At 42.5% G+C, this 288,358-nt stretch overlaps 2 protein-coding genes across 2 annotated transcripts; both read right to left on the bottom strand.

Annotated features, from left to right (window-relative positions):
• Positions 1 to 8,586: 8,586 nt before the first annotated feature.
• On the bottom strand, positions 8,587 to 83,365 carry LOC124613392. The gene is made up of 5 exons (XM_047142094.1): positions 83,305 to 83,365; positions 50,199 to 50,358; positions 35,412 to 35,661; positions 17,453 to 17,578; positions 8,587 to 8,718 (listed from the first exon to the last, which is right to left on the bottom strand). The coding sequence occupies exons 1-5, from the start codon at positions 83,363 to 83,365 to the stop codon at positions 8,608 to 8,610; spliced, it is 708 nt and encodes a 235-aa protein (XP_046998050.1). The 3' UTR covers positions 8,587 to 8,607.
• Positions 83,366 to 91,671: 8,306 nt separating this feature from the next.
• Positions 91,672 to 206,178, bottom strand: LOC124612301. The gene is made up of 5 exons (XM_047140414.1): positions 206,098 to 206,178; positions 175,100 to 175,259; positions 148,395 to 148,644; positions 117,526 to 117,651; positions 91,672 to 91,795 (listed from the first exon to the last, which is right to left on the bottom strand). Exons 1-5 carry the CDS (start codon positions 206,156 to 206,158, stop codon positions 91,685 to 91,687), a joined length of 708 nt encoding a protein of 235 aa, XP_046996370.1. The 5' UTR covers positions 206,159 to 206,178; the 3' UTR covers positions 91,672 to 91,684.
• Between the last annotated feature and the right edge of the window lie 82,180 nt (positions 206,179 to 288,358).

Consider the following 288,358-nt stretch of genomic DNA (forward strand, 5'->3'; position numbering starts at 1 on the left):
CAACAATGGTGCCAGTGTGCCCGTATCTCTGCAGACGTTACGGACACTGAACATTAAAACAAAAGCATTGGTCCAATGTCTACCAAGGGTCTGGAGAAAATGATTGCAAAATTCGAAAGGACAGTGCAATGTGGCAGAGGATGCCCACAGAATTGCAGGAAGGTTAGAGCGGCGGTGTGCTAACATGCCGTGCACGAGGAATTGGTGAAATTTTGGACACGCCAGTGAGCACGGTGCATAGAATTCTAGGAAATATCCTGCAGTGCTGTCCATAGAAAATTACCCATGTTTAGCAGTTGCATCGTGACGACCTGCCAGAGAGATAAAAGTTTGATGCAGAATATCTTGCCCGCATGGAAGTGGACAATGACTGCACGTGGAACACTCTATGGACAGACCAAGCCGATTTCCATCTCCGAGGACGTGTCAATAGACATAACTGCAGAATATGGGCAGTGGGAAATCCGCTCGCACATCAACCGGTGCCGTTTCCTTCTGCAAAGGCAACTGTGTGGTGCGAGTTGACTGCATCGTTTACCGTAGGGCTATGTATTTTCAAGGAGCTTGAGCCGTGCCGGCTAGTATCGATTGATCGGCCGGGTCGGCATGGTGTGATCTTTGGGCTCGGCCGTTTGACGTGGCTTTTGGCCGCGACGGGCGTGTGGCTTTAGCCGGAGAACCGCGCGGCGCTGGAGAATCAGGGGAAGCGTGGTTGAGCAGGCCGGGGCACGACGCAGAGGTTGTGGTGTGTTTGACACGTTTGCAAGACCGAACCGGGCTTGTAGTGTGGGAACTGGACTCGCCCACATTACCCGAATCGAGTCGTGCGGCCCTGATTTGGTTCTGTAAAGATTTGGTGAAAATTGCTTGTCATGTTTTTGGTGCACATATTATACTGATCCTTGCTTCCCAAGTATCGACACCATGACTGGAAACTGTTGTCTTGCCAACCAAAAGGTCCCATCTATTTAGTGCTATTTACGTAAACACGTGTTATTGTGTTTGGTTGAAGGTTTATCTGGATTTTGTGATGTGATACAGTCCGAGTAAGCGAGGTGTATCAATTGGTACTATTGCTGTTCAGAGTGACGGAAGGCATAAGCCAGTATGGTGAAACTGTAATATTTTTCCTGGTACACTGAGCTGTGTGGACGTTGTTATAGTTGGCTCAAAGCACAGGCTTAACGCTGAATCTGTACGTTCTGTGTTATCTAATTGCATTACTTGTTTACTCGTAAACAGTGAAATGGTAGTCCTACTTGACTGTTTAAGTTTATCAGTATCCTGTTAAGGGGTAATTTAAATGAGCTCCCCAGTTCCAGTCAGCATATAATAACCTACTAGTGTAGTTTAAATTTCTAAGCTGAATTGGTATTATGCTATTCGAGCTCGTCTTTAAGGTTACGTCATGGGCATTAATTATTGATTCACCCTTGACTATTTTATTTCACTATTCGTGAAATAGGCTATTATTTTATACATCGTAGTTATTTTACGTATGAGGAATTAATGTTTGCCGTTTCATCTCTCCCCCCCTTTTTCTCTGAAATTGTGTAGTACTACGGGCTCTAAGACCCCTTTTTCAGTGTGTTATAGTGTACTGTGTGAGGCATCCTGTCCAGCTCGCCCGCTTGCTGTGGGTCTGGGTCTAGCCGCCTCTGGTCTGGGTCCAGTGCCCCCCCACCTTCGGCTACTTGAATTAGCCAGTGCCTATGTGACGTCACCTGGTTTGAAAATCTGTCACGAAGGGGTGTATCTCTTTGTGTACTTGTATTTTCTTTATAATGTGATATCCATGATTGGTTAAACTTTATCTCATTATTGTAGTCTCCTTTTGCGAACTTTACTGTGTACAGAATGTAATAAACTTGCGAATCACTTAATGCCCGTTTAAAGATTAATGTTATTGTTTGAATAGGACGCTTATCCTTGCTTTTAAGGATTCTTTGCTAACTTACCCTATCACAAAAATTTTAAAGATAAAATTTTATTTCCTAAAGGAAACTTTTAATAAAAGTGTTGTTGTTATAAACTGTGAATGTTGCTTATGTGGCCCGGACCTCCAGCTCAACAGCAGTTGTCTGATAAGGGTGGATTGACCACCACAGAGCTGAGTCCTGCGGGTCCTGTATTTTGAATCATCACTAGTAAGCACTACGACTGTCTTTTGCGAACCAACATCGTCCCAACCTGTCAATAGTGTGGATGTTTAGTTAAGGCCAATTTTATGCAAGTGACGCATTTCCGCACATTGTACAGCCAGTGAAGCAGCTGCTGCAGAGGCATTTCGAAAGTGCTAGAAATATCAGCCGTTGTTACCCTACAACCCGGCCGACCACATCACTTGATTTAATGTGTGTGACTTCTGCCTGTGGAATTATCTGAAATGTGCTGTGTTCTGTGCTCAGATTACAAATGTAGCTGAAATGAAGGCACGCATTTATCAAAGTATCCTGAATATAACCTCTGAAACATTCCGTTCTGTTGTGGAACATCCTGTTTCTCCGTATAAGCTTGTGGCAGAAAACGATGGACAGCGTATAGAACATGTCTTGCGAGAGACAAAAACCTATATATTTGTTGCTTTTTATGCGGTGTTTGGTTCTGGATAGTTAAAAGTCGACATCATTGATCGATTTTTCCCATCTGATGTAATACGACATTGCTGTGGTTATTAACCTCAGCTATCAGTGCCACAACTATTGGATGCCGAACATGTGAGATCATGCACTTGATTCCGTAGGGATGGTTTAATTTGCAACTCCCACCATAACAATGGCATTGCGATTCACCTGTTATTTATAGACCAACCATTATGAATCAAATGGCTCAAAGCCCTATGGGAATTAACATCTGAAGTCATCAGTTCCCTAGACTTAGAAGTACTTAAACCTAACTGACCTAAAGACGTCACACACATCCATGGCCGAGGCAGGATTCGAACCTGCGACCGAAGCAGCAGCGCGGTTCCAAACCGCTCGGCCACAGCGACCGGCCCAACCATTATGAAGCTTAAAGTGCCAGCTAGTGGAAAAATTTACATTAGTCTTTTCCACAACTTTTCCCCATATTCCTTTCAAATTTGACGTGATTCAGAGCAGAGGTTGTTGCTTCCCAACATACTGAAACTGGTTCATTAGCTATAATCACCAGGTGTTACAGCTATAATATTCTGAGAGTTTAAGACATTGTGCATACGTTATCCATGATTGTCACTTCTTATGTACAACTACACCTCTGTCACACTGACAAGTAGCGACATGTCATATGGACACAGTGTGGGTTCCCATCTGTATTAGCCTTGTGCAGTGTGACCTTCCCTTTCTCTCATAGCTAGTTCCTGTTGCATCCAGAGCTGAACTGTCAGACTGTGGGCAAGGTAAACAGGGTTTTGCAAGCAGCCATGTGAGTATGACGTTGTTCGCATTATTTGAATAAATATAGTACTGTCTCCATCTCATTCAGTCCCAGGTGTGATGGTAGCAGCACAAATGTGGTATATTAGTGCAGTTTAACAATGTCTTGTATGTGTGAAAATTGTTCGTAGAAACGCTCCTACATTGCTATCCCACCATTATTTACACCTCTACTACAATTTTATAGTGTTGGACGCCTCTAAGGCAACCTAATAGTGATTTCATTGCTTTGAACACACTAATAAAGGAGGGACAAGTTCCTAAGAGTGAAACACAGACTCAGTACATAGCAAGATGTATTTGTTTAAATAATTATGAGCCGTGCGTGGCTCGTGTTCGCGCCATCTCTTATTTTACATCCTGTTTTTTTTTTTTACCATACTGCCACCCTGTTATGTTAGTTTCAATCTCTGTAGTCACTGAGTTGCTGCTTTGCCTGCCCATGAGCCGCAGCAGCAGCGCTTATCGATATAGCCCTGCAGTATTATCTTTGCTGACTGCTATTACATCCTGGTTGACGTCTGTCGTGCAGCGAGTTGGAAAGCGCCTGCACTGCAGTTCAGACCTGGTAGTCGTTGAGTTGCGATGCGGCGGAAGTCGTTCGGGTTGGAGCAGTAGTGAGGCTTCGATAGCCATGACTCGCCTGACTGTTGCCGGCACACATGACTTGAAATAGGGACACTCTTGGTCTATCGTCGGTTGGTCGTCGTACCAGACGACGTGTATTTGCTCACCAGTCTCTTGTGGGTTGGCGGAGTATGTCTCAACTCGTGGTTCGGCCGTGTCCTTGCTCGGTCACTGCTTTTAGCGTTGATTGTGTTCTTCTTCCTAGTGTTTGTGAAATTGTGTGTAGCTTGTGATCTCGGCTGCTCAGTTATTTTAGCGCTGTCTCCGTGCTGGTGTGCGAGGAGTCGGTCGGTTGGCGTGGAGCAGCGAGGAAATATCTGTGGGGCATGGTTTAGCTGGGCCCACTGGCGGTCTCTAGGCAGTGTCGGAGTGTGCGGGGCTGTTCCCATTGCTACGAGGTCCGTGGCTCACGGCCCTGGAGATGAAAGTGGAGTTTGGATTTAATTTACCAGCAAGTCAAGACTGTTCACATTGTGCCATTTGACTATCGTTGTTGGCTGTTCGGGACATTCCCACGAGCACAACGTGTGTGTTCGAGTTGGTGAAGGTTTAGCCACCATCCGGTGGAGTCTAACTGTATCTGGTTATTTGCAACTGAAGTGCACTAGCCGAATTTTCTGCCTTGTGGCCGTTAACGTTCCGGTTACCTGCCCTGGCCGTTGATGTAAATTTAGGCGGTGTCCTTTCCTCACCATGTTTTCCCTGTCCAGCGTGGTATGTAGTAAGACAGCTTAGTGTATGCTTGGTTGGGGGGTGTCCATGCCTTTTACGTTTGCATTGAACTACCGGTTGTGTGCTGGTCGAGTGGAGCGCACGTTACCTTGTCGGTGGGTCCGTTGACTGTCTGTTGGTTGGGTTGTCTTCTGATCGAGAATGGTTGGGCCGACTGCCTGTCTCAACTGAGTGGACGTTAGTATTTAAAGTGCTGGCCGACCCCCGAAACTTCTGAGCACCATTAGCTGCACTGCCTTGTCTTACTTTCTGTTGTGTGTATTTGTATGGCTCATAGCTGATGATTTTGAATTAAAGTTGAATTGTTGATAGTGGTGTTTTAAGTCATGGGTCTTCAGCCGTTTTTAAGGATCTTTGTCTTTCGAGCATCAAACTGTTTGGAGTCTTCAGCCTAACTAAGGATAAGGCCTTCTGCCTTGTGTTTTTTTATTTAATTTTACCTTGAGTCTTAAATCGTCGGCCTTCAGCCGTCCTTAAATTAAGGTTGTTGCTTTTCAAGTGTTAGATTTTTGGGCCTTCAGCCAAATTATAGAACTTACTTAACGTGAGGCCTTCTGCCTTCTAAATATTCTTTTTGGCGTCTGAATTTTGCCTTAATGGCTTTCAGTCGTTTTTTTAAAATTAAAGTGGTTGTGCCCTTAAGGCATAAGATAGTGTGGTGTACTCAGCCGATAACTAAGCTCAAGAATTTGTACTGTAATGTTTGGTCAAATAAATAAAGTTATATGTGTTAGAGTGTAACTGACAGCCGCTAAGTTTGGGCCCTTTCCACAATTGCTACTGTCTGTCCTGTCCTCTCGTTTTAACAGGGTATTTGAAATTCAGTGCTGTAATTGTTTAATAGCAGAAGTTTTGTACAATAGCCCATCTTTGCGTGGTGATCTTGAATTGTAGGTACTTAGAATGCTGGGAGGAAATCAACCATAGCCCTAAAACTTTAACAAATTTTTGCAGAACTTTAACCAAAAGTGGAAGGTCGTCATACGTTGGACTGCTTGCACAGAACGTCATGACATCATCAAATTACAGTAATTCAAACAACAGAACATCTATTTGAATTTCCCGTCATTTCCAACTGACTTACAGGAGTGGTGGAACTTCAAGGTGACCATTAAGTTTATAAATGACAGTAGTTAATTTTAATGTTTTAATGTGTCTGTGACGTCATAAATTATAGCCTTTAAGGTATTTAAAAAGGTGGGAACCGTGAAGGCTGTGTGAACCGTTGTGGGGTCGACAGCTCGCGCCATGAGCTACGGCGTGAAGGGGGGGTGACATGCTGCAGCGAGCGCCGTTGAGACCGTTTTCCAGGTAGAGGCAGTGTATGATGCAGCACGGAGAGCGCAGGTCTGCGGGGCTACGGGGCGGCTGTTAGTTCTACCGCCCATGTGACTTCCAAGTTGGTCTGGCTGAGCACTTCCCGGACGCAAGGGACCTTCACCAGAAAAGAGAGTGGCCACGTTATTCCTTTGGCTGATCATGTCTGGTGGCGAGCGGCATGTCGTTGTCATCCACACATCTTCTGGCGGCTCCAAGTTTTCGCCCACTAGTCATTCCACGGCGACCTTGGGGATGGTCGGTGGGCTACTTTTAGTTCGTTGCTTCGGTGCGGCGACCAGCCATATTCTTAAAGACTGGTCCTGCTCTCCGCGGCTATCTGCTCATCAGGGCATTGTTGTATGTTTGAGCCTCGGGGCGTGTTCCCACTGGTTGCTTAGAAAAGGTATGTGGTGAGCAACGCATCGGGTCTGCCCTAAGAAATTTCGGATCCGTTCGTCCGGACCACATTGTCTGACGTGTGGTAGTTTCATGTCAAGTAGCTTTAATTCGTTTTGTTCCCTTTTATTTAACCCTTTTTAGGTAAAACTTAATTTGTTGTATTTTAGTCAAACACATTCAAGAAATGTTTGTGGACTACCTACTTGAAAACTGTTTTCTCAGAAGCTTTGAAAAGATTGTTACATAACTTCAGTTGCTGAAATATTATCTTGCTTCCCTTATTAAAATTTGCTGTAAATACTTCAACAATAGTGACCAGTGGCACACAAGATTTGTATATATTTGGAAAGAGAATAATTCTTCTAAATTTAAATTTTCATGTTTCATGCTCCCACGAATGACTTTTCGAGAGTTAAAAGCAAGTATCTTAATTAACACTTTACTCTTTTGTTATTGGATCTCACTGAAACATTTGATAAATTGTTGATCGATTATCAGTAATTGTTTTGTAGTAATTTTACTTAAATTAACAGTTTTGTCTTAATATATCAAAGTTCTGTAGGCCTGATTAATAAAATGATGTTTTTGGCAAGGGTTAGTAGAAATCTTCATACGAATAATATTCAGTTCTTAATTGGCACGGTCCTTCCACTCCCAGACAACATTTCTCCCGCAGTGCGTACCTGTGCTCATAACCACAACCAGTAGGGAAACGTTGTACACTAGCAACGTTGTACACGACTTTTCTGAATGTTCTGGCATTTAAACCTCACCCAGTTGGACTAAAGATGTGTGGAAGGGGACTGGATAGAGGGTAGAATAGACAGAAGAAATGACGGGAGGAATAAGAGAAGGGAGTGTGATACTTCTTTACATAAGGAGAAATGGCAACATTGCAGATTGCACTCGGACCTATAGTGGTCTACTGCGCATTTTGTAGTCTACTTAAAACCGTGTTTGAACCGTTTTGCATACATGTTCAGAACAGTAGCATGGGAATGAATGACCAACTTTGAGATGCTCGTTTCGAGGCCTCAGTCCATAACAATCTGCCCTTTGTCAGGGTCAGTGAATTTCATCTTTACAGGTCGCATCGTCGCCGAAATGGTCAAAAACCCAGCCGTCAGTGGTCAATGATCATCTTTTTTCAGTTTACTGGGTTTCGGGAGGTGCTCATATAGCCATCTAAATAGTAGAATGTCAATTACGACGGTGCGAAAGTGAGGAAAACACAGCACTCCGTCCTCAGGTGGAGAAAATCTCCGACCTGGTCGGGTACCGAACCCAAGCCCCCGGAGTTAGTAGTCTTCTGCGCTGACGACTCAGTTACTGAGTCAATGTTTCGGCTCATCAGTATTTAATTTACATCTATATGTGACTTGTATCCTTGTGGAGACAAGTGTTCAAAACATGTAGCGAGAAAGTCATATTACATTCGGCCGAAGAGAATAATACTGTTTTCCCTCTTCTGTATTCAGTTCACAAAAGGTATGTGGTGAGAATATCAGTACTCTTCGGTGTAATGTCGCATCTGTTGCAATTTTTGTGAATGCAAGGATATATTAAAAGCTAACTGGCCCACGAAAATGACTTCCATAAATACATTTCAATCTATTGATATTCATGGAATACCATGTGATATGACGCTGTGATATGGTCCAATGTTTACTAGAGTTAATTGCCGACGTGCAATCCACCATAATTTGAGAAAAAGTGTACTGCATATTAGTCACCCTCCATATTTTTTGAGCTGCTGAAATCCTCAGTGGTGCTTCATTCACAGCTACTTACAAATACCGAAAGGTAGTTGAACCTTTTGATATACACAGTGTATCTGTAGGATAAGACTTTACAATAACAAATCGTGTTTTGACGAACCCAGAAAACATATTGAGTTCTAGAGTGTGACCTGAAAATAACAGTGAAGTATTTAAAATCAAATTTCTGAATCATAATTTCCACGAGTTATATCTCTTTATTCAAAACAGATATCGTTTTACGTTTTATGCTGTCAGTATCCCTGTCACAACAATAATGATATTAAATGTAAACGCACGGTGCTTCGTGTGTCAACGCAAATTTTTCATCAGTGCTTCATTACTACGATAGGACTCTAAAGTGGAAACTCCATCGAGTCGACTATCTGTTGCAGGATAGATGGGAACACATCACTGCACCAGGTCACTACGTCGTCCCAGAAGATGTAGCCAGTCTCGAAACGAGCCTACAAATAAAAAAAAAGTCCATGTAATGAAAGCAAAACATAGCATGTATAAGAAGAACTGTACTGAGTGTGCTGAATATGGTAGACGTGGCGCTGTGTACCAATTAATGCTCTCCATCTTCGGAAGTATAGTGTGAGCGTATTATCTTTATGGCTACAATAGTATATCTGTGTAAACTGGCCTTACTTGCTCCACATAAGAAGTTGTCCATTTAAACAAATCTGAACATGTAAAAAATTCCAGTTGACAATAATATACTCTATTATCCTAAAACTACTTTCATAATTGAAAATAAGGACTTCCTGTCAGGATTCCAGAATAACCTTGTGTACAACATGAGCTTGAGCTGTAATTTATTTGGAGACAGTAAAAAGTTATCTCGAAGGACATGCATAACATTTCTTAAATATAAAAATGAAGGGAAAGTACTGCTACTTATGGCTGCACTCTAAATGATGGGTATGATGACGCAATGGAAAATTCTTAATAACTCCGGCTGATTTGAGAAATAAAGAGTTAAAGACGCGTAATTGCTATGGTAAAAACACAACGACATTCCAGCACGGAATCATACATACAAATACACTGAAGAGCCAAAGAAGCTGGTACAGTTGCCTAATATTGTGTATGGTCGCCGCGAGCACGTGAAATTGCCGCAAAATTACATGGAATGGACTCGTGCTGGAGGGAACTGATGTTATGAATCCTGCAGGGCTCTCCATAAATTCGTAAGAGAACGACGGGGTGAAAATCTCTTCTGAGCAGCACGTTACAAGGCATTCGAGACATGATCAATAATGTTCATGTCAGGGGAGTTTGGTGGCGAACGGAAGTGTTTGAGCTCAGAAGAATGTTCCTGGAGCCACTCTGTAGCAATACTGGACGTGTGGAATGTCGCATTATCCTGCTTGAATTGCCCAAGTCCGTCGGAATGCACAATGGACATGAATGGATGCAGATGATCGGACGGGATGCTTACGTTCATGTCATCTTTCAGAGTCTTATCTAGATCAGGGGCCCATATCATTCCAACTGCACACACCATTACAGGGCCTCCACCAGCTGGAACGGTCCCCCACTGAAATGCACGGTCCATCGATTAATGAGGTTGTCTCCTTATTCGTACACGTCCATCCACATGATACAATTTGAAACGAGGCTTGACGGACCATCCAACATGTTTCCATTCATCAACGGTCCAACTTCGGTATTGACAAGCCAAGGCGAGGCGTACAGCTTTGTATTCTGCAGTTACCAAGGATACAAGAGTGGGCCTTCGGCTCAGGAAGCCGAAATCGATGATGTTTCGTTGAATGGTTCGCAGGCTGACACGTGTTGCTGGCCCAGCTTTGAAATCTGCTGCAATTTGTGGAAGGGTTGCACTTCTGTCACGTTGATGGATTTTCTTTAGGCGTCGTTGATCCTGTTGTTGCAGGATCTTTTTTCCGGCCGCAGTGATGTCGGAATTGATGCTTTACCGGATTCCTGATGTTCACTGTACACTTGTGAAATGATGGTGCGAGGAAATCCCTACTTCGTCGCTACCTCGGAGATTCTGTGTCCCATCGTCCATGCGCCGCCCATAACACCATATTCAAACTCACTTAAATCTTGATAACCTGCCATTGTAGCAGCAGTAACCGATCTAACAACTGCACCAGACACTTGTCTTATATAAGCGTTGCCGAACGCAACGGCGTGTTCCACCTTTTTACATGTCTCTGTATTGGAATAAGCATGCCTACACCAATTTCTTCGGCGCTCTAGTGTATATCGCCTATTTGCTGCCCTCGGCAGCGCCACCGGGAATTCGAGCTGAAGGGTGCCTTCTTCATTATGGTACTAATTAAACGGTTCCACACCCATCATTGCAGAGTTACAAAACAATCCCGGTTACTTGAACTCATAGATTCTTGATATTAAATAACGCCGTAGACCGGTAGTTACGAACATGGTGGTAATTATCCTGTGTGGTAGTTACCGTCTGAGATCTCTACCGTCTGTATTCAGGTGGACTCCATTATCTTACAGGTAAAGTTCTTCTTCTTTACCATCATGGTCACTCAGCTATTCGACATCAAAGGCTCGCTATCGGCTCCTCTGGATTTCCATGCACTGGGCATGCCAGTGTTACACATTATTGCTGCTCAGGCGTATTTTGTTATGTGGTACACCGGCTTTTTATTACGTCATCTCGATTTTGCCGTAGCAAGCAGGGGGCTTAAGAATACTCCTGACGACTTACAGCCACCGCTTCCTACAGCAGGAGTATAAGATAAATCCTTTACACGTGATTCAAGTGTACATAATAACTGCTAAAAGTGGTGTCACCAGACATCTTAAAACACGTAAGACTATTGTCGTCTGGGCAACGCAATTTCGAGTGTCCGATGGCAAGGTTTCGTGATGGTCCAATCAGTGTTACGCTAGCATGTTCAGGGAGGGAACTCATAAACACACCAACGGGTAAGAAGAAGAGACAAAATTGGATAATCTGTTGGTCTCAGTGCTTAATAAACAACGCTGGTGAGCTTCTGTAAAGTTTGGAAGGTAGGAGACGAGGTACTGGCAGAAGTAAAGCTGTGAGGACGGGGCGTGAGTCGTGCTTGGGTAGCTCAGTTGGTAGAGCACTTGTTCGAGTCTCGGTCCGGCACACAGCTTTAATCTGCCAGGAAGTATCATATCAGCGCAAACCCCGCTGCAGAGTGAATATTTAATTCTGGGAACGTACACTCTTCTATCGTACAAGCTCCATGTAACACATTCGGAAATTTGTGGTTAGGTCATGTAGGACCAAACTGCTGAGGTCGTAGGTCCCTATCCTTACACACTACTTAATCGAACTTAAACTAACTTACGCTGAGGCAACACACACACCCATGCCCGAAGGAGGACTCGAACCTCCGACGGGTGGTTGGGGGGGGGGGGGGGGGAGGCGAGCTGCGCTAGCCGTGGCAACGCTCCCAAGACCACGCGGCTACCCCTCACGGCTAACATCTTCGATAACAACCTGAATAAAGCGAGTGTGTAATGAAAGTTCTGTTTCGCCTTCAGCAAAAGCATACACTAATAAACGGCGGCCGCTATTGTATTGATTCATTCAAGCAAGGATTCCAATGTCCACAATTACGAAGGAAACAGTATATAAAATTAAAAATTTTAAACTCTACGCCCTCACATACACTATTATTCTGCGATGGTCTTAAAGAGAAGAGTAAATACACCGAAGCGCCAAAAAACTAGTATAGGCATGTATATTCAAGCACAGAGCTACGTTAACACGGAGAATATTGCGCCGCGGTCGGCACCCCTATATAACACAACAAGTGTCTGGCGCAGTTTTTAGATCAATTACTGCTGCCGCAATGGCAGATTTAAGTGAGATTGCAAGAGGTGTTAAAGTCCGCGCATGATCGATGGGACTCAGCATCTTCGAGGTAGCGATGAACTGGGAAGAATTTCACGAATGTACTGCGAATATCAGCAATCGGTAAAACATCAGATGTCCGAAATCGCTGCGGCCAGAGAAAGACCTTGCAAGAACGGGAGCAACGAGGACTAAAGAAAATCGTTAAACATGACAGAAGTGCAACCCTTCCGGAAATTACTGCATATTTCAATGCTAGGCCATCAGCAAGTGTCAGCGTGCGAACCATTCAACGAAACATCATCTACATGGGCTTTCGGAGCCGATGGCCCACTCGTGTACGTTTATGACTGCACGACACAGAGCTTTACACCTCGCCTGGGCTCCTCATCACCGACATTTGACTGTTGATGTCAGGAAACATGTTGTCTGGTCGAACGAGTCGCGTTTCAAATTGTATTGAGTGTATGGACATGTAGGGGTAGGGAGACACCCTCTTGAATCCATGAACCATGCATGTCAGTGGGGGCTGTTGAAGCTGGTGAAGGCTCTGTAATGGTGCTAGGCGTATGCAGTTTGAGTGAGATGGCAAGCATGATATTTCTAGATATGACTCTGAAGGGTGAGACGTACGTATGCAGGCTGTCTGATCACCTGCATCCCTTCATATCCACTGTGCATTTCGACGGACTTCGGCAATTCCAGCAGGACAACGCTACACTCCACACCTCCATAATTGCTACAGAGTAGTTCCAGGAACACTATTCCGAGTTAAACACTTCCGTTGGCGGCCAAACTCCGCAGACGTGAATATTATTGAGCATATCTGGGATACGTTGCAACGTGCTGTGCAGAAGTCTCTACTCCCTCGTAAGCATTTATGGACAGCCCTGCAGGATTCATGGTGTCAGTTCCCTCCAGCACTACTTCAGAGATCAGTCGAGTCCATGCAACGTCGTTTCCGGCGTTTCTGTGTGCTCTCGTGGGCCCTACACAATATTAGGCAGGTGTAACAGTTAATTTGGCTCTTCATTGTATGATGTCCATAACACAATTCGGCACGGTTCTGCGTCTTTTTCAGCAATGCGATGATGTTAAAACACGACTATTGTGTCGTTCTAATAAACAGTTTGACATTTTGATCTCACTAAACAGATTTGTGTTTTAGAATGAACATACTTCACCTTAATAGGCTTTGAGGATGTCTCGTGCAATAGGGGAAATAGCATAGGCGCAGAATCATGCCTTAGACAACGTCCTAATCTCCACGAATAATTATCACCGAGGATGTAGACCCGGTTGTTAAAACTTTTATTATGTGTTCAAATTTTCTCACTTTGGATCCTGAATGTACCAATCCCTCGCATATGTGATTAATATATAAATCTTCCTATGGATTCTGAGCTACAGACTTGATACGATTCTTTTGTTCTCATATGCTGACAGCAACGATATTTATATATATTTATTCAGATGTACTAAGTTAATCAATAAATCTAAAATAATCTGATAGGTAGTAGTCATTTTTTTAATTCTGGATCATACAGGTTAACTACTAAGCTACATATATCTCTAAAAGCAGTGTACTCTTCTCCTTTGCTAACCTCTTTTCTTTACCATAGTACTCCACGAAAGTTGTCGAATAATACTCAGAAAACGAAATCTCTTAGGTTTGATATTTTTTTTTTGAAAATATAATGAATGAAATAGACGGATAATTATGGTGAAATATAGTAAAATAAGAAGTAGTCAAATGGAAACAAGACAGATCGAAAAAGTAACTAAACTGTTTCAATTTTTCAAAAGTAATCGCCATAAATGTTGATACATTTCTCCCAAATGTCTTCATGGAGAAATGTTTACGGTAGCCTGTGGAAAAATGACTGTGCCTTGGCGGCCACCATTTCGTCCGAAGCAAATCTACCGCCACGAATATCTGTCTTCATAGCTCCAGAAATATCGAAGCCCCATGAGGAGGTGTAGAGGATGTATAAGGGCTTTCCAGAGAAACTTCTGCAGTTTGGTCGAGAAAACCTTGGCATCTTGTGAGCCGTGCAGTTGCTTGGATCGAAGAGGTGCCCACCTGGGTACAATAATGGTTCGTAGGCAACCGAAAACATTTCTTCATGAAGTCACTGACAGCCTTGCCTCATAGTGGCATAAATGTATTAACAGTTATGGTGATTCCTTTTGAAATCAGTTAACTTATTTTTTCCGTGTCCCTTCCTTTTCTTTCGACTGCCCCTTGTAATTACAGCAACTGTTATCACTGGTATGTGTGGGCTGCGTATATTTCAAAATACACATGACACGGATTGCCAGTTTAGTTTGCTACTTTATTTTGTTTCAGTACGCGGCCTCATATGGGCTCGGGGTAACTTGTCGCCTGTAATAGTATCTGGCTTTTTGAGGCAAAAATTTTAAAAGAAGCTCAACGGACCAAACAAAGGCAAACAAAAACCAAGTAATATAATTAGATGGTGGAACATTTACAAATGTATTATAATCTACAGACAGCGTAATGTTTGAATGGTATTTACATATAATTAAACCGTTCATTTAATTCGTTTTTAATTGAAAACAAAAATTTATATTGTAAAAGAAAAACAATAAAAATGTATATGAAACATGTTCCAAAAAGAATTTGTTCTCAAAAAGGAGCGCTCTACTTTCATTAAAATGCGAAGGTCCTTTAGTGGAGGAAAACTGTATTTGGGGAGGGGAACGTTAGGTATCTTGAAGGATTGAAACATAGGTTCCGTTGAGTAGTATCTGTGGAAATGAAGGTTAGGATGGATGGTGGGAAGATAAAAAAACAAGGAAGAGGCTGAGGTGTGATTAGTGTCATGGTACGAGGAGGAGTAAGGACAAGGAAAGCTGGAAGATGGATGGGGGGAGCCCTAATGTGAGGTAAGATAAATGGAAAAGTGTTATAGCTGACAGGGTGGTCAAATATCGACGATTTTTGGGAGCGAGAATCGGTAGAAGTTGGGAGAGAATATGGTGTATGTGTGTGTGTGTGTGTGTGTGTGTGTGTGTGTGTGTGTGTGTGTGTGTATGTGTGTATGTGTGTATGTGTGAGTGTGTGTGTGTGTGTGTGTGTGTGTTTGTGTTTGTGTTTGTGTATGTGTATGTATGTCTGTGCCTGAGCGAGCGAGATAGAGAATATAGAACAGAGAATCGGTATAAGTTGGAAGAGAATATGTTGTGTGTGTGTGTGTGTGTGTGTGTGTGTGTGTGTGGGTGTGTGTGTGTGTGGGGGGGGGGGGCGGGTGGGTGGGTGGGCGCGTAAGAGTAGGATTGGTGGTATATATGGGCAGGCACGTGGCAAAGTACCAGAACTGGAAAGCAGAGGACAGCCAATAAGAATGGAGAAAGGTTGTAGATAGTGTAGGTTGTATGGGGCAGTTCAGTACGTGGAAAGAGAAATGGAAAATTGATTAAGCGGTAAAGGATCAGTGTGGGAGAAGGTAAACGGAAACGGAAAGTGGGCTGAGTGCGTAGCGTTCAAGGATTTGGAAGGAGTAATGTAATGTTTTTTTGGGGGCGAATGTCAGAACAACATTGATGTAGGAGACGATAAGTTGGGTCAGTAGGGGAGGAGGATAATGAGGATGGATTGCAAGACTTGATGGTTGGTATAGCTTCAGGTACTGTGCGCTTTCCTGTGTCGGAATCCCTATGTCAGATTATCAGTCATGGTTTTGTTACATTGGCTAGCCTGAAAGTCTCTTCTTGAAAGTGCTTTTACGCACTTTTGCTCACTTTTTTAGACAAATGGCATAATACTTCTTCATCTCAGCCTTAGTAACATCATACGTAGATAAAATGAGAAATATTCACAGAACAAAGATGACACCGTTTGTAGAGTGATGGCACACTTAACTTCCTCCCCTTTGAGTAACCGATGCTTGTAACAACTGAAAGGGTGACATATTACTGAACCAGAGTAAATTAAGTGCAGTTCTAAATGAATAATGTATTACAAACAGCTGTAACTATTTGCCGATAATAATTACAGAAAATGTAAAAGGAGGATGAAAATCTCGATCCTTATGCAAGCGCAGTGAATCGGAAGTCGGCACATAAGAGATAATACTTAAAAGAAGAGTTCCGGGTTATCAGAGAAAATGGCGGATCTCACGCAGGTGGTATTCTCAGAGACAGAATTTGACAATCGTTGATTGATCATAAAAGTACACAGAAAATTTCATGGGAAATACAGTTAAGCGTCTCCAAGGCCAACTTCCAGTGGCATCGTCAGTTAGAAGAAAGATTTGGCTACTTTCGTCATTACAAAACTAAGAAAGAGTTTACCTTTCTTTTAAACACAGTAAATGGAAATCAACGTATTGTACCAGCAGAGAGCCAAATGCCACACGCAATGGTTCGGTGAGCTCTGAATACAAAACTGAAAATGAAAAAGTTTGCCTACATAATTAAGATTTTACAGGAATTGACACAGCAAGACAACATCAAACGTACGAATTATGCTCTGTCATCGCCGGAAGCCATAGAAGAAGTATATGCTGCACCTCATTTTCAACGATGAGACCACTCTCCAGGTTGTGTAAGTGGAAGGTTCAACATGGAGAACACCAGAATACGACGACCGAAAAGCCATTCTGTGTAACTGAACATGAAAGTGCTCTGTGTGATGTCATCACAAAAATTGCACGCTCTATTTTTCTTTCTTTGAGGTGAGTATTTCAACAAACATTTGCCTGGATATGCATGATCAATGCCTGACGACATAATTTCATACGGATTCCACGGCCTGCATTTCTCAGTAAGGTGGAGCGCCCATCTTACAATGTAGTACGAAGATTATCACATTTTTAAATCAGTATCTTCCAAATCTTTGGATAGTGTAGGAGATGACGACGCTGTGTTGCTCCCTCACCGACGTAAATATCCGGACCTGACACTCATGTGTTTTTATAACGTTGAGTGAAAGACGTTGTGCCGAAAACAATTCGGGATAATGCAATGCGCAAATCTGATGCTCTCTCGTCAATGGCACAGACATGTTTCAGAATATATGCTGTGAAATCAATCATTTTAATGTTGTCCGTCTGAGAAAAGAGTCTTACCCATCATATGTAAACGACATACACAAATTTGAATTAGTTCTTACATTCTTTGCAATTCTCATCGCCGTAAAGGTGTAGAGAAATGGCTATAGCCGTCTGTAACCGATTTATCCATTTTAACTACTTTAATGAGTCATAGCCAATAAGTGAGACATCAGCTGTAGAAAAAGATTTGAATTGGAGTGCCAGCAGTACACAAAACGTAAGAAACAAAAGAAAAAAACGGCCCCTTGATTTGGAAGGAGTCGATAAAAACAATTTAGCGTTACTCACCACCCTGGCAAGAGCACTTGTTACGTTGGTGTCAGGAACATAAACGGTATAGTTCGCTGATGAGGTGTTCGACACCGCAGCTGATGCTTTCGGTGTAGATCCCTCCACTGTCGTGTTGCGTTGCACCTGCAGCAGAAAATTATGTAAGCTTCTTGTTTAATTTACTTCATTTGTAAAGCCGAAATAGCTATCTAGTTAAGAATGAAAGAAGAGCGTGGTTTATTACCCTATAATTACAGACAGGAGCAGACCGACGGATTAGCGAAGGATAGTACTGTACTAAGCGGTGCTACAATCCAAAACCTAATTCTGGATAGCGGTCCCTCCTTCCTCCAGACTCCCAGAATAGTCTGCTATTCTCCATCAATATCCTGACACAAAGTAGACATGACGTGCTGTACATTTGACAGCAAAGAAAGTGGGCCACTGCTGGATGGGACCAACATAACACACCTACATCGTAGGTCCTCTAAACACCAAAACCCTGTGGGGTACAGTCGTTCCAGTGTACACAATAGTTATCACAAGAGATATAACTAACACCGCGATAAAATAAATTTTAGGAAACACGTTATTAGAGATGAGACAGCACTTAACGCTTGTAAACTGAACTTCATTACAATAAGTGACACTGCAGAAGTCTAATCACACCCATTAAATGACATGAAGAGTTATTGTTTGTGACCCGAATTTCAACCGACCGTTAACCAAACAGTGCTCGCACGTCGGATCAAGAATCGAGTAGGTGTAAGGACACGTAAAATATCAAAGTGTCCACCAGTGTCCAGTTTACAAGGTCGAATGTCCGAACCTGCAAGTAAATGACGACACATTTAGGAATGCGCCGGTAACCCAATGAAGCTTATACTACCATGAGAAGTAACCACGAAAGGTATCTAATAAATTGCAACATACAAGTGTGAAACGCCATGAAGTAAAGTTGTAGTGATGGACAGGGAGTAGAACCCAGTGTCTATATGAACTGTTATCTATGCACAACCAGATGTCAGATATTAAATATGTTCGCCAACAGCGTGATATTGCAACCTGAACAAAGATACAAATGATTCTGCTTTGGCAGGAATTCGAAAACAGCACCTTTCGCTGTTGTTCTACAACTGCGAATAGACATTAAATATTTATTATTTCTTCACCATCAGCGAGATGTGCACATGTTCGGCTCGAGGTAACACAATGAAAAGATGTTTGTTGCCTGGGACTGCAACCCCGCGAATTTCGTCGTCGTTTACTCCACATGAAGAGGTGTCAACTAACAAATTCTCTTTCAATAGTAGTTAGGATCGCGTCGTTCTTAGAAACCTGGACGAGTTTGGCATCGTGAGGAAACAACGAAGTGATGGCACACTACCATCTTGAAGGATTCCAATTCAGAGAAAAATAGGAATCGGAGCTCGAATCCCTGTCTAGAGCCAATATTTTCTAAATCTCAAGGTCACTTGAAATAAAAATTGAGAGTGGCACCAATGGTCTAGATATAGTGTCTTTGATTGATAACCAAAACTTCCTCGGATCTGGGTTCGATTTCTTAAATCAGTGGGGGAAGTGGTAACAAGACGACTATTCATGTTGATGTGTAGAATGTATGCGTCTGGCGACATACAATCTGACTTTCGGAAAAGTATCATCAACACAATTCCGAAGATGGCAACAGCTGACAAGTGCAAATATCGCACAATCAGCTTAACAGCTCATGCATCGAAGTTTCTCACAAGAATAATATATAGAAGAATGGAAAAGAAAATTGAGTATGTGTTAGATGACGATCAGTTTTGCTTCAGGAAAGCTAAAGGCACCAGAGAGGCCATTCTGAAGTTGCGCTTGATAATGGAAGCAAGACTAAAGGAAAATCAAGACACGTTCATAGGCTTTGTCGACCTGGAAAAAGCGAATGGCAGTGTAACATGGTGCAAGATGTCCGAAATTCTGAGGAAGATAGGGGTAATCTGTAGGGAGAGACGGGTAATATAAATATGTACAAGATCAGAGAGTGGACGACCATAAACGAAATGCTCGGATTAAAACAGATGTGGGACAGGGATGTTGCCTTTCGCCCCTACTGTTCAATCTGCGCATCGAAGAAGCAATGATGGAAATAAAAGAAAGGTTCAGGAATGGAAGTAAAATTCAAGGTGAAATGATACGATTCGCTGATGACATCGCTATCCAGACTGAAAGTGAAGACGATGTACATGATCTGCTAGATGGTATGAACAGTGTAATAACTACAGGATATGGACTGAGAGTAAATCGAAGAAAGACGAAAGTAATGAGAACTTAGCAGAAATGAAAACAGCGGGAAACATAGTATCAGGATTGATGGTCACGAAGTAGATGAAGTTAAGGAATTATACCACCCAGGCAGCAAAATAACCAATGATGGACGGAGTAATGGGGTCAACAAAAGCAGACTAGCACTGTCGAAAAGGGCGTTCCTGACCAAGAGAAATCTACCAATATCAAACATAGGCCTTAATTTGAAGAAGAGATTTCTGAGAACATACGTTTGGAGTACAGCATTGTACGGTAGTGAAACATGAACTGTGGGAAGCCGGAACAGAAGAGAATCAAAGCATTGGAGGTCTGGCGCTACAGACTAATGTTGAAAATTAGGTGGAATGGTAAGGTAACGTATGAGGAGTTTCTGTGCAGAATCAGAGCGGAAAAGAATATGTGGAAAACACTGACAAGGAGAAGGAACAGGATGATAGGACATCTTTTAAGACAACAGGGACTGACATCCATAGTAGTAGAGGGACTATAGAGGGCAAAAACTGTAGAGGAAGACAGAGATTGGAAGAATCCAGCAGATAATTGAGGCCATAGGTTGCAAGTGGTACTCTGAGATGAAGAGGTTGGCACAGGAGAGGAAGTGACTGCGGGCCGCATCGTGGCAGTCATAAGACTGATGATGCAAAACGAAATGACCTTATATGACGATTGTTTTGTGAACAAAAATACCATTACTATGGCAAGAAAGCTTACTAGAGACAGAATTTCTGCAAGCAGCGACTTCCGCTCTGATAACCAAAACTAATCCAACTCTACACCTGAATAGTGTAAATTCGCGTAGTCGTTTTTCTTCCGTTTTTGTTTTGAACGGCCAGTGTCGGTTGGTCACAGTCAGTGTGCTCCCTGCCGCCGTTGGATAAGCAGCTGAGCAGCAAGTCGTATACTCCTAGCTCAATCATTTGTTACATAGTTTAATTCGTAATTTCTTTGCGTGTTTTTGGTACTTGCATTGTTTAATTCATTAATTTCGGGCGTATTATAGTATTTGAGAGTTGCCGCCGAGCAGTGTCAGCAGTGCGCAAGTAGCAGCATTACTGCATTTACTAGGCAATCTTGTATTTTAATAACCGTTTAAATTTTGTTGATTTGTTTGCGCTCTCTGTAGATTAGATCAGACGTTCTTTGCAAAACAGTTTTTAGTATGGATAGGGACTGCAACTGCTGTGTTCGGATGCAGGCTGAGTTGGCATCCCTTTGCTCCCAGCTTCAGGCAGTGTTGGCTTCGGTCACACAGCTTGAGGCTGTTGCCAATGGGCATCACTGTGGGGGTCCGGATGGGGGTTTGTCGGGGACAGCCAGCTCGTCCCACGCATCCCTTGATCGGACTACGACTGTGATTACCCGGGATACTGCCCGCATTGAGGTTGATCCCTCACCTGTGGTAGAGTGGGAGGTCGTCTCCAGGTGTGGCAGGGGGCGAAAGACATTCCGGAGGGCTGAACGGAAAGCCTCTCCAGTTTGTCTGACGAACCGGTTTCAGGCTCTGTCTCAGGCTGATACTGATCTTCGCCCTGACATGGCTGCTTGTCCTGTTCCAGAGGTTGCCCCTCAGTCTGCAAGATCCGGGCAGTCGCAGAGGGTGGGCTTACTGGTAGTTGGGAGCTCCAACGTCAGGCGCGTAATGGGGCCCCTTAGGGAAATGGCAGCAAGAGAGGGGAAAAAAACCAATGTGCACTCCGTGTGCATACCGGGGGGAGTCATTCCAGATGTGGAAAGGGTCCTTCCTTCCGGATGCCATGAAGGGTACTGGGTGTACCCATCTGCAGGTGGTCGCTCATGTCGGCACCAATGATGTGTGTCGCTATGGATCGGAGGAAATCCTCTCTGGCTTCCGGCGGCTAACTGATTTGGTGAAGACTGCCAGTCTCGCTAGCGGGATGAAAGCAGAGCTCACCATCTGCAGCATCGTCGACAGGACTGACTGCGGACCTTTGGTACAGAGCCGAGTGGAGGGTCTGAATCAGAGGCTGAGACGGTTCTGCGACCGTGTGGGCTGCAGATTCCTCGACTTGCGCCATAGGGTGGTGGGGTTTCGGGTTCCGCTGGATAGGTCAGGAGTCCACTACACGCAACAAGCGGCTACACGGGTAGCAGGGGTTGTGTGGCGTGGGCTGGGCGGTTTTTTAGGTTAGATGGCCTTGGGCAAGTACAGAAAGGGCAACAGCCTCAACGGGTGCGGGGCAAAGTCAGGACATGCGGGGACCAAGCAGCAATCGGTATTGTAATCGTCAACTGTCGAAGCTGCGTTGGTAAAGTACCAGAACTTCAAGCGCTGATAGAAAGCACCGAAGCTGAAATCGTTATAGGTACAGAAAGCTGGCTTAAGCCAGAGATAAATTCTGCCGAAATTTTTACAAAGGTACAGACGGTGTTTAGAAAGGATAGATTGCATGCAACCGGTGGTGGAGTGTTCGTCGCTGTTAGTAGTAGTTTATCCTGTAGTGAAGTAGAAGTGGATAGTTCCTGTGACTTATTATGGGTGGATGTTACACTCAACAACCGAACTAGGTTAATAATTGGCTCCTTTTACCAACCTCCCGACTCAGCAGCATTCGTGGCAGAACAACTGAGAGAAAATTTGGAATACATTTCACATAAATTTTCTCAGCATGTTATAGTCTTAGGTGGAGATTTCAATTTACCAGATATAGACTGGGACCCTCAGATGTTTAGGACGGGTGGTAGGGACAGAGCATCGAGTGACATTATACTGAGTGCACTATCCGAAAATTACCTCGAGCAATTAAACAGAGAACCGACTCGTGGAGATAACATCTTGGACCTACTGATAACAAACAGACCCGAACTTTTCGACTCTGTATGTACAGAACAGGGAATCAGTGATCATAAGGCCGTTGCAGCATCCCTGAATATGGAAGTTAATAGGAATATAAAAAAAGGGAGGAAGGTTTATCTGTTTAGCAAGAGTAATAGAAGGCAGATTTCAGACTACCTAACAGATCAAAACGAAAATTTCTGTTTATCGAAAAAGTTCAAGGCAATCGTAAAATACGTTTTAGACAGGTACGTGCCGAGTAAAACTGTGAGGGACGGGAAAAACCCACCGTGGTACAACAACAAAGTTAGGAAACTACTGCGAAAGCAAAGAGAGCTCCACTCCAAGTTTAAACGCAGCCAAAACCTCTCAGACAAACAGAAGCTAAACGATGTCAAAGTTAGCGTAAGGAGGGCTATGCGTGAAGCGTTCAGTGAATTAGAAAGTAAAATTCTATGTACCGACTTGATAGAAAATCCTAGGAAGTTCTGGTCTTACGTTAAATCAGTAAGTGGCTCGAAACAGCATATCCAGACACTACGGGATGATGATGGCATTGAAACAGAGGATGACACGCGTAAAGCTGAAATACTAAACACCTTTTTCCAAAGCTGTTTCACAGAGGAAGACCGCACTGCAGTTCCTTCTCTAAATCCTCGCACAAACGAAAAAATGGCTGACATCGAAATAAGTGTCCAAGGAATAGAAAAGCAACTCAAATCACTCAATAGAGGAAAGTCCACTGGACCTGACGGGATACCAATTCGATTCTACACAGAGTACGCGAAAGAACTTGCCCCCCTTCTAACAGCCGTGTACCGCAAGTCTCTAGAGGAACGGAGGGTTCCAAATGATTGGAAAAGAGCACAGATAGTCCCAGTCTTCAAGAAGGGTCGTCGAGCAGATGCGCAAAACTATAGACCTATATCTCTGACGTCGATCTGTTGTAGAATTTTAGAACATGTTTTTTGCTCGAGTATCATGTCGTTTTTGGAAACCCAGAATCTACTCTGTACGAATCAACATGGATTCCGGAAACAGCGATCGTGTGAGACCCAACTCGCTTTATTTGTTCATGAGACCCAGAAAATATTAGATACAGGCTCCCAGGTAGATGCTATTTTTTTTGACTTCCGGAAGGCGTTCGATACAGTTCCGCACTGTCGCCTGATAAACAAAGTAAAAGCCTACGGAATATCAGACCAGCTGTGTGGCTGGATTGAAGAGTTTTTAGCAAACAGAACACAGCATGTTGTTATCAATGGAGAGACGTCTACAGACGTTAAAGTAACCTCTGGTGTGCCACAGGGGAGTGTTATGGGACCATTGCTTTTCACAATATATATAAATGACCTAGTAGATAGTGTCGGAAGTTCCATGCGGCTTTTCGCGGATGATGCTGCAGTATACAGAGAAGTTGCAGCATTAGAAAATTGTAGCGAAATGCAGGAAGATCTGCAGCGGATAGGCACTTGGTGCAGGGAGTGGCAACTGACCCTTAACATAGACAAATGTAATGTATTGCGAATACATAGAAAGAAGGATCCTTTATTGTATGATTATATGATAGCGGAACAAACACTGGTAGCAGTTACTTCTGTAAAATATCTGGGAGTATGCGTGCGGAACGATCTGAAGTGGAATGATCATATAAAATTAATTGTTGGTAAGGCGGGTACCAGGTTGAGATTCATTGGGAGAGTGCTTAGAAAATGTAGTCCATCAACAAAGGAGGTGGCTTACAAAACACTCGTTCGACCTATACTTGAGTGTTGCTCATCAGTGTGGGATCCGTACCAGATCGGTCTGACGGAGGAGATAGAGAAGATCCAAAGAAGAGCGGCGCGTTTCGTCACAGGGTTATTTGGTAACCGTGATAGCGTTACGGAGATGTTTAATAAACTCAAGTGGCAGACTCTGCAAGAGAGGCGCTCTGCATCGCGGTGTAGCTTGCTCGCCAGGTTTCGAGAGGGTGCGTTTCTGGATGAGGTATCGAATATATTGCTTCCCCCTACTTATACCTCCCGAGGAGATCACGAATGTAAAATTAGAGAGATTAGAGCACGCACGGAGGCTTTCAGACAGTCGTTCTTCCCGCGAACCATATGCGACTGGAACAGGAAAGGGAGGTAATGACAGTGGCACGTAAAGTGCCCTCCGCCACACACCGTTGGGTGGCTTGCGGAGTATAAATGTAGATGTAGATGTACATAAATCATTAGCGAATGAACGTGTCTAATGTTGATTTTGGTTCACGGCACAGTGCTTCGTTCTTTACTTGGTGTTACTGTATGTGGCCGTTAAAAACTGGTATCCCTAGTTGGAATCGAACCCACATCTTAGTCATTACAAGCTAGCCTAAGTCCAACCACTGACCGAATTCACAAGTGTTAGCATCATGTTTTTTCTCAGTATGGGGTACGCTGCACGCCGTACGAAAAGTATTGACTTCCGCTTGAGCTGTGATTGTGAATAAATTATTCGTGGTCAGTGTCATGCAGTGCGAACACAACGCCGTGATATCACATACATCATTTTCCTTTGTTTTTAATCCTTTTTCCGTCTGTTCGCTAAGAGCATGTGTCTGACAGAACGTCAGGGACAATTTCGTTAATTTCCTAAATAGTCAGTTATAGAAAAATCTTGCCGAAACTTATTTGCGAGGGGCTCACGGCGTCAATTGATAAGATCAATTTCAGCACTGTCAGACAGCGGCCACGTGACACAGATAGGCGTCCGCCCAAGCGATCGCGACGCTACGGGCATAGAGCGTATGACTTAAACCGGACTTTTCTGCGCTCGAATTAGCAAGTATAGCATTGTGTACCATTATACTATGTTTTAGCATGCTCCGTGGCGATATTCTATGGCATGGTGATACAGGAGTATTTAACTATAGTCTTATTTTGTCAAGATTGTAGTATAGCTCGTGCCATGACAACTAGAATATTTCTGTTTTTTAGTCAGAAAACGGAATAAAGTCTAACATTTGTGACATCGTGTTCTGTTTGTGTTTAAACAAATGGTGAAAGCAGAGGAGGCGAATCGAAACACCCGTCCCCTATATGGAGTGAAAGGTATCTAGAATCTCAAGTCGTATCGTCTCTTGTACGATCGTCTTGAGATAGATTGATGACCGATATGAGACTCGCCGACACGATGACTTTGACTATAAGCTGTTCATTACTGCCCGTAAATTCAAAACATTTAAGAATTCTGGCAACGACATTCATCCACAAGCGTAGCGTCATCATTTCTCTCATTGTTTTCCTCCCAACTGCTCATTGGAGCACAGATTAGAATTTATGTGTGGCTACTTAGAGAATGAACCAGCTGTAAGAGTGCGATCGGTCGTTCACGATTGTCACAGTGAAGGAGAATTTTATCATGCCTTCCTCTCATCATATTGGTCTCAAGCTACTCAAGATCGCGTAAAACATGATGAAACACTTTGTACGATCTGAATTTTCCAGTCTTGTCAAATATTTTGAAGACATGTTGCACAACAATCAGTACCCGTCAAACCCATACAGCCCCTCAGAACGGCCGGCCGCGGTGGCCGAGCGAATCTAGGCGCTTTGGTGCGGAACCGCGCGACTGCTACGGTCGCAGGATCGAATCCTGCCTCGGGCATGGATGTGTGTGATGTCCTTAGGTTATTTAGGTTTAAGTAGTTCTAAGTTCTAGGGGACTGATGACCTCAGATGTTAAGTCCGATAGTGCTCAGAGCCATTTGAACCATTTTTTAGCCTTCAGAACGCATCCGCATTTGCTTAATCAAGTAGCCTGATTATTTAAGACATATTATTTTGGCAGGACGTTGCAAAGACGACATTGAAGCTTTTCAGGGACTCTCACAAGAATTAGAAATTGACACAGACAGTCGCGGGATGCGAAAACAGGAAAACAATCATTATAGGTCACTTCCGTCACAATTCCGTGATGACAGAAACAATAACTGGACATGACAAGGCTATTCTTACAACGCAAATCATGACCAAAACAGGCACCACCCATATGACAACCACTGGCTGAATAATAATAATCAAAGGGAAAGATCACCTCTCCGTGGTAATGACTATGAGAGAGACAATCAGAGAAACAGACAATATGGGAACCAAAATAATTATTATCAAGGGAGACAGAACACTTTCAGACGCAAAGGTCCACCGCGCACTTACGATTCCGGGAGAAATTCTTCACCACATGACCGACAAAAAAGAAACTATGGAAACTACCGACATAATGACAGACCTGAATTTCATCAGAACTGGCGGGATTCAAACAGGACAGGGCGCTCTCTGCAAGGTGAATTTATTGAAGTTAGGGCTCTAAATCCCAATAAAGACGCATGCCAACAAAGAAACAGTAGGCAAGAACTCACACCACTGGCAGTCACAAAACGTACTTATGAAGCTGACGACGTAGCTGCCGCGGCTAGTAATTACGTAAAAATGGAAGACATTAGGGACATCTTACTCCAGGAGCACGACGTAAAACAGAACAACATTGCATATCCAGCAATTCACATTACATTAAATGTTGTAAAATTTATGGCAGTACTTGACTCTGGCAGTCCCATTTCAGTAATTAGTGAAACAGCCTTTAGCAAATGCAACAAATCGAACGATTGCCCCAAGGTGCAATCTTAGGAAAAATTGTAGATGTACGCCAACAAACCAACTTAGAATTCCTTTGTCAAACCCACAGTTTCTCTATGAACTTCCTTATCGTTCCATTATTGTCAACAGCAATTACATTTGGAGTAGACTTTTTGAATCAATACAGAGCAATCTTAAACTTTCACGATGCTGAAAGAAGGTAAGTCAATAGCTCTGAAATTTGAAGATTGGCTCTCAAACCATTACGAGGAAATTAATCGGTTCTACCTACTGTTAGATAAAAGTTCGTAACTTGCGACGGAACTTGACACTAACAATCACTCTGCAAGTATTGACAGGGATAATACCGACGGCGTATTTGATACAAATGAGTTAATTGAGAATAAAATTCAAACAGTTGAGATTTGTAATGACACTGATAGGCAGGACCTTACTGAGATATTACAAGCTCATTCCACAGTTTTTACTCACAAAACAGGAACAATCAAAGGATTTCAATACCAATTTCGTGTTCGTGAGCATAATAAATTTTTTGGTAGACCATACGTCATTCCGGCACATTATAGGAATCGTGTTAGAACAGAAATACGATCTATGCTTGACGAGGGTATTATTGAGCCTGCAGTAAGCTCATACAACAATCCATTACATGTTGTTGAGAAGAAAAATGGATCGATCAGGCTTGTCTTAGATTCGAGACAAATGAATACTATCATCATTCCTGAAAGAGAGGCCGCAAACATTGGAAGAACTTCTTCAAAATTTGAATGGTGTAAAAGTGTTGCCTTCCATTCATCTCAGATCCAGGTTTTAACAGATCGAACTTCATCCAGAATGCAGAAAATACACAGCTTTCCTTTGTTTCGGCGTTTGTTATCAATTTCGGAAGCTTCCTTTTGGTTTGAACATTTCTTCGGCAGCATTCATTCGCTGGCTAAATTCCATATTACCTGAGTTCTTAAAACGTCACATCACCTTATATGTGGACGATATTCTAATAGCATAGGCCTCATGGGAACAACATAATCGCATCCTCAACAGTTTGTTACGTATTTTTGCAGAATCCGGAATTACAGTTAACTTGGAAAAGTCTGAATTCGGTCGGTCAAAGGTGAAGTTTTTGGGACATATTGTTTCTTCTCAAGGCATTCAGCCGGATCCTGAAAAGTTAGAAGCAATCAGAGCCATTCCAGTGCCACCTACAAAAAAAAAAAAAAAAAAGTCTGCAGTTTTCTAGGTCTCGTAAATTTTTACCATCGTTACACCACAACTTTGTTCTCTCACTGGAAAAAATACTATTTGGAACTGGGATGAACAGGCACAGATGGAATTCAATTCTTTGACAGAAGGGCTACTTAACGCGCCAATACTAGCTCATCCAGATCTGTCACAAGATTTCTGACTTAGCACGGATTTTTCTGAAGTCGGTCTTGGTGCCCATTTATTTCAAGAAGCTATAGAAACTGACATTACTGTTCAGAAAACCATTGCTTTTGCTAGCCGAGTGCTAACAAAATCTAAAAAAAATTATTCCGTACTGAATTAGAAGCTTTAGCTATCGTTTGGGCAGTAAACAAATTCCGTTTCTTTCTTTCTGGTAAGCACGTGATCATCGTGCATTAAAATTTCTTATGTCTTCAAAATTAAATCATGACAGGTTAAAACGTTCTGCAAGAATTCCACTTCACAATAGTCTACATTCCCGGCAAGGAGAACATTGTTGCGGACGCACTGTCACGCGCACCGGCTGGGCGTAAGAAAAGTAATACAGAAGGCGGCAACCTCGAAAAAAATTTCAATCTTCTTTACGTTCAGAAAGTCGCCTTTGAAACCTTCATCATCACATCTTTAAAGGATATTGCTCATGAACAAGATAAAGATCCGATTTGGAAAGACATCAAAGGTAAAAGGCATGAAAAGTCACACACAGACTCGGCATTATTATTTGGTTAGAAACAACATACTTTTCAAACGCTGCACTGTTGATGACAAGCTATGGGTACTTTGCGTTCCTGACGATTTTGTTAATAAGCCCATTTGGTACATTCATTTCAGCTGCGAACATTTTGGTCCACGAAAATATTATCATATTCTTCGGACGACTTGTTATTTTAACAATATGGAAAAGAGAATTCGAAGAGTCTTGTCTATTTGTAAACTTTATCAAAAGGCTAAACCATCTACTACGTCACAGCGTGCTCCGTTGTTTCGTATCACTCCTTCGAATTTAAAAGAATTTGCTGCTGTTGATCTCTTCGGACCCGTTGTCAGAACATCGAATGGATTTGCATACGTTTTAGTCGCTGTTGAACTTACTTCAAAATTTGTTTCTTTCACTCAGTTACGTAAAGCCACTGGACGGTCTGTATCCAACGCCTTTGTTAAAAATTTCTTACGTGATGTTGGACACGTTAGTAAAGTCATTTCAGAAAACGGATCACAATTGAGATCTGCTGTTTGGTCACGCATGCTTCAGAATCATAAAATCAAACCTGTTTTTATTTCATTGTACTCACCGCATTGTAACCCGTCTGAACGGATTATGAAAGAAATCAATAAGCTTTGTAGACTTTATTGTCACAGAAAGCATTAGTATTGGGACAGATATTTACACGTATTTCAAAACGTGCTGAATGAAATGCCTCATGACTCCACTGCTTTACCACTTGTTCTTGTACTGAACATTGAAGAACCACCAAACAGAATCAGAGAGCTTGTACCTTTTCTGAATACACGTAAACTTCGACACAAAGACATAATTTGGCTATTAAAAATATAAATTCTGCTGCAGACAAAAAGCGGAAACTACACGGTAAATCAAATGCAAAGAAACTATATATTGGTCAGAAAGTTGTCATTAAAGCTCATTCATTGTCACATAAGAAGAAACACTTGAGTCACAAATTCTTTCTGGTTTACAATGGACCTTACAGAATCCGACGTATACCACATGATAATTGCGTTGAAGTTGAAACTCTGCGTACTAAGAAGACTAAAGGTTTACACCACATTTCACAAGTAAAACCGTTTATTGAAAGATAATCTGCTTTTTAACTTAGTCTTTGCCATAAAGTTTTTCACTTCACGTCACTAGTACGCTTTGTCAGACTTAGAAACTGTTAACATGCAACAATGTTTGAACTTAACTATCCAGTCAAGAACCAAGAGAACTTATTTAAACAATAATTACGAATGCATTGTCACAGTGAACAGACGACACAGTGTTGTTATTTTTACATTCTTGCTTGTTAGTTGCAAGATTACATAACGAATGTATGGCTTACATACTTAGAACATATTCTGCTATTGAGATTTTAATGCAACATTTTGGTTTACTTGAAAAGACATTCTTTATTTGAAGTACTTTCTGTGACATTAAAGATGACTTAGAATTTGGTTTATTTGACAGCTACACGATTATACCACGACGCTACTAATGTGTGATCATATTTACATTGTTGCTTTTGCGGTGTATCTGTTTTATATCTGCACAGTTTTTCTGTATTATTCTGGAAAGTAAAACATGTTTTAGTAGTACCTTTTGTGGTATAACTACAATGAGGCAGCCTTTTCCGTAGCACAACAATACATTACAGTACAGTACTTTCTTCATCACGGCAATAAGCATAATAACTACGATATCTATACGCAAAGCACTTCATTTTTGTTTATGATGAGGTAAGTACATTGACTTCTGCGGAACTTTGTTTACGGAGAACGATAACTACGACACTTCTACATAATTATCTTACAGCAAGACGCACATTTAGCGCTACAGGACACGCATTTGAGTGATTGATTTTTGTAGTCATAACATTTATTTTTAAAGATTTTTGAATCACAAAGATACAAAGAAAGTTTTCGGTGATACATTTCATTCGATTGATGAAATCTGTAACACCTGGGGGTATAATTACATTAATCTTCAGGGGGTACAGGCCTATTTTGTCTGATATTTACTGAAATGCCTAATGAAATGATGAGAAACAATTTACGTCTATTGTCTTGCTAGTTGAGAGATTTTTTTACTGCCTTAGGAGATGCCATGTGGCTAATGAATGACGTTTCTTGTCTCTTTTGTTTAATATCTAGTTTCTAGTTCCACTGCAGCATTGGTTAAAATAAAATTTAATAGATGTACTAATATCGTTATTTTATGCCTACAGATCCATTAAATAATAATTATATGATCTACTTTCTAAAAAAATGGGAGGAGCACAAATAGACATTTCCCTTCACAGGAATTGTGTACATAATTTTTCAACGATTTGGTAACATTTTTGTCAGAGTAAGTTTTTGTGATGCATCACTATAGTGTTAAGATCTGACATAGGTATTAGACATTTCCTATCATTACTGTAATATTTTTTCTGCTTGAGCTTTGTCATGTTTAGGTAAAAATTACTGCATTTGCTGCTGCTGTTTGACAGGTATTGTGCTACTGAATTTTACCTTGTGTTAAGCCAGTTTTACTACTGATTTATTTATCTTGTTCTGCACATTGGCTCATATTAGTTGTAATGTTGCATTTGCTTTGCTAATTTATATTTATTGCTGCTAGCTTTGCCAATGTGCATTTTTTTGCCATTGCTGTTTGTGTTAATTGTTTTGTACCGCTACATTGCCTAGTCCCTTAGCTTATGCACCTGAACTCAGTAGATTTAATTTAGCTTGAGAGGGGGTAGGCTATATAAGAGGATGAGTTGCGATGAATTGGAAGAAATGCATTGAGAATTTATACGAAAAAGTTTGTAAAAAAAGAAGGTACTGTACAATGAAGAATAATTATTTTGAAAGAGGATATGAATAGGATACAGAAAGCAGGTATGGATAGGACTTTTTGGGAATATTGATGAACGAAGGGAGATCTCCAAAAAGTAAAGAAAGTTTTGTCTGCAAAAACTGCAGTAAAACAAACCCTTTCCTTTCCTTTTGTGTTGTTCCGCTATGTGTCTGTCTACCCTTCTGTATTTGTGTTCTTCCTGTCTGTATGTGTTTATCTGATAAGTGTTACGTTGTAGAGTTTTTCTAATAATATGTTATTCACCTTGTAAAGATGTTTAGACATTATTTATTCTGTTTTGTTTTAATCCTCTTATGTGAATTTGATGTTTCGAAAGTTGTTCTGATCTTTTATGTATTTACTTATGTTATAATTCCTGTAACACTGATTTATATGTTATTTCGATTCTTTTGTAAAGCCCTTATTTCTACAAATGTTATCTGTACTATTATGTTCTTTAATGACGTATTCTGTATCTTTATAATTGTATTCTTATGCCATAAATTTGTAATTGTATAGACACCAGTTCCTCAAATTAAGTTTCATTTCACTGCACACATTTCTGTTGGTCATATTGTATGCACAATATGTGAGAAAAAAAAAAGGACTGTTAGTGTTTGCACGTGTGTTGATTACTCAGCAAGGGACTGGTTAACAACATTGCTGGTTTTAAGGACATTTCAAAATTTGTATTTGTGATTGCACAAGTGGTGGTTCATGGACTTGCTATATTGTCCGCATGACTCTTTAATGGTGATTGTACACCCACACAGTCGCAACAGATGGCTGATGGCCATCTCTGTAAGGACTACAGTGGGTCTACACCTTTAATGGCCCACCAATACCACTATTTCTACAAGGACTGCAGTGGGTCTGCACCTCTGGTGGCCCACCAATACCATAATCTCTACCAGGACTACAATGGATCTGATCTGTGGTGACCTACCTATCAATATTCTTCAAAACATCGACTGACTCTGCTGTGGGTTTGCTCTGTTGTGGCCCATTACCTGCCCGCATGTCAAGAGTCTGCACTGTCTTTCCTTTGGAAGGACAACACTACTTCTTCAAGACTGCATCGAAATCCACTACTTCCGTGTTCATTTTCTTTTACTGATCAGACTTTGTGCAATGCAATTACTACTGTGATGAATGATCAGGACTCTCTTTATGAGAACAATTTTTGCTTTTGACCAACAGTGTATCAATATGTGTATGCATTTCATATCTTTGTTACTGTAATTATGAAAAATTTTATCAAATCATTATTGGCCAATGCCCAAAACAATTTGTAAAAATTTTTGTGGGGAGCATGGGGGCTATGTATGTAGGCTGTTTAGGTTTTTATGTTGGTAACGCCACGTAGCGCTCTGTATGAAAATCACTGACTGTGCTGTGCGCAGTCTGTGGCTGATTTGCTTTGTTGGAATATTTGCTATTGTAGTGTTGGGCAGTTGAAAGTGAACAGCGCGTAGCGTTGCGTAGTTGGAGGTGAGCTGCCAGCAGTGGTGGATGTGGGGAGAGAGATGGCAGAATTTTGAGAGCGGACGATCTGGACGTGTGTCCATCAGAAAGAGTAAATTTGTAATACTGTATATCATGAACTGAGATATTTGAATATTACTAAGGTAATTGTTTCTCTATCAAAATCTTTCATTTGCTAACTATGCCTATCAGTAGTTAGGGCCTTCAGTAGCTAGAATATTTTATTTAGCTGGCAGTACTGGCGCTCGCTGCATTGCAGTAGTCCGAGTAACGAAGATTTTATTGAGGTAAGTAATTCATGAAAGGTATAAGTTATTGTTAGTCAGGGGCATTCTTTTGTAGGGATTATTGAAAGCCGGACTGCGTAGCGCTAAAAATATTGTGTGGCAGTTTAGTGTTGATCAGAATAAGTAAAGAGAGAAATGTCTGAGTACGCTCAGTTCTGCTCAGCTGTTTGAAAATCAAATAATGTAAGAGGTTTATCAGCACAGTAATTAATTAATTTTGCTAAGGGATGTTTCAACGCCTCGTCAGTTTCTGCAAACTGTGATCTTTCAGACAGGAAATCACCAATCCAGTGTCACAACTGAGACAATCCATAGGAAAGCAATGTGGCTGGAAGCCGTTTTTGAGGAATGATATCAAAGCCTTTTTGGAACTCTATAAATACGGAATCGATTTGGGAGCCCCTGTACGGAGCACATCGTGCGAATAAGTGTCAGCTGTGCTTCACAAGAGTGCTGTTTTCCAAATGCATGATGGATTGGTGTCAATAGGTAATGTACTTCAGGGTATTTCATAACGTTGGAACGAAGTATTTGTTCACACGTTCTTCTATATGTCAATGTCAAGCAGTACGAGGAAAGATAGAAATAACTACGGATCTGAACAAACTGTAAAACGACAAACAATTCCTTCGGTTCCCACACGACACATCACTGCACGCATTCGCCGAATAGATATTCAGAGGCCAAAGAAGTATATACATAAACTGGTCCATGTAAATAGGAGTTGCCACTGCATATTGAAGGGTCTAATCCGAAACCTTATCGTGTGATACTTGTGCGGCAATTACGGGAGAATGGCACGCATAAACGTGCAGATTACTGCACGTGGCTTTCGAAAAACGTCAGCGATGGTTTGTTACAGCCTTTCAGATACATTGTGAGTGATGAAGCATGGTTTCATCTTTCCTGTAATGTGAATTTACAGAACGGAGAACATTAACGAACCCTAACATTTTGTGTCAGCGATTACTGCATGGTAAAAAAGAAAAAAAAGTAGGCGTTTGGTGCGGTGTAACAGCAACGTACATTATTGGACTGATAGTTTTTGACACTACCGTCAACACAGTTGCATATATGGAAGTTGCTGATACAGTTTTTGCTCAACTCACTGTGTATGAAAGACAGTACTGTTTCTTACAGCAAGGAGGGGGGGGGGCATGCGACGCTTCTAAGGTATCCCTGCAACGAGTCCATGATGTCTTTACTGAGGAGCGAATGTCAGCAAATATTTGTGACCACCACTTCCGCCGGATCCAACAACATGTGGTTTTTTCCCGTTTCCTATGGGACCACTTGAAGAGCAAGATCTATGAAATAAATCCAAACACAACACAGGAACTTAAAGACATCAACCAGATGTATCGCAATATGCTTAGACGTGCACATCTGTGTATGTATCGGTGCTGCAGGGGGTCCGGTCATTCAGTGTCTTGACTTACAGGTGTCCATCGTGGGTCATAAAGGACGCGACATATGCAAGATTTCTGACTCCGGAGGAGACAGTTTTGAAAAGTCTTAGCTCTTTAGAACAAAGTCCTGACCGCAGGTCGCAAGACGAAGGATCATCATTGTTAATATTTCCAGCAAATGAAGAGCAGCTGCTGTTTGTAAAGAAGTTCCTCAAGTTCGAATGAAGTCACTTCGACAAGTGAAATAAGACGTAGGCAAGCGAGGAGAACTCATGCTCAGTACGTACAGTCACTTCGATGCGGCTGTTAGGGTAACCGTGGGTGGCGGTGCCTGAGACGTCTCCGACGGTGAGCGTCGCCTGGAAGTCGTAGATGACCTCGATGTTGGGCAGATCGACGTAACCTCGTAGGTATCCGTCAAAATAGGCGACTGTGTCCCCCCAAGAAGTTTTGGCAACCAGGAATGGATCCATATTCGTCACATATCCGAAGCTGTAGGCACACTGTCCTTCCAATTTTATATCGTATACCGTCTCGCTGTAACAAATAAACATTTATTATGGTCACAACTGATGACCAAAGGTAATTACATGTCTTATAATTCTAAAAAGACTTATGATTCAACAAGTTCTACGTCTACATGGCATTTGGCTGAGGACCCGCAATACACTCATATCAATACCGCTTTTACAGTCTTTGGGAAGAACAACTGTTCGATCACCTTAGACCAGTCCTTGAATTTGTTGTCATGGTCATAAATCTCAGTGTATTGGAGACTCTATGTTACCTTACTTATAAATTCAAGGACACTCTCGGAATGCAGGGGTTACTATTGGAGCATCTACCCACTGATACTGGTTGAGCGTTTCTTCGACGTATTCGAACTAACTCTTAGGGAAACCTCCAGTAGAGGAAGTATCATCTCTGTCTCTTTCATTAGCCCAATTGTTATATAATCTGAGACGGTTCTGTACTCGAAAAGTGGTCTTTCGAATAAGTTGGGATAGATCTCTCTAGTAGAGGTGAAACTCTTTCTATTGTATGATTGTTATCTTTGATTCATTAAGCGTGAATGCCTCAAAATAATTCAGAAATGTGATTGGTTTAACTGACAGTTAAGCTTATTATTGTGGGATTCTTCCGTTTGCTTAGGGATAATGCATCACTTAACTTTGAGGATCAGCTGCCAGTCTTTGTACTAATGACGAAGGAAACGGTATGGGTGACGATGTTGTGTTGGAATTATTGACAACCTAATTATGATCTCGAACAACAAAATGAGTCTCTGTGAATTTAAAGTACATAGAATTTCGTGAAATAAAGCTGTAAACAAATTCCTACGAAGTATGGTACCGTTTTTTAATGTAACTCCAATCTAACAAATTTTAATGGTAATCTTATCAAGTACTTTCTATACAAAAATGTAACGGTAACTGCAGTAAAGGTAGATAGCAAAAGGAAATTGTGGAAAAAAACTGCAACTGAGGTCATTTGCAAATTGTGAGAATGGAACAAATGGCTGACATTCTGCAGTAGGAAGTGGCAGGGGATTGTGAAAAGAAACTGATTTATTAACATAAATTTTAATTTAACTAAATATATACTGTAAACAGTCATTAATATTGGTATTTATCACGCAGATAAGAATAAATGAATATTTTGCAAATGAATGTTGCCTAAGACCGAGCTGTTGTTCTCTACCTGATATATGTGATTCAAATTAATATCATATTACCAATAAAGTGACAAGTTAAAATGGAAAATTAAACAGTTCATTTTACCTATGTTGTTAAAGGGCTAACGGGAGTTTATAAAGGAATTACAAGTTCAGGGAATTTCATTCATTCATACCATTTCATTTTCACAGAAGGTGCTCTTCGCAAATGATACATCAGCGGAAAACGTAGGTCGCCTCGCACAACCGATATATTTCTGCAGCATTCCAGATTCCACTAACACCCTCTTACATGTTTCGCTGGACCTAGCATGCCATGGAGAACAAATATGGAGCTGAGTGGTGTTAACGACAGCCTTAATGAAATTTTAACTTTGCGCGGAACAGAATCGCGCGATAGTTCCACGTTTCATGTAGTAATGCGATAGAACCACGTCTCATGTAGTACAAACGTGGTCCCCACAGCGAACTGTGCTGCAGACGCCAGTAGGGATTTCGGAGCACATCATAGAGTTTTGCTTCTCTCGTTCCATGTACAGTACAGATTGTTACCTGCGTCGTGTGAGAGCGACCCAGGAGAAAAGAAGCCGCCACAATGAAGTGTAATAAAACTCTTCGGTTTTGAAGTATCCCAAAGAAATGGCCCACTGCAGTGACAGAAGATGTAGGATCATTTTGCAAGGGTTTTACAAAGCAGCATAGTGTTGTGATAGTGGGTGGAGCGGGAAGCAGTATGGACAGGGATTAGGGCAAGAATATTAAGTATGACCTAGTAAAAATACCATCTGCAACGAACCATTCAAACGTTGGCGTGGTTCCCACTTTCAAGTGGTAAGATGAGCCTCAATTTAAGAGCTCTGTCAAGAGGGTCAATATGGTGTTAGGTAAGCTGCTTTGGGTGACTGCTTTGTCAGGCATAGGTTTAACTCCTGTTGATGCTATTTGTAGATGTGATTTCACAAGGCATGGCGTGCATCTCAGTAGCAAAGGAATGGGAAAATTGGCCGGGATGATAGCAAAATCTTTATGGGGTGGGGGGGGGGGGTTTCACTGAAACTCATGAGAGTACCTCTTTTTTAGGATACGATCAGCGCCCAATGACAATGATTCAGAGACGTTAAAATATCAAAAGATTGTCAAAAAAGTACAGTAAGAACTAATGTTAGTGTATAAGAAGATTCTCATCAAAGTACTGTGGAAAACAGTGTTAGTACATTGCATCAGGATAACTAGGGATTAAAAAAGTAGCTGAACTTCTTTATTGTTTAGAACATTTGGAAAGTGGGAGTGGAATAGATTACTGTGCCCTAGAGGCACTATAGAGAGAGAAGGAGTTGCCACATGGGTTAACATTAAATTGTAATATGAAAAATTTTGGTACTAAAAATATTGTGTGGAACAACACATAGAAGCATGTGCCTGTGAGCTTTAAATAATGGCAGTTTTATGATTACAGCTGCGTATAGGTCCTAATTGGAAACTTTTCAGCTATTTGTGAAAAACGTGGGTTGTTTTTTGTGTTATCCGTCAGACAGAGGAAGGCAAATTATTGTTTTGGGGATTCCATGTAGATTTTCTGAAAGAATCTGATAGAAAGCATGACCTTGAAGTATTCCTTGGTTCTTTCACATTTGACGTCAGTTACTGATATTCCTACTCGGGAAGTACAGGAAAGGAGCACACTGACAGACAACGTTTTTAAAGACCAAGATAAATTTAATCAAGTAAAAACTTTCCTTGTTAAGAATGGTCTTTCTGATGATAATGCACAGCTAGTTACAGTATATGACATAGATTCATACAGTAACGCGAAAGAGTCCTCCAAAATAGGGTATTCAATTAACAATTTAACAATTACAAATTTTAGGGAAAGCTTGCGACAGCTAGACTGGGATGAGATGTACAGGGAACCTGATGCTAATTTAAATTTTAATCTATTTTATGATACCTTTGTGAGTATAATTGAAAACAATTTCTCTTACAAAACAGTGAAATATAACTGTAAGAAACCATCGAAGAAGTCGTGGTATACTAAAGGGATAAAAATACCTTGTAAACAGAAAAGGGAAATGTGTTCCATGGGTAGAAAGAGTAATGACCCAGAAACAAATATTAGAAGAACTATTGCACTGTATTAAGAAATGTTATTAAAAAGTCCAGAAGTCTGTGCATTATGCCTATGATTAGCACCTCTAATAATAAAATTAAAACAATTTGGAATATTGTTAAAAGGGATACAGGCGACCGAGAGCACGGAAAGACTGTATCTCTATCAAACTCTACGAAAAGGTTAACAAAAAGTCAGAAGTAGAAAATATTTTCAGTATTATAGAGAAAATAGGATACACCCGTTCTTAAGAAGATGCAAGGCTGTATATGGAAGAGGCAATACCAATAAAATCTGATAAAATTGATATTCAACCTACCCAACAAACAAGAAGTAGCTGAGGAAATTGTAGATAATGTTATTCTGAGAGTTATCAATTGGTTCTCTGCAAGTGAACTCTCGCTAACTTTGGAGAAACCTTAGTGTACACAGTTGTGTACAGTAAATGGCATAACGCAACTGGTAAATACAGACTTTGTGCAGAAGTCTGTTGCCAACGCAGAATATTCACAATTTATGGGTGTGTGAGTTGATGATACATTGGGTACACCTGTACCACCTCGTACAACAGCGACAGTTAACCAGCCATTACCATGCGACAATGTATCATTCAGATCAATACTAAAATTCAGTCTACATCCACAGAAGACAGCGGATCCATCTAGTAGTGCGTGTGCAGCGACAGATTTTATAGTATTCTTCTTCTTGTCAGCAGCAGATGTTGTCATTTCAACGTCTTCAATTGTTTTATGATCTGCTGGAACGTTTTAGTTCAACTACTTACTCTATTAGGGCTGTTGCAAATTTTGCTAATAGACGTATTACTAAATTAGCCTACTGTGCCTGTTTTCATTCACTGCATTCATATGGCATTATACTTTGGGATAATTCTTTATTAGGAGAAAGAGTATTTACTGCACAAAAGCGTCTTATCAGAATAATAGCTGGAGCCCAACCAAGATCACCTTGAAGACATTTATTTAAGAAACTCGAGATGTTTACAGTACCTTTGTTCTTAATGACCCACCTCAATTCAAAAATAATAGCAAAGTGCTTAGATACAACACTGGAAGAAAGGACGATCTTCACTATTCTGGGTTATATCTGACTCTGGCACAGAAAAAGATTAATTTTGTTGCCACAAATATTTTTGGTCATTTACCGAATAGCAATAAAAGTCTGACAGATAGCCGACCAGCGTTAAAAAATTAATTAAAAGAATTTCTGACTGACAACACCTTCTTCGCAATAGATTAATTTTTAGATATGGATTAGTTGTTGGAAAGAAATGGTTATATCACGTAAAGGAAACTTCTGTTAAACTGACGCGTTCCACATCGTTACTAAATGTCGTATTCATGATCTATGGAACAGCTGTTTACGTAATGTACGGATGATGTATGGCAGAAACGAATTAATAGTAAGCAGCCATGGGTCCGAAATTCGTGATCGTTTCTTCAATAGACTCCACTGGCTTTTCCTTCATAAACTGTTTCTCAAGCGGGCGCTGCCTACAGAATAATTTCTGCGTCACCAGCAGAGATCTCGTTTCGTTTATTATTTTATAGCACGAAACCGCATGCTGATGTCAGGGGCACGACAGAGCGATTCACAAAGGTGCCTGCAGAAACCGACATCTTAGTTTGTGGCTGTTTCGCGCAATATGAGGTGAAACCGCTATCACACGAAACAGCAGTACGCAACTGTTCGACGAAGCAACTGTCAGGTAGTGTGATACATCTTAAGGGTTATTTCCAAAATAAGTCTTTCACTGTGCCTTAGAGTGTGTGGCCCCTTTCAAACTTGGTGCTAATCAGCAGTAAGTGGCTACTGAGTGAATAAGACAGTTAGTGATAGAATGATAATGTGACTCATGCTTGCGTAGCTCACATACGGAATACAAAATTAATGAATAGATACATAAAGATTTCAGAAAGGTTCCGGCAATGATGAAAATCGCATACCGAAGCTGGTTATGTGCATTTAAACTGGAATTGGTGATTGAGATATTCCATGGGGTGGCTTCAGATACTCAGGGGAAAGAATTTCTTATGCCACACACACTGGCCCCTTTCTTGCTTATATGTGAGAGTTGTGTTGTATGTGCATTTGTGGGGTGTAGTTGATTGCGCTGGACGCCTGTATGCCTGTATAATCTAGTTTTATGTTTGTGTTACATGATGATGATGAAGCAACGGAGAGAGTAAAACCCGGCGCCACGACAGAACATACTACGGTCGAACAGCACAGAGCGGACTACTAAGGTTAATGTCTCATACGACGGACAGATCATTGTCAACAGTGAAATACATGAGACACTGCTTACATTTGGAATATAATCCATAACATTAGCGCAGAGACTGGTGATGGGGAACTTTACACTACCACCTCTCCTCTGGTTAGCCGCGCGGGATTAGCCGAGCGGTCTCAGGCGCTGCAGTCATGGACTGTGCGGCTGGTCCCGGCGGAGGTTCGAGTCCTCCCTCGGGCATTGGTGTGTGTGTTTGTCCTTAGGATAATTCAGGCTAAGTGGTGTGTAAGCTTAGGGGCTGATGACCTTAGCAGTTAAGTCCCATAAGATTTCAAACACATTTGAACATGTTTTTTCTCCTCTGGTTACCGGCCAAATGCTATCGGTGGAAATTTCATCCACTGCCTTACCTGCGAGTCAACCAGTTCCGCACAGTCGTGCACCAGCAAACTCGACTCTGGAGACGGATATCTCTACATTCGCATCACTACCGAGGGAAAAACTTCGAAATGTCCTCCAAAAAGGTGTTTAACTGCAACGTCCAACATGGCTTAGCATTGAAGACGCTGCTGATGACCAAAAACCAGGAAAACAAATACGAACAATCTATCAGATATTTCCGGGTCTTACCAGTGAGATGTTGCGAATAATTACCACTTGACAATCAGTGGGTCAAAAAGTGTTCAAACGTGTGTGAATTCCTTAGGGACCAAACTGCTTACATCATTGGTCCTTAGACTTACACACTATTTAAACTAACTTATGCTAAGAACAACACATATACTCACACCCGAAGGAGGACTCGAACCTCCGGCGGGAGAGGCCGCGCAATCCGGTTCATGGCGCCTCAAACCACACGGCCACTCCGCGCGGCTCTGTATGTCATTTACAGATTGCGCAGAGTTGCATGTGCAATAGTAGGGTGGCAGTTAAGAACTGTATAGTTGAGAGAAGGCACCTAGGAGAGGCTGCTCTTCAAATGGTGCTGCGGCCTCACTTAGGTGCAGGATTGCGATAGACTTCTCAGACTATGGGCGCGTCAGGCTGAGAAAGGTGATCAGGTGATCATATCTTTGTCTTTTGGACGTATACAACAAAACTGCAACAATAAGAAACTGCAGATTCCGCATCATCAGTATTTAGCTAATCATGGTTAGAGATTTTGTTTCTTTCTTTTTCCGTCATAAATCTTTCTCTCTTGTGCAGACCGCTTCGTCTCAGACTATCAGAGTGGCACTTGCAATCTACGTCCTCAACTATTTGTTGGAGGGATTCCAATTTCTGTCTTCCTCTACACTTTTTGTCATCTATAGCTCTTCCAGTACCATGGAAGTTGTTCTGTGATGTCTTAACATACGTTCTACCATACCGTCCACTCTTCTTGTCAGTGTTTTCCGTATATTTCTTTCCTTGCCAAATACTACTGAGAGGCTCATTACTTTTCTTATCTCTAAACCTAATTCTGAACATTCTCCTGTGGCACCACATCTCAAATGCCTCGAGTCTCTTCTTTTTCGGTTTTACCACAGATCACGTTTCACTACCACTTAGTGCTACTCTCGAAATATATATTTTCAGAAATTTTGTCCACAAATGAAAGCCTACGTTTGCTACTAGCAGACTTCTCTTGGGCAGTAATGCCGTTTTTGCAACTGTTAGTCTGAGTTTTAGTCCTCCGGTGGTCACGAGATCTTTTTCTGCCTACTTTTGTGATCACTATTTCTGATGTTACGTTTTCATTCCTGCTACTTGTCATTGCTATAGTCTTTCTTAGATCTGCTCACAGTCCATTTTCTGTACTCTTTAGACACCTCATTCCGTTCAGCAGAACCTAGAGTTCTTCTTCGCTTTTACTGTGATAGTAATGTGATCAGCGAATCTTATCATTGATACCCTTTCACCTTGAATAGTAATTCCACTCTTGAACATTTCTTTTCTTCCGTCATTGAATCTTCGACGTATAGGTTGAACAGTAGGGCGGTAGAGTACATCCCTGTCTTATACCCTTTTTAATTCAACCACTTCGTTCTTTTGTCTTCCACTCTTATTGGTCCATCTTGGATCTTGTACATTATGTATATCACTCGTCCTTCCCTATAAGTTTCCCCAGTTTTTCTCAGAATTTCGAACATCTTGCTCCATTTTACATTGTTGAATTTTTCCTGGCCTACAAATCCTATGAACATGTCTTGATTTTTCTTTAGTCTCGCCTTCCTTATTATCCACAACGTCAGAAATGTCTCTCACTTACCTTTACCTTTCCTAAACCCGAAATGATCGTCTCCTAAGAAATCCTGAGTTTTCTTTTCCATTCTTCTGTATCTTATTCTTGCTTGCAACTTGGACACTTGAGCTGTTAAGCTGATGGTGCAATAATTCTCGCTCTTGTTAGCTCTTGCAGTCTTCGGAATTGTGTGGATGATGATTTTCCGAAAGTCAGATGGTATATCGCCTGACTCATACATTCTACATACCAACGTGAATAGTTTTGTTGCCAGTTTCCGCAATGATTTTAGTTAGTCTGTTGGAATTTTATCTACTCCTTCTGTTTGATTCGATCTTCAGCCTTCCAAAGCTCTTTTAAATTCTGGTTCTAGTACTGGATCCCCTATCTCTTCGCTATAGACTCCTGTTCCTTCTTCTATCACTTCATCAGTAAAGTATTCTCCCTTTCATAGCGGTCTTTATCGTACTCTTTCTACCTACCCGCTTTCTCCTCTGCATTTAACAGTGGAATTCCCATGCACTCTTAATGTTAACGCCCTTCCTTTTAATTTCACCGTACTTGGGTTTGAATTTTCTGTATGTTGAGTGAGTTCTTCCGACCTATTTCACATTTTTGAGGCAGCCATTACGCCTTGGTTTCCCATCTCTTCTTGTTCATTGAATTCTTAAATGACTTCTTTGCAGTCACCTTCTTTGTACCTATGTTTTCCTGCCAGTTTCTGCGATTGTCATTTTTAGAGATGTCCATACCTCATCAACTGAACTGCCTACTGAGCTATTCCTTGTCGCAGTATGTATAGCCTGAGAGGAATTCAAGCGCATCTTTTCGTTCCTTAGTACTTTCGTATAACACTTCATTGAACATTTATTCCTCCTGACTAGTCTCTTGAACTTCAGGCTATTCTTCACCACTACTGATTTGTAATCTGAGTCTATATCTGCTCCTGGGTACATCTTGCTATCCGGTATCTTATTTCTGAATATCTGTCTCACCAGGGGCTAATCCAAATGAAACCTTCCCGTATCACCCGGCATTTTCCTAGTATACCTCCTGCACTTGTCATTCTTGTACAGACTATTTGCTGTTACTATCTGAATTGCTGAACCCGTTTAGTGTTTGTCTTCTTTCCATTTCATTTCACTGACCCATACTATATGTAGGTTGAGCCTTTGCGTTTCCCTTTTCAGGATATCTAGGTTCCATATCACGTTCATGCTTATGACATTACACGTCTTGTCTCTTCCAACATTGTCCTTTCGTTGGTTATTTATTCTTTTTCTCGTGATCACCTCCCCTTTCTCAGTCCACTCCCGGAGGTCTTAATTAAGGACTATTACGGAACCTTTTGCCAATGGATAGGTCATTATGACACTTTTTATTTACAGGCCAAATGTCCTGTGGGTACATATTATGTGTCTGTAATGCAGTGGTTTCCATTGCCTCCTTCATCCTCATGCCGTTGATCATTTCTGATTTTCCCGCCAATAGGTGCAGTTTACCATCCCAATGGGAGTGTCCTGAGCCTCTGTCCGCTCCTCAATCCTCTATGGCAGAATGAGGGTGACTTCTTTTGCCGGATGTCTTCTGCCGCCAATGCTGCTGATTAATCAAAATTTAGGCGCTTGAGAGTTTCGAACCCGGGACCGAGAACGGTTCGATTACTAAGGAAAGACGCTACTACTAGACCACAGGCGTATCTCTACCAACTCGTTATCAACAGAAACCCGTCCAGTAGAGGAATGACTGCCAATGAGACACACACAGTGCATGTAACGTGTGAGCGAGCTGTTTCATGTAAAAAAGAGAAGGCACGCGAATTATCTGAGTTTGACGGTGGGCAGATCGTGATAGCCCGGAGGCTCAGCACGAGCATTGCAAGAATTGCCTGGTGTTCAAGGAGCGTTTGTGAGTGTCCTGAGCATGTGACTAAACCGTGGTGAAATCATGTCCAGATGTCGTGGGCTTGGGCGACCAGCCCTCGTCTCAGATGTCGGTCTCGTAGGCTGGGCAAACTGATAAAACAGGACAAGTGGCGAAGTGTGGCAGAACTAACTGCGCAGAGAACAAGCGTGTCTGAGCACATAGTGTACCGAACACTCCTAACGATAGGCCTCTGCAGCCGACGACCCACGCATGTGGGCGACTATGACTGGAACTGGCACTTGACCATGGGCACTTGGCGTTTACGCAGATGCCGAGCGTTCCATGGACTGGTGAAACCCGATACCTTCTTCATCATTCCAATGAGTGGGCTCGAATCCATCGTCTTCCAGGGGATCAGCTCCTTGACATCTCTACTGCAGGACAGTGACCAGCTATTGCCGGCTCCATTATGATGTGAGGAACATTCACGTGGGCATCCATAGGTCAGGTGGAGCTCTTTCAAGGCACCATGACGGCCAAGGAGTACGCTGGTTCCAGGCCACGTACACACCTTCATGACCATCACGTTTACCGACATCAGTGGTATTTTTGATCAAGATAATGCACCATGTCATAAGGCCATTTAGTGTGATGCAGTGGTTCGAGGAAAACTGTGCAGAGTTACAGTTGATGTGCTGACCCCCCCAACTCGCCAGATCCGATCCCAACTACACACATCTGACCATGATGTAATCCAGCTACGATTTTCTCGTGTCTGTAGGCATTTTCCAAATATGTTTTTCCCTAGTACGATTATTGGTGTATTTATTATAATCAGCTGAAATTTACTGTAGTTTAGTAGTCTTTCCCCAATCATTCCAAGCCCATATTCTCCTGTAACAGCATCCTCATTTCCTTCCCCTACCACTGTGCTTCAATCCAACATGATTATTATCATCTCCCTTTACACACTGACCGTCAGTGTCCCTCATATACTCTTATCTTTTCATTTTCTGATCGTCACTTTGCATCCATGACATGATGACTCGTCACTCTCGTAACGGTGACACATCGTGTTTCACGCTACTAAGAAGTTCTGGTGGTGTCAACTGATGTGTTGGCGGAAGTGCCAACACCGTGTTGCTAGAGGAGGCCGAAATGCACGCGTTTATTTACACGCAGACTGGTGTGAGGTCTGGAACAGTTAAGGGAATTAATAGTAGCAAATAAAGTACGTAGTTGATGTAATACTTAACTTTAATCCATAATTGGTGTACATCGCTCTTGTTTATATATGTTTTATAATCTCAATATCAAATGCTATGGCGCCTTGCTAGGTCGTAGCAAATGACGTACCTGAAGGCTATGCTAACTATCGTCTCGGCAAATGAGAGCGTAATTTTTCAGTGAACCATTGCTATGAACGTCGGCTGTACAACTGGGGCGAGTGCCAGTAAGTCTCTCTAGACCTACCGTGTGGCGGCGCTCGGTCTGCAATCGCTGACAGTGGCGACACGCGGGTCCGATGTATACTAATGGACCGCGGCCGATTTAAAGGCTACCACCTAGCAAGTGTGGTGTCTGGCGGTGACACCACATCAACGAAAGAAGTTCTTCTTGTGTCTGCAAGGCATCGAGTATAATAGGCTCTGGGAAACCACAATCAGAGTTCGATTACAGAAGCAGTTCTAACTATGCAATGCCTATCGAAAGGCGCATTCCGGAAAGAGTTATTTCTTCTCTCGACGTGAAAAACGCAAGTAACTAAAAATTGACTCTCTTGAGCTTTTAGCCACGAAATGTAGAACATTGAAAGATTCTACTACTAAAACTCACGTTATGGGATGTATGCATATCCAAGCAAAACAAATATCACTTGAATAAGTTATATATAGAGAACCTCCAAATCCGATGTTTTAGGAAGACGTTACACTAATTCACTTCAGAGAATGATAGCAATTCGTTCGATACAGTGATAGGAGATACTTTCCCACATATCGGACCAGTAATATTAATGCTCAATAAGAAATCACAAGATAGTCAACTGTAGTGTTACATTCTGATTCGAAATAAAGTTTAAACTGTAAGTGGAGATGAAATTATTGTGAGTCCACTGGGGGACGGCCGCTTTTTCTGCTAAGCTGCGATGCTGAGTTTCTGCGACGTCGGAAAATACCAACGTTTCGCAGATCCTTATTGACATATTTTGGTATTCTCATCCAGGCAAATGGCTCAAGTACGTCAAGCTATTTAGCATTAGTTTTTCGCTTAAACTTTGTGTCTAAGTAATGAAAATCCAAAGTCGAAATACATTTTCGATTTGAGAACTAGTTGAATTCACCACAAGTTTAATGACTCTTAAAATAATTTCAATGCTGAGAAAAGTATAACAGTCACTATGGTTATAGGTTGGTCACGTCATTTTGATTTTTGTATAGCATCGATGTACAGATCAGAAAGCGAGAGAGAGGCCAAGTTACGTTACTATTAAACAATCTTTGGTCTTGCCGAGGCACCGTCTTTGCCGCTGCACAATCTGATACATTCTTAGCGGAAGTGTGGTACGTGATGCACGTATTCAGTAGTACTGTGTTCACTTCTGATGGTTTATGTTTGATGAAGAAGGGTTGATTGTAAAGGACAGCAAGGTAAGACGAATACATTAGAAAGCGAAGACAAGGTAAGTTTTGAATAATGTTATTATTTCTGAAGAGCAGAAGTTTGGAGTGTTACTGCAGAACTGCGCAGCTAGGAATGATTGTTGTCAGATAGTTAACTTGCTGAGAGCTGAGAGAAAGACCACCCTATTTCCCTTAGTCATGCATTGACCTATTAAATGATTAAGCTGTTTGATTTTTATATAAATTCTCTGTTAACATTGTACCATCTTTAAAACATTTTCCATCTTGCTAAGCATAGTACTGTTCAGACCAATGTTATGTGTGAAGGTCACTCGAAGCTTTACTCTGTCTTTTTTGTATACATACTTTATTTTAAAATAGTATTCTTGGAATATCATTTCATAGGAATAGTTAAATTCCCCACCCCACTAGTTATCATTACGCATTAACACATGCAACATTTCGAGTATGTATTTGGAAACAGAAACCTAGCCTAACCGCTGCCTGCTTGTTGTTTGCTGTTCTGCTTTCAAGAAATGTGGAACAGTGCTGTCAAGCCGCAAGGTAGGAGGAAATTTTGAGTAGCGCCAGATAATCGTTTTACTTCAGCTGCGTATTTCACATAAACATAAGTTGCATTCAGGCCAGTTACAGTTCAATTCATATTAGGTTCTATTTGGTCGAATTTAGCATACGACTTTAAGTTGGATAACAGTTTCTGGGGACATAGCATTTGATAAAGGTAGGTTTTATAGTGTAGGAGCTACAGGTGGGCTAAATTCTGTACTGAAACAATACGTAGTGGGGAGGTTACAGAGTAAGCGCTATAAGCCTAAAAATGGTCCATGAACTACGCTACCGCCCATTATGATTGCTACACCACGAAGATGACGTGCTAAAGACGCGAAATTTAGCCGACAGGAAGACGATGCTGTGATATGCAAATTATTAGCTTTTCAGAGCACTCCCACAAGGTTGGCGCCGGTGGCGACACCTACAAAGTGCTTACATGAGGAAAGTTTCCAACCGATTTCTCGTACACAAACAGCAGTTGACCGGCGTTGCCTGGTGAAACGTTGTTGTGATGCCTCGTGTAAGGAGGAGAAATGCGTACCATCACGTTTCCGACTTTGATAAAGGTCGGATTGTAGCCTATCGCGATTGCGCTTTATCATGTCGCCGACATTGCTGCTCGCGTTGGTCGAGATCCAATGACTGTTAGCAGAATATGGAATCGGTGGGTGCAGGAGGGTAATACGGAACGCCGTGCTGGATCCCAACGGCCTCGTGACAATATCAGTCGAGATGACGGGCATCTTATCCGCATGGCTGTAACGGATCGTGCAGCCACGTCTCGATCCCTGAGTCAACAGATGGGGACGTTTGCAAGACAACAACCATCTGGACGAACAGTTCGACGACGTTTGCAGCGGCATGGACTATCAGCTGTGAGACCATGGCTGCGGTTACCCTTGACGCTCCATCACAGACAGGAGCGCCTCCGATGGTGTACTCAACGACGAACCTGGGTGCACGAATGGTAAAACGTCATTTTTTCGGATGAATCCAGGTTCTGTTTACAGCATCATACTGATCGCATCCGTGTTGTCGACATCGCAGTGAACACACATTGGAAGCGTGTATTCGTCATCGCCATACTGGCGTATCACCCGACGTGATGGTATGGGGTGCCATTGGTTACACGTCTCGGTAACCTCTTGTTCGCATTGACGGTACTTTGAACAGTGGACGTTACATTCAGATGTGTTACGACCCGTGGCTCTACCCTTCATTCGATCCCTGCGAAACCATACATTTCAGCAGGGTAATGCACGATCGCATGTTGCATGTCCTGTACGGGCCTTTTTGGATACAGAAAATCATAGACTGCTGCTCTGGCCAGCAGTTTCTCCAGATCTCTCACCAACTGAAAACGTCTGGTCAATGATGTCCGAGCAACTGGCTCGTCACAACACTCTAGTCACTACTCTTAATGAACTGTTGTATCGTGTTGAAGCTGCATGGGCAGCTGTACCTGTACACGCCATCCAAGCTCTGTTTGACTCAATGTCCAGGCGTATCAAGGCCGTTATTACGGCCAGAGGTGGTTGTTCTGGGTACTAATTTCTCAGGATCTATGCACCCAAACTGCGTCAAAATGTAATCGCATGTCAGTTCTAGTATAATATATTTGTGCAATTAATACCCGTTTATCATCCGCATTTCTTCTTGGTGTAGCAATTTTAATGGCCAGTAGTGTATATTACAGGCTTAACACATTTATTTATGAGACAGTAATAATGGCGACTGGAAGTAGCAAAGAAACTCACTCAAGCTCTTTGGTGAAGTCGTGGATGGGCAGGTTGTAGAAGCCCAAACTGCGGACGGCGTCGTCGAACTGGTCCACGAGGCTGGCGAAGTAGTCCTCCGGCGACAGAGCGGCGCCTCGCACAGCGTGCCGTTTGACGAATGCGGCGCGTGTACCGTCAGCTGAAGAGAGGGCATCAAGAAGTGTAGCACATCCACGAAGGTCAGTCGCAGAGAAGGTACAAAGCAGAAACAGAAAAAAGTGTAAAACAATGCAGGAAGTGAAGTCTGTTATCCTTGGATAGCATGCTACTCAGTTTCTCCTAGATAATAACAGGATACCGTATCTGAAGTCCTACGAGGAATGCACGAGTCTTGACACATGGTTTATCTGTGCTTGGTCGAGCCGGCCGCTGTGCCGGGCGATTCTAGGCGCTTCAGTCCGGAACCGTGCTACTGCTACGGTCGCAGGTTCGAATCCTGCCTCGGGCATCGATGTGTGTGAAATCCTTAGGTTAGTCAGGTTTAAGTAGTTCTACGCCTATGGGACTGATGACCTCAGATATTAAATCCGATAGTGCTTAGATCCATTTGAACTATTTTTGCTTGGTCGACACCTAGCTTACGTTCATTGGATTTAGCAGGGACGAAGAGAAATTGTGACAGCGGTGTCCCAGACAGATAATCTCATGTTCTATCACAATGTCCATTGAACAGAAATGCGACAAGCCTTACAGAGACAGAAATACTCGTGAACCCAAGGGTACGGTAGTTTCCATCACAGATTGTGCGCACATGATACATTTGTCATTGAGGAAGTGTTAGCTGGCAAAAATTTAATGCATACTCTCTGAGAAATAGAGAAAAGATCTAGGTGGTGTCAAGATTAGCTATTTTACATGAAACTTGTAACATAGCTGAACTGAATATCATAGCACACGTTAGATACAAAATATTATAGAAATCATTACTTATACTGCAGAAATGCATAAACGATGGCTTGATGGAAAGTAATGGTTCTAATATCTTTTACTCTGTCCTCAGAATCGGTTGAGATATTGGATGTCGTACATATTACTCGATCGACTTTGCGGCAATCCTCTGCCGCTAGAGGGCACCGAATTGTAGCGTGTAACACGGTAGTGTGTAACCTATGTCGCTGCGTGAGAACCAGCGTGCTGTAATCTAGTGTCACGAATTCTAAGAGTTCGTCCGTATATGGTGCACCCTCTCCTTGAGTATGACAACGCCAGATCACTCACGAACTCTTTGACATCTGCAAACAACCTGATCCTTGGGTTCACTGTTTTCTGTTGTTCTCCATACAATCCCGTAATGTCCCCATGCGATTTTCATCTGTTTTAAAAACTTAAAGAACACTTTAGATGACTTCAAAGATTCGGTTGCGTCTCCTTAAAAAAAAATCAAACATTCTACAGCGACGGTATCAGCAAACTGTTGTCTGATCGGGAGAAATGTTTTCGTTACCATGGTGACTATGTTGAGCAATAAATACCGGGTGATCAAAAAGTCAGTATAAATTTTAAAACCCGCAGATGGCACTTCATCTGATCAGAATAGCAATAATTAGAATAACAAAGTAAGACAAAGCAATGATTATGTTCTTTACAGGAAATGCTCAATATGTCCACCATCATTCCTCAACAATAGCTGTAGCCGAGGAATAATGTTGTGAACAGCACTGTAAAGCACGTCCGGAGCTATAGTGAGGCATTGGCGTCGGATGTTGTGGTTCAAATGGCTCTGAGCACTATGGGACTTAACTGCTCAGGTCACCTGTCCCCTAGAACTTAGAACAACTTCAACCTAAATAACCTAAGGGCATCACACACATCCAAGCCCGAATCAGGATTCGAACCTGCGACGTAGCGGTCTCGCGGTTCCAGGCTGTAGCGCCTAGAACCACTCGACCACCTCGCCAGGCTCGGATGTTGTCTTTCAGCACCACTATAGATGTCGGTTGGTCACGATACACTTGCGACTTCGGGTAATCACGAAGCCAATAATCGCACGGACTGAGGTCTGGGGACGTGGGAGACCAAGCGTGACGAAAGTGGTGGCTGAGCCCACGATCATCACCAAACGACGCGTGCAAGAGATCTTTCACGCGTCTAGCAATATGTGGTGGAGCGCCATCCTGCATAACCATCGTACGTTCCAGCAGGTGTTTATCAGCGAGGCTGGGGATGATGCGATTCTGTAACATATCGGCGTTCCTCTCACCCCTCACGGTAGCAGTTACAAAACGAGAATCACGCATTTCCGATAACGGTAGATGTGGTAAATCCAACCCATACGGTGACTTTCTCGTCGTGCAATGGAGTTTCCACTACAGTTCTAGGATTTTCGGTAGCCCAAATTCTGCAGTTGTGGGCGTTGACAGACCCTCGGAGCGTGAAATGAGCTTCGTTGGTACCCAACACGTTACTCAATCAATCTTCATCTTCCGCCATTTTTTGAAACGCCCACACCGCAATTGCCCTCCGCTTCACTAAATCGCCAGGTAACAGTTCATGATGCCGATGGATTTAGTACGGATAGAATCGGAGGGTACGCCTAAGTGCCAACCAAACATTAGTGTATGGAATGCCGGTGCGACGTGCGACTGCACGAGCGCTGACTTCCCCGTGCATAGACGAACCCGCTACAGTCTCCATTTCTTCCTGAACTGTCTCAGCAGCATTACGCCTTGTGCTCGGTCGGCCACTACGGGGTCTATCGTCTAAACAACCCGTGGCTTCGAACTTCGAAATCATTCTCGCCACAGCTGCATTTGTCAACGGATCTTTACCCGTTCGATTTTTTTTTGTTCTAATAAAACCCCATGTCATTACAAGTATGTGTGTCAATTTTTACCTCTCTACCTTCATTATTCCGTGGTTTATTAATTTTTCAAATTTATACTGACTTTTTGATCACCCGGTATGAGATAAGAAGACAAATCATGTAGAATGTTAAAAACACTTATTCCATTCAAAAAGCTTTAAGCGTTTTCACATTAAAAACTCTGAGGTGTATCTTCTCGGCACTCCACTGTATATTCATTAAACAACGATCGTTTAAACTGCAGGTCGTTTTGTTCGTCCATGAGACGAAGAAGGCTGTTTTTATTGATACTGTGTTCTCAGAAGACATTCCAGACAGTTCACCTAGCGGATAAAACGCGAGTGTTCGCAGTGTAAGCTTTGTGACTGGACTGAACAGTTCCTTACAAGCAGCTCATAACATCCAGAATGAGATTTTCACTCTGCAGCGGAGAGTGCGCTGATATGAAACTTCCTGGCCTAACCGAGACTCGAACTTGCCCGCGAAAGGCAAAGGTCCCGAGTTCGAGTCTCGGTCCGGCACGCAGTTTTAATCTGCCAGGAAGTTTCAGCTCATAACATATCTTTAAATAACGAGGAGGACCTTCACATTTAAAATTTTCTTGGTGTGCACCAGAGGGGAGTTTTACTGGGCCATTAGTGGTAATGGACGTTAAAAGAATTATTGGGTAACATATGAGGCTGTACCAGATTGTTCGTGGACGATAGCAGTACATGTAGAGAAGTCGCAACGCTGAAAAATTGCAGCGAAATGGGGGAAGAAGTGAAGATGATTGACTCTTGGGGCAGGAATTGACACGTGACCCTCAAGTAAAACAAACGAAACGCATTACGCATAAATAAGTTATAACTCGGTTACACACCTACCGAAGAGTCACTGAATTTAAATAAATATCTGGCAGTGTGCAAATGAAGAGATTTAAAGTGGAGCGACCACATAAAAGTAACAGTAGGAAAGGTGCATACCAGACTGAGGCTCATTGGAAGAATCATCACGAATGTAGTCGATTCCCAAAAGAGATAGCTTTCAAAACGCTCTGCTGACCGACACTAGAGCATTGTTTCTAAATCTGCTACCCTTAAAAGTTGGGATAGAGAGGGTCCTAAGGATAAGTCTGTGTTTCTTCATGCGTTCGTTTCGTAAGCTCGAAAGCGTCACGGAGATACCAATACGATTCCAGTGCCTGGCTTTACGAGACAGGCGTTCTGAGTCACACTGCACCAGAAGCTATGTTTCTAGAAAAGTCTGTCAATATACGGCTTCGTCCTAGATGCTTGTCGTGAAAAGAATGCGAGGGTAAAATTAGGTATTTGAAGTCACATGGAGCTTTACCAACAGCAGCTCTTCCTGCGCACTATGAGCGAAGGAATAGGAAATGGGGGCGTGGCATAAGGACAGAGGTAAGCGAAGTATTGCCCATCACAGTAAGATGACTTGCGGGGCACCGACATAGATCTAATGTGATGTGGTAGACTGAGCCCAGTGCGACGATCGTGCTATGCACTCAAGCAGGGCACGGATGTGTACCTTGGGTATCACTCTACATTAAGTTCCAACGTGAGTTGCCTAACATAATAAACAATAGCATTTGGATATCAGTGTTGGACAAGTTATCGACCATGCATGCCACACACTAAACTGATGTGAGATATGTGTGCCAGCTTTACAAGCTGGGAAGCAACATTGTGAAATAAGCTATACAGTCGCTCGTGTTCAGGCATTCAGTCATGCCGTTCCGTTGACAAGTATGTATCCGAGTATTCATACAGCATCATTATCATCATATTCACGGTGGACCATGCTGTCCGTTCCGTTCAAACATGAATTAGTCACCCCCCTTCTCTTTCACTGGCATGCGATATCTCTACAAGTAGTCTGTTTGTAGAAGAACGCTTTTTCGCACGTCATTTTCCCTCCATTCGTACAGGGCGCATTTTCCAGTTGAGATTTTGTTCTTGTACATTGTAATACTTGTTGACTCATTTCATATGTTTTACATTCCTATTTCGTCCTTTATTTTACTTTCAATTACTTATTTGTGTATCATGTTGCGTGGGATCCCGTGAGCAAAAGGTACTTGATCAAGGAACGAGACTGTACATAGTTTATACAATGCAGCTCAGAAAATTTATCGACAAAAGAAATTAAAGGATTAATAAAACATGAAAAAATAATGACACATTACACGAGTAAGTGGAACATTATTACATCTCTAAGTGTGTATACGGCCATTGCTCCTAAGAATTTATACTGAGGTGCCAAAAGTCATGGGATATCTCCTAATATCGTATCGAGTCACTTTTTCCTGCGCAGTGCTGCAACTCGACGTGGGATGGGCTTAAGTCGTTTGAAGTCCCCTGCAGAAATATTGAGCCGTACTGCCTCTATAGCTGACGAAAATTGCGAATATGTTGCCGGTGCGGGATTTTGTACACGAACTGAGGTCTTCATTATGTACCATAGATGTTTATTGATTCATGTCGGGCGATCTGGGTGGTCAAACCATTCACTCGAACTGTCCAGAACGTTCTTCAAACCAATCGCGAAAAATTGTTGCCCGGTGACTTGGCGCATCGTGATCAATAAAAATTCAATTGTTGTTTGAGCACATGACATCCATGAGTGAGTGAAAACCGTCTCCACGTATCTGAACATCCAAAGGATCCAGTCGATTCCATGAGAATACAGGCCACACCATTAAGGAGCCACCACCAGGCTGCACAATGCCTTCTTGACAACTTTCGTCCATGGCATCGTGGGGTCTGAGCCACCCTCGATCCCTACCAACAGCTGCTACCACCTGAAATCGTGACTCATCGGACCAGACCGCCGTTTCCCAGTCAACTAGGGACCAACCGATGTGGCCACGAGCGCAGGAGAGGCGCTGCATGGAATAGCGTGCTGCTAACAAAGGCATTCGAGTTGTTCGTCGACTTGCATAGCCCATTAACGCCAAATTTTGCCGTACTAGCCTAACGGATACGTTCGTCGTAGGTCCAGATTCATTTCTTCGGTTATTTCATGCAGTACTGCTTGTTTGTTAGCAATGACAACTCTACGCAAAGGCCGTTGCTTTCGGTCATTAAGTGAAGGTCGTCGGCCACTACTCTGTCCTTGATGCGGTAATGCCTGAAAATTTATATTCTGGGCACGCTCTTGACACTGTGGATCTTGGAATACTAAATATCCAAACGATTTCCGAAGTGGACTGTCCCATGCGTTTAGCTCCAACTACCGTTCCATGTTCAGAGTCTGCCAATTCCGTCGTGCGTACATAATCACGTCGGAGACCTTTTCAAAGGAATCACCTGATTGCAAATGACAGCTCAATCAATAACTGTCCTTTTATACCTTGGGTATGCGATACTACCACCCACTGTATATGTGCATATCGCTGTTCCGTGACTTTTGTCACCCACTTCTGTCACCTCAGTGTAAGGTATATTATTTCCAAAACTCTCTTCCCTTATCTATTTAAAACACAATTTTCACACCCAAACAACATAATAGGCTCGGCCATCATACAGTTTCAGTTGCTTAGCTTTCTCTTCTTTTGCTGCTACATGTTCTGTTTACAGTGCCTCACATCAGTTATGGCAACGGCAGTGCCGAGGTTCGTACACCGACTCCCGTCAGATTACCGAACATAAACACTGTCTGGCGGTGCTGAAGCCTGGATGGGTGCAGGCCGGCTACAGCGAGTGCTGTCAACAATTTCCCCTATGTTTTACAGCAGAGGGAACAGGAGGGATGGTGGTGCAAAGTCCCTGATCACCAGTCTTTACGCCAATGTCCCGGATTAGCCTCCAAAGACCTTCCGCAGTGTTCCATGGAGTGAGGGCATGCGACATGGTAGCTTGTGATACATCCGTCGGATGGGGACATAAAGCTCGGTGTCCTCCTTGGTGTTATGCGGAGGGAATAGGCAATTTGCGGGCAACGTGTTCCACCCTCTCCGTTTCACGGTTTCCGTTCTGTCTCCAACACGAACATATCTTCAAACTGCACGCACGCACGCACACACACGCTCGCACACACACACACACACACACACACACACACACACACACACACACATAAACACATTATAGTCACCTATACTTAACAAATAAACATCTCCAAATAATTCTCATACTTCAAAAAGGAAGGGTGACTGCGTGCGCGAAGGGTAGGAAAATGTTTCCAATTTGGCGGCTGAAACCACTCTTCTAAGTCTTCCAGCTATTCATGTAATACGACTTTACATTTACACCAGTTATTTATTTTACTTCTTTCTTAGAGCAACGTCCTAACAGGAAACCAAGAATCAAAATAGCTGATTTCGAGTACACGATCCATTACATATTTTGCCGTCAAATGCCATTACATAGAATTGTCGAATGATTCCCACCACCCAGTGAACCATGGACGTTGCCGTTGGTTGGGAGGCTTGCAGGCCTCGGCGATATAGATAGCGTACCGTAGTTTAGAGGCCATACAAACATGCGACTCCTGAAGAGGGGCAGCGGCCTTTTTAGTAGTTGCAGGGGCAATAGTCTCGATGATTGGCTTAACTGGCCTCGTAACGTCAAGACAGTGTCGCTGGGCTGATACTGCAGCTGAAAGCAAGGGCAAACTACAGCAGTAATTTTTCCCGGGGCCGTGCAGCTTTACTGTATGGCTAAATGACGACAGCGTCCTATTGGGTAAAATATTCCGAAAGTAAAATAGTCCCCGATTTGGATCTCCGGGTAGGGACTACTCAAGGGACATCGTCATCAGGAGGAACAAAACTGGCGTTCCACGTGTCGGAGCGTGGAATTGTCAGATCCTGCTACGAACACCTTAGTGAACGTTTTATTGTAGCCAAGATATACACATAGCTCAGGCTTGCCAGAGTAGTACAAGTTTGTATGCCAATTAGCTCCTCAGATTATGAAGATGTTGAAGAAATGTATGATGATACAAAGAAATTATTCAGATAGTTAAGGGAGACGAAAATTTAATAGTCATGGGGGATCGGAATTCGATAGTAGTAAAAGGAAGAGAAGGAAAAGTAATAGGTGAATGTGAACTGGGAGTAAGAAATGAAAGACAAAGCCGCCTGGTAGAATTTTGCACAGAGCATAACTTAATCATCGCTAACACTTGGTTTAAAAATCATGAAAGAAGGCTGTATATATGCAGGAGACCTGGACACATGGGAAGATTTCAGATTGGTTATATAATGGTAAGACAGAGATTTAGGGTACAGTTCGCAGATGTGGACTCTAACTACAATTTTTGATTATGAACTGTTGATTAAAACTGCATAAACAGCAAAAAGACAGGAATTAAGGAGATGTGACCTGCATAAACTGAAAGAACCAGAGGTTGTACACAAATTCAGATGGAGCACTAGCGAACGACTGACAAGAGCAGGGGAAATACGTACAGTATAAGAAGAATGGGTAGCCTTGAGAGATGGAATAGTGAAGGCAGCAGAGGCTCAAGTAGGTAAAAAGACGAGGGCTTGTAGAAATCCTTGGATAACGCAAAACATATTTAATTTAATTGATGAAAGGAGAAAATACAAAAATGTAATAAATGAAGCAGGCGAAAAGGAATACAAACGTCTCGAAAATGAGATCGACAGGAAGTGCAAAATGGCTAAGCGAGAATGCCTAGAGGAGAACTGTAAGGATGTGGAATCATGTATCACTTGGAGTAACATAGATGCTGCCTATTGGAAAATTAAAGAAAACTTTGGAGAACAGAGCACCACCTGTATCAGTATCAAGATCTCATACGTAAATCCAGTCATAAGTAAAGAAGGGAAGGCAAAAAGGTGAAAGGAGTATACAGAGTTCCTTTACAAGGGCAATGTACTTGAGGGCGTTATTATGGAGATTGAAGAGGACGTAGATGAAAATGAGATGGGAGATATGATACAGCGTGAAGAATTTGAAAGAGCACTGAAATATCTAAGTCGAAAGAAATCCACGGGAGTAGACAACATTCCGTTACAGCTACTGGTAGCCTTGGGAGAGCAAGCCTTAAGAAAACTCTTCCGCCTGGTGAGGAAGACGTATGAGAAAGGCGAAATACCCTCAGAATTCAATAGTAATATAATAATTACAATTCCAAAGAAAGCAGGAGCTGATAGGCGTGAAAATTATCCAATTATCAGTTTAATAAGTCACGGTAGCAAAATACTAACACGAATTTCTTACAGATTGGCGGAGAAACCGCTAGAAGCTGACCTCGGGGGAAGACCAGTTTGGATTCCATAGAAGTCTAGGTTCAAATGGCTCTGAGCACTATGGGATTAACTTCTGAGGTCATCAGTCCCATAGAACGTAGAACTACTTAACCTAACTAACCTAAGGATATCATACACATCCATGACCGAGGCAGGATTCGAATCTGCGACCGTAACGGTCGCGCGGTTCCAGACTGTAGCGCCTACAATGGCTCGGCCACTCCGGCCGGCAGAAATCTAGGAATACGTGAAGCAATACTGACCCTACGACTTATCTTGGAAGATAGGTTAAGGAAAGGCAAGCCTACGTTTGTAGCATTTGTAGAATTAGAGAAAGCTTTTGTCAATGTTGACTGAAATACTCTCTTTCAAAGTCTGAAGGTCCCAGGGGTAAAATACAGGGACGAAAGGCTACTTAAAATTTGTACAGAAGCCAGATGGCAGTTATAAGAGTCGAGGAGCATGAAATGGAAAAAATGATTGAGAAGGAAGTGAGACAGGGTTGTAGTCTATTCCCAATTTTACTCAATCGGTATACTGAGCCAGCAGTGAGGGAAACGAAAGAAAAATTGGGAGTAGGAATTAAATTCCAGGGAGAATAAGAACCTTGCGGTCTGCTGATGACATCGTAATTCTGTTGGAGACCGCATTGGACTTGGAAGAACAGTTGAACGGAATGGACAGCGTCTCGAAAGGAAGATATAACATCAACAAAAGCAAAACGAGGATAAAAGAATGTAGTCGATTTAAATCTACTGATGGAATTAGATCAGGAAATAAGACACTTAAAGTAGTAGATGAATTTCGATTTTGGCCAGCAAAATAACGGATGGTGGGTGAAGTAGAGAGGATATAAAATGTAGACTGGTAATGGCAAGGAAAGCGTTTCTGAAGAAGAGAAATTTGTTAACAACCAGTAATGATTTAAGTGTCAGGAAGTCTTTTCTGAAACTTTTTGAATGGAGTGTAACCATGTTTGGAAGTGAAACATGGACGATAAAAAGTGTAGACAAGCAGAGAACAAAAGCTTTTGAAATGTAGTGTTACCGGAGAATGCTGAAAGGTTAGATGGGTGGACCACGTAGCTAATGAGGAGGTACTGGAGATAATTGGGGAGAAGTGGAATTTGTGGTACAACCTGACTCGCAGAAGGGATCGGTTGGTAGGACACGAGGCATCTAGGGATGACCAATTTAGTGTTGGAGGGAAGCGTGGAGGGTAAAAATTATTGAGAAAGCCAAGAGGTGAATACACTAAGCGGATTCATAATGATGTAGGGTGCAATAGTTATTAACAAATGAAGACCCTTGAACAGGATAGATTAGCATCGAACCAGTCTTTGGTCTGAAGACCACAACATCAACATGTCGAGGTTGTAATTTAAAACAGAGTTGAATTTATGCGTGGCGATTTGTACATTAGTCTCATTGCTTGCAATTAGGTCATAATCAATCTGTGTTGCCAATTCTACGATGATTTATGCTGCTTTGCTAGTCTATTCTTTTTTTCAGTCTTCTGACTGCTTTGATAAGACCCGCCACTAATTCCTCTCCAGTGCCAATTTCTTCTTCTCAGAGTAGCACTTGGAGAAAAAAATTATTTCCTGGACGTCTTTTATAGCTGCACACATATAAATACCAAACTCTGTCGGCGGTGGAATCCTCGTTTCACTCCTTAATTTATGACTGCGTCTATTTATTTTCTCTGTATGTTGTCTACGCAAATGGTAGTGTAAAAATACAAGGCTCTCATGACTTCTTTAAATGACGTAGGTGGGCTTTATATCCAGTTACTTCTCAAAGCTCGAAATTTCGTCGAATGCTGTTAAGCATTCAATGAATAAAATATTGTGTGTTCAACTGAACGCCTGTCTCTTCTGTATCAATTGTTTTAAGCAAATGCAGAGTACCTACAATTATGTCCTTTCCTCGAACCACGTAATTCTTCTGATACAAGAGACTCACTAAATGTATTTAAGTGCCTTCTTATAATTTTGGCAGATTCTTTGCATGTTCAAATGGCTCGAAGCACTATGGCACTTAACATCTGAGGTCATCAGCCCCTTGACTTACAACTACTTAAACCTAACTATCCTAACGGCATCACACACAGCAATGCCCGAGGCAGTATTCGAAACTGAGACCGTAGCAGCAGCGCGGTTCCGGACTGAAGCGCCTAGAACTACTCATCCACAGCGGCCGGCCTTCTCAAGTTCCTGTTATATTATATCCCCACAATTTTTACATTCGTTCCTGTTGTCATACGTGTAAATGGATATCACAACTGCTGCGTACTCCGCCATATTTTAAGGATATTAAAGTCTTGATTTTACTTAGGTGATGAATATTTAATCTACAGGGTGTCCCAGCTATCTTGTGCACCCAAAATATCTCTGTAACAATAACAGCTATTGGAAAACGACTTTCACCGGTATCAATGTAAGGCTGGGGCCCATGAATGTACAGATTTGGAAACATTCTAAAACGAAAGCATATGTGTTTTTAACACAAACTTATGTTTTTTTAAATGGACCTCCTATATTTTTTTTCAGCATTCCATAGCATGACAAAACACATACACAATGGCGTTGATTGCATCGCAATATTCCCATTACATCCCGAGATATTGAGACGCGAAGTTGACGCTTGAAACACCCGACATGCGCTGCTAGCGCACGTCCTGAGGCTCAGGCGTGAACCCCATGCTGCTCGTAATCGCGATGTGATTGACATGTGTAATCACACCTCCATACTTATCAAGAGGTCCGGAACGAATAATATGGTCTGCTGCCATCAACTCTCATAAGCACATAATGGTTTCCCTCTTGCACGTTTTACGTATCTACGTATACGATATGAACCAGTACCGATCGGTGTACACCCGTCAGGTTGTCTTATTTATCCTGCACACCCAAAATAAGGTTTATCTAATGCGTTATATGACCCATTGTGCCTGTCGCGCAGGGCCTGGCTCTACATAGTCAAGTGTTCAACGTAGTTCCCACTACTGCCACAGTTACCACTTCGCCTTGTTTATGATTTGCGACCCATGCAAACTCCTGTACTTCACCACCCTCCGAGCATCACATTTGTTGTTGCTTTGGCGTACAGTACACCGCTTGCCAGTGTAGTCGTGCATCAAAGTAATCTAGTGACGGCACGGAGGTAGTACACATTGTGAATAAACATTGTGTTGTGGAACTTATACTGTACAGTATAATGTACATACATGAAGATATGGTAGAAATGCTGCTGATATGTGGAGAATGTACGTTGACGGGAAATACGTTATGAGATTGCTTGTTTGTTGATAGTACTGTAAGCAACATTATGATTATTAAGTTAATATGTCTGTTTCCTACCCTACTCTAAATACCTGTACTGTACCCTGTTGTAGGTGGACGAAATGCTGTTCAGGCAGAACGACTGTACAGAAGACGATTCCCTGACAAGCCATCACCTTCGCGCCGGATGTTTGGTCGTCTCACATTTCGTCTACGTGAAACGGGAAGCTTAAATCCAAGACCTCGACATCGTCCTAGAACACGCACAGATGAACGTGCTGAAGTTTCTGTGCTCGCTACCATAGCTGTGAATCCTCAAATCAGCACACGTCAAATTGAACTTGAAGTTGGTGTGTCGCAATCCAAGTGCACAGCGTATTCTTAAACTTCATAAATTTCATCCTTACCATGTTCATTTACACCAGGATCGCCCGCATCTCGTGGTCGTGCGGTAGCGTTCTCGCTTCCCACGCCCGGGTTCCCGGGTTCGATTCACGGCGGGGTCAGGGATTTTCTCTGCCTCGTGATGGCTGGGTGTTGTGTGCTGTCCTTAGGTTAGTTAGGTTTAAGTAGTTCTAAGTTCTAGCGGACTTATGACCACAGCAGTTGAGTCCCATAGTGCTCAGAGCCATTTGAACCATTTGCACACCAGGATCTTCATGGAAATGACTTCCGCAATAGGGTAACATTTTGTCGGTGGGCTCAGTAAAAACTTCTGACTAATCCAAATTTTTTAGCAGATGTTCTCTTTACCGACGAGGCATCATTCTCCAACAAAGGAATTGTCAATATGAGGAATATGCATTATTGGTCAGCAAACAATCCAAAATGGCTCCGTCAGGTAGAGCATCAACGTCCGTGGAAAGTTAATGTTTGGTGTGGGATTATTCGAGATACCATTATCGGACCTTTCTTTATAAATGGCATCCAAAATGGCAGACAATACTCCAGATTTATACGACACAATCTTCCTGTTCGCTTGGACACCGTACCTCTGAACCGGAGAATGGTCATGTGGTATCAGCATGACGGATGTCCGGCACATAACGCCTTACGAGCACGACGACTTGTGAACGTAAGTTCCCTGGTAGGTGGATTGGACGAGGTGGCCCAGTTAGGTGGCCTGCCCGATCTCCGGACCTTACACCGCTGGATTATTTTCTTTGGGGAGCAGTGAAGGATACTGTTTACCAACATGAACCAGCAACACTAAAGGACATGATGCAACGCATTATTGATGCTTGTACAGCCATCAAAGAGGAAACAGTAGCACTAAGCAGGGCATCCTTCATCCGCAGAGTGACCCTATGTATGCAAGCCAATGGGCGTCACTTTGAGCATGAGATGTGAACGTTATGTTTAGTATGTAGTGCTGGTATCACGGTGGAAGTTTCTACAAAGGGCCATTTTACTCAGTGATGTTAAGAAACATTTGTTTGCAACAATTTGTCATTTAACGCATTAGATAAATGTAACATTGATAATTATGTGATAATGAAACTAATTGGTTAAACATGTTTACATTCATCTTCTATGTCCTACCTGAACTTCCCAAATCAAAACATTTTTACCAAAACAACGGTAAAACTTTTAGTCCACTTGCTCGTTTCACTAAAACCATCAACATGAATTTTACTAATACGAGTGAATGATTAACTGTCACTTGCCCTAGATCTACAGTAAAGTAAAGTTTTAACGTTGAACGGCATTAGCTTTTTAGTAACGGATTAACGATAAGTGAAGTTAACTTTGTGACTAACGTTGCAGTACACAGATATGTTACAGCACCGCATCACCCCTAGCCTATGGGATAAATACCTGCTGGAATGTACGACGTTAATGTTGGATAGCAGAAGACCGTATTATTCGTTTCGGACCTCTTGATAAGTATGGAAGTGTGATTACGCATGTCAATCACATCGCGATTACGGGCAGCATGGGGTTCACGCCTGAGCCTCAGGACGTGCGCTAGCAGCGCATGTCGGGTGTTTCAAGCGTCAACTTCGCGTCTCAATATCTCGGGATGTAATGGGAATGTTGCGATGAAATCAACGCCATTGGGTATGTGCTTTGTCATGCTATGGATTGCTGAAGAAAGAATATAGGAGGTCCATTTAAAAAAATAAGTTTGTGTTAAAAAACACATACGCTTTCATTTTAGAATGTTTCCAAATCTGTACATTCATGGGCCCCAGCCCTACATTGATACCGGTGAAAGTCGTTTTCCAATAGCTGATATTGTTCCAGAGATATTTTGGGTGGACAAGATAGCTAAGACACCCTGCATATTATGACTGAGTGTCATATTGGAACTGGTTTTCTTATTCTTCAAAAAGTTCGCGAGCATTGTCGCTCATCTTGTAGTGTCTCACTTTAGTGCATATTTTGCACTACATTAAATGTGAGGTGTGTGAAACGCATTAACCCTCCAGTCGAACTCACTGATATGGCGCTATTTAACGCCGAGTTGCTGTGCTGGCATTTGAAATGAAATTTGCTCTTCGTTTGCCAACTCCTCTATGACTAATCATGGCGTAACATTAACCTTTACTATCAAACTCTGTTGGCCTCAGGGCCGGCCGGAGTCGCCGAGCGGTTCTAGGCGCTACAGTCTGGAAACACGCGACCGCTACGATCGAAGGTTTGAATCCTGCCTCGGGCATGGACGTGTGTGATATCCTTAGGTTAGTGAGGTTTAAGTGGTTCTGAGTTCTAGGGGACTGATGACCTCAGAAGTTAAGTCCCATAGTGCTCACAGCCATTTGAACCATTTGTTGTCGTCAGATGTGTGCAGTCTCTCTGCAATCTCAGTTACTGCTGGCACACTGCTCAACACTTTTTACAATTCTGAATTCATACGGGTCAGTGTATGCAGTTATTATAGTTTTAACGACCGTTAGTGTAGTTTTAGTGATGAGAAACTTTACAGCGTGTACTTCAGCATACAAAAAAGTGCAGTTAAATTAATCAGTTATTGAGTAATAAGAACAGACATGTACTAACTACCACTCAACAAAGGAAGGTGACTCATCAGTTCGTGAGAGGTAGTGGCTTTCAGAGAATATCTATACAACATCTGACTACGAAATAGGATGCTTACAAAACAGTTGTATGTCTGAGACGACATAATAATCGAATATGTAATCAGGCTTATCTTATTCATCACATGGAAAGCTATAAAAGAAAGGAGAAATGAACTGGCGAATGGTTCAATTATCGTATAGGCGAGTGCTACATGAAGCTCGATAACCTCACTTGAAAAGCAGTTGACACATCAACTAAGAAAATTCCAAACATATGTTGTTATGTTACAGTTTCCAGCTCCCTGTGCATCTCCTCAGTGTTCAGTGTGGATAAAAAAATAATTCTCACAGATCATGCTTATTAAATCTATCCCTGTATGAAATGAGTGTGATGTAAAGTATTAGAAAATGAAATAGCGAGTAGCTAATCACGGAAATGGACAAAATGCCATAAAAGAAGACATATATTTTCATTGTTACTGCCCTGAGGCAATCAATCCGCATCTTGCAATTTTTTTTAATCGCATATTCCAACTATAGGTCACACAGATAGTAACAATAACGGCTTCGACATATTACCAAGTGATCATCAAATCCTGTGACTATACTACACGGTAACTTGGCGACTGAGAGTCGCTGACAATCTGACAAGGAATATCTTGAGGTCGCAAGGGGCAATGATGTTTATGGCATTCGACGCCCCATATATTGTCTACCATGCAACCACAATGTTGGCTGCTAATGGCAATAGAGGGCGGAACTGGTGGTTTCCAATGATGAACATAACATGAGGCTACGGAGCGTAGTGGAACTGCTTAACCGACGAGTAGTTCACGACAGTGATACTGTGCTAGTGGTGTTGGTACAAAGCAGAGCAATGGCAACGATAAACAAGGCAAACATTGCTTTATATCTACAACAACAGTTGTCGAAGTTGACATTTCGTCGGAAAGGAACACAAGGAATTTCTGAGAGAGAGAAGGAAGGGGCACGTGAAATATTCGTATTAGCGATTCTGCAAGGTGAGTCAATGGAGTGTGTGGTGTATATGCCCGACTGTGAGGACAATGTGCATAAGGAGTACGTAGTTTCATCATCCTTGTCGGACAGGGAGCTGCAAATCCCGACTTAGTGGAACTTTTTAAAGGGCAATCGTTGTCAAAGGAGCGGGTACTAAACATGGAAGATCTTCCGTAGCATAGTAAAAACACACAGTAATATGACAGTGTAGAGCATAGCAAAAACTACGGATATTCCAGGGAGGACAAGGACCACTTGTTATTAAAAACTAGTATCTGCGCGTTTCGAGGATGCACGAAACAATTTACAGTATGTGCATGATAGTGACCTACTACGTCATGCACATCAGATTTCGTACGAGCCCCACGATATCTTGAATGAGCCTTAGCATTTCATGTTTCAGATTTTCTGGCTTTGCTGCCACGTTCAAACTTGTGACATTCCTCGGTCCGACTAGTAGAACTTTATCCTTTCGTTGGTTATTCGATCTTTTTCTGATGTTCACCTCCCCCTTGGCCATCTCCTCCTGGTGATCCCAATGGGAGCTACTACGGAATGTTTTGCCAATGGAGAGTTGATCATCACAATTTTTCAGTTACAGGCACTTGTTTGTGGATACTCATTGCGTGCATTTAGTACAGTGGTCCATTGTCTTCTGCATCCTAAATACATTATCGTTACTGATTCTTCTGCCTAGTAGGGGCAGTTTCCCGTCCTGAAACTCTGTCTCTTCTTCCTCAGCCCGCTTTGACAAGGCCGCTGGCAGAATGACTATGACTCCTTATAACGGCAGTAATCAGCCGCCATTGCTAATAATTTTTATTAGAGATTTAAGCAACGGCGGTATTCGAACCCGTGACCTAGGACGATTTTATTATTAGTCAAAGACCACACTCTTGGACTAAGAGTACTAGAAAGAATACTAGTAAAAATGAAATTGACAGTGTTGTTGGACTGTATTGCTGTACCAGTCTGATATTCTGTGTGCAACACAGCGTACAGTTATTGGATTCCATTGTGATTTTTATATCTGTTTTGACTATTTAGTATAATATAAGATGTTGGAATTGGCTGGTTCTTTTCTTTGGAATTTGGTTTTAGGGTATGATCTGGTGTTGAGTGTCTCATTTTCTTTCACTGTGCGTTGTTTTTTATTTATCTCAATTCAGGACCCTGTGCTGTAGCCGGGATGAACTCACAGAGTCTGATTTACTCTTAGTCTATTGTATTAGGCACGAGCGTGCTATTAAATTGTATAATCATTTGTACTCCCTTACTGTAACATTGATTGAGTCTGTTGGAGCAAATTAGCTATACGTTCATTATCTGTATTAATTCGTAAGTCTTATTTTGTTTTTCTGAGTGCTCAGTTCTTTGGTCATTTCTTATTCTCCATGTGATCTGGATTATTCATATTCATTAATAAACTGATTTTGTTATCCTAAGCACTGACTTATTTGGGTATTGTACATTCTGCAAACACTCAGGATTGTCTATACTTGTTAATAAAATAAACTTAATTTCTTAAGGTCAACACAACCCCCTGTCACTTACCATTTCTTTAATTCCTCTATCACATTGGTAATACAGTATTGTTGTGAATTGACTTTACACTGTGTTAGAGGTAGTATTAAAGTGGTATTTTATTTCCGTGTCCTTGTGGCCATTATGTTGTGGCGTCGCTGGAGTGGCATTTAGGGCCGTCCCACTTACCGGGTGGTTGAGAAAGGATCAGTTATCCTATGACGTGGCTGTTCGCAGACAGACCCTTGCAGGTTCGGTGTCCGAGTTGACCCAACAGCTTCACCAGGTTATGCGGCTGGCGGTGGGGTTGTCAGGGGAGCATCAGCAGTAGGAGGTCAGCTAAGATCCAGTCTGCGTTAATTGAATGTTTTGAAGCTGAGGCGCCTCCTGTTCGCAGCTTAAAAGGTTGGAGGCAAGAATAACACATTATGTGATTCATATTTGGCCAAGGAGAGGTAAAGCGTGGCGTATTAGAAGGGTTGCCAGCCAGAGCTACACAGGTAGAGTTGATATTATGTGACATGTTAGTAAAATCGCTGCAAAGCAGTAGGTTGAATACAGATATGGTGAATGATGAGGAATTAATCAGATGATTGAATTCGTCGCTTCAGGTTTTGAGAGTGGACAAGGGGGTAAGCAACTCGCCAGGTTAACTCATCTTTTGTTAGGAATGATGTATCAACGAGAATTTTCCGCCCATTCGACTCCAGAAACGGTGTAGTTTTCATATTATTTGATATCACAGAACGAACAGAATGAGGTGTTCAGTTTACGAGAAGTAGAGATTTTACGTATGTTAGACCCACACAGTAGGAGTAATTTAGTTCTGAGGTTTGCTGAGGATATAACTGCTAAGTTTTCATGAACCGATTCCGGTTAGGGCAATGAGAAAATTAATAGATACATAATGTGAGTGAACAGGGAGTGAAGGAAACGTTTCGGATGGATATGAATATGGTACAAACATCTGCCCACGCATTGTGCCTTTCAGATACAGAGGCAGAGATTTTAGTGAACTTCTTCGAAGGAATTAATCAAGAGGACCAGTTACGCATAACGTTTTCTCAAACAGCTCAAACATTCCGATATTTGGAGAAACTAGCCTATAAAATGGACGGCATTAGGTACGTTGATCAAGGTTGGTGAAACAAGATGAGCAGGCTAGTAAAATAGATGGGCGATTCGAGAATGAGAACAAGTGGTTTTTTCCTTGGTGGTGCCACAGGGCGCTTTAGACGTGACTCCCGCAGAGGATGACCGATACAGGGATGAGTAAAGGAATGTTGCATAAGGCTTTGTTAGCACGGTCGCTGCTAGGTGGGATCAGTGCCACACCAGCGAAACATGGCTCTGTCTATGTGTTGCGACATCAATAATGAGCCGGCCGCAGTGGCCGTGTGGTTCTAGGCATGCCTCGGGCATGGGTGTGTGTGATGTCTTTAGGTTAGTTAGGTTTAAGTAGTTCTAAGTTCTAGGGGACTGAACAACCACAGCAGTTGAGTCCCATAGTGCTCAGAACCATTTGAACCATTTGAACCATCAATAATGAACCAGTAGGTGCCCTCCTCGTAGCTCGTTAACCATGTTATGTAAGAAGTAATTCCGAAAACACGAAGCGGTGTGTGGATGGGCAGGACGGCGTGAGGGGTTCGTGTTATACGTTACTGCTAATGTTACGTGTACTGGGGTGGGTGGAGGTGAAATTAAGTATTTGTGATTTAAATGGAGAATTATGTTGGGGTTGCCGATTGACTGTCTACTGATTTCATTTTCACGTCTGATCTCATTAGGATGACGGGGTTACTTCCCAGTTTGCAAAAGGACCATATTACATTTTATTTCTCCAGGAGTAGGATATTCTCCTTTTGACAGCATTGAGGATTCTTAGTAGCTGTTGTCCAGCAGAAGAAATGCAGCAGTGAAATTAAACCCGAGACAAAGGAAATAATTGGATAAGCTGTACAATGAATTCACGTGTGTCTTGATGAACAGGTTGGGTCTTATGAGTCTTATTATTATTGTGAGTCTTATTGTTATTGTATTGAGAAGACTGACACCATATCTGCCAGATGGCCAGCTTATCGATCGTCGTCACCGCATCTGGAGGAGGAAATGTTCGAACAAGGGATCATAAGGACATGTAAATCACAACGTCATGCGGCCATATTTAAGGCACCCAAACCCTTCGAAATGGAAAGTCGAGACCAGCGGTAGATTACAGGGATGTGAATAAAATGTTAGTCCTTCACTCCATACCACAATCAGAGCTAACTATTTGTAGTATCGTTCCCAGAACCGATCGCGGTCCTCTAGGTTTGGAGCCGAGTGGAAGGCTTAAAACAGAGGCTCAGACGATTCTGCGGAGATCTGGGGTGCAAATTTCTCGACCTCCGCTATCGGGAGGAGAAATGTAGGGTCCCCCTGAATAGGTCAGGCGTGCACTACACGCCGGAAGCGGCTACAAGGGTAGCGGAGTACGTGTGGAGTGCACATGGGGGTTTTTTAGGTTAGAGAATCCCCTCCTTAGGCCCGACAAGACGCCTCCTGAGACGCAGCAAGGTAGGAGTAGGCAAAATGCAACAGGGAATAACAATATTAATGTGCTAATAGTAAACTGCAGGAGCGTCTACAGAAAGGTCCCAGAACTGCTCTCATTAATAAACGGTCACAATGCCCATATAGTATTAGGGACAGAAAGTTGGCTGAAACCAGATGTAAATAGTAATGAAATCCTAAACTCAGATTGGAATGTATACCGCAGAGACAGGCTGGACAGTGAAGGGGGAGGCGTGTTTATAGCGATAAGAAGTGCAATAGTATCGAAGGAAATTGACGGAGATCCGAAATGTGAAATGATTTGGGTGAAGGTCACGGTTAAAGCAGGCTCAGACATGGTAATTGGATGTCTCTATAGGCCCCCTGGCTCAGCAGCTGTTGTGGCTGAGCACCTGAAGGATAATTTGGAAAATATTTCGAGTAGATTTCCCCACCATGTTATAGTTCTGGGTGGAGATTTTAATTTGCCGGATATAGACTGGGAGACTCAGACGTTCATAACGGGTGGCAGGGACAAAGAATCCAGTGAAATTTTTTTAAGTGCTTTATCTGAAAACTACCTTGAGCAGTTAAACAGAGAACCGACTCGTGGCGATAACATATTAGACCTTCTGGTGACAAACAGACCCGAACTATTTGAAAACGTTAACGCAGAACAGGGAATCAGCGATCATAAAGCGGTTACGGCATCGATGATTTCAGCCGTAAATAGGAATATTGAAAAGGGTAGGAAGATTTTTCTGTTTAGAAAAAGTGACAAAAAGCAGATTTCAGAGTACCTGTTTGCTCAACACAAAAGTTTTGTCTCAAGTACAGATAGTGTTGAGGATCAGTGGACAAAGTTCAAAACCGTCGTACATAATGCGTTAGATGAGTATGTGCCAAGCAAGATCGTAAGAGATGGAAAAGAGCCACCGTGGTACAATAACCGAGTTAGAAAACTGCTGCGGAAGCAAAGGGAACTTCACAGCAAACATAAACATAGCCAAAGCCTTGCAGACAAACAAAAATTACGCGAAGCGAAATGTAGTGTGAAGAGGGCTATGCGGGAGGCGTTCAACGAATTCGAAAGTAAAGTTCCATGTACTGACTTGGCAGAAAATCCTAAGATATTTTGGTCTTATGTCAAAGCGGTAGGTGGATCAAAACAAAATGTCCAGACACTCTGTGACCAAAATGGTACTGAAACAGAGGATGACAGACTAAAGGCCGAAATACTAAATGTCTTTTTCCAAAGTTGTTTCACAGAGGAAGATTGCACTGTAGTTCCTTCTCTAGATTGTCGCACAGATGACAAAATGGTAGATGTCGAAATAGACGACAGAGGGATAGAGAAACAATTAAAATCGCTCAAAAGAGGAAAGGCCTCTGGACCTGATGGGATACCAGTTCAATTTTACACAGAGTACGCGAAGGAACTTGCCCCCCTTCTTGCAGCGGTGTAGCGTAGGTCTCTATAAGAGCGTAGCGTTCCAAAGGATTGGAAAAGGGCACAGGTCATCCCCGTTTTCAAGAACGGACGTCGAGCAGATGTGCAGAACTATAGACCTGTATCTCTAACGTCGATCAGTTGTAGAATTTTGGAACACGTATTGTGTTCGAGTATAATGACTTTTCTGGAGACTAGAAATCTACTCTGTAGGAATCAGCATGGGTTTCGAAAAAGACGGTCATGTGAAACCCAGCTCGCGCTATTTGTCCACGAGACTCAGAGGGCCATAGATACGGGTTCACAGGTAGATGATGCCGTGTTTCTTGACTTCCGCAAGGCGTTCGATACAGTTCCCCACAGTCGTTTAATGAACAATGTAAGAGCATATGGACTATCAGACCAATTGTGTGATTGGATTGAGGAGTTCCTAGATAACAGGACGCAGCATGTCATTCTCAATGGAGAGAAGTCTTCCGAAGTAAGAGTGATTTCAGGTGTGCCGCAGGGGAGTGTCATAGGACCGTTGCTATTCACAATATACATAAATGACCTTGTGGATGACATCGGAAGTTCACTGAGGCTTTTTGCAGATGATGCTGTGGTGTATCGAGAGGTTGTAACAATGGAAAATTGTACTGAAATGCAGGAGGATCTGCAGCGAATTGACGCATGGTGCAGGGAATGGCAATTGAATCTCAATGTAGACAAGTGTAATGTGCTGCGAATACACAGAAAGATAGATCCTTTATCATTTAGCTACAAAATAGCAGGTCAACAACTGGAAGCAGTTAATACCATAAATTATCTGGGAGTACGCATTAGAAGTGATTTAAAATGGAATGATCATATAATGTTGATCGTCGGTAAAGCAGATGCCAGACTGAGATTCATTGGAAGAATCCTAAGGAAATGCAATCCGAAAACAAAGGAAGTAGGTTACAGTACACTTGTTCGCCTACTGCTTGAATACTGCTCAGCAGTGTGGGATCCGTACCAGATAGGGTTGATAGAAGATATAGAGAGGATCCAACGGAGAGCAGCGCGCTTCGTTGCAGGATCATTTAGTAATCGCGAAAGCGTTACGGAGATGATAGATAAACTCCAGTGGAAGACTCTGCAGGAGAGACGCTCAGTAGCTCGGTACGGGATTTTGTCAAAGTTTCGAGAACATACCTTCACCGAAGAGTCAAGCAGTATATTGCTCCCTCCTACGTATATCTCGCGAGGAGACCATGAGGATAAAATCAGAGAGATTAGAGCCCACACAGAGGCATACCGACAATCCTTCTTTCCACGAACAATACGAGAATGAAATAGAAGGGAGAACCGATAGAGGTACTCAGGGTACCCTCCGTCACGCACCGTCGGGTGGCTTGAGGAGTATGGATGTAGATGTAGATGTAGATGTAGATGAACTGGGACTGCAAAACTGTTTTTCCTAGTTCACAAATGCACCGCTATATACTACCTATGACCTTAATGAGGCATATTATCAGGTTCCGTTGGATGAGGGGTCTAAACGCATCACAGCGTTTCCGCTGAGTGCAACCTCTTTGAAATTGATCATGTTCCATTTGGTCTTGCGAGAGATGCTACCTTCTCATCTCAGTTACTGGACTAGTTGTTATCTAACATTAAATTTAAATTTGTTCTTCATTATCTTGATAATTTGCTGATGTGTAGTTTCAGAGAAGTGTTCACCATCCTCAGGGAGGCAGGACTGTCTGCCAGACTGGGCAAGGATAAAACTGCATTTCTGGAAATGTCATTTTTGGGGCATATTGTCTCACCACGTGAAGTGCGAGTTGATTCAGAATGCACACAGTGTCCACCGCCTCTTAATATTAGAGAAATGTCTAGGTTCGTTGGGATGTTGAACTTCTTCAGGTAATTAACTCCGAATTTTGCTCAGCTGCCCAAATTGTAGAGTGCATTGCACAAGAAGCGACGAAACATTTAGTGGAGGGAATCATAGCAAGATGCTTCTGAATGCCTGAAGGACGCTATAGTATGCACTTACGTACTAACAGTTACCAATTAAGAGAAACTGTACATTGCTCAGACAGATCCTTCCCTGCTGGGAGTGGAAGCTATATTTCTACAGGAACACCCGGAAGGTTGTTATCGTACGTGTCTCGGAGATTATTTCCTTCAGGAGAAGCAAGGTTGCGTTTAAGGGGCTGGAAGCCTAGTCTGTATTGTTCGTGGTAGAGACGTTTCGGTTTTACCGAGAACATAGACCACGAGACTCAGAGGGCCATAGACACGGGTTCCCAAGTAGATGCCGTGTTCCTTGACTTCCGCAAGGCGTTCGATACAGTTCCCCACAGTCGTCTAATGAACAAAGTAAGAGCATATGGACTATCAGACCAATTGTGTGATTGGATTGAAGAGTTCCTAGTTAACAGAACGCAGCATGTCATTCTCAATGGAGAGAAGTCTTCCTAAGTAAGAGTGATTTCAGGTGTGCCGCAAGGGAGTGTCGTAGGACCGTTGCTATTCGCATTATATATAAATGACCTTGTGGATAACATCGGAAGTTCACTGGGGCTTTTTGCGGATGATGCTGTGGTATATCGAGAGGTTGTAACAATGGAAAATTGTACTGAAATGCAGGAGGATCTGCAACGAATTGACGCATGGTGCAGGGAATGGCAATTGAATCTCAAGGTAGACAAGTGTAATGTGCTGCGAATGCATAGAAAGAAAGATCGTTTATCATTTTGCCACAATATAGTAGGTCAGCAACTGGAAGCAGTTAATTCCATAAATTATCTGGGCGTAGGCATTAGGAGTGGTTTAAAATGGAATGATCATATAAAGTTGATCGTCGGTAAAGCAGATGCCAGACTGAGATTAATTGGAAGAGTCCAAAGGTAATGCAATCCGAAAACAAAGGAAGTAGGTTACAGTACACTTGTTCGCCTACTGCTTGAATATTGCTCAACAGTGTGGGATCCGTACTAGATAGGGTTGATAGAGGAGATAGAGAAGATCCAACGGAGAGCAGCGCGCTTCGTTACATGATCATTTGGTAATCGCGAAAGCGTTACGGAGATGATAGATAAACTCCAGTGGAAGACTTTGCAGCAGAGACGCTCAGTAGCTCGGTACGGGCTTTTGTTAAAATTTCGAGAACATACCTTCACCGAGGAGTCAAGCAGTATATTGCTCAATCCTACGAATATCTCGCGAAGAGACCATGAGGATAGAATCAGAGAGATTAGAGCCCAAACAGAGGCACACCGACAATCTTTCTTTCCACGAAGAATGCGAGACTGGAATAGATGGGAGAACCGATTGAGGTACTGCAAGTACATTCCGCCACACACCGCCAGGTGGTTTACTGAGTATGGTTGTAGATGTAGATGTAACAACTGGAGACCGAAAATTAGAGTTTGAGCTGGGTGTTAGCTGGACCTAACCACATGAGAAGAATAGCTAGATAAATGGTGTGGATGTCACCATTTCAGTCTGGAAGTTTGAAGTGAAGCATGCAAAGGCACATGATAAAATGCCTGAAAACAGATTGAGTAGAACGGTAGTAAGGGCATCTGGTGAAGGTGGGAACGGAGATATTAGGACGAAACACAAGACTCGGAGTGTTAACCATTTTATGAGAGCTTTTTGCAATATTTCAGGGCATTTCGAAGTATCCACAAGTGAATAATTTCGTTTGTGCCATCAGGGATAACTTGGCCATGGGGGTCTTGGTGAAGCCATATTGCAAATAGGTGTAGTATGTTGCACGGCTAGAGGCAACCACCACTCTAGGACAGTGATTCCAGAAGGATTGGTGCCCACGTTATTCGCCTGTTCCCACCTGTTGCCAGCGGGCGGCCACCTGGGAGTGTGTAAGACACGTGCAAAGATCGGAGAAGAGTTCATTTGGAAAGAGATAGTCGCACATATTAGAACTCTGGCGCCCGCGTTCAAAGCTATATCTATCGGAAAGGCACCACACAATGTTAAAGAAAAGATGTCAGCATCCAAGCCTGTGGAGGAACAAATGGAGAAGTCATACACTAAAGGAAAAAAATTGCTATATCAAGGAAGAGTTGTGGAACGGAAACGAAAGTTGGTAGGCGTGTTTCTACATCTGAAAGATGATGTATATTCACTTTCGGGCCAGTTGCATAATACAGTTGCCTTAACATCAAGTGAACACGTCCAATCTCAACGGTAACTAACACTAGAGGCCGTTACAGCGTGTATTTAAAGGGGAATCTGATTTGCATCCTCAGACTCCATTATCAACACCTCACTTAGTTTGAACGAGGTAGTGGAGTAGGGCTACGAGAAGAGGGATGTTCTTTCTGCCATAGTGCAGGAAGACTTGGCAGGGACATAGCCACTGCACATGTTTTCTGGCAGCGGTGATCACAAGGATATATGGTTGCGAGAAGACCGTTCTCTGGTCGGCCACGTGATATTACCGAGAGGGAAGACCTGCGTGTCTGGCGTATGACTGGTGCATCGTACAGCATATGCAGCGGCAATCTAAGCAGCAGCTGGCATCACTGTGACACAACGAACTGTTACGAATCGGTTATTTCAAGGGCAGCTCCGAGCCAGATGCCCTGTATCGTTTATTCCTCTAGCCGCAAATTACAGCAATTTGTGACCTCAGCGGTGTCAAGAGAGAGCTCATTGGAGGTCAGGGTGGAGGGCTGTTGTGTTTTCTGATGACAGCTGATTCTACATCTACATCAAAATCTACGTGATTACTCTGCTATTCACAATAAAGTGCCCGGCAGAGGGTTCAGTGAACCACCTTCAAGGTGTCTCTCAACCGTTCCACTCTCGAACGGCGCGCGGAGAAAACAGGCACAGATTTCTCGGTGCGAGCCCTGATTTCTCTTATCTTATCGTGGTGATCATTTCTCCCTGTGTAGGTCGGTGCCAACAGAATATTATTGCAATCTGAGGAGAAAAATGCTGATTGAAATTTCATGAGAAGATCCTGTTACAACGAAAACCGCCTTTTTTTAATGATTACCACTCCAATTCAAGTATCACGTCTGTGGCACCAACTCCCCTATTTAGCGATAATACAAAACGAGCTGCCCTTCCTTGAACTTTCTCGATGTCATCCGTCAGTGCCACCTGATGCGGATCCCACACGGCACAGCAATACTCCACCGTTGTGGAGCGTGTTGTAAGCAGCCTCTTTAATTGATCTGTTGCATCTTCTAAGCGTTCTACCAATGAATGGTAGTCTTTGGTTTGCTCTACGCACAACTCCAGGAACAATAGAGGGCGTGTAACTTCCTTGGGGAAGTTCCAGTGGTGTCCATGTGTTAGATACAAGGAGACCAGTTGAGGGCCAGCAAGCAACTTGTCTGCATGCCTAAACACACATTCTTTACATCTGGAGTTATGGTCAGGAATGAGATTTCATAGCCGGCCGGGCTGGCCGAGCAGTTCTAGACGCTGCAGTCTGGAGCCGCGCGACCGCTACTGTCGCAGGTTCGAATCCTGCCTTGGGCATGGCTGTGTGTGATGTCCTTAGGTTAGTTAGGTTTAAGTAGTTCTAATTTCCATGAACCATGGACCTTGCCGTTGGTGGGGAGGCTTGCGTGCCTCAGCGATACAGATGGCCGTACCGTAGGTGCAACCACAGCGGAGGGGTATCTGTTGAGAGACTAGACAAACGTGTGGTTCCTGAAGAGGGGCAGCAGCCTTTTCAGTAGTTGCAGGGGCAACAGTCTGGATGATTGACTGATCTGGACTTGTAACACTAACCAAAACGGCCTTGGTGTGCTGGTACTGCGAACGGCTGAAAGCAAGGGGAAACTACAGCCGTAATTTTTCCCGAGGGCATGCAGCTTTACCGTATGGATAAATGATGATGGCGTCCTCTTGGGTAAAATATTCCGGAGGTAAAATAGTCCCCCATTCGGATCTCCGGGCGGGGACTACTCATGAGGACGTCGTTATCAGGAGAAAGAAAACTGGCATTCTGCGGATCGGAGCGTGGAATGTCAGATCCCTTAATCGGGCAGGTAGGTTAGAAAACTTAAAAAGGGAAATGGATAGGTTAAAGTTAGATATAGTGGTAATTAGTGAAGTTCGGTGGCAGGAGGAACAAGACTTTTGGTTAGGTGAATACGAGGTTGCAAATACAAAATCAAATATGGGTAATGCAGGAGTAGGTTTAATAATGAATAAAAAAATTGGAGTGCGGGTAAGCTACTACAAACAGCATAGTGAACGCATTATTGTGGCCAAGATAGACACGAAGCCCATTCCTGCTACAATAGTACAAGTTTATATGCCAACTAGCTCTGCAGATGATGAAGAAATTGATGAAATGTATGATGAGATAAAAGAAATTATTCAGGTAGTGAAGGGAGACGAAAATTTAATAGCCATGTGTGACTGGAATTCGAGAGTGGGAAAAGGGAGAGAAGGAAACATAGTGGGTGAATACGGATTGGGGGGAAGAAATGAAAGAGGAAGACGCCTTGTAGAATTTTGCACAGAGCATAACTTAATCATAGCTAACACTTGGTTCAAGAATCATAAAAGAAGGTTGTATACATGGAAGGATCCTGGAGATACTAGAAGGTATCAGATAGATTATATAATGGTAAGACAGAGATTTAGGAACCAGGTTTTAAATTGTAAGACATTTCCAGGGACAGATGTGGACTCTGACGACGATCTATTGGTCATGAGCTGTAGATTCAAACTGAAGAAACTGCAAAAAGATGTGAATTTAAGGAGATGGGATCTGGACAAACTGATTAAACCAGAGGTTGTACAGAGTTTCAGGGAGAGCATAAGGGAACAATTGTCACAAATGGGGGAATGGAATACAGTAGAAGAAGAATGGGTAGCTCTGAGGGATGAAGTAGTGAAGGCAACAGAGGATCAAGTAGGTAAAAAGACGAGGGCTTGGGTAACAGAAGAAATATTGAATTTAATTGATGAAAGGAGAAAATATAAAAATGCAGTAAATGAAGCAGGCAAAAAGGAATCCAAACGTCTCAAAAATCTGATCGACAGGAAGTGCAAAATGGCTAAGCAGGCATGGCTAGAGGACAAATGTAAAGATATAGAAGCTTATCTCACTAGGGGTAAGATAGATATTGCCTACAGGAAAATTAAAGAGACCTTTCGAGAAAAGAGAACCACTTGTATGAATATCAAGAGCTCAGATGGAAACCCAGTTCTAAGCAAAGGGAAGGCAGAAAGGTGGAAGGAGTATATAGAGGGTCTATACAGGGGCGACGTACTTGAGGACAATATTCTGGAAATGGAAGAGAATGTAGATGAAGACGAAATGGAAGATAAAATACTGCGTGAAGAGTTTGACAGAGCACTGAAAGATCTGAGCCGAAACAAGGCCCTGGGAGTAGACAACATTCCATTAGAACTACTGACGGCCTTGGGAGAGCCAGTCCTGACAAAACTCTACCATCTGGTGAGCAAGATGTATGAGACAGGTGAAATTCCCTCAGACTTCTAGAAGAATATAATAATTCCAATCTCAAAGAAAGCAGGTGTTGACAGATGTGAAAATTACCGATCTATCAGTTTAATAAGCCACAGCTGCAAAATACTAACGCGAATTCTTTACAGACGAATGGAAAAACTAGTAGAAGCCAACCTTGGGGAAGATCAGTTTGGATTCCCTAGAAATATTGGAACACGTGAGGCAATACTGACCTTACGACTTATCTTAGAAGAAAGATTAAGAAAAGGCAAACCTAAGTTTCTAGCATTTGTAGACTTAGAGAAAGCTTTTGACAATGTTGACTGGAATACTCTCAAATTCTAAAGGTGGCAGGGGTAAAATACAGGGAGCGAAAGGCTATTTACAATTTGTACAGAAAGCAGATGGCAGTTATAAGAGTCGAGGGACATGAAAGGGAAGCAGCGGTTGGGAAGGGAGTGAGACAGGGTTGTAGCCTCTCCTCGATGTTATTCAATCTGTATATTGAGCAAGCAGTGAAGGAAACAAAAGAAAAATTCGGAGTAGGTATTAAAATCCATGGAGAAGAAATAAAAACTTTGAGGTTCGCCGATGACATTGTTATTCTGTCAGAGACAGCAAATGACTTGGAAGAGCAGTTGAATGGAATGGACAGTGTCTTGAAAGGAGGATATAAGATGAACATCAACAAAAGCAAAACGAGGATAATGGAATGTAGTCGAATTAAGTCGGGTGATGCTGAGGGAATTAGATTAGGAAATGAGACACTTAAGGTAGTAAAGGAGTTCTGCTATTTGGGGAGCAAAATAACTGATGATGGTCGAAGTAGAGAGGATATAAAATGTAGACTGGCAATGGCAAGAAAAGCGTTTCTGAAGAAGAGAAATCTGTTAACATCGAGTATAGATTTAAGTGTCAGGAAGTCATTTCTGAAACTATTTGTATGGAGTGTTGCCATGCATGGAAGTGAGACATGGACGATAAATAGTTTGGACAAGAAGAGAATAGAAGCTTTCGAAATGTGGTGGTACAGAAGAATGCTGAAGATTAGATGGGTAGATCACATAACTAATGAGGAGGTATTGAATAGAATTGTGGAGAAGAGGAGTTTGTGGCACACCTTGAAAAGAAGAAGGGACCGGTTGGTAGGACATGTTCTGAGGCATCAAGGGATCACAAATTTAGCATTGGAGGGCAGCGTGGAGGGTAAAAATCGTAGAGGGAGACCGAGAGATGAATACACTAAGCAGATTCAGAAGGACGTAGGTTGCAGTAAGTACTGGGACATGAAGAAGCTTGCACAGGATAGAGTAGCATGGAGAGCTGCATCAAACCAGTCCCAGGACTGAAGACCACAACAACAACAACAAGTCTAGGGGACTGATGACCTCAGCAGTTAAGCCCCATAGTGCTCAGAGCCATTTGAACCATTTTTTAGATTTCATATGACAGCAGGAGCACTCTCGTGGTTATTCCACGCACTCTGACTGCAAATTTGTACGTAAATCTCGTGATTCGACATGTTGTGATGCTATTCGTAAACAGCATTCCAATGGGATAACGCTTGCCCACATACCCCAAAACGTTCTACGCAGTGTCGACATGTTGCCTTGGCGTGATCGCTCATCAGATCTGTCTCCAATCGAGCACACATGGGACATCATCGAACGACAATTCCAGCGTGATCCACAAACGGTATTAACCGTCTGTGCATTAACCGACCAATTGGGACAGACATGGAACTCAGTACCATAAACCGGCAGCAGCACAACACAGTGATCCACGTTTGCATGCTTTCCTTCAACATTCTGATGGTTACACGGTTATTAATGTCAGGGTGTGTCTAATCGTGATTCTATTTCCATGCTCGCATGCGTGGACAACTTTAGTGGGCTTTCTTGGCTGTTTCACGCCAGTACTGCACGGCACAGGAGGTTGTACGCTGGTTGAGGCAGGTATTATGAACTTTCGTTTCTTGCCAGACCATGAGTCTGTTAATTCGACGGCTTTAACGACCAGGGCATTCAAGCTGTTCTGTTTAGTTTACGTGCTTCGATTTAGGGGTGTGGTAACAATACTATTCAAGTAAGCACTATCAAGTCTTCCACCTTATATTTTGGAGGATGAACGTCGACGATCGTGCTACGCACAATACACATCGCACGTAGACGCTCTTGAGTATGGGTCTTACCCGAAACCGATTGTTCGCAATAAACTGATTTGAAAAACAACATGGTACAACAACGTTCTTCTTCGCAAGTGAAACGGCCCATATCTCAACAAGTATTTGTTTCAGAACATACAGTTACCGGAACTTTTTTTTCTGGTTTTTACCAGTAAAGCCTTTTGCAGGAATATGTGAAACATATGTTGAGCATTCTATATAATACTCGTTAATACGCAAGGATAGCAGACACATTTGACAAATACTGTCACCTGAGACACCAGTTTCTGCCTGCACGAGATGAAGACACTGTGAATATTTTTCTTTGCTTATTTTACTGATAGCGACTGTGCGAGAGACTTCATGGGGGCTAATGCACAAAGGTAAATGATAGCACATTGGTGACGACAATGTGCAATCGCACGTGGGTGATATGCCAGTATTCTGATGACGAATAAACGCTTCCAATATGCGTTCACCGCGATGTCACTAAACACGGATGCGACCATCATGGTGCTGTAAACAGAACCCGGGGTCATCCGAAAAAATGTCGTTTTGCCGTTCGTGCACCGAGTTTCGTCGTTGAGTACACCATCGCAGGCGCTCCTGTCTGTGATGCAGCGTCAAGGGTGACCGCAGCCATGGTCTCCGAGCTGATAGACCCTGCTGCGGCAAACGTCGTCGAACTGTTCGTGCAGATGGTTGTTGTCTTTCAAACGTCTCCATCTGTTGACTCAGGGATCTAGACGTGGCTGCACGATCCGTTACAGCCACGCGGATAAGATGTCTGTCATCTCGACTGCTAGTGATATGAGGCCGTCGGGATCCAGCACGGCGTTCCGTATTTCCCTCTTGAACCCAACGATTCCATATTCTGCTAACAGTCATTAGATCTCGACCAACGCGAGCAGCAATGTCGGCGACATGTTAAACCGCAATAGCGATAGGCTACAATCCGACCTTTATCAAAGTCGGAAACGTGATGGTACGCATTTCTCCTCCTTACACGAGGCATCACAACAACGTTTCACCAGGCAACGCCGGTGAACTGCTGTTTGTGTATGAGAAATCGGTTGGAAACTTTCCTCACGTCAGCACGTTGTAGGTGCTCTGAAAAGCTAATCATTTGCAAATCACAGCATCAGCATCTTCTTCCTGTCGGTTAAATTTCGCGTCTGTAGCACGTCATCTTCGTGGTGTAGCAATTGTAATGGTCAGTGATGTTCAATTCCGTAGACGTGTTCATAAGGTCTTTTTTCCTCCATTTCCAGTCAGAAATCCGTCCCTGAAGTTTGTCGGTTTTATTAATGTTCCTTCTGTATAGAGACGCTTCATTTGGGAGACTTACATACAATACTGTCTAAAATTGCCGTTACTTATTATCTATAATTCACATTGTCATGACAAATGAAATAAAATATATGATTTGTATGGAAGCTATTAGCTAACGGTTCAGCTTACTCAGAGAGGCAGACAATATAACAGCGGAGTCTTTCGACTTAAGCTCCTACCTGATGTTCTTATACCTATGGTATCTTGCGTAACTTCGTGTTAATTCTGTATCTAGGAGGATAAGAGTAGCCGTGTACCCATTATCAATATCCTATTAGAATACTCACACTGAAGGGAAGCTGTGGCCAGCAGCGCGAGAATGAATGAACACATGCTCCCAGTTGCCATTTCGGCTAGGTTCGTTTTGTTCGTCTCGCCACTCAAGACTGGTTCTCCGACAAAAAACCTCGGCTCTTTGCTATATGTAATCGATGTTCTCACCTTATTTCTCGAAGTGAGGCTTTTATCTATCAGGCTTTTTATCAGCATCACAACCTCAGCTCTTATCGGCATCAGACATGGACCTATTATATTTATCTGTTAGTTTTATCATCGAGACTTGACACACAGCTTGCAACTCACCTGGGTTATTTGGGAATCTGTAACATGTGAGATTCCAAAACTGTTATCGGCTGCGAACGGGATATTCCAGTAATGATGAAGTAACACTGACTATATCTGCCCACTCCATCACTGCAGATCTTTCCTTAGAACTGATCGATAAACGACTAGCGTGAACATTCCGACTTTGGTAAAATAGCCTTGACACGAAGTCACATGCAGATATGTATTTTCGTACGTTGTGTTGCACGAATAACCTTCTTTGCGCTATAACATCTTTTGTCGTTCATATTTGTGCTTTTACACAACTTTAACAGTAGTACTCCCATTCAAATCATTATTCACCAAGATTGTCAGTGTAGATATTAAAGTGAGTAAAAGTGCAATTTTGAGAATTTTCGTAGGTTATAAGTATTATGCGTAACATATTTCGCAATTAAATCGTCGTTTGGAACTTCATTCCAGTGGGACACATTACAACTAACAAATCATTTCACAATTGTTTCTCCACTTTCAATACGTATATTGTCAGCGTTTATCATAAATTAACGCTATTTTCGTGTTTGTAATGGCTATAACCTCAAAACAAATTTCAGGAAATTAGTAACTTTCATCCCAGGTATTTCTGTTGCCTTAATAGAAATCTCGCTTTGCGTACTAATTGTTTCAGTTTTTAATGTGTGTGTGTTTGTGTGTGATTAAATCTCGGATACTGATATAAGCAAAGCTTTGCTGTAATGTATGTATATGTATGCCCCAGAAAACAAATTGGAAACGCAATATGACAAGGGATATTTGAAGTAATACTCACAGACACACAAACTTACCGAATGCAGGTATTATCAGTAATTCACATTGCCATGACAAATGAAATAAAATGTATGATTTGTAAGGAAGCTATTAGCTAACGGTTCAGCTTACTTAGAGAGGCAGACAATATAACAGCGGAGTCTTTCGTCTTAAGCTCCTAACTGATATTCTTAGACCTATGGTATCTTGGGTAACTTCGTTTTAACACTGTATCTAGGAGGATAAGAGTAGCCGTGTACCCATTATCAGTATCCGATTAGGATAGAGATAGATAAACAAATTGGAAACACAATCTGACAAGGAGTATTTAAAGTAATACTCACAGACACACAAACTTACCTAACACAGGTGCAACTGAAATGAATGTTTCATAGCTAACTGTTCAACCATCAATCAATAAGTAATTTTTCATCAAGAAAATGTTAAAAAATTGTGAAGTGTCTTTGCTCTCGCCTTTGGCCTCAAGCAGTACAAATGGGGATGTTCCTTCTTATTTGTTTCTTGTTTATACTCACTGTGTCAAACATAGAAGACCAACGAAACCAATACTTTCTTTATTCACTAAGATTGGAACACAACGTCAAAACAAAATCTTCTCCTAAATTGCTAACAGAGAGTCCGTCGCTGTTATGAATTCCGCAATATAACTCTCTAATATTCTAGCTCAATGTCCATTGTTGATTTCTTATTATTTATTTTCCATTAGCTTTAGCTGGTTCTGCCTCGTGTTCAAGCTGATACATTCAGAAATCAGCTAAAATAGCGCCCAGCGACCTACCTTTCCTCATTCTAAACCGTAATCCGTATAATGAAGCAGAATATATACATTTCTAATATTTTGCAACTGTAGAATGTGTTAAATTTAGCAAACTTTTCATGCCACCCTTAGCATCTACGAGACGAAGCCGGTGGCAACAACCGTTCACAACATGGCGGCGAGGTAGCATGTAGCTGCTTCGGGTAAAGACAGTAAATGAAATCACTTGGTTTGGCCGAAACAATTCAGTGAAAATATTATGAAACTATATGTATATTGTTCTCAAAAGAATGCAACTATTCTACAAACTCCACGTGGGTCATCAAAGTAACGAATGCAAACATGATTCTCGCAAAGAGTAAACTGAATTGTATGCTGAATTGTTTGCTCTCAATATTCAACTTCTTGGAAGGGAATAACTCTTCTACAACGTCGGAGACAGTGATAATCGTCAACCTACAACACAAAAAATTGAAAAGATAATATTCGGTCCAACAATTAGCTTCCATTTAACAAAAAAGTGAGCAACGTACGAGCTTCCGTTTCATTACGCGGAAGAATAACGTGGCAAGTATGAACACGGATTGACAGCAAGTTATCTGTGCAGGTATACATAGTGCACTTCTGAAATAACATACATATTCACATGATAGGCACCATGAAAGAAGGTGAAAGTGACTCAGTCATTTTGTTCATCACTGCAGAAACTGCGAAGCGGCTGGCACTGACACCAAAACCAGACTGCCTCTCAAATCGAACGGAAGGTCAAACACGGCGGGCCTCTTAGTGCTATTCGGATGAATTACGCTCTATACTAAAGCGTTTTAAGCCTCTCCCTTCACTCATTATCATCATACAATAGAAACATAAAACGAAACTGTACAAAGAGCCAATACCCTCACCTGTTGTTGGTGTTCTGGTTGTTGTTGCTGTGGTCGTCAGTATGAAGACTGGTTTGCTACTGCTCTCCGTGCTACACTATCATGCTTGCAACTTACATCCTTCTGAATTTTCTTACGGTATTCATCTCCTAGTCTCCCTCTACAATGTCTACCGTCAATTCCTCCCTCTCTCCCTCCCTCCCCCCCCCCCCCATCACCACCCCACCCACCCAACCACACTTCCGTCCAATATTGAATTGTTGATCCCTTTATGTCTCATGCGTTCAACGTTTAATATCATCAGTTAATATACTGTTCAAATAACAAAACCAATCTACTAGTTTAAGCGTCTCCTTTACTGACCTAATTCCCTCAGCATCACGTGATTTAATTCGACTACATTCCATTACCCTTGTTTCGCTTTTGTTGGTGTTTCAAGACACTATCCATGTCTTTAGCTGCTCTTCCAAGCCCTTTGTTGTCTCTGACAGAATTACAATTTTATAAACAAACCTCAAAGTTTTTCTCTCTTCTTCCTGAAGGGTACCGATAAAATAACATAGACGATATACTACAAACCTGTCTCACTCCCTTCTCAAGTACTGCTTCCTTCATGACCCTTGACTCTTATTACTCATGTCTGCTCTCTGTACAAGTTGTAAATAACCTTTCGCTTGCTTTAATGCTGACACCTTCAGAATTTCAAAGAGGTTATTCCAGTCAACACTGTCAAAAACATTCCCAAGTCTACATATGCTATAAACGGGTGCTTACCTTCCTTATAAAGTACGTCGTAGGCTCAGTATTACCTTGCGTGTTCCTATACTTCTCCGGAATCCAAATTGATCTCCTTCGAGGTCGGCTTCTACCATTTTTTCCATTCTTCTTTATAAACACCGTTAGTATTTTGCAGCTATGAGTTACTACAGCGATTATACGGTAGTATTCCCATCTGTCAGCACGTGCTTTCCCTGGAATTGATTACGTTATTCTTGATATCTGAGGCTATTTGACTCACACATATTGCACACCAGACGGAACAGTTTTGATGACGATGATATTCGGTTCATGGGGCGGCTACTTGTGCGGTTATCAGCAGCCATACAAAGACTTAATTTTTTACTGACCAGTCTCTCTACTTTCCCGAACGATGATGGAACAATGAGGACAACATAAACACCCAGTCCCTGGGCGGAAAAATCCCCGACCTGGCCGGGAATCGAAACTGAGGCATCAGCGTTAGGCACTACACCATAAGCTGGTTCTCCCAAGGCTGTCAGTAGTTCTGACGGAATTTCGTCTACTCCCGGGGCTTTGTTTCGACTTGGATCTTGCAGTGCTCTGTTAAATTCTTCTCGCAGTATCTTATCTCTCAACTCATCAACGTCCTCTTCCATTCCTATAATAATGCCTTCATGTTCATCTGCCTTGTATAGAGCCTACATACTTTTTCTACCTTTCAACTTTTCTTTCTTTGCTTAGCATTGGTCTCCCAATAGAGATCCTTGATATTCATAGACCTGCTTCTCTTTTCTCCAAAGATCTCTTTAATTCTTCTGTAGACGGTATCTATCTTTACCCTATAGAAATATAGTTCTAAATCCTTAGATTTGTCGTCTAGTCATTCCTGCTAGACCATTTTGCTCTTCCTCTCAATCTCATTTTTAGACGTTTTTATTCCTTTTCGCCTGCTTCATTTGCTCCATTTTTATGCTTTCTTCTTTTATCAATTAAATTCAACTTCTCCTGTATTAGCCAAGGATTTTTACTAGCCCTACGTATTTGATCCTCTGCTATCTTAACCATTTCATCTATCAAGCTATCCATTCGCCTTCTACTGTATTTCTTTCCCCTGTTGTCAATCTTTGCCTGATGGTCCCCCTGAAACTAACTCTAATATCTGGTTCTTTGAACTCATCCAGATCCTATCTCCTTAATTTTATGGCTTTTTGCACTTTGTTACACTCACCTACGCTCTAAGAATACATAAATGGCACAGCTCTCACTTATCTGCAAATAAAGGGTCCCGTGTGCACAGAGATAGAAGACCCATCCGACAGGTAACTGAATACCCAATGTGACATCCCAGCCAAATACGCAATATGACGTGTTTTTATAGACTCTTATGCCAAAACATTGTGATGACCTACACGCAGCGTGTTGGCCCCCCTCAAAAGGCAATACCGGAGCTATTCTGAGTGGTATAGATTCAACAAATTTTTGATAGGTTCCCAGAAATATCTGGCAAGAATAGCCCATGCACAAGCGACGCAACTCCCGTAAGTTGCATGTCATTTGTCAATAGAGCCTGATCTGAGGCCCAATAACGTCATGGATGTGTTCCATCCAGCGAAGATCAGGCGAATTAGGTGGCCAGAACATCAACGTGAGCTCACCACCACGCTTCACAAACCACTGTAGCACTATTACGGCGTAGGGAAACGGTCAGTAACCTTGTCGGGAAGTGTGTTGCTGATGAGGAAGGAATCAGTCATGAACGGATGCGGGTGCTCCGCAGCTATGTTCACAGAGTGCAAAGTTATCATGGTGCCTTTGATTACTACCACAAGTCTCATGAAAGTCCAGGTGATTTTTCGCATAATGCATACATTGAACTAATGAAAGTCATGCGATATCTTTAATATCGTGTTCGAATTCCTTTGCCAAGTTTAGAGCAGGAGCTCTATGTGACATGGACTCAAGGAGTCCTTGCTGAACCATTATGCTTCTACAGCAGGCCATAAGTGTGAAAATGATGCCGGTGCAGGATTTTGTGCACGAAGTGGCATGCCGATTCTGTCCATAAATGCTCGATGGGGTTCATGTCTGGCGATCTGGGTGGCCAAATCGCTGGCTCAAATTGATCATAAAGTTCTTCAAACCAATCACAAACAAATGAGTCCTCGTGACATGACTGGTAGTCATCCATAAAAATTCCATCCTTGAGTGACTATAAATGGTCTCCACTTTCAGTTAGTGATTGGTTCAATTGGACCAGAGGGACCAATCGACTCCACGTAACACAGCCCACACCATTACGAAGACAACATCAGCTTGGATCCATTGCTTCATGGGGTCTGCGCCACAATCGAATCCCACCATAAGTTCTGAAACAGGGACTCGTCTGTACAGATCACGATTTTCCGGATGTCTAGGATCCAACTGATATTGCCACCAGCCCAGGAGAGGCACTAAAGGTGATGTCGCGCTGTTAAAACAGCACACACGTCCGTCGTCTATCGACATAGCCCATTAACGCCAAGTTAACGTGTTGTCCTAAAGGAAATGTTCATCGTACGTTAATGTTGTTGTTTCAAGCAGTGTTGCTTCTCTGTTATCACTGACAAATCTACGCAAACGGTGCTGCTCTCGGTCGTTAAGTGAGGGCCGTCGGCCACTGAGGCTGCATTTGGTATTCTCGGCACACTCTTCACACTATAGATCTCGAAATGAGGAATTCTCTAACAATTTCCGAAATGGAATGTCTCATTCGTCTAGTTCCAACTGCCATCCCACGTTCAAAGACTGTTAATTCGTACGGCTATAATCACGTCGGCAACCTTTCCACATGAATCACCTGAGTACAAATGACAGCTCCTCCAATGCACTGACCTTTTGTACCTTTTGTACTTTTTATTACCGCCATCTGTACATATGCGTATCGCTATCCCATGACTTTCATCACCTCAGTGTAATACTGCTGCAATTGCCTTGCGTCCGAGTGCGGTGCGTACTTCGAGCAGCCGTGCGCCTGGATAATGGCGTTTCCAGGCACCATTACCGACCTCGTGTGAGAAGAAACTTGTTATATCCGACGAAGTGAGCTGTTTCCATTGATCTACGGTCCAATCTCGATATTTCTGCGCCCACTGAAATCGTAACAGTGTGTCAAAATGGGAGTACGTACCGTTCAACACTATGCACCGAATGGCGTTCTCGCAGACACTTGTACCCCCACCAGCATTGTACTCTGCCGGCGTATCCAGTCTGCTGCTGATTTTCTTTCTTTTCCTCCTAAGCTTTTGACTATTCTGCTTTCTCTCTCGGGCCTTTGTCCCGCTCCAACGCGGGTTCGGCTCTGTTATGACGGATTTGGCAGTGTTAAGTGCAGAGGGTGGCCAGATGCCCTTCCTGCCACCACCCCGAACCCCCGGGACGGAAGTAGTGTACCCCAGCTGTCTGCAACGAGTGTAAGTCATGAAATAGTGCGAACGTGTTTCAAATGTCTGTGAGTCGTGTAACGGAGGCGGAACTTGGGCACCAGCCCGGTATTCACCTAGCGGGATGTGGAAAACTGCCTAAAAACCACATCCAACCTGGCCGACATACCGGCCCTCGTCGTTAATCCGCCGGGCGGATTAGATAGGCAGCCGACGCGCCTACCCGAGTCCAGGAAGCAGCGTATTAGCACTCTCGGCTACCCTGTCGGGTCCTTAGACTATTATGCTTTACCGAAAGGCAAAGACTTCAACATCCACACACTACGATGAGGCACGAACACCTTGTCGCTTGCTCTTGGTTTCGCCGTCATTGAAACAGTTTCTGTTGATGATCACGACACTAGCACGCGAAAACCGACCATCATCATCGCTTCAGAAATTCTCATTTCCATGCGCTGCGCACTTCGTGAAAGTCAGTGGATTTACGTACTTGCGGCCGGCATTGTAGATAAAATAATTTCGCATTGTCTCTGCTCTGCTTGCGTCACGTGGCTGTAGCCCCGCCAGGTGGCGATCATTCTCTCCGATGGACAGGGATGCTCATGTTTTGGATCATAATTTGCATCTTTCTGTGACCTGCATCCTTCTGGAAACATATATTGAAACGGTGAATCACGTGGTTCGATCTGACTCGAGCCGGCCGAAGTGGCCGTGCGGTTAAAGGCGCTGCAGTCTGGAACCGCAAGACCGCTACGGTCGCAGGTTCGAATCCTGCCTCGGGCATGGATGTTTGTGATGTCCTTAGGTTAGTTAGGTTTAACTAGTTCTAAGTTCTAGGGGACTAATGACCACAGCAGTTGAGTCCCATAGTGCTCAGAGCCATTTGATCTGACTCGAGATTTCTGTACGATAATATGTACTTCTTCCGCTTTACATTCACAAATGGCGTGTTGGAAGAACAAATATCACTACTCCTCCATGAGTACTCCAGTAGCTTATCTAGGAAAAAGACTTCCCGAAAGGCATATTCATTTGTTGATATTCAAGGAATACCGTGTGGGACGACGCGGTGATGTGGTTCTCCGTCTACTAATATTTAAGATGTTTTCTCTATTTGGTGATCCAACACCACTTAGGAAAAACTGTACGACACCCTCCATATTGCTATTGCTGGTACAAGTCTCAGTGATGACTCGTACAAAGCTACTTAGAATCTATGAAGAGTAATTGAATCTCTTCATTATAAAATATATATCTGCAGGACGACGCTTTGTAGTGACAAATCGTGTTCTCACACAACAATAAACACTTACGTATTGATTCCTCAACTTCATCTAGGTTCTAAACAATATTGAAGTAGGTACAATAAAATTCCAAAACCGTATTTTTGATGAGTTCTACCTCTTTATTCAAAATACATATTGTACAATATTGAAAGCTTTTCCTTTTCGATAGCCAACATTTAATTCACAAATCTGTAAGTGACTATGACAGGAATTTAGAGTGGAAACTCCATGGAGTCGACAATCTGTAGCAGAAGAGGTGGAAACACGTCGTTGCACCATGCCGACACGTCGTCCCAGAAGATGTAGCCAGTCCCGCGACGTGCCTATAAACAAAACCAACGCCAAGTGATGAAAAAGGAATCACACTAAGTAGAATAAGACGTGTCCTGTCTTAGAGATACAGCGGTAAAAAGTGCTGCTGGAGACCTAAAAGCGATCTCCATCTCATACAAAGTACAATTGTACAGTTAGGGGAAGTTTACGATGGGCGTCTCCAAACGATGTTAATGTATAAAATAGCAGGGAAGGGGGAAGAAGTATGCCTCGTGGCGGCAGTGTGCAGGAGGTCGAGCGGTGAGGATTTGATAGTGGGCATCCAGGGCTGCCGTTAAATGCCAAAACAGGAAATTAAGTACAATGAAAAGTATATATTTCAATATACGGAGTACAAAAGGACGTGCCTAGGGTCGGAAGTTAGCAGGTTTAGGCCAGTCTAGGAGGTCGAACAATTAATTAAAATGGGCAACGGAAGGGGAAGCGCTTCATGTTGACTTACGTTGGTGGCCGGTCGTGAAAAGCAGAGCCAGAGGCTCTGGCTTCCAAAAAGACGTCTGTTCTGCTCGAGGTCTGGATTGCAAGAGAGAGAAGCAAGTGTTTTCTCCTCCGCAGAACGCTCCGGCGTCCACTCACGTGATCGGTATCCCGCGCACTCTATTGGCTTTTTAGCGTGAGTTGGCGTGAATTCTCTAGCAGTTTCAGCAGAGGGCTCAGGGCGTCTCTTGTCAGCAACTTTAACTGGACAGAACTGCCTCGGTTTTGAAAGACAAGCGATTTGTGTCTCGTATACACGGCGTGAATTACTATGGGAGAAAGATTCCACTGGGCCTTTGAAATAAATTTTTTAAACTAATTCCCTAAAATATTCCTTGACTGGCTGCCATCCTGTACAGCATATTCCATTTCTAGACATCATAGTATATTGAATTGTGCCGGTCGACCTTATTTGTTGCAAATTGAAAGCTGAATATTTAAACAAATTCAAACATGGAACCCTGAGACTGTCACGTATTCCAGTTAAAAATAATGAACACTACCACATTAAAACAATTTCGGAAATGAGAATCAACATTGAAAGGTTTAAATTACAAAATAACGTCAGTATCTGAAATATAAAGACCACGGCTTTATGACTGTAAAATAACCTTACACGCAGGATCAGCTAGAACGCCAACTTTACTAGAGTTGATATAAAAAATGTCACTATAGACAGGCACAGGACTCCATAGACAGAAAAGTAAGGCAAGGTACTGTTAGTTTTGGCTACACTGTAAATAGAACTGTTGTGACACTACGGAAATAATTTAACAAAAGTAACTTGTTTATTTCACTTTCTTTTTGAGTCATCAGCCTTCTGACCGGTTCGATGCGGCTCGCCACGAATTCCTCCCCTTGCGCTAACTCTTTTCCTCAAGGTAGCACTTGCAGTCCATATCCTCAATTATTTGCTGGGTATATTACAATCTCTGTGTCCCCCTGCAGTTTTTGCCCTCTAGAGCTCCCTCCAGTACGATGGAAGTTATATCCTGATGACTTAATACATATCTTGCCACCCTGTCCCTTCTTCTTCTCAGTGATTTCCGTATGTTCCTTTCTTCGTCGATTCTGTGAAGAACCTGTTCATTTCTTCGCTTATCAGTCTACTTAATTTATAACATTCGTCTGTTACACCACAGCTCAAACGCTTCGATACTCTGATCCACTTTCCCCACTTTCCATGATTCACTACCATGCAATGCTGTGCTCCAAAGGTACATTCTTAGCAATTTCCTCCTCAAATTAAGTCCTGTGTGGTATATGAATGCCTTCTTTGACTTCGCTAATCTTCTTTCTATGTTCACTTTGCTTTGCCCGTCACAGCTTATGTTGTTTTCGATGTATCAGAATTCCTTAACATCGCCTACTTCGTGATCGTCAATTGTGATGTTAAGTTTCTCGCTATTCTCATTTCTGCTACTATTGCTCCTATCGTTTTCCAGTTTGCTCTCAAGCGATATTCTATACTTATTCGACTATTCATTCCATTCGATAGATCTTTTAATTCTTCTTCACTTTGACTGAGGATAACAATGTCATCAGCGAAGTGTGTCATTGATATCCTTTCACCCTTACTTTAATCTCACTCTTGAACTTTTATTTCAGCAGCGTACGAAGCTCGTTGTCGTGCGGTAGCGTTCTCGCTTCCCGCGCCCGGGTTCCGGGGTTCGATTCCCGGCGGGGTCAGGGATTTTCTCTGCCTCGTGATGACTGGGTGTTGTGTGATGTCCTTAGGTTAGTTAGGTTTAAGTAGTTCTAAGTCGTAGGGGACTGATGACCATAGATGTTAAGTCCCATAGTGCTCAGAGCCATTTGAACCATTTTTTTTTTTTTAATTTCAGCGACTGCTTCTTCAATGTAAGGATTGAACAGTAGGGGTGAAAAACTGCATCCCTGTCTTACGCCCTTTTTAATCCGAGTACTTCGTTCATGGTCTTCCACTAGTGTTGCTCTCTCTTCGTCCTTGTTGGTGTATAAGACCCCTCTTTCACTATAGCTTATCCTATTTTTCGCAGAATTTCACACATTTTGCACCATTTTACATAGTCGAACGATTTTTCTAGGTCGAAATAACCAATGAACGTTCCTTGATTTTTCTTTAGTCTGCTTCCAAAATCAAGCGCAATGTCATAATTGCCTCTCTGGTGTCTTTATCTTTCCTAAAGCCAAACTGATAGTCATAAAACAGATCTCCATTTTCTTCTATTCTTCTGGGTGTTGTGGTTATCAGCAGCTTGGCTGCATGAGCTGGTAAGTTGGGGAGCGGTAGGGCTCGCACTTATCTTCCTTGCTGTCTGCGGAGTTGCGTGGCTTACTTCTTTCAGAAAGTCTGGTCTACGTCGCCAGACTCATATATTCTAAACACCAAACGGAGCAGTCGTTTTGTTGCTACTCCAAGCATTAGTTTTATAAATTGAGGTATGGAATACTGTCTACCCCTTCTGCCTTATTTGATCACAACTCCTCCTAAGCCCTTTTAAACTCTGACTCCAATAATGGAAGCCTTATGTATTCCATATCCTCTTCAGTTTCATTTTCTTTCGCGTCACCGGACAAGTATTTCCCGGCACAGAGAATTTCAGTATATTCATTACACCTGTGGGCTCTCAGCTTTTGCCAGTGGAATTCCTATTGCACGCTTAATGCTACCATTCTTGCTTTTAATTTCACCACATTGCTCTGTGGCCTCTCTCGACAGTACCACCATGGCCATCATGGCACCTACTAAACATTTCTACACCCATCATGTCAGAGTTGCCAAGCAATTACCTTTACTTCTGGCATTACATCCTAGAATAGCTGCTCCAAACACTGTATCCTCTGTGATAATTGCAGGTTGAGGGGTGTGAGTTCAGAAAGCCTTCGATTATGATACAGTGAACGCTCTAAATTTTACAATTTTAGAATTAACTGACTTCGCCTACATAGCCTCTGCGGATGTATCCCTCAACAGAGGACGAAACTCAGGCACGGAAACGTGCCTTAGACAACTTCCTAATGCTCATAAAATAATTATCAGCATTGATATAAATACCATCTATAATGTCTCCACTTTTCGATCCTGAATGTACTAATCTCATGACATAAATTAAAATATGAACCTCATTAGAGATCTTTTTTTATTATGGGTTTCGTATGATTTTTTTTGTTTTTCATGTAATGAGAGCATAGATTTTAATGAAAGAATTTCAAAGGTATCCGTTGATCCCAGACAATTACTGGTATTCGTTTTGTTTTTGTCCAACACACAGCTTAACCATTATGATATAATTTTGCCGAAATTCCTTTGGTGTTCACCTTTATTAATTCACTTTGCCAAAACTGCCTCAGAGTGGTTGTAAGATGATACTGAGAAAACTAAATCTCTTGACTAATATTTGCGTCGATGAAAATAAAGGAATGTCTACAACAGTTGTTTACTTATGGTATGCACAAGAACGAGAAAGGCGGGAATAATTACAGTAACTCTTGTCATTCACGTTTGTAATTTGTTCACATTTCAAAATATATACGATCGGGATAGCCAGTGTTTTCCTGTTTTATTCTTATCATTTCCTGCTCATTTTATAGCCTGAGGTTGACAACCAAAGCATTAAATTATTTTCAAACACTACTAATGTAAAGAAAAGTTGGAAAATGATTTATAAACGATAGAAAGACGCGTTTTCAGTAGTAATTACGTACAATTAAACTGTTGGTTTTCTTAGTTTTTGAGTAAATATAGATAACCAAAAGACGATAAAAAGACACTGAAAAAAGTGTAAAATGCTGTTGTCATTCTCAAAAAAGAGCGCTTCGCGCTCACTGAAGTCTGTAGGATCTATAGTGGGGAAAAATTGTTTTCAGGGAGGGGAGCATCAGTAGTTCTTCAGGGTTAAAGAGCATCGGTATATGTAAGGGAATCTGTTGGGTACAAGGGTTGCATTATCCTGTGGTAAGGTAGGCTGCTGCACCCACCCAGCACTAAGGAAACGAAAAAGTGTAGTATAGACAGTTTTTCTCTATCAAGAGAGTGATTTTTGATTAAAAATACTCCATACTTCAGTCTAAACCCCACTCCATCCCCCACTAAACTACTGTATCGATACCCTTGGTGGGGTGCTCCTATAGAGGTAATGTTTAGCATGGATGATGGGAAAAAGAATAGGAGGCCGAGAAGTGAGGTCAGGTGAAGCGGTAAAGAAGGGGAGCCCTGACTTTCAGTGGGGTAAATGGGGACTGAATGAATAAATATCGAGGAGGAATTCATTGTCCAAGAGAGGGGATGGGTAAAAGTTTCATCGAGAGAAAATATGGTGTGTGTGGGTGTAGGTGTGGGGTTGGTAGAAAGTGTCACTAGACGCTTGGCAGAGTGCCACGATAAGAAATTAGGGGGGAAGAGAGAAGTTCGGGCTAGCATAGGATGTACAGAACTGTGCGTTACACGAGAGGAAAAGCAAAAATGTGATTAGGCAGTAAGGGATCCATTTGGGGAAATCCAATGTGAAAATTGAGACGTAATGCATAGTGTTCAAGAGCCTGGAGAAAGTAATAGAACGTTTGATGCAGGTGCTATCCATGATATAGGAGAGGGAGAATTGGATCCGTGTTTACAAGTTATGGATTATGGTGAAGGAATAGATTGCCAGAGCTATGACAGGCATATATAAGCCTCTTCAGTGTTTAAACAACAGCCTACCCAACAATTTTTACATTCCGCTGGAATGTATCGAAGAACTTTGCAATCTCACCTTTTTTCTCCTTCCTTTTGATTTTCTTTCAATTCTGTTGCAGTTTTACACAGTATGTGATCAAACGTATCCGGACACCTGGCTGAAAATGACTTATAACATCGTGGCGCGCTCCATCTGTAATGCTGGAATTCGGTATGGTGTTGGCCTTCATAACAGCTTCCACTCACGCAAGTGTACATGCTATCAGGTGTCGGAAGGTTTCTTGGGGAATGGCAGCCCATTCTTCACGTAGTGCTGCACTGCGGAGAGGTATCGATGTCAGTCGGTGAGGCCCTGCACGAAGTCGTTGTTTCAAAACACCCCAGAGCTGTTCTACAGGATTCAGGTCAGGACTCTGCGCTGGCCAGTCCATTACTGGGCTTTTATGGTCTTGTAACCACTCCACAGCACGCCGTGCATTATGAACAGGTGCTCGATCATGTTGAAAGATTCAGTCGCCATCCCCGAAATGCTCTTCATCAGTGGGAAGCAAGAAGGTGCTTAAAACATCAATGTAGGCCTGTGCTGTGATAGAGCCACGCAAAACAACAAGGGGTGCAAACCCCCTCCATCAAAACCACGACCACACCATAACACCACCTCTTCCAGATTTTACTGTTGGCACTTGAAACGTTGGCCGATGACGTTCACCGGGACTCGCCATACCCAAACGCTGCCATCGGATCACCACATTGTGTACTGTTATTTGTCACTCCACATAACGTTTTTCCGCTATTCAGTCGTCCAATATTTACGCTCCTTATATCAAGCGAGGCATCGTTTGGCATTTACCGGCGTGATGTGTGGCTTATGAGCAGCCGCTCGACCATGAAATCCAAGTGTTCTCACCTCCAGCCTGACTGTCATAGTACTTGGTGTGGATCCTGAAACAAACTCCTGTGTGATGATCTGGATGGATGTCTGCCTATTACACATTACGACCCACTTCATCTGTCGACGGTCTCTGTTAGTCAACAGACGAGATCGGCCTCTACGTTTGTACATGTCTCTTCACGTTTCTACTTCACTATCACATCGGAAGCAATGGACCTAGGAATGTTTCGCGTACAGACGTATCACAGAAGTGACATCCAGTCACCTGACCACGTTCGAAGTCCATGAGTTCCGCGGAGCGCCCCATTCTGCTCTCTCACGATGTCTAATGACTACTGAGGTCGTTGATATGGAGTACCTGGCAGTAGATGGCAGCATAATGCACTAATTATTAAAAACGTATGTTTTTGGGTGTGCCCAGATGTGAAAATGTGTTGGGAAATTATGTGAATTAGTAATGTTACTTGAGTTTTAATATTATTTTCGATGTACATACACATATCCTGTGTATTTCTGGAAGCTGCAGTTCGCTAGCCAAAATTTCATCTGCGTATAATGCGTATAAAAAAAGTGTTGAGCAAGGAAGTGACAGTTGAGGTGTATGTGAGTCTAATGGTGGGATTCGGCTGTATGAAGATGATAAGAGGCAGGCACTGAGTAAATTTGTGGAAAAGTAGTTAGTTTTTCAAAGGAAGGGCAGTTCTAGTAGTGGTGGAAAGAGAAGTTGGAATAATTCAGGATAGTGTATTGAAGCTCATGATGCTGTACTTATAGAGAAACGTATGGCAATTATGAAATTATTTCTTTCTTTCTTTCTTTCCATACCTTGTTAAAAGTATTACATTACAAGCTATATGACAGTATATATATATATATATATATATATATATATATATATATATATATATATATATGTTGTGGTCTTCAGTCCTAAGACTGGTTTGATGCAGCTCACCATACTACTCAATCCCATGCAAGCTTCTTCATCTCCCAGTACCTACCGCCATCTACATCCTTCTGAATCTGCTTAGTGTATTCATCTCTTGGTCTCCCTCTACGATTTTTACTCTCCACGCTGCCCTCCAATACTAAACTGGTGATCCCTTGATGCCTCAGAACATGTCCTACCAACCGATCCCTTCTTCTAGTCAAGTTGTGCCACAAACTTCTCTTCTCCCCAATCCTATTCAATACTTCCTCATTAGTTATGTGATCTACCCATCTAATCTTCTGCATTCTTCTGTAGCACCACATTTCAAAAGCTTCTATTCTCTTCTTGTCCAAACTATTTATCGTCCATGTTTCACTTCCATACACGGCTACACTCCATACAAATACTTTCAAAACCGACTTCCTGACGCTTAAATCTATACTCGATGTTAACAAATTTCTCTTCTTCAGAAACGCTTTCCTTGCCATTGTCGGTCTACATTTTATATCCTCTCTACTTCGACCATAATCAGTTATTTTGCTCCCCAAATAGCAAAACTCCTTTACTACTTTAAGTGTCTCATTTCCTAATCTAATTCCCTCAGCATCACCCGACTTTATTCGACTACATTCCATTATCCTCGTTTTGCTTTTGTTGATGTTCATCTTATATCCTCCTTTCAAGACACTGTCCATTCCGTTCAACTGCTCTTCCAAGTCCATTGCTGTCTCTGACAAAATTACAATGTCATCGGCGAACCTCAAAGTTTTTATTTCTTCTCCATGGATTGTAATACCTACTCCGAATTTTTCTTTTGTTTCCTTCACTGCTTGCTCAATATACAGATTGAATAACATCGGGGACAGGCTACAACTCTGTCTCACTCCCTTTCCAATCACTGGTTTCCTTTCGTACGCCTCGAGTCTTATAGCTGCCGTCTGGTTTCTGTACAAATCTTTCTTTTCGCTCCCTTCTCGGATACCACCAGCCTGTCTTTCACCTTTAGCCCACAGACGCTTGAGTCAGTCACGACCTTGGACACACCTGTAAATATGTCTTCCCCCGCGAAATCCAGCTTTTGTCCCTCTTCCGGCCAGCAGGTAGACGGAGCGCGCTCGGTCCTACAGGCGGCCACAATGGGACGGGCCGGTTCCGGCGGCGGGCTCTTTGTGGCCCACGCGAACGCTCAGTCGCTAACGGCTCACTTCGACGAGTTCTGTGACCTGTTCTGCCAATCGCTGTTCCATATTATTCTCGTCTCTGAAACTTGGTTGAAACCAAACATTTCTTCCGACGCTATCCGAATCACTGGTTACTCTCTCCTAAGGGCAGATCGTGAAACACGACGCGGGGGTGGTGTGGGTGCCTATATTCGCTCTGATCTGAGACCTACTATACTATGCACATCGGATGCAAAGGGCGAAGGAGAAGCAGAGTTCTTGTTTTTCGAAATAAATACATCAAATCAGAAACTGCTAATTGGAGTAATCTATAAACCTCCAAACGTCGGTGCTATGTCCTCCTTTCAGTCTGCCCTGTCCTCGCTCGTGACACTGTATGAACACATAATCATTATGGGCGACACAAACATCGACTTACAGTTAAAATCTCCGTCTGCAGAAAAACTTAGGAGACTGTTCCACTCCAATGATATGAGTTTAGCACCGCTGGACCCAACTCATCACACGCCACACAGCCATACACTCATAGATATAATAGCAACAAAGCGACCAGATAAAATAATTCGCGCCAATCAGACATCCGCTCCAGGACTCTCTGCTCATGACGTGATTTTCTTAAATTACTCAGTACATACTACCAAAGAAAAATCTCACCTGGTAACCTACAGAAACCTAAAAAATGTTAACCATGACGCTCTTCAAAAGGATTGCTCAGACATCCCTTGGCATGATATAAGCAATGTACCGACTTTAGACGGAAAAATTCGGGAATTATGTCGCAAAATTATTGCACTGTATGATAAACATGCTCCTCAACGCACTGTCAAGGTAAAGAGAGCTCCCGCTCCGTGGCTCACCACTGCATTACGCCAGTTAATGAATGAACGTGATGCTGCACATAGGGCCTTCAAGCGTAACCCAACTCCCGAGGCGTACGAAGCTTATAGGAAACTCCGAAATAGAACCAAGCAAAGCGTGAGGAATGCCAAAATCAGACATGCCCGCTCTGTCGTATGCGGCATATCAAAACCTGCTGCACTGTGGAAAAAGCTGCGCAGTTTCGGTATAGGGAAGCGAAGATCTGACGCTGTTTATCAAGCGTCTGCAGAAGAATTTAACGATTTCTTCTCAACAGCCGTAAACTGCCACGCAGCGACAAATTACCAGCCCCAAGATATCAATCTCTCGAGAGACAAGTTTTTCCTAAAACATGTCACTACCGGCACAGTACGCAAGGCAATTATGAGAATCTCTTCCGAGGCAGTAGGAAATGATGGAGTGAGCATTGGCATGATTAAGAACGTCGTAAACACTATTACTCCAGTTATCACAGACATCTTCAACCTGTCTCTTGTCAGTAGTACATATCCTACTGAGTGGAAGCAAAGCTTAATTCAACCTATACCCAAGACTGACAACCCTAAGTCGCCAGGTGACTACAGGCCGATCAGCATACTTCCTGCAATATCTAAAGCCCTAGAACACATCGTCCATGAACAGCTGACGGATTACCTCAAAACTCATAACATCCACGACAAATATCAGTCAGGTTTTCGAAAGCACCATAGTACAGCAACTGCATTAATCAAAGTAACTGATGACATTAAACATGCTATGGACAGACGTGAAGCTACCATCCTAACACTGCTTGACTTTAGCAAGGCTTTTGATACAGTTGACTTTGATATATTACTAATTAAAATGAAGCAGCTGAATTTCTCAAACAGCGCAATACACTGGTTCGACAGCTACCTCAAAAACAGAAGTCAACAAGTCATTTGTGGGTCGGAAAAGTCATCATGGAAAAACGTGCGCTCTGGAGTTCCCCAAGGCTCCGTCCTTGGTCCATTACTCTTCTCACTGTACATTAATGATATTTCTTCAGTGATTCACTCCTGCAACTACCATCTATATGCCGACGACATCCAACTGTACATAAGTGCAAGCCCCAAGAACATTGCTGACGCAGTAGCGAGTATGAACGCAGATCTTTGCTCTGTTTCTCGATGGGCACAGAACCTAGGTCTGAAACTAAACCCCAAGAAATCCCAGGTCATACTTATATCTCATCCAAAGTTAATCAGTCGGTACTTTCGCGAAACAGTCCCTCAAATACTCCTCAGTGGTACCCAACTACCATACCAAAAAACAGTAAAAGACCTTGGAATAATCTTGGATGAACACCTAAACTGGGAAGAACAAACAGTCACAGCTTGCCGGAAATCGCTCTCCTCCCTACATGCAATTCAAAAATTTAGAAAAATATTTCCAACCCATGTTAAACAAAAATTAGTCCAAACACTAGTCTTGCCTAATCTTTACTACTGTGATGTAGTTCAACATGGCACAAATAATGAAAATTCGAGATGCCTCGAGCTAGTGATGAATGCTTGTGTTAGATACGTATGCAACATACGGTTGTATGATCATATCAGTCCTTCATACTCCCAGCTAGGTTGGATACGCCCACATAAGGCACGCGATCTCCACACGATGTGCTTACTTCATCGATTTCTTAGCCACTGGTGCCCCCAATACTTATCTTCTCACATTAAACACCTATCATCATTCCACAACCGCAATACCAGATCGGATACGTCTAGCATCTTGGCTGTACCTTTACATAACACAAAATCTTTCTCCGTGTCATTCTCCATCTCAGCCATACGACTATGGAACGCGCTCCCCTGTGATCTGCGTCTTATCCAAAACCACTCAACATTCAAGAGGGAACTTAAGACTTACATATTAGGGACGGTATAGCCACCATTGTTGTGCCCCCCCCTACCCCTCATCTTTTTTCTTTCTCCTCTCCATCATAGCTTCGAATTTTACCGTTCTATTTCTCTTCCTCTAACCTATCTACCTCTTCTATATCTCTTTCACCCCATTCCATCATCTTATGTCTCTGCTTGATGAGAATAACTCACAAGCTGCAAGAATATAACGAGAAAATTCCCAACTAGCAATAGGACTGACACTCATATAAGAAAAATATGTTTACTTTCATATACATAGTCATTATTATTATTATTATTATTATTCTTGATTGTTATAATTATTTTTTGATTGTTATAATTATCATTGTACTACTTTTATAATCTCTATTTTTTTCTTTAACATTAATACTGTATAACATGTTATATGTCCTAATTTTCTGTAGACACTGAAATTTGTTGAATCTGAGTATGCCTGGTTAGGTGTAAGAGAGGGCCTGAAGGCCCTAATCTTTCCAGGTAAAATAAATGCATAAATAAAATAAATAAATAAATAGCCTGTCGCTCCCTGTATTTTGTCCCTGCCACCTTCAGAATTTGAAAGAGAGTATTCCAGTCAACATTGTCCAAAGCTTTCTCTAAGTCTACAAATGCTAGAAACGTAGGTTTGCCCTTCCTTAATCTAGCTTCTAAGATAAGTCGTAGGGTCAGTATTGGCTCACGTGTTCCAACATTTCTACGAAATCCAAAGTGATCTTTCCCGAGGTCGGCTTCTACTAGTTTTTCCATTCGTCTGTAAAGAATTCGCGTTAGTATTTCGCTGCTGTGAATTATTAAATTGATAATTCGGTAATCTTCACATCTGTCAACACCTTCTTTCTTTGGGATTGGAATTATTATATTCTTCTGGAAGTCTGAGGGTATTTCGCCTGTTTCATGCACCTTGCTCACCAGGAGGTAGAGTTTTATCAGGACTGGCTCTCCCAAGGCCGTCAGTAGTTCTAATGGAATGTTGTGTACTCCGGGGGCCTTGTTTCTACTCAGGTCTTTCAGTGCTCTGTCAAACTCTTCACGCAGTATCGTATCTCCCATTTCATCTTCATCTACATCCTCTTCCATTTTCATAATATTGTTACTCCCATAAATTATGGGGAGGAGGCGATGTGCTCTGTGCCACTGTCAATCACACTGCAGATGTTTTCGATCGGCTTCAGATCTGGCGAGTTGAGGGACCACACCACATCAATCGGAATTCGCCACTGTGTTCTTCGTACCACTCCATCCACATGGCGCATTATCCTGACGAAGTATGAGACTGCCATAAGGAAACATGGTCGTCATGAAGGGTTGTACGTAGTCTACAACGGACGACACTCCTTGGCCGTCATGGTACCTTGCAGGAACACCACTGGCCCCATGGATGCATTAGTGAACGCTCCCAAAATTATAATGAAGCCAACGACATGTTTCCGTCCTGCAGTACGTGTGTTACGGAGCTGTTCCGCTGAAAGACAACGGATTCGCGCCCTCCCAACGGCATGATGAAGAAGGTGTTGGCATTCATCAAATCCATCGCTCTCCTTCTGCACCAACGTCCAGTGCCAATGGTCACGTGCCATTTTCAGTCGTAATAGCCGATGACGTCGTGTTATCATCGGCATATGCGTGTGTCGTCGGCTCCAGAGGTCCATCGTCAGAAGTGTCTGTCCGGTACACTGTGTGTTGAAACACACTTGTACCCTGGAAGCATCAAAGTCTGATGGTAATTCCACCCCAGTTCTCCGACTGTCCTGTTTTGCCAGTCTGCCCATCGTACGACGTCTCAACGTTGTTTCATCTTGGTTTCGCCGCATGTTGAAGACGCCCACGACAGCTCTCCTCGAACACCCGACAAACTTGTGCAGTTTGTGAAATGCTTGTGGCCAGCCTCCAGGCCATCACAATCTGCCCTCGGCCCAACTCAGATAGAACGCGCGCCGTCCTAATTCTACACACGGTCGGCACACTCACTGATAATACATGCACCGTGCATTTGTCTCACTGGAAATCATTACTCGCTAGGTGACGCTGCTATCACCTGGGCTGATTTATATCGATAGTATGCCAGTGATCGTAGTGTTGATCTGTGCACATGCCGCCTCAGGTCAGTTCAAATGGTTCAAATGGCTCTGAGCACTATGGGACTCAACTGCTGAGGTCATTAGTCCCCTAGAACTCAGAACTAGTTAAACCTAACTAACCTAAGGACATCACAAACATCCATGCCCGAGGCAGGATTCGAACCTGCGACCGTAGCGGTCTTGCGGTTCCAAACTGCAGCGCCTTTAACCGCACGGCCACTTCGGCCGGCTCAGGTCAGTCCTAGGCCACACTTTATACAAACGAATCAACCGATTGTCTCGACTTGCATGGGCTGGAGGAAGGTTGCAACGTTCTGACCCGGTTTTATGGGATATTTACGTTATTTCCATTCCTTATACAGGTATAAAAACGATCACTATGCCAAGAGCTATGTGAAACACTTGATCCTATATCTCTGTTATCAATAGAACCCGAGATACGACCCCTAAAAATAGGTTTTCCGCGCGTGGCTTTTGGGAACATGTTGGTACTCTGCATTATCGTACACGGACCGATTACTGTAGCAGCTACCGCAAAGAGCGTCAGTGGCTTACAGACTCCTCAAACTTTCGTAAAAAAGTTCTAACTAAACCAGAAACAGTCGTATTAGTCAGTTATCAGCCTGAAGTTAATGAAAGTTGATTTGCCACCGTCAGGAACCGTTGGCATCAATTCGACAATCCTCGTGTAAAAACTTTTCGATCAGGTAGTTGTGTGTGCTTCCTATTGATCCGGAGAAATTTAAAAGTATCAAGATACCTTTGTTGACCATTCAGCAGTCTGTTCGACGTAAAACTGTACAAGAAGAACAGAGAGGAATAGCAGCAACCGAATCGGAAACTCGGAATATGGGGAGTAGCTCACAGTTAGTTCACCTCTTACTTTAGCAACAGGCAGCAAAAGGTCATTATTCCCGATGTTGAGAATGGCTGTGATGTGGGGTGTGAGTGCGTTGAGGTCAAGTGGGGCGTGCCCCAGGGATCAGTGTTGGGGCAACTCCTGTTCCTCATTTATATAAATGAAATGCCCTCTGGTATTACGAGTAACTCTAAAATTATTCTGTTTGCTGATGACACGAGCTAGGTAGTAAAGGATGTTGTATGCAACAACGTCTCGGCTTCAAAAAGTGCAGTTTATGACACAACTTCATGGCTCATAGAAAATAAACTAACGCTAAATTACAGTAAGACTCGGGTTTTACAATTTCTAACACATAATTCAACAAAACCTGACGTTTTAATATCACAGAATGTGCATATGATTAGTGGAACCGAACAGCTCAAATTTACAGGTGTTCAGATAGACAGACAACTGTCATGGGAAGTCCACCTTCAGGATCTTGTTGAAAGACTTAATGCTACAATTTTTACTATTCGAACCGCATCCGAAGTGAGTGATCGTTCGACTCAAAAATTAATCTACTTTGCTTATTTTCATTCGCTTATGTCGTATGGTATTATATTTTGGGGTCACTCTTCCCATTGTAAGAGAATAGTTTTGGCTCAGAAACGGGCGGTTCGGGCAATAAGTGGTGTAAGTTCACGAACCTCTTGTCGAACCCGGTTCACGAGTCTGGTTATTTTCACATTGAACTCTTAATATATATATTCCTTACTGTCATTTCTTGTTAACAATATTACCTTATTCCCAAGAATAAGCAGCTTTCACTCAGTTAATACTAGGCAGAAATCAAACCTGCATTTGGATCGGACTTCCTTAACTCTTGTGCAGAAAGGTGTGCAGTATACTACTGCATCCATTTTCAGTAAGCTACCACTAGGATTTAAACATCTCAGCAGTAATCCACGCGCATTCAAATCCAAACGGAAGAGTTTCCTCATAGGTCACTCCTTCTATTCTATTCTATTCTATTCTACTCTATTCTATTCTATTAGAGGAGTTCCTTGAAAAATTAAGCTGATTCTTGTTGTATTGTAGATTGCGTTTACTTAGACTTATGGACTGACTTTTCTCGGGTTCATAAACATTTTATTTTTATCTGCTATTACTTTTGTGTAGTAGTTTCCTGTACTGACACATTCCATTACCTTGGGGATTTGCTCCTCAATTTGGCCCTACGGAACTTGACATGTAAATAAATAAATAACAAATAGCTACAAATACTAATGTAGAAGACGGACATTAGTGCTAGTCCAAAGTTCAGTTTCCTGCATGATAAAAGAACTTAGTGAACTAAAATTAGATGCTAATCGGAAAGAAATGAAATCAGAAATCAGCAAATTAGAAAAATTAGACAAAATCGAAGCGTAAGTAAGAGGAGGTCAAATTGAAATAGAAACAAAAGTGAAAATAATGCATGCCGAACGAAGCAGGCTTGAAGCAGGATTAAAAACGAAATTAAAACAGCGAGAATAAGTTGAATTAGAATTTTTCGCTCCAGAGGTACAGTACAAACTGAAGAATGAAATCAGAATGGTCGAACTAGATAGTGTGTAAAGGAACAAACTTGGAGGACGAGTGAGGATTGCAATATCAACGAACAGATGGTCCCCAAGGTAGCTTGTAACCTCCCAACATAAAAATTCCGAAACCTCCCAACAGTAAAATATGATTATTTATATGTTTCACATTCAGCGTAACCCCCCAATAAATAAATTCCGTAACCTACCAATAATACAATGTGACTAACCTCCCAATAAAAAATCTGACTCATATACAACCTTTCAATAATTGACTGACTGTGAATCTAAACTGGTAAATTTTGGACGTCAGCAGTGCTGCGCCATGGCCCTGAAAGATCATTCTGAATAAATAGAAAATTCTTACCTCAACAAGATCGCTTGATAACGCGTATATATGTGCTCCTATAAGAAATTTTTCTCGCACAGCCCAGTGCAATGCTGGCCGATAGATTAGTTACGTATAAATAGAAACAATTGACTTTTCTTTACAATATTGTGGATGACCATGGATTGGAGAAATTAGTAAATTCCTTAAATTGAGATGAATAATTGTCAAAAGTTAATTTTTATAAGAAAGATTATTATCAAGAGATTTTTTAAGACATTTACATGGGACTTGATATGAAAATAGCAAATATGGGCGAGACTGCTTGTACCTTATACTACTACATCGCTCAGGCTCCGCCATCGCTCCACACGACCGGGCCAGCCAACTCCATACACCAGACTTCTAGCTACTACTACTACTATATCTGCTACACAGTTCCTACTGCTGACAACACTGCTCTCCGGTCTGAAATTCTCTTGTACCTTACATATCGCAGGCAGCGCATGAGCAATCCATCGAAATTACATCTGCTCTAGTGCGCTAGCAACAAATTCCTTAATCATGGATCTCTTACAAGCTGAACGGTTTAAGCGATGAGAACAAAAGAAAGAAGACACCACAATCGATGTTGAGGCTACACAGGAGCGTACAGCAGTAGTAGTGCAGAAAATAAGCGGCTGATTCAATGATCGAGAAATGACGTAATGTTTGGGATTCCACTCGAGAATTTTGAGATAAGTAATTTCGAAATTAAAAGAGGTGGGGTTCTACATCCTAACGAGTTTGTAATGATAACCTTTCGAAGAATTTGTTCAAGCATCTATAGAGAAATTTTGGTCACCTAAAATACAGGAAAATGTAGTAAGAGAGTTTACATGGAATTTGGGATAAAGCAGTGGAAGTGTTATGGCATATTGGTAAAAGATGAAAATTGCCCCGTGCAGAAATGTGAGCTAATGACGAACTTAACTATGGACGAAATTGCCAAATGTGATACAAAATGTAATTGCTGGAGGACCGGGGAAAGATGCAGAGATTTTTCTTAGAAGAGCAAATTACCTGAAGCAAGCTTCAACGGCGGTACTAGTATTGTAAATCCAGTGAGTTTAGCAGTTCAAAACAACAGCAATGTGGACTTGGAGGACGAGGCAGCCGTTACCACGAAGTTAGAACGTGTGAGCAAGAGAGGGAGAAGATGGGAGAAGACTTCGAAACCGGAACAAAGAGGAAAACCAAGATAAATATATGTTACGGATCTCGCACGCACAAGAAAGCAAAAAGGGCCAACTACTTCACCTACGAGTAGAGTAGGTTGTATGGACTATGCAAGGACTACCACCACTTTCACGATGGACATGAATGTAACAACTAGATACCGAGGAGAGGAAATTACTGGCCAACATTTGCAGCATCACAGGTAGAGAAACGAAGTAAGGCGAGCAGCAACAATGGTTACCAACTGAGTTAAGTCAAAGTCCACGAAAACGTGTGTGTTGGTGTGTGAATAACTAAGGGACCAAACTGCTTAGGTCATTGGTCCCTAGACTTAGACAATACTTTAACTTACGCTAAGAACAACACACACACACATGCCCGGGAAAGGACTCGAACCTCCGGCGGGGAGGGGCCGCGCAATCCGTAACATACCGCCTCTAACCGCGCGGCCACCTGCGCGGCGAAGTCCACGAAGAGGTGTGGGCAGTAACGAGCACGAGAGGTGGTCAAACTAACGAAGCAGACGTCACGCGCATGCGCCAGGCAGACGGATCTCCAGACGATGAAACCGACGCTACCAACACCAGAGTTGACCTCACTCAAGTCAACACGATTTTCAATGAGATAAAGCGACTAGCAATTATTTTGGCTGGGAACATTAAAATTCACGATGTGATGGAAGTATCAGGATCATCAGCTTGCAATAAAGCCGAAACAGATCGTGGTCATCTAGCCAACGAAACAGGAGCTAACTGATACTAACAAGTTAACTGACATCACTAACTCAACCCGGAACAAAAGTCAGAAGAATAGAGGTGGACAGAAGTGGTAACAAACGCTACGACGAGTGGGAACAGAGTCGCGAAAAATCCAAAATTTAGAGGAACCTACAGGAGTAGACGCTAGTATTGAAGAAATCAGAAATAAGAAGGCAACAGAAATGGGAGAAAATGCAGAACAAGAGCTGAAGAAGAGACAGAAGATAATGTAGCACCAAAACCGTCTGGAAGCAATCCATTCATGAGAAATAAAAGTGTAACAAGGGAACTTACTGATGAAGATGAGGAGGAAAACAACGAAGATAACAGTCAACTAGAGAGCAAAGATAGCAAACAAGAAGCACATCTAAGGAATTAGGAAGAATAGAAGGAGCTCGGGAGGTACGATACACTGGATTATCCAGATAAAGAAGAATTTAAAGGAGTTGCAGAGTCATTGGAGAATATATTAGTTGGAGGGATTGAGTAATCTACGAAAAACCAACCGAATGGACTGATATTATTTATAGAACAACACGACGATTCTTACAGTGTTGAAGAGGAAGACTCGCAATTGGAGTTTGAAGATGTATAACATGATAGTGCAGTCATAACAACGGATGACAAAAAACCTAGTAAGAGTAAAGAGGAAGAAAAGGTTGAGTAAGGGTGGCAGGACGGAATCTAAGTTGTTAGCGGTATAAAAGTTATGAATTCAGAACAGAAAAACGACAAGCGAAAACAGATCTGTGTTTATAGTGTTACCCTCAACCACAACTATGTGGGCAGAGCTAAAAGAAATAAGGGCTACGGAAAGGAGGGAGTTGTTGACAGAGCAGACGATAATATAGTAACAGGAGAAAAGAAGATTAAAATGTTAATGTTGTTATTAGTTGTCACAAAATTAACAACAGTCACATGAAGAGCGAAGAAGTCATAGCAGATAGGATTTTGGCACACGAAGATACGTATTCACGTAAACTAGGATGAAGAAGAGATGCGAGTTTTGTATGGAGGAAAGAAAGTAGATGAAACAGAGGAAGAACAGAAAGAGTCAAAAGAGAAGTCTCAGCATTGGGAAAAGAATGAAGAAAGAGGTAATGAACTGAAGGGTTCATCCCTTAGAGAAATGTGTTTATTGCAGTGGACAAAACGCTGCAGAAATGCTGCAATCAGAACTACTTGCTGTTGTAATTGTAGTATTGTGAATAGCTGTAGCAAATACTAGAACACTCTTGTTAATTGATCTAGACGAGAGACAGAGAATCACAAGCAGATACGCATTAGCAGAATAAAATACCAAATGATATAACGAAACAGGAAAGATAAGTTTTACGATGCCATTTAGCATTCTGTTTATTAGTCTTCTCTACATATATGGCATTAAGTCGAAGAAGGAACGTTATGAAAATATATGAATGTAGTCTTGGGTGTTTGGATCACAGGATGTAGCTACAACAGGAAACTTAACTACGAGTTCGAGTAACTACTGGAGGCAGCCAGTCAAAATTGTTGAAGAGAAGTAGTTAGTGTATTTGCGCCCTGGAGAGGCAGCAGCACCAGCAGACGAAACACCCGTTGCTTTGTGGATTACGATATAACTGAGGTCTCTGCGTCATGCAATGTTTACCAGTAAAACAGTGGGCAGTTGATTGAGTAGGAGTGTATGTTTCGCATTCAAGTGTATCGGTAATGAGCCGACTTTGAGCAACTATAATAATAAATGATTCTTAGAAATAAGGAAGCGTCTGTGACAGGTGCAGTTTAGCCCCATTAAATTTTAAGCATCAGCTTCCCCACCAGTTTTATATCATGTAGGAATGGATTGTAGAACTGTATGTACTTATCCCTTTCTTTCTAATTTATTTCAAAATTTCCTTTATTGTTTTAGGGTTTTATGCATATGGGCAACAAGAAATTGTTATGTAGGAATTGGTTATAGACTTGTATATATTTATCCTTTCCTTCTAATTTCTTTGAAAATTTCTTTTACTTTTTTATGTTTGAATATGTACGAAAATGTAACAGGAAATTGTTATGTAAAATAGTGATGTTGCTTCAGCTGCAATATTTTTTCAAGGTAGTTATAAGTATCATCTGTGTACTTCTTTCGTTCCGATAGGGAATATTTTATCTGTGTAACAAAAAAATTGTAAGGGAGTACGTGACAGCTGATGAGTGAGTCATTCTAATGGTGGGACTTTGTAAGACGAGAAGATGCGAGCACTGAGTGAAATTATGGAATATTGATCTATCGAAAGAAGAACTTTTTAGTAACGGTGGAACCAGGAGCGGTTTGGAAGACACAAAGGCAAGAGAACTTTATAATTATACGTGTGGAGGCGAATAGGACTTACTGTTAGATCATTCTGGAAGACGATTGCCATCCCGGTTTGCTATAATCTGCTAACACTTCAAGAAGAAAGTTTTTTTTTCGAATATTGACGCCCCGAAGTGAAAATCGAACTGTTAAAGATATCGGGACAAGTAGAAGGAATCGCAAGCTAATTAATCTATTTCAATATCATTGCAGAAGACGCTGGGAACAAGAAGAAGAAGCCAATAGCATGTTATACAGTCCAGAATCAGACGCTATTACTATAAAAGAAAGAAACTACATCGTAATTTACGCGACCAGCAATCTGAATACTTAAGATACACAGAGACATGAAATTTTGCGGTTATATGGACATACCAAAGACTACTGAATGATACTCATCCACACATTACATGTGACTTGTTTTCAGAATTAGACCAAGTGGTTTGAGATCCCAAGCATCTCATCTTTTTATGAGTGACATGATGATGAACTGACAGCCTGCTGCCTAAACACAAAGTTGAATAGATATACCTTCGTTGGAAGTGCTAAATTAGTGTCCACAACATTTACTACTCCTACGTACCCCGGCCCGCATCCTACTTGGAAACAGTTAATAGTTTTATTTGGAGCTGGTTCTACAGCTAAACGGTACACTGGAAGTGATGTCAAGCTTTATTTTAGTTTTCGACAGTTAATATTTTTAATTGTCAAAGTAGCCACCGCCATCTTCCTGAGGCCCAGAGGTTTTTAAAGAACAGACTCACACTGGCAGCAAAAAGTTTCCCGAGGAGCTGCAATTCATGAAACAAAAATTTTCTGAATGAATAAAACAAAGTGTACTAAATTAAATGAATTGCGGAAACTTCCCTTTAAAATAATGTACGGTGAAGCAGGTATAACTGCTGACATTTCGACTGGCGACCGAGAACGGCGTACTGATCAACATTACATAATTATTTGTTTCGTTTGTGAACTAATAGTCATAGCTATTACAAGGCTTATGTTTGTACTTTGGGTAGTACCTCCAAGTACATGTGACAAGAACAAGCCATTAATGCTTCTTTTCCCTCAGCTACAGGTCAGGTGTTGAAGTGTGGACACGTGAACCCAAAACATAAATCTATATTGACAGGCATAGATCCCTTAGTGGTGCAGTTACGACCATGCTGAAAACTTTAGGCATAAAATTTGTGACGCGTTTGTTGAAAGACCATTGGACGCAGAGAAAGAAAAGCAAGCCAGTGATGTGCGTACGTATTAAGGTACAACACGTAAAAACATCTGCACCGAATATCAATTACGTTTACTGTTAACAACAGTCACTCTTGCAGGTACAATCTGCGACATTATACTTGTATGGGAATTGTGTGTATGTGTGTGTGTGTTTGTGTGTGACATTGGAGTGGTTGTGAAGATAGTTTGCTTAAACACTTTTCAGAGATTTACATACGAGACTAAGGATAATAGTAATTTACTCAAATATACTAAATTAAAAGTAGGAGGCGTTATAAAATGTAATAGAATATTTTACTAATCGGACACATACATTATGGTTAGACTTCACACAATAGGGTTATTAACTTTCAGTACATTTAAACACTAATCTATGTAGTGTTAGTTTTGTGTGGATTGTGGTTCGGGGGTAGGGGTAAGGGCTGCATGAGCAGACAAAGTGATCAACATAAAATGTTTCTAGGTAATGGAATAATAATACCTTGACATAATTCTGTGTATTTCTCTAAGCAGGATCTAACAGTAAAATACAACTAAAGTAGCTCCCATACAATAAAGACAATCAAAACCAAACCTGTTCCCCACGATACAATATTGGGCACACACCAGTAAAAATTACAATAATGGCCCTCGACCATGTACAGGAAATATTGCAGTTGTAAATTCTGCAATTACGCCTGATATACCACAACAGTTACACATTTGTCTAGGAAATCTGCCATCAACAAGCAGCTAGTATAACAAGCTACCGACAACGCTATGTCAAACTACCGACGCATATGTTTCAATAACATATAACAATTGACCTCTCGGACAAACCAAATAACAATGTGATTTTACTATCATAGACTACGTAAACGTGTCAGATACCGCCACGGTGTTGTTTGAACTAGATCATTTTCTGTATTATGGTGTTAACCACGCTAATGACAATTAACCCAACAGATTAGCGGCTCTCTGCTCATGGAGAACAGACCCCCATACCTCGCATCCCACCATTCAACAATCACAGCCCGTCGCACAGTAATCACAAAAACCGAGCGTAACACTATCCGGTAGCCAAAACACGTTAACGCTCCGTTTGTATGCAACGCACTGCACGATACATAAACAGTAAACCATCAGGGTGTTACTGTCAACTGCTACTGTTTGAGATCTCAAGTAGTGGTCCTTTTGACGTACAACCCCCCCCCCCCCCCCCCCCCCCCTCTCCCTTTCTTCATCTCGACTGGAACCTCTGTCCTCTCAGCCAGGAAAACAAACATCTCACAACCATATTATTGTGTCCATACAGCGGTCACGACCCACGCTGACATTTAAGTGCGTCTCACACAGGTTAAGGTCCTCCAAAACTTTGCTAGGTGGTGCACGTGACTGCTGGCTAAGAAGTGGGATTGGCGGCTACTTGCCATGCAGAACCTTTCAAACAGCGTATGATTCGGCGTTGAGACTAGCTTTGCTGGCTTCACTCACTAACATTCTAAAGCTGTTGAAAGTGCGACAGAATTATAAAACAGCAACTGATGGAAAGACAAGTCAGTATTTCCTGCAAATGTCCATTCTTGTTATAAAAATAAAATGAAATTTATTCACACATATTGTTCCAAAATCCACAGTAATACTCGTTTCACCAGCCATCAACAGCTCAAGCATTACATCATTTCATTGAAAACTCTATAGCCGCTTGAATATCGTGGTTTCGGTATCTTCAACTGTCAATGCGATACGAGTAATTTTATGAATATTTCCTTCTGGCCTTTTTCCTGGCGCACGAGTTCGGGACGAAGCTCTTAATACACGATTCATTTTCTCGAGATTGGTAATAAAGAGCACTATCATTCAAAGTTTAAAGAAAAGTTAAGTATGCTAGCTGCATTTCGTACGCAGCAACATCTGAGCTAATGTGGACCAAACGCAAATTAATTGCAGCCTCTATTTTTCACTGCAAACTTCCCGGAATTATTGCAGTAGGATACTCAGTCTCAAAATATCACAGTATGACCATCAAGGAAATGATAGACAGTTCACGATGAAGCTATAAGATGTGCGACAATAATATTTTTGCTGTGTAGTTTCTTCGTAATCTTTTGAGAAAGACTGCAGGGCGGCCAGCCTGTGCGCGACGTTTTGTTTGGTCTCGGTGGTTAACGCGCTGTCTGAGAGTTCCCGCCCTGTAGGGTGTGACGTCATTCGCGAAACAGGACTTCTGATTGGCCAGCTGAAGTACCATGCAGGAAACCCTACTAGGCCTCACAAGAATTGTAGTACCGGACCTATCATGGGAAATACGCAGCTCCCTGCAGGACAGCCGGCTAGCAGCCGACAGAGCCAGCGAGGGAGCGGTCGCGTGAACCGGCAAGTAAGCTTGTAGCGAATCTTACTCCATGCGGGACGAGCGTTAGTGACGTCCGGTTGACAGCAGCAGAGCGGTCAAGCTTCTCAAGGCTCTCGCTGATGTATCTGCCAAAGCCTGCTCCATTCTGCATGCAGCAACTGGCCACCACTCCTTCCGGCTCGACTGCTTGCCAGCGCAAGAGTCCCAGTAGGCTGCCCTCTACAACCACAGCTCGAGGTGTCAATCCCAGCCGTCACCCCCAATTCTCCGCTCCCCGCACTGACTGTTTACGACGGGCCACACTCATGGCACTGGCTTCGAAGTGGAGGAGGTTTTGGCACACCTCCATCTCTCATATACACAATACTCCGCAAGCCACCTATTGGTGTGTGGCGGAGGGTACTTTCAGTACCACTTTATGTTTGACCTGTGCTTCAGACATTATTACTACTCAGGGCACATATTCGTTGAAAGCACTGATGATGGCTGTTAATCAGCTGAAATAGATTTGTAAAAGTGAATAAATAAAATATGATTTTGCGACTGGTTGCTGCTTATTTGGTAATTTTAACCTAAGAACATCACACACATCCATGCTCGAGGCAGGAGTAGAACCTGCGACCATAGCAGCAGCACTGTTCCGCACTGAAGCGCCTAGAACCGCTCGGCCACCACGGCCGGCAATCAAATACAGGGATGGTTCCTTTTAAAGGACCCGGCCAACTTCCTTCCCTAATCCGATACAGCAGTGACCTTCTGCTTGGTCCCCTTGCTCAAATAAACCAACCAACGAACCTAGTTTTACCACATGGCCCGTTACAGTGAGGTGACCAAAGTCATCGTGTAGCGATATACACATATACAGATGGTGGTAGCGTCGCGTACACAAGGTATAAAAGGGCCGTGCATAGGAGGAGCTGTTATTTGTACTTAAGTGATTCACTTGAATAGTATTCTGACTGAGTATGGCAGCGCGGTGGAAATTAACAGACATGGAACGCTGAATGGTAGTTGGAGATTGACGAGCGGTACATTTTGTTTCGAAAATCGTTAGGAAATTCATCATTCCGGGACCTATAGTGTCAAGAGTATGCCTAAAATACCTAATTGCAGACAGTACCTCTCACAACGGACAATGGACTGGCCGACGGCCATCACTTAAGGACCGAGAGCTGTGGCACTTGCGTAGAGTTGTCAGTGCCAACAGACAAGCAACACTGCGTGAAATAATCGCAGAAATCAATGTGGAACGTACGGCCAACGTATCTGTTAGCACAGTGCGGCGAAGTTTCGCATTAGCGGGCTGTTTCAGTGAACAACCGACACAACTACCTTTTGCTAGCGCCACGACATCGCCTGCAGCGCTTCTCCTGGATTCATGACCACATTGGTTGAACTCTAGAGACTGAAAAGATACCCAATTTCAGTTAGCAAGAGCTGATGGTAGGTTTCGAGTGCGACGCAGACTGTACGAAGCTATAGGCACAAGTTTTCAACAAGGCACTTCGCAGACTGTTGGTGGCATCTTAATGGTCTGAGCTGTATTTACGTGGAATGAACTGTATCCTCTGGCCCAACTGAATAGATCATTGACTGGAAAGAGTTACGTTCTGCTACTTCAAGACAATTTGCAGCCATTAGTGAACTTCATGTTTCCATACAAAGATGGAATTTTTATGGAAGACAATACGCCATGCCACCGGGCCACAACTGATTGCTATTGGTCTGAAGAGCATTCTTGACAGTTCGAGCGAATGATTTTGTTACCCATCGAACATTTATGGGAGATAGTTGAGAGTTTAGTTCGTGCCCAGAATCTTGCACTGGCACCACTTTTGCAGTAATGCACGTCTGTAGAGGCAGCATGGGAACTTCAACTATTTTTTGAGTCCATGGCACACCAAACTGCTGCACTACGCTAGGCAGTAAGAGATCCCACACGGTATAAGGTGACAACCCGTGATTTTGTCACCTCAGTGTATAAGGGAAGTCTGCCAATCGCGAGACTCCTGTTGTAAGAAAGAAGTGACTTGTACTGCCAGCAGTACATGGCATGAGAAATTAAGAACAACAAGAAAAACTGGGCTGATCGATTTTTAGAGGATAATTAAAGATAATTTAACGTTACCCACCTCTAGGGCAATAGCCCTCGTCACCTCGGTGTCGGGTACATACACAGTGTAGTTCGCTGAGGAGACAGCACTCGCCACTACTGAAGCTTCAGGTGTAGAACCCTCCACGTTCGTGTCACGTTGCACCTGTAGCAAAAGAATTATGTAAGCTTCTTATTTACATTAACAAATTCGTGAAAGGAAAGTAGTTGTTTAGGAAAGAATGAAGGAAGATCGCGGTTTAACGTCCCGTTGATGACAAACAGGATCAGGAGTTTCGAATGACAAAGGATGGTAAAGGATTTAGGAATCTTCGTAGTATTGTCCTTACACAACTAATAAAACAACGGAAGACCTAGTTCTGGATAGCTATACTAGGATTTCAACCATAGCCCCCGCAGATCTGAGAATAGCGTTTCACCTGTTCTCATCAGCAGTCTGCGAAAAGCACTACACGTGACCTAGATCGTACATGGCAACATGTGGAGAATGTGATACGCAATTTATTGGTCACAATGGATAGAATTTACAGGTACGTTACAACCAGCGTACACACATACAGCACAAAATAATGAAACAGCTGTTAGGGTACAGTACAGCTCTTCAACATCAAATATTTCGTTAAAAATATTGAAGAAATCTGAACGACCTTCCATTGTAAACAAAATGATAGCCCCTTAAAACATACTTGAGGAAACTGAAATCTACGCCAATATGAAATACAAACAATAAATAAGTAACTCTCTACTTATTTACACTATTATTAAGAACATTTCTCTCTGGAACCGTCCCCAAAGATAGCTTTCTAATCCAGCTCATGCATTTGTTTCATCCCTAATGACTCACTGGCCCAGCCGCCACACATTTATGTTTTCATAATTACTTGATGGCACCTGAAGATAATGTATTGAACTTTCTCAACTCAAAACCTTGCAACTTTCTCAACTCAAAACCTCTATATTTGTGTATAGAAACTGCAAGAATATTTCTGTTGACCAGAATTTTCTTTGCGAGATATCCCAGATAAGCTTCTAAAACGGTCGTGGAATAAATTAAGAAAATTATTAGCAAATAAAACGGATCTTTATTCTATAAATACGTTCAAGAGATGAAAACTTATATTCATTGCAGTTTCATCTGTTGAAGTTTCAAGCATGTAATAAGATTGCTTGTTATTTGTTGTGTGAGTGCGTGTTTTGCGGACATGACTCAAATATATCGGTGGAACTTTGCTTTGATAAGCACTTTTAGTCGTAGCTGGTTTTGGAAATGAACTACTGCGTTCTAAACTAGTCAGCAGTATAGATTACGCACGTCTGTGTCAGAATTTGAGTAAAGAATTGATCGCAACACTTAATTTAGTAATTCTGAGACACTCTTGTTGACACTGAGATGCTGCTGGCTGGGAAGTTCGTGGAGATGAGTATGTCTAGCTATCTCCTACTATGTAGGTGTACTCTCCAAGCAGTAGAGAACAAACCAAGTCGGTATACACATACTCCTTACACCTCATTGATAGTGGCAGTCGCTGGACATCTATATATCTGTGTCTGTGTTGTAACAAATTCAGATACAATTATGTTACAAAATTTATAATGCATTTCACATCTGCTGAAATTCATACAGTTAATGCTACAGAATTCTACAATAAAGAATGTCAAGAATTGATTAACAATATACTGTTAATCACTATTCAATGTATACTGAAATAAAAGCATCTGTTGTTGAAAGATAATAGAACATTAAAAGAAAAAATGTGGAGCAAATTTTCTGTACAAGGCAATTCTAAATTGTTAAACATTATATTAAAGTTAGGTGATTAATAGAGTAACACAATGCATCCAACGCGCAAATTATGTAAACAAAATAAATGAAAAGCACATTTCAAAAATATTACTCTGAAACTAGGCATGTCATTAACAAATGTAATACTGGTGATAAAGTGAGAATAAGCAAATGGAAAGTAATATTTCAAAAGAACACATTGCTAATTGATCTACAGAATTATTTGAAACTGAAGATCTTATATATTCAGGTCCAATCACATACAAATTCAAAGATATTAAAGGAAAATTTTGTTATTATGAGCTACAGAGAACAAGACATGTTCATGGGATTAGGCGACCTAAAAAAGCACTCAGCATTGTCATATGTGGTAAAATGTTCAATATTCTGAGAAAATTAGGTGTAAGATATAGAGACACAGGTAACATACCGAATGTACAAGAGCCATGCGGGAATGATAAGAGTGGAGGACCAAGGACAAAGTGCTCTGATTATAAAGGGTGGAAGACAGAAGTGCAGTCTTTTGCCCATACTTTTCAATCTATACATTGAAGAAGAAATGACAGAAAAGAAAGAAAAGTTCAGGAGTGGAATTAAAATCCAAGGTGAAAGGATATAAATGATAGGATTCGCTAATGACAATGCTTTCCTGAGTGAAATTGGAGAGGAATTACATGATCTGCTGAATGAAGTGAACAGTCTAATGAGTATGGAATATGGACTGAGAGTAAACTGAAAAAAGACGAAAATAATGAAAAATAACAGACCTTCGGAGTCTGCTGCCGATTTTCATACGACATTTTCTGTCGCATCGTACCTTCCGCGTGCAAGTTGCGGCGTCCCACAGTTCCCCCCGACTTCAGGAGAATGGGGTACCACAGGGATCTTAAGTGTCTGCCTGTTTTTAATTGCAATTAATGGGCTCGCTGTGGCGATGGAAACGTCGGTCTCAGCTTCTTTGTATCCTGACGACTTCTGCCTCTACTATAACTCCAGTTTTTGGCTGCCAAGACCTGCATTATGCATTTCTGCCAGCGACGCACTGTTCACCCTGATCCATGGCTTTATCTTGATAGCCAACCGTTTGATGTGGTGGAGACACATCGGTTTTTGGGTGTGGTTTTTGATGCCCATTTGACTTGGCTCCCTCATATTTGGCAGCTTAAGCAGATGTGTTGGCGGCATCTTAATTACTTTGCTTGAGCCACACCAGCTGGGGAGCCGACCGATCTACCCTCCTACGGCTCTACTAGGCGTTAATTCAGTCCCGTCTGGATTATGGGAGCCTGGCATCTGCTTCTGTGTTGCGGGTGCTGGGCCCCATCCTTCACAGCGGGATCCGACTTGCCACTGGAGCTGCTTTCCGGACCAACTCTGTGAACAGCATTCTTGTGGAGGCAGGCGTCCCTCCATTGCGGTTACGGCGCCAACGTTTGCTGGCCGCTTATGCTACACACGTTTGTAGCTTGCCTGAGAATCTCAATTATCATCTCCTGCTCCCTCAGTCTGTCCTCCATCTCCCAGAACGTCACCCCTGGTCGGGTTGTACGATCGCAGCTCGCGTCAGAGAGCTTCTCTCGATGCTTGGGGTTTTCCCTCCTCTACCTCTTATCTGGGCCCCTCTGCAAAGACCCCCATGGTGTGTGCCCACCCATGCCTTCGGCTCGAATTGACACAGGGCCCAAAGTACTTGGTCCCTCCTGAAGCCTTCCACTGCCGCTTTCTTTCCATCCTTGCCACGTATCAGGGTTCTGGCGCTGTCTACACTGACAGTTCAATGATTGCTGGTCGTGTCGGTTATGCTCTCAATCTACGGCATCAATATGAACAACACTCATTGCCGGCTGGCTGCAGCGTTTTCACTGTTGAGCTGGTCGCCATCTCTTGTGCCCTAGAGTATATCCGCTCCTGCTCAGGTGAGTCCTTCGTTATCTGTAGCGACTCCCTGAGCAGTCTATGAGCTATCGACCAGTGTTTCCCTCACTCGCGTCTGGTGATGACTATCCAGGAGTTCGTCCATACTCTTTCCCGTTGCGGCCACTCTGTGGTCTTTGTGTGGACCCCTGGTCATGGTGGCATCCCGGGCAATGAAAATGTTGACATGCTGGCCAAACAGGCTGTCAGTGTACCAGCTTTATCGATTGGGCTTTCGGAGTCTCAGGACAGTTTTGTGGCAGAATGTACTTCACACCTGGGGTGAAGAATGGCGCACCCTGCCTTCACCAAACAAACTTCAGGCTGTCAAGGAGGCTACCGGTGCGTGGCGCTCCTCCTTGCGGGTCCCTCGCAAGGAGTCTGTTGTCCTCTGCCGGCTGCACATTGGGCACACAGGGATGACAAACAGCCACTTATTGCGCCGTGAGGACCCACCTCTATGTCGCTGCGCATCGGCTTTGACGGTGGTCCACAATTTGTTGGCCTGTCCCCTTTTAGCTGTGCTCAGGCAGACGTTTGCGCTGCCTGAGACGCTCCCTGCCAATTTAACAGATGACACTTTCATGACAGGCTTAGTTTTGCATTTTATTTGGGCAGGGGGCTTTTATCTCTTAATCTGAGTGTTTGTCTCTTTTTTGTTTTGTTTTGGCCTACGATTTTAGACTGGGTTATCTTTTTAGTGTGTTTCTAGGTGGCTGGCTTTTCCTTTTTTGTCTCTATGGTCGGCCAACCACTGTCACATTCTGTGTGATTTTAATTCTTTTTTTTCTGGTCTTTGTCTGAGTCTTTCTTGTCCTGTGTCATCTGTTGTCACTTCCATTGTTCGTTTTTATTCTGTGTGGGTGTTTGAAATATTGGGAAAAGGGACCGATGACCATAGCAGTCAGGTTCCTTCAATCCCACAGACCAACCAACCTACCTTTCATTTTGTGATATATAGGGCTCTTCACATAATGACGACTTTTTAAATTTTAAATTTAAACAGTTTATTGATTCTATCTATGAATATATTTCGCCAATGTCTTCAACTTCTTGTTTCAGTGCTTCAATAAATTTCTGATGTGCGTTTGGTCATTTATAGACAACAGGATCTTTATAAGAACCATTAGTATATCCAAAATAATAACAAAATCCGTATGGCTTATTTTTTGATATTTAATTGTATATGACTTCTCTGGATTAAGTTGATAAGGATTTAAATTCAAGAACAACCTTTCAGAATCAGTGCAGGTCACAAATGGAGCATCTACAGAATGTTGAAAGTTTTCAAAACTTATATATTCACCTTCATCTGGTAAAATTACTTGAACTGAATCATTCTTGGAACAATCTTTTTGTTGAGTATTCAAATCATTTTATGAAGTATAATGTTGTAAGCATATTTAACATGCATAAATTTTCTATTCATGTTGGGATTTATGGCTAACAACCAATATAACTAAATCCTTAATCCAACAATAATGTGAGTTATTTTTTGTTCTAATACATAATAAATTAACATTCTAATATTACTTATATGAAGAGGGTAAACTACATATTTTTCATCATATGCATATTTAGATTATAATCTAAATATTATTTATTTAGATTTCAAGCTTTGTTAAATTTTATCAATATCAACAACCTTAATAGGGAACTCAATTCATTTTGTATTTTATCAATTTCAACACCAACATTATACTTTATGTTACTCATTGTGGGTCTTTAGTTACACCATACAATACTGACTTTATAGCACAAGTAAAACATTTTTGTTCATCGTTCTTAACATTAACACAGGTTTTTATATTTCTAATCTGATTGGAGAGATCTATGTATGATGACCCTCTAAGTGGTATTTTTATTTAATTCTGGTTGTAAACCCGTAACTGTGTTGAGAGCAGATTCAGATCCTCTCATTTATGGTTCTTTAATATTACTCTTTATTTAATGCTTAGCATTGCTATAGAATTTTTCGTTTAATATTGTGTACGTATATGTCGAAAATCTAAATTCTTTTTTCATTTTTACTACTCATTTTTCAGCTGTGATGAGTTTTGAGTGTATCTTTTAATATGTCATATAATTTCGATTTTGAGGCAATTATAAAGTTGTTAGGGTCTTAGATTTTGTGTGTATTTTCTATATTCCAAGTCTGTAGTCTACTTACAATCTGTTAAATATTATTTATTATTCTTTTTTTTCTACTTGTTATATACATCAGCTTTAAATGAAAATATATGTTTTAGTGACACAGGTGAATTTTGAACTTATAGAATCAACTATGATTTGTGAAGTAGACTTGAGCTCTTAGCTAAATCCTTTAGTTTAACTTTAGTCACTTGTGGCTATATTTATAAATGGAAAAAGTATTGAGGTTAGTTTTCCTTATCTGTTGTCTATAATTCAATGTCAAATTTATATATTACTATTATTGCAATAGTATAGAATGTACTTGTTATTCAATTAATATAGCTTACTGTTTATACAGGCTTAAAAATAACAATTAATATGTATAATTATTACTCAACTAACATAGGGCATTTATTATCGAAGTTAGACTAGATAATCTACATATATTATTCAGCATGGAACTGCTAATTCATATAGAAAATTTTTATTAAGGAGAAATTGTTTTTTAGCATATCACAAATATTTGCTTCTGCACATTCTTCACATGTTGTCCACTGTTTACCTGTAGTTTGCCTTTGATGCCAAAAGCAATTAATGTTTTCCTCTCATTGCAATTAGGGTGTTTTTAGTTCACAAAACTTTACATAATTTATTATGAGTAAAAGCTTTTTTGACAGATACTGCACATACATTTTTACCACATTCACAAGGTACTTTTTCAATTAATTTATATTTGATAGCTATATAATGCTTAGATTGATATTCTTCATCGTATTCTTTGTAGCACTGTTTACATATGTGCAAATGTTTTTCTCTTGTGTGTGGATGTAGACGATATCTTCAATGCTTCTTTCGATATTACATCACTTACATATTATTCACTTGTCCGTTTATCATACACAAATCTGTAATCTCATGTAAGAAATTCAAATTTAATGTTTCATTATTATTATTATCATAATATAAATCAACAATATTTTCATCTAAATCACAAGTACATTCCAAAGCATCACAACCATCATTATCATTAGGAATAACGTTTTCAGATTGTAGAAGGATTGTTGATTGAAATTTGAATTATAGATTGTATGTATGATGAATACCATGTTATTATATTCGTTATGAAATACTTTCACATGATCATCCAAGTTGTACGGTATATTGAATCTTTCTAATGTATTCAAGATACTGAATAGTTTCATTTATAAAACAGTGAATAAATCCTGTATCATGACTTTCATGTGAATTGGATACTTTAACCAAACCATTGTACTTAATTTTCATACCATTTTCCTGGTTTTATATTTCCAAAAAGTTTTTTTCCCTAATTGAACAGCAGAAGTTTGCTAATTATTTATGGTATTTGGGGCAAATAAATTTGAATCTGAACAATTAATATGGAAACACTTAAGAATAATTTGACCAGATCTTACTAACACCTTTGTAAATTCATTGTACTCATAAAATGTGTTATGTTTGAAGAAATATAGTATTCCAGTCATATATCTAAATGCTGAATCCATTGCTGGTGGTATGCCTCTAAATTGTTTACTTATAATGCCATAATCTCTACACTTCAAACTACATTCATCTAACTCCATATAGAATATGTTATTGTAAGAGATGTATGAGCTACCCCACTAAGTATTTATTTTAATATAAACAATAGACTTCTGCCTTAAACCAATACCACTGTTATCTTTTGGATAAACTGATTATAATTTATAACTTGGTACATGCAACATATACACTTTCTAATTAACAAGTAACACAACTTCATGAGATCATCATTGGTAAGCAGTGAAGTAATACCTTCAAAATCTTGTGACAGGAATGTTAAGCAATCTCTGATCAATTGTGGTGATGCTGCGCCATTGCTTTTAGTTAAATCTTTCATCCACACCCACTTCTCATGAAATATGTACAGACAGTCGTTTGAAATTTATAAAAACTAATGAAGATCTAATAAGTTACCTAAATTTGGTTTCTCTTATGATAATAGTGGTGTAGATGGTCTAACAGATGGTACATCTTCAGTTTGAGGTGATTCACATAGGCTTTGAATACCAAGAACATCATATTGTTGTAATTCAACAACTGATCCATTATAAGAAGGACACATGATATATCTGTAGACATTTGAATGGCCTAATCCTAATGTGTGACCAATTTTGTGAACTAATACTGCAAACAAATTTATTTTCGATTCTGAGGTGTTAGTACTTGTATCAAGGTATGTACCATTCTTCATTTTGATCAATGTGAATGTCATTTGGATCATTATTTAAATTTAGAAATCCAGAATGAGCTAGTGTTTGACATTTTCCATCTGCACTTCTAGGGCTCTTATGACAACCAGCTACCTCATTTCTGTGTAATCATCTTTTATGTGAAATTTTCAGATATTAGATCGGTATGTTCTTGCCAAATATAAATGCTTTTTCAGCAATATGTAGTATATTTTTAGTCGCAAGGTGATAGCGCCATTTGATTGTTCTATTATTCCACCAAATCTTAGGATTTAGTACAAGCTTCATCTATTAACTATTTCCCTAGTTTCTTCATTTAATTTGCCACCAAATTTAAATTATATTTTTCTGTAAATTGTATTAAAGGATCTTTGAATGTATCAGCTCTCACTTGAGCTATCTGACCACCTTCAACATCTCAGTGTTACCATCACTGGATGTCCTTAGCAAGAACAGAATTGTAATAAGTTTTGTTATTCATGTAAATTCTCCAATACAACTATCCAAATTAATTGCTTTTCAGTATACGTCAGAAATTCCACCTATTTTTGAATCTGGTTTTGTATATAGAAATAGTTCCCGTATTTTAACACTTCTCTACGTATCTTTAATTTTAATACTATGCACAGTAGTTAAATATTCTGATAGTTTTGCTATTAAATAAATATATGGTACAGCTTCTCCTTTATAATTCCTACTGAACACTGAAAAAAATTTATTATTCTATTCTTAACAACAGCAGTTGTTATAGATAAAATTGTGTCACTGCAAGCAATCTTCATTAACTTATTTAGTATATCAATAAAACATTTTTTTTATTTTTGCGATTGTTTTGTGGGTTAATTCTATCAGCTGTACATTCATAGCATCGATTAGCAACACTACACCACTCAGCATAATTCTGAGAGAATTCAAGTTGGTTGTATCCAGGTTGATAAATCAATGACATCTACTTTTTTGAATTGCTCTATTAGTTTGTGTTATCCATATTAGTTTTTAGTACATTGACCATGTCATTCTGTTTGTTACAGGTTTTCTTCAAACAATATCTATTCACACAGTCATTGTTCATACATTTCTTACAAATTGATCTTGGTTTACCTGACTGATTCCCACATTCTGTTATATGTTTTACCCTCACAACTTTAGTGCTCTTCTTTAATATGTGCCCCATTTCATCCAGACTACTCAACATGACATTCTTACACCTCTTTTATTAGAATAATATCTGTTTCATCAGTCTTGAGTTATTCACATCTTACAAGTAGCTCTTGATTTGTCTAATTTCATTACAATTGTATTATATCCTTTAAGACACTATATTTTGTTTTCTGTCATAATGTCCTTTTTTTATTCGAGTACAATTTGTCATTCATCTGTCTTTGCTATCAATTTATTACATGTAATTATTTTATAATCTCCAAATTAGTTTTTTTAAATATAAGGGTGTCTCGTTTGATCAACCAATTTTTGCACTAAGAAATAACCCAACTCCTAAATTCGATGAAATGTGTTTAAAAATTAATCATTTTATATCTAAAAACGGTTAGGAAGTGTCCTAGAACATGCACTGTTATACTATTTCTCTACAGTTTTTTGCTTTTTTTCTCAGAATTTAGAATATCTTACAACACTTTACAATATCGAATGCTTTTTCTTTGTCATTGTATCCAATGGACATGTCTTGACATTTCTTCAGTTTTCCTTCCATTATGAAGTGCAATCTCAAAACGGACACTTTGGTGATTGTACGTTTCCTAAAGCCATGTTGATTGTTGGCTAACACATCCTCAATTTGCTACTTCATTTTTCACTATATTGTCCTTGTCAGAAGTCTGGATGCATGAGTTGTTAAGCTGATTGTGTAATAGTTCTGACACTTATCTGCCCTTGTTATTTTAGGGATTGTGTGGATGATATTTTTCTGAATGTCTTATTGTACATCCTAAGTCTCATACATTCTATCCACCAAACTGAATAGTCGTTTAGTTCCCAGTTCATAAAATGATTTTAGGAATTTTGATGGAATGTTATAAATTATATTGCCTTTGCCTTCATTGATCTCAAGTCTTCCAGATGACCCTAATACTGGATCCTCTACATATTCTACATCGACTACAGTTTCTTCTTCTACCTTGTCATTGGGCAAGTCCGCACCCAAATTGACACCATCATAGTACTCTTCCCATCCACTCCCTCCCCCCCTGTTTTTGTCAGTGGAATTCCCATAGCTTTCTTTAATGTTACCATAATTACGTTTAATTTCTTTGGCGGATGTATTGACTTGCCTATGTTCTGTGTCAGTACTCCCAACGATTATTACATTTTCGATTTCCTCGCGTCTGTCCTGCAGTCGTTTCCCTTTGGCTGCTCTGCACTTCCTATTTATTAAATTCAAAAATGGTTCAAATGGCTCTGAGCACTATGGGACTTAACTTCTGAGGTCATCAGTCGCCTAGAACTTAGAACTAATTTAACCTAACTAACCTAAGGATATCACACACATCCATGCCCGAGGCAGGATTCGAACCTGCGACTGTAGCGGTCGCTCGGTTCCAGACTGCAGTGCCTAGAGCCGCACGGCCACTCCGACCGGCATATTAAATTCCTATGGGGTTTATATTGCCGTATTCCTGGCACATATTTGTACTTCCTTCTGTCGTCGACCAGTTGAAGTATTTCATCTGTTAGCCAAGGTTTCTTCGCAATTACTTTTCTTGTACGTATGGTTTACATTCCAACATCCTTGATTGCTCTTTTTAGAAATGTCCAACCGTCTTCAACCGAAATGCCTGCTCTGCTATTCCTTATTAGTGTCCATAGCGAACTTTCAACGGGTCTCATGATCCCTCATCACTTCAATATTCCACCTCCTTCTTTAATGATTCTGCCAGGCGATTCAATGTACTCTTCGTCATTACTAAAATGTGATCTCAGCCAATATCTCCTCCTCAGCACTCCTAAGAACCCAATATTTCATTTAGGAATCTGTGTTTAGCTGTGATGTATTCCAACTGGAATCTTCCTGTATCGAAAGGGTTTTTCCAAATACACGTCCTTGTCTTGTGATTCTTGAACCGAGTAATTGCTTTTACCATCTCAAATTTATCACCGAATTCAGTCTTTCTCCTCTCTTTTTCCTACTGCCAAGCTGTTGTATCGTTCTAACCGTTTCTTGTATGCCTCCCACAACAACTGTGTTCCAGTCCCTCATGATTATTAGATTTTAATCTCCCTTAACATGCTGAATGACCCATCTATATCGTCACATACTTTCTATATCTCTTAACCTGTTGTTTGCGACTTTGGCATACTACCATTGCCGGTGTTATTTTCCTGTCGAATCTGATGAGAATGACCCTCTCACTGAATCGTTCACATAGCTCATCACTGGTTCCTATTCATAATAAAACCTACACCCTTTATACCAATCCTGCTGCGCTTGATAATACTCTATATTTGTCTGACTGGGCACCCTTATCTTCCGTTTAACTTCACTGACCCCCTGCCCCTACTACAGGTAGACTCAGCTGTTTCATTTCGCATTTTAGAGTTTGTTGCCACTCTACCACGTTCAAATTTCTGACATTTCTCGTACTGAGTGGCAGAACGTTATTCTTTCATTGGTTATTCAGTCTTTTTCTCATGGTCACCTCCCCCTTGGCAGTCCCTTCTCAGACATCCGAATGTGGGGCTGGTCCAAAATCTTTTTACAGTGGAGAGATCATCACTACTCTCTTTCTGTTACAGGCTCACAATTCTTCTGAGTCATCAGTCCTCTGATTGGTTTGATGCGGCTTGCTACCAACTCCTCTCTAGTGCCAACCTTTTCATGTCAGAGTAGCACTGGCAAAGTACATCCTCAGTTATTTGTTGGATGTATTCCAATCTCAGTCTTCTTCTAGTTTCCACCCTCTACAGCTCCCTCTACTACCGTGGAAGTTATTCCCAGATATCTTACTTCTTCTTGTCAGTGTTTTCCATGTATCCCTTTCCTCATTCGATTCTTCAGAGAACCTCCTCATTCCTTTCCTTATCAGCCCACTTGATTTTCGACATTCCTCTGTAGCACCACATCTCAGATGCTTATATTCTCTTCTGTTCAGGTTTCCTACGGTCCATGTTTCACAACATATAATGCTGTGCTCCAGATGTACATTCTTAGAAATTTCTTCCTCAAATTAAGACCTGTGCTAGATACCAGAAGACTTCTCTTGGTCAAGAATTTAGAATGCCATTTTTGATAGCCTTCTTTCGCTATATGTCATGGATTATTTTGCTGCCTAGGTAGCAGAATTTCTCAACTTTACCTATCTCGTGATCACAAATGTTAAATTTCTCGCTGTTCTCATTTCTTCTGCTTCTCATTACTTTCATCTTTCTTCAATTTATTTTCAGTCCACATCCGTACTCTTTAGACTGCCTATCCCATTCAACACATTCGCTAATTATTCTTCACTTTCATTGAGAATATCAATGTCATCAGCGAAGCTTATCATTAATATCGTTACACCTTGAATTTTAATTTCACTCTTGATCCTTCCTTGTATTTCTGCTGTAGCTTCTTTGGCTCATAGGTTCATGAGTAGGAGCGAAAACCTATATCCCCGCCTTGCACCGATTTTAATCCGAGCACTTTGGTCCTCTTCTTCCACTCCTACTGTTTCCGCATGGTTCTTATACACACTGTATATTACCTAGATTACCTGATAGCTTATCCCTCTTTTTCGCAGGATTTCGAACATCTTGCACCACTTTACATTGTCGACCGCTCTTTCCAAATCGACAGATCCTATGAAAGTATCTTGATTTTTCTTTAGTCTTGCTTCTCGTTATCAACCGCAACGTGAGAACTGTGTGTCTGGTGGCTGCACCTCTCGCCTTAGCTTCCCGTCATTTCCTATTTGTTTCATTCCTAAGTGGAAAGTTTTCGATTACGTTGAGCCACAGTCATGTAATACTTTTTTAAAAGAGTAAACCACTACATGACTGTGTATTATTATATTTATTTTTTGTGCAATCCACATTTCGGATTTTATGCCATTACTATGTACACTGCGAAAGCGTTGTACTCGATAATGGTATAAAAGCCGAAATCCGGATATTTCCAAAGGCAACTATATTCTTTCTTTCCTTCATCAAATGAAGAAATTTCTTCTGCTACCATGGTTTCTTCGCAGTTATCTATCTTGTAACCACGTTTTTCCTTCCAACTTCTGTGACTGCCGTTTTTAGACCCTTCCAATGCTCTTCAACTTAAATGCCTACCGAGCTATTCGTGGTCTCACTATCTACAGCCCCATGAACTTCAAACGTATCTCTTCATTTGTTAGTACTTCTGTACCACACTTCTTAACGGACTTAGTCTTCCTGACATGTCTCTTAAACTTCAGCCTACTCTTCACCATTACAAAATCTTGATTGGATTCTATAGCTGCCCTTGGTACGCCTTACAATCCAATATCTGATTCTGGATCTCAGCCTTACCAAGGTGGAATCTAACTGAAATCTTCTCAAGTCTCCAGGCATTTTCCAGGCATACCACCTCCTATGGTGATTCTTGAAGTGATTATTCGCTATTACTACCTGAAATTTATTGCAAAACTTAATTAGTCTTTCTCTTCTTTCATTATTACTGCCAGTTCCATATTCTCCCGTAACCCTTTCATCTTTCGCTACCTTCTAGTCTCTGATGGGTATCATATTTTCATCTCTCTACAAGTACGTACTGAATTACTCGTTCAATATCCTCATATATTTTCTCTATCTCTTTATCTTCCACTTGCGTCGTTGGTATGTATGCCTGAGATACTGTTGTCGGTGTTGGTTTGATGTCGATTCTGATGAGACTAACCCTATCACGGGTCTGTTGACAATAACTCACTCTCTGCCCTACCTTCCTATTCATAGCCGAATCCCACGATACACAGCGTATAACTCCGCTCTCCCTTGTTTTATCACTTCCACGAAATATCTCGCTTTAATTTCCATATATCACTCCTTGCTATCACGAACATCCTGCACCTGCTCATAAAGTCCTGTTTCGCTTAGGCACCTAAAACACATTTGCGTCTCCTATGTCTTCCTTAAGCTTAAGGAATGGTTGGTGGATCACGTCGACCATAAACAGTCTATCCCAGGCATGTTCGATAGGGTTCATGTCTGGAGAATACACTGGAAACTCTAGTCGAGCGTTGTCGTTATCCTGAAGGAAGTCATCCACAAGATGTGCACGATGGGTGCGCGAATTTTCGTCCATGAAGACGAATGCCTGTACAATATGTTGCCGATATTGTTGCACTATCGGTCGGAGGATGGCATTCACGTATCGTACAGCCGTTACGCCGCCTTCCGTGACCACCAGCGTCGTACGTCGGGTCCATATAATGTCACGCCAAAACAGCAGGGAACCTCCACCTTGCTTCACTCGCTGGACAATGTGTCTCAGGCGTTCAGCCTGACTGGGTTGCCCCCAAACACGTCTCCGGCGATTGTGTGGTTGAAAGGATATGTGACACTCATCGGTGAAGAGAATGTGATGCCAGTCCTGAGTGGCCAATTCGGCATGTTGTTGGGCCCATCTGTACCGCGCTGCATGGTGTCGTGGTTGCAAAGATTGATCTCGCCAGGGACGTCGGGAGTGAAGTTTGCAGCCTCAGACTAAGAGTTGCAATATTAAAAGCTTTGTCTGGTTTCGCTGTCTAAGGACTGGGATACGTAGTTGGCGCATTATGGGCCAAATACTGCTGAGGCTACAGTATACGGTAAGAATACACACATGTATCGAATGGTCAAAGGTTTCTATCACTCGGCAATTGCGAATTATGAAATTAACAAATATTTTATAAATGAAAGATTGCAATTGAATAAAATCTGCAGGTACTACCTTAACGACTTTAAATGATGAGCACTATAGTAGAAGTACTTTTGAGAATGCGGTATATTTCTGCAAAACACTTACTGGTGTCGATGGTCCAGCAATTAAATAAAATATAAGATGAATAACAGGGAAACAATACATAACTACTGCACGTAATTTGTTATGAACAACAACATAGCTCGCTAGATATTCACTTCTAAACGCACACTACGTTTTCACTGTAGACACCTAGGAAATCTCAGAAGTTCACAAGTCCGCACTCCGAAGTATTTCTATCTCTCGCGATCATGCGCTAACCGCTCCACATTCCAAGTCCCTCTTGCGACCGTCCATCTGTCGCTCGTACCGTACCGGCAATTCCCGTGCCCAGTGCCGTCCTGTCCAGAACTGCCCCCTGTGTCCTCTCTCGAAAGGATGCTCCTCTCCCACTTCTATACAGTCTCACCATTAACGAGCGCTGTGATTGGCTAGAATCATGACGCACGGCCGCACATGTGCGTCGATTCGTTGACTATACACTCGACCTCCCCTTCCCCCCCCCCCCCCCCCCTGGGTACCCTGGTCACAAGGTCGCCATGGCGCCTGTGGCTGTGGTGCTGAGATAGTTGGCTTTTCAAGCCGACTATCTGGGCAAGCAGCCACACCAGCAAAAGGTTGACGACAGAAAGAAATCCCGTGTAATCGGTCACAGCCATTTGCGCCATGCAGTGACAGATGTTGCCGTTACGTATATAAATGCAGAAACTAGTAACATTTATTTATCCAGCACAATGTCTCGGTTAAATGAGTATTTAAGCACGGGACAACATGGTTCAATATAGTACGACGGAGGAACTTTATATCCAGGACCAGTGGACGATATTGAAATGGCGGAACGGCGAAACGTTTTTAATGTTAATAGGAGTAATAGTATAAGGACAATGTTTTGCAAAGATGCTTCAGATGAAATTAGGTATGGAGAAAATCCAGCATACGATGATTTAGACGAAGAAGTTGTTGAATTTGAATTGGAGCCAAGGCCAACAGAAGACGTAAATACTGGATTGCGGCAGCGTCGTCCATATCAGTACGGTGAAGAAGGTTATGCAGCAATAGAAATAGATGCATCTTAAAATACGCTACTTTTATCTGGGGCAGCTGAAACAGCAGTTGATGGTGCGACCTTAAGCACCTCGTTATCTACAGGTGTCTTACAGCCAGTGCACACTCACATACATAAAACACTTACATAATACAGGATTTACATTTAAATACTTGAAATTAAATAAATATTCCTACGGCTGGACCATAAAGACGCTCTAACACACATTATTAAATACTTAAACAATTAAATAAACACATATCAAAAGAAAATACGCCAGAAGCCTAAGTCCCTGTGCTTTCTAAAACACAATAAATATTTAACCAATTTCTTCATGAGTAGCATATATCGGATATATACAAAGACATAGATGAATAAATATATTTATAAGCATGCTGCTACCGTTTTTTCGTGTAACTGTCGAGTACTTAAGGCCTGACGCGATTGATAGTAATTGGCCACTCTGACCTCCAATAACTCAAATACTATTCAAGCTACATGCCTGTAATTCATACCAATTTAGTTTTACACTAATAGCTTTCTAACGACACGTAGATCGACGAAATCGAATGAAACGTTTAGACTTTGAAAATTCGTTGCTGGGTATTACTTGTATACTTTACCATCAGATACTGTACTTTAAACTGATAAAGATATTGAAAATCTGATTACACGATCAGAATCGTCGTGCAGTTAATGGTAACGTACATATTTCTTTTTGAAGTATCATGATTCATCTGGCTACTATTAATTTCTATACGAACTGTGAAAAGTCTTCCATTAAGGTTTCACCAAGTCCGCCATCTTGGCACTCCCGGCGCTGGGGCTGCCCCTCTCGTCCGGCTAACATTTGCCACCACGTGTTGGCTTCAGGGCCCCGGCTTTCACGAGCGTCCAGTGCGGCCACGCCAACTTAGAATATTTTCAGGGCGCCACAATTCGCCTGTTACCTCACAAGTTGCGCATCATGCACCCAATTGCGCACAGTCTGAGTCGTAACACGACGTCCTGTGGCTGCATGAAAAGCATTATTCAACATGTTGGCTTTGCTGTCAGGGTTCCTCCGAGCCAAAATCCGCAGGTAGCGGTCATCCACTGCAGCAGTAGCCCTTAGGTAGCCTGAGCGAGACATGTCATCGACAGTTCCTCTCTCTCGGTATCGCTTCCATGTCCGGACAACATCGCTCTGGTTCACTCCAAGACGCCGGTATACTTCCCCTGATGTGAGCCCTTCCTGGCGCAAAATAACAATGCGGACGCAGTCGAACTGCGGCATTGACCGTCTAGGCATGGTTGAGCTACAGTCAAGACGAGCTGTACACTCACTTCCTGGTGGAATGATTATAATTGTTCGGCTATCGGACCCCATCCGTCTAATGCATGGTTGTTTACATCTTTGGGCAGGTTTAGTGACATCTCTGGTCAAAGGGACTATGTTCAAAAATGGTTCAAATGATTCTGGGCACTATGGGACTTAACGCCTGTGGTCATCAGTCCCCTAGAACTTAGAACTACTTAAACCTAACTAACCTAAGGACATCACACAACACCCAGTCATCACGAGGCAGAGAAAATCCCTGACCCAGCCGGGAATCGAACCCGGAAACCCGGGCGTGGGAAGCGAGAACGCTACCGCACGACCACGAGCTGCGGACAAAGGGACTATCTCTGTGATACAATATCCTTAGTCAACGTCCATCTTCAGGAGTTCTGGGAGCCGGGGTGATGAAAAACGTCTTTTGATGTGTGTATTGGCAAAGGCATTCGCGTTGATCCTCTGCTTTCGTATCCCATTAACTCCAAATCTGACCACACTGTCCTAACGGATACGTTTCTCGTGCATCCGACATTGATATCTGCGGTTATTTCACGCAGTGTTGCTTGTCTCTAGACAAACGCGGCTCTTCTCTGTCGTTAAGTGACGGCTGGCACACTCTTGACACCGTTATTCTCGGAACATTAAATTCTCTAACGATTTCCGACACGAAATGCCCCATGCGCCCACCATTCCACGTTAAAAGTTTGTTAATTCCCGTCGTGGACCACAATCAAATCGGACACCTTTTCACATGAATCACCTGAGTACAAATGACAGCTCCGCCAATGCACTGCCCTTTAGTACTTTGCGTATGCGATACTACCACTATTCCATGACTTTTGTCAGCTCAGTATACATACATACATACATACATACATTCACTTTTATAATTTGCATGTATTACGCATCCGTGTAAAGAGTTGATCGTTTGGACTGTGCAATGTATGTGCAACTTTGCTGGGAAATACGAGAGCTGCGATCCACTGGAACAACTGCAATCGGAAGTTAAAATGAAAGAGAATCACTATCGCTGTGGTACAAAGTATCACATGTCCCCGTATGATGCCTCAGAGAATTTCCGTAACGAACCCATGCTTATATCCTGCTTCCGGAATCTACCAATCAAAAGCCAAAGCCCCGCCCACCAATAAAAACATGTCTTCAGGGGCTTGAATCCGTTTTCTGCTCCCATCAGAACCCCGCGCAAAAGGCAAAGTCCGGCGTCAGTCAGCAAACATCTACGTCCACCGGAACTCACAGCCAGAGCGCTATTGTCGGTGACAAAACCAGACTTTTCTTGTTTAAGACTCTAAACTGAATGCCTGTTAAAAGTTCCTTTGTGAGGACTCCTCCGCGTCTACGGATGGGAAACTCTCTGAACCGTGTGGCCCGTCGGTGATATATCGATTCGCACGTTTCTGCTATTTTGCGCTGAGCTTTACGTCTGGGTGGCAGTGCTGCCTGCTGGCCACTTTCGCACAGCTGGGAGGTATAGCTCTAAGCCTCGGGCGGTTAGGAATGGAGACCGGTTAGGCCGCTATTGCACTACCATAGTTCCTTGACCAATAAAAATGACTGTGGTGTGCATACTGTAAGACCTTCAGTACACACTCCATCAGATTATTTGACTTGTCGCTCTAACGAAGTAGGCGAGTGTCAGCAATATATTTCGTGGTCTTATCGCGGCGTGTTTATCTTCTGCCGTTAGGTCAGACGATAGAAATGCCACTTGCACGCTTAGAGTAGCAGATTGACGGTGACCAACTTTAAACAGAACTTGATTAATTTTCACACACATTTATTAAAATAGTAACAAGCATAGGAATAACTTAACTTGATTGTGGATGCTATTTACAATTGACACTCTGAAGTTCCTTTGGTCTTGGTATGTTAATCTTATTCCCACATATCTCTGATACTTGACAAAGTGTCTATACATTTATCTTCATGGCTATGTACAGGAATATGGTAATCTTATTAGGCGCAGATTGAAACTTGGCTATAGACTGGTACAGACTAACGCAGACTGGTACAGACTGGTGCAGACAAATGCAGACTGGCTAATCGGAGGACTGTACACTCGTTATAATACCTCGCGCGTTCAGGTATCACTGCGCGAGTGTGATCCGCAAGGAGAAAAAGGTTCTATGTTTGCAGCAATCTCATTGGCTGCGTTACATATTAATACGCGGATCGGCGGAAGCAGAATTTGGTCCGTCTCTAAGGCAGCGCCATCTCGTTGTGTGGAGACGGACGAGCGCTACGCCTGCGCTGTTGTGCTTAGTGGGGCGCGCTCCAGGGGGAAAGTTGTGTATGCGCTGACGATGCGGGACTACGTACACAACAGTGACCAAATATTCTTCATATTTCTTTGACAAAGTTCTCTGATGTGGCGCTATAAAGGGCTATTACACTGTCATCACATTTTTCATCAAAGTTCATGATGGACAACTTGTTGTTGTGCACTGCTGTTGCGTGTACCGCAATTGCATTGTGTAACACACTTACATAAAGCCCTGGGTTTTATGTCCAGATAGTAAAGGCAGTGCCTCACAAAGCAGAACACTCAATTGAGAAATGCTGTAGCCTATGTGCAGAAGCCAGGCTCATCATAACACTGTGATTTCTTATTACAACTACTCCAGCTAACTATAATCAACAAGAATAGCACAGTGCACAATAAACTAAATAACTCCATCAGCGTGAGAAGCCATTTATAAATCAGTGAAAGAGGAATGCACTACTGGCCATTAAAATTGCTACACCCAGAAGGTGACGTGCTACAGACGCGAAATTTAACCGAAAGGAAAAAGATGCTGTGATATGCAAATGATTAGCTTTTCAGAACATTCACACAAGGTTGGCGCCCGTGGCGACACCTACAACGTGCTGACATGAGAAAAGTTTCCAACCGATTTCTCATACACAAACAGCAGTTGACCGACGTTGCCTGGTGAAACGTTGTTGTGATGCGTCGTGTTAGCAGGAAAAATGCGTACCATCACGTTTCCGACTTTGATAAAGGTCGGATTGTAGCCTATCGCGATTGCGGTATATCGTATTGCGACATTGCTCCTCGAGTTCCAATGACTGTTAGCAGAATATGCAATCGGTGGGTTCAGGAGGGTAATACGGAACGCCGTCCTGGATCCCAATGGCCTCGTATCAATAGCAGTCGAGATCACAGGCATCTTATCCGCATGGCTGTAACGGATCTTGGAGCCACGTCTCGATCCCTGAGTAAACAGATGGGAAAGTTTGCAAGGCAACAACCATCTGAACGAACAGTTCGACGACATTTGCAGCAGCAGTGACTATCAGATCGGAGACCATGGCTGCGGTCACCATTGACGCTGCATCAAAGGCAGCAGAGCCTGCGATGGTGTACTCAACGACGAACCTGGGTGCACGAATGGCAAAACATTTTTTCACATGAATCCAGGTTCTGTTTACAGCATCATGATGGTCGCATCCGTGTTTGGCGATATCGCGGTGAACGCAGATTGGAAGCGTATATTCGTCATCGCCATAATGGCGTATCACCCGGTGTGATGGTGTGGGGTGCCATTGGTTACACGTCTCGGTCACCTGTTGTTCACATTGGCGGCACTTTGAACAGTGGACGTTACATTTCAGATGCGTTACGACCCGTGGCTCTACCCTTCATTCGATCGCTGCGAAACTCTACATTTCCGCAGGATAATGCATGACCGCAGGTCCAGGTCCTGTGCGGGCCTTCCTGGATACAGAAAATGTTCGATTGCTGCCCTGGCCAGCACTTTCTCCAGATCTCTCACCAATTTAAAACGTCTGGTCAATGGTGGCCGAGCAACTGGCTCATCAGAATACGCCAGTCACTACTCTTGATGAACTGTGGTATCGTGTTGAAGCTCTGTTTGACTCAATGCCCAGGCGTATCAAGGCCGTTCATACAGTCAGAAGTTGTTGTTCTGGGTACTGATTTCTCAGGATCTATGCACCCAAATTCCGTGAAAACGTAATCACATGTCAGTTCTAGTATAATACATTTGTCCTATGAATACCCGTTTATCATCTGCATTTCTTCTTGGTGTAGCAATATTAATGGCCGATAGTGTATTTGAAGGTAAATAAATGTTTGGTATACATATGGCCTTTAGGAACTATTTTTATTTTTGATTAATTTAATTAAAAGAATTAGTGTTTCAACAACAACAAAACTAATGAAAACTAGGATACATATGATGCTCTTTTTAACTTGTGGCATCCAGAGCTAAAAAATAAACCAAGTAGCAAGGAGAGCTAAGATTTTTTTTTTTTAGTTTAGAGTGTTCCTCCTCCTCTGTTCTGGCTAACTGAAGAGCTGCCCGTATGTTTCCAGACTTAGAGGTGGATGGCTGTAGCTGCGACTGTGGGTTTGAAGTCGCCAACCCATCGGCACATGATTCTTAGCATACATTGAACCTCTTGCTCACCCACCACCCTCGTCGAAACAAAGTTGTTAATAATGTGTGTGTGAAATCTTATGGGACTTAACTGTTAAGGTCATCAGTCCTAAAGCTTAAACACTACTTAACCTAAATTATCCTAAGAAAAAAACACACACCCATGTCCGTGGGAGGACTCGGACCTCTGCCGGGACAAAGTTGTTAAACATACCAACTAAATTTTGCAGCTATGACGTCAAATAGCTGTAACGATTCCAGCGCTTCAGACAAATACATTTCACACTGCCGTGAACAGAAGACGAAAGACTTTTATGATCAAATTTACGGTGAGGCCCTAGTTTTTGTCAAACTTGTCTGATGAAGGGCGATAATTGACAAAGTTCCCTATTGCACTATCAAATTTCTTTGGCAAAAACATTTGACATAACAGCTTTGACAGATAAATATGGTAGTGCAATACAGGGCTACAGCGGACGTCTCCCGGCTGCTGTGATATTTGCGTGGCCTTCAGCACAAGCTGACAGCGCGTACAACGAGCGACGGAGCTCTGACCTTGCGGGGCCGCAACGCCGCGATTGAGTTGTGGATATGCTGCGGGGGCTGCCCGCGTCTTCCCAGGAGAGCGGCTATTGCGTTCAGCCAGATGGAATATTCTGACCTCGACAGCTATTAATGGCTGGTTCATTTCTCAGGTGACCGTGGTAAGAGCGTAATGTTACACGCAGAACTTATTTCTGATACATTGTCTCAGCTTGTAAGCCCTTTGCATCTGGAATCTGTAATGTCCCAAAGAGCTGCAGCTGGCTGCCTGTTTCCAAAATTTAAACTGACCTCGATGTGCTAAAGTAAGGTGGTGAGACGCCTGTCGTCATTGTGTGAATTTGTTGAGCTGATGGGCGCTCCTGATTGGCCTCGTTATTGTGTGGCTATCCTATGAATTAGCTCTGGTTGTTTTGCCTCATACACTAAAGCGCCAAAGAAACTGGTATAGGCATGCATATTCATACACAGAGATATGTAAACAGGCAGAATACGGCGTTGCCGTCGGCAACGCCTATATAAGACAGCATCTGGCGTAGTTGTTAAATCGGTTACTGCTGCTAGAATGGCAGGTTATCAAGATTTAAGTGAGTGAGTTTCATCGTGGTGTTACAGGTGGTGCGCGAGCGGTGGGACACAGCACCATCGACATGGGCTTTCGGAGCCGAAGGGGCCGGCCGGTGTGGCCGAGCAGTTCTAGGCTCTTCAGTCTGGAATCGCGGGACCGCTACGGTCGCAGGTTCGAATCCAGCCTCGGGCATGGATGTCTGTGATGTCCTTAGGTTAGTTAGGTTTAAGCAGCTCTAAGTTCTATGGGACTGATGACCTCAGAAGTTAAGTCCCATAGTGCTCAGAACCATTTGAACCATTTTTTTAAAAATTGATTGTGTATAAGTTGGTGTGGGGAATGTGGGGAATTTAGCAACTATTTGACCCTGCTGTTTAGGTGTATTTAATTATTGTACTGTTTTGTCGTATATTCGTTTTTAAATTTTTAGAGGATTTAATGAACCTTAATTACTTGTACAGGGAGAACATTCGTTATTTGTGCCCCTATGGTTAAGTGCAGTCTCAGCACAACTATGGTCTACCTGTAAATTTTCTTTGCCCTTGGACTTAATATTGTTTATGAGATGCAACGTTACAGTAATTTTTGGCACAAAGTGATTGACCGAGTACTAATGTTTACCTTCCCTGAGGGGTGACACTAGTTTCTGAAATTATCAATGATTGCTACATGAAATTTGTTATTTACTGTAATCGTTACAGGCAGCTAAATAGAATAATTAGTAATCGAGTTCTGAATTTAAATAAAAAGTGTTTAACTATATATGCATCTGCCCCTGTAATTTTTTGGGTTCCCCCTTCCACTCCACAGTCACTGAGTTGCACTTTGCGTCGTTTTAGCTCAGACAGACGCATCACGACCCTAAAACTGCGCTTTAGGCAATAAGAACACTTATCTCGCTGTCAGCCAATGCCGAGTGGACATCGGGTCCTCTAAGATACCGTCTTAAATAATTTCGAGTAATATTTTTCAGTGGATAATTCCATGCAGGAAAGAGAGAGAGAGAGAGAGGGGGGGGGGGGAGGGGAAGAGAGAGTGAGAGAGGGGGAAAGAAGGAGAGAGAGAGTTGTCTTAACAACCGAGCTGACGTAAGATGGTTGAAATGGCTCTGAGCACTATGCGACTTAACTTCTGAGGTCATCAGTCGCCTAGAACTTAGAACTAATTAAACCTAACTAACCTAAGGACGTCACACACAGCCATGCCCGAGGCAGGATTCGAACCTGCGACCGTAGCGGTCACGCGGTTCCAGACTGAAGCGCCTAGAACCGCACGGCCACATGGGCCGGCACTAACGTAAGATCATCTGATCAATCTGGTGTTTAGAAAGCCTTAAATTTCCTTGGTCCATTTGTGTCGGCGAAACAAAGATGTTTCCGGACCTATTCGTGTGCGTCAACCATCGCTTCTGAAAAATCAGCTTCAGCTGGAACGGGTTGCCTTTCCTACATCGGCTGTTCCAGCCGCCCCATTTACGAGTCTCTATAGTTGCTTAGGGATGATGGCTATCGCTGAAATTTCCTGTATTTGGTTGTACCAGATTTTTTACACACCAAATGACAGTTAAAATCGCTTAATATAATCTGCTTCTGAAGTCACGGATTCTCGGTTTTTTCCTGTTATTTTCTATAATCAAAGTAGAAACCGAATAAAAATTAAAATTTTGACTCACTCAATTCCAAGATACATAGAAGAAAAATTTCAAAATAAATAGGCACTCATTTCTCGAAAAATGGTAAGTGGTTAAATAGTACAAAAAAAACCTGTATTTTGGGATGTCTAAAAGAAAATCATATTGTAATCTTGAATCACACAACTAGTTGAATATTACGGACAACCAGTGTTAAAGGGTGAAAACTGTCTTTGAAGAACTCTGTTTTTCCTCCTAATTTGTTCGTATTCAAGGACTACAAGCAGATAAAGGCATATTATGTAGACATAGGCAGCAGATCAGCTACCTTCTATTTTCATTGTGTGCTATGAATGGATTGTTGTGAAACTTTTATTTTATTTCTGTTGCCATAATATCCTTCCCTTTTTTTATTTCGTAGCAATGACAGGCAAATCTTTAATCTGTTAAAGCAAATGAAGCATTGCACTGCATTCCTAAGTCAGTTCTTAAAAACATTTCCAGACTAGAGCTGATACCATTCTGCAATACAAGGCATGTCTGGTGACACCAGGGAGAAACTACCGCATAGACCGGTTTGGCGCAAGTCTTGCACGCTGCACATGCACGCCTAACTTGAGCCACGTCACACGGGAACAGCGACATTATTGTCTCAGCAATGCTGTACAATTTCCTATGCCATATCTGTGTCGGCAGTGTTATTAAAATAGTACATTGCTTTTCCCAATTTCTATAATAACTCAGTATTTCAGACTATTGCAAACTTTACGAATAAAAATTACTTTTTTTTTTTTTAAAAAGAAAGATTGATTTAAAAACGAAAAATTTTAGCACAGCTGTTACGGCTAACTGATAGATCAGTTTTTTTAATTGGCTATTAATTAAAAAAATCAAAAAAAAGAAACGCTAGTTATACCCAAGACCAAACAAATATCGAAAAATACCGTTTATTGAGAACTAAGATATCGGTATCGGTTTTAACTAACCAGTTTTTTCCATCCCTACAATAGCGGGAAACTATCGAGTACTGAAGGCATCGTTCCAGACAAGTTCCGACGTACCACTACAAACACAACTGCCAGATTTATTTCCGGCAAGTTCTTTTGTAGACACCAGAAGGAAAAGGAGTTCCTTACTCAAGCTGATGACAAAGGGTGCCACACGAAGCTGTATTATCAGAATGAGGAATGTGCTAGTTCAGCGTTACGATCCTATCGCCATAGCAAGGGGATTCGAATGGGTAAAGGTCCGTTGACAAATGCAGCTGTGGTGAGAATGATTTCGAAGTTCGAAGCCACGGGTTGTTTAGATGATATACCCGTAGTGGCCGACCCAGCGCAAGGCGTAATGCTGCTGAGACAGTTCAGGAATAAATGGTGACTCTGGCGGGTCCGTCTATGCACGGGGAAGTCAGCGCTTGTGCAGTCACACGTCGCACCGGCATTCCATACACTACTGTTTGGTTGGAACTTAGGCGTACCCTCCGATGCTATCCATATAAAATCTATCGGCATCATGAACTGTTACCTGGCGATTTAGTGAAGCGGAGGGATTTGCGGTGTGAGCGTTTCAAAAGATGACGGAAAATGACGATTAGTTGAGTAATGTGTTGTGGACCGACGAAATTCATTTCACTCTCCGAGCGTCTGTGAACGCCCAAAACTGCAGAATTTGGGCTACCGAAAACCCTAAAACTGTCGTTGAAACTGCATTGCACGACGAGAAAGTCACGGTATGGCTTGGATTTACCACATCTACCGTTATTGGGCCTTTTTTCTTCGAGGAAATGCGTGATTCTGGTTTTGTAACTGCTACCCTGACGCGTGAGAGATACGCCGATATGTTACAGAATCGCATCATCTCCAGCCTGGCTTTTTATAGAGGATGGCGCTCCACCCCATATTGCTAGACGCGTGAAAGATCTCTTGCGCCCGTCGTTTGGTGATGATCGTGTGCTCAGCTTCCACTTTAGTCATGCTTGGCCTCCCAGGTCCCCAGACCTCAGTCCGTGCGATTATTGGCTTTGGGGTTACCTGAAGTCGCAAGCGTATCGTGATCGACCGACATCTCTAGGGATGCTGAAAGACAACAACCCACGCCAATGCTTCACCATAACTCCGGACATGCTTTACAGTGCTGTTCACAACATTATTCCTCGACTACAGCTATTGTTGAGGAATGATGGTGGACATATTGAGCATTTCCTATGAAGAACATCATCTTTGCTTTGTCTTAATTTGTTATGCTAATTGTTGCTATTCTGATCAGCTAAAGCGCCATCTGTCGGACATTTTTTGAACTTTTGTATTATTATTATTTTTTTTTGTTCTAATAAAACCCCATGTCCTTCCAAGCATGTTTGTCAATTTTTACGTCTCTATCTACATTATTCCGTGATTTATTCAGTATTCCAATTTATATTGACTATTTGATCACCCAGTATAGAGATATGTAAACATGCAGAATACGGCACTGCGGTCGGCAATGCCTATATAAGACATCAAGTGTATGGCGCAATTGTTAGATCGGTTACTGCTGGTACAATAGCAGGTTATCAAGATTTAAGTGAGTTTGAACGTGGTGTTATAATCAGCGCACGAGCGATGGGATACAGCATCTCCGAGGTGGCGATGTCAGGATTTTCTCGTAAGACTATTTCACGAGTGTATCGTGAATATCAGCAATCCGGTAAAACATCAAATTCCCGATATCACTGCGGCCGGAAAAAGATCCTGCAAGAACGGGACCAACGACAACTGAAGAGAATCGTTCAACGTGACAGAAGTTCAACCCTTCTGCAAATTGCTGCAGATTTCAATGCTGGGCCATCACCAAGTGTCAGCATGTCAAGCATTCAACGAAACACCACGACATGAGCTTTCGGAGCCAAAGGCCCACTCCTGTACAATTGATGACTGTATGACACATAGCTTTACGCATCGGCTGGTCCCGTTAACATCGAAATTTGTCTGTTGATGTCTGGAAACACGTTGCCTGGTCGGACGAGACTCGTTTCGAACTGTAACGAGTTGATGGGCTTGTACAGGTATGGCGACAATCTCATTAATCCATAGACACTGCATGTCAAGCTGGTGGAGGCTCTGAAATGGTGTGGGGCGTGCGCAGTTGGAGTGATATGGGACCCTTGATACGTATAGATACGATTCTGACGGGTGACACGTACGTAAGCACCCTGTCTGATCACTTGTATCCATTCATGTCCATTGTGATTTCAGACGGACTTCCCAGCAGGACAGTGCAAGACCCCATACGTTAAGGGTTTCTACACAGTGGCTCGAGGAACAGCTTTTGAGTTTAAACACTTCTACTGGCCACCAAACTCCCCAGACATAAACATTTTTGAACATATCTGGGATGCCTTGCAACGTGCTGTTCAGAAGAAATCTCCACCTCCTGGTATGCTTACAGGTTTATGGACAGCCCTGCACGATTCGTAGTGTCAGTTTCCTCCAGTACTACTTGAGAAATTATTCAAGTTCATGCCACGTCATTTTGCGGCACTTCTGCGTGGTCGCATGGATCCTACGTGATGTTAGGCAGGTGTACCAGTGTATTATGGTGACAGAGAGGCCCCATAATGCGATTCCGTGGGCACAGGCTTTCGTCCGCAGACTTTTCACGAAGCATGTGTGTGTGGGCATGCTAACTTGCATATCATCCTCGTGGGAAGAAAAATTTCCATTCCACAATCATAGAAATGAGGTTCTCGGAGCTAGCGGGGCGGCCGATTCCACGTCACAGACAATTACCCATTCCCAGAGGCCTGTTGACAACTCTTTCCAGTACCGTATATATAAAAATTTGCGCATGCGAGGCTCTACTTGGAGAGCCAACTACATTATTGTGACAGAAAGGAGATCAGAGAGGACAGAAAAAATCGTGACACTTAGGAGTACGGCTTCATAAACGAAAGGTGAATGGCGTGTTTCTATATCTTAAAGATAATGTCTATTTAAATATCGCGAAAATCGCACAAGAGTGGCGCTAGTTGTGGCACTATGACGGTGGAAATCAGGTTTACTTTGAATGCACGTCTCGAGCGTTAGTTACCTTTGAGATAAGACTTGGTGAGATGGTCAACAATGCCTTTAGAGCCACACAGACGTCATTATCAACACCTCAAAGATTTTGAACGAGGCCATGTAATAGGGCTACGAGAAGCTAGATGTACCTTCTGAGATACTGCAGAAAGGTTTGGCGCGTATGTAGCAACTTCTCTTCACTGGTGGCAGCAGTGGTCTCGAGAATGTATGGTCAGAGGAAGATAGGGTTCCGGGAGGCCACGTGGCAATAGCGAGAGGGAGTACCTTCGTGTTTAGTGTATGACTCTGATGCATCATATTGCATCTGCAGCAGCAATCTGGGCGGCAGTAGGCACCACAGTGACACAACGAACTGTTATAAATCGGTTACTTCAAGGACAGCTCTGAGCCAGACATTCTGTAACGTGCAGTCCACTGACCTCAAACTACCACCATTTGCGACTTCAGTGGCGTCAAGTGACAAATCATTGGAAGGCAGGGAGGAGGTCTGTTGGGTTTTCTGTGGAATCTGTTTCTGCCTAGATGCCAAACATATTCGTGCGTTTCTTAGGAGGACGCCCTCTGAGAACTTGCAACCAATCTGCCTCCAGGCTAGGCACACTGGATCTTCACTGGAGTTATGACTGTAGGACCACCCTGTTGGTTATCCCACGCACTCTGAACGCAACGCTGTACTTCGTTATGGTGATTCGACCTGTTGTGCTGTCATTCATGAACAACATCGCACGGGTTGTTTACCAACAGGAAAACCCTCGCCTACATACCACTGTTGTAGCCGAAAATGCTCTACTGAGTGTCGACATGTTGCTTTGTTCTGCTCGATTATCCGGTCTGATAGCAATCAAGCACTTATGGGACACTATCGGACGACAACACCAGCTTCATCCACAGACAGCGTTAACCTTCTCTGTATAGACCGACAAAGTGAAAAAGGCATGGAACTCTATCCCACAAACTGACATCCGGCAGCTGTACAAGTAATGCTTACACGTTTATGCTTGCATTGAGTATTATGGCGGTTTCTCACGTGATCTTCCAATATTAATCCATTAAATATGTTACACAAGCCACTGCATTCCAGGAATTTCTTTCCATGAATTATTTTTTGTTTTGTTTTGTAATTTTTCCGTCAGTGTATTTTCGAACATTGTTTCCGTTACCTCTCGAGTATGATCTTCGTTCTTCTTGTCAGAATGGTGCAAAATGGCGTCATATTATGCGAATACAAAACGAGTCAGCCAGAGAAGGGATCCAGGTGTTTCAAACCTCCCTCTCCTTGACGGTGAGAAAATTTCTGAGAGCGACGTATCCAATCAAATGTAAGCTACCCCACTGGTCCCATAACAAATTAGAGCAATGAACCGTCCTTCTCGCCAGATAAATTCCAAGTTAGTCATACTATTGCAACATCCTGCATGTAAATCACTTTCTTATATATATCTCAATATCCTTATTCATATGAGGACCCCTTCATTACCTTCCACATTCAGATTTCTTACCTACAATTACAGTTAACAGCGAAATTTTAGAAAATGACCAGAAAAAGAAACAACAGTATCGTGAAGTGTTATCTTTTTTCAAATTTACATTTGTAAACTAGTAGACGAAAAGCGTCTAACTAGACGTTGCCAGCTTGTTCCAATTACAGTGAATGAAAACAACGAATACATTAATACAAGAAACTTTACAGCTTACTCTTCATCATTAATAAGTTTTGTTTTGAATCTGAACTTTCTTTTTGATGTGTTTTATTTTCTTAGCCAGCATCCTTTCCTTATTCAGTTCAAATGACATCACGTTGTGCTTTTTCCCCAACACTTCCTTTTAAGTAGGTTATGAATTCTGTTATTTTTCCTGATTTATATTCATTATATAGTTGCCGTCTGTCTATGAAAAAAGTGCCCTTTAAATAATAAATTTTGTGTCTTTAATGCAGAGATCTCCATCCCCTTTGTATAATTACGCACCTAATCATTGATTATTTTCATCATCTCAGCGTTCAAATCCCTACTTCCCTACTTAAAGGCCAAGCTGCTATATGTCCAGTTCGTGTCTTTTCCCCAGAGGAGACGCAGTATACGGTAAACTTCCGTCAGCAAACGGTGAAGTCTTGAAAAATGCTAGCTCTTTGAAACAAAGTCCAGAGCGCAACTAGCAAGACGAATGAACAAAATAGTTAATATTTACGGAAAATGAAGAGCAGTTTGCGCTCAAAACGAAGTTTCTCGAGTTGGAATGAAGTCACTTAGACAAGAATAACGAGACGTAGGTAAGCGAAGAGAACTCGTGCTCAATACTTACAGTCACCTCGATTCGGTTGTTAGGGTATCTGTGCGTGGCGCTGCCCGAGACATCGCCGACGGTGAGCGCCGCCTGGAAGTCATAGATGACCTCGATGTTGGGCAGGTCGATGTAACCTCGCAGGTATCCCTCAAAATATGTGACTGTATCGCCCCAAGCAGTTTCGCCAACCAGGAATGCGCCCATATTTGTCACATTGCCGTAGCTGTATGCACACTGACCCTTCAGTTCTACGTCGTACGACGTAGTACTGCAAACAATAAAAACGGATTACGTAACTGAATCGGAAATACTTGAAACCAAATAAGTCAAAATTTTCAATTTTTGTTTTTCATCGAAGAGTATAACCTATGATTTGGTGTTGAAATGAAATACGCCAGTCTCCTACAAATGGTAGAAAACGTGGTGCATTTTACACTCTTTGTTGCTGAAACGAAATAAGTCAGTGATTTATTTGCCTCCAACAGTTACTGCTCGTTTCCGCGCTGAAGCTGTTTTCCTCCAATACTATACATTATTGATAAAATTATCCACTTCCTTTGATGTGACATTAACGGTCACTGTTAACATTCACTGAGTGGCACTTGGTTGTATAACTATGGCTACAAAAAGGAAGAATAGTAGTGGAGATTATGATAGAAATAAGGTAAAGACAGCTGGTACAAAAAGACTATCTTATCGAAATTACAGAGGAGATTATGTTCCAGGGAAAGCAGTTAGAGAATTTTGCAGGTAAATAACAGTCTTTCTTGGAACAACCGTAGGAAACCGTATAGATGTAAATACATCAATATTACCAGCAACACCAATGTTATATTATTAATTTACTTTCAACTGCGGAATTAAATGTTATGACTCCATTTGTGTAATTAAATGTAATAATATTTTGGCAGAATACCTTGATCTTCCTACCAAAGATACCCAGGACTGCAGCGCCTTATTGAAGCGAAGGAAGTAGAGCAGAGGTGTCCTCGGAAATCTGATCCAGAATGCTGTGAAAACTGTAGGAATGCAACGTTTCTTTACCATATAGTGCTTGGAAGTGAAAGGAAACTGGTGTACAAGAAAGCTTTCCTGAATATACATGCAGTGACGAATCCGCTCGTGTTTCGAATCTGTAAATTGCTGCTGATGGGAATCACACCTATTCATAAACGCGGGAAAGCCTGAACACCAAGAACACACCAGACAATACCCCTGCACTCATTCACGAGCATATAAAGTCTTTCCCCATAAAAACCTCACATTATTCACAAAAAATAGTAGCATATTTAAACTCTGAACTAAATGTGCGGACAATGCACAATATGTTCAATGACAAATATATATATATATTGTAAAGTAAAATATGATGTTTATCGTAATTATTATCGGGACAGTTCTAGTTATTCCTTTTTCGGACCGCAGGATGATGTCTGTTGTAAATGTGAAAAGCTTGAACTCAAACTGGAAAGATCACATTTAAATGAAAGAGCCAAGCTTGTCTCCAGAGCGGAATTAAACGTTCATAGGCATTGTAGCTCTAAATTTTACAACTCACTTCGGTATGCCAAGAGATGAGCCAAGTCCGTTGATACTGTGGGAGACGTAGTTCAATATTATACGCAAAACTTGCCGCTTCCACTTATCCCTATGCAATAGATATTCTACCTGCAACAAGTGTCGGTGTACTGTTTCAGCAAACATGATTTGAAAACTGAACACTTCACTGTGTACTTGTACCATGAAGGCTTAGGAAGGAAATGTGTGAACGAAGTAGCATCTTTCGTTTCTGATTGACTAAAAAATAATCTCAGTAAAAATGTGGCTAATCTTCTTTTGTGTTCTGACGGTTGTATCGGCCAGAACAAAAGCCACACCTTTATACGCACGTGTATGGGCATGGTTCAAGCAGGAATCCTCAAGAGTATAATACACAAATTTCCTGAGAGAGGCCACTCATTGTTAAGTGTGATCGCGACTTTGGACAATATAAGAGGAAAATAAAAACTCGTGACTGCATTTACACCTTTTATGAATACATGGAACTGATAGCAAGCAGTAAAAGGAATGTGCAGTAAAATTAGTTAATAGAGACGAAATGCTAGATTCCGACAATTGGTGGCCAAAATATTTTAGGAAAAGTGTCGCTTCGTGTGAGACAGTGACAGGACAATGCAATAAAAAAATCTTCTTCGCTCCGAGTAGCTCCAAAGATATACAATGCCTTGGAATAGGAGAGGTGCTTGGCCTTCCGTACATCGATGGATTAGTAAGCCATACTTTTCGCTTTAGAAAGACACACGAGTCAATCATTCCAGGATTAATGGACAGCATTCCAGTGACCCACCCGACATACCAAGTACCTATTTCCAGAATGAAGATGGAAGATGTGAAGAAAGTCATCTAATATGTGCCTGCTGCAAAGAGATCATTCTATGGAGAAGTGGTTTCTTGGCCAGTGACTGACGAAAATTATAGCTAATGCACAGTTAATCGTTGTTGCTCTTAAAATTCAGTTTGTTCCATTGTGTCAGACCATGCTAATATATTATGAAGTGTTCAAAAATTAAATCCTAAAAAATCAAAAAGTATATACACTCCTGGAAATTGAAATAAGAACACCGTGAATTCATTGTCCCAGGAAGGGGAAACTTTATTGACACATTCCTGGGGTCAGATACATCACATGATCACACTGACAGAACCACAGGCACATAGACACAGGCAACAGAGCATGCACAATGTCGGCACTAGTACAGTGTATATCCACCTTTCGCAGCAATGCAGGCTGCTATTCTCCCATGGAGACGATCGTAGAGATGCTGGATGTAGTCCTGTGGAACGGCTTGCCATGCCATTTCCACCTGGCGCCTCAGTTGGACCAGCGTTCGTGCTGGACGTGCAGACCGCGTGAGACGACGCTTCATCCAGTCCCAAACATGCTCAATGGGGGACAGATCCGGAGATCTTGCTGGCCAGGGTAGTTGACTTACACCTTCTAGAGCACGTTGGGTGGCACGGGATACATGCAACGTGCATTGTCCTGTTGGAACAGCAAGTTCCCTTGCCGGTCTAGCAATGGTAGAACGATGGGTTCGATGACGGTTTGGATGTACCGTGCACTATTCAGTGTCCCCTCGACGATCACCAGTGGTGTACGGCCAGTGTAGGAGATCGCTCCCCACACCATGATGCCGGGTGTTGGCCCTGTGTGCCTCGGTCGTATGCAGTCCTGATTGTGGCGCTCACCTGCACGGCGCCAAACACGCATACGACCATCATTGGCACCAAGGCAGAAGCGACTCTCATCGCTGGAGACGACACGTCTCCATTCGCCCCTCCATTCACGCCTGTCGCGACACCACTGGAGGCGGGCTGCACGATGTTGGGGCGTGAGCGGAAGACGGCCTAACGGTGTGCGGGACCGTAGCCCAGCTTCATGGAGACGGTTGCGAATGGTCCTCGCCGATACCCCAGGAGCAACAGTGTCCCTAATTTGCTGGGAAGTGGCGGTGCGGTCCCCTACGGCACTGCGTAGGATCCTACGGTCTTGGCGTGCATCCGTGCGTCGCTGCGGTCCGGTCCCAGGTCGACGGGCACGTGCACCTTCCGCCGACCACTGGCGACAACATCGATGTACTGTGGAGACCTCACGCCCCACGTGTTGAGCAATTCGGCGGTACGTCCACCCGGCCTCGCGCATGCCCACTATACGCCCTCGCTCAAAGTCCGTCAACTGCACATACGGTTCACGTCCACGCTGTCGCGGCATGCTACCAGTGTTAAAGACTGCGATGGAGCTCCGTATGCCACGGCAAACTGGCTGACACTGACGGCGGCGGTGCACAAATGCTGCGCAGCTAGCGCCATTCGACGGCCAACACCGCGGTTCCTGGTGTGTCCGCTGTGCCGTGCGTGTGATCATTGCTTGTACAGCCCTCTCGCAGTGTCCGGAGCAAGTATGGTGGGTCTGACACACCGGTGTCAATATGTTCTTTTTTCCATTTCCAGGAGTGTATTTTAAATTGTTGAAACCAAATAAGTCAAAAAACTTTGAAAACATTCAATATCGAAATGATGTACTCTAAGTCAATTATTTCTCTCTGAATAAAAGCAGACTAAAGTCAATTTAAATTCTGAAAATTCCAGTAATGTAGCAATAATACAAATGTCAGTATTAAGTTTTTTGTTTCTCCTGAAAAGTGTAAAAAATGACTTTTATTTGGTTCCAACAATTGACGATTCAATTCTTAAGGGCTTTCCCAACAATATGTTGACAAGCTGAATAAGCGGGACTTTTGCCGGTTGTTCGTGTCATTCTCGCAAGAACGCTGCGAACAACCGACCGAAGTCCCAATTATTCAACATGTCAAAAACATGATTACAGCTTGCTAATCAAATTAATTATTACTAACTGCGTGTTTTATAATTCTAAAAGTGTTCTTTTTCAATATAGGAGGTGTGATAGGAAATTTTTAAGAATGGATCCACTACTGCTTATTGGTTTGGCGGGCAGGTTCACAGAGGGTGGGGAGTGAGTCACTGCCTTGTCCTTGAACGCCTTCTGACAGGAAAATGCGTTTCCTTTATTCAGTTCGTTGTGGCAGCTGTCAGAGTGTGGGTCTGTTAGAGCTTGTTGTCGTATTAGCTCTGCGTACAAATGGATGTAAAAAAGAGTTTGTGTGAATTTTTTTTAAACCAGGAAATCATCTTCTGAGACTTACGAACTATTAAAAACAGCTTTTGGAGATAATTGTATGAGCCAGTCAAATGTTTTCTTCTGGTTCAACAGATTTAAAAATGGCCGTGAATTATTTGAAGATGAACCATGGTCCGGTCGTCCTTCCACCTCAAAAACGAATGAAAAAGTTGTGAAAGTTCACAACTTAGTGCGCTCTGATCTTAGACTTACAATTAAGGAGATGGCTGATGAACTTAATTTAAGTTTCTATGCTGCTCAGTCAATTTCAACTGAAGATCTCAACATGCATCGAGTGTCCATAAAATTCATTTCAAAAGTGTTGTCAAGTGACAAGAGACAATGCCGACTTCAAGTGAGCTGAGAACTGATTAACTGATTTGTTAAATAGGGTAATTACAGGTGACGATTCATGGCTATATAGATATGATCCTGAACCCAAAGTGCTGTCTTCGCAGTGGAAGACTCCAGGCACAGTCAGTCGAAGGTGAAGACAATGTTCGTGAACTTTTTCAGTTCTACCGGTATTGTGCATCATGAATTTACCCCTGAAGGACTCGCAATTAACCAGGAATACTACAAATGTGTCCTTGAGAGTTTGTGTGAAAAGGTGCAGAAGAAAAGGCCTGCATTGTGGAAAGACAGGAGTTGGGTGCTACACCATGACAATGCTCCGGCAAATTGTGCCTTCTCCATCGTCGAATTTTTTACCAAATTCAAAATTCCTGTGCATCCACAACCGCCATATTTCCAGGAATATCTCCAAAAGTGGAAACACCGTTGGAGTCGATGTGTTCAGTCAGAAGGGGACTATTTTGAAGGAGATGCACCACAGTAGCATGTAAGTACCACCATCGTACAATTATGAGCCCCTTCTTAAAACTTTCCAATCACACCTCGTATTCTACACCTAAAATACATGGGAGTGAGGGTGGGGGGGGGGTGGGGGGGAACACTCATGTAGGTGTCGTTTCTTCCATTTTCGGCTACACGACTGTTCATTCTCCTTCAAGCAATCCAAGAATCGGTTGTCATAGTCATAATGCTCAATGTTCTACGAAGAACGTAATATTTTCCTTCCTTGTGCTGTAAAGGATACTCTCGGAAAGCATGTATTTCAACACATACCCAAGAAGCCTGTTGAGCGTTTCTGCGACGCTTTCTTGCTAACTAAACTGATAATAAATAAATCGTCCAGTTTTCAGTAAAACATTTCCATTCCTGTACTGATGAAGTGTTCTTACGAGTGATTTGTCACAGATCTCCCTAATAAACATGTAACCTTTAGCAATATCCTTTTAATGAAATTCCAAATGGTCTTTTCACGTGCAAGTAGATATGGTCGTTAACATTGAAATACTATGGATGAATATCCCAACACATTTGAGAAATGTGATTGGTTTAATTGATAGATACGCTTGTTACTGTGAGATCTTTTAGTGTGTTTAGAGGTATAACGGCGCATTTATTAATGTCGAGGAACAGCTGCCAGTCTTTGCGCCAATGATGAAAGAGACAGTACAGGTGATGGTCTAATGTGGGAGGTATAGACGACCTAGTTGCCATCTGGGACAGCAAAATGAGTCTCCCTGAGTCAAAAGTACATACATGTTCGTGAAATAAGGCAGTAAGTAAATTCCTATGAATTGATGTTGTGGTTTTTATGTTACTCCCATATAACGAAAGCAAATTTTAATGGCAATATTAGCAAGTACTATGTATACAAAAATGACAGCAGTAGCAGTAGTATTAATAGAAGTAGTAGTAGGGTAGCAGAAGCAGAAGTAGTAGTAGAAGTAGTAGTAGTAATAGTTGTTGTTGTTGCTGTTTGGAAAGTAAAAGTTGTTATTGCTGTCCATAAAGTGAAACCTTGTAATAGTAATTGCAGTACTCTTACTAATGGTAGATAACATCAGGAAATCGTAGAAAAAACCGCACCTAAGGGTATCTGACAATTATAATCAGGGACGAAATCGCTGACACTCTACAGCTGGGAGAGTCAAGCAGCTGTGAATGGCAACTGATTAAAGGGTAATATTTAAAATGTTGAAAAAGTAAATTTTAAGTGAACCAAATGCACTTGTTAATATTTATGTTTATCATGTAAATAACAACAAATATATCTTCTGCAAATGAATGTTGCAAAAAGTGATTTGTGATAAATATATTGCAAAAAATATCTTTCAGGCAAACAAGTTAAAACCATAAATGAAAATGGTTATCATTAATTTGATTTAACTAGTTGATGGCCTAATAATTCTTGAGTAAAATAACAAATTTCAAGAATAAAATACATTCATACTCTTCTTTTTCAGAGAGGACGCTCTCTGCAAATCAAATATCTGGGAAACACATAAGACCCTGCCACAACTTCAGTTAGTAGGTATCTCTCTCCAGCTTTCCAGACACCACAAATGCCGCCTTGCATATGCAGCTGGACCTGTCATGGTATGGGGAACAGAAACACAAAGGAATTGTGTTAACCATGGCCATTTTTCTGATTTTAAACTAAACAGTCTCACGCTACAGTTTCTCAAGGCAAGTCTCCTATTAGGCAAAAGGTAAACGTGGTTTCCACCATGAAACATGCTGCAGTAGGCGCGCATTAAAGAGACTTGCTTCTCACTTTCCACATACAGTAGACGTTGTTACTTACCTTGTGTGGAACAGTGTACAAGAAGGAAAGAATTTAACTCAAAGAGAATTAAAAAAACTTAGGCCCTATGAGATCCCGAAGCAAAAGTAAATTACAGTTTTACCACTACCTACCTTCTGAATTTCAAAGGGGGTTTCCCATTCAACGTTGTCAAAAGTTTTCTCTAAGGCTGCAAATGATACAGACATAAGTTTGCCTTTCCTTTAACCTATCTTGTCCGAAAAGTCGCAGAGTCTACTCCCTCTCGTGTTCCTGCATTTCTCCAAAATCGAAACTGATATTCTCTGAGATAGGCTTATTCCAGTTTTTCTATTCTTCTGTAAAGAAATCGTGTTAGTATTTTGCAACCATGCCCTATTTAACTGATGATTCGATAATATTCACACCTTTAAGCAACTGCTTCTCTTTGGAATTGGATTTATTACATTGCTCTTGATGTTTGAAAATTTTCTCATGACTCGACTCTCCCAAGGTTACCAGTACTTCTGATGGAATGTCTTCTACTCCAGGGGCCCTATTTCCTTCAGTGTTCTGCCAAATTCTTCTCATGGTATCATATCTCCCACATCATCTTCATCTACTTCCTCTTCTCTCTCTACATTATTGCCTTCAAGTTGCTGTGCTAGTATTAGTCATAGGAAGCTGAAATTTTGTTAAAATTCAGTAAAGGCGCGGTTGGGTGATGAAGTCTGGCGCCGCTGGCAGTGTGTGGTAATAATCAGCAGCTAGTAGGCCAGACAGGGTAAATATGGCACAGAGCTGTAGCGACGTATTGCATGTACGATTTGTTTGGAAAGAAGCAACAGTGAGGCAGGGAAATGCAGCATTGCTTTAAGTTATTAGGATGTGTGAGGAATGGCAGCAGGCCAGAGCTGAGTGTGGCCATGTGTACATGGCTGATGTATGGGATTAGTTTCTGTCTCTCTCTGACACTACATCAGAAGTGAGGGGAAAGCAGTATCAATAGTCAGGCACTCTTAGCTTGAGGTGGGCCAGGTCTGATGAGTCAAGTCGGACCTGTGCTTGTCTACGCTTATAGGGACCAGTCTGGCAGTGATGTTATAAATATGCTGTGGAACCTGTTCTTTATTACCATGTACTTGTCCTGGCTGTATTCCGCTTCCAGGGACACAACACCAGGGTGGGACGGAATGGCAGCCCTTGGAGATCACAGCGGGTCCAGGATGGGCCACGTTCACTTCCCACCTGGCGTACTGGGGACCGGGCGAGGTGTACGCTGCGGGAGGCGTGGCAGCACTGGAGCAGCGCTAGAGACTGCAGCAGGTGTGGTCATCAGGCAAGCACCACTAGCAGCAAGTTGCAGCACCACATCCAGGAGGGCACTGTTTCGAGACCTGTCCTGTCCTGGGAGCAGCGTTAGCCTGAGGGCCATGGGTGACCAGTACAACAACCATCATCCCAGGGTCGGACAGAGCAGGCTGAACAGGGCGGAGGGTGTTGGGGACCAGGAACTGCAACAGTCTGCGGAATCATGGGCAGCTAAGCGACACAGGACGTGACACCTCGGCGACCAGGCAGAGTGTGGCCAAATCCTAGCTGAGTGACCTTGCTAATGGAGCACCAGCGTCAACATAGCAGGAGTTGCTGAGCCAGTTGGACTCGCAGAACAGCGCTGCGGGCGGCACGCCGACACTATGCTGCACCCATCATGGTACTGTAAATTATTTGAATACACGAATACTTCGGAATTCCACTGTATCACTCTGCACTGCCCCTTGACGCTATTGAAGTTGCTCAGCCTCCTGACGAAAAGTGGTGTGGTGGGTTCCGGCTTCAGCTTGGCCATCTGGAGGCCGGGGTTTGACCATTGATGCCCCGCAACAGTGGTGTCAGAAGTGATGCCGGTTACAACATGGTATCGAATTTCCACTCCCACATCTTATGTCTTGCAAGTAGCGTTGAGGTGTGCCCATGTGAAGGGGTAGTTGAGTTGTTTGGTTGCGGTCATGATGGGTGGTCGTACACATTTTGTTACGTCTTGTCGTTCTGGAAGTATTCGTCCATATCGGTATAGGAAGGAAAGCAAGACAGTCACCTGCACAGGAGCACGTTGAGGATGGGTTAGTGACATTAGATTTATTGATTATTTGTCATTCTTTTGTGTCTTAAGGGGTTAAGTGTCAATTAGGATGGAATTTTAGAAGGTGTCTTTTGTAAGGCCTGAGGAGCCTGTAGATTTATCTGAATTCTGGGGAAATGGGGGACATGGGGACATAGCACCTAAGCAATGGAATCTTTGTAACCTGTCAGGTCACAGATTACTGGGTACAAAGTAGTGCCAAAGAGTTGTTTTACTCGTAACAGATTTGGACATTTGGCCCGCAATTGTTCAGAATGTAGATGGGCGATGATTCGCTGCAAGAACTAAGTTTTAGGAGTAGCAGAGTGGATTTAATGCTAACAGTTGAGCTATAAGCAAGAATGGTGGAAGCATGGCAAGCAGTGGAGGCTGCAGCAGTGACTACAGCAAAATCTGAAGTCACTCTAACTGAGCAAATTCAGGTATTGTCGGAGGCAAGTATAATCGACACAAAAAAAAAAAAAAAAAAAAAAAAAAAAAAAAAAAAAAAAAAAAAAAAAAATGAAGAACTAGCAAGGAGATTCGAGGCATGGCAAGTAAGGGAAGGGACGTTGGGTGAAAGTAAATTGTTGATTGGGGAGTGTCATAGACCGTTTTTCCCAGCAATCGCGGCACTGATTAACCCTTTTTCTGGTAAAACAATGGAGGATGTGTCGGTATTCCTTAATAACATTATCACAATGGCTGACGACAATGGGTGGTTGGATGTTGTAATGTTGAGAGTGGCGAAGTGGCGCCTGATAGGGGATGCCAAGTCGTACATATTGTACCATGAAACGTTGAACAACGTGGGGACATTTGCAGTGCTTGAGGCCGGCTTACGCCAGAGGTAGCAAAAACAGAATAGTAAAATTTTTTTTTTTCAGGAAAAATTACATGCGTTAGTTATGAGAAGAAATAAGACTGTGGAAATTTTCTCAGACAGGATTCGAAAGCTGAATGCACAAACGTCCGAACAGTCACCGAATGGAGAGACTAATACAGTGTTGATACAGGAGGCCGAGAACGGGGTGTTAGATGTGTTTTTGTGGGGAATACCGCTGGAGATGTCACGCCAGTTGAAAAAGAGAATCCCAGTGATCTTGTGGTGGCTCTAAGGATTGCCACATACTTAAAGGAGGTGGATTATGCGACGAAGCAAAGGGTGGAGCATAAAGTTCTGGCAGTGGATGTTGTGACTTAGCACGACAGCCAAGTCACAACGAGAGGAAGCCGAAAGGCACGCGTTAAGCTCACGCAGATTGGCGTGAGGTCTGAAACAGTTAAAAGGAAATGACAACTTAGAAAATGGACGCAGTTGCTGTAATACTTAACTTTAATCCACATTTGTAGAACATCGCTCTTGATGATACATGCTTCACAATATTAATTATCAAAGCTATGGCGCCTTGCTAGGTCGTAGCCAATGACTTAGCTGAAGGCTATGCTAGCTATCGTCTCGGCAAATGAGAGCGTATTTGTCAGTGAACCTTTACTTGCAAAGTCGGCTGTACAACTGGGGCGAGTGCCAGTACGTCTCTCTAGACCTGCCGTGTGGTGGCGCTCGGTCTGCTATCACTGACAGTGGCGACACGCGGGTCCGGCGTATACTAATGGACCGCGGCCGATTTAAAGGCTACCACCTAGCAAGTGTGGTGTCTGGCGGTGACACCACAGTGGAAATTAATTGTTTTGGTTGCGGCCAGGTAGGGCATATTAGGAGGCAGTGTCAGCGTCAGTTGCGGTGTTACTCATGTGGTAAAATATGGGTCACTGGGCAGTGAAATGCAGGAGTAAAAGTAGGGAGGAACCTCGGTGACTGCAGCCTTAAACGAGAATGGGAGTGCTTCAACTGTCGGAGGGTGGTCCCAATGAAATTAGGTAATGCGCTTGTAGGTGCACAGACGGAATGGTGCTTATGAGGCTTGGTGAACGGAAGGGAGCAGAGGTTTCTGGTTGACACGGGGGCACACGTGTCTGTTATTAGTCTAGACGTGGTTAGCAGGAGAAGGCTTGAGCTACCACGTCATAGGTTAAGTGGGGTGGGGGATAATGAAGTGGAGTCATTGGGTACGACGGTACTTCAATTTGTGATCGTAGGAACTAAATTTAGTGAGCAGGTGAAGGTGTCACCATGTGTGGGTGAGGGGTATTCGGTGATTCTCGGACTGGATTTCCTTGACAAACATCACGCGAAGTAAGATCTTTGGCAACGAACAGTGGAACTCGGTGGAACAATGTTTTTCATGGGGGAAACGGTTGCAAATGGACGAATGTCGCAACGCTCACTTAATGCGTAGGTGACGCCAGCTAAACTGCGAACGGATTCATTAAAAGTCGATTAGCAGGATAACATACCGGCAGGTACAGAGAAGATAGACGTTGTACATTGTGGTGGAGCCACTCTCGAGTAATGAGGAGTTGGATAAGGCGCACTGTTTTGTGCGGAGGAGTTTACCTCACGCAAGTTATGTGGAAGGAGATTGTAGGGTTCCTGTAAGTATAGATAATTTCGGCAGAGCAAATTTAAGCTTGTCGAAAGGGTTGTTATTGACCACATTGGGGGTTTTTGATAAAGATGACCTCGATATGGAGGATTTAGGGGAGAGCCATAAGCAAAACGTCGATGCAGCGCAACGGAAAATTTACAGCATTTGCAGGGAGACGACAGGGTCGCGTTGGAGGAAATGTTATTGACATTTAGCGATTTATTCGGAACGGAGGGTAGGTTACCGGCAACACCGGTTACGAAACATCACATACTAACAGAGGATAGTACACCAGTGTTTAGGAAAACATATAGGGTAGCACGTCATATGCAACCGCTACTACAGGAGTTTATAGATCAACAACTATGGGACGGAATCATAGAACATAGCGATAGTCCATATTCAAGCAATGTAGTTCTCGTACCTAAGAAGTCGGTAGATGGTACAAGGAAATATAGGTTTTGTTGTTATTATAGGTATCTGAATGCGAAAAATATGTCAGACTCATATCCTATTCCGAATATCACAGACACATTGGATAATTTGGGACAATGTAAATATTTTACGACGATGGATTAACAGAGTGGATACCATCAATTGGAAGTATCGCCATAGGGTAGGGCAAAGACAGCTTTTACTGTTCCTGGGGGCACTATCAGTATATATGTATGCCGTTCGGGTTGAAGAATGCACTGGCGACTTTTCAGCGATTATTAGATGGGATTTTAAGGGGATTCAAATCAAAGACATTTATGGATTACCTAGATCACATTATAGCATTTTCGAAGGATATATCAGAACAAGTATCGCGGTTAAGAGCAGTCTTTACAAGATTGCGGTCGGCACGGTTAACATTAAGTTTAGAGAAATGAAATTTTGCGCAGACTCTGGTCAAATATTTAGGTCATGTAATCAGTGAACAAGGGTTCAAACCGATCCTCGGTTAACAGAGGCAGTTCAAAATTTTCCGACGCCACGTACAATGAAGCAGTTACAACCATATATTGGGTTATGTTCATATTATCGTAAATTTGTAAAGGATTTTGCTAAAGTAGACGAGCCATTAAGAAGGCTTTTAAATAAGGATTTAATTTCAATGGAGGGAGGAATGCCAGCAAGGTTTCGATGAATTAAAAATTAGATTTTTTGTGGTCTGGTGTTGGTGATTCCGAATTTTGAAGAAGACTTTATCTTATCATGTGACGCTTCAAATGGCGAAGTAGGATGTGTTTGGGGGCAAATCGTGAATGGAAAGGAGCATCCGATTGCGTATGCTTCTAGACAGTTAAATAGGGCAGAGCGGAATTATTCCACAACGGAAAAGGAGATATTGGCTGTAATATACGGAGTAACGCATTTTCGTTGTTAACTGGATGGTAGAATGTTTAAGGCAGTGACAGATCATGCAGCATTGAAATGGTTTCTGGGACTCAAGAATCCTTCTAGCCAGTTAACACGGTGAGCTTTAAAATTGAGTTTGACTCTGAAGTATTTCATAAGCCAGGGAAGAAACACGATAATGTAAATGCATTAAGTCGCAGGTCAGACGCATTACAAGTAATGGGTATGAGTGTCGCGGAATGGCATATGACACAAGCAGAGGCTGAGGAGTGCCAGGGTTTTACAACTCAACCACATTTAATTGTGAATGGAAATTTGCTGTATAGAGTTACCAGGTGTGGACCACGGGTAGTGGTACCAAAGAGCTTGGGGGAGGAAGTCTTAAAGCAGGTCCATGATCATGTGCTTTCAGGGCATGGGGGTCGTCGAGCTACGGGAAGACGGGTAGCAGAACGATTTTTGTGGCGCACTAGGAGAAGGGATGTGGAACACTAAGTAGCAAATTGTATATCGTGTGCGGAGCGAGCCGATATGACGCGCGGAAGAATTCAATAGCAGCGGTTACCAGAGGTTTCGAAACCTTTCGAGTTTATCGGGATAGATGTCTGCGGGCCATATAACAAAACACCGGCTGGGAATCGTTACGTTTTAACTATAATTGATCACTTTTCGCGCTTTCTAGCCAAGGTATCAACACCAGGCCAATAGGCAAGTACGGTAGCACAAGCTTTAGTCAGTAATTGGTTACTGAAGTTTGGGGTGCCTGATACCATAATTGCGGATCAGGGAACGAACTTCATGTCCAAATTAATGTCACAGTTGTGTAGGTTATTGAGAATTAGAAAATTATGGACCAGTCCCATTTACACTTCACAATACGTCTCAAACAGTGGACTTCTGCTCCTTTGCATGGGTAGGATATTTCACACTTTCTTCGAGAACGGCAGTGGTTGGTTGTAAAAATCGCATGAAGTCAGCGGAAGGATTGACTCGCGTGTTTCAAATTTCTACCAGCAGCCTAGCTAGCAGAATGACTGTGTGTAGGGTGTGAAATAGAGAGGAGTTGGGGTTATGATACGAGGGCGTTTTTCTGATGGATATGAACACATTTTATAGCATTCTGTCCTGCGTACATTTTGGGGACGATTATTATTTGCATCAGCACGACAACATAACCTATCGTAAAGCAGCATCTATGATGAAATGGTTTGTGGACAGCTAAATTCCTAAAATGGACTGGCCTGCACAGAGTCCCGACTTGAACTCAACTGATCACCTTTGGGATCAGTTATAACGTAGAGTTCGCTGCAGACCCCAGAGTTCAACATCATTATCATCTCTATGTCCGGCTGTTGAGGAATAACGGGCTGTCATTCCCCAAAAGTCATTCAGATCCCTTACTGAAAGTGTTCTCACCAGAATTCAAGCCTTCAGATATGCGAAGAGTGAACACACTCTTTCTTAATATCCGTTAATAGGTTTCCATGCGATTAACCATATGGAACACAGTGCTGTTCATGCTCTTTTTTCTTGTGAAGTATAAACCTTTAATACCTCAGTTTGTGCTAAACAATCGGTTCAGGTGTTACAATCAAGATCTTCAGGATGACGACGACGTACGTCAGTTGGCATTACTGAAACAGATGACACCAATATATTAGTCCCCACGGCGATGAACTGTGAACCACATACCATCCAGTCATGCCCTACGTTTGGAGCACTACAGCTATTATTCCTCAGTCAATTTCCCCCCCCCGCCCCCTTTCTTCTTACCCTGCATACAGACTCACACTGCTGGTCACAGGGATTGATGCAGTAAGGGCGTCAACAGCGATTTCACGAATTGTGGTAAAGTGTTAGGAAACCTGTTGTTGTCACGCAATAGCATTATACAGTACAGCAAAAACTAGGCAACGGTTCGAGTTCATAATTTTATTATCACTGGAAGCAGATCCGTGGTTTTTAGCCATCCGGAAAGTTTACCATTGTCACTTACAGGCGACCGATGTATCAGCTGGTCATATCTTTCCAGCAAATGCTTCGTTTCGGCGACTTGCCAAATCATTATCATCCAAGCTTATTTCATCTACCTTGTCGACAGCATAATGAGACCATGCCAAAGCGAATGACACCCTTAAAGAACTTCTCCACTGGTTGCATGGTACTCCTCCATGTCTCACAACTTCTTTTTTCGGTTATAAGTCCTATAATTAGTACGTTGCTGCCCTATCTGAATTCCTCTCCTGTGCCATCCTCTTCATCTCAAAGTAACACTCGCAACCTACCTCATCAGTTATTTACAGGTTGAATTTCAGTCTCGGTCTTCCTTTACAGTTGCCATCGTCTACATCGTGTTAACAAATGTCCTATCATCCTGTCTCTCCTACTTTTCCACACATTTATTTCTCCATCTACTATGCGGAGAACCTCCTCTTGCTTTGTCGGCCACATAACTTTGAACATTCTTCTATTGCACCACATCTCAGAAACTTAAATTCAATTTTCGATTCGAATTGGCAACCACTTACAATAACTGCCACACATTATCCGAGAAAAACGGCCCACAATTCACTATCGTGTATTGCAATGCCCCAAATGCACATTTTCAGAAGTTACTTCCTCAGATTAACGCCATTGTATGATACTATTAGACTTATTTTGCCTAGAAAACCCTCCACGCCTGTGCCAGTCTGCTTTTTGTGTCTTTCTTACATCAGTTGTCACATATTATTGTGCTTAGAAGGTGGTAGAAATCTCCTATTTTGATGTTAGATTTCTCTCTAATTTATTTCCTGCTGCTTTTCATTACTTTCGTTCGAATCGTGTTCCATCCTTACACTTCCTTCCTGGTTCTTATATGTCCTTTATAGTACTTGTCTTTCGCCGTAGCTTATGGTAATTTTTCTGAGAACGTCGAACGTCTTGCGCCTTTTTACACTATCAAAAATCGTTTGTACGTGAACAGGTCCTATAAAGGTGCCTATTTTTATCATGATTCCAGTATCAAGTGCAATATCAAAACTGTACCTCTGTGCTCTTACCTACCCGAAAGCCTAACTTGTCGTGATGTAACAGGTCCTCAAACTTCTTTTTCAAACATCTATTCTTGTCAGTTCTCCCACTCCTTGTCAGTTCTCCCACTCCTCTGCCCTTGTTATCCTCTAAATTGCGTGGATTATATTTTGTGAAAGTCTGATGGCTTGACTGCAGTCACATAGATTCTAGCTTGAACTGTTGTTTGGTTGCGATTTTCCCTAGCGGCCATCAGAATTACGAAGGAATATTACTTATGCCTTCTACCTCATTTGAATGCAAGTCTTCCAACGATCTATCACACTCTGACACTAATACTGCATCCCCTACGTCATCCAAACTGACTCCCAATTCATATTCTAAAACGTCATCGGACAGTTCCCCTACTTCGTAAAGGCCTTCAGTGTATGTTTTATATCTTTCCGCATTCTATGTTTAACAGTTTTACTGCCGACACCTTTGCTCCTAATTTCACCGAAGGGTGTATTACATTTTTGTAACCTGATATTATCCTTTCGGCAACCATTTGTGTTTCGATTCTTCACGCTTTTCCTACAGCCATTTCGCCTTGGTATCCCTGCACTTAGTGTTTATTTCGTACCCAATTTATGTATGTTGCTGTATTCCTTTCGTTGCCTTTTTCTCCTTTCTTTCGTCGATCAATTGAGTTATTCGTTGTGTTCCTACTGTCCTTCAACTGAACTGCCTACTGTAGTATTCACTATCGCAATAGCTACAGCCTCAGAGATACTGAAATGCACCTTATAATTCCTCAGAAGTTCGGACTCCACTTCTTTGCACATTGATTCTTCGTTACGATTCTCTTTAACCACAGCTTACTCTTCAGCATTACCAAAGGTGGGTCTGAGTTACGGTATGCCTTACAATCCAATATTTGATTTCGGAACATCTGTCTGATCATGATGTAATCCAGCTGAAATCTTCCCTTGTCTAACACGCGTTGCCGTTGGTTTGCTATCAACCCTAATGAGAATAATCCTGTCATTGAACTGTTTCCAGTAATTCACTGTCTGCCCTATTATCCTATTAATAACGAACCCTACTCCCGTTATAACAGTTTATGCTGCTGCTGATAGTAATCTCTATTCGTTAGACGAGTCATCCTCATCTTAATTCTATATCACTTCACTGACTCCCACTGTAAATGTAGTCTTTGCATTTCCCTTTTCAGATTTTTTTGCTTCACTACCCCGTTCAGGCTTCTCGTAGAATGATCTCCTTTCTTCAGTTAGTTAACCGTTTTCGTACGGATGCCTCGCCCCTTTGTAGGTCTATCTAGGAGACCCGAATGGGAGACGAAGCTTTTTCTTCTTTGGAGTGACCATGTACTAGTGATACACATAATGTGTATTTAATGCAGTGGTCTCTATGGTCTGCCGTATTCTCAATCCTTTGATAGTTGCTGATTCTTTTGCCATTAAGGGTTAGTTTTCCTACTTACGGGCAAAAGGGTCTGCTAAAACTGTGTCCACTCTTCCAACCTCTTTGCCAAGGCTGCTGGCAGAACGAAGATGACTTCTTACGCCAGAAGTCTTCGGCCGCCATTGCCGCAGATTCGTGCAGTAGCTGGATCGAAACCGACACGCAGGTTTTTTCTTGATCATGAGCCTTAGAAGCGTGTTCTAGGCGAAGGTAGCACTTGAGTAATGACTTTTTCCACACGCTGCTTTCAAACGGATTATTGGTATCACCTATGCAGACGACTCAAAGCATTATGACCACTGCACACTGTAACGTAGACTGCCGCCTTGAGCCGTTGTGGGCACGGGACGCGGTAACAAATGAGGAAATCCATTGAGATAAATGACTTTGAAAGAGGGCAGATTATCATTACGTAGAGTCTTTGAACGAATATCTCGAAAACGGCGAAGATTATCGAATGTTCACGTCCTGGTACCTTGAGTATCTACAGAAAGAGGTATGACAGTGAAACTACCACTAGGCGCTAAATGGTTGGACGTCAACGACTCTTCACAGAATGGGTGTTCGGAGGCTTACCCGCTCTGTAAAGTAGGAAACATGGTTATCTGTGGCACCCAAGCCGAAAGAGCACAATTCTGGTGCCCGCAAAAGTGTTTCGGAGCACATCGTTGATCGTACATTGTTAAAAATGGATCTGCGAAGCAGACCACATGTACAGTCGAGCTCAAAAGTATCCGAACGACCTGAATTGCATTTCGCCTCATTCGCATGCAACCCACATAAAGCAGCTGTCTAGCAGATTATCTAATCGCTCCTTGGTTCAAATGGTTCAAATGGCTCTGAGCACTATGGGACTTAACATCTATGGTCATCAGTCCCCTAGAACTCAGAACTACTTAAACCTAACTAACCTAAGGACATCACACAACACCCAGCCATCACGAGGCAGAGAAAATCCCTGACCCGCCGGCAATCGAACCCGGGAACCCGGGCGTGGGAAGCGATAATCGCTCCTTGGTACAGTCGTTTTACTATTGAAAATGGTTCCAAGTCACCACTAGAAACCACTGCTCTGTATCGCAATAACTTAAGATGTAAAGTAGTACCACGATAGTAGAAATATCAGGGCACACCTTATCACAGATAAGACTGTCCTTAAGGCTTGTAAGCTCACATTCATTACAATAAATGACATACCTGAAATGTTACCGCTCTCATTATTACGTCAGATAGCTAATGCACGTAGTAAGTTCGTCGTATTCATGATTTCCTCTTCAAAGTAACATACCGTACTTGTTATTTGACTCAAATTGACATTAAAAATTTAAATTATTAACGAACAGCTAGTTGAGAATATGTATGAACTTCAATTGACACGGCGAACCGTCCCGTTCTGCATATGGATTCAAGCCCAGGTCAAGCAGACTAAGATATCGTGACTGACAGAAACTAACAGTCATTCCTGACTAGGCCTACAGAGAGTGATATATCTCGATTTTAGACAGTAGCAGTTAGCAAATATCAACTTTAAATTACATAATGTGAACATTTTTAACGGACGCGAATTCGTCCCCAGCATCTATTGTCCCTGTTAACGAACTACGAGAGATGTTAAATATTGCTTCTTCACAAGTAACTTACTTGAAATGCCGTGAGGTAAAGCTTTCTGTTGGACAGGGATTCGAACCCAGCTCCTAATCGAATTTTTATCGAAGCACAATCAACTGTGACATATTGGATTTTCTCGAAAGTAGCTAGATGTTTTAACTGAAATGACGAGACGAAACATTCATTTTTTTTCTCCTTTCCAGAATTCCAACCCGGCATCTATCGCTGTTGTATTATACAGAAAACAAACGTAAAATTTGGGTTTGTTACACCAGCAGTGACATGTGAGCATGTTTGAACTAGAAATAATATGACGAAGAGTTCAGTGCTGACTGGGAATCGAACCCCACACATATCATTGTTGACTACACACAAAGAGACGTCAGCTACCGACTTTTTCTCCACCAGCAGCTCAAAATAACATCCTTGAACTTACAGTGATCTTGCATAAAGTTATATGGGTCACTGGGAGTCAAAAAAGTCAGATATCGTTAGTGTTGACAACGAATGAAAATGCTTAAAAAATCAAAATTATTATCCACCAGCAGATAGGTGTTTTCATGCTAGAGCTTGATAATTTACAATGAAAACCTTAGTGCCGGTCCAGGGTTCAAACCCATTCACGCGCAATATGTGGAGATGTTGAGGAATCTGCAATTTTGAACAAACAACAAATTGTAGTCGAGCTGTATTGTCACGAAGGGATCAAATTCCGCATTAAGGGCGGTCTGAGTTGCATTCCCAGTTCAGAACCAATTTCATCGGCATAAAGAAGCTCAAATAAAAGATGGAATAAGTGTCCATTGACCCTATATAGCGTTTATTTCGTCACTAGAAATAAATAACTAGTATAAGAAAGGATACTGGTGATAAAGTTTTTACATGTCGCCACTCCTGACTTTATTTTGGTTCAACCTAACGTCTATTTGGTAGAGAAGAAATATCATGTTTAATGTGAATTTCAGACCACAATGCCATTACACCTTCTTCACTTTGGGTAGCTAGAAAACGAATAGAATTGATTTCTCCCTATTAAAAAGCATTGTCAGAAGTTGGAATCGAACCCACACCGTCAGTAGAGGAACCTATCAGCAATCCAACAGGCCATCAAACCCTCTTGTCTGTGATTCATATTTCTATCACAACGCAGATGCAGCACACTCGATGAGTGTAGGGGTTTGCAGCATGTTCAGTACATTCATTTACTTGGTTGATCGAATCGCCATGAACTAGCTGCCTCGGCTATCCAGTGCATACATTCGACTCTATTTTGTAATCACCGAAATAAAATAACGTAAATTTAAACAGAAACTGTTCCTTTCCATTTGAGCTACTCTATTGCGCTTTCTGTTTGCTGAAACCGTTGTGCAGTGCAAAAGAAAAGCTGTAACTGTCTGTCTCTCAGAAGTCTAGATCCGGCCATATGCATTATCTCACAGCACTGTGGAACGTGGAAGTTCTGGAGGAAATGTTGACTTCTTGAGCTGCTGTACCTTCGTGACAGCTAGTAGCATAACGGTAAGCGTCGCACGCTGTAGATAAGACGTCGTGAGTTCAATCGCGTTTGCTGCTACATTTTTAAAAACGCAATTCTGCTGACCACTGAAGTTAACAATTTATTGGAACTTTGAACATAATTCCCTTCACTTCTCAAACCAAAATAGTCGCATGTGGAAAAAGGGCTAACTTCTGCGACATTTTGTTCTTTTCAAGTTTAATAGGACGCCAGGCAGCAAATGCATCTCGAAGCTTTTGCATTATGTATGGGGAGAGGGAATCGTGCCAAAATAGTCAGAAAATTATTTTCTACATTAGCTGTCGTCTGGTAGTGGAATTTTATTCTTCTACAAACCTTTTTTGACACCTTTAACTCAGAACAAGTTTTCTACATGCATGTGCATTGTCAAACTGTTATAGATAACATCAGAGAATTCTCATATATCGTTGATGATTAATTTCTCTCTCATGTTTAGCACTGTTTTAACAACAGTAAAAGAAACCTTACGAAAAATGTGCACTGTATTATAAGAAATGAAATAAAACTAGCCACGATAACCTTACAACGAAAGTCTGTTTTAATAAAATTGATTATCTGTACACAAGCGTGCCTCAATCGGCACGAATTAGTAAAATACTACTCACTTAGATTAAGACTAGGTTTGTGTTTAATTGGTGTGCTGTGTCATACTCAACAGGTAAGCAAATGTGGCATTTCATAAATAAAGTTATGTATTCCTAGAAACCCAAAATTTGCTTGTCAGCAGCGGAAAGAGGCGTTACCTGTTGTGCAGCATTATAAGTTTTTCACCATTGCACAATGAGATGAAAGTATTTTCTTGCGATTTGTTTATCGATGTTTGATCAGACTGCTTGTAGCTCTTTCACAGAAGGGATTAAAACGTTATAGTCAGCAAGACTGGAACCGAGAACCATAACAGACGCTTTTCCATAGGTCTGTTGAATTGCTGATAGGTTCCTCTATCGACGGTTTAGGATCGATTCCAACTTCTGACGGTGCTCTTTGATAGGGAGAGACCGATTCTATTCGCTTCTAGCAACGCCAAGTGAAGAAGGTATAACGGCGTTGTGGTCTGAAAATCACATTAAACGTGACATTCCTTCTCTACCAAGTAGACGTTAGGTTGAGCAACAATAAAGTCTGGAGTGGCGACATGTAAAAAATCTATCACCAGTATCCTTTCTTAAACTAGTCATATATTTCTAGTGACGAAATAAACGCTATGTAGCGTCAAAGGACACTTATTACATATTTTATTTGAGCTTCTGTATGCCGATGAAATTGGTTCTGAACTGGGAATGCAACTCAGACCGCCCTTAATGCGGAATTTGATCTCTTCGTGACAGTACAGCTCGACTACAATTTGTTGTTTGTTCAAAATTGCAGATTCCTCAACATCTCCACATATTGCGCGTGAATGGGTTTGAACCCTGGCCCGGCACTAAGGTTTTCATTGTGAATTATCAAGCTCTAGCATGAGAACACCTATCTGCTGGTGGATAATAATTTTGATTTTTTTATGCATTTTCATTCGTTGTCAACACTAACGATATCTGAGGTTTTTGACTCCCAGAGAGACATACAACTATTTGCAAGATCACTGTAAGTTCAAGGATGTTATTTTGAGCTGCTGGTGGAGAAAAAGTCGGTAGCTGACGTCTCTTTGTGTGCAGTCAACAATGATATGTGTGGGGTTCGATTCCCAGTCAGCACTGAACTCTTCGTCATATTATTTCTAGTTCAAACATGCTCACATGTCGCTGCTGGTGTAACAAACCCATATTTAACGTTTGTTTTCTGTAGAATATAACAGCGATAAATGCCAGGTTGGAGACCGGGGAAGGAAAAAATGAATGTTTCGTCTCGTCATTTCCGTTAAAAAATCTAGCTACTTTCGAGAAAATCCGATATGTCACAGTTTATTGTGCTTCCATAACAATGCGATTAGGTTCTGGGTTCGAATCCCTGTCCAACAGAAAGCTTTACCTCACGGCATTTCAAGTAAGTTACTTGTGAAGAAGCAATATTTAACCTCTCTCATAGTTCGTCAACAGGGACAATAGATGCTGGATAGGAATTCGCGTCCGTTAAAAATGTTCACATTATGTAATTTAAAGTTGATATTTGCTAACTGCTACTGTCTAAAATCGAGCTATATGACTCTCTGCATGACCTGGGTTTGAATCCTTATGCAGAACGAGACGGTTCGTCGTATCATTTGAAGTTCATACATATTCTCAACTAGCTGCTCTTGAATAATTTAAGTTTTTAATGTCATTTTGTGTTAAATAAGAAGTACGGTATGTTACTTTGAATAGGAAACCGTGAACACAATACGACGAACTTACTACGTGCATTACCTATCCGACGTAATAATGAGAGTGGTAACATTTCAGGTATGTCATTTATTGCATTAAATGTGAGCTTACAAGCCTTAAGGACAGTCTTATCTGTGATAAGGTGTTCCCTGATATTTCTACTGTCGTGGTATTACTTTACTTCTTGAGTTACTGCGATACAGAGCAGTGTTTCCTTGTGACGACCGAGCGGGGTGGCGCAGTGGTTAGACACTTTACTCGCATTCGCGGGGACGACTGTTCAATCCCGCTTCCGGCCATCCTGATTTAGGTTTTCCGTGATTTCCCCAAATCGCTCCAGGCAACTGCCGGAATGGGTCCTTTCAAAGGGCACGGCCGACTTCCTTCCCCGTCCTTCCCTAATCCGGTGAGACCGACCATTTTAAATCGTCAAACGACTGTACCAAGGGGAGATTAGAGGACCTGCTAGACAGCTGCGTTATGTGGGTTGCACGCGAATCAGGCGAAACGCAATTCAGGTCGTTCGGATTTTTTTGAGCATGGCTGTACATGTCCAATGTTGACCCAACGACATCGTTAATTGCGATTGCAGTACGCACGGTGCCACCTGGATTTGACCGTCGATCAATGGGAACGTGTCTGCTCTTTGGGTGAATCCCATTTTCCTGCACTAGGTCGATGATCGTCTCCACAAACGCCGTAATCGAGATGAACGGTGGCTTGAAATGTGCAGCACGTCACGGATCCAGGCTGGTGGTCGTAGTATTTCGTTAAGGCAGACTTTCTCCTGCGTTTGCATGGGACCTGTGGTAGTAACCGAAGACGCGCTGACAGCTACGAACCACCTGCATCCCTTCGTGCTTCCTGTCTTCCCCGACGGAGATGTCATCTTTCAGCAGTACACCTGTCCGTGTCTCTGAGTCAAAACCGTACTACAGTAGTTCGAGGAACATTATGGTGAACACACGTTCATGTCTGGGCGACCAAATTCGCCTTATGCAAAGTCTTTGAAACCTATCTTGGTCGCTGTCTGGTGCCATCTCCGCGTAAGCAAATCAGCGGCTCGTTATTTACGAGAATTAAGTGAACTGTACATGACGTTCATACCGCCACAAAGCTATTAACAGGCTGTCGTATCCCTGATAAGCAGAATGAGTGCTGTATTTCGTTTCAAAGGCGGACAAACCAGCTATTAAATAGTTGGTCATACTGTTTTGGCTCGTTGGTGCCTCTGTCTCTGTGTTACGCTTATTTGGATTAAGAATAGTTGTCAAGCAGACATGGTAATGTATGTTGCTTCCACACTCAGTTTAGCTTATGCACCTATAACATGAATGACGCCACTGTCAAAATTGTGATACCAGTCCTAATGTGTGTAAGCTGCCACGTATGAATCTGCCAAAGTAGAGTTAAAATTCATAATTGTAGAAACCTTGCTCATGTTATGCTAAGCGAAACACTTTTACGGAAAGATTTATCTCTTTCATCGATGCGAGAAACGTAAATATGCACAAACTGATCACTTTGAAACTTTAGCTGTGCATATTATCTACGAAATCTAGAATATAGACAGATTAATGTACTGAAATACACATCGAGGGGTGCGTGCAGAATCTCAGCACTGTAAATCTGTTGATTATATTATCACCATTCGTATACCTTTCAGTCCCCAGGGAAAGCACTGAATGCGATGACACCTTGGTTAAATCCCTACAGCTCCAGGATGAAGTTTCGATAATTCATTTCCACTAATAAGATAACAAATCCTTCGAGATGATCATAAGGCATACCTGCGCACTCTGCACAACAATAATATTAATGCTCAACACGAAATTACACCGTAGCTAACTGCAGTAATACATTCTGACTCAAAATAGAGAAAAATTGATACAATAAGTGAAGAATAATAAGTCTGTATTATTCGCTATTTATTTCTGTGCACCGAATCGAGAAGGGTTTGTTGGTGCTATTAATTGCGTGTCTAATTACTTAGTTGTACTGGTAGACTGGTTTGATGAAGGTCTCGCACCAGCCTGTCCTGTGCAAGCACCTTATTCTCTATATAAATACTGCAACCTCGTGTATTCATTTCAACCCACTTACTGTATTCAACACTTGATCTCCCGCTACAATTTTTACCCACCACAATAACCATCATTATTAAACTGAGGTTTTCTTGATGCCTCGAGATCTTTCCTATCAATTGAACCCTTCCTTTAGTTTGGTTGCACTATAAATTTATTATTTAGTATTTCTATTCGGTATCTCCTCTGATTTACGTACTATGAAAAATTCTCAATTTTCCATAAACTGACAGTAGCTTTTTCGTGCCTGCGAGAAACTCAGAGTGAATGCCAGTTAATTAACAGGAAAAGCTGACAGAACGTATCCCAGGGCTAAGGCTGAGATCCGCCTTTTTAAGGATTCCCTGCCTCAGTCTGTAAAATCGTAACTCCTATAGGAGTCAGTCAGTCAGTCTGTTGAGATCCGTTTCCCTCAGGAATCAGTAGACTATCAAGTCCAGGTTTATGTCACATATTAACGTCTATTATCCCTTCGGGGTGCATAAAGTTTAAGCTTCTAAGTCAATTCAGTCAAAATATACGGGCACTCATGTAACATATTTCGATACTTGAAAACTCACTCATCAAAACCAATAGGGTACTTCCAGTTGACCCACAAGCAAGAAATTGGTTACACGGCGCAACTAAACGAAAAAATCCGATAATTGTAACTTTATGATTTACATATTTTTTTACATCTGTCAGTCTGTCCATCCGTTAAGGACCTTTCCCTTTGAAACAGTTTGGCGTATCAAATTGAAACTGATGTTAAGTACTGTGGTCAATGGTCCCTCGGTCTTGAAAAGTTCTTAACTTTTTTGTCAATGCAGACAGAAGATACAACCATTTATGTCACAAATTTCGCTACTCAAAAGGTAACCTATCAAAACCTATACCCATATATATGAAATTTGGCAAGAAGCAAATTTTCATAGTACAAGTAAAGGAAAAGATCCGAGATCGTTAATTTGTAGTTTTAGCACACGAAAAAAATATTTTTATTTTCATTTGTTATCCGACTTGATCCTCGATTCCCGAAGTGGGTAAACTGTCTATATACGTAATTACATTTTTACGGAGCCCTCAGTGTGGGAGTCCTACCCGCATACAGGCAATTGTTGGTGCAATTGCAGTCATTACCTCTGATGTCGCAAAAAACCTGCGCTATACAGATTTTTACTGTCATATTTCGATATTCCCAATTAGCCAAATGTGAGACGGTCAAGAATTTTAGTACTGCTTTTGTCTCTATAATACATTTCGAAAAAAAAACACAGCAGAGAGATTTTCTCGATTTGAAAACGAGTCGCGTCTATCCCATGTTTAATATCTCTTAAAATGACTAATGTGGAGGAGGCTACCACAGTCATCAAGGAAAGCACTTCACAAATTCCAAAATTATTTTAAATTACAGTCTTAATAATACTATTTATTTCTAATACAGTAATAATCTCGACTGGAAGCAGCGACTCACTTAAGCTCTAGGATGAAGTCGTGAATGGCTAGGTTGTTGAAGCCCAGACTGCGGACAGCATCATCGAACTGGTCCACGAGGCTGGAAAAGTAGTCTTCCGGCGTCAGAGCAGCGCCACGCACGACGTGACGTTTGACGGACGCAGCGCGTGTACCTTCAGCTGAAGGAGAAAACGTAGTAAGTGTAGTACATCGATGGTGTGAATCTCAGATGAGGAGAAAAGCTGAATTAGTAAAAAGGAAAATGGAAAACACTGTAGGCGATGAAATCTACTTTCTTCGGATAACTTGCTATTCAGATCCTCCAGTTTAATTACAGGACACCGTATTTAAAGTTTTACGAGGCATCAGGAAGCCTTCTGCATTGCTTATCTGTGTTTAGTCGACGTTTAAATTACATTCGTTGTATTTCGCAGAGACGAAGTGTAATTGTGATCGTGATGTCCCAGATACATAATCCCGTATCCTACGAGAATGTCCATTGAAACGAAAATTAAACATGGCTGATAGACACAAAAATACACGTGCACCCAAGGATATGGTAGTTTCCATCACAGATTCTTCGCACAGGATGCGTTTGTCGATAATCAAATGCTAGCCGACAAAAATTCAATTAATATTCTGTGAAATGCAGATAAAAGATCAAGCTGGTGCTAAGATTAGTTGTTTCGCTGTCCCTAAAATCCTGAAATCGATAGTTGTGACAGAACTAGATATAACACAAGACATCAGGTACGTCACATTCTACAAAATAATGATTACGTTGACTACAAAAATACATATACAGGATGTTTTAGAATTCCTATTATAGGCTTATAGGGGTAGCAGAGGGGACTTAGTAGATGAAATTTTGATAAGGAACGCATGTCCGTAAGTATTCCTTTCCGATATAAAATAAGTTTGAAGATCGGATCACTTTCGAATATCCCACTTCACGGTTCGTATGAAACGGCAGCGACGCGTAAAGCAAGTATGGAGAACTTTTTCAAATCGCCTGAGTCCAGCAGCCACAAATTTAGTCCTACTGCAACAACGGCTGCGAGAAACTGGCACGTTCGTAAATACGAGAATGGTTGACTCTGGTGCCGCAAAGACGCGTTGCAATCTCGACTTTGAAGAGGATACCGTGCGTCACGTAAAAGGGAACCCGACGAAAAGTACTCGTAACGTAGTGCGTGCCACGGGCTCCGTTAGGGTATATATGTCAGAACTCACTGTCTGCGTTATGTACTACTATAAGCGGGAGATTTGTAAGTGATCCGATCTTCCGACTTCCTTTACATCCAAACCGTGCATTTCCGGGCATGGGTTCCTGATCAAATGTTATCAACTATATCGCGTCTATAGCCTCTAGAAGCCTGTAACTCGGATTGTGAAACACCATGTAAATTCGTTAAACGATATTTATTCGAAACGCTGCTCGATTTGTTTCTCCACGAGATCAAGATGTCAGTAGATTGCATCGCCCCGATTGATGCCGTGTTCCTTGACTTGCGGAAAGCCTTACAGACAATTCGTATGGTGGATAAAATTCGTGCGTACGGTACGCCAATTCAGTTTTGTGGTTGGTCTGAACAGTTCCTAGTAAACTAGAGAATATTTCACACGCAAAATTATCGTTGTGCTCATGCCAAAGGGAGTGTTACTCAGACAGTACTGTTATAGGACCACTAAAGACTTACAGAATAGCATCAGAAGCTCCATGATACAGTTAGTGGATGATGCCGTTATCTACAGACAAGGCACAACGCTAGAAATGCAGGAATTGGACGGGACGCTCAGCAGAAACAAACGCAACACTCAAATAAGTGAAAAGACACGTTACTGGTTCATTACACCGCTGCCGTGGAAGCAGTTTCATTAAATACATTGGAGTATGCATACGGAGCAATTTAAAGTGGAATGATCAAAAACACTGGTAGTGGGGAAGGTAGAAACCAGACTGAGATTCAATGAAAACATCTTCAGGAACGTTTCCCATTCCAGAAGGATGTTGCTTTCAAAATCCTCAATCGACCGACACTTGAGCATTGCTCCTGAATATGCTACCCTTCCCAGATAGGATAGACTTTCGCGACGGGTTCGCTTAGTAAGAGCGAAGGCGTCGCGGAGATACTCTGCCAACTCCATTGTTACACGCTACAAGAGAGGCGTCGTGCATCACGGCGCTGTTTGCTATTAATGCTCCGAGAGCGTTCGTTACTAGAGGGGTCAATGAGTATATTGCTTAGTAATACATACAGGTCACCAAAAGACCAAGATGCTGAAATTAGATACTGGAACTCTCTTGAAACTTTGCGCACAGCTGTTCTTCTGTGTACCATGTGTGACAGGAGCGGGGAAAGGGGGCCGTGGGGGGGGGGGGGGGGGGAAGAGAAAGAGACAGTGGTATCCGACGTATTGTGCATCAAATTCCGTATGGTGGTATGCGGGGTGAAGATATAGACGGATATGTATGAGAAGTACCCCCTGCACGTCTTATGGCAGGGGATCAAGTAGGGTATGGATGTGTTCCTCGTGTATCTACCTGTCTGAGAAAGATGGAAGCGATTACTGTAGAAGTGGTGGATAAGTTGTGATCATCCTTACGCAACAAGTGACTGATGTGAGACATTTCAGCCGACTATGCAAGCCAGGAATCAACATTCTAAATGAAACTGGACCGTCACTGTGATTATGGGTTCAAAATTCCTGTTCCGTCACCGTATTGTGTGGTCGAGTACTCGTTCAGAGCTGAATATCTCATCATTAACGTCATCTTTATCATCTTGGTGGACCATGCAGTCCGTTCCCTTCAAATGCCCCATCGTTGCTTCTCATCCACGGGCGTCCAGGATCTCAACGACTAGTCGGGTTGTTGCGCGGGGCCTTTTCTGCAGGTCTTTAGTCGTCCGTTTATGAACTGCTCACATCAACTGCGATTTTATTCTTCCATTTTTTCTTATTTCTGAATTCCTGTCTGATGTCTTAGTTTCTTACTTCTTTTTGATTATTTATATTTTATTTCATTAGTGTCAACTAAAGACTGCCTCAAGATAACTTTTCATTCTTCTTCTTATTTCCCCAAAACACTCTCATTTTATCAGAATAAGCTATTTCTCCTTCATTTGACAATTTCACTCCGCTTTTCTGTTTAATTTCCTGAATTTCTTGTTTTATATTTTGAATTTGTCTCCTTTAAGTAGGGTCGCCTGTTAAATTTACAATTGTTATAAGTCCTTTTTGTCTTGCCACCCCACTCATTTTCTTTATCTGTTTTTTCTGGTTTGGTCGAATGTGTGGATCTTCGTTGTCAATCTGCCTTCCTTCATTCCTAATTCAATCTGCCATTTTGGGACACAGTGGGTATATTTGGTGTTAGAACTCATTTTCCATCGTCGTTTTTGATTAGACACAATGTTTCTCGCAAGATTCTTCTTCCTTTCTTTTCCAAATCATATAATTCCGTTTTGCTTCCAACTAAAAGTAATGCTTCTGACACATAGAGTTTCACAAATGTATTATAATGCCACAGTTTCACATACTGAAAAATCTTGTATTGTACAGGCATCTCACATACATGAATGCAAATTTCATTTTATTATATCCGCTTGTAATTGATTTTTCATCAGTTTTTAATTTCATATTTTAATCCAGATTTTTCTCTTATTTCGATTTTATTTGTTTAATTGTTTATCATGTTTCATGGAATATTTCGAGCAAGCGTTACTTGGTAATGCAAAGCTCCTTACATAGCTTATAGACAGGTATGGCAAACCGACTAACTCTCCAATCGAGCTCATTGTTATTACACTTGTTGGCGTTAAAGAGGTATACTGAACCTTGCAGTGAAATTTCCATTTCCTTTGATTGCTCTTTGTCACTGATCATTTCACAATATTGATGTATACGGTTTAAAGCTTTTGGCCACTGGAACTTTAATTATGGTCTTTCTGTATATTATAAATCGCAAATAAATTCGTCACAGGCTGGATTATATTGTAGGACAGTGAGACAGGTAAGTTCATAAAATTAAAAAAAAAAGTTCAAACGTGTGTGAAATCTTATGGGACTTAACTGCTAAGGTCATCAGTTCCTAAGCTTACACAGTACTTAACCTAAATTATCCTAAGGACAAACACACACACCCTTGCCCGAGGTAGGACTCGAACCTCCGCCGTCCCCAGCAGGACAGTCCATGACTACAGCGCCTGAGACCGCTCGGCTAATCCCGCGCGGTCATAAAGTTCACTTCGCAAGCAGTAGAGATACCAACAACGAATCTTCCGAGGACTCTTGTTCATTTTTTTAAAATAATTGGGGTATATGATTAGTTTTGAGGTTCAAATGTTAACCCTCAGCAAATACAGTAAGGATAAAATCAGACTTACAGTCACACAATGCTTCCGTGAATGGAATGAGATTTCTATGAGGAACTAGGAAATGGAATAACGATGACTAGCTCAACATCAGCGGTAGACAAGGCGCCGTAAAAGAGGAGACTAGTCTTACTGCTTTAGGGGAATTTTCCACTCATGTATTTCAGCCTCAGTTCACACAAGTGATGTTGTTAGCGGTTTCGGCTTATTAACAAATCATTACCAGTTATCTGAAAAAGTTAAACAGCAATTTGTCAACCGAGATTCTTTCACAATCTGAGGTATTGTGAGCATCTCCCTTGGATCGTTCAGTTGACATATTTAAATAATCTAACGATGGTTTGGTTATAAGTAGAAACAGCATGACACCATCTGTGTGATCAGAAAATGAAATAAATTATTAAATTCTCAGTTGGCATATAAATTTCTTAAGAAGTTTTGCAACAAATGTATACTGGCCAGTGTATAAGGGTTCAGGTTCAATGAGAGTAAGGAAAAAAAGTAAATTCCTGTTAAACTTAATAAAATTAATTCAACTGTGAATAGAAAGACAATACTAACAAAGGTAGTCTCTAGGAAATTTAAATCTGCTAATGCGTAACGTTCAATTGGTATAGCTCCAACCACTGCAGTACAACATGCTTGTATTCTTCGTGGCGTACTGTGTATAAAGTGGTTCAGATGATACTGCCAATCCTCGAGCAATGAGACTGTAAGTAGGCTGTTTAGGTTTTTATGTTGGTAACATCACCTAGCGCTCTGTATGAAAATCACTGGCTGTGCTGTGTGCAGTCTGTGGCTGATTGGCATTGTTGGAATATTCGTCATTGTAGTGTTGGGCAGTTGGATGTTAACAGCGCGTAGCGTTGCGCAGTTGGAGGTTAGCCGGCAGCAGTGGTGGATGTGGGAAGTGAGATGCCGGAGCTTTGAGAGCGGATGATATGGACGTGTGTCCGCCAGAGACAGTACATTTGTAAGACTGGATGTCATGAACTGATATATATATTATGACTTTTGAACACTAATAAGGTAAATACATTGTTTGTTTTCTATCAAAATCTTTCATTTGCTAATTATGCCTATCAGTAGTTAGTGACATCAGTAGTTAGAATCTCTTATTTAGCTAGCAGTATTGGCGCTCGCTGTATTGCATCATTTCGAGTAACGAAGTTTTTAGTGAGGTAAGTGATTCATGAAAGGTATAGGTTATTGTTAGTCAGGGTCATTCTTTTGTAGGGATTTTTGAAAGTCAGATTGCGTTGCGCTAAAAATATTGTGTGTCAGTTTAGTGTTGATCAGAATAAGCAAAGAGAATAATGTCTGAGTACATTCAGGTTTAGTCAGCTGTTTGAAAAGCAAATAACGTAAGGGGTTTACCAGCACAGTCTTTCATAAATTTTTCTAAGAAGACGTTTCAAGACTAACTCTTTACAACTTCAGTACAGTTATTACTGTTATAGCTGATTATGATACACTATAAAATTACTAAGCCGTTGGAGTATTCTGACCATACAGTACATCAGAAAAATTAAATTGGAGATGAAAGCAGATGACATCGCCAAACGCAGTCACAAGCTACTTGTGAATTCTACATCTACATCGATATTCTGCAATCCACCTTACGGCCCGCGGAGGGTGGTACTCCTTAACGTGACTAGTCATTTCCTTTCCTGTTAAACTCACAAATACAACGAGGTATAAAGTATTGTCTATATGCCTTATTTCTCCTTTGTTATGTTCGTGGTCCTTACACGCAATGTACGTTGGAGGCAACAGTATCGTTCTGCAGTTAGCGTCAAACGTCGGTCCTCTAAATTTTCTCAATAGTGTTTCTCGAAAAGAATATCGTCTTCGCTCCAGGGATTCCTATTTGAGTTGGCGAACAATCTCGACAACGATTGCGACTTGCTCGAAACTACAAATAACAGCAAATCTCGCCGCCCGTCCCTGAGCTTCTTCGATGTCTCCGTTTAATCTGACATGGTACAGATGTCAAACACTCGAAAAGTAATCAAGAATAGGTTGCCTGAGCGTCCTATATGCAGTTTTCTTTACAGATGAGCCACACTTTCCAAGAATTCTCCCAATACACCGAAGTCGACCATTCGCCTTTCCTACCGCAATTCTCACATGTTCGTTGCATTTCTTATCGCTGTAAACGACATGACTGTTGGAGCAGGATAATACTAAAGCCATATCCTAGCATTATGAGTTTGTTTCTGCTACTCATGCACATTAACTTCCATTTTCCTACATCTAGAGTTTGCTGCCATTCATCATGTAAAATAGAAATTTTGTCGAAGCCATCTTGTGCCCTCCCATAGCCATTCCACTCCGTCACTCTACCGTATACCACGGCATCATCAACAAAAAACAGTAGATTGCTGCCCACCCCATTTGTATGTATCAATCATGTGTATAAATACGGATGAGCTTATTAGAAGTTGATATACAAATGCGTCAATGCTATAAACTTTCGATGGAACACATAGTATGAGGACGGCATGCGTTTCCCGGATACTCACCCAATACTCCTAGTGCATGAGTAACCAGAATACGCATTTATAATTTTATTTTTTGTCACGTTGTAACACCAGACTTCGGCATGTTTAATGAATTTTAATAACCTGTGTAATATTGTGTTTTTAGTTTATTAAGACATCACAGAATGATCGCAACAATTTTTATATATCGTGCAGCTGGGCTTGTGGAATTTTGCTTGTTGCTGATCTTTCGTCTTTGGTCGGTGTTGGCGAGTGTGCTGCTGTCGAGGATACTGTCAGGCGGGCACATGAATGAAATATATACTTCAGGTTTAATGATTTAAGCGCACCTGGAATAATTTTTGTGAACCGGAGTTCCAGAGTTTAACATTCATTGACCTTAGATTATTTGACCTTCTTTTTGGTGACTGGCTAAGCTCGTTTACAAGATTAGAGGCAGCTGTCAATTTCAACTCTTTCTGCTATTGATATTCATGTTTGATAGACTTATGTACGCTTCCCAAAGTGGTTATTGTGGTGTCACCGCCAGACACCACAGTTGCTAGGTGGTAGCCTTTAAATCGGCCGCGGTCCGTTAGTATACGTCGGACCCTCGTGTCGCCACTATCAGCGATTGCAGACCGAGCGCCGCCAGACGACAGGTCTAGTGTAGAGAGACTTCCTAGCACTCGCCCCAGTTGGACCGCCGACTTTTCTAGCGATGGTTCACTGTCTACATACCCTCTCATTTGCAGAGACGACAGTTTAGCATAGCCTTGAGCTACGTCATTTTATACGAACTAGCAAGGCGCCATATTCAGTAACTATGAATGTATTCTGAACAGATAATATTGTGAATCATGTACCGTCTAGAGCGGCGTTCATCATTAATGGATTAAAGTTAAGTGTCAAACTAATTACGTCCGCTTTCTGCATTCTAATTCCTTATCATGTTCCAGACCTCACGTCAGTAATGTCCTTCCCTCCTCACGCTAGCCTGCGTGACCTAAAACGCGTGCATTTCGCCCTCCACTAGTGTTGGCTCTTCTGCCAACACAACAGTTATTCCGGTAACGAACTTTAGCGATGTATCAATACTGATCGTGAGAAACTTCACTTTGTGACTTTGAATGTTTTCTGTTGATTTTCGTGATATAAGTGCGGTAGATGAACATTGCTCGCACATCTTTATACATTCAATACTCTACTCGCATTATATATATTCATATTTTATTTTCAATCCACAATTCACGTAAAGCCACCAACATTATAAAGCCGACGGGAACAATAAAGTCATTTTACTCATCCCCATATGATTATTAGTAACTTGTCTACTATGAAGGGTCTGAGGTTTACTTGAACGTTAAAGTTATGGGATTCAAAGCGACGGTGCACACTGTCCCCTGTGGTACCACAAAAATTGACGCCAGCAAATTACGTCGTGCGTTGCCACACAGATGGTGCACAATAAAATCCGCTGGTACGGGTTAACAGGCGCTAATCCGAGTGTTCCCTTGCCCACCTTCCTCTCGCACGACAGGAAATATAATGTGAGATCTGAGTTTCATCCGTCGTATACAATGTTCAGCATGTACTGTTGTCTGTAATGGGCACTTAGAGGTGAAGTTGATCATGGACAGGCATTTACGCTCTCCGTGGTCCGCACAGCCAGATGCCTCTAAAAGCAGCGATCTGTTTTGGTCCCGTCGTCTCGAGGCACATTTGTGCGCCAGTTTGTAGGTAGCGGTCATTACCTGGCGTTCTCCACCGCGGAAGACCACTATCAGGTAGATGTTTTACGGATAGTGCGTCATCTCAACGGTTAAATCCTCCTGTGATGTTGCTATGGAATATGCTAATCCAGTGGGCAAGTTCCCGTGCAGACAACCCTCCTTGTTATAAAATGACATTGTCAGCACGGCGGAAGTTCGAAGTGATACTTCGAGGCAGACGAACAAACTGTACTGTTACCAGAAACAGCTTAGTCCCGTTCGTCACCAGAGGTACAGTGCCCCGTTCTGAATCGCACGAATGTTGCAGATTTACCTGTACGTTCACCACACAGGTTTCTCTACGTAACGACTTTATGTAGGGATATGCGTGGTCAAATTGGTGATAAAAAAATAAGTATTCGGAATAACACAAATAAAGTAAATAATGAAGGTTATGGTATACCCTAGGACGCTCAAGCTTAGTTTCTAAGTTGGATGCCGAAAGGGGGGTGGGGGTGGAGGAGGAGAAGTAGGAGGGAGTTGCGGTTGACCGTCTTGTACTAAAATAGTCTAATGATAAAAAATTTAATTTTCAAATAAGTTTATGTATTTCAACTAAAGCAGTAAGTAACTTATAAATGTCATTAACAGTTGTGAATATTAGGTTGAGTCAATAAAAACCTTGCGTGTTACCATAACAAACAGAAATGTATTGACATATCGGACAAACTACTGAGTCCTCCATTTCAAAGCAGCAGAAACATTTCACAGTTCCTTCTGAATTGTACATCCATGATTATGACACTTTCCATAATACTGTCTTGGCTTACGTAGATTATTGCACTTCTGCTTCTTTGTTTTAGCCTCTTTTACAGAAACATTGCACCGACCTTCCCTGTGGTAGGTTGGTCTGCATATTTTGTCACTTCTTTGATTTTCCTTTGTAGAATACTTTCCATTGTCTGTGCGATTTGATCAGACAGCTCTCTTACATTGGTATTTCTTTCCGCTACCTACGGTTTCACTGGTTCCAGCCCAACATTCAGAAGGAAAAGTTTCCGGTTGTTGTGTTTATTCTCTTTCCACCTTGGACGTTGCTGGTTTCATATTGTGGTAGCACTGATAAGACAATATCGACAAGAGAGTAAAATATTGATAGAGACCATTTCTTTGTTCCCCTCCTGCAGGCGAGCAACTTCATCAATGGTATCAGGATCTCCTTTAGTGGGGTTAAGATATACAGGGTGAGTCACCTAACATTACCGCTGGATATATTTCGTAAACCACATCAAATACTGACGAATCGATTCCACAGACCGAACGTGAGGAGAAGGGCTAGTGTAATTGGTTAATACAAACCATAAAAAAAATACACGGAAGTATGATTTTTAACACAAACATACGTGTTTTTAAATGGAACCCCGTTAGTTTTGTTAGCACATCTGAACATATAAACAAATACGTAATCAGTGCCGTTTGTTGCATTGTAAAATGTTAATTACATCCGGAGATATTGTAACCTAAAGTTGACGCTTGAGTACCACTCCTCCGCTGTTCGATCGTGTGTATCGGAGAGCACCGAATTACGTAGGGATCCAAAGGGAACAGTGATGGACCTTAGGTACAGAAGAGACTGGAACAGCAAATTACGTCCACATGCTAACACCTTTTTATCGGTCTTTTTCACTGACGCACATGTACATTACCCTGAGGGGTCAGGTACACGTACACACGTGGTTTCCGTTTTCAATTACGGAGTGGAATACAGTGTGTCCCGGCATGTCAGACCAATAGATGTTCAATGTGGTGGACATCATTTGCTGCATACAACTGGAATCTCTGGCGTAATGAATGTCGTACACGTCGCAGTACATCTGGTGTAATGTCGTCGCAGGCAGCCACAATACGTTGATTCATATCCTCTGGGGTTGTAGGCACATCACGGTACACATTCTCCTTTAGCGTACCCCACAGAAAGAAGTCCAGAGGTGTAAGATCAGGAGAACGGGCTGGCCAATTTATGCGTCCTCCACGTCCTATGAAACGCCCGTCGAACATCCTGTCAAGGGTCAGCCTAGTGTTAATTGCGGAATGTGCAGGTGCACCATCATGCTGATACCACATACGTCGACGCGTTTCCAGTGGGACATTTTCGAGCAACGTTGGCAGATCATTCTGTAGAAACGCGATGTATGTTGCAGCTGTTTGGGCCTCTGCAATGAAGTGAGGACCAATGAGGTGGTCGCCAGTGATTCCGCACCATACATTTACAGTCCACGGTCGTTGTCGCTCTACCTGTCTGAGCCAGCGAGGATTGTCCACGGACCAGTAATGCATGTTCCGTAGATTCGCTGGCCCGTGGTTTGCGAAACCCGCTTCATTGGTAAACAGGGAGAACTGCAACGCATTCTCTGTTAATGCCCATTGACAGAATTGCACTCGATGATTAAAGTCATCACCATGTAATTGCTGATGTAGCGACACATGAAACGGGTGAAAGCGGTGACGATGCAGTATGCGCATGACACTACTTTGACTCAGTCCACCGGCTCTCGCAATGTCCCGTGTACTCATGTGTGGGTTCATGGCAACAGCAGCTAACACACCAACTGCACTCGCTTCTCCTGTGGCGGGCCTGTTATGGACCCGTTTGCGTGCTACGACCATACCTGTTGCATACAGTTGGCGGTAGATGTTTTGCAATGTGCGGCACGTTGGATGCTCTCTGCCCGGGTACCGTTCTGCATACACCCTGCAGGCTTCAGCTGCATTTCGTCGACACTCGCCATAGATGAGTATCATCTCCGCCTTTTCAGAGTTCGAATACACCATGGTCACAGATCCTACAACACTACACTATCACAGACGTCTGGTAACACGGTGTACTACAGTTGGTCTGCGTGCGGAGACGAGTGCAGAATAACAATAGCAGCAAGCGCTACATGCGGACACTGCGACAGCTAGACCAAACCACAACAGTGCACTACAGCCACACTCGTAAACACGGTCGTCATCGTAAACATGTCCCTGCAGATGCTGCTCGCCGACCGTGGCCTGTGTTTGTTACAACACGCAACTGAACGTCGGAGGTTTCAAGCGTCAACTTTAGGTTACAATATCTCCGGGTGTAATTCACATTTTACAATGCAACAAACGGCACTAATTACTTATTTGTTTATATGTTCAGATGTGCTAACAAAACTAACGTGGTTCCATTTAAAAAAACGTAGGTTTGTGTTAAAAAACATACTTCCGTGCATTTTTGTATGGTTTGTATTAAACAAATACACTAGCCCCTCTCCTCACTTTCGGTCTGTGGAATCGGTTCGTCAGTATTTGATGTGATTTACGAAATATATCCAGCGGTAACGTTAGGTGACTCACCCTGTATATTTATGAGAGCTTTACTCTTCCCTCCTCCTTCATTGTCTGCATCTTGGTGCGTTGTTGATAACATCGGCAAGTTTTTACTAGATTTTGTTTTACTATATAGGATACCAAAGTGATTGGTAGCGTACCCGTTGCTGGGTCTGTAAACGAGACAACTGAAGAATATAGTTCTCAATTTGAAGCGTTCGTCATGATGTCTGGGATACACTTCCTGTTTAAATGGAGAATTCCTATTGTACTAACGTTGTAGCCCTGGTATAACGTTTCGGACATATCCACCAAGATTTAGTAGCGGTCTGCAGCAATATTTCCACGAGCATTTTTTACAGGCACTGCCACACATGTAATGTCCACTGATGAACCTCGTTCTTCCTTGAACAAACTCTGTAAGGTTCCATATTCATGACCTCTCTGTCTGCTACGTCTGGCGTCATATGTATAATGATGCCATACTTGGCCGGTTTCTCCTTCATAAATACTTTCAATGACGTCCCCTAAACGAGCTGAGCATCTCCTCAGTGGCGAGACGCACTCCTGGTTTAAACAGTAATGAAAACATAAGGGATTCCGGTCGACTTCTCTCCCTTCTTTCTTCGCTGGAGAGTAGTTTTACCATCAAACCTAATGATTCTATTAAGTATCTTGAAACGATCTCTTGCCATAATAATCGTGAAAACAACCTGACCCATCACGTTTATTCAGAAATTGTGTACACTGAAGAATTGTCATTTTTTGGAACCGTAAGTATCAGTATTCCTACAAAGGCATCTACACAAATCAAAAAAAGCTTTCGCATCGACCCGGTTCCCAAGACTCCTGAGGACAGGCGTTGACTGTGGATATTGTATCGCCGGCTGTTGTGGCCGAGCGGTTCTAGGCGCTTGAGTCGGGACCGTGCGACCGCTACGGTCGCCGGTTCGAATCCTGCCTCGGGCATGGATGTGTGTGATGTCCTTAGGTTAGTTAGGTTTAAGTAGTTCTAAGTTCTAGGGGACTGATGACCTCAGATGTTAAGTGCTCAGAGCCATTTGAACAATTTGATATTGTGTCACAGGCACAGTCCCTTTGACTGTTCAGAGATGTCACTAAACCCGCCCAAAGATGTAAACAACCATGCATGAGCTGTCCCTATTAGACAGAGGGCGTCAGAAGCAGATCAGTTCGTCATTCCACCAGGATGGAGGCACACGGCATGTGTTGTATGTACTTCAACCATGCCTAGACGGTCAATACCGTCGTTCGATCGCGTCCGCATTGTTACTTTGTGCCAAGAAGGGCTCTCAAATGGTTCAAATGGCTCTGAGCACTATGGGACTTAACATCTGTGGTCATCAGTCCCCTAGAACTTAGAACTACTTAAACCTAACTAACCTAAGGACATCACACACATCCATGCCCGAGGCAGGATTCGAACCTGCGACCGTAGAAGGGCTCTCAACAAGGGAAGTGTCCAGCTGTCTCTGAGTGAACCAAAGCGACGTTGTTCGGACAAGGAGGAGATACAGCGAGACAGGAACTGTCGATGACATGCCTCGGTCCGGACGCCCAAGGACTACTACTGCAGTGGATGATGGCTATCTACGGATTATGGCTAGGAGGAATCCTGACAGCAACGCCACCAAGTTGAATAATGTTTTTCGTGCACCAGCAGGACGTCGTGCTATGACTCAAACTGTGTGCAACAGGCTGCATGATGCACAACTTCACTCCCGACGTCCATGGCGAGGTCCATCTTAGTAATCACGGCACCATGCAGTGCGGTACAGATGGACCCAACAACATGCCAAATGGGCCGCTCAGGATTGGCATAACGTTCTCTTCACCGATGAATGTCGCGTATGCCTTCAACCAGACAATCGTCGGAGACGTGTCTGGAGGCAACCCGATCAGGCTTAACGCCTTAGACACACTGTTCAGTGAGTGCTGCAAGGTGGAGGTTCCCTGCTGTTTTGGGTTGGCATTATGTGAGACTGACATACGCCGCTGGTGGTCATGGGAGGCGCCGTAACGGCTGTACGATACGGCAATGTCATCCTCCGATCGATAGTGCAACCATATAGGCAGCATATTGGTGAGACATTCGTCTTCATGGACGAAAATTCGCGGCCCCATCATGGACATCTTGTGAATGACTTCCTTCAGGATTACGACATCGCTCGACTAGAGGGGCCAGCATGTTCTCCAGACATGAACACTATCGAACATGCGATGTTTATGGACGACGTGGCCCACCAACCACTCCGAGGGATCTACGCCGAATCGCCGTTGAGGAGTGGGGCAATCTGGATCGATGGTGCCGTGATGAACTTGTGGATAATATGCCATCAGTGCAAGAGGACGTGCTACTGTGTATTAGAGGTACTAGTGTGTACAGAAATCTGGAGTATCACCTCTGAAGGTCTCGCTGTATGGTGGTACAACATGCAGTGAGCAATAAAAAGGACGGATATGATGTTTATATTGATTTATATTCCAATTTTCTTTGCAGGTTCCGGTGATGCAAAACTGCTTTTGTTGTTCGTATTTCTTTCTCATTAGTAGAAGTAACGTTTAGCCTAATTGACTCTTCATTTGAATGTTATAGTAAAACATCCAAGATGTCAGTGTAAAAAGTAATATCAAGGCTTTTCCAGGAAAATCTCAGAAATGACCTGGACTTTCGCCTGCCTGCTCCCTTACTATATTTACAAGAGACCTGCTAGGTGTTCTGGGCCGTGTGACTACATACCTTCTTCCAGAGTTGGTCACAGTCACACCCTCCCGGTCGCTACCTCAAGCTACATCATCTTCTTCGCCTTCATCATCCCTGACGTCCACATCCCTTTCTCAGTCTGAATCTTAGTCCTTAACACGATCCTCATCCTGACTTTCACTCCCTGAGATGGATTCTTGATTTAGAATTTCGCTCACGACAATTTCTAAACTTGATTCACGTGTTATTTTAGACATTTCCGAGTCTCTGTGTGGACAGCAGGGAACTGAAGTAACTCACACGGAATGCACAAGATAGATAACAGATGAATTTCAGCAACAATCACTTCCTCTGAAAACGAACTGTTGGTTGAAAATGTCAACAATGTCAGCCAACAAGAAACATACAATTCCCTTGTTTACAGGCAGGAAATAGGTCGTACATAGAAAAGTTTTCTGTAGTGTGGAGACGTAAGGGGGAGACTGGTGAATTCGTACTAAGATTTTGTTTTTTTTCATTCAAGAGGCGTTTTCTACTAAATTTGTTGACACTAATGTTTCTTACAAAATTCAGTAAACAATAACTCAAAGTTAAAATCATGTACAACATTTATTTGGGGAAAAAGTAAGGAACATATACAGTGATGTGTTCAACGCCAGCTCTTCACCCCCTGCCCACCCCCTCTCCCCTACTCCTTAGACGTCATAGTGTTAACCTTCTTAGCGATTATTTATGATCAGACTGACATCAGCGAAGAAAGTGTATCACCTGTGTTAAGACTTAAGATATTTTGAAAAATATATTTCTTAATTTACACACACAGAACACAGCATTGTGTATGTGTGAAACAGAGGCCAGGAGAAACCTAGGCGGACTATTTGTATGTATTTTAAAATTGTTTTTGATGGAGTATGCTGAAAATTAAGGGAGCGAATGAAGTACAAAGGCACCCAAGAATACGAAGATGTTTATCCGAAAGAGAGGTTCTTCAGAGAGGCATATGCCGTTGATTGCGCGAAGGGTGTCAAGAACAAACTCACGATAAAAGTGATGGGGACAAATGTGGCAAAAGATGTCTGTGCAGTAAGAGTTGAATTGACACACGCAGGGTGTTCACAAATTCCTTTTGTAGAGGGGAGTGAGTACGTAACGTTTTGGATGGGAAGCCACGTTCGAGGACGTGCGGTTTCCGTTCTACAACCGTCTGAAAACACGTTTGCTAGGTAGGTATGCACCTGGGTAATGACAACGGGGGAGTGGTTATGTCGGATGGTCCGATGTCGTTTGACGTCTGCCCTACCTCTCTGACCTGGTTCGACTTATATGTGACTGTTAGATCAATATAGTTGAGCACATTGTTTGCATAATACACTAACGTAATCTTTCTGAATGGTGAAGCTCCCGGTAACCGATGAACTGCTTGTCTCCTTTATCAAGATCGTTCTCCACAATGTCGAACTCCATCGCACACCCTTTTCCGCACAATTACCATAATTGCTCAAAGGTATTGAGGAAGGGTATCTTTAGTGTCAGCAGATGTGATTGTGGTACTCCAAGAAGCAGCCTCACCCTCGAATTGGAAGATGCCATACTGCATCAGGTTGAAGAGAACCAGTCATCAATTACATGAGTGATTTCTTTAGCTATTAATGAGTAGAACTGTAAAACAAATGATGTACTGGGTCACACCAGCTCAGTTACATGTAATAGTTGTCACGTTACCAACATGTTAGCCGGCCGGAGTGGCCGTGCGGTTCTAGGCGCTACAGTCTGGAGCCGAGGGACCTCAGAAGTTGAGTCGCATAGTGCTCAGAGCCATTTGAACCATTTGAACCAACATGTTTCCCAATGGTTTTAGCACGGAAACTGTAAGTTTCCGGACATGTGTTTTAGTTCTAAATATTATCTTCCCACTTCCCTCTACGAGTCATAGAAGCTTGTAACGGGAGTTATCGACAACCTTGTATAATAACCGCTATAATTCTTTCCTCATGTTTCTTTATAATGCACTGGCGATAGGTGAAAATATATTTTCATATGTGTCTCAAGAGGTCTAGAAAAATTTTTCAGGTTGAAAAACGCCATGCTTCTGTTCATCAATAAATGAAGAATATGATTTAGTGGGACATTATATCTTCTTGCAGAAATATTGAGAGGGGGCGAGTTGCTCGCAACCTATTTTTCTTATACGGAAAATTATTAAAGATTTCGTTATAACCTGGAACACCTTGAGCGAGTCTCTAGAAAGTTAATGGCCTGAGCAGAAGTTGATTGAGCCTGGTAGGGCGCTAAGAGCAAGAGGTATTTTTATGATTCTTAGCTCGTAGAAACGGCATCTTGCGAGTTGAAGGCAGTGAGCCCATCCGTTAGTAAGTCTTGTCGGACAGGTCCACAGCTGTACAGGGCAGACAGGATTCCAGCAGAAAAATGCCACACTACCCGCCGCGGCGCCAGCAGAAGCCTGGGCTGGGTCGATGGTCTGAAGGAACGCGTCTACACGATGGAGTCATAAACCGGGCATTGTGTGCAGAGCCAGGCATAATAAAAATTCACCTGTTTTCGTGTTTGCCGATAGTGCAAATAGGCCAGTGAACCACTTACCCAGCCGCCTCGGTTGTATAAGAAAAATCCGGTGTCTGAGAAACGTTTGGGGACTAGCTAGGACTAACAAGCTCCAAGTCACAGGCGATTTAGATAAAGTTCTTTGAGACTGTATCTGTTCGCTTATTCGCATGGGAAGAGACACGACAAAAAAAAAAAAAAAAAAAAAAAAAGAAAAACATTATTCCTTCCGCCTCTGTGAGAACTAAAAAAGCCTGTAAATGGCGTTTCCTTTTTTTACACAGACGCAGGTTTCTTAACTCTTGGCCTGGTTTGACATGAGTTTGTGCTGTCGTGTTGGAGGGGAGATTTAGCTCTTCTAGATCCCCGTGATTGGCTCAAGATGAGGTGAGGGTGGTGTCGTTCGTGCACTTTGTGGGAAAACGGAATTTTTTTCTGGAGAGGTGCGAAGCACTCGGGTGCGGGACTTTGGTCTGGTAAGCACTTCTGGTCGAAGCTCTGGCCTGCCCTGAGACTGACTTCACTCGCGAGTAGTGTGGACTGGGGAGCCTGTGGTGAAGTTCTTACTGCACCGACAGTGTGACTTCAAACGTCTCGCACTACTTGGTTGCCGAAGGTACACCTATTCGTTTTTGGTTTACCAGTCTTGACATTTGGTATCCTTGTGCGCTCTGTCGTGTAAGTGAGCCAAATTGGTCCTTGGTACCACCAGCGAACGAGTGTGCCACACACTGAAATCTACCGTGATTTGAGGGCTCTGCTAGAGAGTAAATTGCGATCCGTCTGCCTGATTGCTAGACCCTGACATTTCTCATTTCTTTCTTCGCCACGATCGATTCACAGGTGCCGCCAGGTCTCACCTCCGCCGCACGCATCTCGCCAGCTGCAAGTCACGTCATCGCACGAAGCGCACAGGGTAACGTACTGCCGCTCCGGCATTGTCTGGACGCAAAAATCTCAATCGCCACTTGCTCTCAGCTGCACCTATGTAGATAAACTTCAGTAGACTTGATCAATCAAAGTCTGCTCAGCGTCAGATCAACTCAGCTTCCGTTATCCACAGTTTTAGGGCCAGAGTACTTGACCGACTGTTCACCTAGTTAAACTGTCTCTGCCACCCAGGATCCACACAGTGGAGTAGTAAATAACCAGTTAGTTCTTTAGGGTATTAAATCGATAACTTGTTTAGTATAATTTATGACTAGTTTGGGAAAAATAAATGTTGTTATTACACTAACTTTTGCCAACGTCCTCAATCGTTTAAATATTCCCACCAGAGTTACCTTTCAATATTTCGCGATTTGGATCTTCTTTAGGAAGGTTTATCCAACATATTCAGTATTATTTTGTAAACGTTTCCATAATAGAAAAACCTGATATGAAATATTAGAAAAATAGAAAACTTTGACGTGAATGGAGTAGTTCAAGTAACCAGACGAATGTTGATCCTTATAGGCCCCGCTTCTTTTAGCGCCGCTGCCCTACTGCTTAAATGATCAAACTTTTGCCGTTAGCATAGGGTAAAGGGTGAGTACATTCCTGACAACACAACACACTGTGATAGGAGTCATTTGAACTTTTCCATAAGACACTGTTTTATGGTGTATCTCCCCCTCTCTCTCCTATTATGGTGTGACCATAATACCGACACCGTCTCTGTGCCTCCAGCTTCACATTCACGAAGAATAACACAAGGTAGCACTGTACTGAAAACCACCAAGCTCATTGACGTTATACAACTAAATGACCAGCAGGTCTAACACGCAAACTAATTAAGTGGTTTAGAAGTAAACGGCTAGCCTCGGGATATGAGAGATACAAAGAATCGTGGTATGTTGTCTAGAACTAAAACGAATCGGACATACATCTAAGAACTGAAAAGTCAGAATAGCGACTGTTGCACACGGTACTTGTAGTGTACAATTCCGTGTGTCCCACGTCTGTGCAGCGTATGAGTCACTTTTATCAGAAAATCTTCCTCAATGAAACTCTTGAAACAACAGGGAGAGTAAGAAACATATTGGCGGTTCAGTGCCTCTTTTACTTTAAAAATTGCCTGTTTTACATTCTAATGCATTCTGCAGAAATTTCTGTAACAAGCTGTCAGTGATAAGCAAAAAATTTTTTATACTCACATTCTTCCTTAATATGTGCGGAAAAATGTTTGATGCTGGCAGTAAATACGAGTATGGATGGAAAAATTATTATAAATCCTTCTGAAATTTCTAAAAGAGTAAGAACTTCAAGGTTTCCTGACTATTCTGTAGCAAAGTTTATTATAATATAAACAACCACAACCATTTGCTTCAGACACAAATCACATCCTGAGTATTTAATCATCGTTATTTTAAACTCCAGCTCTTTTCCGATAACCCAGTATAATTTCCTGTACACATCATAGTACACGGCTGACCATTCTTAATACCTGGTTACAGCTGCTGTTGCCTTAGAGCCGGTGTACACGAGCTGCGAATCTTTGAACATATCAAAATTAATATCAAAATGGGTCGGAAGAATCGAATGTCTTTTTCTACACTTAATGTGCAATTTGTTTTTAGGGTGGAATGGTTAATATTGTTATATGTTGCTGATATGGTCATTCTGTGGGCGGTGTGCAATGTACGAGGCGTGTTTTTTAAGTAAGTGCCGTTTTGAATTTAAAAAAAGACGTGCTAAGATATCTCAATAATTTTATTTTTACATAAAAGCCTGTACCTTAATCTACGCACTGACACCATTACAGTCTGATTCTTCCTTGTTTACGTTGGGTATTGAATGTTTAAGATGCCTCCGATAATCGTGAGTCCCGCCGACTGTGAAGTGCGGGCTGTTATAAGATTTTTTAGTGCTAAAGGCCTAAAAGCGATAGATATTCATCGTGAGATCTGTGCAGTTTACGGAGAAAACATTATGAGTGATGGAATGGTAGGAAAATGGGTGAGAGCATTTAAAGATGGCCGCACAAATACGCATGATGAACAACGGAGTGGACGTCCTTCGGTCGTTATGAAAGTTTGGTGCAGGAAGTGGACAATAAAGTGAGAGAAAACAGACGCTATCGATTTCCTCCTTGCGGGATGACTTTCCTAATATTTCTCGTAGTGTTTTGTATGGCATTGTGACCGAGTACTCGAATTTCCGAAAATTGTGCGCACGTTGGGTACCGAAAATGTTGACGAATGTGCACAAAATCAAACGTTTAGATAGTGCATTGACTTTCCTTGAGCGGTACCACAACGACGGTGATGATTTCTTAAGCCAAATTGTTACGGGCGATGAAACATGGGTGGGCTACGTCACACCAGAATCAAAGTAACAGTCCACTGAAGTTGAGCAAGGGCATCGTTTCGCTGCAAGACAATGCCCGTCCGCATGTGGCGAATCAGGCGAAAGATCTCATCACATGTTTTCGATGGGAAACTCTAGATCATCCTCCGTACAGGCCCGATCTTGCGCCCAGTGACTACCATCTGTACCTGCACTTGAAGAAACACCTGGGCCGTCAGCGTCTTCAAGACTATGACGAAGTCAAAACATTGGTGATGCAGTGGTTAACAAATCAGGCGGCAGACTTCTATAAAGGGGGTATTCAAAAACTGGTACAACGTTACGACAAGTGCCTCAATATTGACGGAAATTATGTAGAAAAGTAGATTAAGGTATAGGCTTTCATGTAAGAATAAAATTATTTACATGTCTTAGAATGTCTTTGAATTTCAAAACGGTACTTACTTAAAAAACACGCCTCGTATGGTACCCGAAAAAATTCACAAGCCAAGATCACTACAAAAGCATTACATACTTCAGTTTGTTTGTAGATAAACTTTTTGTAATTTACATGCCGATGCGTATTGCATGTGCAGTGTGAAGCGACTTGCAACACCGATGGACGTAAGGTAGCAAAAATTTAAAAGCATTAGATCTGATGATGACAGCACTGCTCTGTCGAAACCGCTCATTAAATACAATGATTTTTCGTCAGAACCCCCTTCAACGGTTCTCTGATGCAGTCACCCAACGCACAATTTCGTTCGCATCGTGACTTAGCGGATAAAGTATTTCCACTATTCCTGTATGTGGTATAAATCGTCGACCCGGTACCATTTGAAACACCAAATACCTCGGCTACCTTGTTTATGGAAGCACCCGCCATACGAGAACCTACAATTTGCGCATGTAGGCACTCCAGTAGCTAAGATATAATGCACTCACTACTACACAGAACACAGTTTCTAACATGACAGATACAACATATTTTACGGGTGCCGCTCGTGGTGAAATACACTACTGGCCATTAAAATTGCTACACCAAGAAGAAATGCAGATGATAAACGGGTATTCATTGGACAAATATATTATACTAGAACTGACATGTGATTACATTTTCACGGAATTTGGGTGCATAGATCCCGAGAAATCAGTACCCAGAACAACAACTTCTGGCCGTAATAACGGTTCTGATACGTCTGGGCATTGAGTCAAAGAGAGCTTGGATGGCGTGTACAGGTACAACTGCCCATGCAGCTTCGACACGAGACCACAGTTCATCATGAGTAATAACTGGCGTATTTTGACGAGCTAATTACTCGGCCACCATTGACCAGACGTTTTCAATTGGTGAGAGATCTGGAGAATGTGCTGGTCACGGCAGCAGTCGAAAAGTTTCTGTACCCAGAAAGGACTGTACAGGACCTGCAACATGGGGTCGTTCATTATCCTGCTGAAATGCAGGGTTCCGCAGGGCTCGAATGAAGGGTAGAGTCAGGTGTCGTAACACATCTGAAATGAAACGTCCACTATTCAAAGTGCTGCCAATACGAACAAGAGGTGACCGAGACGTGTAACCAATGGCACCCCATACCATCACGCCGGGTGATACATCAGTATGGCGATGACGAACACAAATGTGCGTTCACCGCGATGTCGCCAAACACGGATGCGACCATCATGATGTTGTAAACAGAACCTAGATTCATCCGAAAAAATGACGTTTTGCCATTCTTGCACCCAGGTTCGTCGTTGAGTACACCATCGCAGGCGCTCCTGTCTGTGATGCAGCGTCAAGGGTAACCGCAGCCATGGTCTCAGAGCTGATAGTCCATGCTGCTGCAAAAGTCGTCGAACTGTTCGTGCAGATGGTTGTTGTCTTGCAAACGTCCCCATCTGTTGACTCAGGGATCGAGACGTGGCTGCACGATCTGTTACAGCCATGCGGATAAGAAGCCTGTCATCTCGACTGCTAGTGACACGAGGCCGTTGGGATCCAGCACGGCGTTCCGTATTACCCTCCTGTACCCACCCATTCCATATTCTGCTAACAGTCATTGGATCTCGACCAACGCGAGCAGCAATGTCGCGATACGATAAACTGCAATCGCGATAGGCTACAATCCGACCTTTATCAAAGTCGGAAACGTGATGGTACGCATTTCTCCTCTTTACACGAGGCATCAAAACAACGTTTCACCAGGCAACGCCGGTCAACTGCTGTTTGTGTATGAGAAATCGGTTGGAAACTTTCCTCATGTCAGCACGTAGTAGGTGCCGCCACGGGCGCCAACCTTGTGTGAATACTCTGAAAAGCTAATCATTTGCATATCACAGCATCTTCTTCCTGTCGGTTAAATTTCGCGTCTGTAGCAAGCCATCTTCGTTTTGTAGCAATTTTAATGGCTAGTAGTGTACAACAGCAACACCTGCAGGAATAGTTAGCATCTCCAAGCAAACATTTCTCGCAGTGTTTCAATGTCTTTGTTCACCCAATACATGTTTCGGCAGTCTAACGATTTTCTGGTTTGTTAAGTCGAACAGATCATTCATCCCCATTACGGTCGGAGGAAGGCAATATGCAAACCACATCCACTAGGACCTTGCCTAGTAAGGCGGCGCGGGAGAACCGCGCCGCTCCCCTACGCTCTGCAAAGGAGTATGGGACATCATCATCATCATCATCTAAGTCGAACAGGATACGGCAGTCATATTTTATGAACAATAATAATGTGCCACATTGGCTGTCATATATCCGAAACTCCACCTCGGTGATACCAGTTATAAACCAGGAACGATGCGGGCTAGCTGACTACTTGTAACCCACCAACATCTACAGCCATATTGGGCAGTAGCATCAACTGGGCAAAGCTGTTGGTCCACTTGAATTCAGCTAGCCCTAATCTTGCCTGGCTTACAACTAGTATCACTGAGACGACGTCTCTCACTGGATGCTATTGCCTGACACTCGAGCCTGCCTTCGAGAGTATGTGTTCTACATCGGGCGTCTGCGTGCTGAAGCCACGTGGATTGAGCCACAGGTCCGCAGTTATCGACTTACTCTTTCAGAAAGGATGAATGAGAAAGAATGTTTAATTGAGGTAGCATTCAGCATTCCCTTGGTAATGGAACATCCTGTCCTCGTTGCCACCCGTACATTACAGTCCGGGAAACAGAAATGGCCTACCTGTTACACTGGTGTAAGCCTATCGGTCAAATCCAACGTACCTGTACAAAGGTCATTTACTGGTAAACTGCAGTGGGTGTCACTTTGACGGACTGTTTTATACACTTGAAAATGGCTACGCAAGTGAAACCGTGTAGGATTGAAGACTAAATAATAAAATGATATTTTAAGCCATTGAACGACAGTCATCAGAAATGGTTATCATCATTATGAAAAATTATTTGAGAGCAATGAGAGCAATATCCGGGGAAATCAGACTCAAACGGGCAAGATTTGCTGGACATGTAGTTAGGATGAGTATGGACAGAATGAGGTAGAGAGTGTGGGAAAACAACAGGGAGGACAAGGGGAAAGACAGGAACGAAGTGGGTTGTTGAACTTCGGAAGGACTGGTTGGAATTATGGATCAAGATCGAAGGAAAGGAAAATTGGAGGAAAAAATATACACCGACCAATACGCCGGAGATAAATGACAGAGAAGAATACAGGAAAAGATTAGTGTCACCAGTGGAGCCCACAGGAAAAACGGAAACTGAAGATCTCGGAAGAAGAGCGGGAGAGAAGAAGAGAAAGAGTGAAGAGGTTCTGGGAGAAGAAGAGGAAAATGCAGTCCACGAAGGGGCTACCCGTGGTCCTACAACGGCCGTAACGCAAGAAGAAGAAGAAAAATTATTTTGGCTGTAGATGTCTAAGCAGTTACAATATTCCAGTTCCCTTAACTCCGATCCAAGCCTGTTACCAAATTATGCCTATCATTTGAGATTTTAATAATTTGTTCATGGTTAGGGAATAAATCGAAGTGGTATTGTGGACGATAGCTTTAATTCAAGTATGAAATACGCATTATCCATTAATCATTGCTTTAAAAGTAGAGGAAAAGCCCTAAACTGGACTCCTCCACAAAAGGGGACCGCCTGGTCCCTTGCCCCTGCGTTCTCCTGAAAAATAGTGAGAACGAGTGTCAACAGTAGTTTATGCTTTTACCACCTCGTAGTGGTTGCTTAACATCTGCACATTACGTTTTTTAACAATACAGAAAGTTTTTGCGTTGTGCTACGTTTCTCGTCATTTCTCATGAATACTGTCGAGTAAGCCTCTCAGTCTATATCTGTCCTTCAACATTAAGATGAAAGGTTTATGCCTAAATGAAATTATTTCATTTAGACGTGTGTCTAATAATTTATTCTGTTCACAAAATGTAGGGTCTAGTCACGTAAACCGGACCGCCTTCAGCTGCGTAAGACTGACCCCTTACCATTTCATGTTTAAATTCCACCTGTATAACCACACGCAATTATTATCTTAAAATGCTCTTATAGATTCCAGACGGAAAACGGGGAGGGTTGATCAAAGAAACTAGATTCCGTCTATATTAACAAAGGCTACTGACGCAGTTCAGAAAAAGAAGATGGACTGTAAAAAAGAAATTAAACACTTCAGAGATTGTCCAGCACGAAATGCAGTACACCCAAGGCAGCGTCAAAAACAGAAAGAGGCAGACTTACAATTATAGGTATAGATCTTTATTTGGTGTAGCTCTCTCTTGCTTTGGGCTTGCTCCTAACGATTTGCGAAGAATGGCCGTACAACTGTCAGAGACACAGAGCGTTGAATATCTTTTCAAAGTCGAAATTTCTATAATATCAGTGATAGTCTTTTTCATAAAAGTCGAAAAAACCAAACCGCCAGAAATAATGCCTACAAGAATATCCTGTAGAAGGGCTCTTGGCTCCAGCAAAGGAAACAGAAATTCTGTAACCTTTTATCCACTTTGAAACTAGATTATACTCTCTGTGATTGAGTACCTTTTTCTAACTTTGTTTAATGTCATTTCAATTGTCTTTATAAGGAATCTGATTTTCAGAAGTATTTTGTAAACTCGGTAAGTGTAAAAGTTTGAAAAACAATACATTTTTCGTAACAACTTTTCATTATATTGTTAAAACGTAGGTGGTGAGTGACATTATGAAGTAAATATTACACTCATTGAAAATACAAGTTTCAACTATTTTTACTTTTACAAATTAAAAATAAAATGTGGGCCGGGTTTTGGACACTTTCCTCTAACCTTTATATCTGCCTACTGAATTGCATTACATTTTCATCGCAAAGATCGGTTTGATTCTTGCGTTAATTAATAACATGTGGCAATTCACGCGTAAAGCCGACATCTGATCTCCTTCTGATCTCAGGCGCAGCAGATACGTGCAGATCTGCAAACGGAACAGGAAATATTTGTCGTCTGTGCTGTCCGAGAACTCGACTTACATCCTAGAGGACAGCAACTAATTAAGGTTGAGAAGCCCTCGTTGTTCAGATTTCCTGACTTAGGTACACCACCAAAACAAGGACTTAATCGTGCATGGTATGCTGAAGTCGATGTTATCTCGTACAATGTTTATTACACTTCTTTCATGTGAATAATTAATAAATGTAACGTCAATGGTACCTTAGAACTTGATAGTAACTTTATTAAAACATAAAGAAACTAGATGCTGTTTGACTATGGGTTTGAAGAGTGCTATGATACGAAATGCGGAATGTGACACAAAATATTATACGAACTATAATGCACGGAAATGCGAAAAGGTAGTAGCCACCCTCAGCAATTGACGGTTCAGATACTTTTACTGCACGTGTTCAACAGTTCTATGGACAACATTCCGTGTGTATTTTACTCATTTTGACTTTATGAAGGAGTTCGTGGGTACTAATGTACAAACGCAAACGAATGCACACTCAATGGCGGGTCGTCTCACGATGACAATGTGCAGCGATCACTCGGTTGCCCGTATGACGTGAATATTTTTACAAGTGCTCAAAATGGTGACCATTAGCTTGACACGAGTTAATATCTTTGTTGCTAATCATCATTGTATAGCCAATTTGTGATACGTGCTTGCACTACTACTATGTCACAGACGCATGGGAAAATGTTTGACAATCGTTTGTAAGCTTACCGGACATGGTATTAAGACACTCCTTTCAAATCGCTTCGTGATATCTTCGAAGGGCTGTAAATGTTGTAGAACTGATAGTGTATAGTCATATGGCGCTCCACCGCCGACGTGCGTCATGACAGTGAAGTGATACGTCCACGCCGGCCGGAGTGGCCGAGCGGTTCTAGGCACTTCAGTCTGGAACCGCGCGACCGCTACAGTCGCAGGTTCGAATCCTGCCTCGGGCATGGACGTGTGTGATGTCCTTAGGTTAGTTAGGTTTAAATAGTTCTAAGTTCTAGTGGACTGATGACCTCAGATGTTAAGTCCTATAGTGCTCAGAGTCATTTGAACCATTTGATACGTACACCATAAGATAAAAAAAGGCCGCAGAACGATGAAAATATCAGAATGAGACGGAAACCGGTGGATATGATATACATGTAAAGACAAACAAATGACTACAGTTGCAGAAAAAGTGGATGATTTATTCAAGAGAAAGAGCTTCACAAACTGAGCAAGTCAAGAACGCTGTGATCCATCTCTGCCTCTTATTCGAGCACTTATTCGGCTTGGAAATTATTGATAGTTATTATATGTCCTCCTGAGGGGTATCGCACCTGTTGCATCGATTTGGAGCTGGCCGTTGTGGCCGAGGGGTTCTAGGGGCTTCAGTCTGGAACCGCGCGACTGCTACGGTCGCAGGTTCGAATCCTGTCTCGGGGATGATTGTCTTAGTTAGCTTTAAACAGTTCTAAGTTCTAGGGGGTGATGACCTCAGATGCTGAGTCCCATAGTGCTTAGAGCCATTTGAACCATTTTTGAAAATCGATTTGGCGCATTAGACTGGCAAAATCCCGAGTTGGTCGGAGGGCACTGCACATACCACTCAGGTGGGAAGAGATCCTGCCACCTTGCTGGCTATGGTTTCAGCAAGGACGAAGACAAGCAGTAGAAGTTCTCGCCGTGTGCAGGACGGCATTATCTTGCACAAGTATAGGCCCAGTATGGCTTGCCGTGACGGACAACAAAAGGGAGCGGTGTGCGCACCACTGTCGTCGAGGAAGCCATTGCCCCCCAGAGTTAGCTTGCATGGCCATCAGCGCTGCTCAAGACGACCAACAATTCCCCAGAGATGATCAGGACATCCGTGGCCTTGACGTAGTCTGCATACAGCAAAGGCACCCCCGAGCTCAAATCGTAGTATTCACAGCTATGTTGAGAAGTGCCGAAGCCTCCTCCTGTAGAGAAACAGACTGGCACCATCGACGTCTACCGCAGGATTCGAAGTCAGCAGCAACAGTGACACGCCCACACGGTGATGGATGACGATTTGCGCTAAGGTACAGGTAGTTAGGCGTCCAGAAGAGCCACCAGGTGGTTCAACCACAGATGCTGATCAGTCCTGCAGCCCACAGTGACCAAGTCCCTCCAGGCAAGTCTTGTTGCTGCATGGCACATCGAAGGCGTTCATCCGAGCAGAGGATTGATGACATAGGCCTACCTTTTTGACAGGACGGCTGCAAACTGAACAGAGCTGCACCACAACAGCAGCAGTATCTCCGCATCTTGGGCTCATGTGTTTGGCGACAGTGAGGCGACAATACCATTCGCCCGGATTTTCTCATTTGGTTAGCTCTCTTGGTAACTTCAGGATTTCAGAACAGCCTTCAGACATTCACTCTGCTGTGTCAGTATTATGAGGTGTGTTACTTTTGCATACGACTTAATCTTTCTTTCGACACTTTGCCCAGTACCGATTATGAAGTATCTTCCCATCAGCATCATGTCATTCTGCTACATTCCATGCTTAAGTGCTCAACTCTTTGTAGCGTTGCAGCAGCTTCTGTGTTTGCTGCTGCACCATCAGCGATCCCTCCTCCGTGTAATTCTGCCTGGTTATTAACCTCTTCCGCTCTGCCTCTGGCGTTGCCAAGGAATATTCTTGAAATTTCTAGCGTTGCACCAAACATACTACTCTGCTGTGCAGCAGAACAGCAACATGGACTGCCCCATCTGCCTACAAGAAATAGTGTATCACTTGCAGCACCAGGTAAAACGGCGAGACAACTGCCTCAGAAGAGGAGTGTTACGCATTATCAGTGAAAATTAGTTTGCAATTGGACCAAAATTGCTTCTTTCAGCCATGCAGATGTATCACAGTTTGCGAGAGAGCATTGCACGGAGAACTGCATGCAATATGCAGTTTCGGAGACAGGTATGCATTAAAGGCCACTGCACACTTAGGACTTCAGGTCTTCCATTGCCCAAACAACATAGAAACCTGACAGCAGCTGCCTGCAGCGTGTTGTTTGTTCCGAATAGCAGCGATTTTTCCGCTTTTCAAGAGAGGCAAGGCCTATAGTGGACCAATGGTCCAAAGAAGCATTTAACCCACAGTATGTGGACGGTATGATTTAGGACAGAGGTGGTTCTGTAATGTTTTGGGGGTGTATTTTGTACCTCGACTTAGTCACGCTAATTCAGGTTACACAGAAAGAAAACGGAATTTACATCAACATTCGCGGTGACCAAGCATTGACCTTTCTTATATATTTTCATGAGTAGTACCCTTTGGATATTCATATCTTCCAGGATGATGACAGAACTGTTTCTCATGAACACAGGTACCAGCTATATCATCCTATATTACTTCCCCAGATAATGTCCGGGATCACTTGGAAGAGCAGGTGAAATGTAGTTACCATCATCCCAGAAGTTTGGTTCAACGGCGTGCTAAAAACTAATGCCTCCAAATTTTTGTGTGAAAACTCTTAGTTTTTTTTTACATAAAATAAACTTTATTAACATTCTACACATTATGCTCCATGTCTATATATTTATATTTTTGGGGACGAATTCATTTCTGCCAACGATCCATCTGTCTGTTGACACTGTCACAGTAGAACGTTTGACTTTTTTGACGGTTTAAAACCCCACCACTTCACCGCTTCAACGCTATCAAACTTAAGACCTCGGAGGTGCTCTTTAATTTACTGAAACAGATGAAAATCGGATGGGGCCAAGTCAGGACTGTGTGGAGAACGGTCGATGACAGTGAGGCCAAGGCGTCGGGTTGTCGCAGATGTCACAGCGGTCGTGTGTGGTCTGGTATTGCCATGTTCGAGAAGAGGGTGAACCATGTGTGGGCGAACACTTTGAATTCGAAACCCGATTACAGTACACTGTTTCATACGCACCGACAAACTTGCGTTACACACTGCCACGTAACACACTACAATTCGGAGCCCCTCTAACGGCAAAAAATTGGTATTTGCGTCAGCGAAGAGGGAATGTCGATCGAATGACCTGCATGACATGTAATATCCCAAAAGATATTGAGAACAGGATAAAAAAATTCGGAGACGTTACTTTTCAAATGGTTCAAATGGCTCTGAGCACTATGGGACTCAACATCTTAGGTCATAAGTCCCCTAGAACTTAGAACTACTTAAACCTAACTAACCTAAGGACATCACACACACCCATGCCCGAGGCAGGATTCGAACCTGCGACCGTAGCAGTCCCGCGGTTCCGGACTGCAGCGCCAGAACCGCACGGCCACCGTGGCCGGCCCGTTACTTTTGATCACGTCCTCGTAGCTATACGAGAGGTAATTACAAATGAGTGGCCTGAGCTGGATATGACGTACCTAAAGGAATTTGTGAGCTCTCTTGCTCGAAGAACTGAGGACATTATGAAGGCTATAGGTGTCACATGGTAATAGAGTGATATGTCCCGGAGATTTCGTCTCGTATGGTTCGTAGCGCCTAGGTTTCGCAGTGAATGTGCGCAACAATGCACAATATTCCTAGATCTCACGAAACCAAGTTTTTTCACAGGGATTATTTCACTGAAGGAAGGACTGTGTGTTAAAAGCTTCTTACCGAGTAACTTCTGAACCTGTGAGTTATCATATGACAACGTGTGTATAACTTTTGTATCCCGTTTTTCACAGGGAAAAGCCTCACAATGTTTCAGACACTCGTTTGTTTCTGTCTTGCTTATTAATCGTGCAAACCTTCAAGCTATGTGGCACCTACTTTAAATTAGAGGGACAAGAAGCAATTCTTGCATAGTTTTACATCTCTCACAGTTAGAAGACACTAAACGAGTAAGTGAAGCACGCTCAGAAGTTTCAGATCAATATGTTACCACAACCACTTTTGCTATGACATACCCAACTGTCCAAAACATTCACACTTTTATTACAAATTAAATAAAATCTGTGATTTACTTGGAAGCTATTATTTGATTGTTCAGTTCACAGAGAGCGAAGACATAACAATGTGCCGACTTAAACTCCTGGCATAGTCACAGGTCAGTGATGTAGTGCATAAGTCTGTTAAACAATGTGTCCAGGAAGAGATGTCTAACAGTGTACCTATTTGTCTGACTAGAATACTCACACTGAAAGCCAACTGCAACTAGAAGTGCCAGAAGGAATGAAGCCGTGCTCCCAGTGGCCATATCGACTACGTCCGTTTTCTTCTTCACTTTGCTCAAGACTGGTTCCCTCGCAAAAAATATTGACTCTCTGCCGTATGTAATCGATGTTATCACGTTATTTATCTAAGTGAGGCTTTTATCTATCAAGCGTTTAATCAGTGTCACAGCCTCAGCCCTTATAGACATAATATAGGTCATAAATGACGCTCCTATATCACAGAGACATTTTTCATCGTGGCTTAACTGTCATCCTGCAACTCACCTGGGGTGCTTACGAAGCTGTGACATTTTGCTTTTTAAAACAGTTACCGGTTTTTTACGGAGTATTTCCGTGATGACTAAAGATCGCGGCATGTCTACCCATGCTATCACTACGAACCTTCTTCAGAATTGTAGTGTGGAGATTCGAAATGCTCGATACATGACTACTACTAATGTTAAGTGTTTCGAAATATAGTGCTTACTTCAATGCGAGGTGCTTTTAGTAATATCCACAACAAAATTATGTCTCGAAATCTGGCAGAAAACTCAAAGAAATTCTGGTGTTACATAAAGCACACCAGTGGCAAGACGCAATCAATACCTTCATTGCGTGATAACAACGGTGAAGTCATTGATGACAGTGCCACTAAAGCAGAGTTATTAAACACGGTTTTCCGAAACTCCTTCACCAAAGTAAGTATTCCTGAATTCCAATCAAGAACATCTACCAAGATGAGAAACATAGAAGTAGATATCCTCGGTGCAAGAAATCAGCTTAAATCACTTAATAAAGGCAAGGCCTCCGGTCCAGAGTGTATACCAGTCAGGATCCTCTCAGAGTATGCTGATAAAATAGCTCCAGTCCTAAAGACTGGAAAATTGCTCAAGTCACACCAATACCCAAAAAGGGAAGTAGGAGTAATCCGCTGACTTACAGGCCTATATCACTAACGTCGATTTGCAGTAGGGTTTTACAACATATACTGTATTCGAACATTATGAAGTATCTCGAAGGCTCAAATGGCTCTGAGCACTATGGGACTTAACTGCTTAGGTCATCAGTCCCCTAGAACTTAGAACTACTTAAACCTAACTAACCTAAGGACATCACACACATCCATGCCCGAGGCAGGATTCGAACCTGCGACCGTAGCGGTCTCGCGGATCCAGACTGTAGCGCCTAGAACCGCTCGGCCACTTCGACCGGCGTACTTCGGAGAAAACGATTAATCGACATATAGTCAGCACGGATGCAGAAAATATCGTTCTTGTGAAACATAGCTAGCTCTTTATACTCATGAAGTAATAAGTGTTATCGACAGGGTATGTCAAATTGATTCCATATTTTTAGATTTCCAGAAGGCTTTCGACACCGTTCCTCACAAGCGTCTTCTAACCAAACTGCGTGCCTACGGCGTATCGCCTCAGTTGTGTGACTGGATTCGTGATTTCCTGTCAGAAAGGTCGCAGTTCGCAGTAATAGACGGAAAGTCATCGAGTAAAACAGAAGTAATATCCGCCGTTCCCCAAAGAAGTGTTATAGGCCCTCTATTCTTCCTGATCTATATTAACGACGTAGGAGACAATCTGAGTAGCCGTCTTAGATTGTTTGCAGATGATGCTGTCATTTACCGTCTTGTAGTCATCAGATGATCAAAACGACTTGCAGAATGATTTAGATAAGATATCTGTATGGTGCGATAGTAGCAATTGACACTGAATAAAGAAAAGTGTGAAAAAAATTCACATGAGTGTTAAACGAAATCACCTGATTTCGATTACGCGATAGGTCACACAAATCTGAGGGCTGTAAATTCAACTAAATACTTAGGGATTACAATTACAAATTACGTAAACTGGAACAATCACATAGATAATACTGTAGGTAGAGCAAACCAGAGACTGTGATTCATTGGCAGAACACTTAGAAGGTGCAACAGGTCTACCAAAGAGACTGTTTACACTACGCTTGCCCGCTCTATTCTGGAGTATTGCTGTGCGGTGTGGGATCCGCATCAGGTGGAACTGGCGGATGACATCGGAAAAGTACAAAGAAGCGCAGCTCGTTTTGTATTATTGCGAAACAGTTGAGATAGTGTCACAGACATGATACGTGAATTGGAGTGGCAATCATTAAAACAGAGGCGTTTTTCGTTGCGACGGGATCTTCTCATGAAATTTCAATCAGCAGTTTTCTCCTCCGATTGCGAAAACATTCTGTTGGCACCTACCTAAATAGGGAGAAATGATCATCACGATAAAATAAATAAGGGCTCGCACAGAATAATTTAAGTACTCGTTCTTCCCGCGTGCCGTTCGAGAGTGGAAAGGTAGAGAGACAGCATGAAGGTGGTTCATTGAACCCTCTGCCAGGCACTTTATTGTGAATAGCGGAGTAATCATATAGATGTAGAACTCTGGTGAAACAAGGTTAACACGAAACGTACTCTGAAGTCAGATGAACCTGTGTATTTTTGTACATTGTCTGCCATGAAAAACTGGTTCTGTGCTACAGTTACCAAAATTTGTTCTTTATACGATGTTACAGCAATATCCTTACCAAAGATGCGCTCATCCTGAGTTCCTCTGTACATTAACTTGAAGAAACATGTGTTTTTGACAAATTTTCGAACTTTCAAATGTTATGCTTAACATATTTCGCAGTAAACAGGCATTATAATCTAGTACACCACATATTGTAACTAACATATCGTGCTACATTTAGTTTTCCTCGTCAACAGGAATATATTGTCTGCATCTATTGTGAATGAAATTTTCGAATTGTTGACGACTAAAACCGTACAAAATGTATCAGAAGATCAGCAACTTTTAACGCAGGTATTTTTGTAATCTTAACAGAAATTACGTTTTGTGCACTAATTGTTTCAGTTCTTAAAGAGAATTAGTAATACTTCAGATCCATAAATTAAAATAATCGCAAGACTTAATTTAAATTTATTTGTTTACTGTTCTGCAGAACATTACGGCATCCACAGGGCAACTCCATTTCGTACGTTGTTCTTGCACATGGGATGAATTAGTTTCTTTTTTATATTTTAGTTCGATGGGTCTCCCAACGAACTCCTCTTTCGTCTCTTGTGATAACCTCTTCATCTCAGAGTAGCACTTGTAGCCGACGTCCTAAAAACAGTTTTTTCCCTCTCCACTTTCTTCTAACACAATGGAATCATTGCGTGACATCTTGGTACCTTCCCTCTTCTTCCTCTCAGAGTCATAATCCCCTAGATGTCAAGTTTATCATCAGTCTCAAATCAGCTGCTCCCCATGACTTTCATAATCGAAAGACTTTGATTAAGAATAACCTAAGTTCAAAGGCAGATATCTAACAAATTTTGCTGAAAGAAAACTTATAAATCATATAGAACCAGCAAGTCTCTTTCTTCGGTTTACTCTCAATCTATATTTTGTATTAGAGTATTTCACTCAACAGTTCATGTAATTCTTCTTCACTGCACACAGGAGTGTTAGCAACGAATCTTATCGTTGATATGCTTTCACCTTGAATTTTATTCACACCCTTGAACCTTTCGTTTCGTTCCGTCCTTACTTCTTCGATGTGCTACATACGTTGAAAAGTAAATGCGAAAGACTACTTCCTTCGTTTTGTTGTCACTTCCCGCAGCGAGTTTAGAAATTTCGAAGCAATTTTATCCATGTTTTTTACTTATTTGATCACAAGTCGTCCAAAGTTCTATCAAACTCTAATACTCTATCCCATATGTCTTCCATATCATTTCCCTTTTCCTTCTCAATCACATCAGACATGTTCCCCGACTCACAAAGACGTTGAATGTTCGTTTGTCACATGTTCGCACTCTCCTCTGTGTTTAGCAATTCATAATTAGCAGGAAATCGCACTGACCACTCTCGAACCATTGGAAGCTGCTGTAAATAGGTGTGTTAGGAGAGCTCCCGAGAGTCATGTACCATAGATACCAAAGGTACCTGAAGTATTATCCTCTGCTGTGAATCCCGTATCCTCTATTGAAAATATGGGACCTATTATTGGTCGTACGCTTGGCTCTGAGTGACATATCAGTGGTAGGATTAGTCGCCCTGAACAGGGTGACAGGGGCCTGGGACAACGCGGGTTGTGTTACCCAGCCCCCTAATCAACGAGTCAGAGTTGCTGTCTTGAACGAAAACCGATATTGAGCTAATGAGACTGACATTACCTGCAGGAAGATCTACTGTTCCCCACGTCATGGGGAGCCTTATGCAAAGGGGTAGGAGCCAACTAAACGTTCACATTTCTAACATATGTTGAATAATAATACCCATTATGGAACTGGCAACAAGGGATGGGAAGGAACACTAAGAGCACCATGTGTATGCCTGGTGCCTCGCTCAGCCCACTGAGAAGCCTGTTCCGTCAGTCGCTGAGAGAAAAGGGTGCAATGAACTTCAGATTTTAGTGGACTTTGGAGCAAACAATTCCTTTTGTCTGGGCTCTGAGGTCATACTTGATTCATTCAAGGGCCTGGCAGAGAAGGTTGAGAAACCAGCCTTGATCAAGAAGATTCAACGGAACCCGAAATTTGCAGGATTGTACACAGAACTGATGGTGGCCCTGATCCTACGTCAAGTGGAAGGACTGAACTACGGACTTAGGTTCTGCGAAAAACTAGAATGCGAATTCTTAGACTTGTGGAATAGGGCTGAAAAAAGTGGATTGCTGCCAAAAAGGCGAGGAGTCCACTACAGATGACAGCCTGCTACACAGCTAGTTCACTGTGTCTGGGGGGAACACAATATGTAGATCAGGCTGCTGTCCATACAGTCCAGATAACGATACATGTACGGGACTCGGAGCTGTTGGTATAAGTACCAAGGAAATGTTCCTCTATAGGCAATAAGATCAAAATCCTAGTGAATAATTGCTGTGGTATTCGCAATGAAGTACCAGAATTTGAAACATTCCTAAAAGAAGTTAAGGTTGCATAATGCGGGGTACAGTAAGATGTTGAAAACCTGAAATTGAGGGCAGTGAAATTTTTGGGAAAAATTTAAGCATATATCGAACACAAATGGATGTGGTGCATTTGTCACAGTAGGCGTGAAACACAAAGTGACTGGGAGGTAATTTAAACTGGATTTATTGTTTAAGGAAGACTCAGTATCAATTCTGGACATTATTTAGGATATAAATTTCGCAGTCATATTGTCATTATTGGTGAGCTTTAGAAGACTTGAGGTCGAATAAAGCAAAAGGGACAAATAACATTCCATCAGTAGTTCTAAAATCTTTGGGGAATTGGCAGCAATACGACCATTCACATTGGTGTATAGAATATGAGTGTGGCGATACACCATTTGACTTTCAGAAAAAAACATCATCCACACAATTTCGAAGATTACTAGAGGTGACAAGTGCGAGAATTAACGCAAAATCAGCTTAACAACTCATATATCTAAGTTCCTGACAGGAATTGTATACAGAAGAAACTATAATAATTTGAAGATGTTTTGTATGACGATCAGTTTGGATTTACGAAAGGTAAAGTCACCAGAGGCAGCTACGTTGTTGCGGTTGATAGTGGAGGCAAGAATAAATAAAAATCAAAACACGTTCATACGATTTTTCGACTAGGAAAAAGGCATTCTGCGATGCATAATAGTTCAAGATGTTCGGAATTTTGAGAAAAAAAGGGAAAAGCTATAAGGGAAGACGGGTAATACACGATAGCTGCAAGAACCACGAGGGACAGTAAAGTGGGAAACCAAGAACGAAGCGCTCAGGTTACAAGGGTGAAACACAGGGATGTAGTCTTTTTCTCCTAATGTTCAGTCTATACATCGAAGACGGAATGACGGAAATAAACACCAGGTTCAAGAGTTAAATTACAGTCCAAGGTAAAAGGATATCAATAACATTCGTTGATGACATTGCTGTCGTCAGTGAAGGTCAAGAGGAATTACGGGATTTGCTGATTGAATAAAAAGTCTAATGACTACAGGGTATCTATTAAGAGTAAATCGAAGAAAGACGAAAGTAATGAAAAGTAGGAGAAATGGGAACACCGAGAAACTTGACATCAGAACTAGTGTTCAGGAAATAGATGAAGTTAAAAAATTCTCCTACATTGGCAGCAAAATACTATAAGTGGGAGAGGTATCTCATTGTCTTTATGCAAGTAGATAACGTATCTTACGCGCCAATGGACTATGTATCTTAACTGTCGTCTCAAGGCCAGGGTGGTAAACAGACGTTCCACATTGCTATAAATTTAGGCTCTGGCTCAAATTAATTAAAATGCCACTATGGCATTATAAGAATATAGGTGAATTCTTATTTTTCGCTGCTAGTCTCGTTAATCTAGTATCGCCATTTACCCACGGTCTCGGCTGTGTTTGTTCTAAAAGGAGTTACATTGTACTCGCCTTCATTCTTTCTGGACTGCAGCTGGGCCTTCTTTTGTTAATGCTAACTGGGGTTTCCCAGTGCCATTATCCACGTGCGCTGGTCTCCAAGCTGCATTCACTTAATCTCATTTACGCATGCCCGTATCGTTACAAGGGTGGATATGGTTTTGTTATTCGGTACATGCTGTAGAACTCAATCTTAGATGTTCAGGTGTATTCAGAGAAACTCAACCGTTTTGTTGGCGTTTTTATTCGTAAACAGAACAAAATCAAATTGCTACGAGTAGGCACCCGAATCAGAAAGCAATCTTTTCTTACATTCGCTCTTTCTAACAAACAATAGAAATAAAAGCTATCGAAAGAAGCAACGCGGTGTCGTTAAGTTTGTAATGCACAAAGCGAAATCAGTAAATTTGTGTATCCTAGCCAAGTAAATTTGCTGTTACATTGTATTCGAAAAGATAAGACTGTGATGCTAAATTCTGTCACCGGCGTAATATTCTGAAAATACATCTGCATCTTAGTTTTAAAAAACTAACAGCGCCATTTACTGGTTCTTTTATGTACTACACCATAATGAATAAACGTTCGAGCTACCACACAGAGCAGACGACTTTAGGTAAAATTTTAAATCACGATGTCTTTCTTTCTCATGATCCAGTTTTGATTCAATAAAGCCTATGTGGTGTCACCGTCAGACACCACACTTGCTAGGTGACAGCCTTTAAATCGGCCGCGGCTCATTAGTATACGTCGGACCCGCGTGTCGCCACTATCAGTGATTGCAGACCGAGCACCGCCACACGGGAGGTCTAGAGAGTCTCCCTAGCACTCCCAGTTGTACACCCGACTGTGCTAGCGATGGTTCACTGACTACACACGCTCTCATTTGCAGAGACGACAGTTTAGCATAGCCTTCAGCTACGTCATTTGCTACGACCTAGCAAGGCGCCATATTCAGTTACTATGTCTTCTGAACCGATAATATTGTGAATCATGCACCGTCAAGAGCGACGTTCATCATTAATGGATTAAAGTATAAAACTAATTACGTCCGCCTTCTGAATTCTAATTCCTTGTCATGTTCCGGACCTCACGTCAGTATAGTCCTTCCCTTCTCACGCCAGCCTGCGTGAGATGAAACGCGTGCATTTCGGCCCCCACTAGTAACACAGTGTTGGCTCTTCTGCCAACAAAACAGTCTATATGCAGTCCCAAGCTTTCCTCAATTTATATGTGAAAATATCTGAAAATTCGGCTAGTAGATATTGAGATATCTCTGTTGAGACTGCCACGATGGCTACAGATAAGCCTTTTCATCATAATGTCTTTTTATTTTTCGATTCGATTTTGATGAAATTGAAGGGTGTGGCGTTGAATGGTGGGTTTGTAAGCTGTTGACAGCTAAGAATGACTTATCTTCACTTCTGTGCGTGAAGTAGTAAGGCAACCACACCTTCCTCTACTGTCACTTGCTGGTGCTGACATATAGTTGACGGTTTCTACCCTGGCTGCTGAGCCGGCATCTTGCGCTGCTGAAAGCAGGCCCGTGATAGGCCAGCAACATTCAGAGACATGTCCATTGGCGTCAGAGGCGCACTACTTTTGTTTGCGTCACGGAGCCCACGTAGTCCCTCACTCTGCTCAAAGTCGGCTGTGTGCAGGATATGATACTCTGCCTTCCGGCAGGAGTCTGAGAGCGGCTGACACTGTGGCACAAAGTTCCTCTAAGAAATGAGTGTCAGCAGCAACAGGCATGAATGAAAAGTTGGTGGTCCCGTGGAGGACTCAGTGCTGGCAGCAGGCACAGCAGAGTCTCGAATACACGGCTACTGCTGGTGGTGCCCGGTCGTCTCGTTGAGTGGCGTATCTCCGGCATCGTGGTCATGCTGCTGATTGCCAGGGGTGAGACGTGATCTCTTGCTTCAGTATTCACACTCATTTATATCCATGTGACCCGCATTTGTTTCACTAAATCCCTGCACCTAGTCGCACCACCCATAACAATAGACTTGCCTTGGTGTGGTGACTACACCTTTACTGCTGTATAGCACAGTTTACTGCTGCCCTCAGGTGTTATGGTTTCACAATCCCTTGCTTGTCTGTTATTGTGATGACTTCTGGCTCGTAGCTGTTATTGCAACGCTCCACAGTGGCTTCTGCACTATTTCTCTTTGCTTTTACTAAAGACTTACATTTTTGCTCAAAGACTGGGTAGCGTCACAACACTGCTTCCCCCCCCCCCCCCCCCCAACTCCACTGAGAAGACCTGGTCCGTCTGGCGTCACCCAGTTCTCTGTTGTAATCACTTCTCCACATACTCTGTAACAGAAGAATGTCATTCTAAATTACTCTTAGCTACTATGCAAATTACTGCGATACGTTTTCACTCTGTAAATCTATTAACCTTCGCTCGGGTGATTCATTCTACAAGAACTTGAATTCTGCTTCTTTAGGGTTCCTAAATGGCTCATGGTTTCAAATGTGTACGAGTTAGGCAGAGCAAAATCAGTGTTATCATGGTGCTAAAATTTGAGATACCCCAAGTCATGGCCATTTTAGTTCTACCATCCTGATAGTTTTTCACATGCTCTTCGTTAGTGCATCCCTTCTGTGCTGCCACCATCTGACTTAATGAACAGTCAAAGATTTTTCCCCATATGCCGTTAAGGAAGGTAAAGTCTTGTTTGCAAAACATTTCTCGATGTTCGTCTGGTCAATACACTGTATCTATGTCACATTCAACAGAGTAACTCGTCGCAACTAGCAACCACCACAATGTCATTGTTCACTGAGAATATGCAATGTAAACCCATTCCCTGGAAGTATGTTTCTGGTTCAGTCACCTCCTTCTGGTAAGGTCGTCTGTATGTTTTACCCTCAAGAGTTGAATGATGCATGTGCTCCTACTTGTCACAGTCTCGAAAGCCCGGCATGTGGTGACCACTCCACTCTGAATTTACTGGAGCTCACCATCAATCATCGCCACAGGTCGATCCCTGTTTTCACTAACACCAGCATATTTTCCTCTCTCACTTGCACAAATTTTCCAACTGCCACTAACTTTTCTCGATAAGTGAACTCCGCGTAACACCTAAACACCACACTGATATCTTCACAAGTAAGTACAACCGTGAACTATCCACCATTACACTCACTGTATCACCATGGTAGCAGAGCAGCAAGTTCTGGTACTCGGCTCCACTACTAGCTATAATTCTGGCAATAATTCTCGTTACACTTTTTTCAACACCTTGAGATACTACTCCAGTGCCAGCAAGACTGGTCTTAACTACCATGTAGCTTTAATAGTGTACAGTTTTATTTGTCCGAGTAGTGCTTGAGGGAGGATTCATACAAATTCATTAACTTCACTTGTGCATACCAGATAATTTCCCCTAATGACTGAAATAGCCTCATCATAGTTAGTCTTAAATCTAGCACTTGTATCCCTGTTTGTACCACTTCTACAGCACGGTCGACTGTGTTAGTCGAGGTCCTGGCATAATCAGTGACACTCTGTCAGTTGGCTAATCATGGGTGTGTTTAACACACCGTGTTTCAAGTTCACAATCTGTGTAAAATGCTACTACCTAGTTACTTTATGGGCCTCCGCTAATGCCCTTGCAGCTTCTGCCGTTCCGTTCAGTTTGCTTATGTCACTTGCACATGCCACCGCGAATATGCTTTTCAGTGTTCTACTCCCAGTGTCTATCCTTTTCCTCTTCACTCCCGGGGAATCATGTGGAACCACTCTGATCACCTCCTCACAGGCTCCTTTAGTAGTTCGTATACCTCGAGTAATTTTGCATCTTTGAGGTTTCTAGCTGCCTTGTGCTACTAAATAATAATTGTCTCCCCGAAAACGCCTCCTCCAGTCTTCTAATTTCGTTCTGCAACTAAAACATGTTAAACAGGAAACTTAATGACAACCTGTAATTGGATAACGCCATATCTGGTTGGCCAGCAGCTGTGGGCGTGCGGTCCTAGGCGCCTAAGTCTGGAACCGCGCTGCTGCTATGGTCGCAGGTTTGAATCCTGCCTCGGGCATGGATGTGTGTGATGTCCTTAGGTTAGTTTGGTTTAAGTAATTCTAAGCCTAGGGGACTGATGACCTTAGATGTCAAGTCCCGTAGTGCTTAGAGCCATTTGGACCATATCTGGTTGCCTAGAGAACAGAACTCCTCCATCCAGGCGGTGGTCTTATAGCATCCCCATGAGCCGTGTTGGCTCTTTCTATGTTTTACAGCCTTGTCCACTGGCGCGATGCGCGTCTGTTAAGTTGCCAGCTGGAGCCTTGGTGGCCCCTGTGTAGAGTCTTTGGTTATAGTTCCTTGGGCTGCTTGTTGACGACATTAGCAGTCAGTCGGTCGTTGTCAGGGGAGAGAGAGAGAGAGAGAGAGAGAGAGAGAGAGAGAGAGAGAGAGAGAGAGATAGTGGTGCATGTGACGTATGGCAGGCTGCGCACGGAGATTGCGGGCACACGGTTGTCTAAGCGGCCAGTCGTCGCTAGGGTCGTGTTGGTCGGCAATACTTGGGCCTAATGTCGACGCAGCCGATCTACCATACATTAAGGAGACATAGCTGGAGTGATGTTCATTTTCTAATGCCGTCTGTTCTGCCCTTGTGTGTAACGCCTCATTGTGTGATTGCCACAAGTGTTCCAGTGCTGAAGTTGCTGGATTACAAGTGTTTATTCGTCACCCTGTTTCAACAACGAAATTTATCTTTCACTGCCTCTGTCTGACATTAGTCGAGTGCCACATTTGTGTGTTTTAAAATTTCCTTTAGTTACAATTTGTTCATGCTCTACCCGCCAGGTTGGTCGAGAGCGCTAATGCGCTGCTTCCTGGACTCGGGTAGACGCGCCGGCCCTGGGTCAAATCAGCCCGGCGGATTACCGATGTCGGCTGGTGTGCCAGCGAGCCTCGATGTGCCTTTTAGGCGGTTTTCCACATCCCACTACATAAATATCGGGCTGGTCCCCAAGTTCCGCCTCAGTTACACGACTCGCAGACTTCTGAACACGTTTGCACTATTCCATGGACTGAACTAGACACAGACGGCTGGGGTACACTCATTGTGTCCCCGGGGGTACGGGATGGCAGCAGGGTTGGCATCCGGCGACCCCTTAAAATTAACATTGCAAAATCCGATCTTAACCATGCCGACGCTGCGAAACTGCGGGACAAGGTACCAGCAAAAGAAAGGGAAAAACATTTGTTCATGGTCTGCTTATTTGTCAGTTGCGTTGCGAAACTAATTATCATATGTTTTAGCCCGCCACGTGTGTTAGTGACCACTGAGGTCGACATTGAGACTGATGTGTAATGGAAGTTGTTGCTTCCCTGACTGATGTAGCGACTGTAAAATTATCCACAGCTGTGGTAAGCAGTTGCTAGGGGCTAGTGAATCTTGGCTGTCTGCTTAATTGGGTTTCTTTACTCTGGTGAGATTTACCCTTTCAGGAAATTAATATTTATTGTTTCAAATGTGATTACGATTGTAGTTGTCTGAGTGCTAGCCCTCAAGATTTGCATGTCATCTTCTAAGCCAGTTAAGTCAATTTCACTGAGGGTTTGTGTGATTGTTACAATAAACTGTTATATCTTAACTGGTTAATCATTAATACTTGTTTGGTAAAATTCCGGTTGTTACACGTAAGGTTTGGTCGGGGCTTCGGGCTACGCTCACCTTGAGCTTTGGTCTTGGCCTGAGCGTTTTCGTATGTTCCACGATTATTATGCACGAGTTACATGTTTGCTTGTTTCCTCTCGGCCTTCCGAGCGTTTTGAGGCGCTGCTTCAGGATCTTATTTGTTACCCGCCGGTCCACCGGGCATAGCCTGTCCGCGTCGGCTGTGTACGTGCGAGCAGGCGGCGCGCCGCTTACCCCCTCGCCGTAGCCTCTGAGACGTTACCGCCTCCAGGTTTGCTACGGCATCCTCCATAAGTTGAGTTTCTATCTGATAGCAATCGGGTGTTAATTTTCTTAGTCGTGCCTGTTATTGTTTTCATCCTATACAGACCTGGCCTGCCTCACCTGCCCCTTCCGTGGTTTCCCTGCCTGAAGTTTCATTTTTTTAAACGTAATAGTTTTAATGTTACCCTCAGTTGTTATATGGTATTCTGTTATTTTTCCACACCAGTGTCTTGAATATGCCAAGGAGCCTTCCCTGATTGATTCAATGTGTTCTCTAAATTAAGGCATTCACTTTGGCCAGCGCTAAAGAAATTTCTCTTTTTTATTTACTTATATTGAAACTGTTGTGTGTTGTTCGTGTGTAAATCTGAATTGAGCAGTTTCCATTTTAAAGTTTGTTCGAAAATCCACTATATTTATGATAGTGAGGTAGAATAGAAGAATTCAGAAGAAATGTGTTTTACCAGGTACCCTTCTTTGATTGGTCAAATATTTTTTCTGAACTGTGAGTTAGCTTTGGCCAGTGTCATAAATAACTTTTTTATTTATTTATATTGAATCTATTCTTCTGCTTACTTGTAAATCCCAATTGAAAAGTTTCCTTTCTTAATCTATGTTTGAACAATGCTCAATATTAATGGTGGTAAGATTCAGTGGGAATTTGTTTTGTCGTGTACCTGATCTATAAGATTTGTGCAGTAAAATATTGTTAAACTTCCGTGAAGTAACAAATGACCTGTGATAAACGACCTGAACCTTTCTATGCCGGTTTAGTTATTCTTTTATCGTGAGCCGTCCGCTAAAATTTCACCTCACTCTACACCTGAAAAAATGGTACAGCATACTTCTTTTCTGGCCCTTCTCCTGTATGGCTACCTCAGGAGAGGGATCAACATCACCTACCTCCCTTCCTCCTCGGCCCTCCCACTCCGCCGCTAACAGTCTGCAGTCTCCAAACAACATGTCTAATGATACTTTTTTGGAAACTTGTGGTAAGATCCTATGGGACCTAACTGCTGAGGTCATTGGTCCCTAAGGTTACACACTACTTAAACTAAATTACGTTTAGTACAAAAAACACACACACAACACACAACACACACACACACACACACACACACACACACACGCACGCACACACCCATGCCCGAGGGAAGACTCGAACCTCCGACGGGGGGAGCCACTATTGATAAAACCCATCCTAAAACAGACGTATAAACTCATTCAGAACCATGTTAGTGCTCTACACTACAAATAAAAAGGAAAATGTTCGGAAATCACATAATTAAACTACATGACAGTTGCTTCCTTGACCTCAATGGATACCGAGTATGAGATGTGTGAATCTCTCTCTCCTGTTGCTCATCCTGTTGTTTCCTCCTTGTTGTATTGTACTTTTGATTCGACCACAGAAGGAGATTTTACTCGCCACCGCCCTCAACTGTTTACAGTGCGCTGAGGGAAACACTGAGAGAGGAGAACGGGGAGAATACTAAAACGTAGGTGGCCAGAAAACATACATTCATTGACGAATACTCAACTTGGTAAAATGTGCTCAGGTAGCAGATCTGGAAGCTCAATTACTGTTTGATAAGCTGAGTCTGGATAGTAAACAGTTCTTGTCCCACTACTATGTTCACTGAAGACAGGGTGGTGTACACAAGTAGAGATGGTCTTCTCGGTAGTCGAGCTGGTTGGGAACTGGCCACTCTGCTGTGGCGGCGGCGCATATCTCTTCTCTGGCGGAGCCACTGATGCGGCTTCTTGGTGTGGCAATCTCTGGTCTACACGCCGTCTGTGAAGTGGGTTGTCCAAGTATCGACGCCTGTGGTCTGCCTGCTTGTGTGTGTTGCGCTTAGGACACCGTGCTCCTTCCCCCCCTAAATCTCTTGGCTGTGGTCGCATATTGTTACAGTGCGAACCACCGGCGAGAGGGAGGTCTGTTTGCAGGCGCAGCAGGTGGGAGTAGAAAGGTGGCTGAAAGCAGTGACAGGCTCCCACCCGCGCCACGGCATTCGTCCTGCGCCCCCACGGACTTGGATCCCTAACCGCAGGGAAGGTGCACACCTTCGTTCAGGGCTGGAGCCCCGAATGTTCTAGGACCCCCTTGGAAAGGTAGTGGTAGGGCGCAGAGGCGTCGCAGTGCAGTCGCAGGCGTCGCAGGCGCGAGAGCAGTGACGGGCTGCTCTGATGATGGCATTAGGTATGAGGGCGCGACAACCTTAACGGGAAGCACCTCAGGCTGCGATGCCATCTGGCCAGTGGCAGATGGCTGCGACGTCGGCTCCTCGCTGCGTGTTGAATCTGTAAAACGCAATGCAGTGACAGAATCGCCGTGTCTCAGAAGGCTGGGCTGGTTCCAGTGTGTTTTGGGCAGTAACCCTGTGAGGGAAGAAACGAAGAACGTCTTGTGCCCAAGGACATGCGAAGCAGTCGCCTGTTGCCATCGCTGTTCAGACCGGAAGACCCTGCGTCCTGGATCTGAAAATGAGAATCTTTGCACTGATCAGTACTGCTCATTGGTGGATGCAGCAGATGAAGCAGCGTGCGATGCCGGCGGCCGTGCAAGAGTCCATTTCAAGACTTCGCATGGTAGGTGAACAGTAAAAGTTGCAAGGCCTGCTTCTGCCTGCGAGTTCCCCAGAATTTACTAGTCTGCACCTTGGGTGTTCACACGAAACGTTCAACTTCACTATTTGATTGCGGGTGGAACGACGCGGTGGTCACACTTTCAATACCGTTGGCCATGCAAAATAGTTCAAATTCCTGTGAGGTTAATTGAGTTCCATTGTCAAACACTAACATCTCCGGCAAGCCCTCGATACAAAAAATTGAAATAAGTGTTCTGATAGCACTGGCCGTCGCCGTAGAAGCAGAAGTGCTGTGTTAAGTACAGAAGTAGGAGATGGTCTTCTTGGTACTCGAGCGGACAGGGAACTGCTCGCTCTGCTGTGTCGCCAGTGCATGTCACTTCCCTGGCGGCGCCATCGCTGGGACTTCTTTGTGCGGCAATCGCAAGGCTACATGCCGTCTCTGGAGTGGGCTGTCGACCTGTCGACGCTTGTTGTGCTGCCTGGTGGTACATACTGTGCTTACGACACCGTGCTCCTCTTGGTCTCTTTCCTCGCCTTCACCAGTAGCCTGTGTGGAACTGTCTCTGGAATAGCACTGAATAGTTGTAGGCGCCCAATATGTGCAATCGTTGTCCATTCAGCAGCTGCAATTTCACAAGCACTGGTGATATAGGTTCAGTTACTTGGTACTGTCCCTGGTACCTTGTTACAATATCAGTTCTTCCCTTCAGAGCATCTGGTCTTGACAACATCACCAACTGAGCTACTCTATACCGATGTTATGTTTAGACTCACTTCGCTGCCTCTTCCTGTTTCTCCAGTGCCTTTATATTTTGTTCTCTGGACATTTCTATACACTTCCTCTATCATTCTTGCAAACTCCCAGACCGTCTTCCTTTCCTGCCACCTTTCTGACGAATCATTCCGAATGGTGACAGCATCATTTAGCCATATACCAACCTGAATGGGGCCAACGCTGTGCTAGTATGTACTTTGGAATAGTATGCACTTGCTAAGAAGGTCCAATATGTGTCCCAGTTTGAAATGTGGGCATTCACATAGTAGCTAAGCATCTCTCCATTTATCCAATAAACCTGTTCTGTCCTTACATTAGCTTGTGGATGAATTGGGCTAGTTTTCAGTGTTTTTACTTTTGGCAACCGACACAACTCTTTAAGCAGGTCTAACATGAACTTCGTTCCTTGGTCCATAATTATTGTCGCTTGCACACCGAACTTCAGTAAACACCTGCATGATTGTGAAAGCCTGTCGGTCCACCACTGACATTGTCTCTATAAAATAAGAAAAATGATCCATTATGGCCAGCACAGAACCATTAACTGCTGGTATTCGGTTGAGTGGTCGAAACACGTCCAATCCAATGAAACTAAACAATTCCATTATTCCTGGAAATCTCTGCAACAGGACCTGCTTCTGATTTAAATCCGCCCACTGTGCCCAGGCGGTGCAATTTCTGACATCATACTCAAAAATCATTCTGCCTTTCATTCCACCAGTACTTTCTTGCCACCCTCCGAATCGTTGGCCTGCATCCCTCGTAGCCTAATAAGAGATCATGCGTTTCACATAGTACTTCTAGTTTCATCTTGTTTGCCATCACCACTTGTGGCCCTAATTTCATTTTTCTTCGTAACAATCTGTCATCCTTGCTATACCGCTGTTGTTTTTGTACTGTCTATAATACTCAGCAGCACTCTGCGTTGCTTTCGAATCCCCAATATCTGGAATTAGTGCTTGTACTACCGCTATCTTCCCGCTAATACTACCCGCATTATCGTGTGTCGTTCCATGTTGGTGGGTTACTTCATACTTAAATGCACTGAGTTTTAGTGCCTATCTCGTCAGCCAATTGAATGGGTTCTTCAGACCTACTATCCACTTCGAAGCAGCATTTTCCATTGTACCTTGAATTTTCTACCATACAGGTAACACCGGAAGTATGTTACTCAGTACACCAAGATAATCATGTCTCCCACCTTGTGGAGTAATTCCTTTCCACTCTCTTCAGCTGCCTAAATACCAAGGAAATATGATGTTCCTGACCACATACTTCTCGACTTAAAACACTACCACGAGCGTGATTTGATGTATCACATGATAATGTGAACTCCTTTCTAAAGTGGGGGATACCAACACCATATTCAACATTCAGACCTGTTTTAATTGGACAAATGATTCCTGACGTTCCCTCGACCACACCAGCTTAACTCCCTTTGTTCAAAAACTGTGTTCCATTCCCTTCCCAAACATCCTGTAATAATTTATGAGGCCAGGAAAGGATTGCAACTACTTGGTTGCTCTTGTACCATAAAATCTTGCACTGCTTGCACTAACCTAGAATCACTTCTTGCACCATCCTTAGTGATGATGTGTCCCAAATAGTTACCACCTCCAGCGCAGTGTGTCATTTTTCCTTGCTGAACATCAAATGGGCTGCTCGTAATCGCTGGAATATCTCCCTCAGATGTTGTCAATACTCTTGCATACCCCTTGAAAAGATGATTATGTCCTCAAGGTACATTAGACACTGATGTGGTTTCAGTCCTTTCAGTAATTCATCCTGTAAATGTTGGAATGTTACTGGTACATTTTTCAAACCAAAAGACAGCCTTCTATATTGGTACAGTCCGCTGGGTCCAGGAAACGTCGTTTTCTATCTATGCTCTGGAGACAGTACTAATTGATTGTATCCACTCCTAAAGTTCCTTGTCGAGAAGTACTGGCTTTGCCATAGGTTATCCATCGTTTCTGTGATGTTGGGATCAAGTGCGCATCTGTCATCGTCTTACTATTCACGTGGACGTAACCGCAGTTAAAGTGATTCTTCTTTGACTATCCGTAGACTTCTTGGGTACGATCGCAGTTCTCATCCCCCAGGGACTGCTACTCTCCTCAGAATGAAATTTTCACTCTGCAGCGGAGTGTGCGCTGATATGGAACTTCCTGGCAGATTAAAACTGAGTCCCGGACCGAGACTCGAACTCGGGACCTTTGCCTTTCGCGGATAAGTGCTCTACCAACTGTGCACGACTCACGCCCCGTCCTCACAGCTTTAATTCTGCCGGTACCTCGTCTCCTACATTCCAAACTTCGCAGAAGCTCTCCTGCATACCTTGCAGAACCAACACTCCTGGAAGAAAGGTGTGTGTGTACTACTGTCCTCTATTATCCCATCACTCAGTTGTTGATTTATAAAGTCCTCCAAAACTAGTTGTAGCAGCAGACTTCAGAACACCAGCGCTTCGTTCGCTTTTGGAATCCTGTTTTGCATTACTGTCGTAGCAGGCAACGACACTTACAGAAAAAAGAAATCCTGAAATTTTAGCAACAAGTTCTCTGTGTCCTTTGTGTTCCGTTTAATTAGTTCAACTTCTTATGAAAGCCCTCTTATAGCCTACACCGTGTGTGTGTGTGTGTGTGTGTGTGTGTGTGTGTGTGTGTGTGTGTGTGTGTGAATCCTTACCTGGGATCTCCCATGTAGCCAGTAGACTTCCCCTTCAACAACTTACCATCCTAGGCACGAAAATTATCCATATTCACGGGTTCTCCTTTGCTTTCTCCCCTGTCTTGTACATATATATAATTCAACGTTTCAACGTTTCACCGAGCAGCACACTTTATTCAATACCTTATCACATTCCATCGATGCTACTACATGTAACATATCAACTGGTGAGTCTGGCTCCAGTTTCAACAAAGGTGTCTTTCCAGTGCCTCCCGACACACAATTATGCAAATTAAGTGTTCATGTCATTCTTCATGGTTTAAGTGGATGGTCTCGCACCCTAGACCTTCTCATGGAGAATCATATTTGACAAAAATTTCCCCTAGCCAGGCTTTCTTCCCACGAAATTCCACTATACATCGTCGAAGGTCAGTTATGGCATGATGTTGATTCAGAAAATTTAACCCTAGGATTATGTAGTAGCCCTCGCTTACATGAGACACCGCCTTCACACATTTCTTAAATTTGGTTGCCTCCAATGAAAAATTCCTCGCTACTGACACCAATGGCCATATATCACTATTGCTTCCCTGTCCCCACAAATTGTAATGTGCTGGGTTCCAAAGCTTCCTACCTAGTCATTCTATTGCGGCTGCCAATAATGCACCTTTGTTCCCAACAAAATTCCATGTACCCTACCGTTTATCAAACTCACTACGGCACATCCACCTCTGCGCTTGTTTCTACTGCATTCACCTTATTGGAAAATCCTTCCAGTAGCTCTGTGGTTCGCTCTTAGGTTTAACAGTTACTTTTACCACCACGACCACCTCTTTCAATACCATTACATCCCTGCTGCTGTTTCATGCCACTCCTACTATTATTTACAATAAACCACCACACCATCTACTATCCCTATGTGGCTGGTACCATTGTCTTTGCAGTGCACTGCACGATCACAATAAAATCAGCATACATGCGATGCAAACATGCTATTACAATCCGTTTGCCCTGTGACGACCTCAGTCTCCTCATACTCCAATACTAGCCAAATCGCTGCATGGAGATATTTGGCTGCCCAAGTGTGCAGCCTCCTACACATCCCCGGTGCCAAACCTCTCAGATAAACCTCAAGTCTATGTTCCTTGGCTTTTTGTAACTTCTTACTTTCCATTAACTCATAGATGTGTACGTTAGTTTCTGAATCCCACCCAACATCTTCGTTATACCTCTTGTAAACTGTATTCGACTCCTCACGGAAATCTGTGCACTACTCTGCTTCTTATACCTTTTCTCTAGTCCCTGTGTGAGTTAGTCAAAACTCTGGCCACTACGTAGCCATCTGTGCACTGCACAAACGACTTTGCTTCCCTTGTTAAACGTAACTTTCCAATCTGTATCAACTGTTCATTAGACCAACCCCTATTCTCGGCAGTAACCTGACATCTTCCACAAATCCCAACACATCTTCAGACGCTCTACCAAAGAAGGTAAAAACAAGGTTAGCAACCTTCGGATCCACTACTGGTGCCTGTGACCTTAACATCTAAATGTTCTCATCTTTTATGCCAGCTTATTATCTGCGACCACTTTATCCGCCCTTAACTGAACCACCTGATCCATCAGCGACAGTATAGCCTCCTCACTTCTGAAACTGTTTACCTCCGATTTTGTCACTGCCTCACCCTTCGTCACTTTCACGGCTTAGAATCAGTATCTTAAAACAACACGATAAAAGCAGTCACAGAGTACTCTATCAAAGTACTTCCTCTACCTATCATGAACCTGGTGGACTCTCTACACTGCCTGGCCATATACCCAAAATGATTACCCATAAAGCAAACAAGACTCAACACAAGGGCAGAATTCCCAGGTAAATTATTGCGCTGTGTACAACACACAGATACTAACAACTCATCTATAACAAACCCCTTCTAGTGTGGTAAGTCCATTGGTTCCTCCAGTTTCATAATAGTAACCCTCGTATAAGTATGCTCCCTAAGCTTCAGTCTCATGACCATCACCACACAAGAACAGAAATGGTCTTTCTCACCCCAGGTGAAGACACTGTTGGCTGTGACTCAGACGTCGCACTGCGGGTGTAGCACACAATCCACTGCTGATGTGGTAACATCAGCACTCCTGACACCAGTCTGAAGGGTGTGGTGTTGAGGTTGTGATGTTGAGTGGAGAGCTGGTGAACCCAGCGGAAATACTGCTCACAGTTAAGAGTGACTTTCATTGACTTCAGTAAAGGACATAGAGAGGCCACCACGCCTCTGTCTGCTGACCTTGGCTGGCGCTTAACCGTTTCGTGGTTGATGGGTCATATATGTCCCACTAACTTTGAGCGCCAGTTCGAGTGTCGGGATATATGTTACCCAGCTCTGCACGGTGCTGCCATCTAGGGACGACAGTACTGAACCTAAGAAAAAAATCGGGACTGCACTGCAAAGGCAATAGAGAAGCGGTGACTACTTTTGTTGACTGGCGTGAATATATGGCCGCTGCAACGCCACTTATTTGTGTCACTCATCAGTTTTCATCATTTCTCACTTTCCAGCGATGTCTGAAGTAAGTAATTCATCTTATTATTAACTTAATAATCATTTTTTAGTACAAATACAGTGTGGAATGTACTACTCAGCGTCTGTACTATCTTATAATCGAAATAAAATTAGTGGGACACATGTGTCCCAGCAGACATTATTTGTAAAGATTAGCAAGACAATTGATTAATGGGTATTCATCCAGGAAAAAGAGGGGATCAATGCCCACTTTCTTCCCAGCGAAGAGAGGAGTCTCTAGTGTGCCAGATGACGTCCGGCTCGTGAACGCAGGCAAACATGTACCGATAGACAGTGGCACTAGGAAGCGATGCAGATTCTGCAGCACAAACTCTAAAGAGAAGAGAACAAAAGTTGTTTGCACTGCTTGTGGTGTACCACTCTGTGCCACAACATGTTTTTCCAAGTTCCATGGCATGTAAAGTTTTGTAAGTATTGATCATGTATCATGAAAACTGAATGTAATAAATATTTTTTACAGTGGCTCTACACAAATAAAAAGATTACATGCATGTATAATTTGTAGTTACTTTATTCTCTGCAAAATCCTGTTTATGGCTAAAAAAATAAAATAACAAAATCAGTCAGTCAGCAGAAAAGGTATCTTGCGTTGGTTCATGGGACATGTGTGTCCCACTTACTGTTGTGAAAAAATGGAGAACTTAAAAAATATTTTGGTGGTGAAAATATAATAATGGAACTGAAAAGAAACTGTTATCACCTTAATATTTTGAAAATCTTTAAAAAATGAATTTTATCCATGAAATGCTTAAGTGTAGTTGGGCTTCCTGGTGATGCATTGCTAATGGCAGGTCCACAGTAGGCCACAACCTTTAGAGGCCACGGCGTTGATGTCAGCTTCAGCAGCAGGCACGGATGGTAGGTCAGCAGGGCCGTAGTACAAAGGTCCATGAACGACTTAGTGCTGGCTGCGTATGCAGCCTGGTCTCGATCGTGTGGTTGCTGCTGGTGGTGCCCAGTCGCCTCACCATCTAGTAAAGTTATACCATCGAGGAGGTGCTGCTGGCTACCGGCGATGAGAAGTGATTCCCTGCCTCAACATTCAGTCTTAATTTATACGCATGTGTCACACATTTGTTTCATTTTCGGGACCTAATCTCATCACGCACAGCAAGCGACTTGCCCTGGTATGGTGAAATCGCCCCGCTGGCTAAATTCTTAATGCTGTGTGGTACAGTATACCACTGCGCTCGACTATCCTGACTTCACAAACCCCTTGGCTGTCTGTTATCTTGACCTACACGTCGCTAGACTGACGGCTACCAACTCATGGCTGTTAATGCAATGCTCCATGGTAGCCTCCACACTTCATCTCAGTACTTTTCCTAAGGACTTATAATTTTTGCTCAAAGAGCTGGTATTGGCACTACAAAATAAAGCCATAATGTTGCCCGAAGCTACACTGAAATTATCTGTTAAAACCCCATGTAAATTCGTCCAGTAATTTTGAAAGTTAGTATGTTCAGAGAAACAAGCAGACGTACACAACGGTCTTACAGTTTTATTATTAATGTACTTATAGATAAATCCCTGATAGTGATTTGTTCAGAACAGACTATGCAAGTTGTCACACTTTACTTGCCAGCACCATTTAAAGACCTTACCTACACGTTATAAGGAATTTTGACATGAACTTCTGCAAACATGATCATTTTTATTTAGTAAACGAATCACTGATTTTGAATCCAACAACTTTTACAGGGTCACAACAGTCATAAAAGTATTTATGGAAATTATCGAACAGTAACCACTAGTACATGCACAATTATTTACTATCCGTTCCTAAAGTTTACTAATGTCAAAACGATTATTGTGTCTCTGACTACATACATACTACTGGGAAAGAGGAATATCTCTTTAATGTTCACAGTGCAGGAAACAAAAACAACTTGTCAGGTGTTACAGAAATACGTCAGGCCTATCTACAATCATACAAATAAACTTAGTAAATGCCTAAGAAATGGTAAGTATCACACATCGTTTACCTGTTGGAAAGCTTATTTCGAAATGACGGGACATCCCATTATCAGTTACTTTCTTGAACACGAAAGCTGTATCAGTGACAGTAGGACAGTTTTTACCTTGGTGGCAGTTGCATTAAATCTTGTTGATAGGTTTAGCAATTTCCGAGAAACGCGTACTTTCTTGATAACATCGGCGTTTATCATACAGTACTTCGAGAAGAGATTGCGATCCAGAATCATATCAGCTACTTTGATGGGAACACTCCTCCCCACCTCCTCTCCACGCCCACCCCCTCCACCCAAACAAAAGAAATATTGTTGCCGGACTGTATCAGGTAGTCCTAGCACCATGTAAACACAACACACTCATCTGCAATATCTCAGCCGGTGTGATTACACATCCCACTACTAGTAGTTCCTTTATCATTGAAGGAAAGAAATAACCTACGTATCAGCGTAAGAAACCAATGAATGAAATTACGCTACGTTTAGCACCCACCACTAATAGCTTCACACCTTGTGGATGCTTTTGAAGTCACAAATATAGCAGCCTATAGATTTCGAAGAAACAGAAGTACTCGACCAATGAGCCATTCCGAAATACACAGTTGTCATACAGGATAACACATACAAAGTGACGAGAACCAGGTAGAAAGTGCAACAATATACTCATCACATACCTTTCCGCTAATAATTAGTGTGAGAATAACACACAAATTAAAAGATACTGACGGTGTGGAGTAAGATTATGGTATTTTATTGAAGTGAAGTGGATTAACATGCCTTTTCGCACTGACTTCTAACATTATACCAAACTGACTCACAATTGAAACAGTACAACAGGTGCTTAAACATAGATGTTAAAATTATTAAAATATAGAACTGAATGGAAAGTCCAATAGTCCACTGTAGCTGTATTTATTGAAGTCCATTAGATACACACACAACCGGTTTAGAAACTATTAAGTTGCATCTTTTGGTGTATATCTGTACAGAATTTTGTTTCAAAATTAATGCGCTGGTAATGGGCAAATGAAGTTATCTGTCGCACTAAAAGGACTGAGTGAACAGTCTCCAACAAGGGAGAAAATACTACGCACCGAGTTAGGAAACCAAGTGTGGATCACATACTCCCCACAAAGAACGGGACTATACGTATTCAGTAAATAAGATTTGTAATTTCATATCAAAATAAGGTCACTTGCAAATGCTATGTCATATTGTATAAGGAATTGTTACAGAACGCTACAGAGAAACAGCTTGCGTGGCTAGGCAAAATTCGGAGCCCTCCTCAATTGCCAAAAGCCATCGTCAGTGATGAATAATGTCCAATCTAAAATACGAAGGGATAGAATTACGAATCAGAAACTGGTCCTTGATTGATAAACAATGAAGCAGTAACCAAAATGGAAAGGAGATGAGGCAGTTATCATGTAACGAGGAACAACTGCCAGAAATGGGACTCACTTGTGTTAAAATCACGAGCTGCCAGCAATTTACCGACTAGAATATGTTCCTGTCGGCCTATGTCGGGCAAAAGACAATGCCCCTCGCCAATATTGTCCAGAGTAAAGTATTCGGTGCTGGAGTGATTCAAGAATAAAATAAGTTAGTGATAGCTAATAAAATTAATGTATTGAATTACTCTTAAAAATTATTTTAACATGTTTTGGAGGCCACCAATGATCGAAAGGCAGAAGCTTATGCTCATAGTCAAACTTAAAAATAAATCTAAAATTAATCTAACACTCTGGCAACAGCTCTGGTGCTTACGACCGTGCTCCGCCCTGCTGTCGAGCTTAGGCCAGTGAAGTAAATATGTCAGCAACAAGCTCATATTTCTCGTGTTCTGAACAGTCGCTGCTGAAGGCAGATAACAATCCTACGTTTTCCTAAAGAAACACGGCTTCCAGGAAAATAAGAACCTAGCCTCAAGTGCAGTTCGGGGGATCTCTGATGAGAGGTTAGTTGCCAGGTGCGAAAAAGCTTGATTGATAAAAAATTCTGCAATGTCACGAAGACGAAACAGAAGAAGAAGTTTTTTGGATGAGGAAGGGCGAGCTGGAAAGTCATTGGCGTTTTATCGTGGTGCCTTTTCCTTGCCGAGATTTTTGTGCCTGAAGGAACCTCGCGCTTGGCCAGCTGAGTGTTCTAATTCTGCGACTGGCGGGCATGTCCATCTTGCCGGGAAGGAACAGCAGCTATATGGTTCGGCTAAACATCTTGGACTTCGATGGGACACGGGGAGGTCTGCGTATCTTGTGCACCTCAGTAGAGGTCGTCCGGAGACGGAGTGACACGTGCGTTTGGCACCCAACTTAGGAGGCGAGCGGTTTCCAGAACATCGACCCTCGTCTTGTAACGCAGAGCCACATCCTCGACACCTACTTTCTGCTCGTATCACGCTGACTAACTACGATGAGCTGAAGTAGCAACACAGGCGACGTAGGACAACGCTACAACTCTTGCTCCGCATTTGTTCACATCATTTCGAGCCCAGCCATTGTAATCATTTAGTTAAAAGTTAGTGAGTAGTTTTCAGAACGACAGTTGCATCTAACCGACCCGCTTTTCTTGTTCCTTCAAATGACACTGAAAACCAATGAGTTAATCTTGCAAAGTTTACACAGTACACATTTGTAAAATCATTTGTTATTATTTCATAATCAGACAGTTTAATGTGTCATTTAATTGAATAAATTAATGTGCTAATCCAAATTTTGGGTCTGTTAACACCTTCCAGTCATATTACTCTCCATTTAGGGTCCAGAGCTAGGGCCTCAAATTCTTTGCGTTATCCATTCTATTGAGCGCAATAATTACGGCTTGGATCTTAAAGACGTTCGACTCTTCATTTTCTTTCAGTACCAGGCAAACGTTTTTACACTCCAGGAGTTTTGCAAGCGTTCGCTAAATCGTCACAAATCTATAGCACGTTAGTGTACAACGTGGCCTCGACTAGGCTTTCCTGTCCAAAGTTGATTCAAACTGCCACGCCCATTTGACAAATGCAGCTTAAATCAGAACACTTTAAATCGGAATTACCATACCTGTGATAACATTTTGTTGCTTATTTTCGTCTTACGTCTGTCTGGTATAGGCGAATCACTCTTACAAACACACATGCACTCTTACAAAAATAATAAATACAAATATGTACATATTGGAAAGACAATTGCATTGGTAATTACTTAAGAGCTAACTGTTTGCAACTGAAAACGAGAAATTGGTACAGTATTACAATTAATTTTGATGCATTAATCAAAAGTCAAGGGAATAGATGCATACCATTGACATGTACTGCCTGTTCGGTAAATCGTAAGATATTCAGATCGAATGTTCACTTTTATGTAAGACGTAAAGAACGAAAGTATCTTTCGCGTGATGTGGCATTCCCACGTAACAATCCTCCATGAATCTTCGACTACATATAGAAATATCGGCTACAGTATAGTATATACGGTAATTGAAAGAAATGGTCAATGAGATGAACAAAAATAAGAAATTCAAAGGAAAAATTACATTGAAGTCACCTCGATTCCTGCCGGCCGACGTGGCCGTGCGGTTCTAGGCGCTGCAGTCTGGAGCCGCGAGACTGCTACGGTCGCAGGTTCGAATCCTGCCTCGGGCATGGATGTATGTGATGTCCTTAGGTTAGTTTAAGTAGTTCTAAGTTCTAGGGGACTAATGACCTCAGAAGTTGAGTCCCATAGTGCTCAGAGACCTTTGAACCATTTGAACCTCGATTCCTGATATTACTGGCATTACAAACAGCGGGACATGGGTTTTAAAAGAGTGTATGGTCATTACGGACGCCAATGTTTGCTTTGGAAAGTGCTCCCACATTAGCCACAAGGTTGGTGAGGAGTTCTTGTAGCAGGGCGTTCCAGTCGTCCTGCAACTTGGCTGACAACTGCTGGATGGCCGGTGGTCCATGTGGACGTCACCGCAAAGCACCCCACAAGTGCTACACGGGATTTAAGTCGGGGGAACAGGCAGGACACTCCATACAGCGAATATTCCCTGGTTCCAATAACTCCTCCACCTGCGCTGTTCGGTGCAGTCACCCATTATCACGAATTCAGCACCGAATGCAACCACGGAAACGAAGCACGGGGGAAGAGGTCAGAAATGTTGTCATGTGAGTGCACAAGTTAAAATATATGAAGGATAGGACACCCGTAAAACATAACACATCATACAGCAAAACTACCACGTTCGACAATACTGGAAGCATCCTCATACGGTGATGTTGTGACTGACAATTCGATATTTTTCACATACACAACTTTTATTTGTAAGTTTACAAGGTTGAAGACTGAAAACCAAAAGAAAGGTAACAATAAAGATGCGTGTAAAAGTCTCCTAATTGAGGCAAACAAAAGTCCACTTCTAATTTTCCACAAAGGTTGGTGGTAACACATACACACACACACTGGTAAAAGTCCAATTCAGAGACGAAGACGTAATCCTCAGCGGTCGAAGTCCACGAGGTCGGCATCTAGAGTAAACTGAACTTCGATGCTGGTTCTAGCCGCTAAATAGCTGTCTCCAGCCAATCAGGTTTTGGCGTAGTGATACTTCCTGCAGGCTGTGTCTCGAGGTCCCCCTGCAGGAAGTAGTTCTCGGAATGTCTGTTTCCATTATCTTGTATGTTAATAGCCTGTGTTTACCGTGGTGCTTTTGGTACGCATTGGACATAGACAGCCCCGTCCTCTGTGGTGTAATACGGGTTGCCGGCGCTCAGGGGCTACGTTGGCTCCGGCATAATACCCCTTCTCTATTGCAAAAGCTGGTGCAGCACGGGAGACCCCAGGGTAGAAAATACCAATATAGCCTGGTGCCGTAGGCTGATCTGCAGCTAAGTCCTCCTGAAGGAGGCAGTGGAACCCGGCCGCCGTAGAGTAGGGCGCTGCCTTCCGTGCGAGGCGGCTGGAACGCTGAAGCAATGGCAGTTGTGAGGGGACATCGGGCTGGGCAAGTGTCGTGGGGACGTCCGCGTCATCCAACTGGGGCGGAGCTGAAGAGGGGACAGGATATGGGTTCAGGGAAGGTCCTGGAGCTGTCCTGGGTCTGGAGTATGCAGCGGCGCAGGGCTAGCAGCCGGAGTCTGCTGGCTATCTCCAGGATGATCATCCACCAACTGAGGAGAGGGCATCAACATTGGATAGGCCCCAAGGCAGGGGCCGCGATGGGGGAGAGAGAGGAGCCGGCGTTTGGAGCTGTGGCTGCTAGAGGAAGCTAGGACGCTTTTGGTTGCACTGATGCAAAAGCACACTGTCGTCCAGGTGTACAGCGAACAGTAGTCGACCATGGGGCCAGATAACAACCCCTGGAAGCCAGCTGGACCTTGGCCTGAAACCACGAGCCCACACCTTGAAAAGCCGGATGAATATCGGGAAGTGCCGAGCAGGGCGCAAGGTGCAACCTGCGGCAGGAAGAGATGGAGTAGTGTCTGAGCCTGGCGACCATGGAGCAGTTCGGCTGGACTATTGTCGCCCACCGGCGTGGCCCTGTAGGTACTGAGAAACAATGTAAGAGCTTATTTAGGAGAATGGTCCTCTGTGTACTTCTTCATCTGAGTTTTAAAAGTGCGAACAAGGCGCTCCACCTCTCCATTGGGGATTGAAAGGAGGGGTATTGACTTGGTGGATACCATTATTGTGGCAGAATTTGGCGATCTCTTGTCTGTGAAGTTGTGGGCCGTTGTCAGATACCAAGGTCTTCAATGGAAATTATTTTTGACAGGGCCATGATGAAATTCTCCGTGGTGATAGAGGAGCATAGGATAATGAATGGGAAGTGGGAGTAGGAATCCGTGATGAGTAACCAGCAAGCGCCGAGGAAGGGTCCCCCAAAATCCACATGGATGAATTCCCTTGGGAGGGAAGCAGCCGGCCGGGATTGGAAGGACCAGCGTGGTGTGGGAAGGGCCTGGGTACACTGCTGACAACCCCAGACCATGCACTCCACGTCCACTGTCATGCCTACCCAGAAGACATGGCGATGTGCAAGGGTTTTTGGCCGAGTGATCCCCCGGTGACCTTGATGTGAGATGTGGAGAGTCCGGGACCGCAAGATGACTTGTGCATTGGCGTCATTTTCCACTCAGAGGAGCAACCTGTTGACAGCCACCAGTTGATGGCGGATGAAGAAGAAGGATCAAAGGTCAGCCTGAGCGCGAGATGGAGGAAGCATCGGCCAGCCATGGAGAACATAGCGCCGCATTAGTTGCAGGAGCAGATCTGCAGAGCCTACGGCCTCCTTCTCAATTTGGGAATATTTGCATTGGGCATCTGTAAGGTTGGTTCTTTTGGGGAAGGAGACCAGACAGCGAGGTCATCGGTCTCATTGGATTAGGGAAGAACGGGGAAGGAAGTCGGCCGTGCCCTTTGAAAGGAACCATCCCAGCATTTACCTGGAGCGATTTACGGAAATCACGGAAAACCTAAATCAGGATGGCCGGACGCGGGATAGCATCTGTAAGGGATTTAGATAATTATGCCACTAGGCGCTCTTATGCATCCGGTAGACAGTGCAAAAGGACAACCCCAACACCACAGTCTGAGGCTTCCATAGCCAAAAGGAGGAGAAGAGAGGAGTTGTATGGCATGAGACACGCCGCAGAGTGCAACCTCCGCTTTCAGGTTCGGAAAACCGATTCACAAGCCTGGGAGCAATGAAACGGCACGTTCTTTCGGCGTAGGTGATGGAGGGGCGCCGCAATTTGAGCGGCGGAGGGAATGAACAGCAATTGGTGGACGTCGCGCAGACGAGGATGGGCCGCTATAGAGGCGATGTGGGAGGAGCGAGGTGATATGCCATCGCGGGAAATGATGTGACCCAGGTTGAAAAAAGAAGCATTTATCAAGGTTGCATTTTAGGCCTGCAGTCCGCAGGTGCATGACTGAGATGTTCATCCGTGGTATGACTGGTGACGGCGATATCGTCGAGGTAGTTGATACAACCTGGCACATCCCGCAAGAGCTGTTCCAAGTAATGCTGAAAGATGGCTGGTTCACAAGTGATGCCATACACGACGCAGTTCAACCGGAACAGCCCAAACGGTATTTTGACGATGGTCAAGTAAGTAAAAGGCTCGTCAAAAGCTATTTGGTGGTAGGCCTCGGCACGATCGATCTTCGAAAAAAATGGTCCCCCTACGAGCTTGGAATACAGGTCCTCGGGACGCAGGAGGGGATAGTCTTCAACCTGTAGCTGAGGTTTAAGCGTAGCTCGAAGTCGCCACGAACTCGAAGACGCCCATATGGTCTCTTGAGGACGACCAAGAATGTCACCCACGAGCTGTAATGGACCGGAGTGACGACTCCCTCCATGGTAAGACGGTCCACATCTCATCCTTATCTCTCACGGAATAGGAAACTAACTCCTTTCTACGTAGACGTAATCAACGACTGTCACAGTAATATCGATGTGGAAGAATAGCAGAAAATTCTTTTAAGTCATTAAGAGTTAATAAAAGTTATCTTCTTAAATGACTTCACAGTTGTCCAATTTAGTTAAAAATGCTTCTTGAGAACAAGAATCAAATCCACAAACACATCATATTTGTGATTATTTAAATGCACTGAAATACAACGATTATGTTAAGCCCTCTGTTGCCCTATGTCGTTAAGCACCTTAAACTATTACAAATTTCAGAGAAGGGACAAGAGGGATTGGTCTGTTCTTGACTTTAAAATGGTCACTAACAATTCATGAACTCGTTCAAAATACTGCAACATATAATACTTAGACTGAGGTGACAAAAGTTATAGGATACCACCTAACATCGTGTCGGACCCCCTTTTACCTGGCCTGACCTCAACAAGTCGTTGGAAGTCCCCTGCAGTGGTAAGGAGCCATACTGCTTATATAGCTATCCATAACTGCGAAAGTGTTTCTGGTGTAGGATGGCCTGCACGAACTGCCCTCTGGATTACTTCTCATAAATGTTCAAAGGGATTCGTGTTGGACTATCTGGGTGGCCAAATCATTCTCTCGAATTATCCTCAGAATGTTCTTCCAATCAATCGCGACAGTTTGTGGCACGGTGATATGGCACATTGTCATCCATAAAAATTCAATTGTTGTTTGGGAATGATCTCCAAGAAGTCCATTCCACTCTACTTAAACACAGCACACATCCTTATGGAGCCACCACCAGCTTGCACAGTGTCTTGTTGACAACATGGGGCCGTGGCTTACCAACTGAAATCAGGGCTCATCACACCAGCCCACGGTCACGAGCCCAAGAGAGGCCCTTCAGTCGACGTCGGGCTGTTAGCATAGCCACTCACGTCCGATGTCTGATGCCATAGCCTCGTAACTTCAGATTTCGCCGCATGTTCGTGGAACGTCCAACATTGACTTCAGCAGTTATTTCTCTGTTGCTACTGAAACCTCTACGCAAATGCCGCTGCACTAGGTCGTTATTGATGCCCGTTGGCCACTGCATTGTCCGTGGTGAGAGGTACTGCCTGAAATTTGGTATTCTCTCTCTTGACACTGTGGATCTTGGATTACCGAATTCCCTGATATCCGAAATGGAATGTCTCATGCGTCTAACTCCAACTGACATTACGTGTTCAAAGACAGTTAATTTTCTTTTCTTTTCACATGAATCACCTGAGTGCAAACGATAGCTTCGCCAGTGCACTCCCCTCTTCCACTTTGCACACGCAATAGTATCGCCATGCGTATAATTTCATATCGCTGTCCAATATCTTATCTATTCAGTGTATAGTGGACTGATAATATTTATTCTTGAACGTGGAAACAGTTCCCCTTGCGGTAATTCATGGAAAATTCAAGAACTGTTTTATGCACAACTGACCAAACTTCCATGACTAGACGAAAACTCCAGGCTGCAGGAGAGCTGCAAGTTTCGTAGCGGACAGCGCTTTACTCAATACAATCGAGTATGAGTAGAAAGGACTAAGATAATGAGACTTATATTTTTAACAGTAGGGAGATAGGTAACTGATATTATTAGGAAGCCATCGAAATTTCTAATTTTTTCATGGTTTTATGTTGAGTGAACTCTGAATGCACGCGATCGCATGATCTCACTCGTATCAGTAGGCAGATTGTAGAGAGATTGTTCATAACTGTTTTCACAACATAGATTCTGTTATTCAAAAGCTAAAAGATACGTTTTTCAAGACTTTTTTCAACTATATCACATTATGTGTATCGATTCGTGGATCATATGGAACCATGCTTCATGGGTATCTAGTTCGAACCTGCATACGCGCTTAGGGGGCTTTACATATAGGCCCACTAGGCACGAGCCTGGGGGCGGCAGCATTAGAGGGCAGGACTTTTTGCATTGTATTTATTATAAGATGAACTTCAACAAAAGCAAAACGAGGATAATGGAATGTAGTCGAATTAAGTCGGGTGATGCTGAGGGAATTAGATTAGGAAATGAGACACTTAAAGTAGTAGAGAAGTTTTGCTATTTGGGGAGCAAAATAACTGATGAAGGTCAAAGTAGAGAAGATATAAAATGTAGACTGGCAATGGCAAGGAAAGCGTTTTTGAAGAAGAGAAATTTGTTAACATCGAGTATAGATTTAAGTGTCAGGAAGTCGTTTCTGAGAGTATTTGTATGGAGTGTAGCCATGTATGGAAGTGAAACATGGACGATAAATAGTTTGGACAAGAAGAGAATAGAAGCTTTCGAAATGTGGTGCTACAGAAGAATGCTGAAGATTAGATGGGTAGATCACATAACTAATGAGGAGGTATTGAATAGAATTGGGGAGAAGAGGAGTATGTGGCACAACTTGATAAAAAGAAGGGACCGATTAGTAGGACATGTTCTGAGGCATCAAGGGATCACAAATTTAGCATTGGAGGGCAGCGTGGAGGGTAAAAATCGTAGAGGGAGACCAAGAGATGAATACACTAAGCAGATTCAGAAGGATGTGGGTTGCAGTAAGTACTGGGAGATGAAGAAGCTTGCACAGGATATGGTAGCATGGAGAGCTGCATCAATCCAGTCTCTGGACTGAAGACCACAACAACAACAACATTTATTATAACATTTTACGTTTTAAAATTACTGGGTTTACAAACGACCAAAATTATTTGGTAGTTTAAAGAAGCCGTAAGAAGACAGTCGACAAAACAAACTATGAAACACCGTTAGCTTACTTGGTGACTGAATGGAAATTAAAATCTTCAATTTCTGTCTGGTATATTTTTTATGAAATTGTTCAATAATATTTTAAAGTTAGCTACAAGGACGACAACTGACACTACTATCTTCGATACGTTGTTATTCCGAGAATGCTGCCGTCTTCTAACTTCTATTCATTGAGAATAGAGAAACAGACGAAAATGAAATCAAATTATTCTACATTGTCATTCTTGTCTGAACGATCTTATTTCATAGCACAGTTAGGTCAAGTAATCCACGCTAGTCAGCTGATCACTGTTGTGTTTAAAGGAGAAAGCTGTGTGCTCGTGTGCTGTGTGGTACAATTTTGAACAGGATGCTGTTTTTTTAACTTATTTTCTTTTGTGTTGGTTTCAGTTGACAATTTCGTAAGTGTCCTCAACATGAATAAGAGTGAAAAAAACCAACGTGCAAAAATTATATGGGGTGTAATTTCGGAAATTGGCGAAGGAAAGCGAGAACGAGAAGCTAATGTTCTAAAAACACTTGGCAGAATAGACAAATGTTTGATGACTTCCAGTTCAAGTACTGATGCTGAGAGATCTACCAATACAGCTGTACTGAAAGAAGTGCGAACGAAACAATAGTTGAAAATAACGAGAAACAAATTGTTCCAGAATTCGAGTCTCATAAATACCTAACTGCCAAATCAGATATTATAAAAAGAAATAACGTCATTAGTGATGATCCTGCGGAATGGTGTGTTACTGAATCAGCAATCGGCATTCCGTGACACCATGGCATTTATCAAAATTGTAACGGCGATTTTGCTAGTTCAGGAAGGTCAATAGGCGATAAAACTAGATATTTGAACAAAAATTTATTTTATCGTAAACTTTTAAACGGTGATTCAACATTGAGGGACTACTTAGTACACTCCTGTAGCATGTTTGCTATGTGTAAATTATTCGAAAGTATGACCACCATTGCTAGTAATGGTCTCTCAGATTAGAGAAATATTTTATCTCATCATGAAAATGCACTTGAACACACAAATTTTGAGTTTTCACGTTTAACAAGGAAAAAATCACTTAGAACGGTAGTATACCATTTCGAGTCAGACACTGAGACAAAAAACAATGTACTGGCGCAATGTGTTGAAAAGGATGTTTGCAGTAGCGAAGAAGCTAACAAGCGGTGGACTTCAGCCACGTCGACTGTCTTTACATACCGCTCAATTTATTATGTCTCTTAAACTTTCCTCGCACTGAACGACGTGGAAATATTTGGCGGGGACACACAAGTTATCTGTCTTTAACAATCTGCGATGAAAAAACAGTTACCTTCTGAACGAATTGTAATAATTGTTATAAATAATATCAACTCTCTCTATAACAGTAGTTCTGTTATGGTCGTTTCACGTATTAATCAATTATCTTTCGTATTAAGCTGCGTGAACGAGAATGGTGAACATGGTGAAAGTTACCTTCTGTTTTTACCAAACCCAGGACACAAGTCTGAAAAGCTAGCTGAGGCCGCACTGAAACTCCTGTCTCCAAATTCTGTGGTCAGCAAGAGAGACAGCATATGAAAGTCGAAACTGGGAGAGAGTTATCAATGCCCCCACACATTTACCAATAACACCCATGAGAAACCACTTGCACGAAATAAGGCATTAGTTTTACTGTATCAACTCTGCGGACAAGAAACAGTAGTCATGATTCCCGTTTGGAAGGACATACTCCAAACATTTAATACTGCAAATGTGATACAGAAAAGTGTAAATGTTGACACTGAAACAGTGCACGAATTGTTTGAATCAGTTGTAGGGTCTATTAGCTCAATTCTTGGCATGTTCGACTATTATGAAAGTAAATCCATGGAGATTATGACTGATACGGAGAACGAATGCACTTATAAAAGATCAAGGGAACGCAAACTTCATATTGATGAAGAAACGAACACTGAATAGGTCCTTCGGACTGATAGGGAGAAATTTAGAGTCGAAAAATTTTTCCCAATATTCGACAACTTGTATGCTGAATTGCTGAGGAGGAAGGAACAAACGCTGGTAGACTCCCTCATAGCTTTCAGTAAACTTGAGAACTGTTCACCAGCGATTATTTCAGAACATGTAGAAAACTCCAAGAGTCATATGAAACCGATTTAGAACCTTCCTTCCCAAATGAATGTGCACATTTCGCAAGGCTTTTGAAATCCTGTGAGATTAGTCGAAACGAGTAAATTTCAACGAAAGTAGTTGTTACACTCCATGTTTCCGAATGCTGACATTGCTCTTACAATGTTTCTGTGTACAGCACTTATAAATTGTTGAGCATAATATAGTTTTCGGTTCTTAAAAGGTTGAAATCATACCTAAGTTTTACTTTGTCTGAGGAGAGATTGAACGCCTTGTCCGTTCTCCACATCGAAGCTGGCCTTATGATGATCGTCTCATCTATGAAGATATGATTAAGAAGTTTGCTGCCATCCTAGCCAGACGCAAACTTTGCTGGCTGATGAGTTTCGTTTATTTCTTCGAATGAGTTTAAAAAATTTAATGTTATAATGTGATTGTTATCAGCAATTTAGAGCACATTCACTGTGATTTCAAAACTACATTTATAGTTTAAAATATACCTTGGGAGGGACGCATTTCTTACAGTGTACCTAGGGACACAAAAAATTGTAAATCCACTACTGAATACACAGTTGCATTGCAGATTTCTGGAAAAACTATATCATGTGTTAGAAAAACTGCTAAAACACATAATGGGACAACTAGTACCTAGTTACATTCATATCTCCAATATCGCACACGAACGGAATCCATACTCTTTACAGACGATGAGAAATATTGCCTGTTGAATTTTTGGGTAGACACTGATCAGTGGTCCACAAGAAGCTGCACACCTATGCCACAAAGACTGCGAGACACCAGAAAGGTTACGGAAGATTATTGTAATACTTACAAATAGTAACTAAACTCCGACAGAAGAGGCCATGAAAGCCCAACAGTACCGACCGGCCGCCGTGTCATCCTCAGTCCACAGGCGTCACAGGATGCGGGTATGAACGGGCATGTGGTCAGCACACCGCCCTCCCGGCCGCATGTTAGTTACGAGACCGGAGCCGCTACTTCTTAATCCTCAGCTTACCACACAATTGCTGAGTGCACCCCGCTTGCCAACAGCCCCATCCAAGTGCTAGCCCAGACCTGCAGCGCTGAACTTCAGTGATCTGCCGGGGAATCGGTATTACCACCGCCGCGAGGCCTGAGGCCATTGGCAACACGTACAAATGCTCAGTCTTAAACGAGGCATCATTCAAACTAGTGACACTTTTTATGACACACGGCTCGAACACTACGGGATGTTCTTCTTAAGACAACTAATTGTCTCGAAATCTTCGCATAATACGAGAGAAATGTTCGAGGTGAAAAGTTAATGTTAGTAAAGGGGATCTGTTGGTGCTACAAGTGGCCACTCCCTAACAAACCCCTAACAAACCCTCCTGCTTGGGTGGGGCCAGCTTTGTACTTTCAAATGAAATTTATTGCATAGCCTGAATTTACGGCAAAAAATATGTGCTGGTAACTCAAACCACTGTTTCCCAATCACGGTAGATGGCGCTTTAATCGACAAATATCAGGTGCGTCTGTTTTTTTCTATTACGAATCCACGCACCTGATTCCATACTTCTTTTATGACATAAATGCAAACCGTTGTGTTCGGTTTATACTGAGTGCCAATATCTTTAGATTCAGGGAGCATGGTTGTAAGGTGTCAGGCAAATCCAACACCTTCCATGAAAACCCTGACATGATAAGCAAATCCAGTAGTATGTCACATAGCTCCGAGTAAATCGTGACATTAAATTAACCAAAGTAATACGAGTAACGAGTGAGAAAATGGAATACCACAGACTAACACAAGAATGCCTAAATGCATGTCATATCTTCCCACCGTGAGACAGTCGCAGTTCCGAGGGGAGAAACGAGGACAGAAGCCGAGAGCAGAACCGTGTTAACCCAGAAGGCCCTACGATATGGGACGGACACCCACGTTTCAAGCTAACCACCAGGACTACCCTCCAGCCCATGTTAAAAGCTAGAGCCCTCCAGAAGAACAGTATAGATCTTACGATAACACTAAAAGGGCCACACCAGCCGCAAGTTTTGGAGTGAGACTTTTTTGCGTCTCTGTTACGTTGCAAACGTTAAAAACATTGCCCCACCACGAAAAGTAACCCCCAGGATCACCCCCCAGCCCATGTTAAAAGATAGAGCCCTCCAGAAGAACAGTGTAGATCTTACGATAGCACTATAAGGGCCACACCAGCTGCAAGTTTTAGCGTGAGACTTTTTCGCGTCTCTGTTACGTTGCAAACTTTAAAAACATTGCCCCACCACGAAAAGTATAACGTTTCTCATTGGATAGACAGAATTTTTGTTGGCGGAGCTTAAGGTTAACATTGAGACCCTGATTGGTCAGATGAAAATACAGCCAGATAGTTTTTTTTTTTTAAACTCACTTCGGTAAATTGAAGTAAGGAGAAGTTAGGAGAGGAGTGGCTTCCGAGTCGTCGAGGTGCGTGGAGCTGTGCCGACCGACGCCCCCTGACACTGCCTAACCAACGAGAAGGTAATGAACACACGCGATGCCGCATAACAGCGCATAAAGCTTCACTCAGAACTGCAGAAGTCGCATCTGTTACACCCCCTTTTTACGTAATACTAGTGTCGATCGTCAATTAAATCTCATGGTGTTCACATTTGCTACTTGCAGTAAAAATCTGAAACGCGATGATTTTTCTGTTATATAATTATTGAGAAGCCACATCAGCCACTGTAATTTACGACAAGTTAGATAAGTAATTAAAGATAATTGAGGGTCACTGTAGACCATTTTGATAGTTTTCTCTTTTGTGAAACTTAATTTAAACCTAGATTATAGATGTGATATGGCATAGGTCATCCTTCGATCCATTGTAGAACTTTGAAACCCATTCAGGGAATATTCGTCCACATTTTTGTTGAACGCAGTTGGTTTTTATCATCCTGTATTAAAACATTTCCTTTTATCAATAGTGCAATTTGTAAACAATGTTTTATGAGTAGAATAAAATTTCCAATGGTAAACTCTGCTTTTTCGACGTTATTTTACCAGTTAACTAAAAATAGGAAAGCCTTGAACCCCTTCCACTAAATTTAGTTTGTATTAAGATTCTTTTACAGGGAGTGCAGTGGAGCTGACGCTGAAATCATTAAGTATTTGGTTATATCATCGCTAGTCTCACTGAACTCTTCTGAACTCTACATGGGTCGCTCCACAAGGAGACTGAAAATTCTGCCCTTTGGTCACTGAAAAAAAATTCCCAGTTCATCCCCGAGCTTCCCAAAGACAGTCACTTCCTCAGCCTCTCTCGCTATCATGGCCAGCACAAAAATTACTTTTGTAGAGCATGCAGTTCTACAATTTTTAGTGTGAAGCACTCCAATATCAACAAGTATCTAACATTCGATCTCAAGTGACATAACTATGTTACTGTAAACCACCAAATTAATTACGTTAATTGATAATGTAAGAGGCAAAATACTACTCCCTACTAACATTTTAATGCTCTTGTTACGCTTTTTTGCTGAATTACAAATATTGTTTATCTCATAATTTTTGAGTAAATGAAAATATTATAAAGACAGATAATTTATTCCATAATAATTTACGTATTGTTTGTTCCTGTTCGATAAAATCCTTCTAAATTGAATTTTGTAAAACAGAGAATAAGGCAAAGAAAATATAAGAAAGTGACTTTTTATCAGCAAAGTAGGCTGGAGGAAAGTGACTTGATACTATTTTTCGCAGAGGAAAAAAGCTTGAGAAGCATTGGTAGGAAAACATATGTCTAACAATGTTACTACTCTCGAGTTGTTACTACATTCTGGATGTCACTGACAGATATCATATGAGTGTGAGGACGGTGATCTATTGAGGAACGGCAGGGAAATTCTGAAGACGGTGTTGTTTCAGTAATTCATTATTTCAGCATTGGCGGACACTATCTGCCGCTAACATGAAACGAACTGAGGCATAAGGATGGGAAAGCCTACTGCTTTTTGTCTTACTGATGTTTTTTCGCAGTTTATTAATTTCAGTTTAATTGTTATTTTTTTTTTTTAAAAAAAGGAATTGAAAACTGATTACTGGTGAAACTGATCTCCTACCAGTCTATATCACCACAAAAGATTGTACCACCATGCGAAACCACTACGTCTCTTTAGTGGACACAAATCATATTCAGCACCATACAAAATCATCACTTCCACATCCTGCACATAGCTATCTACCACCAGGCACTCCTAGACACACCGCGAAGACCAACACATCTCAAAAACAGAAGGAAATGCGTCATGCATAGTGGCGCTGCTTGATATATCCTGCGAGGTCGGTCAGTCATCCACCGCAGCAAACGGTCACGAGGCAACTGCCCCCCGCACGCTCTGGCTGATGCATGATCGGGGCGCCCTCCATGGACAGTGGCCACTCTCCACCCAACAGAGGTTGGGTCATTCCTCCAGGATAAAGACGTCCGCTAACAGTACTGTTTACGGCAAGCCTGTTCGCTGCCGTGGCTTTTGCAACGACTTCCGACCACCTCCAGACTCTGAGATTAAGGAATATTTTCTTTCTCAGCTCTATCGATAAGAAATGCTTCGGCAATCGCGAATAAATTGACCTACCTCGACAGCGATGTCAGTTGTGAGACTTTCATGCTGAAATCATTGAGTATCATATGAAAATGTCCTGAATTTCATATATTTTCACATGGTTTGCCGGAATATCATACCACTTACCCAACAGTTCTCGATATCAGATGCATAGCAGTATGTTACCTATTGCCTCTACAGTATAATTCTGAAGAATAAGAGAGGAAATTACTTCTTTAGAGAATCATAACATTTCCGTGGGACTTGCTACAAATCGTTGAGTAACTAGAAACTTGTCTGTGAAGATGTTTACGTGAAACCTTGGAAGAAGAGAAAACTAGTATTTCTACCCATGTTTTCTTCAAAGAATACTGACCTCAGTGATATAACAAATTCCAGATCAGCCTTTTGCTTTACAAAGTCAACTAAGGTTTCAATACTCTTAATCATGTACGTTTCGCATTTCTGCAGAACTAGGAAATGTCTCTTCCACCAGTGTTTCACCATCTTGATGCAAACATCACATCACAGCCGATGTTCTCTCAACCAAATAAAGATGGGAAATGTGTACAATGGCAATGTACCTCACAGTCGAACAAGAGCCTTCTGTTTCCAGTTCGGTGAAATCACTTACGGATGGGCAAAAATCTCAAGAACACGATGCTTTCTTCAAGCCGTTACACGTGTTTCTCGGAAATACTGATCACCATAGAACAATAGTTAAATATCTGGCTAGTCGTCACGGATGAAGAGCTGAACGGTCACCAGCAATGTGCTTTCAAACGTTCTAGATGTGCTGGCACTGTCTGAAAGTGGTCCGTGGCTAAGTAAAACGAGGCTCATGTAGGAAAGTCATTAGGCCGGTCAAAGCACCCTTTGATGCATCTCATTGCTGGTATCTCTATTCCTCCCGCAAACCTATACCTGCCAGAAACTTTTAGAACTAAAATATGGTCTGCTATGAGTGTTCCCATTCGTCAGTTTTAGGGTTACTCATTAAATGAGTGTTATTTCGAGTTAAGGTTTCCCCGAACAATTTCTGTGTATCTTTTCAGCTAGTGTGTCGGACTGGTAAAAAAAGCCACTCATTGACACTTCTCACTGCTGGCACCTTCATACCTATACCCACCGGAAACATTCATCATCTGTCTTTCATTGGATTTAGTATCACATGAGATATCTGCACAATTTATTTAAGTCAACAATCTTCTGACTGATTTGATGCGACCCACCGCGAATTCCTCTCCTGTGCCATCCTCTTTATTTCAAGGTAGCACTTGCTACGCGCCGGCAAGCGTGGCCTCAACTGCTGGATGAGATGGCGTGCGGAGTCCTGTTATGATTTCACACGAATGATGTGGTTCGTTCTGCAGTGTCCAAACGAATACATACTCTCAGCCTCACGTTTGCAGATGGACAAGAGCAAACAGAAGCTTTCGCCGGTACAATCGCATACTTCGCAACACCTGTTAGTGTGTGTGTGTGTGTGTGTGTGTTTGTGTGTGTGTGAAATGCGGCCAGCGGTCCTCTCCATTAGTAAACAACGGATCGTAAACAAAATTCCTGTCTAGAATATCTTAAGAACCGTTAAACAGTCTGGCTTCAAAGACATTTCTGAACGCTGAGGGGAAATACTTTCTGCTTACTGGAACGTATGTTGCCTTGAGAACAACAGCAAAATACCTGTGTGCTGACCATCCCTTCCAAAACGTATATCCCCGCCTCGTATTAAAGCGACTGAGGAAACACACGTTTTCACAACGCTAAATTATCGTGAGAATCGTGTACAATATTGTGTATAGAACATATTATATTATTTCTAATTTCTATGATTACTGCGCTAGAAATGAGACAATGTAATGACACCATTACATTGTTTTCGTTGAAGGAATAATATTTCATGAAAAATACATCACCTTTCTTTTCAAATGGAGCCGACCTTCTTCATATGAATCTTAATAATGTCACAGAGTTTCCAATACACTATCCACAGAATCATTTACATTGGTGCAAAAACATCACACATCTACGCATAATTCGGAGATACTGCAAGAGTAGGGGAAGATCGGGACTTAATCACAGGACTAGTAGTTTTTTACCCCACCTACTGTAGGATCCCCCCATGTACCATGAACCTTGCCGTTGGTGGGGAGGCTTGCGTGCCTCAGCGATACAGATAGCCGTACCGCAGGTGCAACCACAATGGAGGGGTATCTGTTGAGAGGCCAGACAAACGTGTGGTTCCTGAAGAGGGGCAACAGCCTTTTCAGTAGTTGCAGGGCCAACAGTCTGGATGATTGACTGATCTGGCCTTGTAACACTAGCCAAAACGGCCTTGCTGTGCTGGTACTGCGAACGGCTGAAAGCAAGGAGAAACTACAGCCGTAATTTTTCCCGAGGGCATGCAGCTTTACTGTATGGTTAAATGATGATGGCGTCCTCTTGGGTAAAATATTCCGGAGGTAAAATAGTCCCCCATTCGGATCTCCGGGCGGGGACTATTCAAGAAGATGTCATTATCAGGAGAAAGAAAACTGGCGTTCTACGGATCGGAGCGTCAGATCCCTTAATCGGGCAGGTAGGTTAGAAAATTTAAAAAGGGAAATGGATAGGTTAAAGTTAGATATAGTGGGAATTAGTAAAGTTCGGTGGCAGGAGGAACAAGACTTCTGGTCAGGTGACTACAGGGTTATAAACACAAAATCAAGTAGGGTTAATGCAGGAGTAGGTTTAATAATGAATAGGAAAATAGGAATGCGGGTAAGCTACTACAAACAGCATAGGGAACGCATTATTGTGGCCAAGATAGATACGAAGCCCACGCCTACCACAGTAGTACAAGTTTATATGCCAACTACCACTGCAGATGACGAAGAAATTGAAGAAATGTATGATGAAATAAAAGAAATTATTCAGATAGTGAAGGCAGACGAAAATTTAATAGTCATGGGTGACTGGAATTCGAGTGTAGGAAAAGGGAGAGAAGGAAACGTAGTAGGTGAATATGGATTGGGGGTAAGAAATGAAAGAGGAAGCCGCCTGGTAGAATTTTGCGCAGAGCATAACTTAATCATAGCTAACACTTGGTTCAAGAATCATGAAAGAAGGTTGCATACATGGAAGAACCCTGGAGATACTAAAAGGTTTCAGATAGGCTATATAATGGTAAGACAGAGATTTAGGAACCAGGTTTTAAATTTTAAGACATTTCCAGGGGCAGATGTGGACTCTGACCACAATCTATTGGTTATGAACTGTAGATAAAACTGAAGAAACTGCAAAAAGGTGGGAATTTAAGGAGATGGGAGCTGGATAAACTGAAAGAACCAGAGGTTGTACAGAGTTTCAGGGAGAGCATAAGAGAACTATTGACAAGAATGGGGGAAGGAAATACAGTAGAAGAAGAATGGGAGCTTTGAGGGATGAAGTAGTGAAGGCAGCAGAGGATCAAGTAGGAAAAAAGACGAAGGCTAGTAGAAATCCTTGGGTAACAGAAGAAATATTGAATTTAACTGATGAAAGGAGAAAATATAAAAATGCAGTAAATGAAGCAGGCAAAAAGGAATACAAACGTCTCAAAAATGAGATCGACAGGAAGTGCAAAAAGGCTAAGCAGGGATGGCTAGAGGACAAATGTAAGGATGTAGAGGCTTATCTCACTAGGGGTAAGATAGATACTGCCTAGAGGAAAATTAAAGAGACCTTTGGAGAAAAGAGAACCACTTGTATGAATATCAAGAGCTCAGATGGAAACCCAGTTCTAGGCAAAGAAGGGAAAGCAGAAAGGTGGAAGGAGTATATAGAGGGACTATACAAGGGCGATGTACTTGAGGACTATATTATGGAAATGGAAGAGGATGTAGACGAAGATGAAATGGGAGATATGATACTGCGTGAAGAGTTCGACAGAGCACTGAAAGACCTGAGTCGAAACAAAGCCCCGGGAGTCGACAACATTCCATTAGAACTACTGACAGCCTTGGGAGAGGCAGTCCTGACAAAACTCTACCATCTGGTGAGTAAGATGTATGAAACAGGCGACATACCCTCAGCCTTCAAGAAGAATATAATAATTCCAATCCCAAAGAAAGCATGTGTTGACAGATGTGAAAATTACCGAACTATCAGTTTAATAAGTCACGGCTGCAAAATACTAACACGAATTCTTTACAGACGAATGGAAAAACTAGTAGAAGCCGACCTCAGGGAAGATCAGTTTGGATTCCGTAGAAATATCGGAACACGTGAGGCAATACTGACGCAGTGACTTATCTTAGAAGGTAGATTAAGGAAAGGCAAACCTAAGTTTCTAGCATTGGTAGACTTAGAGACGGCTTTTGACAATGTTGACTGGAATACTCTCTTTCAAATTCTGAAGGTGGCAGGGGTAAAATACAGGGAGCGAAAAGCTATTTAAAATTTTTACAGAAATCAGATGGCAGTTATAAGAGTCGAGGGACATGAAAGGGAAGCAGTGGTTGGGAAGGGAGGGAGACAGGGTTGTAGCCTCTCCCCGATGTTATTCAATCTGTATATTGAGCAAGCAGTGAAGGAAACAAAAGAAAAATTCGGAGTAGGTATTAAAATCCACGTAGAAGAAACAAAAACTTTGAGGTTCGCCGATGACATTGTAATTCTGTCAGAGACAGCAAAGGACTTGGAAGAGCAGTTGAACGGAATGGACAGTGTCTTGAAGGGAGGATATAAGATGAACATCAACAAATGCAAAACGAGGATAATGGAATGTAGTCGAATTAAGTCAGGTGATGCTGAGGGAATTAGATTAGTAAATGAGACACTTAAAGTAGTAAAGGTGTTTTGCTATTTGGGGAGCAAAGAACTGATGATGGTCGAAGTAGAGAGGATATAAAATGTAGACTGGCGAATTGTTAAAAATTGTTAACATCAAGTATTGATTTTAGTGTCAGGAAGTCGTTTCTGAAAGTATTTGTATGGAGTGTAGCCATGTATGGAAGTGAAACATGGACGATAAATAGTTTGGACAAGAAGAGAATAGAAGCTTTCGAAATGTGGTGCTACAGAAGAATGCTAAAGATTAGATGGGTAGATCACATAACTAATGAGGAAGTGTTGAATAGGATTGAGAAGAAGAGAAGTTTGTGGCACAACTTGACTAGAAGAAGGGATCGGTTGGTTGTACATGTTCTGAGGCATCAAGGGATCACCAGTTTAGTATTGGAGGGCAGTGTGGAGGGTAAAAATCGTAGAGGGAGACCAAGAGATGAATACACTATGCAGATTCAGAAGGATGTAGGTTGCAGTAGGTACTGGGAGATGAAGAAGCTTGCACAGGATAGAGTAGCATGGAGAGCTGCATCAAACCGGTCTCAGGACTGAAGACCACAACAACAACAACATACTGTAGGATAGTGATCCGATAATGTATTGTATTCAGTCTAGAGGAGAGTATATCCACATGTGTAGTATGCATAGGCGTAGTGGTAATTATCTATTTAGAAGCAAACCCAGTAGTCTTACACTTATCCAACCATCGTAGATTAGAGCCAATTTACAAACAAGCAGAAGCCGGAACAAATCATCTACATCTACCTAGATGCTTCGTAAGCCACCAAATGGTGCATGGCGGAGGGTAACCTGCACCACTGCTTGTTATTTCCCTTCCTGTTCTACTCGCGGACAGAGCGAGGGAAACATGAACGTCTATATGCCAGCGCATGACCCCCAATTTCACATACCTTGCCTTCGTGGTCCTTACAAGCATTATATGTATTATGACAGTGGAATCGTTCGGCACCCAGCCTCAAATACCGGTTCTCTAAATTTTCTCCGTAGTGTTTCTCGAAAAGAACGTCGCCTTCCTTCCAGGGATTTCCATTTGAGTTCCAGTGTCATCTCCGTCACACTTACCTGTTTTTCGAACATACCGGGAACAAATCTAGCAGCCCGACTCTGATTTCTATCGATGTCTTCCTTCAATCCGACCTCGTAAAGACGCCAAACACTCGAGCAGTACTTAAGAATAGGCCGCACCAGCGCCCTATATGCGGTCTCGTTTACAGGTGAACAACTCCTTCCTACAATTCTCCCAATAAACCGAAGTTGACCAGTCACCTTCCCTACTACAGCACTCACACACTCGTTCCACCTCATATCGCTGTGCAACGTTGCGCTCAGGTATTTAAACGAGTTGACTGTGTCACGCAGGTCACCAGTAATACTGTATCCGACCATGACAGGCTTGATCTTCCTACTAATCCGCTGTAACTTACATTTTTCGACATTTAGGGCCAGCTGCCGGTCATAATTCCAATTGGAAATTTTGTCTAAGTCTTCTTTTATCTTCCTACAGTGACTCAACTTCGACACCTTATCGTACACTACGGCACCATCAGCAAACAACAGCAGACTGCTGCCCACCCTGTCCGCTAAATCATTTATGCATGTAGAGAATAACACTGGTCCTATGACAGTTCCCTGGGGCACTCCTGACACTCACCTTCTCTTTGATGAACAGTCGCCGCCGAGGACAACATACTGTATTCTATTGTTTAAGAAGGATTCGAGGCACTCACATGCCTGTGGACTTATCCCTTATGCTCGTACCTACGTTAACAGCCTGAAATGGGGCAACGTGTCAAATACTTCCCGGAAATCTAAAATTCGTAGTCTGCCTGTTGCCCTCCATCCATTGTCCTCAGTGTATCATGTGAGACAAGGGCAAGACGAGTTTCATAAGAGCGATGTTCCCTAAACTATGCTGATTTGTGGACATAAGCTTCTAATTCTCAAGAAAGTTTATTATGTTCGAACTGAGAATATGTTCAACGATTGTGCTGGGCGAGAGATTCGATAAATTCACCTTCGGTAAGGGGCCAATGCCTAAGAGAACTCTTTCTAAAATCGAACTGTGATACCATCTAGACCTGATGATTTGTTTGCTTTCAAATCTTTTAATTGATTCTCTACTCCATGTGTACCTGTTGCCTGACCTGTCAAGAGGAGTCCTACAAATTCCCACACGATAACGCAAGTCTAGAAATCCGCAGCAGAGCCCGTCACAGAGAAGAAATTTGGGGCACAACTTGACCAGAAGAAGAGATCGGTTGACGGGACACATTATGAGACGTCAACGGGCCACCAGTTTAGTACAGGATGGAAGTTTGGGGTAAAAATCGTACAGGGAGACCCAGAGATGAATACAGTGAGCAGATTCAAAAAGACATAGGTTGCAGCAGTCATTCGGACGTAAAGAGTAGCATGGAAAGCTGCATCAAACCAGTCTTCAAACTCAGCTGTCAGATGAACACAATGGCTAATCTCGAAACAAAACAAGGAAGAAATAAATCCTCACAAAATTCCCCTCGCCTTGTCTCCCCCACCTTGTCCAACAGGACAGGCGAACCTGCCACTGCGTTTCCGCCTCGCAGATGTGGCGCCGCTTGCGACCACACGTTTTGCACTCGGCTTTGCGCCTGCCCTACACTGGAATGCGCAATGTCATTTGAGGCGCTAATATTTTAAAGGTGCTTTTCCCCCTTGCGCTCAGCTAACAGATCATGCCCTTACCTTACCGATTATAGCACCTGAAATTTGGCAATCGTTGAGTACAAAACGTTGCGTTTGTATCAAATTTTCCCTTTTAATTAATTCTTGCTACCACTTCTTAACTGGCATACAGTAATTCCTGAAATACCTGGACTATTCAGAATGTCATCAAAAGAAAATGCCGTCCGAATATGAGACATAATATTCGTTCCAGGAAGTAATGAATCAAAAGAAAAGTCTAGTTGAAAACAGCACTTACGAAAAGTTACAGATTGTCGGAAATTCGGGACGAGTGTTGGAGGATACTTGATACTCGATTATGAATAGAACAAGATAATGGCACTGTATGGCTTTCTGCTCCTACAGAAATACAAATTGAAGTGGGAAGGAAAGCTATACAGAAAGAGAGTAGGGACCAGGATAGAAATGAAGTTTGTAGGATAAGTGGTAGAGAGAGACAGGCTTGTACCCTCACACACACACACACACACACACACACACACACACAGACACTGTGTGGGCGTTAGAGAGACAGAGGAGGGTAGTGGGGTTGGACAGCTGTCACAACTGTGCCTCCACGCTGTGCATCACCACAAGATTAGCATTTCTGCTATCGCTGGCTGTCACATGATGCAGGGCCTCGGACCATTGTTCCGACGGTGACAGAGGTGCCTCGCTACACAACTACGTCACTTTATGAAAAATGTCTGCCGCTGCAGGCGTCTGGCAAAGACACTGCCGGCAGGCGCGAAGCAACGCCTATTTGCTTTCGCCCTAAGGTTCGTTTCGATACAGCTATGCGTTACTTTTCATCTTTTTGTTTAAACGTAATAGCTGCATCTCACATAATCTACGATCTGCCTTTCGTGCTTATATCTAGGCCTACCCTTGTGATCCTTTCCCTGTTCAGCTACTGATAACAGCGTTCACACATATCATAATAATTGCCAAACCATTCTGTTTTTCCCTCTCTTATGTTAGTTATTACATTTTTTTCTCGTCTTCATACAAAACTTCTTCAATCATACTCTATCAATAAATATCATCAACTGTAGTGCCGCAATAAATTTCATCAACTGTATTGCCATGTGTGGAAGATTTCTAATTTATCTGATTTCTGTCTTCCCCAGTGTCCATGTTTGTTGCCGATACAAAGTTATTCTTAAAAAATAGGTTTTCATTAACCTTCCATTTTCATGTTTCGTTATTTATGCAGTAGTGCAAAGATAAAACTTACAGACCGATCACCTCGCCAGCCTACGCATGAGTGGTAATAGATAGATAAAATATTCTACATAAAAAGTGAAAATGTTGATAACTATATCTAAGGCATTTTACGTGTTATAATTTACCAACTGCCGTTCTATAATATCAGTGCAGAGAAGATTTCCACAATAATAGCGTCAATGAACGCCTCTAATGTGAACAACGTTCGCAAATGGCATCGTCAGTTTGAAGCAAGAGAATGTGTGTGCAAAGGAAAACTGAACGAGATGGTCACGTGTACGAGCACAGAAGTCGATCTACGATGCCAGAAAAGAGCTACAAATCTAATTGGCTTTTTTTTCATAATAAAGCTTGAAACGGCATCGAAAGTAATTAAGCCGGCCGGTTTAGCCGAGCGGTTCTAGACGCTTCAGTCCGGAACTGCGAGACCGCTACAGTCGAATCCTGCCTCGTGCATGGATGTGTGTGATGTCCTTAGGTTAGTTAGGTTTATGCAGTTCTAGGTTCTAGGGGACTGATGACCACAGATGTTAAGTCCCATAGTGCCCAGAGCCATTTGAACCATTTGAACGTAATTACATTTTGCGGAGGTTGAAAGAGGAAGACTAGGTCAAACGTGTAGATTACTTTAGAGCCATTCTGGAACTTATGGAGGAAGAAACATTAGCTGCACGTCTCATTTTTGCGATGAGGCAACACTCCACGCAGGTGGCAAGGTTAGTTGACGCAGCAGTAGGGTATTTAGTACAGAAGAGCTTCGTGTGTAACAGAACATCAGCGGTGACTTGCCGAAAGTTCCATGCGATGTCAAAAAAATAAATAAATAAATAAATAAAAAATAAAATATAAGAAAAAAACTACAAGGTCTAATATTCTTCAGTGACCTGTTTCGACAAAATTTACCCGGATATGGTTGAGCAATAGTTGACGCCACAACTAGACACGAATTTCACAGATTTCATCTTTGAACAACGCGGAACACACACGCTAACGTTATGATACGAACGTTTGCACATATTTAAACCAATAATTTGGAGCCTGTTGGATAGTAACGGACATGACTTAACGGACTGTGTTCTGCTGTTGGCTGTCTAGATCTGAGGACTTCAGACTAAAGGATTCTTTCGATGGAGTTACTTGAAAGTCCTAGCCTCACTCGCTGAAAACAATTTCAGATCTCAAATGTCTATTTCTTTGCTACTCGCGTCGGTATCTTCTCTTATGCTGCAGAATGTATGGCGTAAAAAACATCATCGGTCAGATGTTCCCTGGGTGACCAAGGAGTGAGAATCTTTAAAAGTATGAAAAAAGTGATTTAACTTTGGTTAAAATTTTCTGCAATACATGTCGATGTAATTTACTTATTTATTTATTTACGCGTAAAGTTCCGTAGGACCAAATGGAGGAGCAAATCTGCAAGGTCATGGAACGTGTCAGTACATGAAATTACAACATAAAAGTAATAACAGATAAAAATAAATGTTTATGAACCCGAAAAATTTAGTCCAAAAGTTTAACTAAACGCAGTCATCAATACAACAAGAATAAGCTTAATTTTTCAAGGAACTCCTCGACAGAATAGAAGGAGTGACCTATGAGGAAGCTGCCGGCCTGAGTGGCTGAGCGGATCTAGGCGCTACACTCTGGAACCAAGCGACCGCAACGGTCGCAGGTTCACATCCTGCCTCGGGCATGGATGTGTGTGATGAAATTAGGTTAGTTAGGTTTAGGTAGTTCTAAGTTCTACGGGACTCATGACCTCAGAATTTAAGTCCCATAGTGCTCAGAGCCATTTGAACCATTTTTTATGTGGCAACTCTTCAGTTTCGATTTGAAAGCGCGTGGATTACTGCTAAGATTTTTGAATTCCAGTGGTAGCTTATTGAAAATGGATGCAGCAGTATACTACACACCTTTCTGCACAAGAGTTAACGAAGTCCGTTCCAAATGCAGGTCTGATTCCTGCCGTGTATAAACTGAGTGAAAGCTGCTTATTCTTGGGAATAAGCTAATATTGTTAACAAGAACTGACAACAAGGAATATATATACATGGGGAGGCCAATGGCAATATACCCAGACTCCTGAACCACTTATTGCCCGAACCGACCGTTTCTGAGCCAAAAATATACCTTTAGAATAGGAAGAGTTACCCCAAAGTATAATACCATACGACATAAGCGTATGAAAATAAGCAACGTAGTCTAATCTTCGTGTCGAACGGTTGCTCATTTCAGATGTGTTCGCATAGTAAAAATGGCAGCATTAAGTCTTCGAAGAAGATGATGAAAGTGGGCTTTCCACGACAGCTTACTATGTATATGAACACGTAGAAATTTGAATTGTTCAGTTTCACTAATCATATGTCAATTCTATCTAATTAAGACGTCAGGTTTTGTTGAATTGCGTGTTATAAAATGTAAAAACTGAGTCTTACTGTGATTTAGCGTTAGTTTCGTTTCTACAAGCCATGAACTTCTGTCATGAACTGTACTATTTGAAACCAAGCCAATGCTGCACATATCATCCTTTACTACCAAACTAGTTTCATAAGCAAACAGAAATATTTTAGATTTGCCCTTAATACCAAAGGGCATATTATTTATATAAATAAGGAACAGGAGTGGCCCCAACACTGATCCCTGGGGCAACCCCCACTTGACCATACCCCACTCAGACCCCACATCACAGCCATTCTCCACATTGTGAATAATGACCTTTTGCTATCTGTTGCTAAAGTAAGAGGTGAACCAACTGTCAGCTACTCCCCATATTCTGTAATGATCAAACTTCTGGAGCAAAATTCAAATATCTGTTCAGTGAAGTGTCATGATACGTCTATGGACTCAAGTGGAATACAGTTATTTTACTTACATAGCCACTTCCCCACACTGCAAGAAACTGCTTGAAAAACAGCCAGCAAACCTGTATCCCGGTAAAGGAAACCTCTGAACTGTCAATCAAGTTATTTAAGTGGTTCGCTGATATACCAATAATTTCAGAGTCGACATCTATATGCAGTTCACTAACTTTATCTCTAATACCTCTTATATTTTGATGAAATATGCTAATTATTTCTCTACTTGGAAACATTATATCCTCTGAAGGTGAGCTTCAGTTAGAGGGATTTCCTTTAAGCAGATATACCTATCAGCTGACTTCAATCTAAAAAAAAGTGCAGCTCTAACACCAACTAGTACAGGAATTTTTGCATGAGTGATACCACCACCACCACCACCCACTACCCTGTCACCTATAAGCTTTGTCAGCCTCCCCTTCCCATACCTATTTAGGTGCAGGCCATTCCTTGTGAATCCCGATCTACTGATAGACCCAACTGGCACCACTGAGAGGTGACCCATGCCCTCTGCAATCAGCGCCCTCCAAAGCCCCATGTCAACGCGCCTAACAGCCACATTAAGATGAGGCCGATCAAGACGCTGAAACAGTTGCACGAAATACTTATTAGTGCCACCAGTTTGAGTATCTATCTTTACCAGGTCACCACCTACATCATATTCCCCGTCCATATGAAGACTGTTCCCTGCTCAACCCACTATCACTACCTGCTCCTCCTTCGTAAAATTCCTACGTTACTCCCCTATGCTGTCAGTCATTTGAGCCAAACCTGCTGGTGATCTGGTACTCACTCCCCAACACTTCCTGCAACTGGCCAAGCGGCTCTAGGTGATATAGTCTGGAACCGCGCGACCACTACGGTCGCAGGTTCGAATCCTGCCTCTGGCGTGGATGTGTGTGATGTCCTTAGGTTAGTTAGGTTTAAGTAGTTCTAAGTTCTAGGGGACTGATGACCTCAGAAGTTAAGTCCCATAGTGCTCAGAGCCATTTGACCCATTTGAACTTCCTGCAACTGCTGGAGACACCTCTACCGTGAAAACTACCTAGCAGCAGAACCTACTTCTTTCTGTTGTAATGCTCGGCATTAAATGGTTCCGGCAGTTTGTAATCGCTATACTCATCTTCAGTCGTTCTGTATCTTAAGATGTTAGTAGCTGTGCCTTTACAAAAATACTTTTTGCATTGTGCAATCTTTGCTAGTATGTTTCTCAGTCAGCTTACTTCGATATCTACACTCTGAGGAAACGAAATTAGTATCTTTCTAATACTTGCCCTACACGGTGGTTATAATTAAACTGTCACTACTTGAGAGAGCCCATATGAAAAACGAGTGATTATAGGACAATGAAACTTCGTGGAAACTTTTGTAAGGACCCGCGGAAGAGAAATAACAAATAAACCATTGAAAGAAAAAACACTTTCAAGGGTAGTATTTGATAATTCCGCACAATGATTACGTTCCACGTTACAAACGTTTCTCAGAGTGACAACCATCTGTGTTCAAGACCGCCTGGAACCGCAGTAGAGATTACTTTACTGCTGTCCAAATCAACAGCTCGTGTAGTGTTTGAAAATCGCACATTGCATCCGGCATTCTTAGCCATGTCCGCAGTAAGTTCTTCAACAATTTGTCGGCCTCTCCCAGGAGCAATTCCAGGATCACCGTTAATTCGAACTTCTGAATCATGTTCCTCAGCCCCCTGTTCAGAAGGAGGATCTCTCCTTACACATTTCATGCACTGATATTCGGGAAGAGCAGCAGCTCTATTGCTGTTGTTTTGATAAAGCAGCTTTAAGAGTAAGCCCCCGCTCACCGTGGCCGGACCCATGTCGACTGTCTGCAACTGTAACGCACACCGATGCTTCAGTTTCAACTGCAAGTCGCCGTATTGGGGCTAAAGGCAACTCATGACAGTAATACTACTAACAACGCAACTACCGCAGCGCATCGTCTGATAAGCATTCTTATAAAGTTGGCTACCCACACTGTAAATAGTTTCCCGTCTACAGAGTTTCAAGTAGCAAAAGTTCAGTTACGACCACTGTGTAGTTTAACATGTAGCCGAATAGCATGTCCTGTTGCTAATCACGGCATTACTTTATATTTTATTTTTGCTAATGTGGATATTATAACTATCAGGAAGTATAGCTTTCGAGTGCTTGGCTCCGTTCCTGTTCACGCTCCGTGACCACGGGTGTGTCACTGAGAGTGGATTATCCTTCTATTGTCCCTCTGTTCCTTTTGTTGGTAACATACAACTCAATAATGGAGTTTTATCGAAGTCTGAACTGCGAATGTACTAAATACACTCTTGAGAGAAAAAAGAAAAGAAGAAAACGGTGTGCCACGAAAGAATTGTCCGAATAGGAATGGATATCGGTATATGTAAAGTACGTACACAGCCAAACAAACGATTAAAATGAAAGAAAATTTGATGATCTGTTTAAGAGAAAGAGCTTCACAATTTGGCGATGCCAGCAACGCGTTGGTCGACCTCTGGCCCTATGCAAGCAATTATTCGGCTTTGCACTGACTGATAATGTTGATGGATATCCTCTTGAGGGAAATCATGCCAAATGCTGTCCAATTGGTGCTTCAGACCGTCAGAATCCTTAGATGGTTGGAGGGCCCTGCCCAAAAATCTTCAGACGTTCTCAGTTGGTAAGAGATTCGATGACCTGCAGGGCAAGGTAGAGTTTGGTAAGCACGAAGGCAAGCAGTAGAAACTCTCGCCACTCGCGCGTGGGAAGTATCTTGCTGAAATGTAAGCGCTCGATGGCTTGCCATGAAGGAAAACCAAAAGGGTGTTAGAATATCGTCCACGTACTGCTATGCCTTAAGGCTGGCACGGTTGACAACGAAAGGTGTGCTGCTATGAAATGATATGGCATCCCAGACCATGACTCCTGGCTGTTTCTAACAATTTTCAGATTTTTCTCATTTCTTGATTGTTTCCGGTATCTCACCTGTTATCCACTGCTGCGTTATCTTCTGCGTTTATCATTCCTAGTGCTTTTACGGCTGTTGTGGTAAAACTTTTAAGACCATTCCACAGGTTCTCCACACCAATAACTTCATGAAATCTATAATTTGCTGCTTTCCTTCCTCTTGTCATTGTGTTATTGCTACACTACTGGAAATTGAAATAAGAACACCGTGAATTCATTGTCCCAGGAAGGGGAAACTTTATTGACACATTCCTGGGGTCAGATACATCACATGATCACACTGACAGAACCACAGGCACATAGACACAGGCAACAGAGCATGCACAATGTCGACACTAGTACAGTGTATATCCACCTTTCGCAGCAATGCAGGCTGCTATTCTCCCATGGAGACGATCGTAGAGATGCTGGATGTAGTCCTGTGGAACGGCTTGCCATGCCATTTCCACCTGGCGCCTCAGTTGGACCAGGGTTCGTGCTGGACGTGCAGACCGCGTGAGACGACGCTTCATCCAGTCCCAAACATGCTCAATGGGGGACAGATCCGGAGATCTTGCTGGCCAGGGTAGTTGACTTACACCTTCTAGAGCACGTTGGGTGGCACGGGATACATGCGGACGTGCATTGTCCTGTTGGAACAGCAAGTTCCCTTGCCGGTCTAGGAATGGTAGAACGATGGGTTCGATGACGGTTTGGATGTACCGTGCACTATTCAGTGTCCCCTCGACGATCACCAGTGGTGTACGGCCAGTGTAGGAGATCGCTCCCCACACCATGATGCCGGGTGTTGGCCCTGTGTGCCTCGGTCGTATGCAGTCCTGATTGTGGCGCTCACCTGCACGGCGCCAAACACGCATACGACCATCATTGGCACCAAGGCAGAAGCGACTCTCATCGCTGAAGACGACACGTCTCCATTCGTCCCTCCATTCCGAAAGTAGGAGTAATCCATCGAACTACAGACCTATATCATTGACGTCGGTTTGCAGTTGGGTTTTGGAGCATATACTGTATTCAAACATTATGAATCACCTCGAAGAGAACGATCTATTGATAGGTAATCAGCATGGTTTCAGAAAACATCGTTCTTGTGCAACGCAGCTAGCTCTGTATTCGCAGGAAGTAATGGCCGCTATCGACAGGGGATCTCAAGTTGATTCCGTATTTATAGAAAGCTTTTGACACCGTTCCTCACAAGCGACTTCTAAACAAGCTGCGGGCCTCTGGGGTATCGTCTCAGTTGTGCGACTGGATTTGTGATTTCCTGCCAGGAAGGTCGCAGTTCGTAGTAATAGACGGCAAATCATCGAGTAAAACTAAATTGATATCAGGTGTTCCCCAGGGATGCGTCCTGGGACCTCTGCTGTTCCTGATCTACATAAATGACCAGGGTGACAATCTGAGCAGTTCTATTAGGTCGTTCGCTGATGATGCTGTAATTTACCGTCTAGTAAGGTCATCCGAAGACCAGTATCAGTCGCAAAGCGATTTAGAAAAGATTGCTGTATGGTCTGGCAGGTGGCAGTTGACGCTAAATAACGAAAAGTGTGAGGTGATCCACATGAGTTCCAAAAGAAATCCGTTGGAATTCGATTACTTGATAAATAGTACAATTCTCAAGGCTATCAATTCAACTAAGTACCTGGGTGTTAAAATTACGAACAACTTCAGTTGGAAAGACCACACAGATAATACTGTGGGGAAGGCGAGCGAAAGGTTGCGTTTCATTGGCAGGACACTTAGAAGATGCAACAAGTCCACTTAAAGAGACAGCTTACACTACACTCGTTCGTCCTGTGTTAGAATATTGCTGCGCGGTGTGGGATCCTTACCAGGTGGGATTGACGGAGGACATCGAAAGGGTGCAAAAAAGGGCAGTTCGTTTTGTATTATCACGTAGTAGGGGAGAGAGTGTGGCAGATATGATACGTGAGTTGGGATGGAAGTCATTAAAGCAAAGACGTTTTTCGTCGCGGCGAGATCTATTTACGAAATTTCAGTCACCAACTTTCTCTTCTGAACACAGGTAGGAATGATCATCAAAATAAAGTAAGAGAAATCAGAGCTCGAACAGAAAGGTTTAGGTGTTTGTTTCTCCAGCGCGCTGTTCGGGAGTGGAATGGTAGAGAGATAGTATCATTGTGGTTCGATGAACCCTCTGCCAAGCACTTAAATTTGAATTGCAGAGTAATCATGTAGATGTAGATGTAGATAAGGATTCTTAATTCTTCTAGGTTATCAGCTGCATGCAGATAACCTAAGAAATGCAACCAACAAAGTGAGGACAGAAGAACGAGTCATATACGTCAGCTGGGGGATGAAGAGAGTTTAGAGAAGAGCTCATTGATTCATGCTCCTCATGGGCATGACGATGAAAAATTAGCTAAACTTATCAAACTTTCTGTAGGTACACTGAAAGCGGGTGCTCGACTGAGGAGGAAACAGGAGCAGATTTACTTGCGAACTTCAGACATTCACGCACGCCGCCCGCCACTTGCAGGATATCACGTTGACGCCTGGAGAGTAAACGCGGGCAGCGGCACGCTAAGTCGGTTCGGTGGCGGTGGCCTTACTAAAAGGCCAGCCCGGCTTGATGCGGTGCGGGGCGGATTCCAGCAAAGGGCCGAGAGCAAAGCCAGCACGCCGCGGTGCGACGTCAAAGCGCACGGTGTGTGTGGGCGGTGTCGCAAACGCCGACCGCTACACAGGGCGCGCACCGCAAGGTGGAGGCCGTGGAGGCGGTCTGGCTGCGCCAAGTCAGTCGCAGGCGAGGCCCACGCAGACAGCGGCGCCGGCGACTGACCGCGGCCGAGGAGCGCCAGCCACGCGGCGCCACCTGTGATGAATATTAATTCGCGGTGCGGCCACCAGCAGCGTTGGCGTCGCCACGCGGCAGCCCCGGCGCCGAGCGGTGAGCCCGACGACGTCGTTATCCGTTTGCGGATTTTAATATTTCACTCGAGGTCCTGCCCTTTCTTTTTATTGCAGTCTTGTTGTGAACGTTCGTATGGCTAAGTTCTTTGCTCCTGAGAGCAGAATCCTTAATGTCTACACTCTGCCTTCTTAAACCCGTGCTCAGCACGAGACCTTTGCGACTTTTGTTTCTGACCATACGTCTTTCTCTTTGCTGGATTTCTAAATATATCTCCCGAAAACGGCTCTCATATTTCTTAAACTTTACCCGAAAAACTCAAGAAACCATTTTAGAAACGTCATTATTAGTGACAACAAAGACGTAGCCAAAGCGAAAGTCCGGGGATCCGGACCTCCCCCCCCCAAAAAAAAACAACCAAAAAAAATCCTTTAAATGAAGTTGCACAGGATCGAGCTTCTGTGCAGTTAAACTGAATGATATTTTGATTTTCAATCACACGATTAATAGGGAGACGCGCACTATCAGCATTCAAACAACTTAAACTACTGATGTATCAATAGCTTTATCAGCTATCACCTACCCGACTTTAACTCAGATCAATTACTGTGCGTTCTTGGCCTTATTTGAGCTCAGATGCGTTACTCTCTGTCTACTATTCTCTTCCTTTTATAGCAAAATGGTTCAAATGGCTCTGAGCACTATGGGACTTAACATCTTAGGTCATCAGTCCCCTAGAACTTAGAACTACTTAAACCTAACTAACCTAATGACATCACACACATCCATGCCCGAGGCAGGATTCGAACCTGCGACCGTAGCAGCCCCGCGGTTCCGGACTGCAGCGCTAGAACCGCACGGCCACCGCGGCCGGCCCTTTTATAGCAAATGATGTCTTAAATGTCATGGCAAGAGAAGAGAAATGATGACCTTTACTGTGGTGACCAAAACTATATCTGTGTTATTTAAGAAAATTAGTGACAATTACAATTACTTTAAAGATATTTTTAAATAATTAATTTTCTAAAATGTATATCTTTCGCGTAAAACGAAAGGTTCTTTATCTGACAGACCTACCAAATCTTCAATGAATAGTCTGATTTTATATGACATGGATAGTGTAAGGAAATAAGACTTTCATTTCGTTGCACTACACTGAAATATTTTTAGTTAAATAAGTTAACTCAGTTTATAATTTGCCTGTTGCTATCATGTAAAGATAATTGATACACAAGACTTTCAAATAACGATTTATGTGACGGAACTATGAATATATATTGCTTTCATCCATTTAAAATTATTCACGTTATCTATTTTTGGTCACATTCTTTTGTTTAGCATTTCTTATTGTCTTCAGATGTTCTGCTATTATCTTCAAACTGTAATGTTTGTAGTTGTAGAAGCAATAATAGAAAAAATATTTTTTCGGGTATTTAGTAACAGTGCTTGTCTTGATTTGGGGAACTTATTTATTTTTCAGGCAGACAGTACTTAATTTCAATTTTGATTTGCATAATATTTCGTCAGCAAGAGTAGTTCGCTATACCTATACTGGAAGGTGGCTAGCGATCATCATTTTGTACTGTTTATCCGTGTATACACATGGCTTACTTGTGGAACGGCGATATATATGTTCAAGTTTTACTGCAAGAACAATGTTCGACTGTGAATCAGTTTCAAGAGTGCAAAACTGTAGCTTATAGTATTTTTATTCCATTTTCCTTTATAAATAAATTTGGTAAATACTGTTTCAATTTGACTGTCTAAATAATATCTTTAAATAATTGCTTTATCACTTGAGGATATTCAAGAATTTTAATTAAATGAAATATAGTTTAGTAAAATTGAGGAAGCTGATGTACTTAAATAATTCTGATTTGATTTCAGAATAAGTCGTAAATCTAAATACAACCTTGTAGTAGGAGGAAGATAGCTGTTGGCAAAAGTAATTTGAACCCATTCAACCTTATATGTTATTGAGCCCAGTGTTAAGATTCTTCTGTTCTGCGATAGCGAACCTAAAATTACAAGACAGATCTCTCTTTTGTTGGCGGAGACGCTGTATATTATATTAGAATTATAATTCGTTTGGCCTTAGAGTGAAGTTATCGTATTTCCAAAGAAATAAATATTTAATTGCGAATTTAGGCCTTTCTGAGATATAAATAAACTTGTTTTGGAAATAAATGAGAAACATGAGTCTTTTTAAGGTCCTCTTTAACAAATCCCCTCTCCCCTTTTTCGACAAAATCCTGGCTACATACTTGGTAACGAACACATGAAAAGGAATTATACGTAAACTATTTTAGTGTTCAACCTTTCGGAGACGACGACGTCATTAGAAAAGGAGGCCTGGCTCGGATTACTAATGGATGGGGAAGGAAAGTCGACCTTGCCCTCTCAAAGCAACCATCGTGACACTCGTTTTAAACAACTTAGGGAAGTTGTGGAAAATCTAAATCTTGATGGCTTGGGGGTATTGTAAGTCATCGTTCCGAATCTGAGTGCACGAAATCACTTCACTTGGTAAAAAACGGAAGATCACACATACCATGGTAGGGAGTCTATGGATAACTTAATACTGAAAAACAATACAGTTAACACACTAAGTACAAAAACTACTATTATAGCAAAATTTACACTTCTGACTGCAATTAACGATGACTCAGTCATCTCAAAACGAATGGACAACGTATTTAGCACATAATTTGAGTTAAGGATAAACAAACCGAGGTGAAATGCGATTAAGCTTAGTGAAATAGAAAATAACATTTAGGTCTACAATTTTGCTTCTGCCTTTTTTTCTCTAAGTTTGAGAACAAAACTTACAGAAAATTCAAAATACTGGCCCTCGGTGGCCACTACTTCCTTCCATCATTCGTGCAGCATACGAATCCCGCGGCGGAAAAACTGCTTGTATTTTAAGGAGATCCAGGAATCTATGCAATTTAGCACATCTTCATATGACCAGAAGTGCTTGTCACCCGGGTCGGTGTCTTTGATGGAAAAAGGTAGTACCCAGAGAAAGCAGTATCCTGAGAATATGGCGGGCGAGACAGCATTTCAATGCTTCGAAATATTTTTTGACGGTTTTGCGACATGGGGTCGAGCATTGTTATGCCGCAAGATCACCTTCTCGTGTCTATAGCTGTATTGTGGCCGTTTGTCTTTCAATGTTCAGCTCAAACGTATAAATTATTCCGTTAACGATCTCGTGTGATTGTTTCTATCTGCTTTAACAGCAGAAGAATCGCATGGGTCATTTTTGACCCACAGGGGTTGTTCAACCCCCCTATCCCCCTCCATAATTATCGCAGGACTAAACGCTACCCTGAAATTTCATCATTTATTAGGCTGTATAACTCATCAAAATTTCATCCCCCTAGCTCTCCTAGAAGTATGAAAAATTTACCTTTTATACCAGTAGTACCGTGTGAGCCATTTTTGACCCATACACATTTTAACACAATTTGATGCCACCAATTTTCAGACACTAAATAATTCCTCTGCGTACCTCGATGTAATTCGCGAGATGTTGGAGTTATTACGATACATTGGGCGAAAAAAAAAACCGTGAAATACGAAGAACTCGGAGACTGGGTGATACTTTATATCAGCGCGGCTTTTTCTTTCCTACGGATTGGCGATGTCCAGACCTATGAAGTGACACCGTGAAGCCACAGAGCAACATGTTATACAGCGAGAAAGCCATCCTGCCCCTCCCACCCCCACCCCCCTTCCCTTCCTACAGCAATGTCTGGGACAGTGCTAGCAGTTCTCTTACACGACAGCGGATGTCAAGCTCGTCGCCCTTACGCAAGTTTCTTGTCAGTACATCTCTGCTTGTGGTCAAGCAGAGTGTGCTGAGGTAGCCCTGACGTCACCGACGTGAGCTGGAACTTCGCTTTAGTGAGTTCATGTCACTGAAGCTACGTTAGCAGGACGACGCGGCCTTGTGGAGGGCGAGATTCGCTACTATCTGGAGAACGTTTCACCAACGCATTGGATTCATGAATCCGGTAGTGAGACGAATGTGGAGGAGGACGACGACGATTTCGTTCCAGCAGAAACTGCTCACTGAAATGATTCAGACCCATCAAATGAGCAGCAAGCAGAATCTGATCCATCTTACGTAAGCGTACGGTTGAAGTGGCTCTGAGCACTATGGGACGAAACATCGGTGGTCATCAGTACCCTTTCTATCCGATGGCGTGGAGGTCCCTCCCAGTGATGAGCCAAAAGTGTGTGGAATGCAGGACGGGGCTTTCTACAAGGATAAGGATGGAGGGGTGGAGGAGTTAGTGGTCAGCTTCTTGATGGAGCTGCCAGTCACTGATACATAAATCTTTATTAAAAACTCAAAATCGCTGATCATCTAATGAACACACCTGGTCTTTTGCCGTCGTTCCCCATCTCTCACCAGTTACTAAGAATTTTGACCTACAATTCAATTTGCAGCTGCCAAAGGCGACGATCCAGGTGTTGTGGACAACTCACAAGTCGGCTGCTGCGTAGCTGTTGGCGCAGCTGACGGAGTGACGAGACGTGGACATGGTGGCGGTACATTGGCTACCAGACGTGGTGGAGCAGCTCGTCGTGAAAGAGGAAGAGGAAACACTGTGCGGCATCCACTCCCTGACATGAAAGTGGAGAGTTCCAGTGCACCAAGTAGACACGCATTGAGCCAGGCCACACAGCAGATCGAGGCTGAGCCCAGAATGTGTTGCGGGATATACCTGGGCCAAAGGGACAGTTCAAACGATAATTTGGAGACGACTTGACATCCTCTACGTTGCGGCTATATGTCAGCGACCCGACCTTGAAGCTGATAAAGTACACCGAAGAAAAGACACACAGCACATTTAGTAACGATAAGTGGTCCATAACCCTGGAAGAACCAGATGCTCCCAGCTTTCATTGGGTTACACTTCGCATTTGGAGCATGCGGCGCTCGGAGTATTTCATGCTAAGACTTATGCAGTAATAAGTGGGGACCTCCTTTCTTCATAGCACCATGTCAAGGAACAGATTTGTAGAAATATTCTGTCATCGTAGGTTTGATTCTCTGTCATCAAGAAGATAACGTAATGAAACTGGTAGTGTTTGTCTTACTTCAGAAGTATGAAATCTGTTTACTGACAATTGTTTTGCCTGCGACGATCTAGGCAAGAACATGACTGCCAAGGTATCGGCGCTGCCCAATAAGGAAGTGGAAGGCAATGTCAAATTCAGGTTTCCTGAAAACAACAAAAGGGGAATAAAATGTCAAACGTATGCTTCAAGTGAAACAAGTATGTATGCAAAAGCTGTCATACAAATTGAGAGCCCATTCCAGCTAAGATCATTCTGTCAACTTTTTGTTCCTAAATATTTCCAAATATTTATAACTACAGACTGGCGTTGTTTCTTCTTATGTTTTAGTTGCTTGACTGCAATAAGCAAGAAACCACGCAGGGCATTTTAGTCACATGCTGCGATTTAGAATCTTCCACAAACACTCCATGCTTACCTTACGTGTCCGTAAAAGTTAAAATACTATTAGTATTCTCGTAAATAGTGCGTTTTGATTGAGTATCAATCTTTTTTATAAGGAAGAGTATTCTAACATTGTTTTATTTACTTGGTGTAACGATACTTTATGAAAGACTGTGGAATTTCTTCTGTAAAATCTAAAATAAAATAAAAACGGATCTGAAAATTTATGTTTGACAGTGTAATATTCATTTTAGAGACTGAGTTACCACTTGGTTACACTTTCGAGTCCCCCTGAACGTATTGTCTACATGGCGACATTAGAAACACCATCCAAATACGAATAAAACGGTGGTTTTGTACCGTGGGTCAAAAATGACCCACACGTACCACTGCTATGAGTACGGTGAAGTCCGGTACTGCTCCTGTTAATAGTTTCGAAAACCTCTAGCGCCACTGTTCTTGAAGCTTTGGAATAATTCTCTGCACGGTCTTTTACTAATAAGTACCTCACCAAAGATCTCACCCAGCATTTTAAGAGCCTCAGTCGCAGATTTCCTTATGTTAAAGCAGAAAATTAAAACTTTCTGTAAATGAAAAGAATTGGACTCCTAAGTTGACATATACAGCCGAGAAAAACTTTATGATGGCGTTATGTTTACAAACCCGTAAGTTTATTGTGTGACACGATCTACCACCAGCACCACAACTAAGAAAAATATATATCCTAATCGAGGAAGAACATTTTATTCCATGTGAAATAATGACAGATTTAGTCTTTTATTTGTAAACTTGTATTGTGTGTAGTGACCACAGCAGTCCACCCACCCCACCGCCACCCCACACCGAAACCAGCGTTATTATGCGGTTCGGCCTCCACAGTGCCCCCCCCCCCCCCCACCGCTGGGAACGTTTCATACCAGACGAGTGTAACAACAAATGTTTGGGTGGTACAGGAATTACGGTGTACACGTACATGGAGACAATGTCTGCGCTGCAATCGCTGGCATAGTGTGACTGAGGAGGAATAAGAGGAACCAGCCAGCATTTACCGAGGTAGATGGTAAACCGCCTTTTAAAAACCATCCACAGGCTGGCCGGCACACCGGACCTCGTCACCAATCCGCCGGGCGGATTCGTCCTGGGGACCGGTACGCCTTCCCACTCGGAAAGCAGCGTGTAAGACCGCGCGGCTAGCCGGGCGGGCTATTTGTAACCTTAATCCATGCTTCTTGCCAAATATCATGATTCTAGGCCAAAGGAAAGTACTCCATATGATCAGACCAGTGATATCGTGATAATCAAAATAGGTGACACAAATGGCCGTATTTTTTGACTGCATTGACTTAGAAGCTCATTTTCTTAGACTGTCAAGGGACTAAATGTAGCGTTCCTGAGAAAAAAACGGGGGGGGGGGGGGACAAACGGACAACAAAGTGATGCTATAAGGGTTCCAGTTTTACCAGATGAGGTACAGAACACTTAACAACAAATATTAGAAATTTGTCACGGAGCTTAGCAGTTGGTGTGCTGCCTGAAGCTTGTTCAGTACTTTACGGTACCTCCTAGCTATATGCAAAGGGTGTCCTGAAATTAAATGAAACAAAACAAGGTAGTATGGACACACACACGCACACACACAGACACACACACACACACACACACACACACACACACATGCGCGTGCGCGTTTGCGTTGTAGAGGAGAAACTAGATGCAGTACATGGTCCAGCTACGGATAGTCAGCCTATGAATCGTTTCAAAGAAGACCTAACTCGATGGAGTATGCCACAAGGTAGAATAATACCGGACGGCTCACCTCACTGAAGTTTCTCACATGTCGACTCACTGGCAGTGGTGGACACGGAACATGAACAACCACCTAACTCAAGACTGCGAAAAACTGAGAGAACGACGGGAGGCTGGTGACTTTTTACACTTCCCGTTCGAGTTCTTCAGTCGAGCAAGGCCCCTCACTACCAGGCTCGTCTTTCTTTGAGGAAGCTTACGTCACTGCTGAATAGGTCGCCGGAGTAACTGGTCACTCGCTATTCAAAAATTATCAATTACTGATGCGTTTCTGCCACAGGCAGTCGTCAGAATATCTGCTAAGGAAAAATGCAAAGCCATAAATACAAGCGTGATTCACGAAAGGCACTTATAGTTAATTTACAAACCGTGTTACATAGAATGCAAAAGAGAAGTCGTCATACAAAGTATGAAGTCAGATGTGTCAACTGTAACCATCAGAACTCTACTGACAGAAAGACGGCGATACAAACTAACAGAACTTCCTATCAGGAGGCGTGAATGCATAAGAACAATGACGTAATATTCTGCCCACGGAAATAACTGAAAAACTGGAACCTTAAAGTGTGTAACAAGAGTCAAGACCTAAATTCAGACCTAGGATATTGTAAATTAAGAGTATACACAAAAGTTCATAGAGCTTTTGATACTCAATTAGGGATTTCACAAAACTTAGCTGACACGAACTACCTCCAGGCGGTGGGACGAATTGGTACAGTGGCGCCATTTGCGATCACATAAGTAAACGAACAATTTGATGACGAAAATAAAATGATACAGGAGCATGAGCAAGGGTATAACTTTGACTTTAAACAACTATGCCCGCAATGTCTAAACTTATTCCTTGTTCTCTTTCATATAGTACTCAGCACTAAGCTGGTTTTGAAATGTTTTAGTACCGTTTGCCCCCCGTGTACTTCTTCAAAAAATGGTTCAAATGGCTCTGAGCACTATGGGACTCAACTTCTGAGGTCATCAGTCCGCTAGAACTTAGAACTACTTAAACGTAACTAACCTAAGGACATCACACACATCCATGCACGACGCAGGATTCGAACCTGCGACCGTAACGGTCTCGCGGTTCCAGACTGTAGCGCCTAGAACCGCACGGCCACTCCTGCCGGCTGTACTTTTCCATTATTACTCTTACGTACGTCACTGCACTTGTACTTTGTGTTGCAACGAAGTTTCAGCCATTCATTACTGTAGAATTCACTCATGTATTTAATACTCAGTAAGTGTGATGCCACATAGGCAACAAAAAAGCTTCGGCTCATCGTTTCTCCAGTCTACTGCCCTGTTCTTTTGTGGCTATAAATTGTCTGTCAGATTAATCACGCTGCCTTACGTTTCGTTCTTAGTGTGAATATCATTCTATGAGTGGTCTGTAATATCACCTTTTTTCTCCTGCCTCTCTTTCTCTCTCCTGTATCCTTTCTACCCTTTCCTTGCCGTCCCTAATTGTACCTTAAATCATATATGTAGAGATGTTACACATTTGCTCTTGTTATGTATATTCAGGCCCAGAAAACTCTGTTCATACTTCTGTGTTATTTTTATTTGCATCATCAGTTTGTCTGTTTAGTGTTGTCGACGCAAACAGCGTCGCTGTACCATTTCAGTCCCGCGCCTGGCGGCAGTTCGTATCAGCTCACTTTTGTAAGGCGCCAATTAATATAGTATGATTTATGCTCTGTTGTATATATTCTCGTTTAGTAATGTTTTGGATTAATATTTAGGTCTTTGTTCTCGTTATATACTTTTTCGTATTTGTTCGCTTATTTCTTTGGGCACAACACAGCACAACTGTTCTTATACGTTCACGGCTCCTATTTTCAAGTGCTCTTAGTTAAACTTTGTAACGTGCAGTTCTGATGCTGACGGCTGACGCAGTTGACTCCGTACTTCGGATGAAGACTTCTCTCTCTTTTAGGTATGTTTACTCTTTGAGCACTCTTTGCAAAACCATTTGTGAATTTAGCTCTAAGTGTTTTTCGTAAATTACGCTTCTGTTTATGGCTGTTTTGTTTATCTTGTAAGAAGTTCTGATGATGTGCGGCGACCGAAACGCGTTAATAAATAAGAATTTCTGATCTGGAAGTGAACAGTTATTGTAGTGGCCTATTCAGCAATGGCGTAAGTCTCCTCAAGTTTACGTCATGGTCGCGGGCCTTCTGCGCAACTCCACGTAACACTTTAAGTGGTTTCGACTAAACCAACGATATGGAAACCCTTCTTTCTTTGTTGAGTCATCAGCCTTCTGACGGTTCTGATGCAGCCCGCTACGAATTCCTCTCCTGTCCCAAACTCTTCATCTCAGAGTAGCACTTGCACCCTACATCCTTAACTATTTGCTAGATGTATTCCAATCTCTGTCTTTCTCTACAGTTTTTGCTCTCTATAGCTCCATCCAGTACCATGGAAGTCATTCTCTGATGTCTTAACATATAATATCCTACAATCCTGTCCCTTCCCCCTGTAAGTTTTTTTTACATATTCCTTTCCTCTCCGATTCTGAGCAGAACCTTCTCATTCCTTACCTTATCAGTCCACCTAAGTTTCAACATACGTCTGTAGTACCACATCCCAATTGCTCCATTTCTCTTCCATTCCGGTTTTCCCACAGTTCATGTTTCAATACCAGACAATGCTGTGCTCCAAACGTATATTCTCAGACACTTCTTCCTCCAATTAAAGCCTGTGTTTGGTACTAGTGGACTTCTCTTCACCAGGAATGCCCTTTCTCCCAGTGCTAGGCTGCTTTTGATGTCCTCCTTGCTCCATCCGTCGTTGGTTATTTTGCTACCTAGGTAGCTGAATTCCTTAACCTCATCTACTTCGTGATCATCAATTCTAATGTTAAGTTTCTCACTGTTCTCATTTCTGCTACTTCCCATTACTTTCATCTTCCTTCGATTTATTCTAAATCCATATTCTATACTCACTAGACTGCCCCTCTCATTCAGCACGTCATGTGATTCTTCTCCATTTTCACTCAGGACGGCAGTGTCATCAACAAATCATCTCACTGACGTCCTTTCATCTTCAATTTTAATTCTACTCCTGACCCTTTCTTTTACTTCGATTATTGCTTATTAGATGTACAGATTGAACAGCAGGGCGAAAGACTACATCTCTGTCTTACACCCTTTTTAATCCGAGCACTTCGTACTTGGTTCTCCAATCTTATTATTCTCACTTGGATCTAGCACATATTATATATTAACCGTCTCTCCCTTTAGCTCACCCTTATTTTTCTCAGAATTTCGAACATCTTGCACCATTTTATATTGGTGAATGATTTTTCCAGGTCGACAGATCCAATTAACGTATCTTGATGTTCCCTTAGTCGTGCTTGCATTATCAACTGAAACGTCACAACTACCTCTCTGGTGCTCTTGCATTCCCTAAAGCCAAACTGATCGTCATCCAACACATCCTCAATTTTCTTTTCCTTTCTTCTCCACATTATTCTTGTCAGCAACTTGGGTACATGAGCTGTAAGCTGACTGCACGATAATCCTCGTGCTTGTCGGTTCTTGCAGTTTCCGGAATTATGTGGATGATATTTTTCCTAAAGTCAGGTGGCATGTCGCCAGACTGATACATTCTACAGACCAACGTGAATAGTCTTTTTGTTACCACACTCCACAATGATTTTGGAAATTCTGATGGATTGTTTCTATCCCTTCTGCCTTATTTGATCTCACGTCCTCCAAATCTCTTTTAAATTCTGATTCTAATACTGTATATCCTATCTCATCTAAATCTACTTCTGTTTCTCCTTGTATCACATTAGAGAAATCTTCACCTTCATACAGGCCTAACAGCGTACTCTTTCCGCCTCTTCGCTCTCTCCTCTGCATTAATCAGTGTAATTCCCGTTGCACTCTTAATGTTAATTCATTTGCTTTTCATTTCCCCGAAGGTTGTTTTGACTTTTCTATAAGCTGAGTCCATCCTTCTGAAAATAATTTCTTTTCGATGTCTTAACAGTTTTCATACAGCCATTTCGTCTTAGTTTCCTTGCACCTCCTATCTATTTAATACCTCAGAGACTTGTATTTCTGTATTCCTGAGTTTACCGGAACATTTTTGTATTTCCTCCTTTCATCGAGCAGCTGAAGTATTCCTTCTGTTATCCATGGTTTCTTCGCTGTTACCATCTTTGTAGCGTTGTTTTTCATTCCAGCTTCTGTGATTGCCCCTTTTTATGCATGTCCATTCCTTTTCAATTCTACTGCGTTCTGAGCTATTCCATTTTACTGTATCTATAGCCTTAGAGAACTACAAACGTATCTCGTCATCCCTTCGAGCTTCCATATCACACTTCTTTACTATTGATTCTACCTGAATAATGTCTTAAACTTCAGCCTTCTCTTCATGTTTATTACATTGTGTTCTGAGTCTACATATGCTCCTTGGTACGCCTTCCAATCCAGTACTTGAATTCGAATTCTGACAAAAATGTAATAACGGAAATCTTCCCGTATCACCCGGTCTTTTCCAAGTATACCTCCTCCTCTTGTGATTCTTGGACAGAGTATTCGGTATTACTAGCTGAAATTTACGATAGAACTCAAATTTTCTTCTTCCTCTCTCATTCCTTGTCGAAAGCCCATATTCTCCTGTAATCCTTCCTTCCGCTCCCTCCCCTACAAATGCATTCCGGTACTCAACGACTATTGGATTTTCATCTATCTTTACGTACTCTTTACGTACTTCCAGTGTCCTTACGTTCTTTCTCTGTCTCTTCATCTTCTATTTCCGACGTTCGTATGTATAACTGAACTAACGTTGTTGGTGCTGGCTTGCTGCCAGTTCTGACCGTAACCACGCTATCACTGAACTGTTCACAGTAACACACTGCCTGTGGTACCTTCCTATTCATAACGAATCCTACTCCACTTATACCATTTTCTGCTGTTGTTAATATCACCCTATTTTCAACTGACCAGAAATCCTAGTGCTATTTCCTTTTCAATTCATTGATTCCTACTATATCTAGACTGAGCCATTGCATTTCCCTTTTCAGATTTTCTAGCTTCCTTACCACGTCGAACCTTCTGACTTTCCACGCCCCAACACGTAGAGCGTTATCCTTTCGTTGGTTATTCAATTTTTTTCTCATGGTCACATTCACTTTGGTAGTCACCTCCCAGAGATTCGAATGGGGGACTATTCCGGAATCTTTTGCCAATGGAGAGATCATCATGACACTTTTTTCAATTATAGGCCTAATGTCTTGTTGATACACGTTATATGTCTTTAATCCAGTTGTTGCCATAGAGTTCTGCATTCTCACGTCATTGGTAATTGCTGATTCTCCCGCCTTTAGAGGCAGCTTCCCACCCTAAGGACAAGAGAGTGGCCTGAACCTCTGTCCGCTCCTCAAAATTTAAGCGGTGACGGGTTTTGAACCCAGGACTAACCACCGACGTTACTCCTGGACCACGGGTGCAGCCCACACAGGTGGCAACACATGGCCATGCGGTGCCAATTGCAGCTGAGATGGATTGCATTTGGCGCCATTGACACCAGGCTGTCGGGACTGTACCGTATCCTTCCGCCTAATGGGCAAAGTGGTGTCTCTTTTACCAGCCCAAGGTGTTAGGAACAGCTTTCCAACCCATAATCGAAACACTACTATTTACTCCATTTAATGTGATATCGATGTCACACTTCATGGGAGAATAAAAGAGGTAAGGGACATTTTAGTGAGGAGACTACCCGCTCTGGAAATTTATAACTGGTAACACTATTTAGGCAGTTAATTTTTGTATTTGAGCTATGTTTTTTCAAAGAGAGGACGGGGCTGCTCTACTGTACACGTTTCAGAGACAAAGTGATACAGGGAATGTCTCTGACGAGACAGAAAAAGAAATGAGATTCGATACGGAAGAAATAGCGGAGTAAGTTTTAGAGTCAAAGATTAACAAAGGAAGATTATCTGTTAAATATGACAGGATACACAGATTATATTTGTTGGCAACTTCTAAAAACTTTGAGGGAAACGGGAACCAAATGACATTTTTGGTGGTAGTTTGTAGAATATAAATTGCACACCGCCAGTCTTCAGGAAAAACATCATTCGTACAATCCCAAAGATGAAAGGGTAAATAGGCGCGAAAACAGTCATACAACCAGCTCAACGTCACCGATTCTTCCAGTTTACTGATACGAATGATGCGCTGAAGAACGTAATAGAATATTTAACATTGAGTATCTGTTGAACGACAGGCAGTTTTACTTAAGAAAACTTATATTGGAAGCAAATTCATGGCATACCACAGGAAGTGTGGACCTGGAAAAATCGTTTGACAATGTTAAATGGTGCACGATGTTCCAAATTCTCGTACACTCTAAGATGAAAAAGAGAAGAAGAACATGTAGAAATTATCCGAATGTGACAAAAATCTGTGGATATAATGTAAATGTACAGACAAACAAATGATTAAATATTCCGAAAAATGTATGTTTTATTCAATGAAGAGAGCTTCACAAATTTAGAAAGTCCATCTCTGGCCCTTATGCAAGTTATTCGGCTTGGTATTGTTGATAGAGCCGATGGATGTTGTTCTGTGGGACATCGTGTCCAATTCTTTCCAACTGGTCCGTTGGAATAGTCAAAATCCTGGAGGATCCTGCCCACAATGTTTCAAACGTTCTCAGCTGGGGAGAGACTCTGCGAAGTATCTGACAAGGAAGAACACAAGCAGTAGGAACTCTCGCAGTGTGCGAACGAACGTTTTCTTGCTGAAACGGAAAGCCCAGGATGGTTTGCCATAGGGCCGGCCGGTGTGGCCGTGCAGTTCTAGGTGCTTCAGTCTGGAACCGCGTGACCGCTACGGTCGCAGGTTCGAATCCTGCCTCGGGCATGGATGTGTGTGATGTCCTTAGGTTACTTAGGTTTAAGTAGTTCTAAGTTCTAGGGGACTGATGACTACAGATGTTAAGTCCCATAGTGCTCAGAGCCATTTGAACCATTTGAACCATTGGTTTGCCATAAAGGCGAAGAAAACGGGACGTGGAATATCGTAGACCTACCGCTGCGCTTCAACTGTGCCACAGCCACAACCAAAATGGTCCTGCCATGGAATGAAATGGTACCCCAGACCATCACTCCTGGTTGTGGAGCTGTATGGAGGGCGGCAGTCAGCTTGACATCCCACCACTGTCCGGGGCGTCTACATACGCGACTCCGGCCTGGAATGTCTTCAGTCGTGAGTCCCACTTCGAAATGAGCACCGATAACCAGTAAAAACGTGTCTCGAGATGATCCGGACATGAGGAGGGACTTGCTGAATTTGTGTCAGAACTCTCCATTAACGCTATTCTTTGTGTTGTCTAAGCACTCAGACATCGGTATTTACAATCTGATGGCGAAACATGGGATTGCGGTTCTAAGCATTGTTGTTGAGACTAGTTCTGTCTGCGAGAGTAGACGTCGTAGTGTCGGTCGATAGCTCGGAGAGCGAAGACGTGTCACGCTGCCCTCACGTCGGTGATGGCAGATCTTACCACACTCGAGGCCTGATTTCATTTATTTAGACAGGAGAGATTTAGATGGCTTAACTACGCTTGAAGATGGAATTCGAGGTAAAATTCACAAGCCTAGCGCAAAACCAATTGCTGGGCTCGGCTCGTGATTTTTAGTCCGATTTTGCAAAAATTCCATGGTTTGCTTGTCAGTTAAAGAAGCCTCCTTATCCTCCAAATAATAATAATTATTCTCCACATCCAATTAATATAGAACTGCTGTGGTTAGCCGGCCGGTGTGGCCGTGCGGTTCTAAGCGCGTCAGTTTGGAACCGCGTGACCGCTACGGTCGCAGGTTCGAATCCTGCCTCGGGCATGGATGTGTGTGATGTCCTTAGGTTAGTTAGGTTTAAGTAGTTCTAAGTTCCAGGGGACTGATGACCTCTGTAGTTAAGTCCCATAGTGCTCAGAGCCATTTGAACCAATTTTTGCTGTGGTTATTAAATGTTAACGTAACTTTGAAATTGAAATAATTTGTTAATCTGGCACTCAACCGTTATTGATACTTACACGGTCACTGTGAGGCATTTTGCCATTATTAATACTTGTTCATGATGATTCTGAAGTTTGAAATAGACTTAATTAATTAACTCGATTCTCAAAAGTTATTTAGTAGTTAACAAGTCCTAAGCAAACTCCTTTTTATTAAATTCATTTTTAGTAACAATAATTTTTGCCGCTGCTGTTGCATGCTGTTGCGAATTGCTGTAAACCACATGGAAAAAGGCAGTCATCTAAACAGGTGAGTGTAAAACGTAGGGCCAAAACAGAGCTACTGACACACAACAACACGTCATGTGCTCTAGTCCATTAAATTCGGATGCAGAAATCAGATTTTGTATCACCTGTAAATTCAAATACGCAGATATCTTATCCAAATGTTAGTTCTAAGTTTTTAATGCAGGCTAGATTCCGTTTATTGATAGCTCAAGTTGCTGATCGAGTCCATTTTCATTGACGAACATAGGCAATATTGGCTGTAGCTAAGTTACATATTGGTTGTATTTACGTTACAATTTACGCTTTTGTCACTAACTAGTATGAGAGCTGCTTGGCATCCAAGCCTTTCAACAGCGTTACTGTGTTTACCCATTCAGATTCCATATATAGGAGGCGATTGAAAAGTTTCCAATTGAAGGAAATTTTTCAGTTTATCTCCAACGTCGCGCGATATCGATGCCGATATACACACATCAAAAAAAGTTTTGCATTATCCCAGTTCCCAAAACTCCGGAGGATAGACGTTGACAGTGGATGTCGTATCACAGACAAAGTCCCTTTGACTGATCAGAGATGTCGCTAAACCCACCCAAAAGTGTAAACAACCATGCAGGAACAGCGCCTATTAGACGGAGGGGGTCCGACAGCCGATCAATTCCAGTCATTCCACCAGGAAGGAGGTACACGGCTCGTGTTGTCTATAGTTCAACCATGCCCAAACGATTAATAACGCGGTTCGATCAGGTCCGCGTTGTTTCTTTGTGCCAGGAAGAGCTCTCAACAAGGGAAGTGTCTAGGGGTCTCGGAGTGAACCAAAGAGATGTTCGTACATGGAGGAGATACAAAGATACAGGAACTGTCGATGACACGCCTCGCTCAGGCCGGCTGAGGGCTGCTACTGCAGTGGATGACCGCTACGTACGGATTCTGGCTCTGAGGAACCCTGACAGCAACGGCACCATGTAGAATAATGCTTTTCGTGTAGCCACAGGACGTCGTGTTACAACTCAAACCGTGCGCGATACGCTGCATGATGCGCAACTTCACTCCCGACGTCCATGACGAGGTCCATCTTTGCAAACGACGATACAATGCAGCGCGGTACAGATGGGCCCAACAACACGCCGAATGGACCGCTCAGGATTGGCATTACCGTGCGCAATAAGCTGCATGATGCGCAACTTCACTCCCGACGTCCATGACGAGGTCCATCTTTGCAAACGACGATACAATGCAGCGCGGTACAGATGGGCCCAACAACACGCCGAATGGACCGCTCAGGATTGGCATTACGTTCTCTTCACCGATGAGTGTCGCATATGCCTGCAACCAGACAATCGTCGGAGACGTGTTTGGAGGCAGCCCGGTCAGACTGGACGCCTTAGACACACTGTCCAGAGAGTACAGCAAGGTGGAAGTTCCCTGCTCTTTTGGGGTGGCAATATGTGCGGCCAGCGTACGCCGCTGTAACGGCTGTACGATACGTGAAATCCATCCTCCGACCGATAGTGCACTTGCCCACGAAAGGCAAAGGTCCCGAGTTCGAGTCTCGGTCCGGCTCACAGTTTTAATCTGCCAGAAAGTTTCATACCTGGGATAGATTGAAAAGGGCTGTTTATCGATGACGTGACCCAACAACCACTCTGAGGGGTCTATGCCAAATCGCCGTTGAGGTGTGGGACAATCTGGACCAACAGTGCCTTGATCAACTTGTGGATAGTATGCACGAAGAATACTGGCATGCATCAATGCAAGAGGACGTGCTGCTGGGTATTAGAGGTACCGGTATGTACAGAAAGCTGGACCACCACATCTGAATATCTCGCTGCATGGAGGTACAACATGCAATTTGTGGTTTTCATGAGCATTAAAAAGGGCTGGAATTATGTTAATGTTGATCTCTATTCCAGTTTTCTGTACAGGTTGCGGAGCTCCAGGAACCGAGGTGATGCAAAGCTTTCTTTTATGTGTGTGTAAACACCTCCATCTAGACAAGCGATCAATGTGGCATTCGTTTAGTTCCTACGTGCCAGTGGTAAATGCAAAACGTGGACTATGGCTACATTATTACCAAACGGCTTCAACGACAGTGAAAGTGACACTCATACAACACGCACACAGCCGATGCAGGTTATATTCCTATATTCCTTTTACTGATAGCTCACGTGACGTATCGAGTCAGTTTTCCCTGACGAACAAAGGCAATATTGGCTGTACCTACGTTACAATTTACGCTGTTGTCACTAACTAATATGAGATCTCCTTGGCATCCAAGCCTTTCAACAACGCTACTCTGTTTACCTATTCAGTTAATTTCATATATAGGAGGCCATAAAACAGTTTCCGATTGAAAGCGATTTTTCAGTTTATTAGCATCGTCGCGCAACGTCGATGCCGATATAGCTCCAAAACTAAAGATGATAGGAGTGTAATTTAAATTGATGTATACACAGTTAGTGTTACTGATTCCAGTGCATGATAGAAACAACTATTGTTTCATTTAAAAATTGTATCTTTTTACTGTAACTCTTTGGATAATAACACAATAAACTATGTCTATAGCGCCGTAGACAGCGTAACGTAACTTATGGTGACGTATGGCAATAAATATTTCCGTCGCCTATTACTTCGTAACTTACATAGGCAAACACATTTAGTGAAACACCCCGTATAAGCACCGACATCTAGGCAAGCGATCAGTGCGGTATTCATTTAGTTCCGACATGCCAGTGGTAAATGCAAAACGTGAACTATGTCGACATTATTATGAAATGCGTCCAAACAGGCCGGATGACTGTTGTGGAATCATGCGCCAAGTTCCGTGCTGGTCGCGATTTGACACAAGACGCAAATGTCGTAATGCAGAGGTTACGGCATCACATGTGGGCGGCACTCGAGCACCGTCCCCACAGTCCTGATCTCTCCCCATGCAATTATCACAGGTTAGATCCCTTGAGGAAAGGCCTTGATAAGTCGACGATTTCCGTCGGACGAAGATGTGCAGCAGACAGCTACGGACTTCTTCATGCAGCAGGACGCTGCGTTTTACAAATCGGGTATCTTCAACACAGTGCGACGGTGACGTTATTGCCTCAATCCTCATGAAGATTTTGGCTGATTGGCATACGGATTCTGGACTGTTTGGCCTGCGAACGGATACTTTTTGGTCACCCCTTATCAGTAATTAAAGTAGTATAAGTTTATATGCCGTAAGATTTTGCGTTAGCAGGCAGAACATAGTTTTACAATAACAGAATCCATCTTGAACGCAAGATGTAGACATTTCTAAATTATTTTGGTAATAAATTCTTAAGATTTGTACAGTCGATTTAGATTTCTGTAATCTAACACTTTATAATGAATAATAAAAGTATGAGGATGATAATGATGAAGCTTATGTTTTTGTAGTCGGTAAGTTCCATTGCATGATTGTCAAGGACTGAGCCAAGTTGATGGGCCCTGGCCAGTCTTTTCAAACGTACCTCAGAAAAGGTAATTAAAGATTGGCGTATATTTTTGGAACTTAAAACTGACAGAAAATTCAAATTGCGGAAAACTAGATGGATGCACTTGGTGTTTGTCTGAGGAGAACCGAACAGAGATAAAGAAACAAGAGTTAATACCTTAAAGGAATAGCAGAGAGCTGAATCTTAAGATCTAATTTGGAAAGACAGAAGAAGTGCTCATCATGCAACAATTTACCAACTAAATTTCTAGGAACGAAACACAAAAATACTGCATGATAATAAATCAAGTGTATCTTCATGAGAATGAAATACTTTGAACAGAAAAGGTACATTGTAGATATCCTGCAGAAAAGAAAGTAATTATGGCCCCTAGCACTATGGGACTTAACATCTCAGGTCATCAGTCCCCTAGAACTTAGAACTACTTAAACCTAACTAACCTAAGGACATCACACACATCCATGCCCGAGGCAGGATTCGAACCTGCGACCGTAGCAGACGCGCGGTTCCAGACTGAAGCGCCTAGAACCGCTCGGCCACTGGCGGCCGGCTAAAGAGTAATTAGAACGATGTATTGTTCATGTACTCTGTTGAAGAAACCCATCAAAAGTAAATACGGAAATTCAAGAACATAGGCCTATAGCATTATTCCGGTTATAAAGAAAACGCAGTGAGGAATTCTGTAAACCTGATTAACTAGTTGTAGAAAATCACTCACAGTATTGCTAATATTCTGACATTGCCATGGACAGCAACAGTGAAACAACAGGTGAAGATATCCGTGATAGCGCAAGACGACGTACAAGGTAGAAAGGTTATTAAACGGAAATTTTAAGATTTGACAGTTGCTCAGTCATAAAAAGCGAGCTAATAGGAATAATTTTCTTTGAGGATCAGTAAAGAGTGTGTTGTAAGACAGTGAAAGTAGTTTGGACAGAAAAAGAGGGTAAAAGAATTGTCTCAAATGGCCTTTATCGAACACCGCGTACTTCAGTGCCACCCAGACACCAGTAAAATTAGTGGTAATAATTATATGATGATTATAATGATCAAAGGATGTAGTACTTTTATCTTTGAACAATATTTACTTTGAATCTGATGAGAGTAAAAGTCTTCGCAAGAGCATCTTTATACGGATGGTTGAAGGACTTCGGCTATTCGATACAGAACGTCATATCGAAAACATCTTCAGAAGTCTTTATTTCAAATTTTATTTCACTTATGCGACCAGTTTCGGCATTTCACTAAGCTATCTTCTGGCTCCAGACCGACGCATCGATGAATCCAATCTCACGTGAAATCGAAATAGGGGCCAGCATTCAGTAACTGGAAATGAGCGATTGGCGTCATTGGCCGAGAGGCCACTTACGGTGCAGGTCCGGCCGCCTTATTACATTCGACGCCACAATGGGCGACCTGCGCGCCGGATGGGGACGAAATGATGATGAAAACAACACAACACCCAATTCCTGAGCGGAGAAAATCCCCCACCCAGCCGGGAATTGAACCCGGGCCCGTAGGACGGCAATCCGTCACGCTGACTACTCAGCTATGATATCCGTAGATTACTTTTATTAATAACGCTACCCCTTCGTTCATCAGTGGCAGACGGGTACAAGTTTCGATTGTACATGAGAGTGGCTCCTTCAGACACGTCGGTCAGGGGGCCCGAAAATGATGTAATGTAACGCCGAAGCCGCTCGCGAAAGTACACTACTGGCCATTAAAATTGCTACACCACCAAGATGACGTGCTACAGACGCGAAATTTAACCGACAGGAAGAAGATGCTGATGCTGTGATATGCAAATGATTAGCTTTTCAGAGCATTCAGACAAGGTTGGCGGCGGTGGCGACGCCTAAAACGTGCTGACATGAGGAAAGTTTCCAACCGATTTCTCATACACAAACAGCAGTTGACCGGCGTTGCCTGGTGAAACGTTGTTGTGATGCCTCGTGTAAGGAGGAAAAATGTTTACCAACACGTTTCCGACTTTGGTAAAGGTCGGATTGTAGCCATTCGCGATTGCGGTTTATCGTATCGCAACATTGCTGCTCGCGTTGGTTGAGATCCAATGACTGTTAGCAGAATATGGAATCGGTTGGTTCAGGAGGGTAACACCGAACGCCGTGCTGGATCCCAACGGCCTCGTATCACTAGCAGTCGAGATGACAGGCATCTTATCCGCATGGCTGTAACGGATCGTGCAGTCACGTCTCGATCCCTGATTCAACAGATGGGGAAATTTGCAAGACAACAACCATCTGTACGAACAGTTTGACGACGTTTACAACAGCATGGACTATCAGCTCGGAGACCATGGCTGCGGCTACCCTTGACGCTGCGTCACGGACAGAAGCGCCTGCTGTGGTGTACTCATCGACGAACCTGGGTGCACGAATGGCAAAACGTCATTTTTTCGGATGAATCCAGGTTCTGTTTACAGCATCATGATAATCGCATCAGTGTTTGGCGACATCGCTGTGAAGGCACATTGGAAGAGTGTATTCGTCTCCGCCATGCCGGCGTATCATCCAGGGTGATGGTATGGGATGCCATTGGTTGCTCAACTCGGTTACCTCTTGTTCGCATTGACGGCACTTTGAACAGTGGACGTTACATTTCAGATGTGTTACGACCCTTCACTCGATCCCTGCGAAACCCTACATTTCAGCAGGATAATGCACGACCACATGTTGCAGGTCTTGTACGGGCCTTTCCGTATACAGAAAATGTTCGACTGCTGCCCTGGCCAGTACATTCTCCAGATCTTTCACCAATTGAAAACGTCAGGTCAATGGTGGCCGAGCAACTGGCTCGTCACAATACGTCAGTCACTACTCTTGATGAACTATGGTATCGTGTTGAAGATGCATGGGCAGCTGTACCTGTACACACCATGCACGTTCTGTAAACTCAATGCCCAGGCGTATCAAGGCCGTTATTTCGGCCAGAGGTGGTTGTTCTGGGTACTGATTTCTCAGGATCTGTGCACCCAAATTGCGCGAAAATGTAGTCACATGTCAGATCTAGTATAATATATTTGTCCAATGAATACCCGTTTATCATATGCATTTCTTCTTGGTGTAGCAATTTTAATGGCCAGTAGTGCTGAATAAAATTTCAAATATAGACGGCTGAAGGTGTTTTTGATTTCGGTTATTAAAAGCAAAAGTGTCTGAAAATGCACAGGTGTCGGCAATCCAAAGTACGTGGCGCCATTTCTGGCGCTTCGAACTGCTGTAGCGAACAGAATACATTGCGGCGTATGTGGTCCAGCCACCGGGTTCCCGTTCCAAATGCAGGAAGAAACATTTCACTCGGCGGAACACCAGCGCCACCGTCGGCGGATGCCAGCAGCAGTTCGCTTTGAACAAAGAAGCTTCCGCTCGGCAGCTCATTGCGGGTATTTTACTGCTGTACAGACCATTGATTGCGCGCTAGGAATGAGAAGTATTGTTCTTTCTCCGGTGGGCCGTTTGGAATTGGGCCAAATTGAAGTGTTCCGCATCGACAAAAGGTCCCTTAAAATATGGCGAGGATCAGTGCTACGACGCGGCCGTCGTAAAATGCGGCTTTTGAGCGGCGAGCGGAACTGCCGCAGACCGGGGCCTCCACCCGCCGCCGCCGCTTCTCTGGGGCGGCGCTTTTAATGGCTGCCCGCTAGGAATTTCGGTAACGTGCGCCGGAAATTCGCTAACTACGCAGCACGTTCGGCTAATGAGAGGCACGGGGGAGGCCGCAAAATAGAGTTATGTGGAACGGACTGCCGCAGGTAGCAATAGTTTGCGTGCTGGGCAGCGCTACTTACCCGGTAGCACTGGCACATGTCGCTCTGGAGAGGGCCATCCGGGGTGAGTGCCCTCACACACGAGTTGACCCTTTAATGCTGCGAACTACAAATCGGTGTCCAAACATAAGAGTGAAAAACGCTTATGAAGACGATCTTAACAGTGTCCACGGATCGTATATTGAAATATAGGGTGTCTCGAAATGTACTTCAAACTTCAATGTTTTTTATGCACAAACTATTGTGTCGGTGCATAACTTCGTAGCGTTTTTCCAGAACTGTAATAAACACAACAGATACACATAACAGAGACTTCACATTATTTACAACTGTCTGCCAGCGGTGGAGTAAATTTTCTATTCGGCCACTATAGAAATCACGTGGTTTTCTACATCTACATCTACATACATACATACATACATACATGTTTAGGTTTTTATGTTGGTAACGCCACGTAGTGCTCTGTACGAAAATCGCTGACTGCGCTGTTTGCAGTCTGTGGCTGGTTGGACTCATTGTTGGAATATTCGCTTGTGTAGTGTTGCGCAGTTGGATGCGAACAGCGCTTAGCATTGGACAGTTGGAGGTGAGCCGCCAGCAGTGGTGGGTGTGGGGAGAGAGATCTGGATGTGTGTCCATTAGAAAAATGAAATTTGTTTGATTGGATGTCACAAAATTATATTTATAAAAGTCTATATATATATATATATATATATATATATATATATATATATATATATATATATATACTTTTGAAGGCTATTAAGGTAAATACATTGTTTGTTGTCTATCAAAATCTTTCATTTTCTAATTTGCCTACCAGTAGTTAGTGCCTTCAGTAGTTAGAATATTTTATTTAGCTGACATTATTGCCGCTCGCTTTATTGCAGTAGTTCGAGTAACTATTGAAAGTCAGATTCCATTGCACTAAAAATATTGTGTGTCAGTTTAGTGATGATCAGAATAGGTAAAGAGAAAACTGAGTACGCTGAGTTTTGCTCAGCTGTTTAAAAATCAAATAACGTCATTCAGAGGTTTTCTAAGGGGACGTTTCAGCTGTAGCTGTACCACCAGATGCATAACAATGTGTGTTCCGACTCAGCCATTCGTTTATTTTTCTTACGTTAGCAAAAAGGTACCATTGCTCGTCACCCTTAGCGACACGCGATAGGAGTGGTTGGTATTGTTCACTACCCAACTGGTAACGAACAAGCAGAGATGTACTCGCTGATTTTTGTGAATTTGGCTTAGAGCATGCGCTATGCATGTACCGCCTTTTTAACCTTCTTCATTGCATGCAATTTCTCACGATGGGGGAATGACCTAAGTTCATTACATTTTGCACCTCCCGAGAAGTGGATCAAAGCGTTTAAACAGTCTTCATCAAACTCCGAAGGTTTTCATGAACGTGGTGAGTCACTGATGTCAAAACGATCCTCCTTAAAACGACAAAACCAATTTCTTTCCACGCTCTGTCCAGCGGCACTATCTCCAATGAACGACGCAAGTGTTTGCCTCCGCTGCTGTCATCCCTATATCGAACTCAAACAGGACAGTATGTCGGAAGTGTTCCGATTTCTTCACTTCGCACTTTCCTTTTTCTAGCATCCCCAGCTCCATACATATCTCCTAATGACAGAATGATAATATTTAAACTCAAATAGCCGCAGTGAACCACAAATAAAAATGAAACTCAGTAAGTGAACCAATAACAGTCGGAACACCTACAAACAAAACAAAAACGCAGTGGACTTATGCACCAATGTTAATTAAGACATTCACACTATGGCTTATATGACAGACAAACTCGCAAAGCTTTGTTTGTCTGAGTTCCAGCCTGTCCTGGGTGAAGCTTAAAAACAACGGTTCAGGAAAAGGGCCAATGTATGGAATGGTTTATTCAGAGCTAATCGGGTACGCAGCGTCAAAGGATCTTCAGCCTCGCGGACGTCGATACGCCGGTGGTACACGAATTTTATGCAGACAAGAAGCATCGATGTGAGGACAGGCAACTTTCTGCAGGGGGCAACCACAGCTCAGAGATATTGCGAATAGCAATAAGAAACACTCAACAATTAAGTCATTCAGATTACCATAAAAATTATAAGAAGTAAAGAAGTAAAAAATGATACGTGAATTCGAAAAGCCGCACAGCCGTATGAAGGTGATTTATTCGCAACGGCCTGTTTCACACATTGTAGACGCATTTCCAGTTTCATTTCCCACGAATACAAGTAAAAATGGTAGCAAATCAGAGCAATAGCGTTGGGATTCAACAAAA

Source organism: Schistocerca americana, chromosome 4, assembly GCF_021461395.2.
Source record: "Schistocerca americana isolate TAMUIC-IGC-003095 chromosome 4, iqSchAmer2.1, whole genome shotgun sequence".
Classification (NCBI taxonomy): Eukaryota; Metazoa; Arthropoda; class Insecta; order Orthoptera; family Acrididae; genus Schistocerca; species Schistocerca americana.

Coding starts and splice junctions, on each gene's coding strand:
- LOC124613392 (XM_047142094.1), bottom strand. CDS start 83,365: ATGGCAACTGGGAGCATGTGTTCATTCATTCTCGCGCTGCTGGCCACA. Junction 35,662..50,198: donor GACTTCACCAAAGAGCTTGA/GTGAGTTTCTTT, acceptor TATTTGTTACAG/CGAGACGGTATACGATATAA. Junction 17,579..35,411: donor ACAGCCGCATCGAAGTGACT/GTACGTACTGAG, acceptor TTTCTGCTGCAG/GTGCAACGCAACACGACAGT.
- LOC124612301 (XM_047140414.1), bottom strand. CDS start 206,158: ATGGCCACTGGGAGCACGGCTTCATTCCTTCTGGCACTTCTAGTTGCA. Junction 148,645..175,099: donor GACTTCATCCTAGAGCTTAA/GTGAGTCGCTGC, acceptor TATTGTTTGCAG/TACTACGTCGTACGACGTAG. Junction 91,796..117,525: donor CGAGGGCTATTGCCCTAGAG/GTGGGTAACGTT, acceptor TTTTGTTTATAG/GCACGTCGCGGGACTGGCTA.